The following is a 264,808-nucleotide window of genomic DNA, read 5'->3' on the forward strand; positions in this document are numbered from 1 at the left end:
GAACTGAACTTACAATATCTCCAAGGTAGGCCTGAACCCCTGGAAGCAGAGCCTGGCTGAGGACGTGAGGGTGGGTGGTTTATCGGTGATCCCAAGAAGCAAGAGTGAGAAGGCAGGGAGGCTGGAACAGGCAAGATGGAAAAGCCCACATAAGGTTGCTGCATGCGGTAGGTTTGTTTCTGCCAGGAAACTGTAAGAGGCTCTCGAAAGCCATCCAGAACTGTCCACCTGAAACAATGGGAGGCCTGAGCATTTGCCACCGGCTCCTGTCCCGCACCGGTTGAGGACTTCCCCTGAGGCTGTTAACTTCCAAGGATTTCTGGGCTGTATTTGTGTCCAGCAAATCGCTGCGATGCTGGAGATGGCCCTGGGCGGGCAGTCGAGCTTGAGTGTGAGATGCGGTGCAGGCAGCACAGGGAGTCTGAGCTTCTGTCCGCTGTGGCCCAGGCTGAAACTAACGGCGCGCTGAGAAGACAGGACGCAGGCACCACTGGGCTGCACAGTCGCGCCCACCGACCGTGGCAAAAGGACCCTGGTCCTCCAGACCCCTCACGTCAGGGCTGCGATGAAAGGGCGGGGGTTGGCCCGGGGCTGGGGACTGGGCCTTCCTCTGTCACCACATCCCCGTACAGAGAGCCAGAGAGTCTGAGAATCCTAAATTCGACCTTGACCTTGTGGGTTAGCATGGAGGTACATTTGTCAGAGTAGAACAAAACGTATTTTATCTAACCACTTGTTAGCTTGGTTTATAACTTATCATTACAGAGACATACTGCAAATGTGGGCTGGAAGAGAAATTCTATCATGTTCTGATTTTTGTGGCCTTGAACTAAGAAAGAGGGACCTTGGAAAATAGGTTTCATATGCTTGGATGGTTTCATAGAATTCCCAAGTTTAGCCTCTGTGATGACTCATGATCGTTATTGAAATGAAGTTCGTATTATCTTTAAAAATCTAGGGATATTATTTAGGTCAGCAATTAGAAGGCACTAGAATCAAAGTTGCTGTGAACCAGAGGGTATGAATGACTAAAAGCAGAAGAATTGTTCCCTGAGGGTGGAATCTCAGGGTGTTATCAATGAAATTCTCCCTGCTGATTCAGGGAGGCCGCGGGTGGGGCTTGCGAGCAGCATACCTGGGCAGCAAGGCAGGGGAGCATAGCGTAGAGACAGGCCCTTACTTTAATTGTTAAAATTCTTACACAACGATTGTACTTATTTCTGGAGTACATGATATTTTGATATGTGTATACAAGGTGTAGTGATCAAATCAGGGTAATCTGCCTATCCATCACCCCAAACACTTACGATTTCTTTGTGTTGGGAACATTCCAGATTTTTCTTCTAGCTATTTTGAAATACACAATAAATTATTGTTTACTATAGTCACCTTACTGTGCTATTGAACACCAGAACTTATTCCTTCTCTCTATTGTATTTTTGTACCCCTTAACCGACCTCTGAAAGGGGCCCCCTTTAAGGCAAAGATGAATCTTACCAGAGGAAAAGAAATTTTAGGAGAAAAAAAAAAGGTGGGCCATGGGCTCAGAATGGGGACTGCTGAGACTGAACAGCAAAGAGGACGAAGCAGTTTAGCCACGTGACACTCCGTCTCAGTGCCATTCCCTCTCAGCCACAGTGGCTGGTATTCTTTTGAGAAGCTTGATATGAAGTAGGAATCTTTCTTTGAGTCATATGTGATGTGACGGTTGTTCTTATTAAATAGTAGCTGATAATTGTTGAGTGCTCACTATAGGGCAAGCTTTCTTCAAAGGCCTTTATATATATATTTCTCCAACCCCAGCTGGTAGGTGTTCTTATTATCTCTACTTTGTAGCTGAGGGAGCCGAAGCATAGACAGAGAGGCTAAGTGCCTTGACTGCAGTCCGACAACAAATACGTGATGGGTCCCATGTGCAAATCCAGGCAGTATCCTTCTATTATATGAAATTCAGTGTTTTCCTGTTTTCATCTTGTTATGAATATACCTATTTTCAAAAGGGTTTTCCCTCCCAACTGTGCAATTAGTCCATTTTGAAATATGTTTACCTCTGACAGAAGCTTAGCACCTTAAAGGACCTTGTACAATGGTTCATATGAGGCATGAGACATGATATATTTAAAATTAAAAACTAGGCTGGGCGTGGTGGCTCACGCCTGTGATCCTAGCACTCTGGGAGGCCGAGGTGGGCGGATCGCTCAAGGTTAGGAGTTCGGAACCACCCTGAGCAAGAGTGAGACCCCCATCTCTACTATAAATAGAAAGAAATTAATTGGCCATCTGATACATATATATATATAAAAAATGAGCCGGGCATGGTGGCGCATGCCTGTAGTCCCAGCTACTGGGGAGGCTGAGGCAGGAGGATTGCTTGAGCCCAGGAGTTTGAGGTTGCTGTGAGCGAGGCTGACGCCAGGGCACTCACTCTAGCCTGGGCAATTAAGCGAGACTCTGTCTCAAAAAAAAAAAAAAAAAAGCAACTAAAAGCGTTCTGACACCCAAAGCATGGACAAGAAAAGAAAAAATAAGTAAATCGGGCATCATCTGAATTAACAACTTTTGTGCCTCACAGGGCACCATCAGCAGAGTGAAAAGGCCACCTGCAGAATGGGAGAAAATGTTTCAAAAAATATAATTGATAAGGCATGAATATCCAGAATATATAAAGAATTCCTACCATTCAACAACAAGAAGAAAAGCCCAATTTAAAAATGGACAAAGGATCTGAGTAGACATTTTCCCAAAGAAGATCCACAAATGGCCAAGAAGCACGTGAAAAGATACTCAACAGCCTGAAAAAAATACAAACCAAAACCACGAGGAGAAATCACTTCACACCCATTAGGATGGCTATTAAATGCCCAGAGGGTAATAGGGTCGGTGAGGACGTGGCCCGATTGGAACTCTGGTGCGTTTCTGGTCAGAGCATACAATGTGGTGGTTCCTCAAAAAATGGAACATAGGATGACCGCAGGAGCCAGCAATTCCGCTTCTGGGCATAAACCCACAAGAACTGAAAGCAGGGACTATTTCACAAATGAAGGAAATAAATGAAATTCTGACATATGCTATAGCGTGGATGAACCTTGATATTCTGCTAAGTGAAAGAAGCCAGACACAAAAACACAAATACCGCACAGTGCCACTTACATGAGGTCCCTGGAGTAGTCAAACTCATAGAGGCAGAAAGTGGAACGGTGGTAACCCGGGGCTGGGGGCAGAGAGGAATGAGGAATTATTGTTTAACGGGTTCAGAGCTTCAGTGTGGGAAGTTGAAAAGGTTCTGGAGACAGATCAGATGGTAAAGAGGTGCTCACTGCACTGGGATTTTCCTAAATGACACAGCTATAAACTTAAAGACGGTCACAATGATAAATTTTATGCTATGTATATTTTACCACAGTAAAAAGCTAAAAGCTTTTTAAGCAATTAATTAAAATAAAATAAAAATTAATTCAATCTATTTTAAAATTAAAGCTAAAATTAATTCTTCCTCAATCCCCATGTGTCTACGCCAACAGTGCTGTTTGTCCTCTGATCTTTCTACCTGCCGCCAGTGCCCATTTGTGGCCTTTTGGCTAGTTCATAAAAACAAACTTGGGTGAGCACATTTCTTCTAATTCTTTTTCTCTACCCCACCAGCCACAATCTACATCCTACAACCCACAGACCTCATTTGGCAGACTCCGTCTCCCAATTCCCTCTAGTACCTGGGTTTGTATACACTCCTTCCTGACGCTCTGGGGCCTGTCTGTGCTCGCCGACACCTTGGTGTAGGTCACTCTTTGCAGATGACCCTGGAAGAGGAGAATACTGGGCGGCCCACCCAGATCCATCCATTCCCATTAGTAACCAGTGTTTTGTGCCTTGGGACTTTAAAGGAGGAGAATTTTATTTAATTTATCAGCAGAACCAGCATCACAACAGCTTATGAAGAGTTTGCAATTGTTTGGGGTTAAAGTGGAGACAACATGAAGCACTTAATGGAAAATTTTCACAAAACCTGGCCTGTTTCCAACAGCTTGGCTATGTGAGAATAGCTTTTATACGATGACAACTCTAAAAATATAACTGTTTTTAAGTTAAAGCTGGTTTTCTAGTTGCTCTTTTCAAACCTTATCCCAAGAACTGAAATGCTATTCAGTAAAATGCAATTACAGGCTTTTCAACAAAAAGGTTAAATAATCATTGTATGTTTTCTGGTGATGAATTTATTTATCATTACAATGATAGCTGTAAAGTGATTGTCAATAGTATCACTGCAATTGAATTTCTCATAGAATGGAGTTTTATATGTATGTGTTAGTGCTATGATAGTCCTAATAATACCAGAATTTATTGTGTGCTCTATGATGACGATAGCAGTAAACTATATTCTAAGCAATGTTTCAGACTATTAATAGTTATCTATGTTTTCAAAATAGGGCATTATAATACACCCTCAATCATACCATTATATGTTGATGTTTTCGAAATTTATGTAAATAGCTATCATATAAACATCGTTCTTTAGAAAGGAGACTTCTTATTTCTATCAGAGCGGAGCCCAGTTTCTTCGATTAGAACTGTGATTCCCAAACCCTGTATCAAAGCACCTGGGGGGAGACAGCACACTTATGCAGGCACCGTGGGGTATTTTGCGTTTCTGAGGGAGACAGGCATCTGTTGGACACCAGGAAGCAGGAAAGTTAGGGAATCTCTGTACTAGAAAGATTAGTGGATAGGACATATAAACCAGTTGAGAATTCCTTATTTAGTGTAGCCCTTTTATTTTATAGATGAGAAAACTGAGGTCCAGCAAGGTCAAAATCTCAAAACCAGTGAGGCCTAAATACCCAGGCCTCCACTCCCCTGCCAGGGCTGCCAGTACAAAGAGCCTGTGAGCCTGGTAGTCTGTTGAGGCTCCTTCTTAGGCTGCCCCTCTCTGTCTCTCAGCTTCGTCATCAGTGGCTCCAAGCTTTGTGGCCTCGGCCCAACCAAACGCAAGCTGAGAGCTGCTCACGCCAAGTTGCCCTCCAAGAACCTGAGCTTCCTAATTGGGATGATGGTAATAGCCAATAATAGGTAAAAACTGAATTGTTTCAAGAATCAGTAGAAATATTATATTTGAAAAAGCCTCATAAACTACCAAGTGCATTATAAATCATCAGTTTTTTGTTAAATGGTGTAAAAATATCTACTATGGGCCAAGCACAGGGGAGGCAAGAAAAAAAATCACCCCTGCATTTGATAGTCTTACCACTTCCTGGAGCAGAGAAATGTCAACAATGAGAGGGAATGACCATGCATAACATAAGCGTGCAGGAAGGTCTGCTCAGGAGCTCGGGAAGTCCTTGCAGAAGGGGCAAGGCTCCAGGTCTGACTTGGAGGATGGGGAGGTGATGGGGAGGGGTGTGGGGAGGAGGGTGCAGGGAGGAACCTTCTAGGAAGTGGAGGCAGCCCGGGCCAAGGGAAGAGAGGTAAAAGGCAGATGCCTCCAAGAAATGGCATGTCATTCCATGTGGCTGGAGGGAGAAGGGGAAGGAACAGGAGTCGGAAGGTCACACGTGGGAGACTAAATGTATACGTTGGGTCCTGCTCATAAAGGGAGCACTGTTGCTTTCAAAGGAGTGGACGCTGCCCTGGGAGGCTGTAGGAGGGTTTCAGCAGAGAAGGGACACAGCTTGATGTGTCCATCTGAACAGCACTCTATCTTTTTAATCTTTTATAAATAAGGGAACTTTGGCACATTAAGAATCATGGAGCTATGTCTGTATGATTTCTCTTGCATGGCAATCAATCTAGGACAATAGGAAACACAGTGGTGGTGAGGGGGTTCATAAAAGAGAGAGGGGGAATATTCCTGGTTATTAGGTTTGTTAAAATTCTGTTTCTTTCTAAATTATTATTATTACTTTAGAAACAGGGGTCTTGCTGTGTTGCCCAGGCTGGCTTCCAACTCCTGGACTCAAGCAATCCTCCTACCTCAACCTCCCAGGTAGCTGGGACTAGAGGCTCGAGCCACTATACCTGGCTTGGATTTTGGTTTTTATTATGGATATTTTCAAGCATACATAAAATTTGATAGAACAATGATGTATGCTTATGTTCCCTTCTTCCACTCCCAACAGCAAGCATCATCTGATCTTTACATTTTATTTATTTATTTATTTCAGAGACAAAGTCTTTCTCTCTGTTACCCAGGCTCAAGTGCACTGGTACGACCATAGCTCACTGCAGCCTTGAACTCCTGGGTTCAAGTGATCCTCTTGCCTCAGCCTCTTGAGTAGCTGGAACTATAGGAGTGTACCACCATGCCTGGCTAATTTAAAAAAAAATTTGGTAGAGATGGGGTCTTGCTATGTTGCCCAGGCTGGTGTTGAACTCCTGGGCTCAAGGGATTCTCCTATCTCTGCCTCCTAAAATGTTGAGATTACAGGTGTGGGAGCCACCTTGCCTGGCCATGATCTTTACATTTTAAACTATAAGAATAAAGGTCTCCTCAATAATGTTCTAGGATTAGAAAAGATAAAGTCTCTTAGGCAGTTCCCTGGTAATCAGATAAAATAAACTCTGTACTTCTCGGGTAGTCACATGGCCACCAGCTGCTGCCAAGCAGCCCCGCCCGGGGCTCCGTCCTAAGTGCTGTACTTGCCCCTGGGCAAAGCCGGGCTTTCAGAGCCTATTGAAACAAAAGGCAGCACTGACTTCTTCAGAAACGCTCTCACGTTTTCCATCTTGATCTTTCACATTTTTTGCCTCCTCTCGACACTGCACATTTGCCTTGGATGGGGGTGAATAATGGCGGGTGAGTTCAGGCCTCAGATTCCTTGGGAGGAAGCAGGGTTCAAACCAGAGAGGAGGCAGCTGCTCTCCCAGTTCCAGGCCCCCGGATTCAAAACTCCACATCAGGGAGTTGCCACTACGGCCTGGTTACTACCGAGTGTTTATCATACGCCAGGTACCATGTTAAATACGTCAGTCTTCACGCTTACCCGGTGGGTGTTATCATCACCTTTACACAGACAGGGGACTGAGGCTTATCGAGGTTGAATAGCTTGTCCCAAGTTACACAGACTGTAAGTGGCAGAGCTGGAATTTGAACCCAGTCTGACAGAGTCCAAAGCCCAATCCCTCACTAAGAGGGTGGGAACAAGCGGAGAAAGTTCCGCAGAAAGACCCTGGTGCCCGGACGCTGCTATTTGTGTCCAAGGTCACTGAGTGTCTGTCACAGTGCTGAAGGGCTTTAACACTCCCAGCTGAAACAGTCTGCGTATACACAGCAATCAGTCTCAGCAGGGCAACCTGAACTGCATGTCCTCATGCCGTCATTGATATTTGAATAGCTATCAGGTACTGTCACATTTGTGGTCACGTTTGCTTCTGTAGAACTGAGTTAGGTCAAAGTACTCCTTGAACCCAGCGTGGAGATAGAACAGGTGAAGAGCATACACAGAATAAGACGCTGTCTATTGATAATTCTTCCTTGAGGGTTTTCAGTCAAACCTACCTCAAATTCTTCTCTGAACAAACTCAGAGCCCTCTATGCCTTGGATGAGCCCCCAGTCTTGTGCTCAGTGGGGTGCTGGCGCTGGCTGACCCTGGCTCATGAGAGCAGGTGCACACCCTTGCCCCCCTCTGCCTTCAGCGCAGTCTTGTCACCTGCCACGGGGGATGGGTTGAGTATCCCCTATCTGAAATGCTTGGGACCAGAAGGATTTGGGATTTTTTTTTTTTGGATTTTGGAATATTTGCATATACATAATGAAACATCTTGTAGATGAGACTCAAGTCTACACACAATATTCCTTTACGTTTCATATACATCTTATACACATAACCCGAGGGCAATTTTATACAATATTTTTAATAATTTTGTATGTGAAACAAAGTTTTGATTGTGTATTGACTATGGCCTGTCACATGAGGTCAGCTGTGGAACTTTCCACTTGTGGGGTTATGTCGGTGCTCAAAAAGTTTTGGATTCTGGAGCATTTTGGATTTTGCATTTTTGTATTAGGGATGCTCAACCTGTATTTATACCACATGTATTAGTTTCCTAGGGCTACCATTACAAGGTACCACAATGAAGATGGCTTAAAACAACAGAAATCTTTTTCTCTTATAGTTCTGGAGGCAGAAAGTCTGAAATCAAGGTGTCAGCAGGGCCATTTTCACTCTGAGACTCTGGGTAGAATTCCTCTCTGCCTCTTGCTAACTTCTGACACTGGCCACCAGTCCTTGGAATTCCTTGGCGTATAGATAGATGCATCACTCCAATCCTCTCTCTAGAGGCAGGCACTGTTGTTGGTTTCAGGTAGATCCTTCCAGACTCTTTTCAATGCGTTTTCATGCATTAAGATTCTTGTTCATACAAATGATAGTTTTTTTCCCCAGAAATATAAACCAAACCACGCTACATATTTTATCCCACAGCTCGCTCACTCCTCCCCCTGCTCACTAGATTGTATGTCCTTGAGAGCTTTTCTTGTTAGATTTAACTTGTTCTCTTTAATTGCGGCAACATATTCCATCCTGTAGATGTGTCATAGTTTATGGCATTGTTCTCCTGTTGCTGATTTTTTAGGTTGTTTTAGTCTTTTATGATTACAGCCATGAGGCAGTGAAAATCTTTGTACCTGCCTCTTTGTGCACATGGACAAATGTTTCTCTAGGATGAATAACAAGGAGAAGAATTTATGAGTTGAAGAGTATTTATTTATTTAATATCATGCCAAATTTCCTTGGAAACCCAGTAAACCCTCCCACCCACAGTGTAGAAGAGTATCCATTTCTCCACATTCTAACCAACATAGAATGTTACATTTTTTTTAAAAAGTTTCTTCATCTGATAGGTAAAACATGGTATTTTATTGTTGTTTTGGTTTGCATTTTTACTAGTGAGGCTGAGTTTATTGGCTATTTCCATCTCCCATTGCTAAATTTCAGTGGGTTTTCATGCATACAGAATCCATCAGCCTCTTTTAGCAGCCTAATCTTCAGTAGGTTTAAAGCTCAGGCTGTTGAAATAGGATTCCATAAGTTTAATAACTGGTGCATTATGGAGATAAAGCTAGTGTTTCATTTGAAATCAGATCGGTTCTCAGCTTATTAATGTATCCATTGCTATCCCTGATGCTCTTTTAGGAAGTCATATAGTATCTTGGGGTTTGAAAAAGTTGGATTGAGTTTTTAGAAGAAATTTGTTAACAAAATTTACCTCGCCCCCAAAGTTGCTGCAAAGTCAAGTATGGAAACAAAAATTAAGTACATCATTTAATATAGTAGTCAGCTTCACTCTCTAATCCAGGGGGACCTTCAATCCTGATTTCCCAGTTCCTAAAGATTATTTCCAATTATGTCAAAGAACACAGTAAAAGCACTCTTAACTGATATGATTGACATTGATAGTTGTCTAATCATAAAAGTTAGTAAAAATGGAGAGGTGAAAAATGGAAACATATATTAAACAATTTAACTGAAACATACATTAATGTACACTCATTTACCAATATTTTAAAGGTAGGTCTTTTCTCTTTGTATGTATCTGCTGACTGGATTTCTGTGGACTTGCTTTTGCATTAATTGCCCTCATATATATCATCTCCAATTTCCAGTGTCAGAAAGATTAAAATGTAACTAGGCACAGATAAAAGTATTGAGTAATTTGGTCAGAGTGCTTTGATTTCTTGTATAAAATAGATATCATGATCTCAAGACATGAATAGTTTAGTGGGAGAAAAGAAAAGTAGACTTAAGTTAGGAGAACTGAGTCTCAATATGTTATTCCAAGATACTTTATGTTATGCTGGAAATAATAAAGTTATTTAACTTCTCCGTGCCTCAGTTTCCCTTTCTGTTAAATTGGAATAATCATTTCCAATTTACTTACTAGCATCACTATGATAATCAGAATATATATTAGTAGATGATATACTCTCAAGGGCAGAGACCATGCCCTGTTCATTTTTGTGATCTACAGCAGTTTTGAGGAGACGACCCCTTTAAAATAAAAAGAGTCATGTGAACAGTATTATACTTGTCTTTTAAGGATTCACTGGCTGGGAAGGCCAATGCATGCACAACAAGGGCTCTCAGGCCCCTTGCAGTGGGCCCTCACCTACTGGGTCTGAGCTGCAGTGGTTAGGAGTTGCATTTCTTGGCATCCGCACACAATCCCTGCCCATAATACACACTCTGTAAATGCTTGCTAAACTTTTGAAAGCAAAAGGCACCATGGCCATAGTATTTATATTAGGCTCAAAGTTTGCTGCTGCTATAGTCAAAACATGATTTCTTTTCCATGTGAAATTTCTTTTGCATTAGATGATTTATTTGTGACAGAAACTACCCTCTGCAGTTCAGATGCCTGGCTGACAGCGGGGTCAGGGCGGTGGTGCCATTGCCACTGGAAGCATGGCCACGCTTCCATTCAGCTGGAGGAGAGTCACAGTTCTCAGTGTTTGTGCTCAGCCTTCCCCTGCCTTAGTACAGGTAATTGAGAGTTGACTGTTACTATTTTATGTATATATTAGTTATTTATTATGCAATATCGATTATCTTAATATAAGAATCCAATAAATCCAAATAAACCAATATGATAGTAGAAAGGTAGTATGGATGATATAAATACCACTGAGAGTCAAATCCTAAATAATTGAAGAAATAAAAATCACAAGCCGGATGCTCTATACTGGTGTGTTAGCTCATTTTGCGTTAAAGGAATACCTGAGGCCCAGCAATTTATAAAGAGAAGAGGCTTATTTGGCTCAGGGTTCGGCAGACTGTACAAGAAGCATGGTGCCAGCATCTGTTTCTGGTGAGGGTTTTAGGGAGCCTTTAATCCTGGCAGAGCCAAGACCCATCACATGGCAAGAGAAAGCGCAGGAGAGAGGGGGGAAAGGCACTAGGCTCTTTTAAACAATCAACTCTCCTGTGACCTAATACAGCGAGAACTCACCCATTATGTGGGGCGGGCACCCAGCCATTCAGGAGGGATCCACCCTCAGGACCCAAACACCTTCCACCGGGCCCCACCTCCAACACTGGGGATCAAATTTCAACAGGAGATTTGGAGATGCCAAACAAAACCTTATCAACTGGACTCCATGTTTGTTTGTACCTAAATTTTAGAAAATTCCAGCTTTATCTTCTCTGAATTTCCTAGGTTTTGTCCAAGTTCTCTAAGTAACAGCCTTATCCTTTGGCTCCAACTATATATTCCTTGATTGCAGATTTAGATTCCCAAGTGGTTGTCTTAGCAGAATCCACTCTTCCCCTCCCCTGACAGGAGCTAATTAATTAGGTTAAAGCACAGTTCCAAAAAGACTAATTTAACTATGTTCTATTTAAGTAGTAGGCTTTCTCTCTTGTGAGATCCTTCTATTTAATGTAAAGAAATAAAGGCCTTCTTGTCAAAATTTATTAAGACTTTATATATGCCACATCATCTTCTACCTCCAAACTTAGAATTGTTTAGCATCAATGAACATGTTTTTGTAAGAAATTAGCTTATGAAATGCGTGAGTAATATTTTTATCTTAAGGTATGAATGGTGACACCAGATATGTTTTCTTTTTTTCTCCTGTCTTTTTTTTTTTAAGTCTATTCAGATAATCTATATTTTGAATTGGGGGATTTGAGCCATGTAAATAAATGAAATTCAATCTGATAGTAGTATAGAATAGGAAACTCAAGTCCCTGGGAAGCCAGAAAGGAACATGAATTTATCTCCTGGTAATGGAATAGTTGAGTGGGAGGGAGGAGAATGGTGGGAGAGAGGCATTTATGGTAGAGTGGGAAGAATGTACAATGATATGGAATTACGGAGCAACATAATTTGTCCAAAGAACTGTTAGTAGTTTAGTGGACCTGGGACATAGGAAATGAGGTAGGGATGAGAGGAAGAGCTAGCTGGAAAGGCAGGTAGGTTAGAGACACACCTGGGCAAGGATGTTATTGAGGACTTGAGATAGTATAAAGCAGACAGTATAAATGGCCTAGTGCAATAGTGTAGGCAAGGTTCTGAACTAAGGCAATGGTAGTGGGAAATAAAAAGGGAGGGAGAGTATGAAGAACTATTTAAGACATGGAATTCATATAACTTAGTGGATGTGAATTATGAAGGAGAGAAAGTTGGAACATTTCCTAGATTAATGGATAGCTGGTTTTTATGAATAAAGTCAATCATAGCAAGAAACAAAGGAGTAAAGATAACATTGCTCTGATAAGTTGGACAAGTCAGGCAGGCCTGTAGAAATGTGGAGATAGCTGTTTTGAAGGCAAGTGGATTTACATGCAAGAATATCAGGGTTGGAGCTATTGAACATTTAGCAAAATATAAAAAAGTAGTTGAGATCATCCAGGGAAGAGTAAAGAGTAGCAAGAGAAGAAAGCCAAGGAGGAAATACTAGGAAGCATAAACATTTTTTCCACTGTAGGCAGGAAGACAAAAATATAACTTTTGGTTTAAAATGATTCAGTTAGCCATCTCCCACGGTGCTAGCACAATAATAATAAAAGTTCATAGAAAGATAAAAAGTTACTGTAACCTTAGAAGCAAAACATAACAAACCACTATTTGTTAGAATCTGTGAGGAATTTTCCATTTAATACAGAGCATATGGAAATAATTTGCACAAAATTTGGTCATCTACACACGTATTAATCTCTCAAACAAAACTGTGGATCTAGATAAGAACTGGCTGAAATTCAACGAGGATGTAAGTAAAATTGAGAACTAGAAAAACAACAATAGCAACTGAATTTAAAGTTGCATTAGTTGTACACTACAATCTAGTACTTTTATTATTGGATATTTACCCAGTAGGAATGAGTGTTTATATTTACTAAGAATAAGAAAATGTTCATAGTTTTATTCAATATAACAAAAAGTAGAAACAACCCAAATGTGTATCAAGAGTAGAATGGGTAATTGTATTGTGATATATTGCTACAACAGAATGCTAAAATGCAATGAAAACTAATGAATTATAGACACAAGTAACTACTTGGAAAATTAGACAAACATCATGTGTGAAGAAGTGACACTCAAGAATACATATGATTTGATTCTATGAAGTTCAAGGACAGACAAAATTAATCTAAGCTGATAGAGGGTAGGAGAGTGGTATCTTTGGGGATAAAAATTATAGACACAAGTAACTACTTGGAAAATTAGACAAACATCATGTGTGAAGAAGTGACACTCAAGAATACATATGATTTGATTCTATGAAGTTCAAGGACAGACAAAATTAATCTAAGCTGATAGAGGGTAGGAGAGTGGTATCTTTGGGGATAAAAATTAGAAAGGCTTGAAGAAGGCTTTGGGGTGCTAGAAATATTCATATCTTATTATGTGGGTCAGTTGCCTGTGGGTGTGTCCTTTACTTTGTATAAGTTACATCTCAATAAAAAAGGTGAAGAGGGGAAAAGTGAGTTATGTAAAGAGTGTTTATGAAAACTGTATCTACATTGAAGAAATTCACTTAATCTCAGAGTGTAAGTTTGAGAAACTCTCCAAGAATAAAAAAAAAAAACCATAGAGATTAAGTTGCAAAAACAAAAAAAACCATTCCTGAAGATCCCAAAATTAGGAAAAGGGAAGTAAAAATTAAGGCTCTTATAAACAGTCTGAAAAAAAACCCCAAATCCTGCAGATTAGAAGGCCAATTTTCCATAAAAAAAGTTAATGATAATAAACTCTACATTTATATATCCTTATAAAATGTTTGCATTTTAAGGATAAAGAAAAGTATCCTGAAAGTACTGACTCAGAAGTTAAAAAAAAGGTTTACCTCAAAAGAATAAAAGACAGGCCTATAGTAATGGAACAAAACTCAAAATGAAAAGGAAGGGGGAGTATGAAGAGTTATTTAAGGCAATATCAGATAAGATATTGTATGTGAAGAGTATACAAATATATTTCCTTAAATCTCAAATCTCAGAATATATAACACATAATCTTTTTAAGTACTTGAGGATTTAATCCAACAACCTAAGCAATAACTGGACAAAAAGGGACAGTGACTGTATTAGTTAGGATAAGTTAACCTTCTGTAATAATTACATTAAAAAATATATATTGGCTCACAGAAATATATTTATAAATTAAATAACATATTCCCAAGTAACCCATGGGTCAAAGAGGAAGTCACAAGAAATATTAGAAGACAATCGTAATTGAATGAAACTCAAAACACAGTATATCAAAATTAATGGAATGTCCCAGAACAGTGCTCAGAAGGAAATTTATAGCATTAAATGCTTATACTAGAAAATAAGAAAGGTTTTAAATCAATGATCCAAGCTTCCACTTAAAGAAATTAGAACAGATGAATAAATTAAAAGAAAACAAATAGGAAAAAAGAGAAATTGATAATAAAAACAGAAAAAAAAGAGAAAATCAATTAAACCAAAAGGTGGTTCTTTGAAAAAAATCAATAAATTTTACACACTTCCACCCTGACTGACCAAGGAAAAAAAGAAAAAACAGAAATTACCAAGATCAGGAATGAAATATGAATATTGCTACAGAAACTACAGACATTAACAAGATAACAAGGGACCACTACAAATACCTTTATGTCCACAAATTCCACAACATAGATGAAAGGACAAATTTCTTAAAGGGCAGAAACTATTAAAATTCACTCAAGAAGAAATAATCTAGTTCTATAAATAGCAAAGAAAATGATTTGTAGCTAAAAATCTTCCAACCAAAAAGTTCTAAGCTTAGATGGTAGATAAGTCAGGGTTTTCCAGAGAAACACAAGCAATAAGATGTGTGTGCGTGTGTGTGTATGTGTGTGTATGTGTGTGTATGTGTGTGTGTGTGTGTGTCTGTGTGTGTGGAGAGAGAAAGAGAAAGAAAGGAAGACAGGAGAGAGAGAGAGAGAGAGAGAGAGAGAGAATGAGAACGAAAAAAAAGTTATTTTAAGAAATTGGCTCACTTGATTTTGGAGAATGGCAAATTCAAAATCTGTACTGTAGGCCAGTAGGCTAGAGACCTAGGAAAGAATTATAGTTCAGTTTGAAGGCGATTTGCTGGCAGCATTCTCTCTTCTTCCAGAGAAGTTAGTTTTTTTCTTTTTTCTATTAATGTCTTCAACTTATTTGCTGAGGCCCACCTATTTTATGGAAGGAAATCTGCTTTTCTCAAAGTGTACTAATTTAAGCATTAATCTCATCTTAAGAAATACCTTCACAAAACCATACAGAATAACGTTTGGCCAAATATCTGGGTACCATGGTCTAGCCAAGTTTACACATAAAATTAATCATCACAGATGGCTTCACTGGTGGAAAATAATGCCAATTCTACAGAAACTCTCTGAGAAAACAGAAGAGGAAGGAACATGTCCTAACTTATTTTATGAGAATAACATTACCCTGATACCAAAACTAGAACAAAACTTTACAAAAAAGAAAACTACATACCTATATCCCTCATGAATATGGACATGATAGTCTACTGCAGAATATTTGCAAATAAAATCCTGCAAGGAATGAAAAGGACAATATATCATGACTAAATGGGATTTATCCTGGGAATGCAAGGAAAAATCAAGCAGTGTAATTTACCATATCAATCAACTAAAGAAAAAACATACATTCATTTCAATATATGCCAAAGAAGAATTTGACAAAATTTAATACTCATACATGACAAAAACTCCTGGAAACATAAGAATAGAATGGGCCATACTAAACCTGACAAAAGATCGCTATTAAAACAAAATCCTGCTTGGCGTCTTGGCTCATGCCTGTAATCCTAGCACTCTGGGAGGCCGAAGTGGGCGGATTGCTCGAGGTCAGGAGTTCGAAACCAGCCTGAGCGAGACCCCGTTTCTACTAAAACTAGAAATAAATTAATTGACCAACCAAAAATATATATAGAAAAAATTAGCCGGGCATGGTAGCGCATGCCTGTAGTCCCAGCTACTTGGAGGCTGAGGCAGGAGGATCGCTTGAGCCCAGGAGATTGAGGTTGCTGTGAGCTAGGCTGATGCCACAGCACTCACTCTAGCCTGGGTAACAAAGTGAGACATTGTCTCAAAAAAAAAAAACAAAGAAAATCTTATAGTTAGCTTCATATTTAATGGTGAAAACTGATTGCTTCCTCCTAATATCATAGGGAGAAGCCACGGATGTCCATTCATGACTTCAATTCAACAATATACTCATAGTCCTCACTGTTGCAATAAGGCAATAAAAAATATATAAAGCATATATATTGGAAAAGAAGAAATAAAACTGTCTCTATTTGCAGATGACATGGTTGTCTATATAAAAATATCCCAAAGAATCTATAGAGACTGTAAAAACTAGACACCATTATCTAAATGCAATTTAAATCTAAATAATTATAGTATACAAATAGCAAATTTATTGTACAAAAATTACCATATATAGTTGAACAAAAGGAGAAAATGAATAAAAGACACATTTTCAAAGTTAAAAAATTCTGACAAAATCAGGTACATGCAAATTAAAATAAGTAGATATTATTTTAAGTCTATCAAGGTAACAATAATGAAGAGATTACAACACTCCGTGATGGCAAGAATGTGGATCACAGAGAACTCACAAGCACTCTGGTAGCATGAAAATGAGCACAATGACTTTGTAGAGCAATTTGGCAGCATCTGGTGAAGCTGAAAATATGTATACTCCCAAGACCTGGCAGCTTCACTCGTAGGTAAATACCCTAGAGAGACTCTTGCACATGTATTTAAGAATGTGCATCACAACATTGCTTTCAACAACACTGCATCAATTGTGTCACTGATATACAATGCAATAGCATACAGAAGTTAAAATGAATGAATTAGAACTACATGCATTGTGTTTTTGGATGAATCTCAAAAATAGGATGCAGAGCAGAGAGAAAAGCAAATTACAGAACGATACATACATACAGTATGTATGACACCATTCCTGAAAAAACATGACATATATATTATAGATACTCATATATGATATATAGGTATGTATATGTGTATGTATACACACAGACATATACATACTCTGCAGAATCTATGTGTGTCTATTTCTTTGCAGATGAGAAAGGACTACATAAGGGGCTCTATTTGTAAAGGTTTTTTTTTCCTGTAATGTTTTCTTTTTTCTTCTTTTTTTTAGAAAGAAAGAGAGAAGATGGAGTGAAAGAAGGGAGGAAATGAGAAAGGACCTAAAATAAATATGACAAAACTTTGTGGTAGATACCAGGGTGTTAAGAAATGGCTCTATGTTTATCTTTATACTTGAAATATTTTATACCAAAAGAAATATTCCATCCTTGCAAACAATTAAGAAAATACACAAAAGAATAAAAAATATAATCCTTTTATCAAAAAAATTAATTTTAACATTTTGCTATATATGCTTCCATACTTTTCATTTGCCTGCATGTCTCATACATAATGTGGGTTGGTGGTCTTTATTTTTGTGGAGTTTTTTTTTTTTTTTTCTGGCATATTTTTTAAAGAGGCCAAAATTGTTCAGAAATGTTCTCCTATTCGTAAGGTGAATGATATGGAGGTTTGTTTTTTCTCTGAGTCTTCGGGACGGCTTGCCCTCTTCGGTTCTACAGTGTTTTGCCTCAGTTCCATCGTGCTGTTTGTAAACACTTTGTGGGGACTGGCCTTCGCCCCACTCTGTCCACTTGGGGGCTATCTCGGTCCGTTTCAGAGGCCGACACGCACCGTTCCCCAACCACGTCTCCCTGGGGCGCCAGCAACCGCGGCGACGACCCTCGCCCCGTGACACGCGACGTCTCCAGGCCGCGACGCCCGCCTCTGCGACACCTTCAGCACGGCGCGCCCCCATCCCCGGGTTCCGCCTGGGTGGATTCCACCAACCGTGCGTCGAAGATATATTAAAAAAAAGCCTCTTTACGGAACATGTACAGACTTTTTCTTATCATTATTCCCGAAACAATACGGTATAACAGCTATTTACATGGCATTTACGTTGTATTAGACATAGTAATCTAGAGAGATGATTTAAAGTACGGGAGGATGTGCGTAGGTTATATGCAAATATTACGCCATTTTAAATCAGGGGCTTGAGCGTCCGCGGATTTTGATGTCAGCGGAGGTCCTGGTACCAGTTCCCCGTGGATACGCAGGGACTACTGAGTAAGCAGTCCACGAAAAACTGCAATCTTCCCTCGGCTGGGCGCCGGAGTTCCCCTCCTTCCCCATTGCGCCTGCGCGCTCCGAGCGCGGACTACAACTCCCGGAATGCACCGCGCCGCCGCCGCCGCCAGCGCTGCCCTACTTCCTGCCGGGCGGCGTGCCCTGAGCATTAGTGGCTCGGCCCAGTCTGGGGAAAGTTCGAGGTGGAGAAGGTTTGTGGGCCGCTTGGGAAGGCACTGGGAATAGCTTTTGTTTTCCTTTCACAAAGGAAAGGTGCAGTTCTGCAAGAGAGAGCGGGCTGTCTAGTGTCCTTGTGCGCACACTCCTTGCTTTTCTGCACCGGGAGAGGGGTCTTTGCACCTGCCGTCTGCGGGCCCTGCACAGGTGGTCCGCTGCTTGCTCGGTTCTGCTGTTACACCCTTCGTGGAGTTGTCGGAAATCCCTCCTAGACCGAGAGAGAGGCTGAACATGCTAGTTGATTTTATTGGTGTGGCGACTTTTTTTCAGGGACTTTAGTGGGCAATTAGAAGATCATAGAGGAGGCAGTTAGATATTTCACCCTGGAAACTCATGCAGGCTTCCTTTCAGCACTGTTCCTAGGTAGCTCCAGACTTTGTTACGTTGGGTCGAGGACACCCATGATGTTCGTTTTGACTAATTTTTGTTAATGTGTTTGTTTTGAAGGCTATCCTGGGGAAGTACCTATACTTAAGGGGAAATGAGAAGTCTTGTTAACACACCGCTTATCTGACGCCCAAATGTATGTAATTCATGGGAATCTATGAAATTCACCTCACCCCCAAAAAGCAAAACGTTTGAGTACGGGAGAGGAATGTCAGATTGAAATGGGTTGAAGAGTGCACGGTGGTTGGAAGGTGAGCAATAGAGTTGATCACAGATTATTTTTTAAAAAATTTGTTGTTGAAAAGTATGGGATGGTGGCTTAAGACCCAGCTCTTCCATTTATTGACTCTCTAATCTCATACAGTTTACCTCTTTGAGTTTGTTTCCTCATCTTTAAAATAAGGATCATATTACCTGTCCTCCCCGCTTGAGTTTTTGTGAAGGAAATTCAAAATAAAGTATGTGAACACAGTTCCTAAAATCCACAGTCACCCCAAAGTGAGTTGGTAACAATAATGTGGCAAGTGTAATGAAAGGCCAACGCAACTAGAAATGCCAGTTAAAAGAAGAGTTGAAACAGTGACCATGGCTGGTGAGTGAAGCAGGTGAATCTGAGAAGGGCCCAAGAGTCTGGGAGTAGATAAATGTGTCAGTCCACAGTATCTCTCACTGGTCTCTAAGCTTGAGGATGGTGGGAGCTATGTCTGTCTTGTTCACAGTTGTTTGCCCATGTCTAGCAGTGTGCGTTGTGGTACATGGTATCTTTGCTTTCAAGTTCCCTGTGCCTAGAACTTTTTTACCCCATGTATCAAGGTTTTCCAAAGACACAGAACCAGTAGGAGATGTGTTTGTGTATATACAAATGTATATGTATACCTGAGTATATATACATGCATGTATATGTTCATAATATACATACACCATACATATGTTAAGTATATACGTATACTAGCTATGTATTGTCTTTATATACATGCACATGTATGTGTATATAGTATATACATTCATATAGATATATGAGAAGGATACGTACACACATATATATGACAGTAAAATATATTAAGAGATATACTAAGAGATTTATTTCAAGGAATTGGCTTATGCAAATGTGAGGGCTGGCAAATCCAACATCTGTAGGGCAGGAGATAGGCTGGAAACTTTTAGGTAGGAGCTGATGTTGCAGTCTTGAGGCAGAATTTCTTCTTTCTCAGGAACCTCAGTTTTGCTTTTAAGGCCTTTCAACCAATTGGATGAGGCCCACCTACATTTTTGAGAGCAGAGTCCTTTACTAGAAGTCAACTTATTATATATGTTAACCATTTTTATAAAACATATTCACAGTAACACCTAGATTAGTGTTTGAGTAAATAACTGGTTATTATAGCCTAGCCAAGTTGACACATAAAACTGTCACACCCCAGAAAGTCTTTGCTCAACTGTTCTTAGAACATTTCAAATTGCCATCTTACACTCACACACCCTTGCATTCCCTGTCCCCTTCCCCTAGCCTGGTTTCCCTTAGCACGTGTTATCTTTGAACGGTAACTTTATTTCTTATTTCTTACATTTACTGTCCTTCTGCCCCCTGCAGAATGTTAGCTCCTTGAGGGCAGGAATTTTTATGTTGCTCACTGCTGTACCCTTAGCACCTAGTACAGTGCCCAGAACACGTTTGCTCTCAATAAATCTTTGCACATAACTGCATGAAGTATTAAGATGAGCTCTCAGTAAATATTGTATGAATGAAGGGTTGGAGTTCATCATGTGGTATTGCTGAATGGTAGGAGAGAGATAAGAGAAGGGTGGAAGCATAGCAGATTGTTGGAAAAAAGTTTTGGAATTTGATATCTAAGAGGTAGAAGAATTAGTGAAGCAGCACCACAGATCAGACTTGGGTGTGAGTTCTCTTTTTCCTCCTTACTTAGCTGTGTGACTTTGGACAGGTTATCTAATCTCCTTGAGCCTCAGTTTCTTCATCTGTAAACTGGGAATAATATACTTAGCGCATAGGGTTGTTCCATTGGTGAAGAGTTGATGAGTATAATGGGTTTAGCACAGGGCCTGGCCCACAGTGAGCATATATTAAGAGATGGCTGTTGTTATTATCATTATCATTATCATTGTTATACAGTAACAAATTGGGAAAATTTGTAAGAATCACTGAAGTAGACTAAAAGTAAAATTATTGGATTTAAAAGTCTAGCCTGTGAGGTTGGAATGCTAAAGTCTGAAATGATGCTGATACATAAGTTTGGTCTGTACAGAGAGTTGGGTATACACACTTCAGTTAGGGCTCCTTTTATTTCAAAACAATGAAAATATTTCCATGTATACAGCCCAGATTGACGTCAAACCCTTTGTCTGCCCCAAGCTGCCATTTAAAGTACAGGGCTAGTTGGTTCCAGGTTAGAGGTTCCATTTATTTGCTTTCTACAGGTACATGAGAGAAAAAGTGTACTCTTTGCTGCTGAGGTTCTGTTCATCAGGATTATTTTGTCATTTCCCTAGGTGGTTGCTTTGCACAAGAGAGATGTTAGATTCCAACAAAGCTTCATAGATGTCCTGACCTAACTCCACCATAATTATTGCCACGTACCGCTGGATGATTTTTAAAAACGATCCAAAGGAGTATTCACTCTCATTGAACTCTGTATTTGTCTTGTTACTTGCATATCGATACAATTTCTGGTATTCCAAACAGAACGTGTAGTTTTGGTTCCTTCTGATAAATGGTAATTTTTCTGATATGTGGGTTGCGTGCTTATCAGAAAAATACTAATTCTGAAAAAGATGGTGTGAACCTGATTGTTCTGCAACATTATCCCTGATGTTAACTTCTTGTGAGGAGACATTTATAGTCACAAAGAAAAGTATATTTCATGTAGAAAAAAGATGAAGGCCGGATGTTTGAGGTTTTTCTTCTGGTCTTTCTGTTTCCTGTGGTGTCTGACTACAGCTAGTTAAACTGTTTTGTGTTTATTTAAGGTGTGGGCAGATTGTGAAAAAATAGACAGTTGGCTGCTGCATTTCGAGCTATGTTTTTGCTTCTTAATTTCTGCTTTGCACTGTTGTTATGAGAAATAAATAGGAGGGAGAGCCATAGTTCAAGAATGATGGATTCTTCCAGCAGTTCCTTTTTGATCCAAGGCCGTTTTTTTTCCCAAATAGAAGGGACTGTGGAATTTCTAGTAACATTCTTCTGAGTGTCATTCAATTCAGGATGGATGGACTTTGGTGGGAAACAGTGGTCCCCTTGACCTTCCTCCAAGATTATAAGATATTTTCTGCCTAAATGTTAACGGTGGGATTATGTTCTATGCTCTGTTTCCCAAATTGAAAAAAAATTGCTGATTTAAATTAAATTAGTCCTTGTTATTCTGTGTATATCATTTTAAGCATGTTTATAATAAAGAGTTAAAACAATACTTTTAAATTTATTATTTTCAAATTAAGGATGTACCTGACTGATGTCCTGTTGAAAGCATTAAAATAGCTTGATAAATGCTTTCCTGACAGGAACAGCCTAGGATAAAATTGAGTATGGTTCTACTTCTTTGTCTTAAAGGTGGGATGTATACAAATCTGTACTCTTTCTGGTAATTACCACATCTAGCAGAGATGGAAGCCTCCTCTGCTGTTATTAACATTGTTCTGGGCCTCAGAGCAGACACTGCATTGCCCTGGAGTGCCATTCACATCAAATTGCGATGTTTTCCAAGGAGGGGGCTGTGACTGTTTATTCTCATCAGTTTCTTAATAGTGGGGAAGGGAGATAATTCAATCTATTTAAATATTGCTCTTTATATTCCGGAGATATATCAGCTGAGGTTACTTTTTGAGTAAAATTGGGGTTGAGTTCCTGAGATTTCTGCCACTTCCCAGGGACACTGCAGCTCTGAGTTCTTGTTCTCACCTAACACTGTCTCAGCCTTTGCCTTATCCTGCCAGCATCTTACGACACCTTTTTCTCCAGCCCCAGCCTCCTCCCTCCTTGCGTGGCTTCCCTTCATCTTTCTAGCTTACATGGAGCCCTGATTTTCATGGAGTCCCCACTTTTTATTTCTTGGGCCTCTTTTATTCCATACTCTCTAAAGAAATTACATTTTTATTCTTCACCATACAGGGCAGCTTAGCCTCTCACACCCATCTCAGCTTTGGTCCTACTTTTGCATCTCCAAAATCTTAATGATATGTCCTGCCAAGCAAGGAATCTTGTTTGAGGTTGTTCACTTGTGTTGTAACAGTTTTGAAATTTTGAACTATTTTTCCCTTCTCTAGTGTCCATTTTAAGTGGATATGAACCTTATTTTTTAACTGACATGAATGATGCCATGCTTCTTTAAAAAGAGAAACCCTTAAAGGCATTTTGTATTTAGAATCTTTTTTTTTTTTTGAGACAGAGTCTCACTTTGTTGCCCAGGCTAGAGTGAGTGCCGTGGCGTCAGCCTGGCTCACAGCAACCTCAATCTCCGGGACTCAGCGATCCTACTGCCTCAGCCTCCCGAGTAGCTGGGACTACAGGCATGCGCCACCATGCCCGGCTAATTTTTTTTTTTTTTTGTATATATATTTTTAGTTGGTCAATTAATTTATTTCTATTTTTGGTAGAGACGGGGTCTCGCTCAGGCTGGTTTCGAACTCCTGACCTTGAGCAATCCACCCGCCTCGGCCTCCCAAAGTGCTAGGATTACAGGCGTGAGCCACCACGCCCGGCCTAGAATCTTTTTTGATCTCACTATGTGTATGCTCTCCTTCATTATTTAACTCAACAGATAGAAACTGCACATCGGTTTGGTGTCAGGCACAGAAAATAGGTGTGGACTATGATAGTGAACAAGACACAAGAAAAGTCCCTTCCTTCATAAAGTTTTTCAGATTGGATAAAATAGATTTGCTCTTGGGCATGCTGAGTTTTACCCAACTATATGCTGCCTACAAGAATCACACTTCAAATACAAAGATACAAATAGATTAACAACAAAATAATGACAAATATTTATGATGTTAATACCAAAGATAGAGTGGCTATCTTACTAAGAGAAAGTAGATTTTGGAGCAAAGAATGTTAGTTACCATGGATAAACAAAGTCATCCCATGATGATAAATCTACAATTAATCAAGAAGACATTCATTAAGAGAGAAAATCAGTAAGGATATATATGATTTGAACAACACTATCTAATTGACTTAATTAACAGTCATAGACTGTTTAACCTGACAATGGCAAAATACATATTATTCTCAAGTATACATGGACTATACCCACATAGACAATATCCTGACCCATAAAATAATTCCAAATAAATTTTAAAGGATTTAGCCTATACAAAGTATGTTTTCTGGCTGCAATGGAACTAAATTAGAAATCAATGACAGAAAGATCACTGGAAAATCCTCAAATATTTGTAATCTAACAAATGGGTCAAAGAAGAAATCAAAAGGGAAATGAAGTATTTTGAACTAACTGGAAATCAAAAAAGATCATATAAAACTCCTAGGTTGCCACTACAATAGTACTTAGGAGAAAATTTATATACCTATTAATAAATACCTCTAAGAGAATAGAGAAAGCTCTTAAGTAGCTTCCACCTTAAGAAACTAGAAAAAGAAGAGCAAATTAAACCCCAAATTTTTGAATAAAGAAAATAATGGAGATTAGAACATAAATCAATAAGATAGAAAACAAAAGCAATAGAGAAAATCAATGAAAGATTAATAAAATTGATGTATTTTTAGCTAAGGGATCAGAAAACAAAGAGAAGACACAAATTACCATAATCAGGAACAAGAATCATAGCATCACTACATTTTCTACTAATATTAAAAGGATGATAAGGGAACATAATGAACAATTTTATGTCACTGAATTCAACAAGTTGGATGAAATGGATAGTTGCTTGAAAGGCATAAACTACAAAAGCTCACTCAAGAAGAAATAAATACCCTAATTGCCTGATGTGTACCAAAAAATCAAATTTGTAATTTTAACACATTTCCACAAAAATACCTCTAGGACATTTAAGAAGGAAATTATATCAGTTCTACACAAATGGTTCCAGAACTGTGGAAAGATGGGATTACTTTTCAACTCCTTCTAGGAGGCTAGCATTATCCTGATATCAAGATATCAAGACCAAAGATATTACAAGGAAACTACAGACCTATGTCCCACATGAATATAAATGGAAAAATTCTAAATCAAATTTCAGAAAATTGTATCCAGCAATATATTAAAAAAGTAATATATCACGATCCAGTGGAGTTTATCAAGAATATAAGAATGCTTGAAATATAAGAATGCTTGAAATCCCTTGAAGTAAGTCATCATATTAACAAACTAAAAAAGAAAAAAAAACTATGATAATCTCATTAGAAATAGGAAAAGTATTTGACAAAAATCCCACATCCATTCCTGATTTAAAAAAAAACTGTTAGCAATCTAGTAATAGAGGAGCATTTACAAGAAATCTACACTAACATAGTTAATGGTGAAAGACCAATTGCTTTTCCTCTAAGAGCAGGAACAAGGCCAGGATGTTTGCTTTCTCCACTTCTATTTAGCATTGTACTGAATGAAGGTCATAGAAGCAAAACTGTCTTTATTTGCAGATAGCATGCTTATCTATATAGTTTCTGTTGCAACTAGTCAAGTGTGTCAATGTAGTACAAAAGCAGCAGTAGATATTATGCAACCAAATAGGCATGGCTGTATTTTAGTAAAACTTTAAAGACAAGCATCAGACCACATTTGGCCCATGAGCCATAGTTTGCTAACTGTTGGTCTATGTAGAAAACCCCTTGGAAATGACAAAGAAAGTTATTAGCACTAGTGAGTTTGGAAAAGTTGCAGGATACAATACCAATATACAAAGAACAATTTTGTTTGTATATAACAATGAACAATCAGAAATCAAAATTTAAAAATAACAATACCATTTACAGTAGCATAAAAAATATGAAATACTTTGAGATAAGTCTGACAAAGACATGAAATGACCTGTACACTGAAGACTATAAGACATTGTTGAGGAAAATGACAGACCTAAATGAATAGAGAAATATACTTTATTCATGGGCATATATATATATGATTCAATATTGTTGAGATGTCAATTAGATCTATCTATAGATTTAACAGAATCCCAATTACAATCTAACCAAGTTTTTAAAAAATATAAATTGAAAAGCTGATTCTAAAATTTATATAGAAATGAAAGGACCTGTAACAGTCAAAACAACATTTAAAATGACGAACAAAGTAGGAGAGCTAACACTACCTGATTTCAACGTTTACTATAAAGGTACAGTAAACAGGACAGTGTGATATTGGCATAGAGATAGACAAACAGATCAATGGAACAGAAAAGAGAACAGACGTATTTCCATGCACATATGGACACTTTAATTTTTACAAAGGTGGAGGAAATTCTGTGGAGAAAGAATAGTCTTTTCAGCCAAGGTTACTGGAACATTTGCCAAACAAAACAAAAAAAGAACATTATACCTCACAGAATATATAAAAATTAACTGAGATTATTGACTTAAATGTAAAACCTAAAACTATAAAACTTCTAAAAAAATAGAAAACATTTATGACATTGATTTTGGCAAAGATTTCTTAGCTATGACATCAGAAACACTACGCATTAAAAACTGATTAATTGAACATACCAAAATTAAAACCTCTGCTTTTTATTTTTTAAATTTAAAAAAAGTTCAGAAATTTATTGTTAATAATATTTTGATTGACAGATCATAATTGCATACATTTATGAGGTACAGTGTGGTTTTTGAAATATATACAATGTGGCATGATGAAATCATGCTAATTAACATATCTATCACCTTGCTTACCTTCTTTTTTATGGTGAGACATTTGAAATGTACTCTCTTAGTTATTTTGAAATAAATAATACATTGTTATTGACTATAGTTACCCTCCTGGGCAATAGATCTCAAAACCTATTCCTCCTATCTGAAGCTTATACCCTTTGATCAACAACTCCCCATTCCCTCCCTCCCCATCTGCCAGCCTTTAGTAACCACCTTCTACTCTCTACTTCTGAGTTCAACTTTATTCTATTTCACATGTAAGTGAGATTATTCAGGATTTGTCTTTCTGTGCTTGGTTTATTTCACTTAGCATGATGTCCTCCAGATTCATCCATGTTGCTGCAAATGACAGGATTTCCCCCCTTTTAGAGGCTGAGTAGTATTCCGTTGTGTATCTGTACCACTCGTTCTTTTAAAAGATACTGTTACGAGAATAAAAATACTAGGAGAAAATAGTGGAAAATCATATATCTGATAAAGTATTTGTATCTAAGATATAAAACCCCCAAATAAAAAACAACTCAGTAAAAAATGGGCAAAATATTTGATACTTTATCAAAGAAAGTTTGTGGATGGTGAATAAGCACAGGAAAAATGCTCAACTTCAGTAGGCAACAGGGAAATGAAAATCAAAACCATAATGAGAAACCACACCTATTGGAATGATAAAAGTAAAAAAAAAAATCTGACTATATGCCAACTGTTGATTAGAGTGTGGAGGATCTAGAACTCTCCTACATGGCTGGTGGGAAAATTGTACAAATACTGTGCCAAATAGTTTTTGCAGTTTCTTAAAAATTTAAATGTGTACCTGCTATATGACCCAACCATTCCATTCTAGGTATTTACCCAGGATAAGTGAAAGCATATGTCTATACAAAGACTTACACTTGAACGTTCATAGCAGCTTTATTTGTAATAGCCCCAAACTGGAAATAACCCAAGTGTCCATCAGCAGGTGAATGGATAAACAAACTGTGGTATAAATAGCATTCAGCAATAAAAAAGGAATGAACTATTCATGCATGCTGCAACATGGATGAATCTCAAAATACTTATACTGTGTCAAAGAAGCCAGACAAAGAAAAATGAGTACATATTGTATGATTTCATTTACAAAAATTCTAGGAAATACAAATGCATATATAGTAACAGAAAGGTTGCCTGGGGAGGAGGGGCAAGAGAGAGGGATTTCAAAGGGGCACTAGGCAACTTTCAAGGGTGATGGATATATTCATTATCTTGAATGTGGTGATGGTTTTACAGGCATATTCACATATTCAACCTTGTTGAATTGTACATGTGAAATACAGTTGTTCCTTGGTATCCATGGAAGATTGGTTCCAGGACCTCCTAAAGATACCAAAATCCACAGATGCTCAATTCCCTGATATAAAATGGTGTAGTATTTGTATATATCCTATACACATCCTCTTGCATATTTTAAATCATCTTGAGATTACTTATAATATGCAATACAATGTAAATACTACGTAAATACTTGTTATACTGCATTGCTTTGGAAATAATAGCAAGGAAAAAAGTCTGGACATGTTCAGTACACATGCATCCATCCATTTTGGAGGGGGAATATTTTTGATCAAGGTTGGTTGAATCCACAGATGCAGAACCCACTGATATGGAGGGCTGACTGTATATAAAGTTTAGTGTATGTCAATTATAGTTCAATAATCTTTTTAAATTAAAAATGTAGCAAGAATATAACATACATATTTCCATTACCCAGGTTCAATAATTTGCAGCATTGTGCTACTCTCTTTAAAGGAGTTTTGCTGTAACAGGGAGGAGAGAGATGGGTGGTGCCTAGAAAGAAATGTGGGATCCAGCAAGGACTTTTGCTTTTAGTTGAGGAGGGCTATGCTACATTGTGGTTACATCCTGATGAGGGAGAGGACAAACTGGCACAAGAGTGAGAGGAACTGATTGGAGTCCTTGAGTGGGCAGGACAGGCTGGGCTGGGGTGCTGTGCACAAGCGGGAGTGGTGGTGCTGGGAGAAGACAAAGACATGAGTAGGGTTTGCTTATTATGCCACACTGACTCTTGGTTAATGAGGTGATAATATCATGATTACAACAATGTGAATAGTCAATACACCTTTGTATTCATTAATGCAATGAGTCACAAAAATTCAGCAGTGCTTGAGTTTCTTGGATGAAGTTTTAAACAAGGAGTTATCTTGTAGGTACAGATTTCTCTGTATCTCTAGCAAAGAAAAAATAATGCCTCCAAATCCAACTTTCCTTTGAAGCAATACTCGGTCTGAATTGGAGTCATCAGTTGATAGAGATGATGGAAAGTGCTGTATGTATTCAGTGTAAAATTATATTGTCATTCATTTTTTCAGTGTTAGTGGTAATCTCATAAACAAACATTTCTGTGTCCATATGCTTTCTCCCTGTCAGTACCACCACCATCACTCCCATCACCACTGCCTACCCAACAAAATAACAGTGGCTACCATTTATTAAGTGGTACTGGGCACCACTGTCTCACTCCATCTTCGCAACAGATCTACAAGGCAGGGCACCACTGTTCATATATTAGCCCCTGTTAGCAGTTGAGGAAAATGAAGCTTGCAGAGTTAGGCTAATGTCAGAGAAGCATCAGAGCCAGAATGGAAATCCAAGTCTGTGTGACTTCCAAGTTCTTGCTCTTAACAAGGATTGTATGTTGTATCACCTCCCCTTATGAGTGGGAAGTTTTACCGACAAGAGTAGATATGTGCATATTGCCCTCCAATTCCAATTTATTGTAAAGACTACATTTGGGCAATAATACAGGAATGCAGAAGAAGGAAAACAATCGACAGTTCCAACATCCTATTGCAGCAACTGTTTTCATTTTTCTTTAATTCCTCTTGACCCTTATCCATATGTACATATTTTACATAGTTGTAGATGCAATTTTATATTCTGCTTTTATGCTTAATGTCATACCAGACATTGTTGCTATTTAGTCTTTAGTATTCCATTTTGTTAATGTGCCATGATTTAGTTAACCAATCACCCACAGTGGACAACTTTTGTTTCCAGTTTTTTAGTTTTGTAAACTAGGCTGCAGCACACAATTTGATTTTCCTCTCATCTTTTGTCATTTTTTTTCTTAGAATAAATTCCCAGGAATGAGATTTTATGGACTTGGTACTTTTTAAAAGGGTAAAATTAGGATAGTTTGTGATTTTGATCACAGTAGTTGAATTTCATAACTGACAAAAACAAAGTACATGAATTATTGTTTAGGAGGACCCAAACTGAAGACAAATGGGGAGTGACTGAGAATGGGTACAGGGTTTCTTTTTGAGGTGATGAAATGTTCTGGAATTAGATAGTGCTAATGGTAGCACAACTTTGTCTATGTGCTAAAAACTATGATTTGCATGCATACTTCAAAAAGGTGTATTTTATGCTATGTGAATTATATCTCAAAAAAGCTGTTATAAAAAATTGCAGACAAAATTCAGGTATTTCCAGTAATGGTTTTAACCATTGCAATGGGAGAGTTCTAGATTTGTCTTTATATTTGGAGGTAGCACATCGTAGAGATTAAGAGCATCAGACTGTCAGTTTGACCCCATGTTTGAATCATGCTGTGATTTACCTGCTGTGCCACCCTTGGTGAGTGCTGTAGGCTGGGTCCTCCAGAAGCCACTGCTGAGACAGAATTTGGGGTGCAGGATGTTTATTAAAGATCAGCACCTGGGCAGGCCAGGGCCGAAAGCAGGACTGGACAGAGGTGGGGTAGAAGTAAAGTGAGACCCAGCAAAGACTGGCCAGCCTGGCAGGGAGCTCCAGACCATCAGAGCTCCTGCATCGGGCTGAAAAGGCCAGGCCTTTGTACACCACCTGACCCAGAAACCTGCCGTGTGCTGGCCCCAGAAGGACGTGACCCTAAGTGAGGGGCTCTTGTGTCTGAGGCTGACCTCAACAGCTGACAGCAGGGGGCTCTCTGCACTCCCACAGCCGGGGACCAAGGCCAGTCTTGACCAGGGGTCTGGGTGACACATCTCTGTGTCTGCCACAAGTTGCTTTCACCTCTTTTGCCTCAATTTCCTTACCTGTGAAATTGAGATGATAATAATAATATCTATCACTTAGGAGTGTTGAGAATTCAATACAGTAGCACATTTGAAGTACTTAGAACAGTGCTTATCATATGATCAATGTTCAAAATATACTAGCTATTATTATTTGATTATTACTCCACTGAATGCTATAGTCAGCTTTGCCCACTCTATGCTAAAGAATTATGATGTAGCATCTATACTGAGAAGGCTCTGAAGACTTTAAAAAAAAATAGACTTTATTTTTTAGAGCAGTTTTAGGTTCACAGCAAAGCTGAGCAGAAAGTAGAGTTCCCCACCCCCTGCCCCGACATGTGCATAGCCTCCCCCGCCATGCTGAAGACTTTCTGGAAAAGGAATGACAGCTATCTGAGATGGCTTGTGAATATTTTGAGGCCGGAATGGGCAGAAACTTTAAGAAACGAGTTGAATGATGTTGTGAAAGCTTCTCTGCCCTCTATTTCTTTATTATCTGCCTCCTCCTGAATGATATTTTTACCCCATGAGATCGTTCTTGGCTATTAACACCTCCGCATGGTGAGCATGGGTTTATCGGATCCTTTCTACTATGACAGTTAACTGAGAGCACAACCTCATGTTGAGGAGATGAGTTCTGATAAACAGATTAGGGCCATAGTTCCAGAGTGGGGGGTGCTCTGCAGTGCAAGGATTCAGGGGCTGGATGTCGCAGATGGCAGGCTGTGCATTTGTAGCGAGGGCAGTATGTGCCCATGGGTGCCCTGCCTGTGGGGTCGTGTGGGAAGATCGAGAGAGAAAGGGAAGGGGAAGGTGACAAGGCGCCTTTACTTGGCCACAGCTTTGCCTAGGGATGACTCTGACTCTAATTCTAGAGAAGGAAAGACAGCCTAGGTTTTTAACTTTTTAATTTTGGGGTTCATTTCTATTTTATCCACATGGTATAGGACAAAATTTCTAAGTATTGAAACAGCTCTGCTTTTTTTTTTTTTAAGTTATACAGTGACATGGACTTTCGGGGAGTATGCATTTCATGAATCTTAACACCTATATAAGTTCACGTAACCACCACAGCAATCAGGACACAGAAGAGTTCTACCGCCACACAGAATTCCTTGTATTCATTCACACTAGCCTCTCGCAACCATCGATCTGTTCTCCATCACTACAGTTGGAGACACTCTGCTTTAAACGATCTTGTCTTTTATCTTCATGGAATTTGCAAAAATTGCGGGCTTTGGGGTCAGAAAGAGATATTCCCTCCTCTCCTACTGTGTATGTGATTTGGAGAGGTTAAGTTAATGCGACGTGGGAAGAAAAGGTAACATATCCACAGGGTCTCCAGTAAGTCTGTCCTCGCCATGTCGGCAGCTGGGCCGTATTCAACAGATCGAGGTAAAGTTGAGAGGGGGGTCTGGACCAGTGTGATTTGTAGTGGATAGGACAGAAAGTTACTTGGGAGAAGAAAATAATGGATTTGGCAGGTGAAGTAAGAGGGGCAAAGAGCAAAAGAACCATTCCAGGCTGAGTTACCTGCCCAAGGTGATCCAGATACTGAAGGGCAGAGCCAGGATCCTAAGACAAACAGGCATTTTCATTACAAAACGTCCTTTTGAAGATTTAGGGTTTATAGTCCATTCTGCTTTCTCTATATCCCAGACAAACACTAGTCTGCCAAGTCGGGCCATAAATATTTCTAAGAAAGTCCAAAGGAAGCATTTGTTTACTTTTACGAGCAAATATAAAGCATTGTGGAAAAACCATTTTACTAGTCTGTATGATTTTGTGATCATATTCTTTTTGATTTCTAGAATTTGCTTTTATTCCTGCTTACTTTTACTCAATTTTGTTTTATAATCTTGGTTCCAAAATAAAATTTACAAAACAAGGTGTATTGAGAGAAATCCAGTTTCTATTACTCACCCCTACTTGGTTCTTCAGTCCCTCCTACAGGTAATCATTTTGTTTGTTATTTTGTAGTTTATGTTTCCATTTAAAAGCCATATATAATATATATTTCCACTTTGCTTTATTCACACTATATTCTGGAGATCACTCCATAGAAATGTGTGAAGATAGTCTTCATTTAGAATATAGTTTTGAGAAGAAGAAGATGGAATGCATAAATTCATATTAAGTAAGTTTTCTGACCACATTGAATTAAACTAGAAATTAATAACATAAATATATCTGGAAATAACTCTAAATATTTGAATATTAATCAACACACTTCTAAATAACCCATGGGGAAGAATATTAGAAAACAGTATGAATTGAATGAAATGGACAACACAATATATCATATTTGTAGAACATGGCTAAAATAGGGTTTCCTATGCTGGGCCGGGCGCGGTGGCTCACGCCTGTAATCCTAGCACTCTGGGAGGCCGAGGCGGGCGGATTGCTCGAGGTTGGGAGTTGGAAACCATCCTGAGCGAGACCCCGTCTCTACTAAAAATAGAAAGAAATTAATTGACCAACTAAAAATATATATACAAAAAATTAGCCGGGCATGGTGGCACATGCCTGTAGTCCCAGCTACTTGGGAAGCTGAGGCAGGAGGATCGCTTGAGCCCAGGAGTTTGAGGTTGCTGTGAGCTAGGCTGACGCCACGGCACTCACTCTAGCCTGGGCAACAAAAGTGAGACTCTGTCTCAAAAAAAAAAAAAAAGTTATGCTGGAAAGAAAGTTCTCAAGTTATTAATATTAATAATTTCACCTTAAGAAAATTGGGAAACAAAGCAAGTTAAAACTAAAGCAAGCAGAAGGAAGGAGATACTGAAAGGAAGAGTAGAAATCAGTATACTAGAAAATAGGAAAAAATAGGGAAAATTTGTGAAGCAAAAATCTGAGTCTTTGAAAAGATCAATGCATTTGATAAACCTCTATCCAGATGGATGAAGAACAACAACAACAAAAAGATACAAATGACCAATATTAGGAATGAAGGAGGGATATCACTACAGATCTTATAGATAATAAAAGGATAATAGGGAGTATTGTGCTCAATTTTATGCTAATAAGTTTAATAATTTAGATAAAATGAACACACTTCTTGAAAGACACAAACTACTGAAGGTTACTCAAGAAGAAATAGCCTGAATAGCCTTCTATTAAAAAAATTGAATTAAAGAAATTGAATTTGTAGTTAAAAACTTTCCCACAAAGAAACTTCTGACCCAGATTACTTCAATGGTGAATTTTATCAAACATTTAAGGAAAAATAGCATCAATTCTTCACAAACTCTTCCAAAATATGGGCCAACATTACCCTGATACTAAAACAGGACAAAAACATTATAGGGAAAAAAAATAACTACAGATTAATATTCTTCATGAGCACAGATGCAAAGATCCTTAACGAAATATTAGAGAATATAATCTAGCAATATGTAAAAGGAATAATATATCATGACTAAGTGGGGTTTATCTGAGGAATGCAAAATGTTTGAAAACCAGTGTAAGTCATTATAGTAACAGATGGTAAAATATAAACTATATGATTATGTCAATAGATGCAGAAAAGGAATTTTACAAAATTTAACATCAATTCATGATAAAACAAAAATTTCTCAGGAAATGAGGAATAGACGGTAACCTCCTTATTCTGGTAAGGGATATCTATGAAAAACCTATAGGTAACTTCATACTTAATGGTGAAAGACTGAATGCTTTACTCCTAAGAATGAGCACAAGGGAAGGATGTCAGTTCTCACCCCTAATACTCTATATTATATTGGAGGTCCTGCCCAGTGCACTAACGCAAGAAAATTATACAAAATGCACATAGATTTGAAAGGAAGAAGTAACACTCTCTTTACTCATAAATTACAAGATCACTTGCACAGGAAATCCCAAATAATTTACAAATAACACTACTAGAATAAATGAGTTTATAAAGGTTCCAGGTTACAATTTCACTAAAAGCAATTGGTATTGAAATAAAAAATCATTTACCATATCATAAAAAATGAAATACTTAGGGATAAATTTAACAAAAAAAGTAAGATGTACGTAGAAAACTATAAAACATTGTTGAAATCAAAGATGACTTAAAACATGTTCAAGGATTAGAAAGCTCAATATTGTTAAGATATCAATTCTCTACAAATTGATTAATATATTAAATATAATCCCAATCAAAATCTCAGCAAGCTTTTTGTCAAAATCGACATGCTGATTTTACCACTTATGTGAAATGTAAGAAAACCTAAAATAGCTAAAATGTTTTTGTAATTATACTACCTGATTCAAGACTTATTATAAAGCTACAGTATTTAAGATAGTTAAGCTATATAGATCAATGGAACAGAACAAAGAGACCTGAAATAGACCCACACATATATGATCAATTGATTTTGGTTAACATACCAATGTAATTTCAGGGGGAAAGGACAATCTGTTCAATAAATGGTGTTCAAACAATTGGACAATCATAGATACAGGAATGAACCTTGGCCTTTACCTTGTACCATATGCAGGTTAACTCAAAATAGATCATGGATGTACATAAATGTAAGAGCCCATACTACAAAATATCCAGAAGAAAGTGTAGGAGAACATTTGTGTGACCTTGGCTTAGGCAAAGATTTCTTAGATAAGACAGAAAAAGCATGAACCATAAAAGAAAAAAAATCAATAAATTGCACTAATCAGAATTAAGAACTTCTACTCTTCAAAAGACACTATTAAGAAAATAAAAAGTCAAGCAATAGATTTGGAGAAAATATTTGCACAACACATCTGATAAAAGACTTGTATGTAGAATACAGAACTCGTAAAATTCAATAAAAATCAACTACCCAATTTAAAAATGAACTAAAGATTTGAATAGATAGTTTAACTAAAGAAGACAGCTAGCAAATAAGCACATGAGACAGATGCTGAACATCATGAGCCGGTAGGAGAATGCAAATGGAAATTATAAAGAGATGCTACTATATGCATATCAGCATGGCTACAATTAGGAAGACTGTCCATACTAAGTGTTGGTAAGGATGTAGAGCAACTGGGACTCTCTTTCATGGCTGGCTGGTATGCAAAATTATATAGCTACTTAGAAAACTGTGTGACAGATTTTTACAAAGTTAAGCATAGACATTTTCTGTACAACCTATATCCCACCCCTATGTATTTATTCACCCAAGAGAAAGTAAAATATGTTCACCTAAAGACCTGTACATGGATATTTCTAGTAGCTTTATTCATAGTAGCCCCCAAACTGGAAATAACTCAAATGTTCTTCATCTGATGAATGCATAAATGAACAGCGATACATCCATGCAAAAGAATACTACTCAGCCATCAAAGGGACTAAACTATTGGTATCCACAACAACATGGATGAAATCAAAAGCTTTATGCTAAATGATAGTAGCTGGACACCAAAGTTATATACTGTATGCCTCCATTTACACTGTATTCTCTAGAAGGAAAAACTTTGGAAAGAAAAATCAGATTAGTGATTGCCAAGGTCAGGAACCAGGGAAGGAGATTGACTGTAAAAGTCATAAAGAACTTTTGGGGATCATGATTATGGTGGTGTTTACACAACCACAGACATTTGTCAAAACTCATCATACCGTACTTAAAAGGGGTGAATTTTACTTTTGTATATTATACCTATATAAACTTGATTTTAGAAAACAATAAAGGTAGAAAAGGAACTAAAAAAGAAGAGTAGAGGCAGGAAGATCAGTAAGGAGACTGAAGATGGAATTAGGCTTACACCAGGGCGGTGATTGCTGAACTGGAGGCCCAGGGTGTAAGAATGCTCATCTTTAAAATCAGAGAGACTTGAGCTTGATTTTCGGCTTTGCCTTATACTTGTTGTGTGATTCAGGGGAGCTATTTAACCTTTGTAGCCGTGTTTATTTATCTGTAAGATGAGAGTGATAATAATAGTACCCATCGCTGATGTGCCTAGTGCAATATCTCCAGAAGAGACCATTATTATTTGGTTTGAGTTGTGTTTAAGAGGTAAAAGTGAAATGATGTGGTGATTGATTGGATCTTGGAAGTAAGGAAGTATTAATAGAAAGAGGCCAGGGTGACTCACAGGTCCTGATTTGGGTGATTGAGCACCACTAGCTGACATGAAGATTTTGTGGGGAGACAATGAGTTTAGGTGTAAACATACTGAGAGGAGGAGATGCTCTGAGAGACAGGTCAGTGAACCCTCCACTGAACGTTGCATACAGACATTGAGAGCTCAATTTAAAGTGAAAGGCTTTTGCTCATACTGATCTAACTTTTAAAGCAAAGAAATAAAAAAAAAAATTCACAACACCAAAAATAAGAGGTATTTCTAATTCAGGCTCATATTGACTTGGCGAACCCCACAGAAAACCCAATCTAAGCCAACTATTGTTGTCATAACACCTTGTGTCTTACTGCCTGGAACATGGAGGGCACTCGACAAATATCTATTGAATGAGTCTGTTGAATATTTCCCCTTTCCAAAGCATTGGAGGTTACTTGATTCCCTGGACCCTGGGCAGGTACAGGTAGGCTTAGGTCACAAACTCTGAGAAATGGCTGCGTGATTAGAAACCCCTTTAAACTCATGGTGTCTGCTGGAAGGATGGAAAGAGTTGGTGCTACTTGCTACTTGGTTCAGTGACTTTGCAGCAAACTGCTGGTTTCTTCTTGTCCTTTCTCTCAAAAAGTTCCTCTTAAATCCAGCTGCAATCCTCTCTTATGCAGTCATTCATTTTTATATCACACTGGCACTTGGGATCCTGCAGGAAAGACCTGAACCTTCTCTGAAAATTGTTTTGTGACTTTGCAACAGGGTCACAGGGAGAATGAGCTTGAGCTTGAGCATCCCTGCTTCATGGCAGGAAGCCATTTCGGCTCATTGTTACCAGCTCAATCCGGCCCGGGCACCGAAGTATTATGTTCCTAATCGTGCAGGAGCCTGTGCATTCAATTAAAATGTTGTGTGGCTTCCTGAAAATCACCAGTTAGGATGACTGCATTCCCTTAACTCAATTGGGCAGGATGGCACACGTCCTAGAACTCTCTTTGTCTCTTATTAGCAGTTATGTCTCACCACCCGGAGTCCAGGAAAACAATCCTCACTCTGTGGTCATGATTTCTTCCCCGGACCCTTGGTTCGCGCTGTGTGTTTTCTCAGCATCCTGTGCGTGGAGCAGGCTGGGTTTGACTGTCATGGTTATTGAGCAAATTTGAAAATAAGTGGGTTTGTAGGAGTCAGAACGAGAGGAGTAGCTGGTCTGGTGACAGGAGTGGGAAGGTAACGGACTGTAGGAGGGATGAGTCATAGCTGCTCTGTGCTTCAGAAACAGCTCAGCCCGGCCAGCTGCGGCCACTCGCTTTGCCATTTTAGCAAGTGACTCTGTCCGTACTCCTTTTGACGGGGTGGTTCAGGAATGACTTGGGAAGTCCTGAATAGGAGATCCCACATTTAGAAACTGTACCTTAGTAGCTCAGTTCCACTCAGGGCCAGGCTGTGCTCACAGGAGTGACCTGAAGGAGGAACTGCCAAGATGATAGGGGCTGGAATACACAGCACCTCACCCCCGTGGGGAATTAAATGGCAGGATCTGCTGATACGCACAGGCAAGACTAGGGCGTCCCTAATGCTTTGTCATTCTTCTTGATTCAGACAAACAAAAAGTGCACACATACACTCAGGCACCGCACCCTTAAAGGTGTTAGGGGGAAAGCGTTCATAATAAAACGCTAAAAAACGAGGCATAAGCAATGTGCCTGGATTTCAAGGGTACCACCCTAAGACTAGTGATCTCACTGGAAAGAATCTCAGAGATGTCAGAGATGTAGAGAGGAAAAAAGGTAAGTAGGTGCAGGTTGGATCAACCATTCAGTATAGCAAGGACGTGTTTCAGCAGGAGCTGTCCAGAGAAACTCCTGGATCTGTAGCCTCGGAAGGACTCTGTGGCCTGTGATCTTGGTGATGCTATCTAGTTAGGGTCAAAGGAGGGAAGCAGATGGACGAATGTTCCCTTTCCCCTCTTATCTCTCTCTTTCTTTTATCTTCCTAGTGTACCTTATAAGGATCCCAAAGGGTCACTCCCTTCATGGTTAAAGGGCTTTATTATAAAAGGCCCTAAAGGGGCCTTGCTCGTGGGCAAGCACAGTGAGATACGCACTCTCCACAAAGGCCTCCGAGTGACAGCTGAGTTAAGACATTTGCTCTTGGAGTCTTGGTGCTCAGCTCTGGGAAACTGCAGCCTTCAGTACTACCTTGTCTTTAAGGTGCTCAGCGCAAAAAACCTATAGGTACTACCTAGCACTTATATGACAGTTGGCTTTATCAGGCACACAACTTTTTACCTGTAGAAATTACAGTATGACAAATCCCAGGGGCTCTTCTTCTAAGGCCCTCAGGTTTGAGACAAGGAGAGGGAAGAGGGTCACCGGCTGCACCAAACCCTCTGGTGTGACCTAGTGTCCTGGGCCCCGTAGGTCACCTCGGTAAGGGACATCTGGGTTCTGTGGGAAGTTAAGTATTTCTCCAAAAATTGCCACCTTCCCACCCGAGTCACATTTGGAAAGAGAAAAAGTTAAACAGATATATATATATGTGACGACCAAATGGCATAAACAAAACCTTGATATTTTGTTTCTATTCCATTTCTGACAGAAACAAAACAAGACAGAAGGGTTTGAATATGTAATGGAAGACAATGAGGATCATGCCCATTCACTTCTTTTTCTATAGATCTCTACAGAATCTATAATCATTGCTCAAATATTCCTCCAGCATACAACTAAATGCTACGATTTGACACTTAGTGCTATGGATATTTGGTGCAAGTATGTGGAATGTGGCAAACTCTAGTGTGGTCAATTCTGAATCATTTAAAAAGAAGAAAAAGTGATAGATGGGCAGTAAACCAGGGTCTAGCTACTGGCTGTTCCTGAAATGCATGGATAGAAAAGGTCACAGGATCTCAGGGAAGCCTGCTGGGACCCCTCCCATGAAGTGCCAAGCCAGGCCTGGCGCAGGTGACCTGCATGCCAGGTGAGTCTATCCATCTGTGGGTGTGGGTTGAGCTACAACCTTACAGGCATGTATTTTTAGAATTTTAAAGAGCAGCTTGAACTCAGACTGGTGGAGTTTTATAAAGAAAATGCTCTTTAAAGCTAAAATGTTACGGATATTATGGTATTCATTAACTCATTCCTTCAACTAACGTTTATTGCCTACTGACTAGTTACACTCCTTGTGAGTACTAGGTATTTCCTTCTTCTAGATGTTGAATGTTAGATAACAACACCAAAAGATCCACAGAATTTTCTCTCTCTCTTTGCCTAGAGAGAAGGAGGTCTTTGCACTCGTGTTTCCTTATTCAGAAAGAGGGCTGAAGGCTGCCCTGAACAGAGAGCCTTGTCATGTCAAGAATAGCTTTTTTAAGAGCAACTCTGCTAACTCCCTGTCCCTTTCCTCTCACATTCAAAACTGACTCCGTAGGACCAGAGCTTAATTGGAGAAATATTTTAAATTCCACTGATGGGTGGCCCTTCGCTGATTCTTGGAAGTGAAAAATATTTTGCTTTTGGTCCAAAGCAGCTCTGGGGACAATGTATAATGTTCAACCACTTGCACAGACTGGTGAAAGAGCTGCAGGTTATTATAGAAGCTGGAGAACATTTTGTATTTGAAATGAAATCCCAACACCTTACAGTGGCTCCAGAGGCACCCGTGCAGTGGGGAACAACGGCTCTCATGGACCAGGGCCTTTGAAATGCTACACACTAGGACAAGGCCCTCCTGCTGTAAGGCAGGGGAAATTTGCCTGCATCCCACAATCATTCCATGCAAGCTCCCTAATTAAATTTACTTATTTGGAAATTTTGTTCTCTATGCAAGCACAAGGGTTGGCTTGCCATCTACCTCCTCTTGCTTTTGAAAAGGCCGGTCATATGATGAAACATAACTATTAATGAAGATGCTCATTAAATAATGTGATATATATTTAGAATATTCGTCTTTGCTGAACTTTGCTACATTAACATCAAAATGGCCAAAAGGCTAAAAAGCTGTAACAAATCCAGATAAGGCTTTAATCCTAGAGCACAGAAAAACCAAATTAACTATATCCCCAAGGTATTCACGGGCATATTTCTCTTGCCCAGCAAAAACAAAACAAACAAAAATCCTTAAGAATCCTACACCTGACATTTCTCTTGATTTAATTAAATGCAATAAAGGAACAAAAGCCACGTTTAACTGAATGAAAGTGAACGCCTAATTATTTTTGTTGCGAATTATCTGCATGTTTTCCTTACTTTCTTGTGGCTTGCCAAGCCTTTCTCAGTGTTCTTGCTCATGTTACCCTATTTGAGCCTCACAATAATCTTGTGAAGAAAACAGGTGACAAAGGTGGCTGTCACCATTTTGCAGATGAGGAAACTGAGCCTCCAAGAAGTCGCATGGCTAGGAATTGGCAGTGGAGCTCTGTGCCAAAAGTGAGGATTTAAACTTTGCTGCTTTCCGGAAAGAACCGAGGCCTTTGTCAGCGCGGCTAATACTGTGTGCGAGTGCCATGGCATACGCGTGAGGGGAAAAGGTAGCAGAAAGATTGAAAAAATAGAAAAAAAAGGGACCGAAAATGGATTAAAGGGGGATAAGAGTAACTAGAGTTATGCTAAAGTGTGGCTCCATGCAGCGAATCAGCCCCACGTGCCTCAGAATGAGAATATTCGATGAACAGCTACATGTGCTCAACTTCATGGTTTCTCAAGATTTGGTGTACGAGCGTCCTCTGGTTGGCGCCCAAATATGTCACCAGGCATCGCATTTGGCAGATACGTGGGACTGACCGCGTACGCCAGTACCCGGGCTGACCTGAGACACTCACCTCTCTGAGATAAAGTTGACCTCGCAGACTACAATGAGGAAGCATCAGAAGGTCATGGGCAAAGTCAGACTAAGAGTGATCAGTAAACCGTTACCTGAGGGGAGAGAGATGCGCCAACCTAATGGCCAGTGTGTGGCATCAGGGCATCCGGACCAAGCTCTCCGAGGCTGAGCGTGGGAAGTGCGTGAGCTGGAGGAACAGGAGCCATCCTGCTCCCCGTGTCAGGGGAAGGATGGCGGGCAGGAGGAGGGAGAAGGGCAGACGCTGACGCTCTCCGGCACGGAGTCAGGCAGCGGGCCCTGCGCGGTGGGGTAGGCGAGGGAGCAGCTGACAGTCCCTGAAGTGCACAGCCGTGGGCATAATGCTTCGTCTGGTGTCGCTGGGCCTGGAGGATCTCGGCGCTCTGTGTCTGCGTGCGTCTGGCAGCCCCTAGGGGACCTGGACACTCTGGAAAGGGCTGCCGAGGATGCGGTAAGCAGTCTTTGGAGAGACCTGCTCCCCCTTGTACAGTGACAAACTGGCTTTCTGCTTACGGTTCAGGTCTTTGGGGATAGCTGGTGAGAGTCTGCCCTCCACGAGGTTTCTGGATCAGCACAGCAGAGCCCTGCTGCTTGATGTGGTGGGCGAGCCGGCTGGTGGACAGCCGGTCTCCCTGGACCACGGCTCTACAGGTCTCCCTTAGCGACGGTGGGCTTGGGCTTTTTTCTCTGGTTTAAATGAATAACGAACTCGTGGCATGCAAGGGCAACGGGCTGGTTCAGTGCCGAGGCAGCCCATACTAGCACTGGAGAGAAGAGGGGTCCTTGTCTGGGTGCTGCCGCAGCCATGCCTTTGATATTTCAGCTGCTTAACCTCAATCCAGGTTCCCTTGTCTATATAGTGAAGGGATTTCATTAGGTATCTTTTGTTTTTTTTGAGACAGAGTCTCGCTTTGTTGCCCAGGCTAGAGTGAGTGCCGTGGCGTCAGCCTAGCTCACAGCAACCTCACACTCCTGGGCTCAAGTGATCCTTCTGTCTCAGCCTCCCGAGTAGCTGGGACTACAGGCATGCGCCACTATGCCCAGCTAATTTTTTCTACATATATTAGTTGGCCAATTAATTTCTTTCTATTTATAGTAGACACAGTGTCTCGCTCTTGCTCAGGCTGGTTTCAAACTCCTGAGCTCGAGCAATCTTCCCACCTCGCCCTCCCAGAGTGCTAGGATTACAGGCGTGAGCCACCTCGCCCGGCCTCATTAGGTGATCTTTACAATTTGCCCAAGGTCGCTTAGTTGGCCAATGACAAGCAGACCTTTACCTCATGATTTCCTTCCCCAACCCACCTGCTAATATTTCCCTCCAGGGTCCCGATTAGTTGCTTTATGTCTCCCCCAGGGTTTGTAGCTGTAACCATGGGGAGAGAGATCATGGCATCTGCCCACTCCATCTAGACCAGATCCAGAAGCTATTTCTTAATTTTAGCTTTGTTTGCCATCTGGAGAAACTGGGAATGAGAAACCATTTTATTTTCAAACTCCTGTCACCTTTATATTTAACCATTTGTTCTTTAGCTCATCTCTATTTTCTACTTATTATTTCATTCTGGGCAGCTAGAAGTCAGGTGGCATTTTCAACCCTGTGCCTGTAAATCCCCTTAAATAAACCACGCAGCGTATTGATAGATTTTCTGTTTTCCAGGTTACCCTGCATTTCAATGTTACTAAAATTCCCACCACTACATAAAAATGTCTCCTTTCTTCCAGGTTCCAATAATATTTTTTCTCATGTTTAGTTAAGCCCTCACTGGCGGACTTCTCAAGGCCCCTCTACCTTCTATCCACTACCAGGTCCCAAAGCCAGTGCCACGCGTGTTAGGTTTTTATTGCAGCATCGCCTACTTTGGTTCCAAAATCCATATCAGTTAAAGTTTGATCAGGGAAGAAAATCAACCTTGAGCAAAACTCAGAATTTATGGTAGGGATTAGAACTTGCATGATTATGAGAGCTGGTCAAGCAGTCTGTGCAACCAGTCGTCCCTGTGTCCAGCCTCGGGCCAGGGGTCAGCAGGGCTGGCGAGGGGGACTGTGGAGCGGGAGAGGACAAGCAGGCACTCCTCCTGCATGGGCGGGCGGAAGCCTGCATCTTCCGCACTGGTCTCTGATGCCTCCAGCCCTCCAACCTCGACAATGAGGGTGGCCTGCAGAGGAGCTGGTGCCCTTCACCGTGGAAGTGTCATAAACCCAGGATTCGGAGAAGCTAAAGAAGCAGTTCTGGTGGCAGCTGGCGCAACTGCAGGCCCAGCCGCTGCCCCGGCCAGCAGAAGGAGCCAGCAGATGTGTGGCACTGTGTGAGCTGCCACGGTGCCTGACCGGCACCGGCTTTCTGACTGCAAACACGGCTGCTGTTTCACTTCTGCCTTCCAGATTTTGCTCAGGCTGTCTGGGAAACATAGTTCTAGTTTAGCCACATTGACACAGCATAAAGTCACCACAGTCTCAAAGCCCTTGGCTAGGGATTAGGAGTGCAGCCTGATAATGCATAGGAAGTGTTTGTCGTCTGTAGTGGTAGAGACTGGCCGTTTGAGGATTTACAAGAATAGAGTGCAAAGAACTCACACAAAGGTGGGGAAAGTTAGTGCTTATAAATCAGGGATACTAGATAACTAATAAATAAAAATGAATAAATGTCCAGAATAAATGGTAATAAAATAGCATTGAAATTATTATTATTATTGTTATCATCATTTGAGACAGGGCCTTGCTCTGTTGCCCAGGCTAGAGTGCAGTGGTGTCAGCCTAGCTCACTGCAGCCTCAAACTCCTGGGCTCAAGCGATCCTCCTGCCTCAGCCTCCCGAGTAGCTGGGACTACAGGTGTGCACCACCACGTGTGACTAATTTTTCTATTTTTAGTAGAGACGGGGTCCTGCTTTTGATCAGGCTGGTCTTAAACTCCTGGCCTCAAGTGATCCTCATTCCTCGGCTTCCCAAAGTGCTAGGGTTACAGGTGTGAGCCACAGTGCCTGGCCCTGAAGTGATTATTATTAATACTATTCCAACATATTCCAAACTGGTCATTTGGATATTAATGGGTTTTCTGTGTTAGTGTGCCAGGGCTGCCATACAAAAGACCACAGACTGGGTGGTCTTGATTGTCTCACAGTTCTGGTGGCTGAGTGTTCAAGGTCAAGGTGTCGAAGGTTTGGTTTCTTCTGAAGCCTCTCTCCTTCGGCTTGCAGGTGGCTGCCTCCTCGCTGGGTATTCACATGTTCTTTCCTCTGTGCACATGTCTGGTGTCATTTGTGCCCTAATCTCCTCTTCTTATAAGGACACCAGTCATATCGGATTAGGGTCCATCCTGATGACCCCATTTTACCTTAATGACATTTTTAAAGGCCCTATCTCTAAATACAATCACACTCTGAGGTACTGGGGGTTAGGACTTTGACATACAAATTTGGGGGGGGGGACACACAATTCAGCCCATAACATTTTCCATAAGACCATCAATTTTGAGAGATGCCATATGCTATGTTTTCTTCTTGGAAATTCACAAAGTATGGTGGTTTTTTTTTGCATTATTTATTGATCATCTTCAACTACCTGCTCTTTTACACTGGCTGCTCGTACTGAGCTGTTGCGAGGAAATACTATCTGCTGGCCATTGCTGGCAGTCGAGAAGGGAAGGGGCATGAAGCCAGTTAGAGCAGGCCCGACTGGAATCGGAAATGGGTGTGCTGGAGCCTGGGCCATCCCCCATCAGAACGCATGAGGGTCTCACGTCACCTCCAAGCAGCACACTCAGCAGATGCTCAGTGACTTGCTGTAGAGATCTGTGCTGAGAGCATGGCATTGGTGTGTGGGCAGGAGGGCTGGCCTTTGCCGGATGGCAGTGCTTCTTCCATCTGTTCCAAGGGGAACTTCCAGATTGCTGGGAGCCTGGAGTGTCCTTGTCTACCTGTAGCTGCTGGCCAGGACGAGTGGCCTCTCACAGGGCCTAACCTCTGCTGCCCCCTCGGTTCTCTTGCTCTTTGCAGGTGAGGAAGAGAGCAGAGCTGTGGGTGCCGCTGGAATGTGGCATGGCCGACCCACCCAGGAGGCTGTGGGCAGGCGTGCGTGGCTGGGATGGAGCTGAGGGCCCGGGCCTTGCACAGTCAGCTGGTGCTGCAGGGGACCCCCCGCCACACCCTGGCTGCAGACATCCTTCAGTGGCCGTGCACACCCCCCCTCCTCGGGCCTCTCCTGGCTCCTGGCTTCCCTTCTGCTTCTACTCCTACCTTTCCAGCTCGGTTTAACCCCTCTAGCTCAGGGTTTGGCTTTCCTTCTGGACTGCAGTTAGGGTTCTCCTGGCGGCCCTGGACCCCCATTATAACAATTCCCATGCTCTGGGCTTGCACCAGTCCTCTGAATCAGACCCCAGACCCCCTCCCACTCTTCAGCCCTGTGAAGACTCTCTCTGCTACCGTGGCACCCGAGGAGGCAGCTGCTTCTCCCTATTCTTGCAGTGCTTTTTTCACGAATCATCTCCAGGGTACCCCTGAGAGGCTCGGTCAGCTTCTCATATCGGCTGTGCTTTGACATGGGTACCCCTGCAGCCTGGCAAAGAGGACACTATTCTAACGAAGTGCACATTGCCGCGGTGACCGACCCGGCATGCTGGAACAGCAACGACAGCTGCCTTCTGAGCAGCGCACAGAGCCCGCTGCTTTCCACGTGGTGTGGTATTTCTACCCCTTGCAGAACCCGGGAAAGGCAGTGCATATTGTCCTACTTTTGCAGAGGAGAGAGCTGGCTCCCAGAGAGCCACCTAGCATTGCCAGAAAGTGCCAGAGCATTGGCTGGGACCACGTCTCCGACTCCAGGGCCTGGGCACCGCAGGGTCCTCACGCGCCTTGACAAACAGACGTGTTGACATTAAAACCAGCCCTTAACCCAGCAGTGGCCTCGTTCTCTAAGGACTTGCTGCATTTTCTTCTAAATCCCGTTTCACAAGCTCCTTCTGCGGCCTCTGTGGGAAGCTCCCCTTGGTGTTTGCTGCACTCAGTCACACCAGAGCCGTTCCTACGGTGACCCCCGTCACCAAATTGCTTTGGGAAATACACTTTCTGAATTAAAGCTGGTACATTAATGTGAGTGTTACCCTTACCCCCGAGGTCCTGGCGTGGCCTGGGTCTGTCACCCCGGCAGGTTTGCTTTTCAGAACCTCCCTCTCTCATCTCTGCCTCGGACGCATGGTGCCTGCATCTCACAGAATGTATTTGCATCCCTTAAAATCCCATACATAGCTTTTTCTCTTATATTTTTTTAAAAACAAAACAATACATATAAGGACATACCAACTTAATTAAATACTCTTAATATGCTTACAAAATCATGGGGGTTGTCACTGGTATTTCTTAAGTAAAATTTTGTGTTTTTGTTTTATGGTGTTAGGAGAGGGCTAGTGAAATATTTTATGTTTCGTTAAGACTTGGTTTAAAAAGCAGTTTTACAAATATTTTCTCATTTCCTCCTCAAACAATCTGTAAGAGGATTGGGCCAGTTCGTATTTTACAGGTAAGAAAACAGGCTCAGAGAGGGCGAATGGCACGGTCCCGCAGCTGATATGCAGAGGGGTCTTTCGGTCTAAGGTCTGTGCACATTGACTGCACCACGCACTGAAAGATTCAGCTTTTATCCGGAGGGCCTACTGACGCCTTCTTTGGTGAACTGTAATAAAAAGAAAACCTCATCTTCTGTTGGAGGTCCCATGCCCACAACTGCATTAAGAATCCTGGGCTGTGCTTGCTGCCCTGCTGTCTTTAATGGGTGGAGAAGTGGCTGAAATGACGGCGAGGAGAGTGTCAGTGACATCTCTTTTGTTTCTCTGCGTCTAGGACATGGAACACAGTCTCTTCCTCTAGCTTCTTAGTCTCCTGGGTGCAACAGGTGGGGCACATCTGGTTGCAGGAGGAATCACCAGGTTGATGGAGTTCAGAGCCAGCCGTGGCCCCGAGAAAACATCTCTTTCCCTCCCGACTGCCAGACAGGAATGGAAGAATCTTAAACAAAAGCTCTCCATCCAGGGTTTGGAAGCTGGTCATTTTATGGTGAGAGACACAGTCTGACAATATTTGACCTTCTGCTGGTTTTGTCCCAGTCAAGTGAGATCTTATGAGGACAAAGCAGCCGTGCAGAAAGCTAGAGAAGAACGTACCAGGACGAGGGACCAGGAAATAGGGAGCCCAGGGGAGGGAAAGCACAGAGGGGGTTTTAGGAACAGAAAGGAGATCCATGTGGCTAAAGCAGGGGTTGGCAAAATCCTTTTGTAAAGAGTCAGCTAGTAAGTATTTTAAACTTTGTGGGTCATTTGGTCTTGGTTGCAACTGCTCGGCTCTGTTATTTCAGCACAAAAGCAACCCTGGACAATACATAAGTGAATGTGCATGGCTGTGGTGCAACGAAACTTATACGCACTGAAATTTGAATTGCATATAATTTTCATGTGTCACAGGATATTGTTTTCCTTTTGATTTTTCTCCAACCATTTAAAAAAAATGTGAAAACCACTCTTGGTTTAGGAGCTGTCCAAAAACAGGCAGGGGCTGAGTTTTGCCTGTGGACTGTAGTGTGTAGACTCCTGTGCTAAGCGTGGTAACAGGGAACAGGAGAGTCCCAGAGGAAACTAGAGAGGTCGGCATTAGACAGACGATATGCAGAGAGGGGTTTTGTAGGCCATTGAAGGGAGTGTGAATTTTATTCTAATTGCTATGGGAAATGTGTGAAGAGCTTTAGGCAGGGAAGTGACATGATATTTCAATAACACTCTGGTGCATCGGAGCAGAAGGAGCTACTGGGAAACAAAAGTAGAGAAGCAGAGATACCAGAAAGGAGCCTGCTGCAGCAGACCAGGCAAAGATGATAAAACACTAAGCTGGGAGTTGGCTCCCCAGCCTCAAAGAGAATGACCTCTCAGGGCAATGAGTGCTCGAGGATCCAACAGAGTGCCTGGCACATACTTTATGCTCGGTGAATGTTAGTGCCATGTGCTTTTTTTCTTTCTTTGGTGGTGAAAGCTGAGAATACTTGGCTTGGTCTGAATCTCTCACTACTCAGAAAAATAGGTCATTCTGTTTAAAATTGGTCAGACAATGTTATTAAAAGTAGACATACATTTCAGTTTTGTTAACGACTGTGTGACAGAATATATATATACACACACATACACATATATAATGGTTAATTTTATGTGTCAACTTGACTGGGCTAAGAGATGCCCAGATAGCTGGTGGAACATTACTTCTGGATGTGTTTGTAATAGTCTTTCAGGAAGAGATTAGCATTTGAGTTGGTAGGCTGAATAAAGAAGATCTGCCTTCACCAGTGTGGGTGAGCATCACTCGATCTGTTGAGTGAGTACGAGGATAGAATATATACAGGCAGAGAAAGGTGAATTCCCTTTCTCTGTTTGAACTAGAACATCCATTTTCTCTTGCCCTTGGACATCAGTGCTCCTGGTTCTTGGGCCATTCCTTCAGACTTGGACTAGGACTTAACTCATCAGCTCACCTGCTGCTCAGGCCTTCAGAATCAGACTCAGAAGGAATCATACCACCGGCTTTCCTGGTTCTCCAGCTTGCAGATGGCAGATAGTGGGACTTTTTGGCCACTATAATCACATGAGCCAATTCCTGTAATAAATTGCGCTCTCTCTCTCCTCTCTCTCTCTCTATTTATGCATAGTATTAGGGTTCTCCTATTAGAACCCTGTAGAAATAGAACCGATAGGATACACACACACACTTATACTCATACATACATAAACATACACACACAGAGGTATAGTCACACTTTGTTAAGCCATATGAAATAGCTAAAATTTTTCTACCGATTAAAGTTTATCAAGATATCAAGATCACTGGTCTTACTGTTGCTCTGAAAATACTCTTAGTTTTAATCTATTTAGTTGTTCTCATTTAGAGTATTAATATACCAAAAAGTTTTAAAATTATGCTAAGTATAGAGAGAAAAAACAAATGTACTTGATAATTTTTTCCATAATTTGTAACAAAGAAAAAACTAGTCTTTATATGCTATTCCATTTTCTTCCATTCTTCCGATCCCTCTCCTTGCATTGAGTAGGAATAAAAATGTAAGAAACATCAAAGCCAGGAATTTACCCGGTATTGGCAAATTATCAACTTGGGATTGAGGTGGGGCATATAAAAATCTAATGAACCCAGAATCTGGGAGTCAAATAAAATAATGTAGTTGTCGGTTAAAGATTTTATGCTTATTTGATTTTGTATACTCACGAAGTTAAAGGTGTTTAATCAATAGCTATTAATACTATATACATAGCAAAAGCCTAGAGGCTTGGAATGTTTTAAGATAAGTAGCTCCTAATCAGAGATAAGCCACCTGACATACATTTGTTGTGTAAATTGAAGACCTGCAGGTTTATCTTGAATACCCTTAGGCCCGTTAAAGGGTTACAAAGGATGTCCCCAAGGGAGGGCGGCATGATGAGACAAGTCAGGTGATGTAGTTTTAGGATATTCATTTGGCCATGATGGGGTCCATTCAGTCAGCCGGTGGGGGAGCCCTGAGCCTTAAAATTTTATTTTAGTTCACAGTTTGCTGTTAGTTTTATTTTGTTCTGTATACAATGTGTTCTTATCTGTTCTGGCTGCTGTTAAGGTTTTTCTCTTCAACATGGGTTTTCAGAAATTCGATTATGTTTGCCTTACTGTGGTTGTTTTTCTTGTTGTTTATTTAATTACCTTGCTTAGGGTTTGTTGAGCTTCTTGGATCTGTAGACTTATTACTTTCATCAAACTTGGAAAAATTGTGGTCATTATTTCCTCCAAGATGTTTTTCTGGCTTCTTTCTGTCTTTCTGGGACTTCAGTTATATACAGGTCAGATAGTTTTGCATTGTCCCAAGAATCACTCAATCTCTATTTGTTTTATCTTTAAGGCTTTTTTTTAAATCTCTATACTTGATTTTGGATAGAATTTGCTATTGTTATGAATATTCCTAAGTCTTTCTTTTTTGGCTGCTAATCCAGTGAAACTGTAAGAATAAACTTTCATTTTAGAAGAGTCTTAGATTTACAGAAAAATTGCAAAGATTTACAGAGAGTTCCTGTACACCCTGTAAGGCTGGTGGCGGGCCCCCTCCCTTCCCTAGATCAAAAAAGAAAAGGCTCGTGAGACCAGACCTGCCAAGGACAACTGCCCTGCTGAAAACTACCACACCCCGATAAGAGAGTTTTGGCTCCTGGATTCCCAAATACCTCCAGCCCCTCCTATTTCTCAATGACCACCAAAGGTCGCCCCAGCTCTTCCTGCCAAAAGTCCCTAGCCCACCCCAAATGGTATAAAAGGCCGCAACCCCTTCAAATGGAGGTGACTTCTGGGGTCCCAAGAGAGGGGGTGGGACCCCAGAAGTCATCTCCGTTTGGTCCCACCCCCTCTCTTGGGACCCCAGAACCTCATCCGGGAGCACTAAATAAAGCCATGTGGTTTGGCCCCCACTCTTCTCTCTGTCTGTCTTTTCCTTTTGCTGCCCCCGGAAAAACCTTACTTACACACCCCTCACCGGGTTTCCCTTATTGTCAACACTTTACATTCCTGCAGTACATTTGCTACAACTAATGAACAAATATTGATACATTACTATTCACATTAGCTAAAGTCCACACTTTACTCAAATTCCGTTAGTTTTTACCTAATGTCCGTTTTCAGTCCTAGGATCCCGTCTAGAATCCCACATTACAGGTAGTTGTGTCTCCTCGGGCTCCTCTAGCTTGTGACAGTTTCTCAGACTTTCTTTGTTTTATGTGACCTCGACAGTTTTGAGGAGTGGTGATCAGCTGTCTTGTGCAATGTCCCTGAATTCTGGTTTGTCTGATGTTTTCCTCATGGTTATAACAGATGTATTAGTTCTTTATTGATGTTGTAACAAATTATCACAACCTGAGTGGCTTAAACAACACATATTTATTACTTTACACTTGTGTAGGTCAAAGTCCCACGTGAGTCTCATTAGGCCAAAATCAAGGTATGGGGGGGGCTGCATTCTTTTCTGGAGGCTCCAGGGGCAATTCTGGCTTCCTTGCCTTTTCCAGATAGAGGACAGACCAATTCCTGCAATTCCTTGGCTGGTGGCCCCCTCCCTCCGTTTTCAAGCTCCCCTCCCTGACCCTTCTTCCATCATCACATCTGTCTCTTTCTGACCCCGTCTTGTAAAGATTCTCCATATTTAAGGACTCGTGTGATTAGTTAGACTGGGCTCACCCGGACAGTCCAGAATAATCTCCCCATCTCAAAGTCTGCACCCTTCATTGCATTTGCAAAGTCCCTTTATGTAGGTAATATATTCCCAGCTTCTGGGAATTAGAACGTGGACATCTTGGAGGCCATTTTCCTGCTTATCACACTGGGATTATGTGTTTAGGGGAGGAAGATCACAGAGGTTATTTGTGTCTTCTTATTTATTTATTATTTATCTAATCATTGCTTTATATCTGTGTGGGCTCATACATATTTATTTTATACCTTGGTTTATCATTCAGTATAGTCAGCCCTGCATATCCTCAGGTTCTGTATCCATGCATTCAGCCAAAAATATGTTTAAAAAGATAAAAACAAAAAATAATAATACAGATAAAAACAATATAGTTGTAACCACTATTTATATAGCATTTACATTGTATTAGATATTACAAGTAACATAGAGATGGTTGAAAGTATACAGGAGAATGTGCATAGGTTGTTTTATGCAGTCAAATGCACTACCCTTGAGCCACACACCCCCTACCTTCTTTTATGTAAGAAACTTGAGCATCTCCAGATTTCGGTATCCTCAAGGTCCTGGAGCCCATCACCCACAGATACCGAGGGACAACTATTTTTATTTTCATGCTCAGATTGTTCTAGCATTGACCTTTCAGTTTGTTACTGTTGTCCCTTTGACATTTTACTTTTTAGCACTTTATTACTTTCTATCATTCTGTTTTTTTAGCACTTCTTTACTTTCTGGCACTACAAGATGCTCCAGGCCCTTCTTGTACATTCCCAGTGTTAGAATCAGCCATTTCTCTAAGGACGCCTGGTTCCTGTTATTGCAGAATAGTTTTAGAAACCAAGATCTGGGTGCTGGCTTCATTCAGTCAGATTTTCATTTCAGGCGGTATGCTTTTATCTTAGAAATTTCACTTGGTTCTTTTTCATATCTTGCATTTCTTTCCTCCTTAGGTTCATATTTTTTTTTAAATATGTTCTCACAATTATAATAGCTTTTTAAAAAACATCCTTGTCTCCTAGTTTCATTAGCTCTGGCTTTTGTGCTTGTTCCTATTGATTGATTTTTTCCCCCTAGATTAAGGGTCATATTTTCTTACTTCCTGGCATATTTAGTAATTTTTTATTGGATTTTAGATATTTGAATTTTATGTTGTTGAGTGTCTGGATTTCGGTTTGCTTGGTTTTTTGTTCTTTGTTTTTTTGTCTTTGATACTTTTTTTGGCTTTGTTTAGGCAGGCAGTTATACTTGCCTGCCTAAACAGTTTGATCACTTTAAGACCTGTTTTTAAGATTTTGTAAGGCAAGGCTAAAATAGATTTCACTCCAAGGATTGCTCAGCCCTACCGACATAAATGCCTGGGATAATCTGTAAGGTTTCACCATTCTGGCTCTCGGGAGCCTGACCAATTGCAAGGCCCATGTGAGCTCCGGGAATATTGTTTACCATTCCTCAGTCATTCTTCGTCCAGCAGTTTGGGGTATTGATGTCCACATATATGGTCCAGTACTCAGCAAACACTCAAGTACACTTACTTTATATCAGTGGTCCCCAACCTTTTTGGCACCAGGGACCAGTTTCATGGAAGGGACAATTTTTCCACTGATGGGGGCCGAACAGGCCAGGAACCAGGTTGGGGACTGCAGAACTAGAGAAGACAAGGCAGAATAAACCTTTCATCTGGGCATTAGTGACGAGCAATATAAAACTGCAAACTTTAAACCACTGTGAATGATTGTCCCTTTAACACGAATCCAACTCAGTGGCCATCACTGTTAGATTCTTCCTAATTTCTGCTGCTTAATGACATGATTCAGTCTTTGATATTATCATGTAAGGAGGTTACAAAAATGGAAAAGCAAACAGGATTATGAAAATTTTTTTCCTCTATTCCAAGGGTAAAGATTAGCTATAAGTTACTATGGATTCTAAGAATATTTTAAGTTTTAAAACTAGGTAAAATGTTTCTAAAATTAAATATTAAACTATGATCTATTGATTCTAAAAGGCTAGTCTGAAAGGTAATTGCATCTGGACTATGCTATATAATTAAACCAAAGAAAATAATCTTAAGCCAGAAAGTTCAATGTAAATTTTTACATATCTGTGGCTGGTCATTTTTATTTCCTTGAAGTCTTTCTTGCTCTTCCTCTGATGTCTCTTCTGAGTCTTGTTCTGCTGACAAATCTGGTTGTTGAATTAAAATGAACTACTTAGAGCAGTTAGATAAAAGTTACAGTCTTTATAAAAATAGGAAATACTTCATTTTCATTTTATACATTGAGAGTTTAAATGAAGCTTAATATTATTACCTCTTTTCCAGAACTCTGCTTCAGGAACCTCAGCCTCTCTGGTCTCTGATCTTTGTTTCCTCAACTCCCTTTCCCAGCCCTGTGTGAGCGAGTGCCTGCACCATCGCAGCTGCCCTGTGGAAACTGCCTCCAGCAGAAAGCAAGCCCAGGTGATCACAGGCTTCTTGGTTTGTTTCCCTTTTCTGGAGGATCACAGTCCCGTGCTGGGATGGCTCAGTGCCTGAGGACCGTTGTTTTGTCTGCTCTGTCTGATTTTCTAGTTGTTTCCTCCAGGAGAACCAGTCCAGTGCTTTTACTCTTTCCTGGCCAAACTGTCCTTTTACTTCTTACTCATGATGATGATCTTAGTCTTCACATCTTATCTTCATTCAAATATTCCGCTATCTGTCGGGATGTCTTCTAAATTTGGAAGATCATGCTGTTGGAAATTTCCTAGGAAATATGCTTATGGTATGTCTTTACTAATTTCCCATCCACTGTTTTCATTCTCATGTTTTGGGATTGCTATTGAATATTGGATCCCTTGGAGTGCTCCTCCATTTTTCTTGTTTTTAGTTTATTTATTTTCCTATTGCCCATTTCTTTATGATTTCTTTCCAGTTACATGAGATTTACTTGGCCTTATCTCCTAATTATGCTATTGAATTTTAAAAATATTTTAATTTCTAAAAATTAATTCTTATTAATTTTTAATAAATAAATCATAAATAATTTATTTTTAATAAATAAATTCATTATGTAATTATATAATTTATTATATAAATTTATTATATATTTATATAATTTATTTATTTTTAAATAAATAAATTAATTCTTATTAATTTAAAAAATTAATTCTTATTCTCTAATTGTTCTTATTCTCTAATTGTCCTTATTCTCTAATTGTTCTTTTTATAATTTTGTATTTCATAGATACAGTATGTTCTTTCACATCTCTGATGATGTTGAAGTTTTCTGAAATTTTTTTTCCTATATCATCTTTGTTTCCTCTGAGTTCTTTTATTCTGTTTGTTTTCATCTTGGTCATGTTAAGAGTTTTTCCTTGTGTGTCTCTCAACCCCTGGGTGTTCTCTCTTTAAAAGTAAGGTACCAGAAAGGCTGACAAGAGAGCCCTATGTACATGTGTTGGGCTTGTAACAGCAGTGGTCTTCATTGAGGAAAGAACATTGAAGGTCTCCGAATATCACTGCTTGTAAGCATTCTCTCTGGGGGAGCACCTTCCAGTCCCCTCTGGGAATCTCACCCTGGAGGCTGGTGTTCTGAGTCTGAGGGGGGCGGGAATGGAGGCTGCCTCACTGCTCAGTGGGGGCTGGCTGTCCCTCAATTCTGGGCTTTGGAAGGAATTCCACTGCTACCCTCAGCATCTGCTGGGAGAGGGGGAATCAACCAGTTGCTTGGGAACTGGGTGCAGGTAGAGAATTAGAGAGATTTTACTGAGCCTTATTAGATTTTAATATGATCCTGTAGTCCCCTGCCTAGTTCCCCTATTCCTGTGCCTTTGGGGTTCTATATGGAAAATCAGCTCACTTCTCACTTCTCGTAGACAGCCCTCCAACTGGCCTTGTGGGTGCTACGGGCTGCCTTTCTTTCTGTCCACCAAGTCATTTGCTATTCCTCTTCCCAAATTCTTTTTTGTTCTTTCTCCGATACATAATAGATGTACGTATTTTTAGAGTACATGGGATAATTTGATACATTCATATACTGCATAAAGATCAAATCAGGGTAATTGGGATATCCATAACTTTAAATATTTATCCCTCTTCCAAATTCTGCCTTCATGTATTGTGTTTATAGACTTCTTTTAGTTTCCTAAAGACGAATGTGTATTTCTGTTACCTGTTGTCCTTGCTGTTTCTCAGTGACTGTCGAGAGAAGGCAATGGTGTGGGTATGTCTTTACTCTGCCATTCTGAAACCAGAGTCTCTTACATTTTTATAGCAGAAAATGTGGCTCAACCATATTACGGATTTTAACAGTTCCTTTGTTTTTGTTTAACTTAAAGCCCAGACTTAGAGATACACATTTTTAATCTACTTTGGGCTTTACGCTGGCTAACTGGAAGAGATAAACTGTATAGAAAAAGGGCCATCGGCACACACTCCCAGCCTCTGGCTAAGACACCGTTTCAGCGCACAGGTGCTCGCCTGCACGACCCTGGGCTAAACATCTGCATACTAGACATCTTCTTCAGTTTTTGCCAGATGTTTGGTGTTATAGAATAGACACAGCCATGTAATTAAAGTAACTTGCCAGTGAAATGCTGAGTTAACAAGTAACTTGAGGCTCCTCTTCTGTGCACCCTGAAATGTGGCCGTGAATAAGTCCACTGCCGTCAGCCCATCTACGGACGGGTGCCTTGAGAGACTCCAAGGAATACACGCCTGCAGGCACTGATCTGGTGTGACTGCCACGTTGCTCTTTAATTCCTGAGAAATCAGTCAAAATATCACAAGGAAATAGTTTTCAATCTACACTTTCAGAGGCTGAAGACCTGCCTTGGAGATGTGATTAAATGCACATATTTCCTCCACATGTTGGATCTAGGATTCCCCTTCCCATCCCCAGTGTTTAATTGAAAACAAAACAAAACAACAACAACAACAACTAGTTTCATAACCCTGCCAGTATGTTGACTATATAATTCAGCAAAATCCATCTGGTTTAAAGGCAGAGCTGGATCGGACTATAGGACCAGATGAGTTTGTCATGTTGGTGCTCTCTGTGGGGTTGAGAGGATGTTTAAAAGTCTGAAGCCTTCTCTCAAGGCTTTATAGGGCTGGATATTAATGATAGATACATATACACATATAAGTCTATTTTTAATTACTCTGCTGTTTGTTTCTAACCTGTTCTTTGAGGTAGAGTTCAAATTCCGCTACAGTGGGAAACCTTCTAGGCCTTTCCTTTGGTAGTGCTCCTTGTGCTTCATTGTTTACTACCTACAGTTGTTAGCTTTGTGCTTGACTGCTGAAAGTGTCATGTTGAAGAAAGGGACATCTGTCTCCTGGTAATGATTGTTCAAAGGAGGTACAGAGAAAACTAGACTAAGGTGGCCGCTCATTACGAGGCCTCTGAACTGGTGTTGCGGGCACACGAGTGGTGCTGAGCGGAAATGCACGTGGCACTTTGTTCTCCAGGTGTCCCCAGTGGACCGGACTCCGCCAGCTGCTTGCCTCTTCCCGTGGCTGCCTCCAGCCCGCCAGGAGGGAAGCCCTGTCGGTTCTCTAAGGCGATGCAGGAGAACTCGTTAGTGCAAGGCGGAGGACGGACCTCTAGAGCGGGCACAGGACCCAGGCTGGCGTGACAAGGACACCCCTCAACCCCTCCAGTTTTACACTTTAGAGGAAACCCTTATCCTTTAGGCTGCAGAGATTCGCAGAAAAGGCTACAGTGGGCCTTTCCCACAGGGAGAGAGGGCAGACCTCAGAGGGAACTGAAAGGACTGCCTATTCCAATGTCTTCCTGTGGGTCTCCTGGGTGGCTTTGGGGAAAAGGGCTCTTGCTAGAAAGCCCCTGGAGTGATCTAAACATAGTGGGCAGTCAAGAAATATCTATTAATTAATTAATTACTTAAGTAATTAGTTACCCAGGGTAGTTCAAACATACATACATACACACATACACACACACACAGACTACCTAATAAAACAGAGTTAAGAAACTAAAGTCATTTTATTTTCTCTTTAATTTCTGCATTTTCACAATTTCATTTTATTTAAAAAAATTTTGTTTTTGTCAATACAAAAATAATTAACAACCCACCCATCCTCAGGTGGCCAATGTTGATAGATTGGTATGTAGATCTTTACCTTTTTTTCTTTCAAACTTTTTTTTAGAGGGGGGTCACTGTTGTCTTTGCAAAAAGGAAATTATAATATGAACATTTCTTTGCATCTTGAGTTTCATTCTTTACCATACTTCCTGGTCCTTTCTCCAGAGCAACAGATATTCTTAATTTGTTCTTTTTTGTCCGTGTGCTTCCCACAGAATGGATTAACCACAGTGAAGTCAACCTTTCAGTTACTGACAGGCATTCAAGTTCTTTTGAGGGATTTTGTCACTATAAATAGATCTGTAGTGCTCTAACCTACTAGAATTGTTTTCTTTATCATCTTAGAAAAAATATGTAAAATATTAAAAAAGAGATGAAAAAGAGATAATGATGCCATAAAGTCAAGAAATACTATGCTACATAATAATATAAAGCCAAAGACACCGAATGAGCAGATGGATCAATGTATTAAAATGTCACATGGGAGTGTGACTCCATGCCATTTCTGTCTTGCAGTGATGATCTTTTCATTGCAGGCTCTGTGTCCCAATGCACCCTGCAGTCAGGAGCCAGGGCTTTCTTCCCTGGCTCCTCCTGTGCGCTGAGCACAGCCCTGCCAAGGGCAGGTGGCCCCAGACCCACACACTTCAGGGTGCTCTCACAGTTTCTTCTGCAAATAGTTGTTTGGACTACAAAATGAAATTTTTCTATGTATACAATGTTATAAAATGGCATGTTCTCGTGCCAGCCTGTGAACTCTTATTTTAACCGATAATGAAGGTGAACTGTATACTTATAATATTATAGATTCTTACTTCTGCGCAAAAAAATGCATGAAAGCATGCATGTGAGTCCGTGTAATCCATTTTCCTTCACTGCCCTCAAATGAGATGTTCTTGTCTTCCCCTTCTGCCGATCTGGTTGTACATGGAAATTAAGCAGGTGAAATAGGCCCTATGATGAGTAAATATGAAAGTGCCAGAAAGAAAAAAAGCAAAAATATTTACCAAATTTAACAAAGAAGTTTGGTATTTTTCTTAGAGCCCTCATTCATTTTTGAGATCTAAGAATTTGAGTTTGATTGCTAAGCATATAGTAACTGAAATTTAAGGTGAATGAAATGAAATTTACCATTAGAAAAGATTCTTTCCTTGTTATAGATTTCTTTGAATTCTTAATCTTTTTCAAATAGCATATTTAAAACATGCTGTTTGTCAAAGAAAAATATTATTTAAATATTAATTATGGTCATGGAATATATCATTTATTAATAGCTACTGAGGTAGACATAGGTTAGTTTGTAAGTTATTTTCATATTTTGGGAGCACTGACTACCAGAGTTTGTTCTTATATGTTATATATTACTTTGGAGAGTCAATAGAGTCAATATATGAACTGCTAAGAAAAAAACAAATGCTTTTTTTTTTTTTTTTTTTTTTTTTTTTGAGACAGGGTCTCACTTTGTTGCCCAGACTAGAGTGAGTGCCGTGACGTCAGCCTAGCTCACAGCAACCTCAAACTCCTGGGCTCAAGCGATCCTGCTGCCTCAGCCTCCCGAGTAGCTGGGACTACAGGCATGCGCCACCATGCCCGGCTAATATTTTCTATATATATTAGTTGGCCAATTAATTTGTTTCTATTTATAGTAGAGACAGGGTTTCGCTCTTGCTCAGGCTGGTCTCAAACTCCTGAGCTCAAGCAATCCGCCCGCCTCGGCCTCCCAGAGTGCTAGGATTACAGGCGTGAGCCACCGCGCCCGGCCAAAACAAATGCTTTTGAAAAGCATTTTGATAAAATTAAAGACTAGGAGAAACTATGTAGCATTTGTAGGAAAAATGATCTTCTGTGTAACTTGAAGATACATATATTTAAAAATTCTTAAAAGATACTAGTTTAAGATATCTCGAAAGCATCAATCAGTGCTTTCTTTTTTGAAGCACTATGAAAAGACCAGCTGAATGTCATTGGTGATTTGTTTAATATATAAAAATTCATATATCAGGAAATTCATTTCTGAAATCACCAATAAAATTATTTAAATTTTTACATTAAGAAAAATAAAACCTATTCTCAAAAATGTTATTTTCAATAGGAAACAAAATCTCCTGTAGTCCCATCACTTAAAGACAGCACTGTGAATGTTTTGATGTACTTCCCTTTAGCTTTGTGAATGACCATCTTTGTGGTGGTCATCCTATGCTTAGAAAACTTTATTTTCCTTTTACCCTCAAGATATAGCTAACTATTTCCCACCAACATAAAGTTCAAAATAAGCAAAAATGTCAACAAATAAAAAAGTGTATATGTGGCAAGACATTTAAAAGCATTGTGAGCCATGACAGAGTCAGAGATAATGTTTCTTCGATTTCTCAATCAGGGAAAAGCTTTTGTAAGAAAGTATCATAGAGGCATGACATCAACCACATACATTGTGAAACAAGTGGACATAATTCAGTTGGTTCTACATCATTGAAAAGACAAAAAGTCCTCATCAAGATAGGAAATAAAAGCAATGAAAAATGGGGACAATTTGAGCATGACTCAATTGCTGATGGACCTGTAATGTTGGTATCTCTAAAGTGGCTGGCTCTGCCTGGCTGGCCAACGTGCACTTCCTCCACCATGTTGACACCTGCCCAGCCTTAAGGTTCTTAGTGTACATATTTCTTTCTCTCCTTTAATCTTAGGGTATTTCAATCATAGTTGGTTGTATTTTCTTTCTTACCACCAATTATCAGTAAATGAAGTACAACTAACAGTTGTTATTAGTGGCTTTGATATTTTTTCTATTTTTTTTGAAGCAACAGAATCTTTTCCCCAAATGACATCCTACTTAGGATTTCAGTATGTAGAGCAGAAAAAAGTAGTCCTTCCTTGGTTGAAAAGGAGTAGTCCCTAAAAATCAGGATCTACGGTTCCAGGTTAAAAAGACAAGTCATGGGCTGTTTAACACATAGACTGCCATGTGAGTTGTATTTAACCCATGCCAATTTTGAGCCAGGGGCTTTCTCAAGCAAAACCCTGTAGTTGGTTTGTGAAAATCTTACGTGTTGACTTGTTCTTATTGTTACAATTAATTCTGACAATTTAATTCTAAAAATGTGGTTTGCGTTGCATATAACTCATGCACAGATAACAATAAAAAATAACAAATTAGAAAGGATTTTTTTGTTTTAATAAAACACTGTGGCCCTAGGGAAGAACTGTTTTTTTCTAGTGTGGCAGTCAATGTGTTAAACCAGTATTTACTTATAAATTACAAAACATTTCAGGCAAATCATTAAGTCTAACTTATGCTGATTGTTTTGCCAGCAAAAATTCAGTTTTGTGAAAAATATTTATCACACAAGTAGTTTCTAATGGAAAAAAATCTGAAAATTTTTGGAATAAAAAAAGTTAATTACATTTGAAACCATGACAATTTTGAAATGAATGTTGATTTTGTGGTGACCCAATCTTTGAAAATTATCACTGTTTACTCTAAATACAACAAGGAAAATAGTGTGTGCCTGAAATCCACAGTTGAATATATCTTCTCTTTCTTTCTTTTTTTTTTTTTTTTGGTAAAAGGTCATTAATTAACTTTATTTACTTGCAGAGATGAAAATCAGAGAGTTAAAGGGAATAAATATTTTGACTTAGGAATTCAAAAGTAGAATAAAAAAGACTGAATTATTTCAGCTCATAAATCTGTTTCTCAGCAAATTCATCACGCAATAGACTGAGAAGGCAATGAAAGAACTGTTGCAAATTCTTCTGAGAAATCAACAAATTAAGAAATCCTTGTGTTTCATTGATGTTAAAGAGACAACTGGGAAATGTATCATTTGATCTTTTAAAACCACAGGTCAATCTTGTTTAGAACCCTCTGATATCCCCCTTACTTAGAATAAAATGCAAACCCCTCTATCTGGCCTTTGCCACCTGCCCACCACAGCCGTGTCCTTCTTTCCTCACAACTGTCAGTCACCCTCACTTTCTGCCAGTTCCCAGAACACGCCAGACGCTTTTGCTTCTCAGGGCCTCTGTCCCCACTGTTCCCTCGGCTTGGTGCTTCTTCGCACAATTGGTGCCTGTCGTGGGTTCAACTGTCTACCTCCCCACAAACTCACATGTGGAAGTCCTGACCACTAGTAGCTCAGAAGTGACCTTATCTGGAAATAGGGTATTTGGAGACGTAATTAGTTAAGATGAGGTCATACTAGAGTACAGTGGACTCCTAATCCAATGTGACCAATGTAAGTGTCCTTATAAAAAGGGGACATTTGGACACAGACACTCATACAGGGAGAATGTCATGTGAGCATCGAGGCAGGGATCAGGGGAATGCTTTTCCAAGCCAAACAATGCTGCTCAAGATTGCTAGCAAACTACCAGAAGCCAGGAGGCATGAAGCAGTCTCCCCCACAGACTTAGAAAGAACCAACCCTGTGGTTACCATAATAATCTTAGACTTCCAGCCTCCATAACTGGGCAACAGTAGATTTCTGTCATTTAAGCCCTAGCAAACCACGCAGGATCTTCTCATGCTTCATGTCTTGGCTTAAATCTCATTTCCTCAGAGGATGCTTCCTTGACCACCGAGATGGGACAGTATTTCCTATGAAAGCTCGTGTTTATCTCCTTCAGAGCAGCGGACAGATCTGTAACTACCGCACTGGTTTGCTGGCTTATTTGTCTGGCGCCCTCCCCTTTCCCGGAGCAGGCGGGGCCAGGGGTCTTCTCTGGTGCCTGCTGCCTTCGCAGCAGCTGGCAGATCTGAAGCATCACACGCCCCATGCACATGGCGGGGAGATGTCGCTGGGCCGCTCAAAGGTGAAAGAGGCAGTGCCAAGAGCTATGTGTGTGAACTGCCATGTACAGTTTGGGTTTAGTGGAGATGAATTTTGTCGAGGAAGTGAGAGAATTAAAAAAAAATACTTTCAATCCCTTGTTTTATGACACTCTTCTTTCTGATTGGCAAATTTCCAGACATTTTCAAATAGAGTAAAGGTGTGTCATTCCAAATGCTACGAAGTTCGAGGAGGCAGAAAACACACAATGTCATCAAGCTTCACTGGCTGTGTGACTTTGGAGCTTACTGAGAAATAGTGAAAGCCGTAGCAAATGGGCAAAGGGCCTAAAAAGACATTTTTCCATGTAAGGTGTGCAAAGGACCCAACACATATACAAAACAAAAAATGCTCAATATCACTAATCATCAGAGAAATGCAAATCAAAAACACAATGAGATGTCACCTCACACCTGTTAGAAAGGCTATTATCAAAACAACAAGAGATAAGTGTTGGCGAGGGTGTGGGGGAAAAGGGAACCCTTGTCTATTGATACAGCCATTATGGAAAACAGTATGGAGTTTCCTAAAAAAGTTAAAAATGGAGCTACCATGTGATCCAGCGATCTCACTTCTGGGTATACATCTAAAAAAAAAAATGAAATCAGTATCTTGAGATATATATACTCCTATATTCACTGCAGCATTATTCACAATAGCCAAGATATGGAAACAATCTAAGTGTCCATAAATACATGAATGGATAAAGAAATTGTGGTACATGTATACAATGGGATATTATTCAGCCATAAAAAGAGAAGGAAATCCTGTCATTTGTAACAACATGGATGAACCCAGAGGACACTATGCTACGTAAAGTAAGCCAGATACAGAAAAACAAATATTATATGATCTCATTCATATGTGGAATCCCAAAATGTCAAACTCATAGAAGCAGAAAGTAGAACAGTGGCTGCCAGGGGTTGGGGGCAGGATGGGGAGATGTTGGTCAACAGGTACAAACTTTCAGTTATAAGATGAACAATTTCTGAGGATCGAATGTACAGAAGGGGTGGCGATGGATGTGTTAATTAATTTGATTGTGGTAATAATTACACAATGTAAGTGTATCAAATCATCATGTTGTTCACTTGGGATATATTTAGTTTTTATTAGACAATTAAATATTTTAAAATAAGAAAACAAATAGAAACACTATTAAAAAAATTCTTCAAATGTACAGATGGCCAGAGAAACAAGTAGTTTCCTGAATTTAGATTACAAATTTGAAATTTATCTCTTTAAAGTCTCTTCAATACCCAAAACTATCACAGTGATTCTTTCTAAGGAACTTCAAGACAAAACTATAAGCATTTTTTCCATCTGCCTTTAAAGGTAAAAGGACTACTTTGTAGTTTGTTACCATACAGAAATAATGAATATACCATAGCCATTTGGGAAATTATGTCAAAAAACAATTCATGAAGTTTTCAAAGTTGAAAACATAAGACAAGAGAAACTGACACACACACACAAGCACACACACAAAGTAATCTTGGAAATTTTAGAGAGTATGTTTTTCCTTTCTTCATCAGAACAGGACAAAATGAATATTTATTACTAAGGACTGGGCAATATAGTACTCAATTTAAATTCATGATTTTCAGAGAATAACTGCAACAAAAATGACCCGCATTTTGGAGTTCCTAGTAAAACGGACGGAACCATTACATGAAGTAATGGTCAAATATAGTCAAGGATTTCTCCAGCTTGATGCCAATGATGTTTGAACTTTGAAGACTTTTTCAACTTCATCACAGTTCTGTTGCCTCAACAAAAACTGAACTTGGCTCTATGTTTATTCAACTTAGACTCCACAGTAATGTTCTTTGCAATGCAAGACTATTATCTACGGCTTTGTACTGGCCAACGGCTCTGGCAAGTGTGGAACACTCATTTCTATGATTTTACAACCTCCTGAATTACAGCAACACAGAGAGGAGACTCAGAGGCCGGGACAGAAGTGATGCCAGTGACACCCTGGAGAAAACTGGAGCATCAGCTGGCAGACACGAGGGCCCCCTGATTTAATCGCAGCTATAAATACACTTTAGTTAGTACGCTATCATAGTGTACACTCCTAACTTTAATGTACAGTTCTAATATAGATGGAGATGTTGCTGGTGCCGTTACTAGGATGCCACGATGGAAATTAGCACATCTATTTACTAGACAGTAAGACGACTTCCTGCAATCCATTTGGTTCACTGCTGTCTCCCCAGTGCTGACAAACTTTCCTGAGCACTCCACACATGTTTGTTACTTGAATGATTATTTTATGAAACATCTCTCATTTATTAGAAAAATAAATTAAAAACTCATTTGAAAGGGATTAACTCTGAATGTATCTTTAAATTGTTTCCTTAGTTAAGACCCACTCATGGAGGGATATGGCACTACCACGTTCAAGTAATTGTCCTTACCTGACTCCCCTGAAAAGAAATTGGTCCTAATGCATCCAGGTAGACCTTTTAGGATGTCCCATTGCACAGGTGGCATATAAACATGCTTCACCCATGAGATCACTCTACTTGCACTTTACAAGACTGCTCAAACAACAGTTGTTCTGTTGGACTAAGGTATTTGGTCAGGTATTTTCTTGGTATGGCAAAGGTTACTTTTACAGACTTCCCAAAAGGTTGTATTTTGCTACACTGATCCATTTTCCACAGAGATCTATGACTATATGCATCTCATCAAAAGGCTAAGGAACACTTCTTGACTGTGTGTATCAGTACCGTGTGGATGTTTTGGGTCATATTTACATTTTTGGTTTGCAGTGACATGCAATCAAGGGCATAAGACCAGAGTGAAATTCATTCTATGTTTTATGAGTTTAGGGCCTGGAAAATTGGAAGCAATACTCATACTTCAGGAAGCTCCAGGGGCTCAGGAAAGGGGGCATTCTGTGATACCAGGGAGCAGTTTCCTGGCTAGTCAATGAAGTGACCAATACAGGGTTGTGGGAAAGATGTTATGAGTTCAGTTTTGGACACGTATAATTTGTTGCACCTGAGGAGTGTCTAGGAGTTAATGTGTCCGGGGCTACCAGGAGTTACAGATTTTGGAGTCATCACCAAATAGTGATATTTGACGCTTTGGGCGTGGACGAGAGAAAGCATCCAAAGAGAAAGCATGTTGAATGAGAAAATAAGAGGGTTGGGGATAGAATGCCTGGAAACACCATAATTTAGGGGGCTGGCAGCAGAAGAGAAGCCAGCCAAGAACGAGAATAGGACAGAAGGCTGTCACATGGGCATCGCCGAGAGCTGGCAGAACAGTCAGCATTCTTAAACGACACAGAGAGACGGAGTAGATGAGGACTGCAAACGACTCTTTAGAAAAATTACTAGAAGGAAATACATAAAATATCCACGGGTATATGCCTGACTGGTGAGATATGGGGGGGGGAGGCTTGTTTTCTTCTTTCAACTTTCCTGTATTTTCCAAATTCTGTACAATAAATATAGGTTGCATTTATATTAAAAAGCTATTAAGATCTAAAAAAAAGGCTCTGATCAAGTCTAAAATATGAGAACTTGAAGAAAAGAGCACATAATTAATTTCACAAATATTCAAGTGCTTTTGTGCCAGCACCTTGCTAAGTAAGGACAAAACAATGAACAAGTGGATGGCTCTGTTGCTTTACAAAAAGGAATGTGAAGCTGGTTTGGCAGAGGAGGGCTGCGGGCTTGTGGGGCAGAGATGAGGCTGGAAAAGTCATTTGCTGCCAGATTACAATGGACTTTATGTGTCTTGTCAAATAATATGGCCTTTATTCTGAAGGCTACAGAGAAGCTTTGGAGGGGCAGTTAGGATTGGAGTTGCGCTTTACCTGAAGTTAATTTTCTACTGAACTTGGGCAGTAGTGTGGCTGCCGGCCTGGGAGAATCCAAGGCCGGAGACAGGGGGCAGTTAGCAGGCAACTGGGGATGGGCCAGGTCCAGAGATAGATGGGAGTATGTAGCACCAGTAGGTCAACAGGATACAACTGACTGTATGTATGCTGCAGGGACGTATGGCCAATAAATAAATAAACAAGGCAACGACAAACTTCTTCCCCGCTCCAGGACCATAATTAGGGCAGTGCCCTTTCCTGAAACACTTTTCCTTGGGAAGTCAAGATCAGAATCACAACAGTCTGGAACTCTGCGAGTTTCCAGTGCTAGCCTCATGCATGGCAATAGGGGACGCAGGGGAGAGGTTTGTGGGTCGACCCTGTCTGGCTCCCTTGAAATCCCACCACTGAGGCAGCTCCCTTTCACAGACACAAGGAAGGTGGCATTAGCTGGTCTGACTAGACATCATTATTTCTTTCACTCCTGGGGCCTGTGAGCGGAGGCTACTGAAGTGAGTCCCTTGTGGGCAATGAGGGAGAAGTTCAAGGTAGTACCTTGCATTCATCCCTTCTCCATTCCTCTTTCCACTCCAGGGAAAATAAAGGAGGATAATTGTTTTGGTACAGGAAAAAAAGAAAAGAATGACTATTGAGTTTTTAACTTGGATCCTATAGTTTGCATCCAGTTACTCTAATTTCTTGCTATAGGACATAAGGAAGTGCCTGTGTCACATCACATAGTATTATAATAGAGGGGATACGGTGTGTATATGAGATCCGTTTCTGAGACTGCAGCCACAAAATAGAATACTAAACTCTTGGCTATTTCCTTACTATGCATGTATATTTCGATACTTTTCTTTTTCCAGTCCACAGAATTCAACACTTCTGTGACAAAGAGGGGTGTTGGAGCTATTTTTTTAGGCAAATGTTGATATATAAACAGTTACGGTCTCCCAGAAAGGGACTTTCTCTGTTGGATAGAGAAGTCTGGGAGAAGACTGATGAAACTGCATGTGGGGAAGAAACATTTAACTAAATGGGAATCTCTACTTTTAGGGCAAGGGAGCCAAAAGGTGTAGGTCCCAGGGAAGTTGTATGCCTTGCTGCACCTGTCACGGTGCTGTACCTCATGCATTCTCTCACTTATCCCCACTTTACTGCAATGTGGAAAACCAAGGCCTTCGGTTTCAGTGGCACACTGAGGGCAAGGATGCCCAGCTAGTAAGTTAAGGAGGCCAAATCTGACCTTGGCTGGAAGTGCTACAGTAGGAAGCCTCTCTCCAGGACCAGCCAGACCAAGCAGCTCACATCCTTGCCCACCTCACCCAGCAGTGAGGGAACTTGGGCTGCACAGGCGATAACTGCTCTTGCAGCGCTTGGCTGTGACTTACAAGGGGCAGGCCTTCCTTATCGCCCTCGCTCCTGAACCCAGCGCCAAGTGGTGTCAGGGAGGGCAGCAGCCCATCAAGCGGTTACACCCTCAACCACCGATAAGATTCCAAACAGCGCCGCCTTTTCGACTGGTTGCTCCTTTCACTCCTTCGAGGTGTGGGCAGTGTTGCAAGATGAATTTCCATTCACTCTGAAAACAGCCGTTCTCGACGCCGCTCACATCTGTCTGCCCTCCTCACTGGACGGGCCGCCCTCTCCCCGTCCCTCCGTCGCGGCCTTCAGGTAACCCTAAGGACGGAGCGCCTGGCCCCGCTCTCGCCGCCGCCGCCGCCGCGCGCGTCCGGCCGGAGCCGCGGCCTGCGCCCCGCCGCCCCCAGGCGCCGACCCGGGCGCGCGCCAGCACGGGGCAGCGCTCCCGCGCGCCGGCCGCGGACTCACGCGCTGCCGCTTGTTGCTCCGCCGCCGCGACGTGGGGAAGTGAAAATGAAATTGACTTTTCCGAGAAATGATGAAAGCGGCGCTGCCCGCCAATGAGCGGCGGCGGCGAACTTCCGCACCTCCCGGCCGGCCGCCCGCGCGCTCCCCCGCCTGCGCCTCCGCCTCCCGCTTGCACAGCCCGAGACAAACACTGGGGAGGAAGGGCGGAGGGAGGAGGGCGGGGAGGGCGGCGAGGGAGGGAGCGCGGCCCGGAGGAGGGCGGGGGGCGGGGGGATTTCCATCCTCGGCTCTTCGCAGTTTCCTCTCCTTGTTTTGCTTTCGATCTGGACTGTTCTCAGGCAAGCCGGGGAGTAACTTTTAGTTTTGCTCCTGCGATCATTCAACTGACGGGCTTTCATTTCCATTTCACACACCCTAGCAACACTTACACCTTGAGGAATTGTATTGGTAGCGTGAAAAAAAGCACACTGAGAGGTAACATTTTTCAAATAATAGTTGTGACTGTGCGTGTGTTTCTCTCGGGGGCATGCTTACGGGGGCCGGCGGGGGGGTGCTGCGTGTGTATGCGTGTCCTGATGCTTTGACACGGTGTTTTGCAGACGGAAAATGCCGGGGTTCGTAAATGTTAATGCCGGTGTTTGGAGGAACAGTCGGCGCGATTACGGATCGTCTGATTTTAGGGGAAGCAGGTTCTGCTGCTGTTGCTGCTGCTACAGGGGCTGCTGAGGCTGCGAGGAGGAGGAGGTGGAGGAGGAGGAGGAGGTAGAGAGGGAGGAGGAGGAGGAGGTTGGTGGAGGTTTAATTTCACTTTTGGATTCGCAGATGCGGAGAGGTGGCTCCATGGACACAGACCTGCTCAGTGTGGTTCTGCGCCCCAGGTGTTGTGTGTGGGGGCGCAGGTCCTCTGGAGTCGGGCCTCATTTAAAACAAAATTATCGTGTTGTGTGTGTGTACACGTGTGTGTGTGCAGCCACCGCCGCCAGCAGTGGAGGGGAGCGGGTCCTTCTCGGAGCCGGGCGGCGGCGCCTCTCCGCGGGCAGCCTCCAGCCACAGCGAGCAGGCACCGCCGTCCGCCTGGCTGCCCGCCGCGGCGGAGGAAACTTGATGGGGCGGCCCGCGGCTGTCCCGGGCCCGTCCGCCGCCGGGCTGGGGGTAGGGTCGCGGGCGTCGGGTGCCAGCGGCCCGGGCGGGAGGGCGGGCTGCGAGCGCGGCAGGGCGCCGGGCCTGGCGGACGCGCCCCGCTTCCTGGGGGCTGGGCCGCCGCCGCGGCTCGGAAGGGACGCAGCGTCCTACTTCCCGCCGGCCAGCGCCGGCCTGGCCCTGGGGCTTTGTCATTGCACTTGTCCCGGCGCGCGAGGGGCCCGGGCGGCGCTTCCCGGGAGGGCGCCGCGCCCAGGGGTCATCTGCCCAGGCCGCGGCCTAGCGCCGTGCGCCCCCGGGTCCCCGCGGGCGCCCCCGGGCCGGCCTCGCGCGCTGGGCCTGACCCGCCTCGGCTACGGAGCGGGCGAGGTGGGGGCGGGGAGCCTCCGGGGACGGAGCGCGCCCGGCGGGCAGGCGCGGGGGCCGGCGTCCCTTGGGGTCCAGGGGCGCGGGCCGCCGGGGGTGGGGACGTGAGTGCCCGCCCCGTGCCCTCCGACCCGGCTCTGGGCGCCGGGTGACATTCGCCGGCTGGCCGAACATGGTTGGTGCAAAGCCGCGGCCGCCACTTCCTTTCCGCCCCGCCGGCCGGGCTCGCCCACCGAGTGAAGCCGGCCGCGGCCAATCGCGGCGCCCGCCCGCTCCCAGTGGCTCGGCGGGGAGGCCGGCGCCCGGGAGGGCTCGGCGAGCCTGCCAAGTTGGAAGGGCTTCGGCCGAAACTCGGCCCCTTCCCCAGGACGCACCGGCGGCTCCCTCTGCCCCAGGTCCCTGGAAGGGGCACGGTGGGGCAGGGAACGAGGCTGCGGCCCGAGTAGGCAGGACCCCGGAGAACGGCTGCAAATGTGACCCCCGGGACTGGTAGGCCAGGTAGCCACATATTAGCGGGGTGGCTTTCACTCGTCTCTAACCCCTTAGTGTTTGAAACTTGGGGACATATTACCTGCCCCCTCCCTCTTCAGACTCCTCCCTCCAGCTGCTCCTTGTCCTTGGTTATGGAATAAGAAAACGCCGAGTCTTTCTAAATGAGGAAAAGTGGTGCTGGCATTTGTCTTCTGCCACTGGCCTTCCTGTGGCAGTGACTCGGTCTGCTTTTGATGAATGGCCAGGCAGGGGGGAGGATAGTTGGATTTCCTGTTGTGGATTTTCAGGAATCACCAAGGCTGCTGTCAAGCCTGCACTCATTTATTAGTTTTCAGATCGCCTGCAAGTAGCGTTGGAACTTAGCAGCCTGCACTTTCTGGCGCTTCAGGGCAGGTGCAGAGGGGCTGGGGTGAGGCTGGGGTGGTGCATGGTCTTGATGCTGGACGGATGCGGGCTCCCTTTCCAGGCCCCCCGGGGTGATCCTGTTGAACTGTCTCACGCACCCAGATTCAGGATTCACTGATTTTCTCAATCCTTTTTTCTTCTTTTGGGGGAAAATAGAAACCTGACAAATCCTGGACAAACTTGTCTTTTCTCAGGAAACTTTAGCACATGGAATATTTGGGACTTAAACTGGCATCTCCAGGGGCAGCCTTGGAGCATCTATTGATTGATGTGGCAAAGTCCAGAATTTCACTATAATTAGTGAATGATTAGAATTTATAAGTTAGCCTGTTGTGTAAGAAGTTGGCTTTTGGTCTCTTGATTTAGATCCAAGAGTTCTTGTCTGTTATGATTTGTAACTGCTTCTTAAAATTAAACATTCACATATTTCATTCTCAATGAGTTTTTTTTTCTCTTGACCTGTAAAAGTTAGAGATAATTTCACATATATCAGACTCACCTGTAAAAATGTCATCATAATCGGAAGTAAGGATTTGTAGTCAGATTGGAACCAAATTATGGCAAACAAATGGTTGCCATAAAGTAATGACAGGTCTGAGCCATGGTCCCACTTTTTTCTTATTCTGCTTTCTGAAATACTTTATCAGGCAAATATTCAATATACGAGAGCTAAAGATGTTTAAAGTTAATAGTGGTAAATTTGAAACTTTGGACATTCAACATTTGATATGCATTAGTTTTCGTATGTTATTAAGGACATTGTATTTTTATTCTTAACATCTAGTATAAATTCTGTTGTTTTTAGAGCATTTCAACATAATTTCCTTTTGATAGTGAGCAGAACACTGACCTGCAAATGGGTTATCTGGGTCATGGTTCCCTTATGTGCCTTATACCAAAGAAGGGCTTAAAGCAGACGAGGGAATTTATTTATGCATTTAATAAATATTTGTAGAACATTTATCATGTGCTAGACACAGTGCTAGGCTCTGAGTATTCAGCTGACGACAAGAAAGGCAACCTGTTTACACTCAGGGCTGCATTCTCTTTGGTTAACTGATTATAAACGACAAAGTAAATACAGTGGTTACCTTTTGGAGTTAGTTTTCTGGAAGGTAATAATACTTAACTGTATATCTCATAGGATTGCTTTTGTGAACAATTGAGATACTGTGTATGAAAGAACAGTTGCATAAGTTACAGCAATCTACAAATGTGTAAGGCATTAACTTCCGAAATTCTATCAGATTATTATTAACATAAAAAAGCTGGGGAAACACGTCTGGATTACACTCTATCTTTCTCTTATAGAATTTCCCACAAGAGGGGATTTTATTTTTGAGAGTATACAAATAATGGTAAGGAATTAAACCTTGAATAACTTTTATGTAAAGTATCAAGAAAATATTTAACAATGAAATCTAATGTAATGTTGTCAGTGAATTTTTCCCTGTCAGAAGGAAAGTTAGGTGGTATCCATGGAGACCAAATGATAATGGAAATAAAAGTGATTGGACCAATGTATTTTCCCTCTTTATATCAGATAAGAAAACCTTCCCAAGCCTCACTGTGCTTTAGTCTGAATTGTCTTCACTGTAGTATCAGACTCTTCAATTCGTAATTATCTCGTATTGCAGGTGTACCCTTGGCTGACTCAGTATTTTGCTCTACCATCTTTAAAGGGACTCAGTTCACATACATTTATTAAATGCTTACTGTGTGCCCAACACTATATATGTGAAAATAATATGTGAGAACATATGTGAAAGTAAATATAATTGATAGTATATATGTATATTATATAAAATACATAAAATAATATGTAAAAATAAAATAAATCGCTGTGAAATATCAGTTATTAATAAAATTCAGTTCTTCTCTCCATCCGTATGGGACACCATGTTCCTTCCTACATAGGGGTAGGAGGCCAGGATTTTCCACCTCTTTCTGCCCCATTGGTTGCCCCACTTTTGACCTGAGTGTGGTCAATATTTGGTGCATAATGCCAGCTTAGTGCACAGTGGGCTGAGTAGAAGGGTGGCTCAGGTGGTGGGGTTGGCTGATGGAAAAAGGGGTGAGGAGGTTTAATTAAACCTTTATTTATCAACAAAGAATGATTAGCAATGGGCAAGGTCCAGATTTAAACCTGAAGCCAATATTTTTTATAAAGTTCCAAGGGAAACACACAGCCAGGAGACCCAGCCCACAGGTGTGTGATGCTGAGTAGTAGCCCTGTCCCAGGGACTTGGCGTGGGCCCCTCTGGATTCGCAGCAAGCAGCAGGCCTGTGGTCGCTGGCATTTCCCCTTAAGGATCCTACAAAAATGATCTTCCCCCTCATAAGCTCCATCTTTTGACAGACTATCTCTGAAACAAATTGTGTTTATTTAGGAAGACTTCATGTGCCCATTTTTATTTCTCAGAAACACATAAGAGTTCCAGCCAGAACTCCTGATTGACTTGAGAAAACTAGTGTCATCAAATCTAGTGGGTCTTGTTCTAGCTGAAAAGAGACATACTTGGTGTGTTAGATAGCCCGGGCCGTGCTCTGTGAGATAAATGAAACTAGCCAAGGACCCTCCATCAGTAACTTTGAGTTCTCCTGGGGACCCAGGGGAGCCCATGCAATTATTTTAAATGGACAATTCTGTTAAATGTAGTAACACATGCAATTATAACATCGTGCCATGATTTTACTTACTTAGTAAGTATTTGTTGACACCCAGCTGTGTACAAGACTCTGTAGTGGAAGGTGCAGGAACTTGGATGCCTGGAGTCGACTTTTAGCTCAGCAGTCACTTCCCCCTTTGGGACCTTAGTTTTCACATCTTAAAATGTGGTTAGATAGTTCTGTCATCGTTAGGGGACAAGACCTAGGTGTGTTATCAAGATCACCTGGGAGCAGGGGCTTTTAGAAACCATGAAGGGCCCTAAGTTTAGAGACTGTCTGCAGCTTTTTCTTTTCTGGCCCGTCCTGCCCCATAGGAAGCCTCCTGGTCATACTGTGTGCTGGATGCCTGTCCCCAACTTTTGTCACGTGTGTGAGCAATGGCCTAGCCCCACTGGCTCAAGGATCTCCTCCCAAGCCCAAATCTTTGATGGTTCCCTGGGCTCAGTGGCCGTGCTGTGCAGGAAAGCAAAAGCTGGAGCCTGCTTCCACGTTATAAACAGTGCTTCGAACAGGGGGCCTGTGTCACCTCTGTTGGCTCTGCCCAAGCCGACCTTGCTTGTCATACAGAAATGGTATTTGTGTTATGGTTGTGTTGAATTTTCCACTTTGAAGAGGCAAGAAGGACTTCCTTTTATGAGTTTCTTTCTTTGTCCAGGAAAGCCATGGAGAGTTACAGGTTTTGTTTCATTTGTTTTGTTTTGTTTTACTTTGTTTTGTTTCTGTTGTGGCTCATTGTCCCTTTTATCAGTTCAGTATTCAGCTCTGATAAGCAGGAAAGAGCTAGAGTTGAGCGAAGAATGTTTCCCTCTGAGAAGCCAAAGGCTCGTGAGGCTTTTTTCTGATGATAGATTCTAAGTATTTTTATCTCAAGGGCAAGACCAATTTAGTTCAACAAAATATCTTAATTTAGGATTTTGTATGATTGTTTTTGTTAAATAAACATTTTTGAAAGTTAACTACTCACTATGTAATCTTTGCAAATCCTTTCTTTTTGGGTATACTTAATAAGCTGTTGCTGTTTAATAGCATTTGATACTTGCACACCTAATGTGATCACAGGAAAGATGAGTTTACATTTTAATTTGTTCTTACTGAGTTTATGAGTGTCAGGGTTTAGGAAGATCCAAAGAAGTACTTTATAGGTGGAGTATGCCATCCTGGCCCAACAAGCTTAGAATCCTACTGGTTTCCCCATTTCATGTGATTGACCTTCTTTAGAGAAACTACAAACCAATTGCTTTATTTCTAGTAATGTCTACCATGTTATTTTTGAAAGAGAGTTTTTTTTTGTTGTTGTTGTTGTTGTTCTTACCCTAGATTTATTGAAGAAGATGAGAAAAATTATGGTGGTGATAAGAGTGTCCTAATTGCTGGCTATGATGGGTGTGCGGGTGACGGGATAGGGACGGGAGGGTGTTGGAAACTGAGAGTTGGGGCGTGGGGTGATGGCAAAGGAAAACACAGGTGAGGAATAGAAGAGTGCCTCCTGAGCTTTTGCATGGGAGAGCGAAAAGAGGCAGGTAGATTTTCTGCCTTTGCACAGATGTCATTGAAAGAGATTTGGAGGTGTGGGGAGCAAGTTGGTGGTCAATTAATAGTGACTTAAGGACCCGTTGCAAGACAGGAGGACCCTCTGTTTCTGACTCTGGGGTTAGACCGCGATGGGAAACCTGCTAGGCATCAGCTGACTTTATACAAGGAGACAGGTATACAGGGAGACAGGAAACTGAGCGGTTGTCACTTGGGCGTGGCTAAAGACACCTCAGAGGTACAGTCAGTCATGTGCCGTGTAATGACGTTTTGGTCAATGATGGACTGCATATATGATGATGATCCCACAAGATTGTAATACTGCGTTTTTACCGTTCCTTTTCTGTATTTAGATACACAGATACACACTGTGTTACAGTTGTCCGCAGCCTACAGTGCTCAGTACAGTAACGTGCTGCACAGGTTTGTAGGAGCAGTAGATGGTAGTACCTAGTCTAGGTGTGTAGTAGGCTAGACCACCTAGGTTTGTATAAGTGCACGCCATGATGTTCCCAGAATGACAAGCTTGCCTAATGAGGCGTTTCTCAGAATTTATGGCTGCGCTGGTTTGAAGTGCTATTTGAGGATGGAGGAATTGGCACCCACTGTGTGAGGCCCCAAACTCAATCTAAAACTGGCTTTGGAGGCAGCCCTGGAATCCTAGAGGAAGATACATGTCGATAAAGTTTATCAGAAATACTGTAATAGCTTCCTTGGGCCTGCCTCCCTCCCACCATGTTGGTCTTCCTTGGTGAGGGCTTTTTAAAAAAATTTAAAAAATTTTTTGTTTGTTTGTTTTAACAAGGAAAATCCTTTGTAATATCTTCCAGGGCACTATAATTTTTGAACATTACATACAGGAAAATATTATATGGAGGAAAAGTCACTTTACAAGCCTTCTGATGAGGCCTTTTCTATTTTAATGAATGTCAAGTAGAAGGAAATATTTGATATAACAAAGTTTCAGTGAACTGTATTGTTAGAATAAACTGCAGTTACTTTGCACTTTTAGCTTTAATCTTCTGAGAAATATATTTCTAAATACCTTTGGCAGGGCCTTCAAGGTTTATTTGTTTTCCAATATGGATTTTAACTTGAAAGTCCTGGCCAAGCTCACATTTGTTGTATTCTTTGGGTTAATGAAAAGTATATAAATTGAATAAATATCAAATGAGGTGTACAGACATTTCCATTCAGTTACTTTTCGTTTTTCTTGCAGTTTGCAGCTTTTTAAAAAAATTTCAAAATATTAAGGGGGTACAAATGTTTTTGTACATGGATAGCTTTTATAATGCTTAAGTCAGGGCTATTAGTGTGCCGATCACCAGAATAGTGTTCATTGTACCTGTTAGGTGGGGATTTACCCCTTCCATCCTTCCCCCGCCCCATTCTTGATTTCTCATGACTTTCATTTCTCTCTGTGCCCACGTGTGCCCATCGATTAATTCCAAAACCAAACATGTGGTGTGTTTGTTTTTCCATTCCTGAGATACTTTACTTAGGACAATGGTCTCCACTTCCATCCAAATTGCTACAAAAGACATGAATTTATTCCTTTTTTTCCGCTGAGTAGTACTCCATGGTATACATATACCACATTTTGTTAATCCACTCATGAATTGATGGGCACTTAGGTTGATTCCACATCTTTTTGATTGTGAATTATGTTGCAATAAGCGTTCAAGTACAGGTATCCTTTTGATAAAATGACTTCTTTTCCTTTGGGTAGGTACCCAGTAGTGGGATTGCTGGATCCAGTGGTGGGTCTACTTTTAGTTCTTTGAGGAATCTCCATACTGTTTTCCATATAGGTTGTACTCATTTGTGGTCCCACCAACATAGACTAAGCATTACTTTCTCTCTGCATCCACACGGGCATCTATTGATTTTTGACTTTTTAATAATAGTCATTCTGACAGGGGTAAGGTGGTATCTCATTGTGGCTTTAATTTGCATTTCTTTGATGATTAGTGATATTGAGCATTTTTTTCATATGTTTCTTGGCCATTTGTCTATCTTCTTTAGAAAAACTTACGTTCCTGTCTTTTGCCCACTTTTTAATTTTTTTTTTCTTTTGCTGATTTGTTTGAGTTCTTTGTAGATTCTGGATATTAGCCCTTTAACGGATGTGTAATTTTAATTTTTAAAAATTGATACATAATTGATATACATATTTTTAGGGTACATGTGATAATTTAATACGTTCATATAATTTACAAAGATCAAATCAGTGTAATTGGGATATTCAGATTGTAGGGGGTAAATATAGAATCAGGAAAATAGAATGGGCCAACACTGTGTTTTCCTAAAGAAGGACACAGATGGCACAGGTTAAGGTTGACGTATGAATGCCATAACTGGGCACTGCCTGTCACGGGTTTGGACTTTCAGTACTCATCACTGACTGTAGCTGGGATTGCACAATTGAAATCAACTTTCTGGAATTTAACTTGGTGTTATATACTTAAAGTCTTAAAAATGTTAAACTCTCTGTTCCAGTAATTCTGCTTCTTGGAACCTACTTATGTAAAGTAACCAGAGATGGGAACAAAGATTTATGTACAAGGATGTTTATTGAATTAGCTTTTGTTATGTGAAAACTTGGAAACAACCTAAATATCCAACAATGGGACACACTTAAATGAATTATGACACATCCAGACAGAGTATAGGTAGCTTATAAAATTCACGCTTTGGAGTCCTGCTTAATGATGGGAAAATATTTATGATGTATGTTGGTTGGACGGGGGGAAAAAGGACATTAAATTGTGCTACTAATTTTATTTTAAAAACATATGTGTGTATCTGTGTCTACAACATTTTAAAAAATCCCAGAAGAAAACATATCATTTTGATGGTGGAATTGTGGGTGTTCGGCTTTTTTTTTTTATCCTTGAAACATTTTTGTATTTTCCAAATTTAAAATAACAAGCACAGTTAACTTTTGTAACCAGAAAAATAGTCTCAAGACAGTGCTACAGTGTTTCCTCTGACCTCACCTCTGGTAGAGGTAAGATTAGGAAAAGCAAATGGGGTGAGCTGAGGAGGATGTCGTGCTGGACTTAAGCCCCTCTTGGGTCTTTCTGCCTCCACATATGGAACCAGGTTCTAGAACCAAGGCTTTCCTAGCCAGTGCTAGAAGGTGCCAATTGTCCCATGACAGTTCCTGCCACTTGCAGACAGACTGGTGGCTCCTTGGCGAGGTTGAGACATGATGTTTTGTCAAGAACGTGAAGGGTCTGAGATGTTACCCACTTCGCAGTTAAATCCTTTATAAATAGGAAGACTGCAGAAGCACAGGACACCTGGGTAGGAGAGAAGAGTTTCTTATTGATGTTTACAACCAGGGCTATGGCCAGAGTGACATTGCAGGTTTGTCCCCTGCACCTAGACCTTCAGGCATTGCTAAAAATGAATGGAACAGGGCAGTGGGTTACGCTCTGTAGTCTCTACACTCCCACAGGGAGAGAATAAGAGAAAACACAAACAGAAACCTTTGCTCCTTTGAGATGGGATGGAAAGGATCCAGGGTTCTTATCTTAATCTTTTAGAACCTAAGACTTTTATAACCTAGGGATGTCCCCAAGGTCTGAACTTCATCCTTTTTGAAATAAATGAATAGGGAGATAGGTCTTCCTAGCACCTTGGGAACCTTAAACTAGGGACCTAGTCGAGGCTTTAACTGTTTGGCCATCTTGGGTAAGATCATTTAACTTAGACAGATGGCTATAGTCTAATTCTCATGGTATATGGAGAGTAAAATGTTTGTAGGGGAGGTGAAAGCAAACATTCCCTATCTTTATATCCTGTACATTCCCTGTCTTGCTATCATACCCGATCCTGCGTCTCAGGAGGCTAAGGCATGTTACAGGAGCTCTGATCAACCCTAGGAAGTTTTATTCCACCCCCAACACACCTTTACAGGTGCCCTGTTGAAAAATGACAGTGTGACTTAATCAGAGTGTGGCCTCTGACTTTTCATAACTGAAGAAGACTACTGATCCCCAATTCATAGCCAAAAAAATATTAGAAGAGTTTCGGTCCTTTTATGAATATGGAGACATTTTTGGATTGGTATGAAACTAGGGTTGAGGGTAACTGTTAGGAGTTCAGAGGCTGAATGCTGAAGCACAGCCAAAAAAAAAAAGTATTGATCAGGACAACATTGTCCAATACAAATATAGTGTGACCAACATGTGTATTTTTAATTTTCTAGTAGCCACTTAGAAAGGTAAAAAGAAGGTGGTACAATTAATTGTAATATATCTCAGTAACCTATTATATCCAAATATTATCACTTTGGTACATCCTGAATGTAAAAATATTAATGAGATAGTTTACATTCTTTTTTCATACTGAATCTTCAGTATCCAGTGTCTTTTACACCTACAGCATGTCTTGATCCAGCCTCTCCATGATTCAGGTGCTCAGTGGGCACACGTGGCTGGCGGTTGCCCCACAGGTTGATGCAGGATTAGGAAATGAAGCAAGGTGTGAAGAGAAATGCAGAGGACAGTTTTAATACAGATACGAAACCTAAAAGGACTGGAGGAACGCGGAGTTAGAGTGATGGTTTTGGTCGTAACTGCAGGAATCTCCTTGTGCCTTTGTCTAGAAACCATGTCTGATTTCTTTAGCCTAAAACAATAAAATGATCCAAATTGCCCCTAAAGCAACAAACTGTATTTGCCACTCCTATGGTGATGATTAGCTGTGTACATCTTGATGAATTTTTTCTAGACTCATGAACTGTTGTGAAACTCTTTGATTACTTGGATTTTCCCATTTATATCACTTACGCAGTAAGGTTATTTGAGACCTAGGATCGTGTCCTGTTTCTTTGCCTTCCCCACCAGTACTTGATACGCATTAAGAACTAGATAAATATTTGTTCGTTTGATTTTCACCTATAAAGCAAAGACTAGCTTGGAAGTCTGAATTCCAGCAAGAGAAGGATGGCACAGATCTAGTTTGTGTTAGAAACTCAGTGGTATATGAATCGAGCACATAAACATTGGGATTTGCCACTTTGTGTTAGGATTTGTCACTTTGTATTATGGGTCCAGCACCAAGAAGGTGAAAAATTGTTTGTTTTTTCTCCTTTGTATCCAGATCTTTAAACCTTAAAAAAAAATCTTATCAGTCCGTTCCTTTGACATCAAGTTCCAATGATGATACTTATGCCTTCTTATGCATATAAATAAGCTACATTTGGTGGTAAACTGGAGATAGATTTGTGAGCTGCTACTTTCTCCCCGGGTTCCTTATTAACGATAACTTTGTTATTAACAAACACAGTCCATCATGTCTGTGCAGTGAAGTTCTTTTGAAATCTAGTACAGTATTTTACCGTTGCCTTCATTTGTTCTCTTTGACTGTAATTGTTGGGCTGAAGCAACAGACTTATCCACAGAGCCAAGGCAATTTATTTTTACTGAAGCCTACCTAAGAACTGCTTAGGTAGCTTTTCTGTGCAAGATTAAACTCGACCTTCACGGAATCATGTTAGCAGGGCCAGCAGCTAGAAAAATAAAGACTAAACCAAACCTTCCAGCAACCAAATTCCCAGCTGCTCAGCGGGTCAGAACTTTCCTGATTGCTTTCTTCCAATGAAAACACTGTAGATTAGTTTTAAGTGAATTCTAGTAGGTTTGGGGATTTGCAACTGACAGAAGAACAGAAAAGTATAATCTCACTTTAAAATAATAATCCTGAAGGTAAATCTTTATTGACTCTCTCTTGGGATGTTGGGATTTTTGTTCATATGGGAAAACTTAACTCACGCGCTCTGTTTAGCTGACCTTTAACGTTAAGGTCTTTGAAGTAGGAAGGAAGACCCTGTCAGAGAAGTCAGACTGGAGGGTGTTGCCCCCCACAGGGATGCACCTGGGGTTGTCCAGTGCGCTTAAGGACCCACAGTGAGGCCACCATCCCCTTTCTTCTCTCCCTGCAGAGTGAATGAAGGGGAATCTATAGGGAAGGCCCTGGCCGGGAATGTCGGTGAACTGCTCTTTCCACTTTTGGGTGTGGTCATTACTGATGATTCATGAGGTCAGGGTGAATTTAAAATATTATCAGAGAGGATTTGCTTCTCTTACAGGTGCTTTTAATGCATTATGACTTTTTCAGGTTGCAGTTTGGGAGATGGGGTAGCGAAGGGTGCTTAACTGAAACAAATTGACTATTCCGATCATTCAGTCATTTATTGATTGGATGTTTATTCAGTGCTAACTGTATGTACAGGGAGGTCTAAGAAGGAAGAAAAGTAATCAGTCAACTTGGATTTGAGTTGGCTAGGTAGATAGATGATCTGCATTCCTTTATAGTCAGGAGCCTAATTTATCCAGATAGAGAAAACAGAATCAAGCAATTAGGTGATTTTTAGTTATCTGTGAATCCCTTTTAGAGTTTGTCCATGGGCCACATGGGGTGGTCCCAGATTGTAGGGGAAGCCACAGTGCTTATGTGACAGATATTTTGCCAAGTGTATAAATTTTATTTTTTGAAAAGCAGATTCTTAGTGGATCGTAAAATAGCCATAAAACAACATACTGTGTTTTTCCACAATTCTTCCACATTCAGTTTGGTATGTAGAGCTGTTTGGTGTCTTTCGTCATTCAGGAAGACTGATGTGGCTAAATCCACTGTCTGCTTCCCTTTCCCTCCGGGTAGACACTGTAACCGGCGTTGCTGCTGAATAAGTCCTCTTGCCCTCAGTCGCTCTGGAGGTTGTGTTGGGAAAACCCAGGTCTTTGCCCGACTAGAAAAGGCTTTATCCTTACAGGGCTTGAGGGCACATCGCCAGGAAGGGGAAATTGGCCCTATTTAATTTTGAAAATGCATAATTTTCTCTGCCTGTGTGTGTATGTGTTTGGCCATAGTGAATACTTTAAGTTGTCTGGAATTAAAGAATAATTATTGTGCATAAGAGGACTGAGGGAAACGATGGCAGCAAGTAGTGAATTCCTAAATGCATGTTAAGTTATTCTTGTTTTTTATTGTGGTAAAGTTTACATAACATCAAATTTACCATTGTAATCATCTTAAAGTATATAATTCAGTGGCATTAAATACATTCACTGTGTTGTGCTACCATTACCACTATCCATCTGCAGAACTTTTAAAGCACCTCAAACAGAAACCCTATACCCATTAACTAATAACTCCATTTCCTCCACAGAGCTTTGTATAATGTTTAGAACATTCTGCTTTTCATGTGCTTGGCTCCATTAAGGTTTTTTTTTTTTTGAATGAATGTAATTCTAAAGTTTGGTAACCCAGAAAATGTCATGCAAATAGTAAAATTATCCTTTTTTAGGTTGCATGCTTTTTGCAGTCATTTTGTCTCCCTTGCATTTCACTTGTTCATAAGAAGTTTATCCATCCCATGATATAGTTAATATCATCTGCCTTTTTCCTCCCTCTCCGTGCCCCCAGTGAGTTCTTCAGGAGGGATTCATCCACTTTCTTATCAATAAATAATCACTACGTATCATTATGTGCAAGATACTATGCCTGATATTTGGGGGGTTCAAAGATGAGTGGGCTGGGATGCCTGCTCACAGGGCTTTATACAGAGATAGGCCTGTTTTCAAGTACACAAAGGTATGAGCTTTGGTTATAACATAAGGTGGAAGGAATCGTGGGAGGAGAGGCTGGGGAGGTAGGGTGGGATGAATTAGGGTGGCCAGGAGTCCAGATTTTATTCAGTGGGTGTTGTGGAGCTGCTGAAGGATTTTCAGCAAGGCGATGAGAAGTTTGGCAAGATTAGTCCTGCAAGCACTGTGCAGGGTGGAGAATATGCTTATATCCCAGAGGTGGACCCTAGATACCCTCTGGCTCTCTGTGCAATGATCTGGTTTAGCTACCTGCAGTTAGGTGCAGCACTGGCTCTGCTATTTGAAATTTCTCTGGGAAATCTTAGGGGAGACCAATCCAATCTCATCTCATAATTTTCTTCCTAATGTAAACTATTCTTCATCTGTTTCCTCTCACACAGTAGCTCTGCCAAGTTGCTATTAAGATCTGTGTTTACAGATGAGGAAGCTATGGGCAGGAGCAGTTTCAAGCCTGGTGAGGTTTGAATCCAGGTGTTCTAGACACCAAACCTGACCTTTCTCTACCATGTTAGGCTTCAACGGGAGGGGGAGAGAAACCATTGTGGTCCTGGAGGGGTTGGCAGAGAGGGGCAAATGGTGACAATACAAGGGACACCAAATCCAACTTCTTCTGGCTGCCATTTCGAAATTGTTGAGAGGCAGTAAGTATCTCTCAAAAATATCTGAAGACAGTTCTGGATCTTGCAGGGGAGATACGTCTTCCTGCTTCGGGGGTATGCCTGTACTTAGAGTGGGTAGCGATTTTGGCTTTCTTTGCCAGTTGTAATTCATTGGTAATCAGGATGGTTTATTCCATGAATAGAATCAAACTAGTGAAAACTATAGTGCATAAGTTTATAGTCTGTGTGTTGGAGCTCAGCCTGAATTTGAATGTAGAGTTGAAATGAATGGTTCTGTAACAACAACAGGTGACTGTATTGACAGTCCTGGCAGCGGGGGACCATTCAAAGGAAATCCTCAAAGGGAAAGTGGCAGCAAGAAGGAGATGCCAGAGCCAGCCTGTGGCTGTGGAGGGAGGGGAGGAGCAGATCATGTATTCTCATCCAGGGTAAAAGAGAGTGCTCCTCAAAGTCAGCCTTTCTCAAAACAAATTACTTTCAGGAAACTGTCTTTTGGGAAGGCATTGGTTTTCAAGGTAGTTTCCAAGTCATCGATTTAAAATCAGATGTCAGCAAACAATTTTGTTGCTTTATGCAAATAGGTTTTCTTAGGTTCTAGTTCCAGTAAGCTGGCCTTTTATGAGTCCCTGTAATCTGACCTTTCAAACTTAAGTATTGAACACGTTGCCACATTATCTTTTTTTGTGTTGCTGTTGCGGCAAAACACACTTTTTGTGGGTCTGTGGAATGTAAAAAGGATGTGGAAGGTGACCAGGTGACATGAGCAGCTTAGGTCCCGCCCATTTCCTGCCAGGCCTCTCCTCCTCCAGCCAGCATGTGTCTTTGCAGATCCTCTTTGGGGTCTGCCCTTTCCCCACATGCCCCACCTTACTGAGCTTTTTCCATGTGCCAGTTCTTTCCTGGTGTAGTTGAGGACTCAGAGGTCTATTCCCGGCTTGCAGACCTGCTGGCTGACAGGGATGACCGGCGGGACACCAGCCTTCTCAGGGAAAGAGGGACAGTCTTAAATGAACTCTCTGCTGAACTCTGGGTAGGAGAAGCTGTACCTTTCAGAGGTGGCTTTACTTCTGTACTGCAGAGGCAGTGGCTCAGAGGACATGCTGATTAAGGGAAAAACAAGATCTCCTCTTTTCCCATTTTCCATATGGAAATACGGTTTGAAAATGCAGTATGAGCTGGAGTCCATATGCTTTGAAATCTGTCCCTGATTCTTGCTTTGCTGAATTGCAGAGGCTGATGCCATCCAGGCGCCGGAATCCGGGACCAAACACGGCCAAGCATCCCAGCGTGATTTTAAACTTACAAAATATTTTAAAAAGTCAGTCTACCCTTTTAGGTCCTAATTGTCTTACATGAATTTTTTTCTAGGGAAAAAAAAAAACCTCCTTTAAAAAGTGATGTGCAACTTCACACAGCTTTCTCATGTTTTTTACAAAAATGAATATTACATTTGGATCTGTGACATATTAATGATCATTGTATGTTGTCATTTTGTGTGTGTGTGTATGTGTGTGTGTGTGTGTGTGTGTATGTGTTCAGCATGCATGTTGGGGGGCCTGGCTTGGTTTTCTACATCACCTGAGGAAGGATATCAAATGCCAAATAGAAGTGTAGAAGTTTTACAGAGTTTGTTCAGGGATTTCAGGTTTTAAACCCACACTTATCTTTGCTGCTGGGTTTCGTGTGACGGATAGCAAAAAATGTGTTTGTTTTTATCAGTGCAGCCCTAGGCTTATATAGGGTCAAAAGGCTTCCTCTTTTAGGAAAAGTCCCAGACGGCTCACTTATCTTCGTGTTCCATCCTTGTTTGTGGGTGTTTGGTATTTTTGTCTCTGAACAAAGACCAAGCCAAGCAGAAAGTGCCGGGAAATGCCACAGTGACTGTTCTGGCTTTGTGTTTTCTTTCTCATCCGTGGGCTTGGCCATGCATGCTCCTGCAGGAGGAGACGGCCGTCGGAACTAGCGTGGTGTCCGAGTAAAGCTTGGGAAGCACATCAGCTTTCTCACATTTTTTTTTTTATGTTCAAGGTCCAAGGACAAATGCAGAAAAATACTATTCCCCAGGGGTTTTATATTACTAAGAACACCCTTAAAGGTTGAAGCCCATTTTTAGACTCTTGGTTCTCACAGTAATGGAGCTCAGTGACCAAGAACCAGCTTTGGCATGGGCTAAGGCATAGCTTCCTCTTATTAAACTTAGGCTAGCAATGGCACTCACCTCATAGGGTTACTGTGAAGGTTAAATGAGGTCATGCATAGAGTTCAATGCCAGGTGCCTCATAGGTACTCAATAAATGGGCATTGCTGTCATGTCCCCTCCCACCATTGTCTACTGAGAAATCAGGAGGACATCGTTTTTGATGCAAGTTTTGACTTTTGCATGTATATATAATTATATGTTTATACATAATTTGATTCAGTGCCTGTAAGTCTGAAAACTGGCTTAAGTACCTTAGGCCCTTATGGTATGAAGGTCTCTGGGGGCTCCTTCACCTTGACCCTCTTTTGCCTTAGTATTTTTTTCTTTTTTCACGTCTCCAGGAGTAAGTATGTGCCCATGAATCTCTGAATTGAATTTTAACCCAAGTTCCATAGAACCCATACGGCTCAGTGTATATTGTACTTCTCACATTGCAGTGGCATATTTACTCCTTATTAAAATTAAGTGATAAAAGAAATGGAGGGGTTAAACTTTCCAGACAATTTCTTGTGGAACTTTGCATTCGTGTCACTGTAGTATTTAGTCTGTTCCACACCGTGGCTCCTGTAGAGGAGTAGGGCTCATATTAAATGAAATGGTAGTTTATGTACCCATTTCGGTGGATGACATGGACCTCATTCATAGTAAAAATGCAATAATTAATAAACAAATACAAAATCCATTTAACTTGATACTCATAAAGGTATTCTTTAGAATAAATTTAGTTATTAAATCAAATATTTAAAATGTCAAAGGAGAAAGAACAATGACATTACAAATTCGTTACAAATGCCATTGTAAAGGAAACTTAGGGAGAATAATTTAAAGAAATTTTTGAATCTTAAAGCTTTTCTTCTTTTATAAATAAGAATTTTAGGTGTTAGATTGGTAAAGTAAAACAGTTCTACATATTTCTAGGTAAACCTGGCTTAAAGGAAATAATTTTAAATGGCTATTTAAGATTTTAAATTTTATAAAACTATTCAAGAGAAAGTATTTTCCTACTTTTTAATAGGCAGAAGCAGTTGCATGAAACTTTTCTGTTTTATAACTAAAAACTGTGGGCTGGGTGCAGTGGCTCATGCCTGTAATCCTAGCACTTTGGGAGGCGAGGCAGGAGGATCACTCAAGGTCACAAATTCGAGAACAGTCTGAACAAGAGCGAGACTCCATCTCTATAAAAATTAGAAAAATAGCTGGGCATGGTGGCATGTGCCTGTAGTCCCAGCTACTGGAGGCTGAGGCAGGAGAAGGCTAAGCACAGAAGTTTGAGGTTGCTATGAGCTATGATGACATCACTGCACTCTAGTCTGGTGACAAAGTGAGACCCTGTCTCAAAAAAAAAAGAGAGAGAGAACTAAAAGATGCTATTATTCACTAAATTAACATAGTGTATGCCAGATTAATTTCTAATGTAAATAAAATTTAAGGAAAATGATCCTTCTTTTCCTGTGTAGCATGATAACAATAATATATTCCAAGGATGAAAATAACTTGAAATCTACCTCAGGTCCAAAATCCCTTATTTGCAATCCAAAAAGCTCTGAAATTGAAAGTTATTATCATGACTCATTTGGCAGTGTAGTCTGCCCTGAATTGACATGAAGCTATTCATAGCCTTTATTTATCCAGTGTGAATGTTCATGTTTTGCTGCAGAAATATTAGTGTGTTGGATTAAGGGGCTCTGCCCTAGATATTGCTGGTAAATGCACCATGTTATCTGGCCACCTTTCTAAAATCCAAGCACTTCTGCACTATTAATGAGACCCCATTCACACTCAAAAGTGTTCCATATTGGCCAGTAAGTTATATGGTCACCATGCTGACCACCTGTTAGTTAGTTCTTGGTCACGGGCAATGTGGTACTGGTGAGTTTCTAGTGACTTCCCATATATAAAACTCTGAAATAAACATGATTCTAGATTATATCTTGAAAACCTAAAATAATTTAAAGCATAGTTTATAAGAAATAATTTAAAAGTATATACCCCACTGCCTTCCTGGACAGAATTCCTTGCATCATTCATACAAACTTCTTTCCACGGCCACCCATCCTTGTCCTCACTGTGCTGGCCTGTGTGCAGACCTTCTTTCACTGGGCTGCAAGCCCTCTTTCTGTTCCCTTTAGCTTCTCCTGATGCCCGGCATATAGAGTGAGTTCATTGTTTATTTATTCAACAGATGTTTATTGAGCAGCAGCGGGCTTGGCCGTGCTCTGGCCCTGGGAGTGGAGTGATGGACAAAGCAGAATGGGTTTGGTCTTCGTGCAGACTTGGGGGCCTGGACTGGCCCAGAAAGACAAAGAAGGCTTGCTGAGGAAGGGATTTCGAAGCAAAATCTAAAAACGAGGAAGAGTTAGCCCGTGTCAGGGGATACTCTTGAGGCTGAGGGACCACAGGTGCAGAGCCTTGGGACAGACCCACTGCTGGAGGCTCCGGGAATAAGTTCAGCAAAGGCACAGGGAGCTGGAGCCTGCACGTGCTACCTCAGTGGGTCCTGAAGCAGGGCGACGACAGGATCCTGTCTGTGCTATTCAGAGAGTGTTCTGGCCCTGGGGCAGATGCTGGGTTGGGGTTGGGCTGCCACTGGGCACGGTCTTTGTTGAAGGAAGGGATTGTTCTTCACCGCTGGTTTCACTTTCTGTTCTTACAGTGGAGTGGCTGTTCTCCCGGACAATGGTAAATGCGTGCTCTGCTGGGTGCTCTGAGGCCAAACTGGCGGCTGCAGTTTTCAGCCAAGTCAGAGCAAGTAGAACTGAAGGTTCTGCAGGCTTCTGTCTTCCGCAAGTCGAGGAACAGTTGTAAACAAGAAACCAAAAGCAAAACCCTTACTCATGGTGGGTCCTTTCTGAGCCAAGTGCTGGAAAATCTGTGGGAGTGGGAACTGTAGTCATGCTAGAAAACGAAACTGCGCCGGGAATGCCAGCTCTGGGGGCGCTGGGGAAAGCTGAGCTGTTCTGAAATGTCCTGCAGAGAACGGTGGCAGTGGTGGTGAGGGCCCCGTGGGGGGCAGATGTCTAACATGCACAGTCCCTGGTGCCACTTCTGGAGGTTTCCCGTGGCTGCCACCTTAACCTCCGAGGGGAGGCACTGTGACTTGGAAACCAGCTTTGTGCTTTAAAACTTAAATTCCTTCTATTAAATCAGTGTAGAAGTTTGACTGGAGGTAAATCTTTGGTGCCTAAATCTGAGAGCCTTCTCTAAAATACACGGTGAAGCTCTTTGGTCTTCTTGTTTTTCCTTTTCTGCACAACCTGATGGTTTCAGTTGAATTGTGGCCCGTCACTCTGCACCGTCCCCTGGAAATGAAGCTTAGAGGCTCCTCGTTCAGCTAATTATCGCTTGACTGAGCTGCCCCGTGGGTGATGGATAAAGTGATCGATACACGTGCTTATTAATACCATCCTGGTGCATGGACTAAGCATAAACTGCGAGCTGTTTAATTTAAGCACCACAAAGGAGATTTTCTAGAGTTTATTGTATTTGCAGAAATGATGCCGTCTTCCCTCTGTACTGAAAATCACGTTCTTGCTTTGGTATTGTCTTTCTCACCAAGTCTTTTCCGTTTGAACTAATTTCAGACTTACACCAAAGCTGTAAGAATAGTGTTAATACAAAGAATTTTTTTCCTGTACCTTTGGAGAGTAACATGCCAACACTGATGTCCAATTATTCTTGAATACCTGAGCGTGTCTGTCCTACATCATGGACACTCTCCAACACGGCCACAGGACGACCACCAGAATCAGGAAACTGACATCAGTGTGTTAGTCCCACCTAATCCATAGACCCCATTCAGTTTTGCCAGAAAAATGTCTCAATTTTGTCCTTGAAGCAGAACACTCTGATCCAGGGCCAGATGTTGCCTTTAGGTGTCCTGCCTCTTTAATCATTCCTCTACTTCCATGAATTTGACATTCTTGACAGTTATAGGTCATTTATCTTAGAGAATATCTATCAGTTTGGGTTTGTTGGATGTTTCCTCATGATTAGATCCAGGTTATGCATTTTTTACAAGAACATCACAGGTGCGAGGCTCTGCTCTTCTTGTATCTTCACAGGTGGTATATGACTTTGATTTATCCCTTTAATGATGATGTTCATTTCATCTTTTGATTAAGAAGGCGTCTGTCAGACTTCTCCATTGTAAAGTTACTCTTTTTCCCTTTGCAATAAAAAATATTTTGTGGAAGACACTTGGAGTCTATGTAAGTGTCCCCCTTCTCGTCCACGTTTCACACACAGGTGAACATCCATCGATGCTTCTGGACTGAATAATTACTACTCTGAATGTTGGTCTTCTGATTCCATCGTTCTTTCTACAGTTATTTGTTGGCAGTCTGCCTTGTGGGAAAGCTTTCTCGTCTTCCTGTTTACTTATTTGTGGACCCTTGTTTTGTTCAGTGACAGAAACTGTCATTTATTTGAATGCTCACCTTGTCTCAGGAGCGGCCAGTGGAAGCCCCTTCAGGATGGCTGCTGTCTCCTTTTAACATGTTCTTGTCATCTTTTGAGCACCTCCTTACTTTCTGGCCCAAAGTAAGTAAGTAAAGTTTCTGGTTTAGGCTTATCTTTTGCTTTCCCTGCCCCAGCTCTGGAATCAGCCATTTCTCCAAGAAGCTCTGATTCATTTCAGCAAAGAATGGAGAATGGTGTTTAGAAACTAAGACTTGGGCGCTGCATGTGCTCATGGCTGTTGGTGTATTACTGGACCCAGGCCCTCTTAGTTGTTAGGGTTAGAGAATATATATGTCAGTCATTTATGTATTTATGTACACACATACTTTTTGACATCTATATTTATTGGAATATATGAAAAACCGTGAATTCAAACCAATTCTAATCCAACACACTGGGTTATTCAAGCTTGCTCTCTTTCTGTATTTGTGACTTCCTTCTCCAGGAGTAAGGAGTGAGTAAATCGTTGATGTACTTTGTAATTGACTCGATTGCCTATATGTGTCTAATCTCATGCCCCCGTGTCACCTGCTGCAATGAAGGTGCCCTCCTCACTGCCCTGCTCTGTTCCTGCCCCCCCTCCCCCATGGGGCTGCCATCTCCCCCCCCCACATCTCTCCTCACTGCCCCACGCGGCTTCCTGCCCCCCAGGCCAGGATGCTGCCGCCCCTGCCGCCTGGATGGACGCCCCTTTGTGCCAGCGCCCACACTGGCCGCGGCTGCCCCTCCCTACAGTGTCTATTGTTTTAGTTTCCTCCGGCTGCCATAACAGATTACTACAAACTGGGCAGCTTAAGACAACAGAAATTTATCCTCTTGCCGTTCTGGAGGCCAGAAGTCTAAAATTAGGTGTCAGCAGGGTTGGCTCCTTCTGGAGGTTGCTGGCAGTCCCTGGGCTTGCAGACGAATCCCTCCCATCCTGTCTCCGTCTTCACGTGGCCTTCTCCCTTCTGTGTGTCTCTGTGTCCACGTTTCCCTCTTCTTATAAGGACGCTGCTCAGGTTGGATCGAGGGACTATCCTAATCCAGTATGACCCCATGTTAACGTGATCATATCTGCAGAGACCCTGTTTCCAAAGGTCACATTCACAGGTCCCAGGTGAACAGGAATGTTGTGGCACTGGTGGGGTACGGGGGTTGGGGGCAGGGGAGAGGAACACTCTTCAGCGCTGTACTTTGCTCAGTTCCACCTAATGGGCGTCTGGAATAAATCATTCACAAAGGAGGGATGGGAGAAAGGAAGGGTAGGAAGAAACTCTTTCAGTTGTTTTGAGAATGTTCTCTGTGGCCATATTGTTCTTATTTTCTGATCTAAAATTAGAGCACTGCTGACATCAGGACTGTCTTGGAAAACCGAGGACTTAGAGTGAGCACAGGATGGCACTTGTCGTGATGACATCGGGCTGTTCAGGAAACGTCTTCACCTCTGCACAGCCCTGCCTGGTGTCGGGGCATGCCCCCAGCCCCCAGAGCGCACCTCCCGGCCAGATAGCTGTATCTTGGCGCCTGTTGTGAGCCAGGGCTGTGCCCTGAGTTCCCTGGTGTGAGTTGGCTGGAGAGCCTGTGGCCAGGGGCGCGCTGTCTGTCATCAGGGCTGCGGGAGGAGAGAGCACCCTGTCGGCACCGGGCCTAGCAGCCGCGGGACACCACCGCGCAGCGCACACCCTGGCCGCCTGTGCACGGCCCTTTATGGCCCCGATGGTTAAGCAGCCTCCTCCTCCCCCACTTTTTTTTTTTCCACTTTCTGTTCTGAGCATTCCCAGACAAATTAAATATTCTCCTATGCAGTGGTACCCCCTTATGTGTGGTGTCAGTTGCAGCAGTTATAATTACTCTCAATCATGGTCCGAAAATATTAAATAGAAAATTCCAGAAATAAACAATTTATAAGCTTTAAATTGCACGCTCTCAATATCCCACCTCGTCCGTCCTGCCTGGGACACGAATCCTCCCTTTGTCTAGTTAAGGGGGCACTATTACAGTCCTAATATTCCATTATTTGCCTCTACCACATTTTCTTTAAGCATCTTCCTGTTGTCTGGTATTTGGGTCAATTTCGCTGGTATGAATAATGCTCCCTGAATATCCTCCACCACAAACTTGCGTCTGCAGAAACTATTAGTTATTAAATATCAACTGTTGGTCAGATACTAGGGTAGGCACCTCACACATCTTTTTTAGTCCTTACCACGAACCCTGAGGCAGTTGCTGCGTTTTACAGAGGAGAACACGGCGGCGTAAGGATCCTGGGTTCTGTTACCTTGTGTGTTTGGTGCCCTGGGAAGTGGTGACAGTTGCCCAGTGGAGATCCCCTCCCCACCGCAAAGACCTAAACAGCTTCTCCAGGTGGGGAGAAGGTGGGCAGACTGGGGGATTTCTGAGTTCTTAGGGGATGGCAGGCAGATCTCTCATTTCAGGTCACATGTCCCCTCTCCTTATTTCATATAAGGTACAGGGACAAAGAAGCTGCCCTTGCCACAGGCTCCCTCCCTGCCCGGTCGTGATGGACACAGGAGTCTTCGAGGTCTTCCCTGGTCTGCGCCCTGCCCCTGGGTGGCTGTGCTGCCCTAGAGTCACAGTGGCTGTCAGATCTCGAGTCCCATCCTGGGTCCCCCACTGCGGCCACCATCCTCCTCCGTGACAAATGAGGACAGGCCCTGTGGAGGTCGTAAGCACTCATCAGGAAGTCAGATTGATGAGCTAGGAGTCAGACAAGACTGATTAGCTGTCGGGCAGCAGGAGTTATGGTCGTGGTTGAATCCACACTGGCAGGGAAGGCTTCCTCACAAGGGCAGATTTAAACTGGCCCCTGAAGTCCAGGAGAGAGGTGACCTGGTGTTGACCGGTAAAGAGCAGACAGGGTGTGGAGAGGTCTGAGCAGGTTGGAGCAGAGCTTTTGGGCGTGGGAGTTGTGCGGTCCTTAGCGGCCCTGATACCAAAAATGAGATCAGTGTTAGAGTGGGGACCAAGAATGGCCTCACAGCCTAGTGTTTGCTCTTCATAGACGCTGGAATGGCAGGGGGTGGACATGGCAAACATTAAGAATGCTTAGTCCTTTAGTGGCTTTCAGTGCCTTAAGTAAATGTTAATGTGAAATTAACATTAAGCCTTCAAGGGGACCTATGTGTGCTCCTGAAATAGCTCTCCGGGTTAATCAGTAATGGGCTGGGCAGGGCACTCTTTCCTCCCCCTCTGCCGTCCAAAGACCCCTCAAGGACCCAGGTGACCCTGCCGAATGACAGAAGCAGAAACTAAAATGAAACATCTTGGAAAATACAACCAAGTAATGCCAAGGAAAAAAGCCCCTCTGCAGGCTGGGCGCGGTGGCTCACGCCTGTAATCCTAGCACTCTGGGAGGCCAAGGTGGGCAGATTGCTCGAGGCCAGGAGTTCAAAACCATCCTGAGCAAGAGCAAGACCCCGTCTCCACTATAAATAGAAAGAAATTAATTGGCCAACTAATATATGTAGAAAAAATTAGTCGGGCATGGTGGTGCATGCCTGTAGTCCCAGCTACTGGGGAGGCTGAGGCAGGAGGATTGCTTGAGCCCAGGAGTTTGAGGTTGCTGTGAGCTAGGCTGACGCCAGGGCACTCACTCTAGCCTGGGCAACAAAGTGAGACTCTGTCTCAAAAAAGAAAAAAAAAAAAAAAAGCCCCTCTGGTTCTCTTCTGTTGGCTTCTTAAACAGGATGTGGAGGTGAAGGGTTGGAGAGTGGGAAGTATTTTTCTTTTGGAGTATGGGAGCGGGGAAGTACAAACTGCAAAACTAAGCTCTGGTCGGCCAGGAGATACAGGGGTTAGGAGCGTGCCTAAAAGAGGGGCTGGGTGAAGGAGGTTGGCGAACTGCTTCCTGTTCTCCAGGCCTGGCCACCAGAGCTTGAAGGGCACTTGCCGGGCTGTAGGGCACTCAGTGCAGATGCGGGTTCAGAGGGAGGCGTGGGGCCCTCCACGCCTTGTTACGTGGACCCAGTGTGCCCTGCATGTGCGTGCCTCCTTTCCAGAGCCTAAGCAAGGGCCTGAGACTCCCGTTCAAACCCGAGCTCTACCACTCAGTAGCTCTGTGACCTTGGGCAAGTCACTTAACCTTATGTGCCTCAGTTTCTTTGCCTATAAAATGGGGATATAGTAGTATCTACCGTAGGGGGCTGTTGTGAATCAAGCGAGCTAATATTAATACTTCTAACGTGCTTGGAACTCGTCTAACGCTGTTAAGCACTTAATACTCATTCACTATTGTTACTATCCTCACAGTGGAGTGTGCGATACTCTGTACTTGCCAGCTGGGGGTGTTTTCAAGGGCGTGCAGGCCTAGCCAGTATCAGGTAGTTATTCACACAGAGGTAGCCCCCCTCCCCCAACAGGTGGTGTTCCGAAAGGTGATTAAGCTTGCAGGGTGCCTCAGGCCTTTTAAAACTAAGCTTTCCTCAAAACAGAACAGTTTCAATGTCAGGAACTCCACAGCAGTGTCTGAAGCAGGCATTTCCTTTCCACCAGACACCTGACCGCTCAGTGTGATTTGGAAAGATTAGAACCAGCCTTAGGCCAGGCACGGTGGCTCACACCTGTAATCCTAGCACTCTGGGAGGCTGAGGCAGGCAGATCGCTCAAGGTCAGAAGTTCAAAACCAGCCTGAGCAAGAACAAGACCCCGTCTCTACTAAAAATAGAAAGAAATTAATTGGCCAACTAAAAATATATATACAAAATTAGCCGGGCATGGTGGTGCATGCCTGTAGTCCCAGCTACTCAGGAGGCTGAGGCAGGAGGATCGCTCGAGCCCAGGAGTTTGAGGTTGCTGTGAGCTAGGCTGACGCCATGGCACTCTAGCCTGGGCAACAGAGTGAGACTCTGTCTAAAAAAAAAAAAAGAACCAGCCTTAGTACTGTGTGTCCATCACTGATGAAAAAGGTCTCCTCATTCGTGCTTGCCACATTCCAGGTGTTCAGTGGCCCACGTGGCTAGCGGCTACCTTGTTGGACTGTGCGGAGGGAGAACAAGTCGGCTGTTGCAAAGTGTCTCCAGGATGGTGCTGTCTGTACTCCCTGGGTGACCCCTGGGTGCAGAGAACAAGACCGTGGAGCCTAGGGCGAGACATACGAGGCCATGTTAACACGGGTTCCAGCACAAAGGGAGCCTTTTGCCTTAGTGGATTAAAGCACGCACAAATGGAAGGGAGACTGGAAGGCAGTGCAGACACATGTCACTTAACTGTTAGGGGCAGCGTGTTGTATGAATTCAAGGGAAGGGTGCGGGGCGGGTCTTGAGTTGGCCAGGCTAGGCGTGGTCGAAGAAGAGACGGCATTGGAACAGTCTTCACAGGCATGGTCGGACGTTTCCAGTCTGGGCCTCTCCCCTGAGCTCTAGCCTAGAGCTAATTGACCACCTGATTTCCTTTCTGGGTATCCCAAAGATACCTCAAACTCGGTAGGCCCCAGACCAATCTCAGTATCTCTCCTCCCACATGGCCCGGTTCCCTGTGGCAGGGAGTGGCATTCCCACCCACCTAGACTAAGAAAGGAGAGAAGGATGTCCCAGAAAACTGCTAAGAGGGCGAGGGGTTAGACATTCAGAAAGAAGAGCCTAGAGGCTTCCGTTTGCTCTGTGGCGTCAGGGGCAGGCTCGTGCGCTGGCATCCGTGAGGGTGGAAGTGAGCCGGGGAGTGCGAGGACCGAAAGACCTGAGATTGCCGCTGTGGGAAATGGAACCAGGAGCTGAGAAGGGAAAAGCAAAAAAAGATCTGCAGAGACTGAAATCTCAGAGGAGGCGATGAGCCACCAATCTGTCGCGAGACTGCTCAGCGTGCGGTGGGTTTTTGCAGCGTGGGCAAACGGGACAGGCGAGGAGACGTGTTTGCGGGGGCACATGGTGGGGCTGCTGCGTGGGGATGGGAATGGGCCGGGGCGTGGACGTCCCAGGGAGAGGGGGCAGGAGAGCTGAGTCAGGACACGGAGAGGCGGGCTGTGGAGTGGCGCACTGGGTGGGTGCAGGCCTCTGGGGTGCCCAGGAAAGCAAGCAGGACTGAAGAGCAATGGGAGCCCAGGAAGGGGTCGTGGAGGCCGTGGTAAGAAGTCTGGTCTTTTTCCTAAGGGCACGAGATGGGAAACCATGGAAAGGTTTTGAAGCATGTGAGTGACCAGCGCAGATCTGTCTCTGAGATTGCCAGGATTGAAGGCAGAGTGGCTGGGACGAGGACGCTGCGGTGGCATGGCGGGAGAGAGGAGAAGCCCCTGGGCCGGGCTGCAGCGGGAGGATGGAGAGAGGCTGCGGGTTTCAGGGACGGTACGGTGTAAGGAGACTGCACCCCTGGGTGCTGAAGTGGCAGTGGGTGGAGTGCCACTGGATGGGCACGGGTCAGGGGAAGGCAAGTACAGGTCGCAGGGAGGTCTAGCTGCTTTCCCACTGGAGTTCTTGCACTGTGCTTCTTACGTTTCCCGGGGAACTGCCCTTGGAGAGCTTTCGGGGGGTCTCCCGGCACAATTCTGTGTGAACACAACAAGCCACTTACATTTGGAAGGCTTACTCTCTGCATGAAGAACTCCGGTTCTTGTTAGTCTGTGTTAAGTATCGTTCTCTAGAATGACCACTGGTCACCTGCAGAACCAGGAACCAGTGACAGATCTTTTGCGCACACGGGGAGGCCCTAAGTCACTTTCTCTGTCCGCTTACGGTGGTGGTGATGCAGCACGTGTTATTATCAGAGGCTGAATCACACACTGTTTCAGGAACCAGAGCTGTTTGTGGTCAGAGACAGAGTAATTTTTTGCAAAGTAGCCATGGTAATATCTTCCCAAAAGATCTAGAAGACACACCTAATTAAAAAATTGTGGATAGAATGGCAAATACGCAAAACTATAATCTGAATGAATCTCAGCATGGGAAATTTGTTTTGTGGCAATTAAAGGCACTTTAGGGTTTTAATTTCATACGTGTTAATGATGAAATTATTCGCCATTGGCCTCCTGTTTTCCCAAGACTCAGTTGAAGATGTTTATTAAACATCTGGGATCTGGAAGTCCATGGGCTAATGGGTACTGAATGGCAGTGATTCCCACACCTAGCTGCGTATAAGAATTACTCCAGGATAATAATAATAAAAAGAAATTCCTGGTTCCTAAGCCTTAGAAATTCTCATCAGGGTGAGGCTAAGGGATTTTTTTAAGTTCCCCAGGTAATAATGTTGCATAGGCAGTTTGGAGATACTGATCTGAATAGAACTGAACAGTATAACTGTGGGTTATGGTGCATTTGGGGTAGCAGTCCTGCCACATCAGTCTTCCTGAAAAATCCACATAGTAGGAGATTTCATGGTTGAATTACTTAAAGCCTTATCAGGAAAACTGGGCTGGAGACTTTAGAGACAGGCTCTTGCTGTCATCCAGGCTGGAGGGCATGGTGCTATCATAGCTGACTGTAACCTCAAACTCCTGGGCTCAAGCGATCCTCTTGCCTCAGCCCCCTGAGGAGCTGGGACTACAGGCGTGCCCCACCATGCCTGGCTAATGTTTTTAATTGTTTTTAGAGATGGGGTCTCACTATGTTGCCCAGGCTGGTCTAGAACTTCTGGCCTCAAGTGATCCTCCCACTATGGCCTCCCAAAGTGCTGGGGATTACAGGCAAGAGCCACTGCACCTGGCTGATACATTTAAAAATGAATCTATAATATGACATGTATCTTTTTAAAGTTTAATACAATAAAACGATAAATGGGTTAAATATGAAATAAGGATTATATCAATTATAAAATGGATGTGATACAATTGATTTCCATTGCTTATAAACTTTCCTAAGTTTAACAAAACTTTTATTTATTTATTGGAGACAGAGTCTCGCTCTGTTGCTCGGGCTAGAGTGCTGGGTGTCGTCATAGCCCCCAGCAACCTCCAGCTCCTGGGCTCCAGTGATCCTCCTGCCTCAGCCTCCCAAATAGCTGGGACTATAGATGTGTACCAGTACGCCCGGCTAATTTTTTCTTTTTAGTGGAGGCAGGGTCTCACTCTCGCTCAGGCTGGTCTCAAACTCCTGACCTCAAGCGATCCTCCCGCCTTGGCCTCCCAGAGTGCTACGATTACAGGCGTGAGCCACTGTGCCTGGCCTAACAAAACTCTTAAGACTCAGTTTTGCATTGGTGCAGATGATATGTGCACTCAGAAGCAGGCTTCTTGCTGTGTCTGCACTCCATCCCCATGTTAAACGTCTTTCTGATTTCCTGGCTGGCGAGTGTTGACGTCTTCCTCCAGGGTCCCACCGAAGTACGTAGAGTGAGTCCAGCACTGCAGGCAGAGGAGGATTAAGCATGGCCACGTAGGAAGGTCTCAACCCCCCTCCCTAATGTACAGGGCCATATATTACCTTAGCTCTGAACATGGTATTTTCACACCAAACACAGGCCACGACGCTTCTTTTATACAGTTTATTTCTCCTTCCCAGCCGTCGTGCATTTCTTAGGGTTGTCTTCTTCTTGTTTTCCCACATCCTTCTCTCCTGCTTTCCGCTCCCATAGCACCTCCTCCCGCTGCCGGCCGCCCCGTGCTCACGCACATCCGCACACACACACTCTTGGGAGCCGGTGCAGCCTGGGTGATGCTTTTATCTCTTTTGACCACAGTACCTGTATGATACAGTGCGATATAAAATTGAAACGAAAATTTCATAAAACGATGCTCACTTTTTTTGGGGTACTCCCTCATATTTTCTAGTCTATATTGTAGTTCATTAAAATCGAATTAGAAGTGCTGCTCTTAATCCAGTAATGCTGATCTGAATCTAATAAGCCGATTCCATGCCCCTCTACTGGGTTGTTATCAAAGGTTTGAAAATCACCGCTCGAGAGGTTACTGGCATACTCTCTGCAGTCAGGCAGATCTGGATCTGAAGTTTAGTTTTACCACTTAATCGTTGCGGAGCTTGGTGAGCGGCTTCATGTCCTCATCTGTAAAATGGAGGTGAGACACTCGACCTATGTAGCTTTTTGGAAGATTAAATGAAGTAATGCATGAGAAGCACTTGCTTTGCGTTTGGCTCCTAGTAAGCCCTGGAATGAAGGGAGATGATGATGATGATGATGATAGTGGTGGCTTTCAATTTCCAACTGCAGCTTTCTGTCAACTTCTATAATTTTGTGTGGAAATTCTTATTTTTGCTGAAAAAGCACACAAAAGTTAGTGTGAGGAACTTGTGAGAGGAACTTGCGTTTGGGGAAGGACTCTTATGCACCCAGGAAAAATGACTACTAAAAATAGCTGTTGTGTTCCTGTAAGTGGCTTTGTCACTCGTGGTTTTTCCCTGCATCCCCACAGCCGCCATCCTGAACGAGAGTGCTTGCGTGGCTCGTGGTGCCGAAACACGGCTTTTCTCAGGGCCCGCGGGGCTCCAGAGTCTTCAGCAGCCTGCACAGTCAACAAGTCCACACGCCAGCTGGGCCTCTGAGACCCTCCAGGAAAACCCGGGTTCAAATCCTGGCTTCCCATCTAGAGGCTTGGGTGACCTGGACAGTTTCTTCTCTTTTCTTTCTTGTTTAGTGACGTTATTTTGGGGAGGGGGTTACCGTTTTGGCTGTGCGTTTCTTCGTCTCTCCAGGGGTTCGCTGGTTAGGCCGCTGTGAGGATTGGAGACGACTGTGAGCAGCACCCAGAGCTTGCCTGTCGCGTGCCGGCTGCCCACAGCGGCAGACACATCGTCCTCAGTCCTGCTTTGGCTGGTGGCACCAGCCTTTTAGCTCCTGGGGACTGCCGGCTTCCCTCCCCCTGCCTAGGCGACGCCTCCCATCCGTTAGGCTCTTCGTGTACCTTAAAGCTTTCCCTTACAGACCCATTTAACGATGATTTATATGCTCCGTATGAGCTAGTTAATTCAGTTGGCAGTTAATCATACACTGCCTTCTGATCTTTATTGCCTAGTCTTTCATTATTACAATTATAGTATCATTAGTTAGCTTTATATGATTTATGTCTCCTGTCCTTAGTTCACTTATTAATTCCTTGAGGGCAGTGATCATGTCTTACACATCTGTGAATCCTCCACAGCACTTAGCATGGTTCCCTCTAATAATATGTGTGTTTTTTAATTTTCATTTTGTAGAAACCGAGTCTCACTGTGTTGCCCAGGCTGGTCTCCAACTCTGGGCCTCAAGCAATCCTCCAGCCTTGGTCTCTCAAAGTGCTGGGATTATAGGTGTGAGCCCCGGAACCTGGCCAGTAATATGTGTTTAATAAATATTTGTTGATACACTGGGAGACTGGGTCCAGAGACAACACGTGCCGCAGGATGAGACAGACGGCTTGGTGGATGATAGCAGATTTGAGCCAGCTTCTGCTGGGAGGGTAGAATTTCTGTGGGTTGGTAAGAGGGAGGGACACATGGCTATGCAGGGAGTAGGTGACAAGAGTTGTCAGAGTCACTTTAAAGAAATGATGGAGTTGCAAAAGAAATGGGGCAGAGCACTGCTGGGGGCTGCTTCAGAGACACCCACACGCCAGCCCTACTCAGTGCCTGGTCCTTTGCCTTCTCTCTTGCCAAGCTGTGACCCATCATCTCCCGGGACTCTGCTGCTCTAAGCTGGTGGACTGTGGCTCTACAGGTGGAAAATTCTCCGAGATTTTCTCTGAGTGAAAAATGCCTTTATTTCATCTTTTTTCTTGAAGTCAGTATCCTCTGGATGTAAAATTTTAAAATGGCAAGTTATTTTCTTTCAACACGTTAGAGACATCTTTCCATTGTCTTCTGTCTTCCATCGTTTCTGTTGAGTAGTCACTGTAAGGCTTATGGGTTTTGTGGGTTTTTTTTTTTTTTAATAAAAGTGATGAGTCTGGTTTCTCTCCCTGCCCCTCGTCCCTACAGCTGTTTTATGATTTCTCTCCGTGTTTTTGGTTATCAGCAAGTGTACTACAGTGTGCCTAGGTGTGTTTTTATTTATATTTGTCCACTTGGGGGTTGTAGCAATTTTTCAATCTGTGGTTGGAAAATTATTGGTCGTTGTCTCTTCAAATACTACTTCTGCCTCATTCTTTCTCTTTGTGTAACTCTGAATTATCCATATTTAAGAACTTTGCAGGTCTTTTAGTTTTAGTCTTTTACATTTTTCCACCCTTTCGTCTCTTAATGCTTCATTCTGTGAATTTCTTTTGAGTTCACTTATTTTTTTTCAGTGGTGTCTAATTTATTGTTAAACCCATCCATTGAATTATTAATTTTAATGATTTATTATTTACTTCTAAAATTTGTTTTATAGAAAATTTGTTCTTCAGAAATTAAAGAGAGACACTTTCCTTTGGGCGAAAAAGTGCTAAGGGACTTTATTACCACTAGACCTGCCTTACAAGAAATACTAAAGGCAGTCCTTCAAGATGAAATGAAAAATTGTTAAATAACAACATAAAAACATATAAATCTAAGAAGGTTGTTGGTAAAGGTAATTATGTGAACACATAGAAAATATTGTAATACTGTAACAGTTGTGCATAAATCTCTTTTAATTCAGATATAGAAGTTAAAAGACAAAGGTACAAAAATAATTATAATAATAAAAATGCTAACATATATACAGTAAAAAATAAAATAAATTTGTTTTAGAATTTTTAGTTTTTCTTCCTAAGTTTAGTAGAGACAGATCTCACTATGCTCAGGCTGGTCTTGAACTCCTGACCTCAAGTGATCTTCCTACCTCGGGTTCCCAGAGTGCTAGGTTTACAGGCATGAGCCGCTGTGCCCAGCGTGATTTTCAGTTTTCTGACAACACTTTCCATATTATCTTTTATTTCCTTTAACATATTAGGTGTAGATGCTTTTAAGACTACATCTGCAAACATTTGGTATCTGCATATTCATTATATCTGTGAGAGACCTGTGTCTGTATCCCCATGGGTCTGTTTCTATGGCCCATTATTTCCCTTGATTTTCTATAATATTTTGTCACCTTTTATCCTCATATTCCTGGCTATTTGATTGAATGCTGGTGAATGTATATGAAAAGCTGCAGAGATAACATGAACTCTAGGATAATGTTATTTTCCTCAAGAAACTATTTATATTTATTTCCAGTAGTTCCAGGTCATTTTAATTTGGTCAGGGATTAAGAAGTTTCAAAACTGAGCTTCAGTTTTTCATATTAGTCTATTTTCATTTAGGTATATTACTTACAAAACTCAGGGAGGGGTGTGTCCTGGCCCCTGTTTTCCTAGCTGGGTCCTGATCTTTAATTTTGGTCCCTCTAGTCACCTGAATAGGTCAAAAACTCTGCTCAGCCTCTAAGTCCCACAGCCTCCTCTTTAGGGACCAGCAGATGCCCCTGAGTTAGGAGAAGAGCAGCCCCAAATGACAGGCTTCCCTCTCTGGGTTTCTTTTTCTCCCAGATCTTGCCTTCTTAAGTTTTTACTACCTTGTTAGCTCTCTGATGCTTTTAAATGGATTTGTAAAAATATATTTTGTCCATGTTTCTTAGTTACTCATCATGGGAGTTAGGTCTGAATTACCTATTGTGCCATTACTAGAAACACCATCTGCCTCTCAGACAAGGAGTTTATTATCTGAAATCCAGCAGGGACATTTAGAAGTCTCTAGAACAGAGAATTAACATGATTAGGGTGGTATTTTAGGAAGATGAATATGTCAGTGGTCTACAAGACAGAGGAATTGAGAAAGTCTCAGTATGTAGAAGAGTTAAGAGGTCGTCATAGCTGAATGCTTTTCTAAACCCTAAAGTAAGATGAAAGCAGAGGGTAGGGTTTATGAACTGGGTTTTTCATGTCAGACATGCCTGCATGAGAGTCTTGGCTCCCCACCTACTAGCACGTTGCCTTTCAGCAGTTCCCCAACCTGTCCCCTCATCTGCAATAAAGGATGATAAAGTCCCTACCTCCTGGGGTTGTGAGAGTTAAGTAACAAAAACTCATAGAAAATCTTGGGGGGGGTCTTTGTTGCCCAGGCTGGAGTGCAGTGGATTCACAGGCCTGATCATAGCACACCACACCCTTGAACTCCTGGCCTCAAGTGATCCTCCTCCTGAGTAGCTGGGACTACAGGTGCATGCCACTGCAAGTGGCAAGAAAATCCTAGTTTTAATTCCTGGCACATAGTAAGTGCTCAGGAAATAGTAGCCATTGCTAGTAGCTAGTACTATTCCAAGAACCAAACCTCAGTTATTTAGGTAAAAATTCAACCTCACTGTTAATGGTACTAATCAGGGCCATAGCATTCTCAACTTTATGGGGGATTATTCATGTCATATGACTCAGTGACTCACAATGAGTAGTTTGCATGCCTTCGTGCAACAGCCCTGGCGCCAGTGACATTCTAAATACCCACCATGTGCTGAACTGGTGTATAGCCAGCTGCCATGATGGTGAAGCTGGTCCCAACCCCACATCTCAAAGGTGTAATGAATGAAAGGCGACTTTACAGAGTGCCTTTTGCCAGGCTCCAGGTAGGTGCTTCAGCTCTTTTACTTCCGTTTAAATAGAGGTTGTTCATACTTTGTTTGTAGAACCACAAAATCTTACCGCTTTACTTATAAAAAACAACCCAGTGTACGAGAGTAGAAGCTTACAAAAAAATAAATCGAATTATGAGCCTTCATGTTACAAAAGGATTTGTATGATCCCAGATAACCTTAGAAATCATCGTTTTGAAATGTCTCATGTTTCTGGATGATCAAAGCAGTGGGCCAGAAAGAATGGCGTGACTAGCCCAAGGACACACACCAGCAACGGCAGAGGCAGGACTGGGACACAAATGTCCTGATTTCTGTGCATTTTGGTTCTCTCAGGCAAAAATAGCACCTGTGTGTCTCCTCCACTCAGTGACCTGCCTTCTCCAGTTCTGTTCGAGTTTCACGTGGCCTGGGTGTCAATGCCTGGGGGAGACTTGCCTTTCAGAAGGAAGACCAGTGTGTCACCTTGCATTTCAGCATCGGGAGCTAGACAGCACACACCAAGTAAGCATCTTTTCTTTTCAGTACTTAGTCATCTGACCCCTCTGCCTGCCATCCCAGTCTTTTAGTCCCTGAAAATATAATCTGCTTTTAGTGCCCAACTAAATGACCAGTTCCTGGTGCTGGGCTCGATGTAGAATTCCTCCTTTGCTGTTTTTCACAGCAGTCATGATGTATGCTCACCCTCTGATGGTCCTGAGAAACCTGTGTCAGACGGCAAACTTTCTGTTCTGTGTCATGTGGCAAGACCACTGGTAACTCATTAACCTGTTCAATGTGGGAGATGGGGCCAGGGTGTAAAGTCGAGTGAAACAGAGGGAAGGCCTTCACGCAAGTGGGTAGGCTTGTCGTCGTGTATCACGGGGGATGGCCTAGCTATGTACAAAAGCAAACAAACATAAGCCTGAAATAAGCAAAGCCCTTTGTAAGAGTTTTCCCTACTCTGATAAAATACGTGCTCTATTTGTGTTTCCTAAAAATCCACTTAAAATTAACAGCAGTCCCGGTGTAAGATTGTGAGAAGTTTTTTGTATGCTTGAGGTTTGCCTGAGCTGCAGCCTGGTTGGAGAGGCGTGGTCTGTAAACAGGGGACGGCCCAGCAGGTAGATGATGCCGTCAAACCTGACGCTTAGACGAAAGGCCAGAGTGACCAGGCAGTTCGTGACTGACAATTAAAGGGAGTCCAGAGTCTTACTTCTCAGAGTGTAGGCCGTCCGAGCTTGTTAGGAAGGTGGATTCCCAGGGGTCACCTAGCATCCTGCATTGAGATCCAGATGAGCGTTTAAGTCGGTGAATCACTGGTTCGGATTTCCTGACCAGCTCTGACCTTTACTATGGACAAATATCATTCATTGGCTTGACTTTTTCAGGTTTCTCTTCAGTCTTAGGCTGTTGACCAGAGTCCTGGCTGTGGTTCTCCATGTCTCTTGTGTCCTCCCTGTTGCTGATGCCTGCCCATGGCAGGTCATCCTGCCGCAGGGCCTTTGCAGTGGCTCCCTTCTCTGTTAGTTTCCCAGGGCTGCCCTAACAAGGAACCACAAACTGTGTGGATTCAAACAACAGAAATTTATTCTGTCTTCGTTCCGGAGGTCATACGTCTAAAATCAAGGTATCAGCAGGACCCTGCTCCCTCCGAAGGCTCCCGGGGAGGACCCTTCCTTGCCTCCTCCAGCTTCTGAAATTCTGGGCATTCATTCCTTGGCTGGTGGCAGCATCACTCCAGTCTCTGCCTCTGTCTCCACCTGGCCGTCTTCCCTCGGTGTGCGTCTGTGTCCACATTTCCCCCTTCTTGTGAGGACATCGAGCCTCTGGGCACAGCATTTTCACCAGCTGATCAATATATAACCTTGCTTTATGTGTTTTGCTTAAAGACACCTCAGTCCATATCTGGAATGACTGATTAGCATTGAACTCATAGCCAGCAGCCACTGTATAAGAACTCACGCCTGAGCGAAGCTTACCTGAGGCGTGTATTTTCTCCATATGCGTCCCTGCCCTGAGGGACGCTGACAGCACTTCAGCACAATGCTCGAGGGGCATTTCAAACAGCAAAATCACCAACAGAAAGCACAGAATCATGGGAAATGTCGCACTAAACAGACTGTGGACAGGACATATATGTGTACAGTAGCTGAGCTAAAACAAGAAGGTGGTGTTGCCTTGTTCCCCCTCGGCTGGGGGGCGGGTATGGCCGGTAAGTGGAATTCTGTGCATTCTGCCACTGACTGCGAAAGCATCGCCAGTACTGACTGGGGGGTACACACATGGCTTAGTGAGGAGGCAGGGTTACAAACACAGAAGCTGTCAACAATGCCGATGCGCTGCATCTCCCCGTGCGGGCTTTAGCTTTTGGAAGTGTTTCAGGTGACCGTTTTCTCCCCCAAATGAGTTACTTGTACAAAAGCATGGGAGGAAGTATTATGCTGTGATGCTCACGTACTGGAAGCAGGGCCACTTCCCAGGGCCTCTTGTGTCCCCTGTGGCTGGGCGGGGTCACCGCAGCGGCGCTGGGCGCCCGCGCACAGGGGTTCTGCACGCCGGGCTGTCAGAAGAACCGCGTCTGTTGCTCTCTACTCACGACCCCTGTAGCCACCCCTATTTCTGCTCTTCCCTCTATTTCATTTCCTGCTCTGGGCTGAGCTGTGCCCAGACACATTCTGTGTCTTGAGATCTTCAGAGGGAGGTGGTGACTGGGCTGGTGGTCACCACCCCGGTGGGCAGACCCTCGGAGGGTCACCACTGTGGTCTGTGTACAGCTTTCCCCAGGACTCCCCCAGAACTCCTCATTGTCTTGCATCCAGGGCTCTTCATGGGTCTTGGAACTCCCTTCTTTCCTGTGTCCTCCTCAATGGCTGGGAATGTCCTGTCTTTTCCAGTTCTGGAACACCATTCTCAATACGTGATCTTTGAGTGGGTGGACGAACAAATGAATGCATGGGACAGCTTGAGACCCGCTGAGGGCAACTGTATTTGAGGCTCCTCATGGCTATTCCATGTCCCTGTGGAAATCTCCAGGCTTTCTGTTTCTGTCTCAAAGAATGGTGGCCGGAGCCTCCAGACCAGTGGGTGTGGCGGACCTCCTGTGGTGGCACCACCCAGGTGATCTTCGGAGCTGGCCGGGGCCTTGTCTGGAACGTTTCCTGTGTGGGAGGCAGCATTTGGGCTTTGTAGGATTATGAAAACACCCATTAGAAGTTAGGTTCCTACTCTCAAAGAATTTAGGATTTGTTACATACCACTTGCTGCAAGAAATAAAAAAAAAAAAAAAAAAAGAATTTAGGATTTGGTTAGGAAGGGAGAGTGTACACAGCTGAAAAATGTGTAAGTAAGGCCAAGGATACAATTAAAGACTAAACAGCAGCCCTAAAGCAGTGTTGGCCATGTAAGATCAGTGGTATGGTAGGAGTTGGAGGATGAGGGGTTACTTCAGGCCGGAGTGATCTGGGAAGGTCTCAGGGGAGAAGGAAGGTGGAGGCTGGGTCTTGGAAGGAGGGTGAGGATTGGCAAGGTCAGGGAGTGAGGAGAGAGGGCAAGGTGTGAACGAGGGGCAGGAGGTGTCTGCAACACCAAGGGGGCCAGAACTGTGGGGGAAATGCAAGGGTTGGAGTAATGATGCTGAGCCTTCGCACCAGCTGGGGCAGGGCAGAGAGGAAGGGGGGGAGTAAGGGGAGGAGAGAGAGAGAGAGAGTACTTGGCAAGCTGGAAGAGAGAAGTATTCAGACAGTGATTATCTTAGCCCAAATTCCTCTGAATAGAATTTTCAGAGCCCTTTTTGAAGGAAATGAGTTAAGGAGAGACAGGTTAGGGTTGAAAGAAGATTATGTCACCCTGCCCATGAAGTCCTAGAGAATGGAGGCTGGAATCGGCATGGCCTTTGCTTTCAGATCCCAGATTAAGTGCACATTTTGGCCTCCACAGGGTGAGGATGGGTGGTAGACGGTGTGGAAGGTACTTTGTTAGTGATTCTGGGTTTGTGTTGGTGGGCAAAGGAAAGGCTGTCTGAGAAAGGAACCCGGAAGGAGGGAGGGAGGCATGGTATGGGTCGGTGGATGGTGGGTGGTCAGACCATGAAATGCTTTTCAAAGGGAAAATGAGTTAAAGGAAAAAGGGGTGATGCCAGGTCAGAGGGGAGAGTGGTGTTGAGGAAAGGTGCTTGAGGAAGGGCGTGACTGCATTGGGGCAAAGCAGAGGTGAAGCCCGAGCAAGATGCTGGCGTGCTCTGCACGTGGACAGACTATGTCAGGAGGAAAGGGCTCTTTGGCAAAAGACTTTGGGGGAGCAACACTGATTTCTTTAGAGCTTTCAGTGCCAGTGCTGGGGGTTCAAAGCATTTATATAACCCAGATCCCCAAAAGGAATGAATGGGTTAGCATAACTCTTTCCCACATAGCTGCTTTGCCTGCCCACCCTTGGCTCTTGGAAGAGTTGTACCCAAAGGTATTGGTACATGCTGGTCCTCTGAGGGCCTGACACCCTGGTGGTTCCTGTTGTAAACACAGCCAGGGTAGGAGTGGGGAAAGCCTAGCTTTAGGTAAAGTCACTGGGAGGTGTCCGGGCCCTCCAGCTACCTGGGTTTCTGCCAGGGGCCTCCTATGTCTGTAGGACTCTGCCAGTGGAGAGCCAGCTCGGAGAATGGGCCATCCTGTCCCCATTCCCCTGAGACGGCTCCTTGGATGAGAGGGAGGGGTGAGCAGGGGCAGGGGGCTCTAGGGCTCAACAAACCCCTGAGGACCCTCCCCTGGCCCCTGCCCAGAGGATGGGGAAAATAGGAAAGGGTCGGAAATCTGCAGTGCAGACGTGACAGTCAGTAGCACAAGTGCCTGACGTTGTGTTTCTCTTCTGCAGCAGGGCACCATGCCGGTGGAGAGGATGCGCATGCGCCCGTGGCTGGAGGAGCAGATCAACTCCAACACGATACCGGGGCTGAAGTGGCTGAACAAGGTGAGTGAGTCGGGGCCTGTGTGTGTGTGTGTGTGTGTGTATGTGTGGCTCGCCAATGTCAGCTCACCTTTGACATCTTGATGACTCTTTTTTTTTTTTTTGAGACAGAGTCTCACTTTCTTGCCCAGGCTAGAGTGAGTGCCATGGCGTCAGCCTGGCTCACAGCAACCTCAATCTCCGGGGCTCAGCAATCCTACTGCCTCAGCCTCCCGAGTAGCTGGGACTACAGGCATGTGCCACCATGCCCGGCTAATTTTTTTTTTTGTATATATATTTTTAGTTGGTCAATTAATTTATTTCTATTTTTGGTAGAGACGGGGTCTCGCTCAGGCTGGTTTCGAACTCCTGACCTTGAGCAATCTGCCCGCCTCGGCCTCCCAAAGTGCTAGGATTACAGGCGTGAGCCACCACGCCTGGCCTTGATGACTCTTCATGGGAAGCTTCTTCTGTGTTTTTCTTTAATGCTTCTGACCCTCTTCCTTCTCCAGTTCACTCCTTTTTTGCCTCCCAGGCTTTCTAGAATTAGAGGACATGGAAACTGCAGGGTTTTGTATTGGGCATGGAGGGTGGAGGAGCATGTTGCTTTTCTTTTCAATGTTTCTTATTTAAAGAAAACTTTTGTTTTTCTCTTTTTAAAAACAAAAGTCTTCTTTTTACCTTTGTACGCCCACCCGTCCTACAGATGAGTTTGTCATTGAACCCACCCCCACCACAGACATGGACATAAATACTCCTTACTTTGTTAAGCTCAAAACTCTCAATTTAATTGGTCCTAGATGTTAGGGGTGAATCAGAAAGATAGTATCTGTAAAATAAAATAAAATAAAGACTTGTAGAAATATGTAATCTAGGAACCCAACTCAATACAATGCATCATGCCTTCTTTGAGGAGGCCCAAGGGAGAAATCTCTTGCCTCCTACCAGGAACAATTGCATTTCTTCTGAGCAGATGTCTTTTTCCTCTTCTCCACCCCCCTCCCCTTCTCTTTTTTAATCTTAAGGACACAATGAATAATTTAGCTGGTCAGGCTTTATCTTTATGTCAGGTGCGAGAGCTGAGAGCCAGATTGCAGATCGAACCTGCTTCTAAGAAGTGAATAGGGGATTGCAGCAGACTGGTTTCTTTTTACTAGTTTCTCTCCTGGCTTTATTTTATCTTTTCAGACATCTCTCAAATCTTATTTCTTTTTGTTCTTTCCCCCTCATCCACTTATTTTTAATTGACTGTGACTGTTCTGAATGTATCTGTTTAAATAAGTCCTTTCTGAAACAAGGTGGGCCATGAAGTAAATAGAAATAATTTAAACTATAGGCCTACTTCATGTGACTTGTCACACATTTAGGGTTTTATAGCAAGCAGTGTATTTTAGATTTAGATATGTAATTAGCCTCTTTCAAAGAAACAAACAAGAAATTGGGTTATTCCTTTGCTTGTTCCATTAGCAGGGACACCTATGGGACTCTCAGGAAAATAGTGTTGAATAGACATAGGATAATAATAATAATGATAATAAGAAAGGCTAACGTTTATTAAGTACTTACTCCATGCCAGGTACCCTTCTGTGCAAGTTACATGCATTAACTCATGTCATTACCGCTATGGAGTAGGTACGGTTATTATTTTCCATTTCACAGGCAAAGAAACTGAGGCACAGAGAGGTTAAGTAGGATTCTGTTTTGAAGAACAAGATAACATTACCTGTTTTGATGTAGAGTGGGAGATTAAAGCAGATGCTTTAATTCTGAAGAGAAGTAAGTGTCTTGTGTTTGCTTTTTCTTTTTTTAAATGCATCCACTGATTTTGGTTGGCTTGAGTCAGAGAGGAACATACAGTGTACCGTGGAAATGCTGCAGTTAGCTGTCCTCTGTAATTGTTGGAACTGTGGCCCCTAAGAAGAGATGTCCTCATCTTAATCCCCTGGGGTTAGGGGATTAGGAACCTGGGGTGTGATTTGGAAAAAGGGCTTTTGCAGATGGAATTAAGGATGTCAAGATGAGATCATCTTGAGTTATCTGGCAGGGCCCTAAATTCAGTGAGAAGTGTCTTTATAAGAGACAGAAGAGAAGATGCACACACGGAAGAAAAGACAGAGGCAGAGACTAGAGTGACGCAGCCACAAGCCAAGGGACTCCAGGAGCCACTAGCAGCTAGGAGGGGCAAAGAAGGATCCTCCCCGAGAGCCTTTGGAAGGAATGCAGCTCTGCCAACACGTTGATTTTGGATTTCTGGCCTTCAGAACTGAAACAGAATAAATTTCTGTTGTTGTAAGCTGCCCAGTTTGTGTCATCTGTCACAACAGCCCTAGGAAACTAACGTACTCTCTTAAGTGTTGTGTCCTTACTGGGACTCTCCTTGGGATGCCTTGTCTTCCATCCGCATTGTCTGTATTTTTCTGATACAGGACCAGAAGGCAAACAGATTTCTCTTTGTGCAGCTGAACACTTGGCCCCATGCAGGTGGCCCTTACCTGCTTCACTCACCTGGCTCTTGGCTTGAGAGTTCTCTTCCTGAGGCAGAGAGAGGAAAAGGAGAGCCCTCTGCTGTCTCGCCGGGCTTCTCTGCTAGAGCTGGCACGAGCCAGGCTGATGAAGGAGAGTGTGCCCGTGGCTACTGGCCCACGCCGCCTCTCAGCACGCCACTGGCACGGAGGCCACGGGCTGCACGATGGCATGGAGGCCCTGTCAAGCCGCCGTCCCACCGGGGCCTCGCCAGAGTGGGCATATGGCCCTGCTTGTGCACGTGGGCAGAGCCATCACTGTCACTGCAGGCCTCGGCTGCGGTCAGGACCTTTTCTCTCCACACCTGCGCTCCCACAGGGCAGCTTTTTATAGGTTTCCGCTAACTTAGCCTCGTTGGCATTCATCTGTCCACAGAAATACTCGGCTGAGAGCCTGCTGTTGTTTCCTCCCCATTCACAAGCATTCTGCCTGGGAATCCCTGTCTGTATTTTCAGTGGTTTGAGGTCATTCCACAATCTCTTCTCCCCCTGAAGACTGTTGTAACCCTTAGGAAAGACACTGTCCATGGCTTTGTGGCTCACTTATGCCCCAGGTGTTTGTGGTTTTTCATGGTGAACTGTGCCAGTCCCCACACACAGGTGCCGTGGCTGTCTTGATTGTTGCTGGTGCTCAGTGCCAGGTTTAGTGCCTGGTGGTAGGAGGTAATCCTCCATAAGGATTGTTCTGGGAATAAAGGAACAAGCGTTGTGTACTTGAAGAGGAGCACAAGATTGGTGGCTATGTTTTGTTCTGTTAAAATAATCAGACCTGTGAATGCTGGATTGGCAATTGTCACGTGTGTCTCAAATGGAGAATCCATCTAACCCAGTGCATCTTAGAAGCAAAGAGGTGGTTAATCAGTGTCTTAAATTTGTTTCCATCTCCTATTATCTTAGTCTCTTTCCTGTTGCTTATAACAGAATACCTGAAACTGGGTAATTTATAAAGGAAATTAATTTATTTCTTACAGTTAGGGAGGCTAAGTAGAAGTTCAAGGTCAGGGCATCACATGGCAAGGGGGCTGAGTGTGCTAGTTCAGGTCTCTCCTTGTTTTTAGAAAGCCACCAGCTCTATTCCTGTGACAGCTCATTAATTCATTAACGTATTAATTCATTAATCCCTAGGAGAAACCTTATGAGCCAGTCACCTCTTAAAGACCACACCTCTCAAGACTGCCACATGGGTGATTACATTTCCACATGAGTTTTGGAGGGGGCGAATATTCAGACCACAGCACCTACTTTTCATCAGTTTGGTGCAGGTGGTGATGGAACGGGTCCTTTGATTCCTCTTAAGGAACAGTGAGGAAGTTTGACAAAGCAGTGTTGTGACTAGCTCATGAGTTTGGCCTTGGCTGGGGCCATTTGCTCTTTATTATGGGTATTTGCAAATGTGCATAGTGTGTTTATATAATCTGATGACTAGAAAAAAATAGGATAGCACATTCCCACAGGTCCACAACTAGATTTATTAACATTTTATTTTATCTTTGCATGTGTGTGGTATTTTAAAGCAACTCCCGAACAGTGTACATTTAGAAGACTTAAGGACATTTTCTTTCTTTCTTTTTTTTTTTTTTTTTTTGAGACAGAGTCTCACTTTGTTGCCCAGGCTAGAGTGAGTGCCCTGGTGTCAGCCTAGCTCACAGCAACCTCAAACTCCTGGGCTCAAGCAATCCTGCTGCCTCAGCCTCCTGAGTAGCTGGGACTACAGGCCTGCGCCACCATGCCTGGCTAATTTTTTCTACATATATTAGTTGGCCAATTAATTTCTTTCTATTTATAGCAGAGACGGGGTCTCACTCTTGCTCAGGCTGGTTTCAAACTCCTGATCTCCAGCAATCCGCCTGCTTCAGCCTCCCAGAGTGCTAGGATTACAGGCGTGAGCCACCACGCCCGGCCGACATTTTCTTACATGTCCACAACTGGACAAAATTAGTAATAACTTTTGGATATCATCACTGCCCGGATCATATTCACAACGCTTTGAGTATTCCCCAAATATCTTTTTACAGTTGATTCGTTAAAATCAGAATCCAGAGAAAGTCCACAGGTTGTGTTTGATGTTTATGACTCTAAGTCTCTCCTGACCGTGAACAGTAACTTCTCTGTTTTTCTTTTTGCCACTGACTTGTTGAGGAGAATAGGTTAGTTCTGGATTTGTGCAAGTGCTTGCTTGTGGTTCCCCAGGCCACTTCTAAGGAGGCAGCCACGTCCAGGTTCACGATTTCTCTTGTAGCTGGGTGGGATTCCCGCCCTGGTTGTTGATGTTCCTGTTTCCTGTTGGAGGTCCACCTGGACCCAGCCACCAAGGCTCAGATGGCATCAGGTGGTTCCAGACCTTTCCCATTTTTTCCCCTTTGAAGCAGACTTGCGTCTGTGTAAAGCATCAGACTATCACTGACCGGGGTAAGGGGTCTAAACAAATATAGCAAACTATTAATAATTGGAAAATCCTATAACTGCTGGGCGTGTGTGGTATTTTAAAGCAACTTCCTGCAGAGACAGAAGGAGATAACAGAACTAGTTTCCACGGAAGGCCAAGGCATGTTTGTTCTGCATTGCTCAAGATAATCTTAAGTGCTTTTCTGAACTCAAGCAGCGCTCCTTTCTTCTGCCGTCGGAAGGGTGGAATTCTATGCACGTGGACATGAGTGGATCCTGGTACATGGAGTCCTTCCATATGTAGCGTGTACGGCCACCGAGTGTGCAGGACTGGTCACTCAGGGATTCTGAACCACCTGGCACGTGCTGATGTCACGGGGCCCACGCAGACACGTGGCAACACTCTGTCCCATAGAACACAGGGATCTATGACCAAAATGATGTTCACTGGTCAGAATCTCTTTCAGTTTTAAAATGAATCTCACTTTCTTTTACCTTTCAGTATGTTCTTTTTTAAAAAAAGATATCTGTGGTACACTTATTAGTCATTTCTTTTTTCCCCTGCCATATGAAAAACTAGTTAATAGTTACATGTAGTTTTTAAAAAACTTACTATTTTAACCATTTGAAAATGCACAATTCAGTGATATGAAGTGCATCGCAATGTTGTGCAACCATCACCACTGTTCTAGTTCCAGAACTTTTCATGCCTCCCAGAGGAGACGCAGTACCCATTAAGCAGTCTCTGCCCATTCTCCCCTAGCTCGTGGCAGCCGGTAATCTTCTCTCTGTCTCTGTGGATTGCCTTTCCTCGATATTTCATGTAAATGGAATCACCTGATATTTGTCCTTTTGGGTCTGGCTTCTTTCCTGTAGCATACTGTTTTCAAAGTTCATCCGCATGGTAGCAAGTGTCAGTCTTCTGTTCCTTTTTGTGGCTGGGTAGTATTCCATGGTATTCATACACCACATTGTGTTCATCTGTCTGTTCATCAGTTATAGGACACTTGGGTTGTTTCTCTTTCTGGCTTTGGTGAGTAGTGCTGCTCTGAACATTTGCATATAAGTTTTTGTTTGAATATTTGTTTGCAATTCTTTGGGTGTACATCCAGGAGTGAAATGACTGGGTCATCGGATAGTTCTGCATTTAACTTTTTGAGGAACGGCCCAACTGTTTTCCACAGTACCTGCACTGTTTTCTGTTCCCACCAGCAATGGGTGAGAATTCCAGTTTCTCCACATCATCATCGCCATTTTTATTCGTGTATCTTTTTTTTTGGAGAAAGGTCCGTTCAGGTCCTTTGCTTATTTCAACAGGATGATAGTACGTATTGCTAAATTTGGCCATTGCTTTTGTGGTTTTGTGATTTTTGCATAGTTTCTGTGAGACTGGGTTTGTGTGCATGTACAAGTGCAAATGCTTAAAAAGATTGACTTTATCTGTATCAACTCTGTATCTTGTAAGAGAGATTTCAGATCGTGTCACCCCAGAGCTCCTCTGACCTAGAAAAAAGTGCAACAGCAAATTCTTAAGGGTCTGTATCTTTAAGCATAAAGCTTTAGATTCTGAGTGTGCACTTCAGGAAAAAAGTTCTTTTACTGAAATCAGTTTTTGTTTTTCTTTGTTTTCATGTGAACATCAAAAAAAATTACACGAAGTGATTTTGCTCTCTGATTTTCATCTACATTAAAAAATAAAATTTCACTCAGACCTTTTCTGATTACTGTCCTTTTGAAATTGCCCAAGCTGACACCTTCCATCTCTGCGGATGACACAGAACGAACAATGAGGAGTTTATGAAAAAGTTTCTTCACTTTCAGTTCTTTATTAACTGACTTTGAAATTTATGATATTAATAGAATTTCCCCTTTTATGGTTTTTGGGAAACTCTCTGATGTTCTGAAATGTTCTTAGTTCCGGCTTTGTAATTGGTTCTGTGGAGAGGTACTGAGTCACTTTTGGGGCAGCTGGGACCCTTTCTGTATTTTGTTATGTGAGGCCAAAGTGGCGGAAACTTGCTATTGACATTTTTCCTTTCCCAGCATATAGTGCAGGGGTCCCCAAACCTAGCAATTGTCAGAACTACCTTGAGAGATTTTTTAAAAATATAGTTTCCTGGGTTTTAATCTCCATAGAATCCAAATCAACAGGTCTGTCATAGGGCAGGGAATCTTCTAAAACTAAAATCTGAGAGACAGCATGTGGGGGTGATTATGGAATTGAATACAGGATCACATGGCCTCGGTTTTGAACTCACTTACTACCATACGTTCCTTGGCTCAATAGTTTAATTCTGTTCCTCAGTTTCCTCAACTGTAAAATGGAAATCATAGCTTATGTTTAGCTCACTAGGTTGTTGCAAGAAACAAAACCGAGCCCCAGGTGGACATGCACAGTCAAATAAATGTACAGTGCCACAGGGCCCTGAGTAAGCACTGGAACTGTCACAAGAGCTGGGTGAACCAGTTTCAAATAGTAGTTTTACTATGAGTGTGACTTTGTTTCTAAAGCGTTAGTTTCTAATCGTGTGTTTGCCAGGGTCCATTTAAGCAATTTTGAGTTAATTACCCTCTTGGCGTGCAAGAAAGAGAGAGTCTGATATAAGGATTATATTGAGGGCCTTTTCTCCGGAAGATGGGTGTCATCCCATATTCTACACATCTTTGTTTGCACTTCTTGCTATGTGTTGCAGGGCAGTAGAGCCGTAGGATTGGAACATTAGACAGCAACCTGCTGTTCCTATTGGATACCCAAGCAGATGGAGGTATTCGCTTCCTGTCACAGTGGCCTCTGATACACCTGACTTCCCTTTAGCACCATAAAGGGATATTATTTTGGAAAGTTGCTTAAGTTTTAGCCGGAGTTACTATTTACCAAATGATGGGATTAAATTATAAGAAAAAGCATTAGAATTTCAGTTATCTGTAGTCCTATAAAAGAGGCATGGATAATGGAACACACTGGCATATCCCAAGTCATCCCCATTGACCTTGGAATGCATCCCTGCTCTGCCAGACTTGGAGAGATTCTGAATCTCATTTGGGGTAGACTGTCAAGATTTGGGACCCAGTGAGGAAGTGGGTTTGACTTATAGTAGATTTTCCTGTAGACAGTCAACAAACTCAGTGATGCTTAGTGGGGAATCTTACTAGCTAGGCCTGAAGAACCCTCTGCAATGGTGGGCCAAAACCCAGGACTGCCGTTATGGTTTACTTGTCGTTTTCTTTTTTCAGGAAAAGAAGATTTTTCAGATCCCCTGGATGCATGCAGCTAGACATGGGTGGGATGTGGAAAAAGACGCACCACTCTTTAGAAACTGGGCAATTCATACAGGTATTAAAACTCCCCGCATCATTTATACAGGCAGGTGCTATCATTTGTTTATTTTTATTACACATAGAAAATATCCTGGCTCCTGGCCTCATGAAGGGAGCTCTGAAAAACCTGTGACCTAGACTAGGCACATCCAGGACATATGGAGTACAAATTATACCACTGAGAAGTGATGTTCCACCCATCCCATAGAATCTTAGTCCTTAAATTTCTCATAAATAATGGTATTCTGATAAGTTCCCCAGGGGAATATAAACTCATTTTCTTCTAGGGCTATAAACTCAGGTTGACCAAATCTCCCCAAAATACAGTCATCAGGAGTATATTTACTTATTACAAAATTTAAGTAGGGAACTATTTTCAGGACTGGACTTTTTACTTAATGTTTGAGAGTCAGGGGGAAAAGAGGCACTCGAGTTCCTTCTGTTTGTTGGCCTTCCAGTCTTCTGGGTTACTTACAGAATGCTCCGTTCTTCTACCATGAAATTTTTCTGTCAAGCTGTTTGGTGGAACCAGGGTGACTAGCTTGTCCCAGTTTGCCTTGAAATGTTCAGGTTTTAAAAATAAAATTCCTACATCCCAAAAATCTTCCCAGTTCCAGGCAAACCAGGACGGTTGGTTACTTTAGGTATAGCCTGGAATGAAAAGGTTTCTCTGTACTACCTGGCCGGCAATGCTGTGTTTCCAGGAATTTTTTTACTCTGTATCTATTTTTTTTCCCCTCTTTTTGTTAACCTTTGGCTATTTTGGTAGGAAAGCATCAACCAGGAGTAGATAAACCTGATCCAAAAACATGGAAGGCGAATTTTCGATGTGCCATGAACTCCTTGCCTGATATTGAAGAAGTTAAGGATAAAAGTATAAAGAAAGGAAACAATGCCTTCAGAGTGTACCGGATGTTGCCCTTATCTGAGCGACCTTCTAAAAAAGGTAAAAATGTTTAAAGGCTAAAAAATTGGTCACTTAATATATACATAGTGCTTTTGTGATTTCTTTATTTCTGTATCTGTAGTCACTTCAAGGGTAGAACACCCTGTTCATACTGTAGGTGATGATTTTGCCCTTAACATAGTTTGCACACGTGACTTTCAAGTCCCTAAAGGCAGTAAATGATCCGTTGGGAATTCTGGTCACATATAGATTAAAGCAACAGGTTCACTGAGAGTTTCGGAAAGAGTTTAATTTAGGGGAAATGTTTCTCTGTAGGTCCTTCATGAATTAATCCAAACTACATTTTTGTTGCCACAGGAAAGAAACCAAAGACAGAAAAAGAGGACAAAGTTAAGCACATCAAGGTAATCTTGGGTTGTTTGAAGAGAAAGCCGAAATTGTGACCATATTAATGATTCATATTCTGTCTTATAAAAAGTAATCTGACCTCTGCAGAGTGTTTAATATTTCTTCTTTGGCTGTCGTACCCTATCTACCTTACATGGCTCTTCTTCAGCATGTAGCTTCTTGCAGACACAGGTACACATACCCCCTGCTTACTCCAATTTCCCTGAGAAATTTATGAATGAAATCATAAACTCACGCTGAGCTTGGCCGTCTGAAGCCTCCATCTGGTCACCACGACTGTAGCCAGCCGGTCACTTAGTTCCAGCTAAGCTCCAAGCAACCAGCCTATGTCTGACACTATTAAGTATATTTGCAGGCTATTACATATATTTTAATATATCTTAGATATTATATACTTCCATTAAAATGTATTAACTATATTTTATATCTGTTCCATCACAGTCCATTATGTCGGGCATACAGTGGCCAGCCCAGGCACTCTGTTACTGCAGCTCTCAGTAGTTTTTTCTGGCTGCACTCTGGAACCATCTCTCACACCTCCCGAGGGTTTTCCATAGGGATGCGTGTGTGTGTGTGTGTGAGCTTCTCAGTGGGTTGTGCTGTCTGAACTTCCTGCAGTTTGATGATCTTTATGCATCGATTAGGCAGCCCTTGTTAGATGGTGAGAGGAGAGCCAGGTGTACCCCATGAAAAACTGGGAACCAGCTTCCGTTGCTAAGCAAAGAGCAGGCCCTGTAGTCACAGGCCCATGGTTACCACCAGAGAGGTTATCTGGCTCACCGGCCTCTGTGTGCAGATGAAGAAACTGAGACTCCAGAGAGCTGAGTGACACACGTCCAGGGTCACCAGGTTATTTAGGACTGAACTTGAAGATGCTGAACATGCTGATTTATGATTTAGAGGAACAATTACAGAAAAAAGAACCACGCTGTTGTTACAGCACAACATTTAAAAACAAGCCAGTAAGTTGAAATAGCCAGGGAAAGACACAAAATAACTTACTTCAGATGGAAAGTTAAGACTTGAGAAGGTCATTAGATTTTGAAGGAAAACTTAGATAAATTGTTAAAATTTCAGAGATATGTACCTCTACAATGGAAAATAAATATTTTAGGCAGAGTATTTTAGCAGCGATACTTCCAGTTTCATTTTCAATATTTTTGATTTCTGACTTATTTTAAATACTGCACAGTATTAAAGGTCTAATTTTGTTTTAACTTTTTGGTGGAAAAAATTGATACACATAGAAAGGAGACAAATAAGTGACATTTACCCCTTAGACCCATCACCCCAATTTCAATGCCTTCATCCACTTATCAACTTCTAATATGAAATTTCAGACATTCAACTATTTTTAGCTTAACAGAAACAATTTCTTGTGAGGCAAATTCCAAACATCAAATACTTTCTTCCATAATAGTTCATGTGTATGTTTAAAAGATAAGTGCTCTTTAAAAATACCACAGTATTATTATTGTACCTGAAAAAATTAACAGTAATTCCTTAGTATCATCAAATATCCAGGCAGTGTTCAGATTTCCAGTCATCTCATAAATGTTATAAATTTTGTGTAGTTTGTTAACTTGAATTAAAATCCTAATAAGATCCACATGTGATTTTTGGATATGTCTTTTAAGTATTTCTTTTTAATCTATAGGTTTCCCCTACATTACTTTAAAAAAATTTATTTTTTCTTAATCTATAGGTTTCCCCTACATTACTTTAAAAAAATTTATTTTTTCTTACAATAGAAAAAACCTACTTGTTAGCCATACCAAGTTGCTCACAGTTTGGATTTTTTAAGGCTTTTCTTTCTTTCTTTTTTTTTTTTTTTAAAGACATACAGGGTCTCGCTCTGTTGCCCAGGCCAGAGTGCAGAGACACAATTATAGCTCACTACAGCCTTGAACTCCTGGGCTCAAGTGATCCTCCTACCTCAGCCTCCCGAGTAGCTGACACTACGGATGCGCTACCATGCCAGCTAATTTTTTAATTGTTAGTAGAGACGCGGTCTTGCTATGTTGCCCAGGCTGGTTTCCAACTCCTAGCTTCAAGCTATCCTCCCAAAGTGCTGGGATTACAGGCATGACACCATGCCCGGCTAAGGCCTATGCTTTGATTAGTGTTGTTCAGAAAGAAAAGTATGGCTTCCCCACAAATACGTGATTTTGAAGAATTAGCTATGATCTGAAGTGTGACTGTATCATATTTACTGCTATTTTCACAGCATCTAGCTCAGTGCCTGGCACAGAACAGATAATGAACACATATTTGATAACTGGATAGATGTAAAAGCATTTTGTGGACTAAATAGATGCATAAGTAAATATCATACGAGGGGTGGGAGTGAGGGGTTTTACATTAGGATGAAGAGTTCATTTGATAATCGCAGTCAGTGGAGAAATAAGAATGGAGTAACAGATGTTCAGTTTTCAACACACATTGCTCAAATTTATCTCCTCTGTTCCACTGGCTATCAGATGCCAGTGATTATAAGATGCACCGTTATTATATGTGTCTCTAAGAAAGAAAACCTGCTTCCAAAGGAACCCTGGCACATTATTGATTATAGAGGCCCATGCTATTTCGGGGTTGTGGAAGTGTGAGGAAATGTGTGTCTTAGAATGGGTGACATGTGGTGTTCTCCTAAGTAAAGGGTGTCTGCAGTCACGTGAGCATTGGCAGTGTCTTCATGTGGCTGCCAACGCGAGCAAGTTGTGGAAAGCACAGCCCTGGTTGGATTTTGCCATATTTGCCCAGGGAAATAAGTGAGGGATTCCCCTTAGGGGAAACCACGTGGGTGAGGTTCTATGTTAGCAAAGTGTGTATAATCCTTCTGCAGTGAAGATAGGGTTAATACCTGAAACTCCCTTCAGTAGGGGCAGGTGAGATTCATCAGACAGGAGCACAGCCTAACTCTTGAATTGAAATCTTGCATCATGCCTGCAAGTAGAACATGGGGGAGCGAGACCCCCAAGTTCTGTGGCTCATGGCTGCTCAAGCCATCGTGTTGACTCAATGTATCTAGAAAGTGTTTCAAAAGTTAACTCCCTGGGGCATCTGGAATTGTACAGTTAAAGGACTTTATCCTTACCGAGCTGTTAATACATTACTTTTTATCGTATATCTAAACACCTAAACTCTGAGATAATATGTCCTATGCAAACATGTAACTGGATAGACTTGGTAGGTTTCTTCTGCTGACATTTGCCTTGTGTGCAGTAACTAGGCACGAAAACTTGCTGTTCAAGCAAGCTTTTCCCGATACTCAAGTTGAGGTGGAGTTTTAATTAGCCAACAATGTTTAGAACATGCTGGCCAAGTGTCTGAAGTTTTCTTGGGTCACTCAGATGATTTATATCCATGCTGTGTGATTCTCCCAGCAAATAGTTTCCCTGAGACTGGAAGACCCAAGGCCACTTGACCATGTAGTAGGTGCAGAAACTCTGCCTCTGCACCCTTTGATACTCTTTTTGTGAGTATATCCTTTGTACTCAGTGAGCCATGTTTTACATCAACTAAGCCCCTCCTGTGTGGGATAACTGGCTATCTAAGGAAATAAGAACAAGAAAACCAATACTGAGCAATACTAGATTGGACATCATCAGTGGATATATGTGTTTCAAAAGCTATCGTGGAGCAGGTTGCTCCCCGGGACTTGACAAGGCCAAGGACAATAAGGACGGAAGTATGTACACAGAGGGATGGTAGCTGACATTTCTGAGCCCATACCAAGTTCCAGTGGGATTTCCCTGCAGTGGGCAGGACATCTCCCTTTTACAGACTGAGAAAATGGAGGCACAGAGAGGTTGGTTTATTTCCCCAGGGCTGCACTGCTTTCCGGAGCTGGGATTTGAATCCAAGTCCATTCAACCCTGGAGCCAACGCTCTTTCACCTCACCTGGTGCCTCTCAGCGTATTGGAAGCTCTGGGGCCCGAGCCAGGCCTTGGGGTGGGCGTGGACAGCATAAAATGGTGGCCGTGCCCCACTGCAGGAGCATCGTAAATGGGAGGCTGGGGATTAGAGCTGTTGTTGGTATTTCCTGGGCAAATCAGGAAACTGGCTGATTTAGAGTTAGAGCAGGAGTTTGCGTGAGGAAACAATGGGACAGAAAGACATGTAGCTAGGGTGGATATAAATGATACTTCCTGCTTTAGGGGGTTGTTGCAGATGAAAGATACATGCTTTGAAACTGGAAACATGTTTCCAGATCAAAGTGTTAGTGTTGTGGTGGAAAATATAATCAAGAAGAGCCTCTAAAGTCACTCGGTAAAGAGCAGGCCTGGTCTGCATCAGTCTGAACACAGACCTATGGGTCGCAGTTACAGAAAAGCACAAGTTGGTTCTGCAGAGCTTTCTAACAGAGCTGTGGGCTCTAGCGGTGGCAGGAGCTGGTGCACTCCCTGGGGGACTGTTACTGGAGTGATCCCTTCATTGGTTGGAAGACGTCTTCAGTTTTTAAAGTTTAATGAGATGAACACACGTGCCGGCAGCCCACTTGGAAAGCGGATAGAACGAGAGCTGCCCTGGATGAAGCAGGCTGCCGGGCTCGCCCTGCCTGTGCTGGTTCCTGTGGTGGCTCATGCAGGAGCTCGGAGCACAGTTTGGAAACTGGTGGGCTACATGAGCTCTGTGGATGGTTTTATGAAATGAGGCCCCCTGGACCTCCTGGGAGCAGACGTGGAGCAGGGTGGAGAGGATACCTAAGGGAGGGCTGTCTCGCGGTGGTAGAAGGGATGGCGGGGAGGAGAGGCTGCCGTGGAACATGGTCAATGGTGGACGCCGGAGAGGAGAGAGGGGACCTTTCTCCAGAGAATGGAGGGAGAGACAGAGCGAGAAGGTAGTGGATTGAAGAGGAGGCCCCTTCAGAGAGGGCACGTTGGGATTGGGGCTCCTTTTGTGCAGGAGAGTGAGTTTCACTTTGAACCTGTTGAGTCTGATATGCCCGAGAGCAGAAGTTGGGTAGAAAGTTGGACCTGCCAGGCGTAGCGCTCGGGCAAGTGCTCCCAGGGCAAATGGGTGATCATTCACTCACAACTGTGTCAGAGCCTTCAAAGACGGGTGCCTTCTCCAAGAGAGAAGCTGTATGAGAGGAGACACAGACCCCAGGTGGAGACAGAGAGAAGAGGGAGCCAAGGAGACAAAGGGAAGTCGCAGCGAGAGAGGGAGGAGAAGAACGAGGATGGCCCAATCCCGGGAAGGGAGGGGGAGGACGGTGTTTCTAGCCCTGGGCAGGAGGCTGCTGCCTGTCTCACTGGAGCCTCTGTTCTCAGTGGCACTTTGGCCTTCGTGGTGAGGTGCATGTGTCCTCCCAGGTCGGATTCCCTGGTCTACTTTATGAAGCCCAGCCATCAGCCTGGAGGTTTTGTTAGCAGAAGTCCTAGAGATGCCCTTAAATTTGATGACCTTAGGTTTGGCTTCAAGGAGACTGGCTTCGCACTGATGCATGAGGGCATTTGGGGGGTTGGAGGTGATTTGGGGACCCACTATGTTGGGCCTCAGGGGTGAGAGTTCTAGACCAGGGTGTAGGGATGAGACAGCATGGGCTGGAGCAGAGGGATGAGGAGCACTGGTGGCAGAGTCCCTCTGCTGTCCCCTAACTCTGTCCACCCCAAGCCTACCCTGCGAACACAGATTTGAGACCAACCAAAGGTTTGCTATCTTGCAGGTCTAAAGGAAGCCACCCTTGCCCTTGTACTCACTCTTATGCCAGATTGCTTTTGCTTAAAATCCCCTAAACTGTGAACCAAATGTTGGGTTCTATAATTATAGAAAAGGTGCTTGAGTGTAAATATCTGGCAGAGTTCATTTACCGTGGAGGACTCTGGACCCAACACAGTCTTTTCTTGGGTTATCTTTGCAGTGAGGCAATGGGATTAGAGCCAAGAAAGCTCGGGGCTACTTGACTTACGGGAGAGTCGCTACCTGAACTGAGAAGGGAAAGAGAAAGAGGCTGGTTCAGGATTAACCAGGCCAGGTTATGATGCAGCCAAGTGGCAGGCGGTTGAGCCAGGCGGCAGCGGGGCAGAGGGGACCAGGAGAGGCCACAGGCAAAGGCCGTCCATGGCCTGCAGGATCTCTGTGCACATGTTACATAAAGAGCTGTGCACCCTTTTTCCTAATTTTGGGTCCTTGGGTTTTTAATATAGTTTAGGTTTAGATATCTCTACTTCTGATCGTTTCCAAAATTGCGGATGAGTTTAGTGAAGACCCTTCTCTCCGGGCCTACTGTTCTGCACCGTGGGTGGAGACGTTTCGGGGAGGCGCTGGCTACGGTTGTACCATTGGCAGCACTGTCCTTCCAGAGAGGTAGGGCCAGTGAGAGGGTTTCCACCAAAGACTCTGCAGTGACAGGTGTTTTTGAAGTGGGTGTGAGAGGAGTAACCAGTGTTCAGAACGGCCTGTCTCAGCCACCTGTAGTGCAGGGTACAGGGATTATTAAAACAGATAGCCCTTGGACTTGGACCACGTTGCATGACCATGGACTGAGTTCAGTTCCTGTGTCTCCTCGGGCTAAGAGCAGTGCAATCTTGCAAAATTAATTTCATCTCTGAGTCATAGTTTTCTCAAGTGTAAAGTGATAAAAGTATTACTTGCCACTAATTAAACTGTAAATCATGTGAAGCACATAGAGGGCTTCAACTGAGAAATCAAAATTCATTTCAGTTTTTAAGTATGTGCATGTCTGACTGCCTCGTTACTTTTATAAGAAACCTAGAAGCAGAATGGGTAAAAAAAAAAAAAAAATACCATATCACAGCAGAAGAAACCCTTACAGACGAGCAGATCTTTCCATAATTCTTCCAGATACCTGTGCTTCGCTCCTTTTGAGGGAGTGGAGGAGATGGCAGTACAATAATGAACTGTGGGGCGTCTCTGGGGAGGAGGAGGACCAAAAGGGGGACTGACGAAGCCATCGGGAAAGGGAGTTGCCATCGGACAGGTGGAGGATGAAACAGTATCCGACAATCCAGGCTGTCGAGACGGGAGGGTACGGCCCTCCCCGTCCATGTCAGAGCATGGTGTCGAGGAAGGGACTTGAGAATAGGTCGTTGGATTTGGGAGAGCAGAGTTTTATTCGTGACCTTTGACAACAGTGAGCACTTATTTAATAAGAAGTGCCGTGTACGTATTTATCTCATTTAATCTTCCCATTATCCCCATGATGTGGATCCTATTATTGTCCTCAGTTTATAACTGTACCCAGTGCCCTGAGAGAAGCGTAAAGAGGTTAAATAAGGTCCTGCAACTAGTGAGAAGTGGGGTCACCAGGTTTCGCCCCCAAGTGGGGTCTTGCTGCCCGCTGGTAACTGTCCCCGCGTGGAGGAAGGCAGGCCACGGTGCGGGCAGGGGACAGGGGAGCGAGCAGTTAGGAAGAGCAGACGCTGGTTCAGAAGTTTGGCTGTAAAGAGAGGGGAAAACTGGTGACTCAGGTCACAAGAAAGTGAGTTTTTTCCCAAAAAGGGCAGGCTTTTTTATTTGGAACTTGTAAAACAGAGAAAAATGCAAGATGTGGGGGCAGCAAGGAGTAAAAACTCCGCCCAGCGGGGCTGCTCTGGGCCCTTCCTTATGTTTGGCCTTTGATACGTCCGGTAAACCATGCAGTGTGTTGTTGCTTAGAAAACTGAACTGTCCAGTGACGTGATGCCTTCGAGGTTGTGGTTTTTATGGTGGGAGTTTGCCAAGTGGGATCAAAAAGGGAGAAGGTTATTTCCCTCCTACCGTATGTGACTTCTCCAGGATTTGGGGGGCTCATCATTGATTCCAGGTAGTACCTAAATGAATTGGTAAGAAACCCCACCATGCCTTAGAGCTGTCCCCCATCCGGACTCTGCAGAGCACCGTCACATCCCCCAACATGGTCCTCTGCTCCCAGTGCTGTGTTCCTCCCACCTCCCACCCTCCTTTCCCTCGTGGATTCCTTGGGAGCCGTCCTGTGTGGCTTTGGTCTGATGTGATCGCTGTCACAGGAGCAGGTGCAAGCTTACCTGGAGGGGAAGCTCCCTCGTCAAAATGCTGACAGTCACTGTGTCCCTCAGGACTGGCTTCCCCAGAGTTGGTGGGTCCTTTGGAGTGGAGGGCGCAGGTGCACTTGGGTAAAGCCAGAATTTAGAGCTTCAGTACGAAAAAGGGATTTGCCCTCATTATTTCATCGGTATGAACCTGCAGCGTCTCGGGCTGGGTGGGACATGCAGGCGCCGAAGGGCATCTGCGTGAAGCCGTGGGTGGGGGTGCCCGACTGGACTCAGGCAGCCACCCAGCGCAAGATGCTGGCAGGCCCGGAGCCCACGGCGAACAGTACCCGGGGGAGAATTCACCTACAGCCTCCTCTGGCCTCCTGTCTGGGGCCAGTCACTGAGGCAGAGCTTTTCCTAAGAGGCAGTTGTGAAGGAGGTGGCAGGAGCCCTCCCTCGGTGAGCCAGCCAGGTGTTCATTCTTCCCAGCACTCCCTTGGGGAAGGCGGCCTCGAACCCCTGCAGTGCGGTGCTGCACGCACACAGTCACGCAGCGGCCCCAGCTATTGTCTGCAGGTGGAGGCGTTTCCTGCAGGCGAGGCAGAGGCAGACCCACGGTGCCATTTCCTGGAAGGAAGCTGGAAGAAACCAAGTACCCCGCAGCAGAAACGTGCTGCTTTGACACCAGCCCCATGTAAAGAAGTGGGCGGCGCACTCGGCTAAGCTGAACATGAGTGACCCTGGCAGCAAAGAGAGTAGACAGAGGGTAGCGTTTCAGCTAAGTAAAGGGAGGGAAAAGGAAGTGTTCTCAATTCTTTTTTCTTTTCTTCTTCCTAGCAAGAACCAGTTGAGTCATCTCTGGGGCTTAGTAATGGAGTAAGTGATCTTTCTCCCGAGTATGCGGTCCTGACTTCAGCTATAAAAAATGAAGTGGACAGTACGGTGAACATCATAGGTAAACTTTTGACATCTCATTTTTCATACACACGAGCAGCCCTCTGGGGTCTAAACTTTGTAAAACAGGGATCTTCAAATGACTTAAGTCAGTGGGAGGAGGTCTTGGAGCCATCTCAATATGCGAGTCCCGGTCCCCAGATTTCAGGGCTGAAAAACAAAGGGATTAGCAGATCAGAAAAAGGAGCTTGAGGGGTCAGCAGGGGGCCTTGGGACCACATGTGGCCTTCTGGATCCTTGAGTGCGGCCTTTTGACTGAGTCCAAATTTTATCGAACGCATTATTTTAATAAAGGATGTTTGTTTCCCAGTGGCTCATGGTTAGCGTGTCCAGCCTTTCACTGTTTGGTCACATGGACAGAAATGCTCTTTATTAAACTCGGGAGCCAAGGAAACGGAAGATTGTCCTCTCACGTACTCTCAGCGGCTTCTCACTGGCAGACAGAGGGGGTGCTCGTTTTACAGACAGAGAAACTGAGGCACAGAGACATATTGCCCGAGGGCACACTCTGATTCAACAGATATTTTTGAGCGCCTTCCAAATCCTAGACTCAGTGCTGTGAGCAGGAAATAGATCAGGAGGCCCAATTCCTGTTTTCTTGGAAGGACACACAGCAAACAGAGAAGCCCCAGATAACTGAGGCATCACCATTTGTGGTCAGTGCTGCTAAGGAGAGGAGAGATGACAGAGAATAACAAAGCATCCAAATTCAGACTGGGGGGCTCTCGGAGGCACGACATTTCCCCAATGCTCTTCCAGACTGAGCTAGCCGCGCCCGCCCAAGACGAGTGCGGTGTCACCGTGCTGAAGACGTGTCTTCTAATGTCCCGTCTCTTCTGTGCGGTCAAGCACACAGGCTTAGTGCCCCAAAGCCCTATCCCTGCTTTCCCTTTAAGGGGGGGGGGAACTCCTTATTTTTGCTTTTGCTTTTCTTTAGCATCAAATTTTTGTTGTGTGCAGTGACTTCTGTTTTTAGGAAACGGAAGAAGCCAGCAACATGTTGAGCTGTCCCGACAGTACACTGCTGGCCGCTTGCCCAGGCTCGCAGTGGCTTTGCCGTTCTGCGCCAACCCCATCTCGGGGCTAGTGGCAGGCGCCTGCAGGTGCGGACGTTCTGTCCGCTCTGTACGTCGCGCCTCCGTGGCGGTACTTCAGAGCCATTGTGTTTCTCGATAAAAGGCAGCCCCACCCTTCCACGAAGCAAAGATCACTGTGAAACAAGGGAGACTATTCAGCGCTCTGCAGTAAATAAAGCCGCCCGTGGTGACGAGACATACTGCAGTTAGGGGTTCGTGTATCTGGGATTTTTGTCTTAATTTTGGCTGCCCCAAGTGCACACTCTCATCGGACATTCTTTTTTTTTTTGATCATTACATCCAAATTTGACTGACTTTACATCTAAAGTGAAGCTAAAGCAGCTTTTTTAAGCCAAGCCTAGAAACTCGAGTAGCAACAGGGGCTTCTGAAGGCTCAGGAGAGCAGATTCACGACAGAGACGGACTGCAGGTCCCCGTGCGGACCTGGTGGCTCTAACTCAGGGTTGGCACCAGAGTCCACAGTGGCTTCTGGATGGCAGAGGCGACGCAGGGCAGTGGGACTGCGTCTTCGCCGTTTCCCATCTCCTTTGTTCCCTGTTCTTGCTGCCATTTCTCCTAGTGATTAAGATATACACTGCTTGAGATTTGTGTAGAAAAGAAAAAGAAAAAATTAAAATATAAGATATGAGATTTCACCAGTAAGATAAGAAGTAGCTCCGGGGTGGGTCCTTAGCTGGGGGGAACCCTTCTTAAGAGGTCTTCCCTGCTCATCGCCGTGCCCTGTGCCTGCTCCCGGGAACACTGAGGCCTGAGTGGTTCACCCCTAGGAGCAGGGGCTGCAGACAGGGCACCTGGTTTTATCAGGACCCCTAGAAAACTCAGCAACATGGAGCTCCACGTGAGGTGGGAACACGGATGTCACAGTATGTACTCCCAGACACAGGACTCAGGACTTTATTTTTTTTTATGTATACTTTATTTTTTCTTTGTGCAGTCTGGACCTGGTCACCAAGGTGAGGCTGTGGGTCGGCTCCTCGGTCACAGGTGCCAGACCGGAGACCTGGGTAGTGGAGTTTGGTTGCTGGTTATTCAACACTAAGAAATGTTTAGTTACTCAAGAAAGCTGTCATCTGTTGTGGGGCTGTATATTTTTCTCCTCCCTCCTCCCTTGCCGCCCCCACCCCGCTGACAATGAACTCTCGGACCCTCCTGTCTCCTCACTGTCTTCCTGAAGTCCTCCGTCCCCTTCTGCTCCTGGCGCTGTGTCTAGTCCTCCCTCTGCTGTCACCTGGGCTTTGCTTCCATTCTGTCCTCCCCGTTCGCCCTTCACACAGAGAGATCTTTTTAAAATGCCAGTGTCACCGCTGCCCCCGAGACAAAGTCCCTCTTGTCTCCCGGGCCTGGCATGACCTGGGCCCTGCCCACCGCTTTTATATCTGCTTTGGAATTTGAGGGATTCTGAATCATGTCACCTCCCTGTGGCTGTCGGTAGAGAAAGTGAGGTTGGCGGTGGGTTTTGCTCATGTGGAGCAGCCGTTGAGGCTCTGTGCACATGGCGCGGGGCGGCATGGACGTGTGGCAGTCCCGGTGGCGAGTGTAAGCTGCCATGCCGAGGCTTTTGCTCAGATTCCTGCTCCCGGGTCGTTGGCCATTGAGATGTTGGTTGACTCTCTCCCGAGTTTTCTCTGGGACACATCCTTTGCTCGCCTTTGTGTAGTGCTTGTGGTGCTGTTTTCTCCTGGGGGGGGGAAGAGTTTCTACTGCCCAAGCCATGCTCGTGCTTCCTCCTGTCCCTCTGTTGCCCTGGCGAGCAGGGGACAGCCTGCGTTGGGGGCCGTCTGGCCCGTGCAGGGACAGAAATCCAGTCTCTGGAGGTGCCTGTCTCTTCATCCTTTGACCTTGAGCACCTGGGCCAAACCGTGGCTGTGTTTTACGAAGAAGGAACATAAGATTCAAAGTTTAAAGACTTGGGTTCTAGACCTAATTCTAAAGTTTGCTGTTTACCACGTGATTTGGGGCAAACTCCCTAATCCCTCCGAGATGCAATTTGCATAGAAATTGGAAAGAACATGTATTATTATAATTTATAAAATGGAAATGTATAAAATTATATATAAAATGGAAATGATCATACTGATCCTGCCCACCTTACAGATGTGAGAATCAAAGGAGATGTTCAGACAAATCCCTCTGTGGCTGGAAGGTGGTAAAATGATACTTTATGGCTGTGGTATTACCAACGTCCTATTAAAATGTATTTGAGTGAGAGACGTAGCCTCCAGCTGGGCTGTGTCATCAGGGCTGGTATTAACAGTTTTACTCAAACTTTCAGATAGAGTCAGGGAAAATTTCCTTTTATGACCCCATGCTGATGGTCTGATTTTACATGCCCTGCTAATACGTTTCATTCTGGACTCTGCAGCTTCCTGGGCGACCCTGGGCATTGGGTTTTAGCTTTTCTCAACTGTGAAATGGTGCAACCAAAGCCACCTCCCAGGACCTTTGCGTTTGCAGCAATCTCCGCTTTGCAGCTCTTTCCCCAGGCGTGGGAGCGAGCTGCTTCCTCAGGTGGGGCCCCACTAAGTCAACAATGGTTAATAAAGTAAGAATGACCTTTTAAGGAATCAAACTGGTTCATCAGTAACCGGCCATGAATAATATTGTTATAATTCTCAGCAGTGAGGTTCAGATAAAATTACATTCCTGTGGGTGACTCTTTTCAGATGTGCTGACTTTAATAAGCTGGAGGAGCTTAGTGGATTTCTCGTTCTTCTGACCATTTGAGAATTTCCTTGGCACCCAACAGAGAACTGTTGAAATGCCACTATTGGTTATGAGCCCAGAGACTCACTAAGGTGAGATTCAAAGGTTGTTCTCCTAAGAGGGGCTTAGAAAGCCAACGGGAGCTTGGTTTGGGCTTTGTTAACTCTTCTACTACTATTAGGGAGACCGTATTACAAAGAGTTGAAATTTGGGGCCAGGTAAGGCTGGTCTTGAATGCTGATTCTGCCACTTATTGGCTGTCTGACCTTGAGTTCGTTACTTAGTTCTCGCTGATGCTGTCGTTTCATCGTGTCTGAAACCGGCATCACGACTGTGCCTTCCCCACAGGGTTGCCGGGTCTGTCAAGGAGAGGGGGGAGGCACAGGTCTGTGCTCAGGAAGTTACGTTTGTCATTAGCGTTCAGCAGTCAGGACACCCTTCAGCACCCAGAGGAGTGTCTCTCCTGACCCTGTGTGCTGAGCGGGTAGGTGTGTTATGCGTGTGTCTTTGCATGTCAGGAGTCAGTGTCGCTGCTACTTGGTGGTTTGGGGAAAGCAGGTCATGGGGGGAGAGAGAGATTGATTGAGGCTGACCTGTGACAGTGTCTAAGCACACCCAGAGAGCCTCTCAGATGCTGGGATTTCCCTGCTTCCTTCATGGGCTTTGGCAGGTGAGTTGGAAAGTTATTAAAGTGCCCTGAACGATGTTTGGATGCAGAGAAGTGGCCGTCCCTCGCCGAGGCGTAACCAGCAGGCTCCTCTGCGGGAACTTTGACCTTAGAGGTAATGTAATTGTATTAACTGAGCATCCAGATTGTAGCCCAGAAAACAAAAACTGATTTTTTTTTCCTGTCCTGGTCACCAGCATTCAGGATACACTTAAAATTTGGGTAAAGGTGCTTATTTATTCTTTTTAAGACATGTATATTAAGTAAAATATGGCAAAACAAATCCCTTTTAGGTATACAGTTCTATAAATTTTGACGGATGCACTCAGTTGTATAACCACTACTGTATTCAAGAAAACATTTTCATCACCCCAAAGAGTTTCCTCTCCAGTCCCCAGCCCCCCGACCCCCACTACCTGCTGGATCTTTTTTTTTTTTTTTTTTTTTTTTTTTGAGACAGAGTCTCGCTTTGTTGTCCAGGCTAGAGTGAGTGCCGTGGCGTCAGCCTAGCTCACAGCAACCTCAAACTCCTGGGCTCGAGCGATCCTTCTGCCTCAGCCTCCCGAGTAGCTGGGACTACAGGCATGAGCCACCATGCCCGGCTAATTTTTTTATATATATATATCAGTTGGCCAATTAATTTCTTTCTATTTATAGTAGAGACGGGTCTCGCTCTTGCTCAGGCTGGTTTTGAACTCCTGACCTTGAGCAATCCGCCCGCCTCGGCCTCCCAAGAGCTAGGATTACAGGCGTGAGCCACCGCGCCCGGCCCCTGCTGGATCTTTAGCACATCACCTAGCTTTGAAAAAGTCCACTTGCCAGAGGCGTGACATTTTCTAGAACGCATTGATTGTCATGCTCTGTATTTGCAAGCTGTCACAAACTCCTGCAGGACTCTGGGTCCCGTCCGTGAGCCTGGGCCCCTTCCTGCATCCGTCCATTCAGGGGACGTGCGCTGAGCGCCTCTCCGGTGTGAGCCGTGAGCACGCGTGTCATGCCTGGACCCGGCGTGACAGTTCTCATGCAGGTCCTCAGCGCTCCGGAGCCGTGCTTTGGTTGAGGAGATAGGACATACACATAGAAAGTTCAGCAAGGATCTGTGGGGTTAACCAGCCACACTAGGCAGAAAGTCCAGAAGCGTCACGAGGTCGTGCTACGGTGTAGTTGTGGCAGCAGTGGGCACCGGTCGTGAGAGGGGCTCAGAGGAGAGCGGTCGGTCTGTGCTGGCGTGGTTGGGAGGGGGTCCCAGAAGACAGGGGCACCCTGAACACTGCTTGTCACCCACCTCCCCACCCCATGTCACTCCCTCATTGAAGCCCTCGCTTCCTCCAACTGGAAAAAATACTCCACTTCCTCGGCTTTCATCACCTGGCCCCCTTCATTTGTTGTTGTTTTTTTTTTTCCTTTTCACTTATTCCTGCCTCCAGCTGACTGTCTGGATTGCTGGGTGCTGGCGGCAGCCGTGTAGACTAACTTCTTACAGACCGGGCCCTTGGCCGCACTGGCCTTCCTCTGCCTCTACCATTGGTGACTCTGGCGCAAAGCGGGCGCTCTGTCCGTGTTTGTCAGCGCAGTAACTGAGTTGAGTGTCCCAGCAAAAGCAGGGAGGGAAGGAATTCCTGGTCAGAACAAAGGGATGTGAGGAGGAGGGTACTTGACCACTGTGTATGGTCCGAGCTTGCTGCCTCTTTGCTGGGAAGAACAGTGCAAGCAAGGTATGCGTTTTGAAGGATTGGAAGTGAATGAAAGTGGCTTTGATTGAAATCAAATTTATATAAGACGTTTACTGCCTTGGTATGCGAGGCACCGTGCGTGCCCCTCCCTCCTCAAACACACACACACCCATTTGGTTTCGATTTCCACCCACCAATTGCTCCTTAGGACTTGGGATAGGACATTATCTCGTTTACCTGCCGTTCTGTTTTACTTGGGGGCAGAGACAGGAGACACTTGAGAGAGGTTATTGTCGGTCAGTGTCAGTCTGTGTGTAGTGAACTGCATAATTGATGCCCTCACACTCAAATAGGATAGTCGAGAGGAGGAAATAAGGATTTGGGAGACTGCCTGCCATATATAGCCTGCCTGCCTCTTCTTTAATTTTATATTCCTGCCAGGAAAAAACCTAAACAGCATCCAATTTCCCTCCCATTCTCTGTGCTGTGGCTTTTGAATTCTCCACATCTCCTTCCTGGCCTCTTTTGTGCCCTTTGTTTCTTTATTAAATAACGCACGCATTCCCCCATCCTCTAAAACCTTCCCTGTGTAGAAATAGGATAATTTTCTTAGCACCCCACGAAAAGCGATTGAAACAGGAGATTATTTATAAACAAAGATACTTCAGCAAAGAAAAAACTTTTGAGTGATTAAAATGAGACAAGTGGGTCCATGAGGCTGACTCCTCAAGGCGACTGGAGAGGGGCCCCTTCCTGCCTCACCTGAGCATTTTGCAGCTGGGTGAGAAAATGACAGGGATGTGGAGCACATAATCCAAGGGGTGTGAGTTTGAGCAAGTCTCTCTCCCTCTCTGTGCCTGAGTTTCTTCATCTGTAACAGGATAATGATACTTTTCTGTCATTCTCATGGGTTGAAATGTTGAAATAACTTATGCAAGCGCAAGCAAAACATAGATTATGGTGCCAAAGCGCTTTGAGGACCTTGGGAAAACATTGTTATTGCCATGCTGTTTTCCTCCCCTCTACTTATTGGAGCCAATTTTCAGGGACATGTCATCCAATCAGCTGCCAACAGCTGTTTAAGGTCAGTTCTGTTTAAAATTAGGGCAGGGCATTATGGGCATTGAAATTAAAACCTCAGTGAAATATCATTACTTACCTATCAGAATGGCTAAAATAAAAAACAGTCACAACACCAAATGCTGGTGAAGATGTGGAGAAATTAGATCACTCAGACATTGGTGGTGAGAATGTAAAGTGGTACAGTGACTCTGAGAGACAGCCGGGCAGTTTCTTGTAAAACTAAACATGAAATTACCATACAACTCAGCAGTTGCTCCCTTGGGAATTTATTTCAGAGAAATATAAACTTAGGTTTATACAAACTCTGAATACAAACATTCATACCAGTCTTATATACTAATGTAACAGCCAAAGACTAGTATCAGCCCAGACCTCCTTCAATGGATGAATAGTTACACAGACCATGGTACATTTATACCATGGAAAACTACTCAGCAATTAAAAAAAGGAACCAATTATTGATACACACAACAACTTGGGTGACTCTCCAGAGAATAATGCTGAGCAAAAAAAGCCAATCCCCAAAGGTTACTGTATGAGTCGATTTATGTAACATCCTTGAAATGACAGAAATCATAGAAATGGGAACCAGATTAGTGGACGCCAGGGTTTAGGGACAAGGAAGTGGAGGGGAGGAATTGAAGGAAGGTTCAATTTGTGTTCATGGTTACAAAAGAATAGCATGAGGGAGATTTATGGTGATGGAACTGTTCAGTATTTTGACTGTGGTCGTAGTGACATGAAAGTACATACGTGATAAAATTGCATGGAACCGAGAGCAAGCACGCATACTTACACACTCACAGCAAGGAGTAGAAGTGAAACCGAGGAAGTCTGAACAAGATGGTGGATAGTTACTGATGTCAATGTCCGTGTTGTGATATTTATATTCTAGTTTTGCACCATGTTACCATTGGAAGAAAATGAGTAAAGGGCACACAGGATCTCTCCGTATTATTTCTTATAACTGTATGTGTATTTATAATTGTCTCAAAATGAAAAGTTTAATTTAAATAATTGGAGCAGTTTTCAGAGCTATAATGGTCAGAATTCATCTCATCAGTGTTCTGGGGAGCTGGTGCTACCAGTGTTTGCCAGAATTGGGGAGCTGATTCTATCCCATTGTTCTGCTACTGGGGCCAGTTGGTCGTGTGCTCACATAGCAGGAGGAGGGCTGGGAGTGTGCTCAGGGCACCCCATGGCTAGAAGGGACACAATAGGGAGATGTCCGTGGTCTTTCCTCCTTATTAATGTTTGACAGTGTCTCTTTGGACCATGGAACTCAGAAAACAAGCACAGTGCCTTCCTTCAGAGCAAGAGCAGAGAACAGACATTGGTCAGGTGCAAAGCACTGTCACGTCTGGCCCTGGGGCTGGGGCTGGGGCTGGGTGCGGCCTCTGGTCCTGCAGCCTTGGCTGTGGTTGAGTCTGCAACTCCGCTGAGCTGGACAGGACACGGCCACCTGTGCCTGCCGTTGGCAGGCATGCTGGAGACAGGCCTGAGGAGCCAGGTTGCTGCCAGGCTGCTTCTCTGGAGTCATTAGCCCAGAGCTAAGGCTTGTTCTTCAGCCCCATGGCAGGGGACGCATGGTGACCAGGAGTCTGACTCCTGGTGATCCTGCTGTGTTGGGGAACGCTTCCTTTAGAGTGTGTGCTAGAATTGTGAAGTCAGGCAACTTCGGTGCATGATACGTCTCTTTTCTTTGAAGTTGTAGGACCGTCATCCCATCTGGACAGCAACATTGAGGATCAAGAGATTGTCACTAATCCACCGGACATTTGCCAAGTTGTAGAGGTGACCACTGAGAGTGACGAGCAGCCGGTCAGCATGAGTGAGCTCTACCCTCTGCAGATTTCCCCCGTGTCTTCCTACGCAGGTACGTGGGGTGGAGGGAAGCTGGGGGACTGGGCAGGGAACAGGGGAGGGCCGTGCTTCTGTCCAGGGTCACCCCTTTAACCCCACAACAGATAACCTCTCCTCTGTCCTAGGGATTATTCCTGATGGAATCATTCTTGTTTTAATTTTCTTGACCAACATCTTCTTGGACAGTTTTGTTTCAGTTAGAAGATGTGGTCACAAGCTTCTCTTTACTCAGTCGCCCATAACATTTGCTTGCGTGGCTAAATAGCTGATAAGATTTCTTTTGGAAAGTGGTTCATCAGAATCTAGTTTATTTGCACAAGTCATCAGAAATTTGGCCGGGTGTTTCAATGGAATCTCAGTTTGACCAGGCTGGGTAGGACCTTAGCAATCATCTCTTCTAGGTCCTTCATTTTTGGAAGGGAAGAGACTTGCTCAAAGTCATACAGCCAGTAAGTATTTGGGCCAGAACTTAAATTCAGCCTTCAGACTCCAAGTTCATTGCTAGATTCATCCATCCCACTAAGTTTACTTGTCCCCTCTGTGTATTTCCTTCTTCTTTGACTATTTGGTACAGCATCTCTTTGGGCCCGGGGACTGGCCCATTTCTAATTCCCCAGGGAGCTGGCTACATAATCACAGGAATTGGCCCAGAGTCAAAGGTGGAGAAACAGATCTCGTCAGTTCTTCTGTCCTTACAGAGGAAAACGATGGCTCCTTTCTTCATTGACATTACATCATCTTACGCTCTCTTCCTGATCATCTGCATTTAATTTTTTTGGAACTCAGTCATAATTAGGAAGTATAAATTCTGAGTCAGTGTCATTGCTTGCAGATATTAAAAATAAGAAGCAGAGGCGCTATCTTAGGAAACTACAGTTAGCACAGGTGCTTCAGGACTTCTTCCCAGTGTTCTTTATGCGCTGCCAAGTGCGGTGTCCTCCAGCCAGGGTGCCACCCCGGTGACTGGCACAGAACCAGCATTAGAATGAGCGTTGACTCAAATGACTGGTTGTTTGTATCAGCCACCAAATGTAGCCTCATATTCCCCGAATGCCAACTTTCTTTTTTTTTTTTTTCAAATTTTTAAAAATTGTGGTAAAATGCATATAACATAAAATTTACCATTTGAGCCATTTTTAAGTGTACGGTTCAGTGGCATTAAGTGCATTCATGCTGTGCAGCCATCACCAGCATCGATCTCCAGAGCTTTTTTCATCTTGCAGAACTGAAACTCTATATCCATTTAATGCTAACTTTCCGTTTTTCTCCTCCACCCAATCCCTGGCAACCACCTATCTACTTTCTGCCTCTATGAATTTGGCTGTTCTAGGTACCTCATATGAGCAGAATCGTACGGTACTTGTGAGAACAAATCTCAGCTACAGGAAGCTTATAATCTATCAAATAGGATGAGCTTGCCTTCAGGTACTTAGTCATCAAACAGACTTTGAACTCATTAATAGGTACCAGTCACTTTTTGGTCTTTGCCAGTCCCCAATAACAGTAACCACTACTTGTTTGCATGTTTATTGTGCCCTGGGAACGGAGTTGAGTGGTTGCTACAGTTGACTTGTTTATCTGTTGTCCTGGGCACCGTCACTGTCCCCTCTTTGAAAATGAAGACTCTAAGGCAGATGTGGGTACAGCAGAGTGTCTAGGGACAGACCACTGGCAGCACAGCTGAAACCTACCTGTGGCTGATGCCGCCCCAGGCAGCTGCGCAAGACTCTGCCATTCAGAGCCATCCACATCCCTGATCTCATTTGATTTTCACAAGGACCCACCACGGGAGGCAGAGCACAATGTTCATGCCTTAATGTTACAGTAGAGATAACTGCAGTGTGAAACATTCAGCCACCAGCTTATATTTACATAGCTATGGCTAAAAATTCACGACTTGTATATCATGCTGCTGCAGGCAATTGTTACACTCCATGTGGTTTTCTTTTTCTTTTTTTAGGGGGTGGGAGCTTTAGAATAAACTGTTATGTTTATCTGTTGAGTAAGACTTTTCTGAAGGCTTCTTGGGCATTCTGGAAAGGCCTCTCCGTGCTGTTCTGCCAGCAGTGGCATTTGCTGTAGCAGAAGAATCTTGAGAACAGCTGATCCATGCAGAGAGAAATGAAAATTTCATTACCCTCTTCAGGACATGTGCATAGATTTGAAAAGAAGGATTTCAGTGCCAGGACACAGGCAGCAGGAGGTTTTGCGTCGGAGCCCTGGCTCTCCAGCCTGGCCCTTGGTTCTTTCCAGTGTTTCCATTGCCGAAATTCTGTAGAACCTTTTGGAGCCAGGCTCTTTGCATGGAGCCAAAATGCTCCATCACTGCTACTTTTCTAGACCTTACAGACACAGAAGGTATTTATCTATAACCAGCCGTGGCTAATTCCAGTCTTTTATTCAGGAATTTTATAACATTCTACTGGGAAAGGCAGCCTTTTGGCTGTATTCACCTTTCTAACTTTATATTCCCCAATCACTTAGGGTGTTTGCCTGTTTTCTACGGCAGAGTTCTTTTGCTTCAGCTATGCAACTGGATTTCAACCTCCTCTAACCACCTTCATTCACCTGCTTAGGAAACTGGTATTTGGAGGCTGCTGTTGGCTATTTTTCTCTCCTGCTAATCATTGAAATACAATCCCAGTAGTATTATAAAACCACATGCAGTTTTGCAAGTCTGTCTTCTCTCTGGCCTAAATATTATGGTGAGAAAAAGACGAGATAGTTTCTTTGCACGGAGGTACTTGCATTGGGCATTTTAAGACAACATAAAATTCTAATTTGATTTGTAAAACTTTCATCCTGGGGAGGGAGGGATGATCCCAAGCCCAAGCTTGGGAAGCTCTAGAGGATTTGAAAGGTCTACGCAGAGGTGGCCTCTTCACTGATGTGTGGCACTGGGATTTTATTAGGTGGTTGATGATTTAGTAAAAGAAAGCCACAGTAGTATTTTGGGGGAGGATGGCGGAGGAGGGTGGAGACAAGACTTGAGAAGAAAGCTCAGTGCAAAGGATTAAGTGGTTATCACCGAGCGAGTGGAGATCGCCTACTGACCAGCAGTCATCATCAGCTCATACTTTGGGTTTTTATGGAAACCACATCAGCCTTGTATTTTATTGGGTGGAGCAAAGATACAAGGGCTTTGAGATGAAGAGGACTCTAATACGAATGATTTAGCTGAGCCTTCTAGTGAAGGTCATCGAGGGTATGATCGATAGGAAGAAATCCTTGTCAATCATATTAATAAAACCTGTTGAACAAGAGCCTTCCAGAAAATGTACCAGGATGTCATAGTGCAAAAAAGCTTTCACATGAAATATGTCGTCTCCCTCCCCATAATGTTCTTGAGATGGTTCAGCAGGATGTGTTCTCAGGGAGGCATTAAAAACTGGCCTGAGGTGGAGTGTGAACCTGCGACTAAGCATCATCCCAGAACTGCAGCTCCGAAAGAACCTGTGAGGTCACCTGATCCCATTGGTCCCCTTCCCTATCACCCCAGATGCTTTCAGGAAAACTGAGGCCAGAAAGGCTAAATGAATGACTCACGTACCTGTTATTACTGTGCCAACACTTTCAGTTTATGTAGACCATGCTAGCGAAGCAACTCCAGACTTTTTTATTCCATTGTATTTGAAGTAAAAAAAAAAAAAATCTAAAGTAATTAAAAAGAAAAAGGTTGATAGCTTGGCAGTGACATTGATCTGGAAGCAGCAGTGGCAGTGAACTCATGTGTCATGTAGGAAGCCATTGGAAGTGGCAATGATGTAGTAAAACCAAGAGAACAGAGGAAATCGGGCAGAGTACGCTCCAGAGAGCGCCATGAACCACCTGTTCAGCAGTCGCCATGGGAACTGCTGTTATTCCACAGAGGAGGGTTTGGGTCTTCAGGTGGGAGGTGCAGGTGTCGCCTGCTCCTAGGCTGAAGGCACTCAAGGCCATTTTTTAAACAAAAAACTTAGAAACCTGGGTTTGCTGATATGGAGAGTCATCCTACCTACTTCAGAAGCTGTGGATCTTAATTTGGAAACAGGCTCTTCAACTGGCATTTGTGTTGGCTGAAAACATAAGCTCAGAACATGTGTCTCTTTTCTTATCTGCAGCTATTTCTCTGAAGTCAAAAACCAAGTACTTAAAGGAAATTAACATTCCGATCACGTCCCTGCACTCTGCAAGGTCTTAGCATAGAGTCTGAACCTGGGATCCGACTTCCACCCCCTGCAGGAACTCCAACTCGGGCTGGGGTGGGATCCCAGCTCCCGAGTCGTGGTTGGTGGCATGACCTTGTTTCTGTTTGGAGGGGAAAGGAACATAAGACGACAGCATTTATGGAGGATAATTAGGGGTGAAGGGAGCCCAAACATGTATGGAAGGAAGAGAAACCTTGGCTTCAAAGAAAGCTGAGCATAAAAACGGAAAGCGGATCTTGAGATTTCGTCAGAGTCCAGAACAGCAGGGAAGCCGAGTTGCTGCGTTCGGCGCACAAGCCCTGGAATCAGAAGTGCAGTTTTGTTTTCTCTCCTCTGTGCTGACTCAGTCGGCAACTTTGGCAGGTTTCTCAACATCTCTGTTCCTCATTTTTCTTCCTGGGAGTGGCAGTCCTGATTCCTGCCTCCTAGGGATACAGAGCTCTCGTGAGGGTTGTGTGAGCTGGGGAGTGTTTTCCTTTTCTGTTGCTTTTTGTTTGTTTCTGCATGGAAACGTTTCTTGTGCCTGGTGTGGCCAGTTTGTCTTCATAGCTCAGCTCGTCATCAGCTGAGGCGTCTGGTGCTCCCCACTGGGCCTGCTTTGGGGGAAACAGGCCAGGTCTGAGCCGTGGACAGGCCTGTCCTCTAGCTGCTCAGGGGCAGCCCTTGGCGATCACCCAGGCCTGTGTGAGGTCAGTGGAGAGCAGTGGCCGAGAACATGCCAGAAGGCTCCAGAGTGGGACAGTGCAGTGTACATCCTCGCTTTCTTTGTTAAGGAATGAAGCTGTGGCACACCTGCTCATTTGTTCTTTAGCCTTGAATTCATCAAGATCCTGGTCTGTGGCTGGTGCTTTGGGTGGTAGAAAGGGCCCTATCTGGGCTGGCTGGAACCGTCTTGTTCCAGCTCTGCTATCAGGGAGATGAGACTGGCGGCCGGTCCCCTAGCGGGGGCAGGGTGAGGAGGTAGAAGGCACCAGAGCATAATAGCTCTTCTGCATAATGGGGGATGATGGCAGCTCCTTCCTGGCTTAGGATCCCGTGTGAGGGTGAAACCAGACCTGCTTGCAGAGGCTCTGGCATTGCACTGCCTTAGCACTCTCGCGATGTTCCCTGATAGTTACAAAGAGAAGCCGTACATGTCTCTTTAGGCCTTGTTTGTAAACTGAATGATCCAGGCTAACTGATCTCTAAATGTCTGTGCATTTCAGAAGATCCCCCCTCTGTAATTCCATTTTTCAATGGCTGTGAACACTGAAAAACTGTACACCATTGAGGTTTTATTTTAAAAAATTATAATTTTTTTACAATAAAACATCTTTTTAAAATGTGTATAGGTAATGTACAATCACTAGCTATTGACTTCGACTCTCTTAATCCAGCCTGGCGTGCACATCGAGTGTTGAACGACGCTGATTTGCTGAGTGCGTGCTGTGTGCCGGCCCGCACGAGGCCTTTCCCACACGCCCTCTCACTTGCACGTCACACGATCATCCTGGGAAGGTGGTGATACTCTCATTTTACAGACGAGGAAACTGTATCTCAGTGAAGTTGAGAAACTTGCCCCGTGTCTCACAGCTGGCAGGCCAAATCAGGACGGGAACTGATTAGTTATCTATCTATTGCTGTGCAACAATGTAAGCACAAACTTAGTGGCTTGAAACAACACACATTTGTGACCTAACGGTTGCTGTGGGTCAGGAGTCCAGGCGTGGCTCAGCTGGGTCCTCTGCTGCAGCGTCTCACAGACCTGCAGGGAAGGTGTTGCCTAGGGCTGCTGTCTCATCCGAGCCCCAACTGGGGAAGGATCCGCTTCAAAGCTGACATGGTTTCCAGCAGAACTTGGTTCCCTACAGGCTGTCAAACCAAGGGCCTCGGTTTCTTGCTGGCTGTTGGCTGGAAGCAGCCCTTAGTTCCCTGCCATGGGAGCCTTCCCCACACGGCCGCTTCCTTCTGCAGGGCCAGCGAGGAGGGAGTGCGACTCCTCACAAGACAAGTGCCAGTGTCACGGCATGTGACTGGGAGCACGTGCCCGCAGACTCCCCATCACCTCGGCAGTATTCTGTGGGTTAGAAGCAGTCACCGATCCCACCCACACCCAAGAGAGGGACCCCCAGAGTGAACCCCAGGAGGGGAGGGCATGGGCAGCCCTGGATCTCGCACCCACGGCCACCCAGGGTGAAGCTGCAGCTCTGGGAAGCCGCGATGTCAGTGCTGGCGGTGTGAGGTAGAGGGGGGATCCGAGTAGAAAGAGGGTGATCTAGGGAAACCTGGAAAGTGTCCCCTCTGCACTGGGCCTCGGGTGAGACGATCTGCGTGGACCGGAAGTGAGGACCACTGAGGGCAATGCAGACAGAGCTGCAGTGGGGACGGGCCCCTCCTGGGAGGCAGTGCCCTGCCCGTGTAGACACAGCCTGGCCTTGCAGAGTGGGCCTCCCTCAACTCCCAAACCCGCTCTCTCTCCGCGATTAGAGAGGCAGAATCGCTCTCACTTCTCCCACCTGCACAGGAAGGGAGAGATGAGTCTAGTTTCCATTTCTCTTTCTGCAAACACTGCCCGAGCTTCGGGACAGCTGGCGTGGCAGGAATGACGGCCCCGTGTTTTTCTCTCTGTGAACAGAAAGCGAAACGACCGACAGCGTGCCCAGCGACGAAGAGAACGCCGAGGTAAGCCGGCCTCGCCCTCGCCTGCCACGCGCTGCGCACGGCCCGGGGCGTCCTCGCTGCTGCTTACGCGCCTTTGCTTTACGTCATGAGTTTCACTTTGGGATTTTTTTGTGTGTGTTGTCAAATATACGTGACCTAAAATTTACCATGCTTCTGGGTTTGGGGTTAGAAAATTCAGCCTTGGGAGCTGACTGGGAGGACAGAGAGTCAAACGTCAGCAGCAGGAAGAGAGGCCGTGAGGGCAGGAAGAGGGAATCCAAGTTGAGGCCAGGAAACGTCGATGTTCTTATCGCCATAAGCATCCTCGTTTACAAGCAGAGATAGCACGTCCTGTGTGGCCAAAAGCAGGGGCCAGAAGCACACGCCAGGCAGAGCTAAGCAAAAGTCTCTCCGCGTGCCCAGCAGCCCCTTCCCTCCGTGTGGGGGCCGGAGGCTGGGTGCGTGTCCAGCCTTGATCCCGGGGTGCCTGTTCCCGCTCCCTCCAGGGGCTGGGCTCTCTCTGTGGCAGGGGGTGGCTGTCACGCTGACGGAGAGTGTTCCTGCCGCCCCCTCTGGGTCTGTGCTTGAGTGAAGGAGAAGGAGAAGAAGAGAGACAGAGGGAGGGAGAGAGGCTCATAGTTGTTTGAAATAGTGATTCACTTCCGAGGAAAGTGCGGGAAAGGACAGTAGGTGTGCGTGCTCACGTGTACCCGACCCTGTTGCTTCAAGATCACAATTCTAGCTCCTCCTCTGAACGAAGCCAGGCCCGAGGCCAGCTGCTCCCTGGGCAGCATGGAGCCCTGAGCCGTCCCCATTTGAAAGCAGGCAAGGGGCACGCACTGCCCGTTACTAAGTTCCTCACTTCCCTTCCTCTGAAAGCGCAAGTTCCCGCAAAGATCCAACTGGGCCAGCAGTGAGGACCCAGCTCCGTGACAGACAGGCCACCAGGGCCTGGAACCTACCCAGTGATTGTGCTGGGGCAGCCGGAGCCCAGGGGACCAGAAACCAAGCAGCTGCCTTCATGGAGTAGTCTGGGCCGCGTTTCTGGGAAGTAGCAAATGGGAATTGATTTAAAAAGAATAAAAAAAAAAAGTGAAGGCAAACAGTTGCTTAGGGTGTGACTTGCTGGGTGTAGCTTTCAGCAGAGGGTTGCAGAGTTGCTAAGGTTTTGTTCATTCCCCCATTCTTCAAAAATTCAGTGAAAACACCAACACATGGGCAGTGTGGCACATTTTTAACCCTTTGCACTCGCTTGCTTTTTTCTCGATTTCTTTATTCTGCCCGAGATTTAATTTTTTAAATACCCCAGATTTTACAAAGCACGGCAGTAGAATAAAAAACTGGAGTTCCTTTTCATACAAACTTATTTTTTTGGATTTTTTTTAATATTTCAAATTATTGATACATTCAAAGAGTAATTTTTTTATTTATTTATTTATTTTTTTTTAACACTGACTTTTCTGAGAATCAAAGAGTAATTTTAATCTCTATAATTTTTGCTAGCCGTGTCGAGTCACGCTCGACATCCGAGAGTGCAAAGGGTCAAAAAGCCATTTCGTGGTAGGGAAAGGAAACGTACATGTTGCTTATTTTCTTTGAAAGGGGCGGCCGCACTGGTGGAAGAGGAACATCGAAGGCAAACAGTACCTCAGCAACACGGGCTCGCGGAGCACGTACCTGCTGCCCAGCATGGCGACCTTCGTCACCTCCAACAAGCCCGACCTCCAGGTCACCATCAAAGAGGAGAGCTGTCCGCTGCCTTACAACAGCTCCTGGCCCCCCTTCGCGGACCTCCCCCTGTCTCCGTCCGTGACCGCCGCCCCCAGCAGCAGTCGGCCGGACCGCGAGACCCGGGCCAGCGTCATCAAGAAGACGTCAGACATCACCCAGGCCCGCGTCAAGAGCTGCTAAGCCTTTGACTCTCCCTGGTGGTTGTTGGGATTTCTTGGCTCTGTTTTGTGATTTGTTTGTATTTTATTATTATTATTTTTTTTTTCTCTCTGACACCTATTTTAGACAAATCTAAGGGAAAAAGCCTTGATCATAGAACAGTGATTGCTGTGTCCAACTCCAGTACTGGAGCTTCTTCTTAACTCAGGACTCCAGCCCATTGGTAGACGCGTATTTCTAGAGCCTGCTGGATCTCCCAGGGCTACTCCCTCAAGTTCAAGGACCAACACCCACACGGGCAGTGGCGGTGCTGCATTGCCTACGGCCAGGGCCGCCAGCATGATGGAGTGGACGCCTCAGAACGGACGAGAAAATGTGAACTAGCTGGAATTTTTTATTCTTGTGAATATGTACATAGGGCAGTCCTAGCGACGCTGCAGTCTGCTTCTGCACCTTATCTTAAAGCACTTACAGATAGGCCTTCTCTCGACCTTGCTCTGTCCCTCGGCACGGCCCGCCTCCCCTGTGCTGTTCCCCGCCTCTCACCCCGTCCCGTCCACTTCCTCCCCTCCCCTCCTCTCCCTCCCCTCAGAGCCTCTGTTCTGCATCCGGAGGAGAAGAAGAAAATGAACTTCTCCGCAGATGTCCCATTTTAAGACTGCTTAAAAAAAAAAAAATATTTCTAATCTGCCATGCTTGAATGCCACGCGGTACAAAGGAAAACGATCATGGAAATATTATGCAAATTCCCAGATTGGAAGACAAAAATACTCTAATTCTAACCAGAGCAAGCTTTTTTATTTTTTATACAGGGGAATATTTTATTCAAGGTAAAATTCTAAATAAAATATAATTGTTTTTTATCTTTTCTACAGCAAATTTATAATTTTAAGATTCCTTTTCTTGTTTATCAGCAGTTGTTATTACATCCTTGTGGCACATTTTTTTTTTTTTTAATTTTGTAAAGGTGAAGAAAAGCTTTTATGAGCTCATGTAGCAATCAGATTATCCTGTGGATTGATAATAAATGAATATGATATATAGTTAAATTTTTAATGGGCATCACTCCTGGCTTTGTCTGTGTCTGCTTTGAGAGAGCTCGCTGGTGGGGTAGGACTGACAGAGCACCATCGCTTCTCAGGGCCCCAGACTCTCTTCCTCGCTGACCACGAGGAACCCTGGAGGTTCCTACCATGGGGCGGCGTGTGACATCCTCCAGCGAGCACTCACCCCGCTCCAGGCCCGGTGCAGGGGGTATTGCATGCCTTACCTTCTGCGCTCATCGCGGCTGTGCTACAGAATGGGGATTTGTCTCCATGTCGCCTGGAGGAAATGAAGACTTAGAATGAAGGTGCCTTCCCTCGGGTCACAGGGGTGATAAGAGTCCAGGAACAAGTGGAGCCCAAGTCCGGTGTGACTATGGTTTTTTTTGTTGTTGTTGTTGTTAGCACATCCGTCCTTTTAAACATTTATCATCTCTTTGTGTTGGCAACATTCATTAGGAAGAAGGGGGTCTTTTTAGGCACTCTACTGTTCGCCCTCTCTGCTGTGAGCAAATCCCACCCCCTCCGTGTTTGCCTGTTCTTGTCCACAGGCTTATGCATAGGACTAGGGTTTTGTGTTTGTGTCACTTACAGAGCACCATGTTAAATAGCAGGAGGTATTTATTTGGCTCTGACTCCATGTGAGTCACTTTTCTTCCTGGGACTCGGGGCCTTTGCTTAGGCACTTTCTGGAAAACTTACAGTATGTCTTAGAGTGAGAAATGTGACGTCAAGGGCACCAATCCTCATCACCTGTTTGGTGTTTCCAGGCCTGGCCTTGAGAAGGCCACTGCGCTAGCCTCTCCTGTGTCCGTGATGCCTGCACGCTCGGAACACCAAGCTGCCCGCCTGTCACCTCTGGGGGTTGTGGAGGAGACTGCCAGGTTAATATTTGAAAAGGTGCCTTCCGTGAAAGGACAAAGGGCTGTTTTTGTGCCTATCTCCACGTGAGGCTGCGGATATAATTAGCGGTCATAAACGTCTCCAGCCCTAAACGGAAATCGGCTGGACCATCTTCCTGGTGGACGTGTTGTAGCCACACGCCGACGGCAGACTGCTCCTGCGAGGGGCACTTTTGTTGGTCGTGTTTCTCTCGATCTCTTAGTAGTGTTAAGGAGGAAGAGATGCTCTGTGCTGCTCCGTTAAGACCTACTTTTCTCCCAGGTCCTAAATGGATGAGTCTAGTTCTTTGTGACTTATGTCTAAATCCTTTCACTTAGTCATCCTGTTTTAAATAAATTACCAAAGCAGTAAACCAAAGGTGGCGCTGAGTCACATGGCCTGGTTATGAGAGTGTTTAAAGTAGCTCGGGTCCCCTCTCTCTTCCTTCTCCCACACGCAGACGGGGCGTCCAGCTCAGATCCGGCCTCCTGCGGCAGCTTGTGGGTCCCAATGCCCTTCCCACCCTCTTCTGCTGCTCCTGTCGTGGTACCAGACTTAGGGAACCTCCCCGGGTGGAAGAAAATTCAGGATCTGGAAATGCACAATTTAAGTACCAAAGACAATACTCCAGTGCCAATAAGGCCATGAAAAAGAGAATGATGTTGAAAATATTTCTGGGAAAGGCCATATTGTTTCTCAGTGATGCTTGCCAGGAGCCTAGGAAAATAAGCTGGTTACACAACGCCTAGGGCTGAGACAAGATGGGGCATCTCTTGGACTCAAGCCTCAGACTTTGTTGTTGCTTAGAGGAAGTAACAGGGACACGTGCTTCCATTGGTTGGCACCTGTGTGAGCTGATATGCTTTTATGATGGGCTGGGTTGTGTGTGTGTGTGTGTGTTTGTGCATGCGTAAGTAGCAGGTTCAGTGTGATTGCCTTTGGAACAATAGCTCCATTCTCTGCAGCCAGTAACCTCGGTCACTCCCTTGATAACAAGCTCATTGCACAGCTGTGAACTATGAATCCAGTGACAGGTGCTTCCAGCCAGTGGTGAGGTTGCAAGAACCCAGCACATCCTACACACCTTGACACAAAGGGCTTCTAGAACACCATTTGCAAGTCTAAATAAATCCCTGCTCCACCGTAGCATTTTTCCCATGTTTTGAGGAAGTGACTGCCAAAGGCAGTGTTTAGTCTATTTAAATGTATTTGTAGAGAAGAAGAAATATACATGGATAAGAAACATAAATTCTTTGGACATCAAAACCTTAAAATAATACCCTTTTCTTTTTCTCTAATGCAAAGTGTACTCCACCAGTACACTGTGTGTGTAACTACTGCTGAGACAGACATTCTAGGAATGAGGAAGGTGAGTGATTTGGCTTAAGGAGTCTGAGTTTTCAAACTTGTGCTTTGGGAACTACTTTGCATGTGCATGAAAAAGGTGTTAAGCCCCTAATGGCCTCCTGCCCCTAATTGAGAGAGATGAAACATTAGATATTCCTTTTGCTGAGGCCATTCTTTGTATATTGAATTCCTTAGGCTTTTAAAGCTCTCTCTTATTGTAGCTTTGGACAAACAGGCCCAGATCAAAGGTGAAAATAAGAACCCTACTATTCTGCCACATTTCTACTGAAGAAAGACAAGAAGCTAGGGAAAGGTTTGCAAACAGGTAGCCAAGGTGGGTCTCTGGCATGCAGGAGTCAGAGATCCCATGTCTTGGAACCTGTTTTGGTTTGGAAAGAGAATGGAGGCAGAAGCTGGTTTTTGCCTGGTGGTGTTCAGCCACCTTCCTTAGCCTGAAACCCCATCCCATGCCCAGGGCCAGGGCCATGGGAGCCACGGGGACAAAAATCCGACTGACTATCCGGCTATCTCCTGCCTGCAGTGGATCCCTCCCAAGGGTACCAGAGTAGGAGTTTCTCTGTCTCCCATGGGACTGTAAGCTGCTTGAGGCTCTGTCTCGTTCTCTTTTGCATCCCGATGTGCAACAAGATCAGGTATGTATTGGGCAATCACCACCAGCATCTCCTCCTCCCCTGCCCCCACCACTCCCAGTGTCAAGGGAACAGGGCCATGGCCAGCTGCAGACCTGGAGAAGAGAGCCCGGGCTGTGTGAATCTCCAGGTTGGGAGATGCAGGAAGATGGTGGATTCTCAGATGTTCCCTCCTGAGGCTGCCTGGCCTCCGGGCCCCACCCCACCCCTAGACACCGGTATGATCCCCTGCCTGGACTTGGGCATTGCTGGCCCCGCTGTGAGGACAAATGAGGGTTTCGTAGCCGTTTTCTGTGGCCACACTAACAACAGGTGCAGAGGCGCTTTGTCTCTGCTTCTGAAAATAGTGCCTGGAAGGAAGGAAGTGGTCAGGCCTAATAAACAGTTTTAGCAAAAATGTTAAGTCTGTCCAAGAACCTGGGTCATGCTGTAGAAGGATCAAGACAGGACATTTCAGAGTTCACATAGTCTGAAAAGATTGTATTCTGGAGTCCTCTGACCAAGTTTCTGCCTAAGAAAAGCAGCGTGCATACTTCTGTTCCTCTGAGCAAGCTGCCCTTTGGAGGTTTGGTCAGTTTCTCCGTATCTGCTTTATAAACATGTTCAGACAGAGATTACTGGCTCTGTGGAATGCATTGTGCTGGGATTGTGCAACTGCCGCTCCGTTAACCCCTTACGTGCACGGCTGGAGAGACACCACTGTCACATACAATGGCCCGTGTGGCCAAACCAGTTGATTTTAGAGACACAACTGTTTTTGCAGGTGCAAAAAAAAAAAAATGTCCAGGGCAATAGCATCTCTTAAGTTTCAGTTTGGGTTGAGAAGAACGTTTTACAGTCTGAACACCCAGACATACATCCACATGAATCATCGAGGAAAGTGGGCACCCAGGATGTTCCATCTGCTGGAAACAATGGCCGTGTATCTGAGATGCTTTTATTCTCCAAACGCTCTCCAGTGGTCCGTTCGAAGGCATTGATGTTTCAGATCCACAAGTTATGCTGGAACACACTGCCTGAAGTTTCCGGATAATGTTAGCAGCTAGATGGGGGTGTGTTGCTTGTGGCTAATGCTGCCTAAGCCTTTATTCTTCCTTAGAATTAGCCACGCTGATGCACATCCTCTCCAGAGTTCACGCTTCTGTCTCCCAGTGTGTGATCCTCTAATGCTGTGGATCTGGAGCTCTTCTTCACTGCTGTGGCGTCTTTTCTCTGGGAAACTCCTGTATCATGTTTTTAATGTAACTTTGAAATACAGAAGAGATTTCACAGACTCAACTCCAAAATATCCAGGGGACATGCAAGTAGGAATTTTAGTTAAAAAAAAAAAAAAAAGCAAAATATAGCCCAAAGCCATTGATTGAATTTGACCTGGTGGTTTCAAGGCTCCCGTATAACATGGCTGTGATATGGGAAGGGAACCACAGGCTGATTCAACAGATTTGTGTTTTAAAACTTTGATTTCAAAGTTTTAAAGACTGATTTAAAATAATGCAATTCCAAGTGCCTTTTCTTAGCAGCTCATGAATTTAATTAGGGTAACCAGTTGTCTTGGCTCGCCCAAAACTGAGGGGGTTCCCAGGATGTGAGAGCTTCAGTGCTAAAACTGGGAAGGCCTCGGGCAAACAGGGAGGAGTTGGTTGCTCTAAATTTAATGTTGAGATACATAGGAGAAATGACATTTTGTGTTCTTTGAGGATTTTTTAAACCCTGGTGAAAGCTTCATGAGGAGACATTATTGAGGGTATATAGTTGATGAGTCTATTACTAATGCATTAATTTAATATAGTGTTTTGTTAAGAAAAGTAGATTTTCTTCATTCAACACTATTTACTGAATTCCTGCTATTTGCTGGTACTGTTCTAACTGTTAAAGAGCTGTTACAGAAGTGAATAAAACAAAGTCCTTGTTCTAATGGAGTTTAAATTCTGGTAGGGTGGACTCTCAGCCAACAAATAAAAATAATCTTTGGGTGATAATAAATGCTATGGAGAAAAAATAAAGCTGGATAAGGAAGCTAGAGAGTGATGGAGATATTCAAAGCTTTCATTTTAGAGCTTAAAGGATCAATTGCAGGGTTGGCAGTTGCAGAAACCAGCAGTTAGAAGGAAAGAAGGAAAATAGCCTATCAGCAGGGCTCAGTTGCAGGAAACAAAAACCACTCTAGCTATTTTAAGCTGAAAGGCATTGAATAGAGAGCAGCAGGTGTTTACAGCTTGGTGGGAAGGCCTGGAGGAGCCAGCTTTCCAGGTGGCTTCCACCTCTGCCACCATTGTCAAGGTAGGAACTCAGGACACTGGAAACCACTGGAAATACTGACTGTGAGGACATTTTTCTTTAGTTGAAATCTGCTCATCAGGAAGTTCCTGCCATCACTACCTCATCTGTCTCTCGACACCCATGAAATTAGTGGCTAACCATTGAGACACCACTTCAGAATGTCCCAGCGTCTCCATAATCGTGTTTGCTGATGATTACAGCCAGATCAGCAAGAAAGTGGCTCCTGCCTCCACTCTGACTTCCATGTCTCTTGCAAGTGCATATCGTTGGTTGAACCTAACTCACAATTGGTTGAACTAACTCCAGGCTGCAAGTAAGACTGGGAAATTTGGTTTTAGATTGCCAGCCTCTGCAGTAGAGGAAGGTGCACTAGATGGAGGTGAGAATGGTGCTGATTGCCTACCTTCACACCTCGAGAAACCGCTCTGCCGAGAATACCAAACGGAGTGAGAAACCCGGGTAAGAATGTACAGAGAACAGCATCTTCATCCCATATTCTCCAGTGTGTATGGGATGGCAGCATTATGTAATGAGAAGAGTATATATTTTTGAAATCAGATAAACCTTGGTTTGTCTCACTCACTTGCTGATGACTTTGGTCAAATTTCTTAATATCCAGGGGAAGCAATTTCTTCATACATAAAACCAGGGTATTAACACCTTACTTGCAAGGTTGTTGTAAGAAGTAAGATAATGGTATAAAAGTATAGGGCAGATTGTAGTCAATTATATTTCCTTTCTGGACCAGTTTGCATCATAATTCCCACCAGGCTCATGGGATGCATGACATTTTGACTCAGCCATTTTGAAAATGAAAATATTTCAACATATTTCTCAGAACATTGGGCCTTTGTGCTTTCCTGGTATCTTCCTACCCTATTCTAGAATCTTACCCTAGCTCATGGACAGAATGAGGAGCTTGTGTGACAGGTGCTTTTTCAGAGCATAACCTGTGCCAGGACTGAGGGCAGGGACACTCCTTCTGTGGCATCTGTTTGCACAAATAAACATAGCAGCTGAGGAGCCTCCTGAGAAAAGAGCTAGAAGATTGTGCAGAGACTGGATCCTGGGAAGAGAATCTAGCCTGAGGATGTGACCAGCTGGGGCCAATTAAACCTGAATAGGGGTAGGAGCTGTTCTTGGTACAGTGTCCTGACTGTTGCTTGAGCCCATAAAGACATCTGAACTCCCGAGGTTGCATAGGTTGGACTTTCAAGGTTAGCATAGCTAGTATAATATTAGTATGACATCGTGTGTACCTGTTGGTACCTTCCCAGGTTGGGAAGCCCTGGGACATTCAAATTACAACTGGACAATAAAAACAGTTTTTTTTCTCATTGTGAAGTTATCATGATGATCTAAAAATGTATCTCTTTCATTTCTTCAAGAAATTCTCAAAATTCCCTCTCTTGCTTCCATCCTTTTCATCACTGCCAACTCTGCAAAGAGTACCCCCCTTTTCTATGTAGCTGATTATCCTCCAAAAGTAATGCTTCTCTGAGGCTGCCACTTTTACTTCCACTGAAGCCCTCACAGAGAATAAATACCATACTTACATGCCCTTCCAGAGAGCCTCCTAAAGGGTGAACTTCATCTGGCAAAAGATAACTGGGGAAACTTCAGCAAATGAGCTGATAATGAAAATTTAATGTATTTAATTATATAGCTAAGACTAAAAGGACATGTATGGAATAATATTAATAGCATGTAAATGTTACATGTTCTGGCAAAGTGGAAAGAACACAACTAAATAATGTAGGAGAGGTGGCAAAACAGAATAAGATTATTGACAATTGTACAGGTATTAGGTGTGAGTCAAATTATACCACTTGGAAAGAACAGACAGTAAAGAGTTAAAAAGGGGAACAAAGGTATTATAAAAGTTGTAAATTCCGAGGTATCAAAATGTTTCTGCATCAAAACAACTATGGAAAAATATTCTGATCCAATATTATTACTCTAAAAAATGTCTCAAAGTTGCTCTTTCCAGGTCAGTTTTCCTAAATATACAGTGGGCCAATTCAGTGATTTGGAGGAGAAGGTAAGTAAATGTTCACACATCCCAATCTGTGGAGGGGATAATGTGTGTCTAAAAAGAAAATGGGTCTGTGTCTCATTGGTTTGATTTTGTTTGTAGTTATAACATTTCATCTATTTTGAGTTTTATAAAACCGACAATAGTGTATGTGATTTTTATAATGATGAAGACAGAAGGTGGGTTTTAAAAGGTTAAGAAACACTAATTTAAGGGAGTTTCCAGAATAATTGCAGTCATCTGAATTTGCACATCTTCATACAACACTTAAATGCAACAGAAGCACAAGAAAACCACACATGGCCCATGCCTTTAACATTAATAGAATATAGAGAATACCACACATTTTAAATCACCAATAAGTAGAGAAATAAACACCATATTCCAACAGAACTCCCATCACTTGCCACTATAAGCTGGGTATAGAGAGTGGAAGAGAGGAGACTTAAAACCTCCAGGATAAAAGAGTAAAGAGGCATGGAAGACTTAGATGTAGCATACACAAAGTCAACCCCAGAAAGAATAAGCTTCAATACTAAGTGACACATTCAAAGCACAGAGGGAAGGGGTTTGAAAGTGAGGAGGACCAGAAGTAGCAGCTTCAAGGAAGCATTGCTTCTTAAGGAGAATCAGATCAACCAAAAAGGGCTGGTGCCCCTTCTTGCAGTGAAAGAAGGACTTCAGAGAAAGAAGGACCTAAGAGGGAAACATTGAGGATGTTGCAGAAATGAGAAAGAAATAAGACATGATGGCTCCCTCCCATCAGTATCTGCTTTTGCACTGCACTGACAGGAGAGGGTATTTTTGAATTCGAAATTCTATCCAGAAAATTCCTAAGAAAAGAAAAAAACCTAACTCCATAAAGAGCTACTATTATTTGGAAGAAAAATGAGAAGCATAAGAGTTTAAGTGATAAAAATTCCTCACCCAGTATCAACCACGGAGCAGAAGAAAACAGTAACTCAGTATTCCAAACAGAAGTAATTATGTTAAAAAAAAAAAAACTAGTGATATTTAGAGAAAAACCCAACAGAATCAGAAATTTTAAAAACTAAAACCATAGATGGACAAAAATTAGGAAGAAATGTAACAAGAGTTAATTGACCTAGGCAATGAAATTGAAGAAAAATACACAACCATTTCAATAATGGAGAATAAATTACAAGGTGCTCAAACAAGAATGGATTTGAATGTTGAACAATTTTAATATTGAAGAGGAGCAATAAAATAACCAAGAGAATAAAGAAAGATGTAAACTGGGTTAAAGACAATGTGATTGAAATGGAACACAGGCATATAAGGTCCAACATACGTATAATAGGAGTTCCCGGAAGAAGAAAAACAAAGCAATGGAACAGAACTCTAATCCAAGAATACTTTCCATAAATAAGAGAAAATATAAATTCATGTATTGAAGAGACCCACTGTAGGAAAACTGACCTAGAAGGAGCAACTTTGAGACATTTTCTAATAAACTATGAGGCTTAAAAGATACACACACACACATCCTTGGGGACTATATTAGTTTTCTAGAGCTGCTATAACAAATTAGCACAAACTTCATGACTTAAAACAAGATAAATTTATCCTTTCACGGTTCTGGAGGCCAGAAGTCCAAAACCAATGTGTCAATGGGGCTCTCTGTCTACAGACTGTGGAGGGGGATCCTTCCTTGCCTTTTCTGGCTGCTGATGATGTCAGGTGTTCCTTGGCTGTGTATGCGTAACTCCAGATCCCTGTCTCTGTAGTCACATGGCCTTTTCCTCTTTACCACATATCTTTCCTCCACTCTCTCTCTCAATTCTACCTCCCTCTGCCTTTCTTTTGTAAGAATACTTGTCATTGAATCTAAGGCCTGCCTGGATAATCCTGGCCCATCTCAAGATCCTTAATGACATCTACAGAGACTGTTTTTCCAAATAAGTTAACATTCGCCTGTTCCAGGGATTTGGACATGGACACATCTTTTGGTGGTCATTATTTGATCCACTACAGGGCCACCAGGCAAAAAGATTACTTATAAGGGTAAGAATATTAAACTGGCACTGGACTTTTCATGAACAACATACAAAATAAGTAAATAATAGGGCAGATTTCTTAAAAGATATACAAGCAAGTGTATAAGCCAATGATTTTATATCCAGACAAGATGTCCTTCAAGTGTCAAGATTAGAATAAAACAGTTTTGACATGCAGTAACTCAAGGAATACACATTTTCAGTAGGACTCTCCTAGAGGATGAGCTTTATTCAAGAAAGAAATAATTGGAAAAATCACAGCAAAAGAACTAGTGGTGAAAATGTATTTTATGGTGTAATTATTTTATGGTGTAATTTTATTGGTGTAATTGTATTGCATAATGAAAATATATTTAATTATATGACTAAAACAAGGGTGAGGACATGGATTGAAGAGTAGTATTATATATTATGTTTTGAAAAATAGTAAAAATAAAACTATACAATCAAAAAATAAGAGAGGAGAATGGAGAAAAAGGAAAGTTGAAAAGTAGAATTGATAGTTAAATATTTAATGGGTGAGGGAAAAGAGTATAAATGGTCATACCAGAAAGAAAAATGTTCAGTAAGAAAAAAAAGGGATTAAAGTTACTATAAATGGAATAAATACAAAAGCAACCACTGGAACAAACATACAAAAATCTGAAATGACAAAAGAAATGAAAAAATAAACAGCAAATAAAATATCCCAATTCAAAATAGAAATATGGTAAATATGAGACATGCAATAATTTTAAAGTATCATGACACTTGAGATCAAATATATGAGTCATATCAATGAATGGAATGGGCTTTACTGATTTATCCTCTTTTCGTGTTACAGTAAAAAATAAGTCAATTCTCAAATTGGCCCACAAGGCAAAACCTGACCCAATGCAATATTTAATACACACACCTCAAACACAGTGATTCAAAAGGTCAAAAACATAAAAAACTGTCACAGATATACCAGAAAAATAAAAACAATAAGAAGGTGGGCCCATCTCTACTAAAAATAGAAAAATTAGCCAGGCATCATGGTGCACACCTGTAGTCCCAGCTACTCAGGAGGCTGAGGCAGGAGGATCACTTGAGCCCAGAAGTTTGAGGTTGCAGTGAGCTATGATGATGCCACTGCACTCTAGCCAGGGTGACTGAGTATGACTGGGAGGAGGAGGAGGAGGAGGAGGAGGAGGAGGATAGTTATTCTAATATCAGACAATTCATGCCACAAAGCTTTAAATGAGATAATGAAGTATAATACTGAAAACCAGCATTCACAGTGGATGATGCACAATTATGAATGTCTATGCACCAAATAACATAGCAACTACCAATATAAAGCAGAAATTACACAAGATTAGAATAGATATAGAAACACATTAGTAATAGGAAACATTAACACCCCACGCTCAGTACATAACAGGTCAAGAAGAAGGAAAACAAAGATATAATTGTTTAAATAATTTAATAAGAAGGTAGATCTTATGCATATTCAACACTATACCCTATTGATAAGAGGACGTATCTTTTCAAATGTATATGGATCATTTTGAAAAACTGATCATATATTCATGTTTATGGTTGCATTAAATTAGCCTGGATAGGTTTGGTAGACCTCTGCTTTTATCCGTGCTTCTGCCATGGCCTTACCTAGTAGTGTGAGATACATGAGCAGGGAAAGCCGTTCTCACTTAATGTATGATTACATCCCAAAGTTGACCAGTGATTATTCTCTTCCCTGACCTTTTCCAGACATAGCATAACTTATATCTCCCTTTTAAGCACAGCTTGTCAGATGATTGCAAATAAAATGTGCTTTCAGACACAAGCATTGAGGGATAGACAACTTCAAGTCTGCAGGGCTGGGTGGAGAGGTATTTGATGTTTCTCCTGCAGGCCACTTGGTGTGTCGGCCAGCTTGGGCTATGTGTTGTGCGCTATGGCCTGTGAGATACGCAATGTCATCACATGGCCAGTCAGCAGGATTGGTGGGAAATACAAGAAATGGTAGGTGCGTTTCATAGGAAATATGTGCAAAAAGTAAAAGCTGAGCAGTCGTGTCCGTAGAACATATACAAAGTACTATGTGCTCACGCTATAGTGGTTTTGTCATTTATTATAAGGTGCATATCCACAACTGTTTATTTCATTATTTAATAATTCCTTTTTTTCTGTTACAACAAGCAATTTTGGCAGTAACGAGGTTTTTTGTTTTTTTTTAAGTGCACGCTTAATGAAAAATTTATAACTGTCTTTTCAACTCTCAGGAAATGACAATCAATGTGTAATTTGCACAAATGTTTGAAGACATGACATTTGCCATCCAACAGGGGCTGTGGTGATATCACTGACCATAAGAAAACTGGTGGGCAAAATCTGCTAAAGAAATATCAGCGCCTATTTCAAAGAGTTAGTAATTATTTTAAGAAGGCTGTGCGGGAAGACAGCTACTCAACAGGAGCAATTGCAAAGGGTGTATTTACATGTCCCCGGGAAGCAGGGAAGACTTTTTATTTGGATCAGACATCTGCTCTTCCAAATGTGCCTTTTGTTGTTGTTAAATTTCAGCAGTGGCTCCCGGCAAAGGGCCACCAGTGCTAGTGGGACTGACAGTGGGTGGCAAAGCCCAGGCCTCCCGTGTGCCCTGCAGAGACATTCAGCAATGTGGAACAGGAGGCTTTTTCCTACAAAAGGACCCAACCTGGATAGGTAAGGTAGACCTGACAGCCCGTGCGCTGAGAGAAGGGTCCGTGTGGAGGATTTCATGATCAGAAACAGGAGGAAAGAGTTTCTGGCTGTCCCAATAGACATGTTGCTCTTTGCTGCAGGGAGGGTGAGGGCTGAGGAGCAGGAGCCTGAGGTCCTGTTTGCTTGGTCTTAGGGTTCCAGTGCGCGTGCAGGTCATCTGGCCGCAGGGGACATGCACATGGCATGCTCACTGTCACCCTGGAGCTGGCTGTGGGGGAGAGGGGGACTGTGCCCCTTAAGGTGACTCTTTTTTCCAGAGCTTCGTGTAAATTCCTTTTGGAGACATTTGCATCTTGGCCTGGTTTGGCTTTGCCCTCCTGAGTAGGTCCTCGTCACCTATTTCCAGATCAGGAGACTTACTGCTTCTTTTAAGGGACTAGCTGGGAATTGTTTCAGAAGCAGGAAGGCAACGCTCTTACTGGCAAAGCAGGAAGGGAGGGGCTTCTGTGTGAGGACTTTAAACCATGATGAAAAGGTTGTTTGCCTTGTAACTTTACAGAAAAGAAGGGGGGAAAACCCACCAGAAGCAAAACAACCACACACATGAACACACAAAACTGCAGAATACTTTGATAGGGTTAGTTCCTCATTCCTTTATTAGAGTCGAGTTGGTGTTTCACAATAGCCACGTGTCTTCACTATTAATAATTCAAATGACATTCGGGACCCTAGAAAAGAGATCCGCCGTCTCTCAGCACAGCCGTGAGCATAGGCATGTGCCTGTGAGCCTTCCGAACATGAAGTCTGAGCTAGAGGAAATCAGACTAGTGGCAGTTCAGGCAGGAAGCTTAAAATAAGCTTAACTACTGTCTTCTTCCTTTCTGGATTGCTTTTCCCTCCAAGCTGTGATTTGAACTCTGCTATCTCCACTGCTGGAGTTGGATGGGGAGCTGGGAGGGCAGAAGGGGAGGAGGGAGCTAGAACTTTCTGACCGATGGACACAGCTCCAGCCACGCAGGCTAACTGGAACACCCAGGGTCTTGTGATTTTTGAAAACTGCCACATTTCCTCCTGTTTAAGACTCATTGTATTTTCTCAGATGTTAACATTTATGACATTGGGTGTGTCATGTATGCCCTGTCAAAACACGTTGCCAGCGGCCGGGCAGAGGAGTGAGGCGCTGATGTGGTTGGCATTGCTGGTGGCCCCCGATCTCAGCCAGCTCCGCAGAAGTGTCTGTCCATCTGTATTGTCACTTCTGTTTTGTTCTCTGTGTTGGTGGCACCACACACTGTTCTGAGATTCATGTCCCTGATTGTCACTGAAAATGTCTTCACAAAGGTTACACTGCTTTACTGTATGGACACAAGTCACCATGTGTGTATGGTAAGATTGCCTGGCACATGCCTGGCATTACGCATTGCCCCACTGCAGAGTAAATTATACAGTTTTTAAAGCGAGGGGGAACTGGTGTGATTACTCCATGCATCATAAAAAAAAAAAAAAACCTAACAAAACACTGTTAATCAGGTTCCAAAACCTATCAGAAGTGTCTAGTGATTTTCAAAAGAAGCTGCTTAATATTTATCTTTAAAAAAGGAAAAACAAAATTATAAGTTTAATCAAAGAGGAAATGCCAACAAACCACTAGGATCCTCTATGATGCCCTCAAATTACACTGTCAGTCTTCAGTGTGCTGAAGAGCCAGTCTCATAAGCATGGCTGGAAAGCGGCATGTCTCCACAAGGCTGGGAATAGCTGTGGGTGTCCAAGATGATTGGGAAGAATATTTAGTGTCTGATTATGAAATAGGCTGGAGTTAAACTTTGGTTATGAAAGCAGCATATAATTGCATGCATAAATGAATGCTGAAGTCACTTAAGAATATGCACAGGAAGTTTAGCCACCACCACCCCACTCCCTCTCTCTGTTTCTCCATCTCTTCCTCTCTTTTTTTCCCTCCCTCCTTTCCTTCTCATCTCTCTTCCTTCTCTTCCCTTTCTTTCTTCCATAGAAAGGCTTCTATTAAATTGATAGAGCATCTTACAATCGATGGCATCTTAGAATTGTCGATGTAGAATGTTTGTCGGGCTGCTTGAGATAGCCACTGAGGGATGGAGGGATGGAGAGGATTTTAGGTAAGTGAGGTTGCAGATCTCTTTAGAGCAGGTGCTGCTGAGACAGAAACTTGCTACGGTGGTAGCAAGTCATAGAAACATCAGCAAAGGCCAAGCTCCTGCGACCTACGTGCAATGGATGGAGAAAGGGTGAATCTTGGGTTTGTGAGCACAGGTGGGTCCTATAGGCAGAAAAGCAAGGAGCAGTCTCAAAAGAACAGGAGGCAGTGAAGTTCGAGCATTTAGAATCCAAGGTTTGAGCAGGAAGAAATCTTGGTCACCTCCTTGCTGAATGCCTTCATTGAATAGGTGAGGAAAATGGGCTCCTGTGGAAGAAATGATCTGCAGAACAAGGACTAGATCCCAGGTGTCCAACTCCCTGTCCAGGAATTTTCATTTGGAGAAGTCAGGTGTGTACCTGCCTCAGGGCCTTTGCACCTGCTGTTCCCTTGGCCCAAATCCCCAGATAGCAACATGGCTTTTTTCCTTCAAGTTTTTGCTCAAATTTAAATTTCTCACTGAGGTCTTAAATTTCAATTTCTCAGTGAGGTCCCCCACTATAGGGGGCCAGAATATGCCACCCCAATTTATGCCTCTTTGGCATATGGATTATTTTGAACTGATTATTTTGGGAGACTGCAGACAGAAGAGTTCTGATCCGAAAACACATTAGAAGTTACCCTTTTGTAGGGGAAATTTACATCTATATAGGAAATCTGCATTTGTAAGAGTGTTTCCTTCTCAATATCTGGACAAGAAGGATGGCTCTAAATCACTAGAGACTCTTATCAATGGAGAAGGCACTGCCTTAAATATGTAGAACAAACCTTACTCTTTTTTACCATCATTTCCCTGGTGGCCTCCCCACAGCACTCCAACCAGCAATGCAAGAGAGGTCCGGTTGCTTGGCATTCTTGTTAACACCTGGTATTGCCAGGTTTACTTTTTTTAATAGGAGTGTTGTGTTTTTAATTCGCACTTCCTTAATTACTAATGATGTTCATCTTTCTATGTTTAATAGGGCTTTAAACCAAGTTAAACAGATTTCTTTACTGCAGGACTACAGCAGTTTTTACTGCGTTCGCGCACAGTGTGCATTACCTGATGGGGGTAGGTGGTAGCCTAGAACTCTTTTTTCCCCATGGGCAAGTAAAGATAACGAGGCTGGAATTCCATGAGGACATGTTGGCAAATACTACCCTACATGGTTGGAGGGGTCTAGAATATGCCACCCCAAAATATGCCACTTGGACATAAGGTTTATTTTGGGCTGAAAGGAATGGAAAATGAGCAAATGCAGTTAAGTTCTCTGTTCTGTCCTTTCCTGCCTAAAAGCAGAGCATAACATTCCCTTCGTGAAGCTGTAACCTCACTCCCATGCCAGGGAGAGGAGACAGAGAATCGTCACTGAGATGAGTCTGTACAAACAAGCTTTACTAAAAGAACCCTTATCTTCTTCTCCTTAATCCAGGAATCACAGATGAAGTTCTCCTGGTGGCTGGCTAAATGGAGAACTAACATTTAAATGAACTGACATAAATTCCTGTTGATTTATTTTATATGAATTCGACAAGTGCTTATAAGCAATAGCCATGCACATAGCTCAATGCATCAAGGGACTTTTTAAAAGTTCTAGGATTGCAGGGCCTTCCACTAACTATCTAGTTAGAAAAATGGAGCAGAGCCAATTTGGGAAAATACAGATTTATTTTCCCCCATATATTTCCTAGTCCCTCTCTCACAATGTATTGTCCCTCAAAGCCAAAACCCCTTTCCTTTGTGAAAATGATAAGTCCCTAAGTCTAACCACTTCTCTGAGTCTTACTTCTTCTCTGTGAACTCATGTGCATGTAAAAATCTAAATAAATTTATATTTTATTCCTGTATTTATATTTTATTCATTTTCTCTTATTAATGTCTTGTGTCAATTAAATTTATATTTTATTCCTTTTCTCCTTTTTTTTTTTTCAGTCACATGTTAGTAATTCTTGCAATAGCTGTTCTCCTGTCTTGTGTCAGTTACATTCGCAGGCCCCCAGCCACTGAAGATATAGGATAGAGGAAAAATTTTTCCTACTTGACATCATCAACTACACACTCTCTCGGAGAACATTTCACCTGTCTCCTACCAACTCATTCACTATTACTTCCTTTTGGTTCCTATTTATAACAGGAACTTTTGGGGGATTTCAACTGTGCTAGCTCCTGGCCTTTCCTTGTGCCATTCCTCCTGTTTGGAATGCCTTCCCTTCCCGCCCCTACCCTACATAGCACTTCCAGTCCGGCTCATTCCCCTCCGGCCCACAGCAATCTCCCTTCTCTCTTCCCCAGTGACTGGGCCCCTCGTGGAGATTTATGATCAGACCCTGTCTAATTTTTTTCTGTATTTTCCCAAATTGGCTCTGCTCTATTTTTCTAACTAGCTAGTGGAAGGCCCTACTATCTTAGACCTTTTAAAAAATCCCTTGATGCATTGAGCTGTGTGCATGCCTATTGCTTATAAACACATGTTGAATTCATATAAAATAAATCAACAGAAATTTGTATCAGTTCACTTAAATGTTAACTCTCCATTTAGCCAGCCACCACAAGAACTTCATTTGTGGTTCCTGCCTTAATGGGGAGAAGATACTGAATTGAAAATATGGGGCCAGGCACTGTAGCTCACACCTGTAATCCCAGAGCTTTGGGAGGCCAAGGCAGGTCACTTGAGCCCAACAATTTGAGACCATCCTGGGCAACATAGTGAGACTCTGTCACTACAAAAAATAAAAAAATTAGCCGGGTATGGTGGCATCCACTTGTAGTCCCAGGTACTGGGGAGGCTGAGGCAGGAGGATCTCCTGAACCCAGGAGTCTGAGATTGCTGTGAACTATGATGATGCCACTGCACTCCAGCCTGGGCAACAGAATGAGACCTTGTCTCTAAAAAGACAAAGAAGAAGGAGGAGGAGGGGAAGAAGAAAAAGAAGAAACAGAGCTCTTACAGCTGGGGCTCCTGAAACTTACATTAATAGATGAAACTGGAAGTATGTGGCCAAGCCTACCAACAAAACCCGAAACCATTTCTTCTCCTTTGACACATTGTTCATGAAATCCAAGAACTGGAGAGGAGATCGTGCAGTCCACCCTTATCTCTAAATTGGATTGCACTCACATCTAGAAGAAATACACAGAGCCTATGACATTTAGATTGCTGTGTCCTTGGTTCTCTCTTCTTCCCTCTTCTCCCTCTTCTCCTTGCTTCTCTCACCTGCTTCAGCAAACTTTCCATGCCAAGCTCCTTAACCAAAGAGACTGCCTAGGTCACCAGATGGTGAGTCCCAAGTGCTCAGGTGTTCCAGGTGACTGTTGGGGTGGTGGCAGCTGCTCTCCCAAGTGCCCGTGTGTCAGCCTTTGTGGAGCACCTCAGCCCTGCAGTAGCAGTAGACTGGGTGGCACGAACTAGTGCGTAGCCGGGAATCACTCTATGGGAGTATGATGTGCCTGGTTTTACAGTGACCATGTCCTGAAACTTCCGGCCTTTGTTCTTTTAGTAAATACAGATCGCGTATCCATTATATATATCAGGCATTAGAAGAGTTCCTGGGGGATATCGATACGAATGTAGCATGATCCTGACCCAAGGAACTTACAGTCCTGCTGGGAGACAGGTCTGTAAATAAGAACTTGCGACAGAGCCAGACAGGAGCGTGTTGCACCATTGCTGGGGGTGGCGGCGGTCACGGGGAGTTGGGTTGAAATAAGAGCCTACATGCTAGTAGTCACAGATGTGGACAGCTCTGACTCCCACACTTAGGAGTCTAGGAGTTTCTAGGGTCTTCTATCAGGATATGAAACTCTCTTGGTTGCCACACGCCTTCCTCTGTCTGGTCTTGGTCATGGGTCAGTTCTCCCGATCCTGTAGCGTGCAGATAGGAGGGCTCGCCCACGGCACCCTGCGCTGCTGGTCCTGGCTGAAGGCACTGATGTCTACTATATCTCCCACTCCTGTGCCGGGAGGCACATGACCGGGCCCAGCCCACCACCCGAGCCTCCATGACTGTTCTCCACTCAAGTCTGCTCCAACGATATCCTCAAGTGGGCCTGAGTCATCTTCATCCAGACTTGTACTCTATATGGTCCGCTATGCTTCAGTGTTGTAATGTGTAATGTGTGACAAGCTGCAGTGGCATTCAGGCTGCCCTAGTTCCTATCACGCCTGTGAGAACTGCAAACGAACACCCGCTTCTGCTCGGTGCAAGTATGCATGGCCTAGTCAGTAGAGAAAGTAAATTTTAGGATTCTTCCCCCTCCTCCTGAGGAATAACTCAGGCGGTATGCAAGTCCTGAAGTTCTTTGGCAGGGGTGGGGAGGGCTCGTTTAGTGCCTAGTGATGAAAAGAGGCATGTCACCTGTAGCTATTCTGTCCTTGAAATGTGACTTGTGCCCAGAAGGATTTATCATGAAGCTGTTGACCTTAAGCTACAGGGTCCCTGACTTGCCTGGGGCTCTTCTAAGGCTCTCTGAGAAGGTCCTTAGAATGTGTTCAAATGGTCATATGTTTATATTATAAAATCTGCAAAAGTAAGACACTTAAACAGCAAGTTAGGACGGCCAGTTCTTTCCACTCTAACTTCCTCTTTGTTTCTATTTTCCTTATGCTGGTGCTGGGAGTAGCGCTGGGTGTCTTTTGTACTTGCTTTAATGGAGTTTAAGTTGGAGAGATATTTAGTTTGGCTTAAATGGGAGATATTTATGTGGTTTCGAGACAATTTCACATAGAGCTGAGTTATGAATAGCCATGCTGATGCGGGGACTTCCAGGATACTCACTGAGCCCACAGGGCTGAGTTTCCCGGTGTCAAGACATAAATGTGCAGAGTCAGAGGACACAGGGAAGTTTGCACCAGCACTGGGAGCACATGGGGAGCAGAGGGGGAGCAACGTTTGAAAAGTGTGGGGCCAGAACCCAGTCTGTGGGCAGTCCTTCTAGTATCGCGGTACAAAGCTGTACGTGGAGGATTTGTTGCTCAACGGTGCCTATTCAGAGTGCAGTTCTCCCCGGTTAGGAATGACCTCAGTAATGCAGAACGCACAGTTATAAGGTCACCATGCTAATTTTTTAGTTTTTGATAGAAATTGCATGAAATGGAATTTGTAGGACTTTCTGTGTTTATTGACACAAACCTGTAACAATACTACAGATAATGAATATATCTGTCACAACTCCGATATGAAAGAAAGACCACAGAGATCTCCCCAAACTTGACAACAACCCAAATATTTATGTGACATTATCAAGAACAACTTGTGAAGCCAAAAGAAACTTTTCCAAACTTCTCAACAATAAAAAATAAATTTTAACCAAACATGCTAGAGGAAAGTCTCTATAAATAGAGTATTTATATTCTGTTTATTAAAAATGATACTATAAAATAGGTAGTTAATAAATGTATGGAAAAAGTATGATAGAGTTGTTTTAAGCAGCTAATTAATGGAAAATCTTAATTTTCTGGACTTCACGCGATGTGTGTGTTATTTGCCAGTTTTTAAAAATTTATTTATTGTCTTGTGTTCTTTTCTCATTCTAAATGTTAACATTCACACTTCATTTTACATTTGTAATCCTACATTCTTTTCCTTAAAGAGGACACCTCCAATTATACAAGCTTTGGGGTCCCACACATCCTGAATCCACTCCTGCTCTCTCTTCTTCAATCCACCCACATCTGCCCAGAATTTCTGTCAGTTTCTCTTCTACTTTTCCATGCCGAGGACCTGCCCTGAGACGAGAGCAGCCTGGCTTCTCACCTGTTCCCTTTTCAACCTATTGACCAGGGCAGATAGTTTACGCCAGGCCTCCTTTGGAGCTGCTCTCTGGAAGCTCGAAGGCTGACCGGACCGAGCTCTGACCGGGAGAGGCCACTGGACAGGAAGTCACTCCCCATTCGCTCTTTAACGGGGAGGGGACAGAGGGCAGGTGTGGCGATAAAGGGGAAGACGATGGCTGTGGGTTCTCGGACCATAAAGAAGCCTGTTACAGCAGCAGTTAGCCTGGGTTTGGAAACAAGGGCGATAACACTTCCTTCCTGCCTTTAAACCATTCCAGGCATTGATGACAAAGAAATATTGATGATTCAGTCTCTTGGCAACCGGGAATGCCAGCAGTTGGTTCCAAGTGACATTTTCAGAAATAACAGGGAAGAGAATTGCTCAGTGAGTTTTCCAAGTCTATGGTGTCATCAAAATCTTTCACGCACCAAAGGGTAATACTCAACTGTGGAAAGACCCTTCAAACCCTGAGAATCGGCAGAGCGGTGCCGGATGAACCTCCGCAGGCTGAGGTGAGGGGAAGGAGGAGAAGACACCAAGAAGCCCAGTCCCTGCATGTGACATAATTTCCCCTGCGATTCCTGCCACACTTCCGGATGCCCATTTGCAAGGAATCGAGGCCTGTGGGGACCATCAGGAAGGGAGAAGAAAACACAAAAAGGATACAGCCCTGCCTCACAAAAACTCAACAAGTCCCCACTCCCAAAATGCTGCTGGCTTGTCTATGAAGTTAGGGAAGCAGAGACAGAAACTAGTGTCACAAGTTGGACAGTGGAGGAGCTTCACATGCACAACAGGTGCTGCCCCATTTTTACTTTTTCCCAGTAGTATCTTTAAGTCTGGAAAACAGAAAGCTTCGAGGTCACGATGGATGTGAAGCGGCTCAGAAAGCTCAGAATCCTGTGACGTATGAGAAATTGTGGGCAAGTTGTGGACGCTCACAAGAGTGGCTTCAGGACCCATGGAATCATGTGCTCCGCCCCACAGTGGGTGGTAGGCTTTGCGGATTGGGGCATGTGAACAATGTGGGGTGAGAAAGGGCTATGTGTGTAAATAAACAAACGATGCTTATGTACATATAAAAATCTTTTTTTCCCTACTCCCAAGGATTCCTCAGATGCCTCAGAGGAAGAGGAACTTCAAGGAGATGCTAAAGCCCTGCAGTTTCTCACATGAGCAGTTGCACAGTTGTGCCAGAAAATGTCAAGGCTGCTATTCAGAGAAGTGATAAGGAGCCTATCTTTGGAAACAGAGCCCCGGGTATGGATCTGAGCTCAGTCACTCACCGCCTCTGTGGACTTTACCTCCTGAATTGCAATTTCCTCATCTGTAGAATGGACATGAGAATCCTTTTCTCCACAAACTCACAAGGTGTGAGGAGTAAGTAAGATTAGTACACGTAGGACTTGACGAATTGCAAACACTGCATAAGTAGCACATCTCATGCACTCATTTGTACCTATAAGTTCCTAAAGCCTTGGCAACAAATAAAGTATTACAAAATATATGTGTATTTTTATATATGAGCATTTTCACCGGTAGTACTTGGTTCATGACTTCGGTCTATTTATGTATTGTGTATGAGGGGACATGCTGGCAGGGGTCCTTCCTACAATCCCATCCCACTGCTGCCCCCATAAGTGGTTAAATGGCTGGCACCAGGAGCCACTGTGAAGGGCCAAGGCCATGCTGTCAAACCTTGAGAAATTACTTTTTCAACAAATGTCAGCTTTGGAATTCTCTTTGTAAAAGCTCATCCCAGGCTTCCTTGGAATTCTTAAATAGCTCAGCAAGCATTTGTGATCTCATATAAGCAAGGAAACCACTGGCATAGGAAGGGGTAAGCTACCTTTTATGCACACACACTCACGAAACAGTCATTGCTCTCACCACTTTAAGTATTTTGGGGGCCAAGCTACCTAGTCAAATGCTACAAAAAAGGCTTTTTCTGGAATCCACCTCCAGCGAGGGATTAGCACCAATTCTGAGAGATTCCATTTGTCTTGTTTGCAGTCCTTGTGAAATTTCAGAACACTGTGTTCCCTTTCCTGTAACTGCACAACAGCAGCACTGCCACGGAGTACTGGACAGGCTTCCTGCTCTCTGCTGGAGTTTCCTTCTGCCTGGCATTCCTTGCAAACAGCTCTGGAATCTCCAGGTGTCTGGTACAGAGAAAGGAGCCTGGGCTTTAGAGAAATCCAGACAAACCTGGGCTCATGTTCTTTTGCTGTCATTTGCTATGTGTTTACTTCATCTCTTGGTTTGGTTTTGCTTTTTTTCTGTAAAATGAAAATAATATTGTTATAGTCTTTGTAGAATCACTGTGAAGATTGTATAAGACAATGTGTATAAAGCATTCAGCACGGTACCTGGCAATAATAAGTACCCCAGTAAATGAAGTCATTACTTAATAATGGCAGTAAGGCAACATGCAATGTGCTTTCCTTTGTTGTGATCTCCAACACCAAAATGCTTTGCTTTAAGTTTTCAGAGACATACACAAAAACGTTTCACTGGAGAAGGTGCTGCTGTGTGATATAGATTCTTGGTTGTAGTAACTATATTTTAAAATGTTCTGTGGCTCAGCATAAAGGCTGTCTTAGTGACCAGTTGGCTACTCTCTGAATCAACGCTGCCTTTATACCATCTCTGGAGAAAGATGAGGGACACCCCACCGGATTACTGACTGTGAAGAAACAGATATGTGAGATAAAGGGGAAGTGGGCCTTGTGCTGATGATGACATGAACACTTACAAGAATCCAAAACACCTGCTGTGTTTCTGCATCTTACCCCGGCATGGCTGAAGAAGGGTGGGTGTGGCCACTGATTATATGTTGTTGATATGCACAGTTACATGCAATGAACACTTTTCAATGACTATATTTTCTTCAAAATTCTTACACATGAAGGTTCAAGGTGAATGTATTATGCTGGCCCTGAGCACTCTGAGAATCCTTACTTGGGTGAGTCTTGCCAAGGAAGGATGAATGGGTTGGTGTTTGCCTTGTGTGTGCTAAGCATATACTCCAGGGGGCTGGTGGTACTCATCATGGGGCATGGGGGAAGGAGAGCAGATTTTACAGTTACATTGGGCCTGGACTCGAGTCTCAGCTGGGCCACTCCTCATTTACCTTAATGAGCTACTTAACATTGCTAAGATACCACATTTTAAAATGAAAACAATAATGTCTACCTTGCAGAGCTATTGTTACTATTATAGATCTAAAAATTGTACTGTACTTTGCACAGCGCCTGGCATAATGGGATAACAATATATGGTAGTTTATATTGCCATTACTTAAAAATAATCTAGAGTCACATAGCAGAAGGGTGATGGGGCCGCAGAGCGGGACAATTCATTACATAAATGAACAGGTCTCTGAACAAACCTGCTTCCCCTCAGCACTGAATCCAGATGTTATGTCCCAGAAGAGAAAGGACAGCTAGAATTTATTACTAAGTGAAGTCCCGGCCAGGGCCTAGCCTCGGTGCACAGCAAATCTGGATACCTGGTGCTGGCTTCCCAAAGTTGCTCTGGGGCACTGTACATGCTAATGTGACCATTCAGGACCAGAGGAACACGCCTCTCTTTCATGAGGTCCTCCCTAATGTGTAGGCCCCCTTGGGTGAATGAGCAAGGGAAACAGGAAGGGTCATGACACTATTGTGCTGTGAGTGTGAGCTGGATCAGCATAGCCTCATCTGCCTTTGCCATGTCCCCACAGGAAGGACCATCTCCAAGCTCCGTGGCACTGCTGCAAACTAATGGAGTATTGACCAAGACTGCAAAGCATGAGCTCGTGGGTCTGCTGGGACTGGCTGGAGCGAGGATCCTCTGTGGGGTGATCCCACAGGCTTGGGGATGGGTAGAATCCACAGTGTAAACATGTGGGCAACGGGTTGGTTGTTCGCCAGAGAACTCTGTCCCCCTTCCGTGTTGCTGGGAAGTGGCTGTTCAGCCAGGGATCACATTTTCCAGAAACATTTGCCTCTACTTTGAGCCATGTGACCTGGTTCTGGCTATTGGAGGGAAGGCAGAAGTGGTGCATGACACTTCCGGGCCTGGCCCATAAACACATCCTGGTAACGCTCTGCTCTCACTGTCCTGTCTTTTGGCTAGGTGGCTGTGCTAAGGGATGGCATACTCTCTGTCAGCCGGGAGTGCCATAGGATTGCGTGGAGCTTCCCTTTTCTTCGCCTTGTGCCAGCGGGGCACTGCATGAGTGGGAAATGAAGTCCAGCTGTGCTTTGCCATTGCGGTATGGGGGTTTACCTGTGATTGCAGCTATATTACCTTAAGACAAGATGATTCGTGATGGACTTTTCCCAGGATATCAGCCCAGGTATGCTGGAGATTTGGCTATATAGTGACCAGATAATGAGGGTGTCTGGTAGGTGATCACACTAAGTAAGACCGAGGTGCCTTAAGGCCACATTCAGTACATGTTTACACCTTTCAGGGCCAGAAGAAGAAAGCCTGATATTTAACACTTAAGTCTGGAGCCTTGAAGGCCGAGTGGATTTATAATGCAAAATAAGCCCCAGCCAATATAGAAAGAAACATCCATATACTATAAAATTTTAAAGGTTCTTCCTTGGAATGTCTTTATCCAAATAAACATTTTGGGAGTTATCTGCTCAGTAATTATTAATATTTCTTGCTGAATTAATTTAATTGGGAAAGAATCATGAAGGACTTTTTATTCCCATCCTAGTTTGTGCAAAATAGCTTAGATGTCCCAAGCAAAGAAAAAAAATAATCCTACTATTAATCATTGGGATTCCGAAATGTCTTAAATAACATCTACAGACTGCCTCACTGGCCAGATAATATTACAAAATCGACTGTTCTGTTTTTCTGTTTCAACCCCTCCCCCATCAGGAGGGGCCCCTGGATAAGGACGGCCCTTTCCCTTCGGTAGCTTTGCTGTCGTTTCCTTTATCAGCCTGCCCCACAGACTTCTTGGGCTGGGATGTTTGCCAACTTCCTCACATTTTAGCCACATAAGGCAAAACTCGCCGGAAGCGTGCACTTCCCTTCTCTTCCCCGCTACAATGCCTTTACGCAGTCTCCAGGAAGTGCTGTCCGGGGTCCAAGGCGCAGTGTGCGCGCATGCGCATGTGCGTGTGTCACCTACAGTGTGGCGGGGAAAAGGCTTCTACTAGAAGCAAGGGAAAGACCTCTCTGCAGGACCGCCTGCAGACCCCTGCCTGCCGGATACGCCTCTTTGCTGCCTTCCTCCTGCAGAGGCCTCCCTGCCCTCCCCTGGGGCGGCTCCCCCTGAGGACACCCTGTGGGTTGAAGGCCTCGCCTGTGGTGTCCAGGCGCCCAAATGCTGCTACTCCTAGAAAAATTTTTTTTTTCTTGCTTCAGATAAAATAACATTCTTAGAATTGATCCTTGTCAGGTTCCTTCTCATTCATCACGTTGTCCGAGACTCTGGAGAAGCCACTGATTGTCCTCTAATGGCCTTGGGAGTTAGTTTCTCTGCTAACGTAGTGGCTATAACCACATCCTTGATTCAGGAGAACTTCCCACACAATAAATTCAGGGAAAGTATGTACACTGCTCATACCTGGTGCCCTAGTTACTTTTGCTGCATAAGAAGTTACCCCAAAATTTAGTGGCTCAAGACAATCATCTGATTTGTGCTCATGGAGCCTGTGTATTTGGACTTTAGATGGCAAGAGTGGCTGGTTGATTTAAAAAAATATTTTTGTAGAGACGGGGGTCTCATTATGTTTCTCAGGCTGGTCTCGAACTCCTGGGATAGAGGGATCCTCCTGCTTCAGCTTCCCAAAGTGCTAGGAGCCATCATACCCGGGCATTATTTGGGTCACTTTAAATAAGGTAAACACTCTTTTGCCCTTCTGGTATGTTTAGGCATAATTGCACTTTGCTCTTTTCTGGGTTTTCACTATCATACCATTCCATCCTTGCACACTGCATTGTGACCCCGCGCTATGACTCTGGTTTTCCCATGACTTTCTTCAAAATTGAGAGGGAAGGAGCCCACATTTACTCTCTTCCTCCCCAGTGCCTTCTCCATCCATTCCAGCTGTCTCTTTGCTCTGTAGATCACATTCGACCCAGTATCGCTTTATTTATGTATTTATTTTTTAATCAGAGAGGGAGGAAGAAAGAGGAAGAGAAGAGGGATGGAGGAGGAGGAAGAAGAGGAGGAGGAAGAGGAGGAGGAAGAAGAGGAGGAGGAGGAAGAGGAAGAAGAAGAGCTATTTTATCTTTAACTGTTTGGGTTATTCATGTGGGTAATTCAGAGCCTATGCCTTGGATGCTGACTAGTCATCTGGAACATTTTGCAAGGTGAATTTATCGAAAATTGGGGCAATACTGAATCATCTTTGTATCCCAGTGACTAGCACAAAGGTAAGATACCATGGTTGCCCCAACACAACCCATACCTGGAAACACACTTCTGTGTTATTCAGATCAAGAGTCAGGAAATAAAATCAATTAAAAAATACCTTCTGAATATCTGAAGTGGGCAACTGCTGTGGGAAACAGAAAAACAAAGAGGCAGTCCTCTCCCCTTCGCCGAGCCAGCATCCAATCTATTGGGGGTGCCATGGCATGAACACTTGGAAAGGTAAATGGCAACAGGATAGTAGGCAGAATGATGACTCCCCTGGAATGTCCATGTCCTAATGATGGAAACCTGTGAATGTTACTATATATGACAAAAGGGATTTTGAAGATGTGGTTAAGGTAAAGATCTGAGCTGGGGAGATGAGCCTAGATTATCCACGTGGGCTCAATGTAATCACAGGCGTCCTTACAGGTGAAAAAGGTAGGCAAGAGAGTCAGACTTGTGCAATGTGAAAAAAACTTGGCCGCCCATTGTTGTCTTTGGAAGAAGGATGGGGCCAAGGAGCCAAGGAATGGACGCAGTCTGGAAGCTGGGAAGGGCAGGAAGGAACACAGCCTTGCCTGAACCTTGATTTTGGTCCAGCATGACCTGCTGGGGCTTCCAATCTTCAGACTGACTGTAAGATGACATATCTGTGTTGCTTTAAGCCACGAAGCTCGTGGTAACTTGTGGTGGTTAGGAAATTAATACATTAGCATTAGGAAACTAATACAAACAGCAAAGTTAACACATTAACCGCCATGAGAGTTATATTTATTTAACTCACTCTAGTTTTGACCCCAGGACCACAAGAAGCATATGTAAAATCTTACTTGTTTATTTATTTATTTATTTATTTATTTTTTTGAGACAGAGTCTCACTTTGTTGCCCAGGCTAGAGTGAGTGCCATGGCGTCAGCCTAGCTCACAGCAACCTCAAATTCCTGGGCTCAAGTGATCCTCCTGCCTCAGCCTCCCGAGTAGCTGGGACTACAGGCATGCACCACCATGCCCGGCTAATTTTTGTATATATTTTTAGTTGGCCAATTAATTTCTTTCCATTTATAGTAGAGACGGGGTCTCGCTCTTGCTCAGGCTGGTTTCGAACTCCTTACATCGAGCAATCCGCCCGCCTCGGCCTCCCAGAGTGCTAGGATTACAGGCGTGAGCCACCGCGCCCGGCCAAAATCTTACTTGTTGATGTTCCTATTGTTACAATTAATATTGACAATTTAATTCTAAAAACATGTAGGTCTTCACTTACAACTTCCCAGGCATAGTACAAAATCCAACTTCTTAAAGTTATAAAACCAGCTCTTACTTGCACTAAAGGAAAATACACCTGTGGGCTATTCAGATTTTTTTTTCTAAAGGTTTTCATATAGGGCTAAAACTTACTATTTAATTCTGAAAACCTACTGCTCATTGCTTCAAAATATTAATCTGCTTGGAGAAGTTGATAAAGAGCAGGCTGTAATTGGCAGAAGTGGGGAGGGCTGTGAGTTCACTCAAGGGTGGGGGCAGGTAGGGAGGTCTCCTGCTGGTGGTGGCCTGAGCTGAGCCTGGAGAATGAGTCGGCTGGTGGAGCCTGCGGGAAGACAATACAGAAGCACTGTCTACTGTGGGGCGTCCCTGGTGCACACATTTGGCCCTGGCACATCTGTTGGTGCAGCATGCTGGCCATAGGTGGAGGTCCTCCCACGGTGCCACTGTGGGGTGGTGGCCATAGGCGGCAGTCCTCCCACAGTGCCACTGTGGGGTGGTGGCCATAGGCGGCAGTCCTCCCACGGTGCCACTGTGGGGTGGTGGCCATAGGCGGCAGTCCTCCCACGGTGCCACTGTGGGGTGGTGGCCATAGGCGGCAGTCCTCCCATGGTGCCGGTGCAAGGTGGTGGCCACAGGTGGCAGTCCTCCCACGGTGCTGGGCTGTGAGAAGCTCCTCTCCAGGAGGCAGTGGCACCCCTGGGCTCTCACCTATGTAGACCACAGCTTCTACAAGTGGCCTGCAAGCTGCCTTGCCCCTGTCATTTCCCCTTGAAAGCAGTGTCCTGGGCCTTTGCAGGGTTGGTGCTGTTGGAGGAAATAAAAATACAGAAGGACAGGTTCGAGAGAACATGTACTTTCTCCACTTTTTTAGCCAACGTCCTCCAAATGACTTTAAGGCTTCTGCCCATCACAGAGCTTTCGAGAGAAAAGGCTCAGCGACACAGTGACTGTAGGGCGGGCGGGCCTGCAGTGCACTCCTTGACGCTGGGCCCTCCCTACATGAATGCCTGAGATGGATTTCTACTGCTCTCAACCTTGGAGCCACTCCCAACCATCTCTTTTCCTTGCTCTCTTCCTCTCTCCTCCCCTCCTCTCCCTCTGTTTTCCTCCCCTGTTTCTCTCAGACCCTCCTGGCTGGAAGGAGGCGTGTGTGTGCGCGCTGCAGGGGCAGCTGCGAAGCCTGAGCGTGGCCCCCGAGCCCCTCCCCGCCCTGCACGTGGGAAGGCGCAGTGCGTGTGCCCCCGCCCTTGCCCTCAGCTGCACCTGTTCTGCTCACACTCTTCCTCCTGGACTCGGGCTGGCCTCAGGCCTTGTTCCAGAAGGCTGCACACGCATCACAGCATGCTCCACGGTCCCCTGCTGCCGGCTGCTCGCTCGGAGTGAGCCTTGCCCGCATGCAGGCCTAGAGCAGCAAGTCCTCAAGAGGGTTCAAAGGAGAGCGGCAAAGACAACCGGGGAAGCTAAAGCCACACAGCCTGGGATAAGAAGGTGGGTGCAAGGGGCCTTGTCCGCGGGGCTCTTCCTCAGTGCATGAAGCCCCTTTGCTTGTGCACAGCAAGGAAGATGTCATCAGCATTTACTGAGACCTCCCCGAAAGGGTCGAGCTGCAGGAAAGGGAGCTATAAAGGAAATAGAGGCTGCTGCTGGCTCTGTCACAACCACAGAAGGTTCAGAGAGAGATGTGGGAATGGGCTACGCACATGCAACTTTGTCACTCACTCATTCAAGCAGTAATAATGAAAAATGAGTCACGTGCCATGGGTTAGTAAATGCTGATCAGATTGAATATGCAAGCGAAGTGGATTGAAATTACACATGACCATGACGGAGCTCTATCAAGGACAACTGTGAGCCCTTTGGGAGGCTTTCAGACGAGGAGCCATTAAACGTGGTTGAAATGGGGGCTTGTTAAAGGCAAGCGCAGTAAAGAATGTGGAGGTGACTTTCTCTGGGCACCTGCTCAGCCCTGCTTGCAGGTGGGAGCATTTGCTTACACGGGGTTCACACCCGGCCTGTTTCCAAGGTGTCACTCTGTGAGCTGGGGTGGTGACAGCGATGCTGGCCTTTGTGTGCTGAAGGAGTGGCATGAAGCGCAGTGGACTTTGACCTTCAATTAACACCACAATCTCCCCAATCCACTGGACTCTGATCATCCTCCAGATCGGCAACCGTATCAGGCAGTGTTTTTCCATGTGCCATGTGCTCAAGGACAACGCTCCAGAAACAAGCTCGGAAGCTGACACAACACACGAGAGCGGCGGTGGGGGCAGTGGAGAGAAACGGAAAGGGCTTAGATGGTTTTTAGAAATCGCTGCCACGAGGCGAGGTTGTCTGTGCAACTATGCAACTCCTAACGCCGAGGGAGGGAGGACTCTGTGAAACCAGGAGAGGAAGAATTTCAGTCAGCAAATAAGGACACAATTCACTTCAGCCAGGGGGGTGGGTGGCGAGACGGCTGGGAAGTGACCGAGTCTACGAATAGGCGTAGAGTAATGATTTTTGACGCATTACTTATCTGGTGTCCAGTTTCGTTTTGTTTGTATGCAGTGATTACTGGCAGTCTATGTTCAGAAAAACAGTTTACAAAACACAGGACTACAAATAGAGGTTGCCCAGTAGACTCAAATGATCAGGGATTAGAGTGGACACTGCCCAGTCCTGGTGCCAGAAGATTCTGCCATTGGCCTCACCTGACCGCTAGGTCCCAGAGCCTGGTCACCAGGGGAAAGGCTTTGGGGAGGCATCGAGGCCAGTAGGAGAATTATAAAAGGAGTCTGTCATCAGTATGAGTCCTGGCTACTACCAGAAGGTGATCGAAAAAATGAAAGTAAATGTGCATAGCAGAAGTTGGAACAGATTTTTTAACTGAAGGGTAGTCTGAAGAAGTTCATCCATTTCAAGGTGTGAAAATGCACTTTCTCTCTGTGGAAGGACATTAAATCTTCCTCCTGGCTCCTCTGGGTTCTGAGTAGGACCGGACCACACCCTGGCACCTCATCAGCGGAGGCAGGCCCCAGAGTGGGAGGACTTTGCTTTGTTAATTTTGAAGAAGAGCTGAGACTTTGATGACATTTCTTTGACCCAATGGCAAGCTCTTTTGTCTACCATTAGTGCCCAGGAGGACAAGTGGAACTTGAGGCGATCCAAGGACACTGTCCTGAAGCTTGGGGAGTTTATCACTAGGCAAAGGGACCCAGCAGGAGCCTTTAGGAGTGTGGGTGTGGGACTCAAACCTGTCACAGGCAGGGTTTTTCTCAACAGAGGGTGGCCCTGCTTGCTTCGCTGGGGCATCCGTCCCAGGAAGATTCCAGCTCAAAGAAGTTGGTCTGAGGTGCCTGAATACCCCTGTGACTGTTAGCGACATTAGGCAAAGCTCAGTGTGGGACACTGTGGGACTTCAGATTATTAAGATTTAAATGCTGGCCAAAAGCTGATGTGTGAATTTTATTTTTAAGTTGTGGCTTCCTTCCTCTATGTTGTGGCCAATGCATAGGCTGCACAAGGTGGAGCTGGTATCACTGTGCGAGAGATGTTTCCCCAGGTTTCTGGGTGTGTTCTTGAGTTAACAGAAATCTGACCCCACTGAGAAGTAACACAGGCTCTTGGGCCCAGAGCCAGTGTGGCGGGCACTGGCCACCACCCGATCCCATTTGGAGCCAAAGACTTCAGAACATGGAAGAAGGTATTCTGCAGCAGCACTTGCTGTTTGAAAGCTGAAAGAGGAACTGAAGACAGGAAAGCAACATTTTGAAAATGGCTGTAGTGTTCACTGAGAGTTGCAAAGTAATCTGTCTTTAAGAATCTCCTAAGACATCACTAGGGGTATGTTTCAAACTCTTGCTGGATGATCTGTACAGACCTGCTGGAAAATGGAGCAATCCCACTAGCCCCATTGTTGCTTTGCTGATCACCAGCTGAAAATGTGGTGGACATCAAATACCAAAAACAGCACCAAATTCCTCTCTAAAAGGAAATGCCTTCATGTTAGCTGCTTCCCAGTAATGGTTTTTCACAAAATGAAATGAATATCTATAGATGATTTTCACCTAGCATGAAAAACTTGGCTAGAATAGCTTATTTTATGACCTTAGCTATTTTGACTCTCTCTCTTTCCTTCCCTCTCCTTGTCTCTTTTTCTCCTTCTCTCTCTTTCCTTCCCTCCCTCCCTCTCTCTTTCTCTGTCAATCTCTCCCCATCCCATTTCTGAGCTGTTTGGCTTACCTGTGTAATGCTCTGACCACTGCACTCTTCACAGAACTAGGTTAGGAGGACAAAGGGTTGAGATAGAAGGAATTTTTGTCCAGCAATTTCACAATAGTATGTGATATCCTTTCTTGTCTTCTTTTCTTCTTCGGAGGAGCAGGGTGTGTTGTGGGGTTAGGATATGACTACAAGCTGTAGGCAGGAAATTCTGTCTCGTGACACCAAATTTAAAAAAAAAAAGAGATGTTAGGAAACGGTAATATATTTCTAGTCTACTTCTTTTATTTTGTTTGATTCCATTGACTTAAAAATAATTTAATACATTTAGGGGATACAAGTGTTTTTTGTTACATGGATAAATTGTATAATGCTGAAACCAGGGCTTTTAGTGTATCCATCACCAGAACAGTGTACATTGTACCTGTAGATTTTCATCATACACCCCCTTTCTTAGTTTTCAATGTCCATTACACTGCTTTATGACCATATATATATCTCATTTAGCTCCCACTTACCAGTGAGAATATGTGGTATTTGTTTTTCCATTCCTGAAATACTTCATTTAGGATAATGATCTCCAGTTCCATCCAAGTTGCTGCAAAAGGCATTATGTCAATCCTTTTTATGGCTGTGTAGTACTCCATGGTGTATATATATCACATTTTCTTCATCCACTCATCAGTTGGTGGGTCCTTAGGTTGGTTCCATATCTTTGCATTTAAGACTTGTGCTGTAATAAACATTTGGGTGCAGGTGACGTTTTGATAAAATGACTTCTTTTCCTTTGGCTAGATACCTTGTAGTAGGATTGCTGGATCGAATGGTAGGTCTGCTTTTAGTTATTTGAGGAATCTCCATACTGTTTTCCATAGGTGTTGTTCTAATTTACATTCCCATCAACAGTATATAAGAATTCCCTTTTCACCATATCCATGCCAACACCTATTGTTGTCTAACTCTTTAATAATGGCAATTCTTTTTTTCTTCTGGCCATATAGTCTTTTATTAGCACAGCTTTGGGTCTGGCAATTTGGGGCCCCATTTTACATATAAAGAAAGTGAGATACAAGGAAGTGGATTGATTTAGCCAGGCCATAGACACCAATGAAGACCCATCAGAGCCATCTGGTCCCTATTCTAGGAATTGTTTCATCCTATTTGGGCAGAGATAGAATTGGTTGCAGTATGTAATTTGGAAATATTAGACTATAGAAAACATTGATGCTTTAAAAATATTTGATGGATCAATCAAGGTATACCTACTATTACATCAGGTGAGATAAAGGTAGGGTAAGATTTAATAGTGAAACTTCAGTCCTAACTCAGAGCCTTACAAAGTATATGGGGTTGTTGAAACTCATATGAGAATAAAAATTTCTACCAGAGCTGGAATGCAAAAGCACCATGTTCTTGGCAATTTCTGTGTTCTGTGTATGTGGAGTTGTGCTCTAGATGCACCGTGTATATAAAACACAATGTTAATGGTGCCCCTATCTATATAGAGTGGAGTTTTGCAATGGATGACACTGTCCTTGAATTTAGGGCAAGGTACATTTATTTGCTTATACCAAATCTCATAGGGTTTTATGATGACATCACATCAAAATGTTATTTAAGGAGGTACAAGTGTTTTGTTATATGATATCCTGTATAATGTTTAAGTAAGGGCTTATAGCGTGCCCATCAGCAATAGATAAGTTTTTATCCCATACTCATCTTCCCCCCTTCCCCACTTCTTGGTTTCTCATGAGAAATAATGGCCAGGGGTAAGGTGATATCTCATTGTGGTTTTAATTTGCATTTCCCTGATGATTAGTGATGTTGAACATATTTTCAGATGTTTCTTGGCCATTTATATATATTTTGAAAAAAAATGTGTTCAAATCTTTTGCCCACTTTTTGATGAGGTTATTTGTTTTTTTACTTGCTGATGTGTTTGCGTTCTTCATATATTCTGGATATCTGGATATATAGTTTGCAAATATTTTCTCCCATTCTGTAGGCTGTCTGTTTACTCTGTTGATTATTTCTTTGGCTATGCAGAAAATTTTTTGTTTGATTAAGTCCTATTTATTTATTTATTTATTTTTGTTGCTATATTTGCTTTTGGAGTCTTGTCCATAAATTCCTTGCCTAGGCTAATATCCAGAAGAGTTTTCCTATGTTTTCTTATAATATTTTTATGATTTAAGGTCTTACATTTCAATCTTTGATTCATCTTGATTTAATTTTTGTATATGGTGATAGACAGGAATCCAGTTTCACTCTTCTGTGTGTGGCTGTCTAATAGTCCCAGCACTATTTTTTCAATAGTGCATCCTTTCCTCAGTATATGTTTTTGTCTGCTTTGTCAAAAATCAGTTGGGTGTGGCTATATAGTTTTATTTCTGGGTTGTCTATTCTGTTCCGTTGGTCTATGTATCTACCTTTATACCAGTGCCATGCTGTTTTGGTTACTATAGACTCTTAGTATAATTTGAAGTCAGGTAATGTGATACCTCCAGATTTGTTCTTTTTACTTAGGATTGCTTTGGCTATTCAGGTTCTTTTTTGATTCCATATGAAGTTTAGGATTGTTTTACCTAGATCTTCAAAAATGATGTTGATATTTTGATGGGAATTGTGTTGAATCTATAAATCACTTTAAGCAGTGTGGACATTTTAACAATATTGATTCTTCTAATCCATAAGCATGGGATGTTTTCCCACTTGTTTGTGTCATCTATGATTTCTTTCATTGAGTGTTTTGTAGTTCTCCTTGAAAAGATGTTTTACCTTCTTGGGTAAATATATTCCTCGGTATTTTATTTTCTTTGCAGCTATCATAAGTAGTATTGAGTTCTTGATTTGACTCTCAGCTTAACTGTTATTAGTATATAGAAATACTACTGATTTGTGTACACTGATTTTATAACTTGAAACTTTACTGAATTTATTTATCAATTCTAGGTATCTTTGGTGGAGTCTTTAGGGTTTTCTAGATATAAGTCATAGCATCAATAAACAGGGGTAGTTTAACTTCCTCTTTCCTGATTTAGATGCCCTGTATTTCTTTTTCTTGCCTGATTTCTCTTGCTAGGACTTGCAGTGCTATGTTGAATAGAAGTGGTGACAGTGGGGCATCCTTATCTTGTTCCATTTCTTAAGGGGAATGCTTTGAACTTTTCCCCATTCTGTAGGATGTTGGCTAGTGTTTTGTCATATATAGCTTTTATTATTTTGAGGTTTGTTCCTTCTAAGCCTAATTTGTTGAGGGTTTTTATCATGAAGCAATGATGGATTTTATCAAATGTTTGTTCTGCATCTATTGAGATGACCATATGGATTTTGTTTTTAGTTTTGTTTATGTGGTGAATCACATTTATTGATTTGCATATGTTGAGCCATCCTTGCGTCTTTGGGATGAAACCCATTTGATCATGGTAAATTATTTTTTTGATGTACTTTGGATTTAGTTTGCCAGTATTTTATTGAGGATTTTTGCATCTATGTTCATGAGGGATATTGGTCTGTAGCTCTTTTCTTGTTGTGTCTTTCCAGGCTTTGATGTCAGGGCAATTCTGGCTTTGTAGAATGAGTTACGGAGGATTCCCTCCTTCCCAATGTTATGGAACACTGTCAGTAGAATAGGTGCCAGTTTTCCTTCATAGGTCTGGTAGAATTCAGCTATGAATCTGTATGGTTCTAGGCTTTTTTTTTTCAGGAGTTTTTTTTATTACTGTTTCAATCTCACTACTCTTCATTGATCTGTTCATGATTTCTATTTCATGATTTCTGTTCATGATTTCTATTTCTTCTTGATTCAAACTTGAAAGGTTGTGTGTTTCCAAAAATCTTCAATTTCCTCTAGATTTTCTAGTTTGTGCACATAGAGATTTTTGGAGTACTCTTGGATGATATTTTATATTTCTGTATCAGTTATAATGTCTACTTTTCATTTCTGAGTGAGCTTATTTGAATCTTTTCTCTTCTGTTTCTGGTTACTCTGGCTACTGTTCGGTCAATTTTGTTTATATTTTCAAAGAACCAACTTTTTGCTTCATTGATTCTTTGTATTGTTTCTTGGGCTTCCATTTTGTTTAGTTCTCTTCTAATCTTTGTTATTTCTTTTCTTTTGCTAGCTGTGTTTGGTTTGTTCTTCTTTTTCTAGTTCCTTGAGGTATGATATTGGATTTTTAATTTGTGATCTTTCTCTCATTTCATGTAGGCCTTTAGTGCTATGAACTTTCCTATTAGCACTGCTTTTACTGTATCCCAGAGATTTTGGAAGCTTTTGTCATCTTTGTAATTTAATTAACAAATTTTTTTATTTTATCTTGATTTCATCATTGGCCCAAGGATTGTTCAGCAACAGGTTGTTTAATTTCCATGTATTTTTGTAGTTTTGAGAGTTCCTCTTGGAATTGACTTCTAGTTTTATTCCACTGTGGTCTGAGAAGATACATGGTAAGATTTGAATTTTTCTGAATTTGCTGAGACTTTTTTTATGGCTTAACATATAATCTATCTTTGAAAATGTCCCATGTGCTGATGAGAAGAGTATATATTCTGTAATTTTTTAATAGAATGTTCTATAAATGCCTGGTAGGTCCATTTATTCTGGAGTCTTGTTTTAAGTCCAGTGTTTTTTGTTGATTTGTCTCATTGATCTGTCTAGTTTTCTCAGTGGAATGTTGATAGCCCTGACTATTATGATGTTGCTGTTTATTTCTTTCCTTAGATCTAGTAGAATTTATTTTATGAATCTAAAAATTCCTGTATTAGGTGCATATATATTTAGGATTGTTATATATTTTTGTTGAATTGATTCCTTTATCATTGCATAATGACTGTCTTTATCTTTTTTACCATGGTTGATTTAAAATCTATTTTATCAGATATAAGAATAGCTAGCTATTCCTGCTTGCTTTTGGTTTCCATTTATGTGGAATATTTTTCTACTCCTTTACCTTGAGTCTATGAGAATCTTTGTGAGTTAATGTGTTTCTTGGAGACAGTACATGATTGGGTATTGTTTTTATCCATTCTGCCAATCTATATCTTTTAAGTGAGGCATTTAGACCATTTACATTTAATGTTAGTATTGCTATGTGAGGTACTGTTCTGGTCATTATGTTGATTATTACTTAGCTTCTTTGTTTTCTCCCTTGTATTACTGTTTTATAAAAGCTGCAAGTTTTAACTTTTGGGTGTTTTCACACTGGTGGGTATTGATTGCTGTGTCTCATGTATAGAGCACTTTTAAGCATTTCCTGTAGTTCAGCTCAAGTGGTGACAAATTCCCCTAATGTTTGCTTGTCTGGGAAAGAATTTATTTCTCCTTTATTTATGAAACTTAGTTTTGCAGGATACTAAATTCTTGGCTAGCAGTTATTTTCTTTAAGAAGACTAAAAATGGGGCCCCAATCTCTTCTGGCTTGTAAGGTTTCTGCTGTTAGTCCGATTTTGTTTGTTTGTTTGTTTGTAGGTAACTCGTTCCCTTCATCTCAGATCTTGCAGGATTTTCTCCTTCATTTTGACTTTGGCCAGACTGATGACTATGTGCCTTGGTGATATACTGTTTGCCATGAATCCTCCAGGTGTTCAGTGACCTTCTTGTATATATATGGATATCTAAGTCTCTAGCAAGAACAGGGAAGTTTTCTTCCATTATTCCCTCAAATAGATTTTCTGTGCTTTTTGCTTTTTCATCTTCTCCCTCAGGATACTTATGATTCTCATATTTGTTTGCTTTATATAAACCCATATTCTTGGAGAGATTGCTCATTCTTCTTTTTTCTTCATTTTTGACTGGGTTAATTCAAAAGTCTTGTTTCAAGCTCTGAAATTCTTTCTTACACTTAGTCTAGTTTATTGTTAACACTTTCCACTGTATTTTGAAATTCCCTAAATGACCCTCTCTTTTCCAAAAATTTTGTTATATTTTTTCTTAGATTGTCTATCTAGTTAGCAAATTTTTCATTCATTTCCTGAATTTTTTTTTCTTGGTGTTGATTTTCAACTTTCTCGTCAATCCCATCGATCTTACTTGTGATCCATATTCTGAATTCCATATCTGACATTAACAATTTCCTTTGGCTGCAGTCCATTGCTGGAAAGCTAGCGTGATCCTATGAGGGTGTTAAAACAGCCTGGTTTTTTTTGTTGTTGTTGTTGCCAGAGTTCTTATGTTGGTTCCTTGTCATCTGGAACCTCTTCTATTAGCTCAAAACAGATAGCTTTGTGGTGTACCTATTCTCCTCTGCTGGGAACACTATTGCTCAGTGAAGAGAGGAAGAGGTCCCTGGATGATGCACTAGGGTCCTACTCCGGAAAACTGAGTAGGCAGGAGAAGTACAGACACACTATGAGCTTGTTACATTGCTGCTTCCCTGCATCTCCCTGCCCCCATGGTTGTCGCAGTCCAAAGATGTGCTCAGGGATATTCATGTAGAGGGGTGGGCTGGTCCCCAGACTGCTGTTGAAAGCTCAGGTGAGGGGCAGGGTGGATGATGTGCAGTGGGTAGACAGTGGGTGGTGGCATAGGCATTCATCCTATCCAGGTCTTTTTGGACCTGGGTGGCACTACCCAGGTGGTGGTGATGGCAGCAGTTGCAGTACCTAGATGGTGGTAGTGGGTGGTGGGCAGTGGGTGCCAGAGGCTGTGGGCACACACTCTGCCCACCATTGACTTCTTAATGTTTGGTAATTGCTCAAAATGTTGCTGACAAATCCTAACATGAGCCCAACAAAATTGACTTCAGTGGTCATGGTTTTCTAAAAATGCTGGGGACTTTTCTTTAAAAAGTTAATGTGTTTTTTTCTCTTGGTCAGCAGATATTTATAGACATACCCTGGGTGCACAGTGATGTAATGCAATTAAAGAGCAGGCTGGGGCCCTGCCCTCCTGTAATCACAACCTCTTGAGAAGGGAGGCCTTGTGTGCTGAAAGGAGCTTGCTTGGTGGAGTCCCACAGATTGGGATGCAGGCAAGAGGAGCTACAGCAAGAAGACTCACTGTGGGTTTAGAAAATTTTGGCTAGGACCCCAAATTCAAACATATACTGTGTTCTGAGAATAAAAAGGGAAGTATCTCAGGCCTCTCTGAACCCCTAAGAGATACTGGCAGGGAAAAGGCCACAAATAGTAAGACAACTGTGACGAGGTGCATAGTCATCCTAGCCCACAAGCCTCACCTCTGTTTCTACACGCTGGGTCCAAACCAATTGTCTGGCTTTTGTCCTATTCTGCCAGCCCTCTTCCTATCTTAGCTGCTTACATCTCAACTCCCAAAACAGACCAGGAGGCTGCTGATGCCACAGAGTTTGGCTTTGGAGTACGTCAGACCTGGGTTCAAATCCCCTACCTGTACATATTTATAACATTATATTTCATGTTTCTACCCTGTACCTATGATTCAGGGTGCATAAAAAGACTAAAGTAGATAATGCATGTCAATCACACAGCACAATTCCTGGCACATGACAGCTGATCAGTGAAGGTTCTGTGTCTCTATTGCTTGTCCTAGGAGGGGATTATCTTATTAACATGTGGGTATAGTACACAGGACACTGAATCTGGCTATGTTCTTTACTAGATGTGAGATCACTTGTTTCTTTGCTTCTAAAAAGGAGATAATGTCATAAGATTGTTGTCAGGATTAAAATGAGAAAGTAATAGAGCATGTCTGTCCCATAGTAGGAACTCAACAAATGTTGGCTTCCATCTTTAAACTTCTGTGAAATGTGCCATCCTCCTTACCCTGTGCCATCCCTGTACACAGCTGTATCTCTTTAACTCTCTTGTGGACCAACATACCCCTACTTCTGCTTTATGGGTGACTCAGCCAGGTGCAGAGGCAAATGTGAGGCTCCATGGAAAGTTTGTGTGTCTGTCACTTCCCAAACAAACCTGTCTTCACTTTCCATCTTATGACTCCTCTCACTGTTCAGTATAACATGATTTTACCTGTGGAACCAATTCTGGAATAGGATAACATTTCTTCCTGAGCTCTGGCCATACCCCATTTGTCAGAATGGCTCTGAGCTATCACATTTTCCCACTTTGCCCATCCCCAGGGCTTGCCTTGCAAATGGCAGCGTGATTTGAGCCCATGAAGGAAAAATCAGGCTTAATACACCTAATAGAAAATCTAAGAATAATCTAATGATCTCAGGGCTCAGGTCTGAAGAGGAAGTGACTTGTTTCATAAGGGACAGTCATTACTAGTTTAATAGAGTAACCTTTTGCATTATCACAGATCTAGCAGACTATATGTGTAATCATTGACAAATAATTATGGACAATTTTGAAGAAAAATCCAGGAGCATCTTTTGAGATCATTTAAGGGAAAACACTAAGTATCCCTTTGCATAAGATGCCCAATACAATATATATGACACATCCAGCATTTAATGAAGCCCTTTCAAGTGGATAAGAAAAAGGAGACTAGAAAGATTCCACTGGTATTTTGCAAAGTGGAGTGTAAAATGCAAGGTTTTGCCAGAATTTACACATCCCATGCCAAACCCAGGGAGGAAAGGAGTAAGTGGCCAGAAGGAAGAGAGGCTTGATTGTCAGATGGTTAAACATGGTGTGATAGTATTCTATTAGAAGTTTTGAAATATTTAACATATGTTCACTGTGTTTCAAACAGACCCAAATGGAAAACATCTGGAGATACACACACTCACACTCTGTGTGCTGTGAGACACATCTGTCACACACTGTGCTGGCTATTTGTGGGCTTTCAACTCCAAGACACTGTCCCCACCCTTCTCTGTAGGGGGCTGGAAGCCTGCAAACTACATTTCCCAGACTGCACAGCTGGCTGGTTTCCAATTAGGCTCTACTAGTAGGAGACACTGGTGGGAACCTGGAAGGAAGATGGAAGGGAACTCATTTTATTTCTACTTCTGTGGAATTTTTTGGCAGTGGCAGCAGTCACAGCAATAGTAGTAGCAGTGGCTGTGGCTCTCTGTGAGTTTCTGCTCAGGTTTCTGAATTTCAATAACAGCGGAGGCAGCCTCTGCAGCACAGCATTCCTGGGCTCTTGATTTGGGTCAGCATCAGCGACAGGCAGCTGCTGGTGGGAGTTTAGCTTACTGGCTTCCTGAAAGATTTCCAACAATAGCAGTGGAGTAGGGTCCCCCCAACAGCCCCAGTATAGAGCAATCATAGACTCTGGATAACACCACTTTTCCTTTTGTTCAGTCAGCCTTAGGATGGTAGTAGCTTCCTGTAGTTACTCATGTCTAAGTGATCACAGCTTCTTCCTTTTCTCTCTTCCAATCCTTCAACACATTTGTAGCCAATTTCCTATGTTAGTTTCCCTCTAATTGAAATTCCTAGAGTAGTTTCTGTTTTGCTGACTGGACACTGACCAGCACACACATACAGATAAGACACAGATTTAAGGCAAATCAGACAAGATGGACTGATTTGTAACTGATTCATGTAACCAGAAACATTTGTATCCCCATAATATTTTGAAATTAAAAAAAAATAAATTTAAAGCAAATCAAATTAGAATTCCAATTTGTTTAATCCCTTCTCCATTTGCTTTTGAGGATTTATAAAATAGAGAGAATAGCAAGTCTTTACCCCAAAAGCTTATCAACAAAACTCATTTCTTTGTCATATACCCTGCAGCCTCCAACAAGGAAAAGAGGGCAACACAGTATTCTAGAACAGAGACTTTCTTTTCAGAGATCTCTGTCTATTACCCGAGGCCATAATGACATTAGTAATGACCAGTAATTAGTAATTACTAATTAGTGATTAGTAATGACCAGCTGCCAAATAGTCTCAGAAGGAAGGAAAAGTTTTAGATGAAAAAGAAAAACCAAACAAATAAACAATGATAGATCAGGCATAATTCCGAGGGATAAGTGCCAGAACCTACCAGAGATTCCATGGGAAGAAATTGCAAGGCAGAACAAGAAGGAGCAAGATATCAGTAGAGATTAATGCCCAAGAGGCTTGAAGTACTGTGAAAAGGGTACGTCGTAGAGTGGCTTGTTTCTCCTTCCCTCACATCTCTGACAGTCGGCAGGCTCTTTAGTGGCTGGAGAGCCTTTCTACTCTCACAAGCCCAAAAACTGCTGCCGCCAGTGAACTGGGAGTTAAATGAAATGGAAAACAAAATACAAAGGATCAATGAAACCAAAAGTTGGATCTTTGAAAGCATAAAATCAATAGATATCTTGCTAGATTAACCAGGAATAATAGAAAGGACCCAAAGAAGCTCAATCAGAAATGAAAAAGGAAATATTACAACTGATACCATAGAAACACAAATTATCATCTGTGAAGACTATAAAAATCTCTATAGACATAAACTCAAAAATGTAGAAGAAATGGACAAATTCCTGGAAACACACAATATCCCAAGACTGAATTTCTCCCTAGAAATAGAACTCCCGAATAATGAACAAGATTGAAGCAGTAATAAAAAATCTTCCAATAACAGCAACAACAAAAAGCCCTGGACCAGATGGATTCACAGCTGAAAAAAGAAATGCTGGAACTGATACTACAGAAATTATTTCATAACATCGAGAAGGAGTGAATTCTCCCCAACTCATTTTGTGAAGCCAATATCACCTTTATACCAAAGCCAGAAAGGGATACAACAAAAAAAAAGAAAAACGCATCTAGATATTGGTCTAGGCAAAGAAATTATGAATAAGACCCCAAATGCAACCACAGCAATAACAAAAATAAATATTAATAAGCAGGGCTTGATTAAATTAAAACACTTTTGTTCAGCTAAGGAAAAAAATCAACAGAACAAATAGAAAACCTATAGAATGGGAGAAAATATTTGGAAGCTACACATCTGATAGAAGGCTAATAACCAGAATCTACAAAGAACTCAAGCAAATCAACAAGGAAAAAACAAACAACCTCATTAAAAAGTGGGCAAAAGAAATGAATAGAAGCTTTTCAAAAGAAGGTAGACAAATGGCCAATAAACATATGAAAAAATACTCAACATCTAATTATCAGGGAAATGCTAATTATAAAAAACCATAATGAGCTATTACCTTAACCCAGTTAGAATGATTTTTATTAAAATGTCCTAAAACAATATATGCTGGCATGGATGCAGAGAGAAAGGAGTGCTTATACACTGTTGGTGGGACTGCAAATTAGTACAACCTCTATGGAAAACAGTATGGAGATTCCTCAAAGAACTAAAAGTAGACCTATCATTGGAGCTAGCAATCCCACTCCTGGGCTCCTACCCAAAGGAAAAGAAGTTATTTTATCAGAAAGATACTTGCACTCAAATGTTTATTGCAGCACAATTCCCAATTGCAAAGATGTGGAATCAATCCAAGTGCCCATCAATTCATGAGTCGATTAACAAAATGTGGTATATGTATACTATGGAATACTATTCAGCCATGAATAAGGATGAATTAAGGCCTTTTGCAAAAATTTGGATGGAACTGGAGACCATTATCATAAGTGATGTATCTAAAGAATGGAAAACAAATACCACATGTACTTGCTATTAAATTGGAACCAACTGATGAGGACATGTGTGCACAGAGGGAAATAAAAGTCAGTGGAAATCAAGCAGAAGGGAGGAAGGAAGAGGGGATGGATGAAAACCTACCTAACATGTATAATTAACACTATCTAGGTGATGGGCATATCTATAACCCTGACTCAGGCATAACAAACTGATACATGTAACCAAAAACATTTGTATCCCCATAATATTTTGAAATTAAAAAAATAAATTTAAAGCAAATCAAATTAGAATTCCAATTTGTTTAATCCCTTCTCCATTTGCTTTTGAGGATTTATAAAATAGAAAGAATAGCAAGTCTTTACCCCAAAAGTTTGACAACAAAACTCATTTCTTTGTCATATACCCTGCACCCTCCAACAAGGAAAAGAGGTCAACACAGTATTCTAGAACAGAGACTTTCTTTTCAGAGATCTCTGTCTATTACCTTAGACCATAATGACATTAGTATTAGATACCCTTTCACCAAGTGCCTTTCATGTGTTAGGCATTTCAAATGTGTTATTTCGTTTAATTATCATAAGAACCCTAGAAATTAGGTATTGTCATTCCCATTTCATGTATGAGGAAAATAAACTACAGTCATGCATTACTTAATGACAGGGCTACATTCTGAGAGATGCATTATTAGGTGATTTTGTCATTGTATGACCATGATAGAGTGTACCCACATAAATCTAGGTGGTGTAGCCTACAACACACCTAGGCTATGTCAAGGATCAGATGGGGTGGGGGAGTTGGTGGGTGGGAAATAATTAAGAGACATAATTACCAAGCATATTATGCAGGGGAGGGGGAGTCTTGCTAAACTGACTGAACAGGATTCGTGCTGAGGGCAGACCAGAGTTATCAGATAGCAGGGATGGGGGATTCTCCCTAAATTGACTTAGCAGGATTCTTGCTGCGACCGGACTAGGCAGGCTGAAGGTTGGGTCCACGGATGAGGCCTGTTGAAAAGAGGGTTCAGAAGAGACTGTCTCAAGTTTGGGCGATGAGATGGTCTTCATCAAAGGCCCTCCATACGTGGTATTTATGATGGCATTTTGGCTGGCATGCATAGGGTTGATACTGTGTGCCTTTCACTGCAAATAGAAAAGCATCAGAGCATTTGAGAGTTAGGGGGAGAAAATGCTGTTGGAGTTGGAATTAATTGCTCAAGCCAAGAAAATACTTCCTCAGCTTCATTCCACTGATACGCCTTTGGAAGAACTGAACTCTACCCCTGGTTACCTTCACCTGGTTAACAGGGTTGATCCAAGGCACAAGCAAGAAAAGAAGGGCTTAACTTTGTGAGAGTGGGAAGATCCTGAGAAACACTCCAGACCAGGGGTCCTCAAACTTTTTAAACAGGGGGCCAGTTCACTGTCCCTCAGACCATTGGAGGGCCGTTGGAGAGCGTGGCGCACATTCCACACATGCGCACTGTGGGCCTGGGACGAGTCAGCTGCTAAGCAGGACTGGCAGTGGCAGCAAAAACACCCAGCGGGCCGGATAAATGTCCTCGGCAGGCCACAAGTGGCCCACGGGCCGTAGTTTGAGGATCCCTGCTCCAGACCATGGGGATAGGCAAGAATGAGGGCTTTCCTGACCTGCAGTCTGGGCTCTGGATGGAAACAATAAACAGTTATAACAAAAAGGTCATATTGTCTGCAATGAACGCTTGAGAACTTCAGCACGGGGAGTGTGATATTCATCTCTGGATTTTAATTGACACCCAGTGGCAGTTAGTTAATATTGAAGAACCCTGCTCAGGCATGAATACACACTCCAGGGGCGCTTTGCTGGGATTCGAAAGGCTATAAAGACGCACGCTTCTGCCCTGGAGATGGCTATGAGCACGTCCTATCTCTTTACCCTCAATCAATACCAACAGTTTTGTTATTTGCCATAATGGACTTTAGAGGTGATTTCTGTTGGTGAAGTAAGAGGTGTTCAAACCATGTGGGTTGATTGGAAGTGCTGCATCAGACACCCTTTGCATAAACAGGGTCTGATGATTTAGAAAACCTACTTGATAACGTAAGCCCTGCCAAATGTTGTCCCTGGTTTAGGATTTGAAGCAGGCCCTCTACCCACAGCCTATCGGGGGTTTCTTACACTTGACTCTGACTAGATGCTTCACTACATTGTGCTGTTAGAATAGTGTCACATCTGCTTTAAGTGAGTCTATTATGTAAGGCATTCGTGCGAGAGCCAGCGGAGCAGAGAACTGGTGCTTCATTGAATTTTCAGAACTGGTTGTACAACTTTTCTGTGCCTGCTGGCTTCTAAATGTTTATTTTATGGCTGAATTGAGTCTGAGACTTACTTTCATCACAACACACCACCTAGTAACGAAGTTGAGGAGAGGAGCCCTGTGGCCCCTGCCTAGTTCTATCATTGGCCCACGTGGGCCATGCACGAGTGTTTGTGTCTCTTACTTTAGGAAGGTTTTCAGAAGCCCTGAGGCTGGAATACAGCATGGATCTGTTGTTAAGGAGCCTTGTTACAGCAGAAGAAGTGTTCCTTACTACATTTCTGTGACCCCTTGTATTTCTGCAAATTGGTTTTTCAGCACTAATGACACGCTTCCTTGGTTTTCTTACCAGAAGGACTTATGGCATCGACTGTATGGCACTGAGCTAGGGATGACGTGAAAGGGAGCAGCCTGCCACCCAGGAGCCATTTTTAAAACGTGCCTGCTTGTGTTTGCATGTTAACATGAGTGGCTGAATCAGTTTCACCTCTTGAATGAAAATTAAGGCCAGGGCTGAAATGGCTGCAGCCAACAAAGTCCCTAAGGCTACAATTTCTATCCCCGGCCTGAGTGCAAAGTGTTCTTTTTCATTTTAAAAAGCATAGACAACCTCCTCGACTCCAACTTATGTTTGCATTGAGGCTGATATGTCATTTGCTTGTTCTTTCCATATCTTTAAGTGCCTGTGGCATGCCCGCTGCCTTCACCTGCTCCCCGTCCTGCATCTCCGAGCCACACAGGCGACAAGAAGCAACTCCACACTTGCTGTTGTGCCGGTCACCTTTTGTTTTGTGATTAAGAACATGCTCACTCCTTGCTGTTAACTGCACCGTGAGATTCCTTTCCAGAGCCCCACAAATAAAATATATGAGACCATTAGGAATCCTTAGACTCATTACAATTCCAGACTCTTAAAAAGCATTATTTCCTGTCGAATCGTAACATCAACAATATGATCCCACTGAGCGCCAAAGCCTCGTTGTGGGATGAGAGATTTTGGACGTTATCTGCACGACGCTTAGAGTACCCAAGCCACTCGTTAACCTGAACGTGCCAATGGGGAGCGTCTCCTTTCTCTTCTCCTAACTGCGGCACGAGCGTGTGCGTGTGTGTCGTGGGAACGTGCACCGCAGGACAGCGGACAGGGCTGACAGCGCCGCCCCACGGCGACAAAGAGTCATTTGGAAGAGATACCATCGATTTCACTTTTTTTTTTTTTTTACTTTTCGCCTTGAACTGAGCTTTGAAACCACTCTGTGAAAATAAAACCAGTGTAAACATCCTGTCACACAGAATTGTCGTGTGTGAAATGATTTCACGGAGGTGTTACTGGACAGCAAACAACATTTTCAGAAAGGACCTTTTGCTCTTTGCCAGTGGCAGAATAAATGTCTCCTTAGGAGGGCAGCTCCCTCTTCTTGAAGGGCCCGAGGACGGGAGCAGGGAGGGGGGATTGGCAGGGTGGGATTCATGCCAACGCACTGCAGACAAGTTGTACTTATAAGGCCATGGGCTTACCCCGCTCGACGCAGTGCTATTTAGGAGATCTTTCCGGATGCATCAAAAATTACAGCGATCATTCTTTCGTACAGACTTGTAGTATTTACCACTAGGTTTCATGTACTAGAAAGATTCCTGGATTTTGAATCAGAAACTCTGGGTGAGAAACTCCTTATTTAGTCACCGCAGGAAGGAAAAACATCTTCCTCGCCCATGCTGGGCTCATGGCTGTGGCCTTTTATAACAAAAGACAGAGTAATAAGAGAAAATCATACAAATTTATTTAATGCGATTTTTACGTGACATGGGAACCTTCATAAAGAAATGGAGACCCACAGAAACAGTCAAACCTGAGTTATTTTTTTACAATAGTTTTGATGAAGAGTGGGCAGCCATGGAGAAACACGATTAGAGGACAAAAGTGTGTGATCTAATAGTAATTCACTGGCGGGAACGGACAAGGCCTGTCCGCTCAGACTCATCTCTGCGATCCTTCATCTGTAGAGGTGAGGATGTCCCGTTTTCCTGGGTCTAGGGAGGGGACCACTCACATAGGGTCTTATGACCTGCTTGGGGGAAAGGTCAGAATCCTTCCTAGGTTTGATGACCTGTTCCACAGAGGCAAGGTGAGGGAAACAGAGACCTTCCTGCACACGCTGTGTCTCAGCTTAAAATATTCACTATGTCAAGGTCCCGTATTTGGGAGTAGTGTGCCCTGGACCCCGTCATTAACCTTTTGGAGCCCAGAGCTTTCTTTCGTAAGATGCAGAGAGCACCTCTCGCCTTACAGGACAGCTTTGTCAGAGGAGCAAATGGAAGTGCCTGTGCCAGTACCTGGCACATAGTATATGCACAATAAATGCGACTGCTCTCAACCTTATCTTAAAATTCATAATATAGGTGTACAACTTGTAGAGCTCTTATTTATGTTTGTTTGACTCCCCAAGCAGGTTGTAAAATCCTTGAGGGTAGGGATCTTATCTTTCTTGGAAAAATCAACAGCAGTAGGCATAAGGAATCAATGCATGTTGACTATTAGTCAAATAAATGCCACTACTTCTTAAAAGTACTTAAAAATGCTAATATTACATAACTTCCTCTTACCTCTGGAGACAGCCTGGGGGTTACCCTTGCGGCTCCTTTAAGAACGCCCCCTCAGGCCTGGGGATGGACACCTGGGCTGAAGGTGGGAATTTCGAAGCAATGGAGATATAGCCTCAGAAACCAGAGCACAGAGACTGCTTTGGTTCATCCTCTGGTCAGTCGTCAGGCTGTCTCTTTTCTTTCAATTTTAACACACTGTCACCTGTGCAGGGAGAGAGAAGAGAAGGAACTCACCTTCCTCAGGCTTCACGTTCCCTTCTGAGTTCATTAACCCACAAGACCGGCGTGTGGAAAATCCCCGCGGCTGTGCGTGCTGAGGCGTGCACATGGCGGCTCCTCCTCGGGTGCTGGCTGGAACAGCACACAGTAGATTCCACGTTCTCTGAGGTTCACACGCTTGAACCTGAGTCTAACGAAGCATCTTGTCCTATGGGTCACTCATAACCATCTTTAGGTCAGGACAGCAAGATCCTGACGTTGGAGGCATCCATCTGCTCTGCCCTGACCAACTGAATGTGGTGGAAACTACATTTACCCTGGTTCCCATTGAGGCATGGGTTTTCTCTCTCGCTCTGTTTGATAGAGGTTCCTTCCTTCACTAAAAATGAGGCTGAGCAAGTACATAGAGGCTTAGATACTTCTACAAGACCAAGCCCTTGAAGTGAGGAGGCTCCAATATTCTGCAGGTCTTTCCACTTTTCCAGAATTGACCTTCTTTCTCCATTTGCTATCATCCCATTAATGCATAGTTCTCTTTTTATTTATTTCAGCATATTACAGGGGTGCAAATGTTTAGGTTACATATCTTGCCTTTGCCCTGCCTGAGTCAGAGCTTCAAGTGTTTCTGTCCCCCAGATGGTGCACACCACACCTGTTACGTGTGAATATACCCATCCCCTCCTCTTCTCTTCCATCTGCCCCACACCTGATGAATGTTTCTACTATATGTGCACTTAGTGTTGATCAGTTAATACCAATATGATGGTGAGTACATGTGGTGCTTGTTTTTCCATTCTTGGGATACTTCACTTAGTAGAATGGGCTCCAGTTCTATCCAGGATAATACAAGAGGAGCTATGTCACCATTGTTTTTTGTAGCCATTAATGCATAGTTCTTGGTCAACTCCTCTGCTCTTCTCTTGGGTCTGCTAAGCCTGGGTTTGGCAAACCATTTCCAATTCAATGACTGTCAGCCATTCATTCATCCACACTCAAGGACGCCAGGTTTTGCTGCGTTCCTACTATGAGCTAGTACCTGACCTTTACAGATGAGCAAAATGAATAACTAACTCTTCCAATGTCAGCTGCTAAGAAGTAGAGCTGGGATTTGAAAGAAGCACCTTAGACTTTAAGTCCCGCACTTTTTATTCAATACATCTAATTTCAATGTCTGGCAAAATAGAAAACTGGGGTTAATCCACCTATAATTATGGATCATTTCATTCTTATATGGACTTTTCCAGCTATTCCACCCAACTGGCTGCCAATGTTACCTTCCTAAATATCTTTTTCTTTATTTTCTCAAGATTAATGTACCATTAATCTTGGTGCATTAATAAATAAAATAGACAATAAATATAGGTTAGAGATTGGGAATATTGGTTCAGAGTGGGCTAAATCTTAATTGTAAGATCTCATGTATTTTTACTGATACCTGTAGGATAGGAAAGACATTTTTCCTCTACCTTCCTTTGTTCAGTGGTTGGGGACCCTGAAAATCAAATTGACAAAAGGCAGACTAACAAGATGTGACTAAAATAAAATTCTAAGGCCCTCTGCCAACTGAACTGAACCACTTTTGGCCAAGGAGACCCCCCCTCCCCAAAAAAAGCCCTAAAACTGAGTTCCTAGCCATGAAGGGAAGGGAGGGAAGTTGACCTGCCCTGTCCCACCCCCTCCCTTTTGGAGGTCAGAAACAATAATTGACCAACATTAATGTTAACACAGAGATCATTAGACTGACAAAACAGACTCTTTGTGACAATAAGATAAGAAATTATTAAGGGGCCCTAAGGCCTTGCAGGGCAAAGTTTAAATCACCCGCAGGCCATCAATTTGCTTAACAGATCATTGAATTGATAATAATATAATGTGGCTTGTCTCTGATTATCAAACAGACCTCATTATCTTAAAATGTTCTGAGCCTTTAGACCAGTGGCCCCCAGCCTTTTTGGCACCATGAAAAATTTTTTCATGGAAGACAATTTTTCCACAGATGGGGTAGGGGTGGGGGTGGTTCGGGATGATTCAAGCACATCACATTTATTGTGCAGTCAAACCTCCCTGCTAATGATAAGCCATTTGGAGGTTTGGCTAAACCTCCCTGCCAATGATAAGCCGTATTTGCAGTCTCTCCCCAGCACTAGCATCACCGCCTCAGCTCCACCTTAGACCATCAGGCATTAGATTCTCACAAGGAGCCGCAACCTAGATCCCTCGCGTGCGCAGTTTACAGCAGTGTTCAGCTTCTGTGAAAATCTCATGCTGCCGCTGATCTGACAGGAGGCGGAGCTTAAGCGGTGATGCGAGTGATGGGGAGCGGCTGTACGTGCAGATGAAGCTTCGCTCTCTTGCCTGACGCTCACCTCCCGCTGTGCAGCCCGGTTTCTAACAGGCCATGGACTGGTACCAGGCCGTGGCCCAGGGGTTGGTGATTGCAGCTTCAGATAGCGGTTCATTTCCTTACCCAATTACAAACCAAAGAATCTTTAAACCCACCAATAACCTGTAAGCCTCAATTTCAAGATGTCCTGCCTTTTTGGTGTACTAATGTACAGCTTCCATGTATTGATTTACGATTTTATGTGCAATTCCTGTCTCCCTAAACTAAATTTTACAGAGTTTGCATTTCTTTTTTACCCATAAACAGAGAGAAAACCAGATGTAATTATGTATATAAGCACAGAAGTTCACAAAGAAATGTGACTAAAGAAGTGGTTAGAATTGGGGGCTTATATGCCATGTTAGGCTAGATGAAGGAAGAGGAGTTTGGGGCCTGTGGGGTAGAAGAGGTAAGTTGTGGGAAGGTGAGAGGTGGAAATAGCTAGAGCTCTAGCTTGAGTGGAGATGCCTTTATGATAGGATGACTTTTTTCCCTTTGGATAAATACCCAGTGATAGGATTGCTGGATCAAAAGAAGTTCTCCTTTTAGTTTTTTTGAGGTATCTCCATACTACTTTCCACAGAGGCTGTACTAGTTTGCAGTCCCACCAGCAGTGTAAGAGTGTTCTTACCTCTCTGCATCCACGCCAACATTTGTTGTTTGGGGACTTTTTGATAAAAGCCATTCTCAGTGGAGATAAGTGATATCTCATTGTGGTTTTGATTTGCATTTCCCTGATGATTAGAGATGTTGAGCATTTTTCATATGTTTCTTGGCTGTTATTCTATTTTCTTTTGAAAGAATGGAAAAATGAGCACCACATGCACTCACTATCAAATTGGTACTAATTGATCAATACTCATGTGCACATACGCAAATGACATTCATTGGGTGTGGGGCAGGAGGAAAGGGGAGGAGAGGGTGGGTAAATTCACACCTAATGGGTGCAGTGTGCACTGTGTGGGGATGGGCACCCTTGCATCTCTGACTTGGGCAGTGCAAAAGCAATATATGTAAACTCAATGTTTGTACCCCTGTAATATTTTAAAATAAAAAAATAAATAAATAAAAATAGCTAGAGCTCGACTCTCCCTCTCCCTTCCTTTTGAATCTCCTGGGGCTTAGCATACATGATTTGCTGAATTCCCACAAGTGTCCTAGTAGGTGGGCAGGGACGAGCCTTCACGGTTTCTGCAGCAGAGCAGACTGCTGGCCATGTGGGCTGCCTGGGTGTGTCCCAGCCTGAGCTCCCGAGCAGTGGCACGAACACCTCTTGCTGCCAACACATAGCCTCTACTGGAGTGAAACGGAGCGCTTGGTTTCTACCACTTCAGTAGTAACACTGCCCAAAGGTCTAAGAGAGGAAGTCAGAGAAAAGCCCATCAAAGCCCACCAGAACAGCAGGGAAATTCCATGTCATCAGTTTCTAGTTCTCCCAGCACAGATGGTGGCCCTGCTCGGTGGTGAGCCACCAGAGCTGTCCTGCTGTGCCTGCGAAGTGCCTGCCCACAGAAAGAGGACCCATCAAGGTATGCTCCAGGCTGCTGCAAATGTCAGCACCAGCTGCTGTCATCAGCTAAAGGTCAGCAAAGCAGTCCCCTGGCAGGTGGGGTCTGCAGGGGCAAACACATGGTGTAGACACCTGCAGTGCAAGCCCAGGACCATCTAATTGGCTTCTGCAGGGCCCAGTGCCAGGCTGGGCCTGGGTGCCAATTCAGGAGCAGGGTCTGCGGGTGCAGAAGCCCCTGTCGGGTGCAGAGGTGGTTGGGGCTTAGCTGGCTTTGCTAGTGCACTGTCCCCTCTGGCCTGCAGGCTGCATTGTGTGAGCTGCCTGTCCTTCCTGTCTTGAACGCTGTGTTGAGGGCAACCACATATCCTCTGAGAGGTGATAAAAACAATGAGACAAGGAAGACTGGACCACAATAGATGTTTTCACTTTGCACAGACCCCATCATGTGTCTCATGCCGTGGAGGGAACCGGCTGGGCTCTTGGAGCCCACCTCTGCCTCCTGTTTCCTCTCTGGTAGGGTCTGTCTGTCCATTGGGATCCTGTCCACCCTCCGATTCCCCCTGATGGTACTTATGTCCTTGAAGCACTCTGCTTTACTTTCAGAGATGAGGGAAATGGGAATGGGAACAGAAACACTTCACAGATGTCCTTGGCTTCTTCCCCGGCATCACAAACGACTGCTGCAGGCTGATGGTGTGGAGGAATGATGACAAACATGTGGTTTCCCCCAACTTTCAAGAATAAGAGGCAGATTTTGGGAGGGTGAAGATGGTCTGGGCTTAAAAATAGCAGTGCAGCACATCTGCTGAGGACTTAATGCTACCTCTTGAAGGGACAGAACAGGAGTTGGTCTGTGGGTCATTCCTATGTCACACATAAAGGTGTCGCCCAGCACAGCTCAGCCCTGGGCTGCCACCTGCCCTGGAGGTGAAGCTCATAAGGAAAAAAATTTCCCCAACTCATACTGTCCACAAAGGGCAGTGAGCATCCTGGTGGTGAGTCATACCCCTTGTAGTCTGTTCTCACTTCACCAGAGAGAATTTTCTAGAACCCAAGCCTGACCATGCACGTCACTCCCCTACAAGTCATTTGTTGGTTCCCAGACTCACCGGGTTCCATCTCATCTCTACATGAAATTACTTGCCCCTGTGCAAATAGTCTGCTGGGCTTTGCTTTCTCTGTTCCAATTCTCTTTTCTGCATCCAGCATGTATTCAAGACTTGGGCTTTGGGAGACTCCTGGGTCGGCTGCCTGGTGCTGCCTGTCCCCCTCTGAGTTAGGGCCGCACCCACAGTGGCCTCGATCTCCATGTCTGACCCCGCACTAAGCACGTACCTTAAATTACCTTGTTCCTGCTCTGCATTCTCATCGTATGATGAGATCTTCAGGTGTGGAAACCATGTCTTTTCTGTGTTCCTCAGAGTACAAATTCTTCTTTCAATAAACATGCATTGAGCTCCCACGATGTTCCAGTCGCTGTGCTAAGCTATGTAGATGCAGCGACAACAAATCTAGACATAAACACACTATTGCCGCCTGCATTTGTTTTTTGGGGTAACAAAACACCACGAACTGGGAGGCTTAAATAACAGAAATGTACATCTCACAGCTCTGGAGGCTGTGCCATGGCCCGTTTACAGGACGGGGCATGAACACAAAACATAAAAGAATGACACTGACACACAAAGACAGTACACGACTCGAGTGCCCAATGCACTGGTCAGTTTATTTTTATACTCTAAAAAATTAAAGTTAGTTCCCTGTACGTGACCACTCAGGCATTGTAGCAATGGTCATAAATTCTGGAACGCGTAGCCTTAAGGGCACAGATGTCCCCTGACTCAAGGTTTCTTGTTGGTTGCTCTAGGCACCAGGCACAGATTACAGATCGAGATTAGCAAGGTTAGGCAAGGCAGCCACGGGGGGCACTTTTGTCCCCAGTTCCTCTAGGCTGGCCCCGGCAGCTGTGTCTGTCTTAGGTCGTTCCTCCCTGAGGAATCTTACCTGTCACTGAGTAACCAGGCATCTTATGGGGCTAAGCAGCAATCCTAGGAACAACGTGTTTATCATGTGGCCTCCAGACCCCCACTGCCGTGGGGCTGGGCAGCTCTTGCTTACTCTCGCAGAAACTCAGGTCCTTTGTTATGCCTCTAGGCAGCAACCTTGTTTGTCACAAGGACCCTGTCCGGATCATATTACTCTCAAACGCTCTGGGCAGAACATGTACATGTACTAAATTTAATTCTTAAACCAGGAAAGTATAATGTCAGTCCCCAACAGGCTGGAAGTGTGAGATCAAGGTGTCAGCAGGGTTGGTTCCTTCTGAGGCTGTGGGGGAGAGTCTGTCCCAGGCCGCCTCCTGGCTTCTGGTGTCTGCTGGTGATCGTTTGAGTCCCTGGACCTCACCTTAACCCCTGTCCTCATCCTCACATGGCTCCCCCGTGTGGGTGTCAGTCTCCAAATTTCCCCTTTTTAGAAGGACACCAGTCATATTGGATTAGAGGCCCCCCATGAGGACCTGATTTTAACTTCATTAGCTCTATAAAGACCCTATGTCCAAATAAGGGTACATTCTGGGAGGAGGACTTCAACACACAGACATTTAGGGGACACATTTCAGCGCATAGGACCCCGGTCCCCAGGCCGGTGGTTCAGCTGGCGGAAGCGGCGGTGTAGGGGCCCCACCGCGCATGCGCACCTCAGCCGCATCCCGGACCTGGATGTGGTGACCCGGAAAGGTTTCCTGTGAAGGGTGACTGGCTTCTGACACCAGAGCGACAAGTCGGAATTATCCAAGTGACGGGGAAGAGAGGGTGGGGAAGGCTGTCTGGAGCCGAGGGGACAGCGTGGGGGAAGCCCTGAGGCAAGAAGGAACATGGCTCCTTTGAGAACCCTGGAGAACGTCCGTGTGGAGGCAGCAGAGAGCGATAGCGGAATTGGGAGGAATGAGGCTGCGGAAAGGGGCTCGTTTGGTGCCGTGAAGAGGAAGATCGGACTTCCTGGGGGCAGGAAGAGTCGTTGAAGGGTTTTAAGCAGTGGAATAACATTAATAGTGTCAGGCTTCGGGAAGACCCCAGGCTCCCAGGGAGAACAGGCCCGGGAATCGGTCACTAATACCAGGCATAACAGCCACACCCGAGAAGCGCTTAGGGCGCAGAGCAATCCCTGTTCTCCAGGACAGGCTGAGCAGAAATGGGTCAGGGAATGCTGCTGAGGGGTTTGGTCACAGCTCCCCTGCCTTGGGGAGCGGAGGGAGCTGCCCCCAAGGACCCTGCTCGGAGGAGCCAGGAGGCCGGGCCACACCTGGGCTGCAGGTTCTTTGGTTTTGAACGTAGAGTTTGTGGTTTTGTTTATTGCCGTAGCTGCTGCTGCTGCTGCTGTTATCCGTGAGGGGCGTGGAAGCGACTGAGCCTCACTGCACGTTGTCTGTATCGTGACAGCTGTCCTGTGGGATACCCCTGTGGTGGGGAACCGGGAAAGGGCGTTTGTTCCCGACAGCGTGTTATAAAGTTATCACGTACATAGAAATAGTGGCTGGGGCTTCCCGAGGCCGGGAGAGGACCAAGGCAAAGACCCAGAGGAAGCCAGTGGGAGTTTTCATGTCTGAGTGTGGGACACACCCCGTGCAGCCCCAGGAGGGCACAGCCCCTGGGGGCGGCAGTGGACAAGGAGAGGCAGGAGGCTGCCCACGGCCTAAAATTTAATTAATCGCATAACTTTGAGAGCGAGTTTCTCCTGGACAGAAACAGGCACGCTGCTTCTGCAGTCCCCACTGGGCCGGGGTACCAGCAATGACGGGAATGGCACAGGCTGCCTTGCCCACGTGCAGCGATGGGCACAATTCAAAGCCCTTTTTTTCACCTTTTGTTTCCCTTTAGCCGTGTGGGCCCTGTGGGGTAGGAGGGACAGAGATTATTGACTCTGCCACAGGTGAGGAAGCAGAGACAGGCTGAGCTGCTCATCCAAGGATACTAGCAGTGACAGAGCTGCCCCAACCCGGGCGGACGCCTCCTTGACCTAGTCACCTCTCTTCCTGGGGTCCCATGTCCCATCTTTGTCATGCTTAAGAAGATGTAGTACCACATCTTTCTCCAGATCCTGGAAACAAGACTGAACTGGCAGTTACTGGCAATTGTACATTCAAAATACAGACTGGGGAAAAAAAATAAAAAATAAAAATACGGATTGGGGAGAGTGGATAGGTAAAGTTTGTGGGTGCACCCACCCCACAGAGTACTTAGAAACGTGGGCCCGTGTGTGCAGAGCAACAAGGGTGATCTTAAAAGTGCAGTGCTGAGTCAAAGGGGGAAGAAACAAAAAGACAGATGTGACACCATATTCCTTAGGTAAATTAAAAACACATACATAAAACCACAGTATTTTTAAAGAACTGGCACAAATAAAAATACACATAAACACATTCCAATGGTTATCTATAGGGAGCTGAGGGGGGTCACAGCTAATAAAATAACCAAGGGAAAGGCCCTGCCCAGCCCAGTAATGACCGTGTGTTGTGAACAGAGGACTGCTATGTCCTCAGCCTCTGCAGCCAGAGGTGCAAACACCCCAGACAAATAAACAAAAGCCCCACAGCCCTGTCAAAAATACCACAGCTGCCATGAATTGTGAACCGTGTGCCTCAGGCTTTGCTGGCAATGAGTGGTAAGGCAAAGTAGGCAAACTACTGCTTTCCTTTGTTTATTCACTTCACAGAGTCATTGTTCCTTGTGTTTCCTTAATGAACATTTGTAACACCCATCCATCCATCCACCTGCAAAGGTATATCAAGTGTTCCTAGATGTTAGACTCTCTCCTTGGCCTTGGAGGGGGCAAAGAGATAAAGATGCCTTCTCCTTTCTAGAGTTTTTAATCTGGCTAAGGATGAAGCATTAGGGACTTTGTAACGTTGGATTTTAGAGCTAGACTATTCATACAGCTTCCAAACATGCCATTTTGATTTATGTCTTTTAGTCACAAAGGGGTAGGGGATAAGAGAAGTAATACAATTGACCCCTGAACAACATGGCTTTGAACTGCTCACGGCCACTCGTAGGCAGATTTTTTTCCGCCTCTGCCACCCTGTGAGAGCAAGACCAACCCCTCCTCTCCTTCCTTCTCCTCCACCTGCTCAATGTGAAGACAATGAGAATGAAGACCTTTATGACCATCCACTTCCGCTTAATGAATAGTAAATATATTTTTTTCTTCCTTATGATTTTTTAATAACATTTTCTTCTTTCTAGCTTACTTTATTGTAAGAATACAGTATATAATACAGTCATGCACCACATAACAATGTTGGGTCAGTCACGGACCACATATACAATGGTGTTCTCATGAGATTACAATGGAGCTTAAAAATCCCTGTCACCTAGAGATGTCATAGCCACAGTAATGTCTTAGTGCTATGCATGACTCGGGTGTTTGTGGTGATGCTGGTGTAGACAAACCTACTGTGCTGCCAGTTGTGTAAAAGTGTAGCACATACAGATATGTACGATAAATAATACTTGATGACGATGATGGACAATTATGTTACTGATTTACCTACATACTACTATGCTTTTTATTGTTATTTTAGAGTGTACTTCTTCAACTTATAAAGAAAAAGAAAGTTAATGGTAAAATAGCTTGAGGCAGGTCCTTCAGGAGGGATTCCAGAAGAAGGTACTGTTATCGCAGGACGTGACAGCTCCAAGTATGTTATTGCCCCTGAAGACCTCCCAGTGGGACAAGCTGTGGAGGTTGAAGGCAGTCATATTGATGATCCTGCCTGTGTAGACCTAGGCTAACGTGTGTGCTTTGTCTTAGCTGTCACAAAGAAGTTTGAAATGTTACAAAAATCTTTAAATAGAAAAAAGCTTGTAGAGTAAGGATATAAAGAAAATATTTTTGTGTAACAGTACAGCATGTTTGTGTTTTAAGTTGTTATTACAAAAGAATCAAAAAGTTTTTAAAAAAAATTAAAGGTTTACAAAGCGAAAAAGTTACAGTAGGCTAAAGTTAATTTATTATTGAAGAAAGAAAACTGTTTTTTATAGACTTGGTGCAGCCTAAATGTCCAGTGTTTATAAAGTCTACAGCAGTGAACAGCAGTGTCCTGGGCCTTCCCAGTCACTCACCACTCACTCACTGACTCACTCAGAGCAACTTCCAGTCCTGCAAGCTCCATTCATGGTAAATGCCATGCACTTACTGGGTAAGTAACATGTACCTTACCCAAGGTCACACACTAATGAAGACGGGATTTGAGCCAGATTTCAATTCAAAAAATCTAGGGGATTATTTTAATCCCCTAGATCAGGGGACAGTAAACTTCTTTTGTAAATAGCCAGGTAATAAGTAAATAAGTTAAGATTCATGGGCCATACTGTCTCTGTCTCGACTACTCAGCTTGGTTTTGTACTATGAAAGCAACCATAGACAGTAAGTAACCAAATGGGTGTGACTGTGTTCCAATAAAACTTTATTTATAAAAACAGATGAGAAGCCAGCTGGGAGCTGGAGGTCTGTGCCAACGCTTGCCCTAGACAATGAAAATAGCTTTATTTTTTCTCCTGCTTCTGTATTTTCTCCTTTAGAAGAAAAGTGGTCCGTCATGGCAGCTCACACCTGAGATCCTAACACTTGGGAGGTTGAGATAGGAGGATTGCTTGAGATCAGGAGTTAGAGACCAGCCTGAGCAAGAGCAAGACCCTGTCTCTACTAAAAATAGAAAAATTAGCTGGGCATTGTGGCCTATGCCTGTAGTCCCAGCTACTCAGGAGGCTGAGGCAGGAGGATCACTTGAGCCCAGGAGTTTTAGGTTGCTGTGAGCTACGATGATGTCACTGCACTGCACTATGGGGACTCCTGGCAGTCTCTGCCACTGTCTGCTTGGGTACGTGATTTTCTTTTCCTTCTTTATTACTCCATCCACCTTTAGATTAAGGGTCAAGATCAAGTAGTTGATGTGTTTGATGTGACACAAACCCCTGAGTGGTAGAAGTTTCAGCGGTCTACATCCCTATGGGGCAAGGACTATACTCACCTGTCCCTTAAGTCATGCTGTACATTTTCTTGGAAATGGTAAATGGAGTGGAATTATAGCTTTGCTATCCATGGATACAATAATAAAATATTGAAACACAAAGGTTTGATTTAAATGCAAGCAGAACAAAATAGCGACATTGAAGATAACCTTCAGATGGCACTTTAGATTTTCTACATTTTGAATATTATTGTGCTTCATGGTGAAAAAAAGACAGGATTTGTATAAAGTTGTATTAGTTTCCTATTGCTGCTGTAAGAAATTGCCACAAATCTAGTGGCTTAAAAACAACACAGTTTTATTATCTTATAGCTCTGGAGGTCACAGTGTCAGGAATGGGTCTCATTGTGGCAACATGAAGGCATTGGCAGGGCTGATTCTTTCTGAAGGCTCCAAGGGAGGATTCATTCCTTGCTTCTTCCAGCTTGTAGAAGCTGTCAGCATCCCTTGTCTCGTGGCTGCTTCACTTTAATTTCTGCTTATGTGAGCTCATCACCTCCTTCCACCATTCATGCTGGTCTCCCACCACCTCTTCAAAGGATCCTTGGATTGCACCAGGTCCACCTGGATAGCTCAGGATGGTCTCCCTATCTCAAGACTCATGACTTCTTCATATCTGTAGGGTCCTTTTGCCATACACGGTAACAATCAGGATGTATGTTTTACAATGTAGATGCTATGGACTGAATATTTGTGTCCACACCCTCTAGATTCACAGGTTGAAATCCTAACTCACAATGTGATGGTAGTATGAGGTGGTGCCTTTGGGAGGTGATTGGTTCATGGGGGTGGAGCCCCCATGAATGAGATTAGTGCCCTTATAAAAGAGATCACAGAGAGCTCTCTAGCTTCTTTCAGTCATGTGGGGACACAGTGAGAAGACAGCTGTCTATGAACCAGGAAGCAGGTGTCCCGCCAGACACTGCATCTGCCTGTGCCTTGACCTTGGACTTCCCATTCTCCAGAAGCAGGAGAAATAAATGCTGATTAAGCATGTTATTTTTGTCATAGCAGCCCAAATGGCCTAAGGCAGTAGGTTTTATGATTACTCAGCATGGTGAGGGCGACAGATCAGGAGAGGATTGCTGTTAAAATGCTAGCGTGTTACAATGCCCAAGAGGAGGGGCACACCCTGCTATGCAGGGCCACAGCAGTGTACCAGAATCAGGAGGCAGAGGGAGTGAGAAGAAAACATGGGCAAAAGCCTTTATTGTAGTTTCTATGAAGAAAGGTAAAAAGCAGGCTTAGTGTTGACTATTTTAAATAATTTCAGTGGGCTCTGGGGCAACACGGCTGTCTCTAGCTGGTTGTTTAGTATCTGGCCCCGGGGTGACTGGGGCAGGAGAATGATGGCTCTGTAGGTGAGAGCCAGATAAAGGAGGTGGCTGGGGACATGGGCTTTGGACGGGCTGGTTTGCACTGAAAGGCAGGTGAGCCCGTTACTGTCTCCAGGAACTGACCAGGCTTCGAGGGGAGTCTCTCCGGGACAAGCAAGGCCTCAGATGTTGAAAATAAAACGCATTATTAGAACAACATGGACAACTTTGGTCGGGCTGCGTTATTTAGGCTACGCAAAATCAACTATGTTCCACGTGCTGTGCTCACCATTTTCTTTGTGCTGTCCCTAATCCTCAGAACAATCCTGTAATATAAGCAGAGTATTGAAGATAAGTGTTATGCAGTTTACAGACAAGAAATTCTAGGCTTAGAGATATTAAATAACTAACAGGTGTCACCCAGTTTCTAAGGAGTAGAGACAGAATTCAAAGCCAAATCTCCCCAACTAAAACTCATTCCCCTTTAATAAATACTGGCATCTCCAATTTACAGATCATAACCATTTATCAATGAAAACAACCCTATACTGGCCAGTGATTTCATGAATTATTCTTCCCATTTCCACAATTTTGCAATTAATCTAGAAAGCTGGGCCAGTTTGAATCATCCATCTTCACTTCATGAGAAAACCTGCCTCTAAAATGCTGAAACTAAAGAATATAATGACACTTGTAACAGAAAACCACCTACAGTGTTGAAGGAGAGACCCTGGCCATATTCCACTGCAAGGGAATGCTGGTGGAGTCGTGGATGGCGTCTCTCAGTGTGCTGACGTTCGCGCTGTGATTTCCTGGGAAAGGGCATGGCTGTGTCTTCCTACATCTTTTGCAGTCATTCCTGTCTGCAAATACATAAAGCTGTCACCAGTTAAGTCTAGGAGCTATTGACTCCCCTTTCTTCAATGAACAGGGCTGGAAGGCTTGTTTTCTGCATCCTCGGTGCAGCCATAGTAACCGTGGTTGGGTAAGCAGTGTTTGCCAGCCTTCCCAGCCAGAGGGAGATTTTTTAGAAACCTGATGTCATATCCAGGGCAAACAAGGAAAGTCCTTTAACTGTACTGGACTCGTTTATAACTATAATGGTTTGCCAAAAGTTTATGTGACCTAGTGTGCCCCTCTCTGCTACTTTGGCAAGTGTCAGCCATGCACAGAGATCTGTCTCTATTCTGGGAATAGATGGAGAGAGACATTAGGTGTACGCTGTTCGTTGTGCCAGTGCCAGCACCCACAGGTGGACTAATTCAGTTAATCCCCACACCTGCCTTAAAAGTAGGTGCTAATCCGACTGCCATTTTACATATGGGAAAGCTGAAATTTAGGAAGTTGAGGCTGATGTAAAAGGCTGATGTGAAGCTGGGGTTTGGACCCGCCATGAGTGGTTCTAGGCTAGAGTCTGTGCCGCAAAGCACTCTCGCTAGTTCACCTGCCGTTCAGTGTACGAACCGTGTCCATTAGGTGTGCTTACTTAGTACTAACAAGCTTTCCAGTTCTAGAGGCAAAACCAAGAATAGGCTCTTTTCCTTCTCAACCAGTAGCCTTTTACCTAGAAAAACAGACTTTTAGGAAATTGGTAAAAGCAAGAGGAACTTTCTGTAGTGGGGAGGAATGAAGGATTCCTGGCCAAAAGAGAAAGTAAAGGGCTGCAGTGGCCCCTCCAGTGGGAGGCGGCAGCCTGGTTCTAGCTGGTGGCAGGGGCAGTCCTGGGTCCCGCCCTGGGTCTCCAAGCCCTGCTGTCGGCTGTGTGCTGGGTGCAGTGGAGGCTCCCCAGGGGAGGGCCGGGCATTGGGGGCTGGGCACGGTTCCCCTGCCCATGCTGTGACCGGGAACAGCCAGAGTCTGACCACACTCAAACATCCAAAATCTGTTGCTGTATCACATGCCATATCAGCCAGCTTCATAAATGGAGTTAATATGGAAACCTAAGGAGGATAATCGTTCTGTAAAGTTATATCTGTTTGAGGGGCTCTAGTTCTCAAAGAGAATTTTCCTGGGGCTCTTTCATGGCAGGGTGCCACTGTGCTGTGAGGAATGATCCAGTGAACCAGCTGGACCTTACCGAACCCTCAGACGTCGGTTAACATCCTCCATGTGTGTAAAAGTTCCTATAAGGCCACACAAAAAGATGAATGACCCCCCACAAAAATGGGAGAAATAAAGAAATAAGCCATTAATCAAAAAAGAAAAAAATGAACTACCAAAATAATAAGTAGCTATTCTTACTCATAATGACAGTAAATAAGATGCTATATTTATTTACAAACCAAATTGTCAAAAAAAAAAAAAAGGAAGCCATCAAAAACAAACGTAAAACTCACTGCTATAGAGAGTATAAGAAAATAGTTTATATACTGTATGGTAACAGTATAAATTGGTTCAATATACAGAAGGGCATTTTTGAAAACAACTACAACCTTTAAAGAGTTGTAGATACATACATAGATAGACACACACACACACACACACACACAGGCAAACATAGCGTGGTTCCCCCATATCTGCAGTTTCATTTTCATGGTTTCAGTTACCCACAGTCAACTGCAGTTCAAAAATATTGCATACAATATTTTGACAGAGAGAGAGAGACCACATTTATATAACTTTTATTTCAGCATATGTCATAACTGTTTTGTTTTATTATTAGTTACTGTTATTAATCTCTTACTGTGCCTAATTTATAAATTGAACTTTATCATAAGTACATATGTAATATAGGAAAAAATAGAGAGTTCTGTACTATATGTGATTTCAGGCATCCAACTGGGGGTCTTGGAACCCATATAGCATGGGTAAGGGGAAAATACTGTACGGGTATTGCACACCCTTTGACCCAGCAACTAAACTTTCACTAGATGATTAAGAACATATGACCAATAAACCTGAAAAGATGCTCAGCCTCACCAGAAATCAAGGAAATGCAAAATTTTAATCAAAGTGGCCAAAATCACAAGTTTGATCATACAGAGCATGGGTGAGGAGGTTATGGTAACACAGGCACCCTCATTTGCTCTCTGGTGGGAATGTTATTTTGCAGCCACTCTGGTGGGCAATTTGGCAGCACCTTTTAAAATAAAAAAATGTGCCTCCTTCACAACCCAACAATTTCACTTCCCCGAATCTCCCCAGAGAAACATTTGTGCATACGTACGAGGGGAAGACCTAATGCGGCACTGTCTGTCTTAGCAAAAAGCTAAAAGCAACCCAAGCACCCGGCGATAGGGAAGTAGCTGGATAAACAGCAGATTATCCTTATCACAGAATCCCACGAAGCACTTGTGGAGAAGGGTGCAGGTCTCATGTGCTGACATGGAAACATCTCCAAGATGCACTGCCAAGCCAACGCACAGCCCGTTAACATCTGTGCACCGCTCGAAGCCTCACAAATAAAAACTAGTCAGCACATATATATTATTTAGATACCTGAAGATATGTACATGCATTAAAAAAGGATACGTATTAACCAACAACAGCAATCATCTCTACGCCAGCAGCAGCAACTAGATGGAAGCTGATTATTGAGGACTTTAGTCTTATCTGTTAGGCTTTAAGTAAGTTTTTACCAAGAACATATGGATGTTTATAACATGTGTAATTTGAAAATGTTTAAAAGAATGATTGCAACGATTTTGATACTCCAATACTTAGCAAGGCATTATTTGGTGTAGTGAACATTTGGCAATAGCCTACTTGTCCAACTACAAGGAATTAATCAAATATATTATGGGAGATCTCATGATGGATTATGAGATACAACATAATCATCAAGATAATATTTAGAAGTCTACCGCACAACAGAAAGGGAGTGTTTGCAACAATTGTCAAGGGAAACAGGCAGATTACCAAAGTGTACATCATCAAATACTTGTCAACCCAAGGGTTCAATGCGGAGATGTCAAGATTCCAAAAATCCCAGCATGCTGGCCAAAAGGCTTTTTAAAGGTTCAGTAATACCAAAGGCAACAATACTGATGATTGACATAATGATCCCATGGAGGCCATGGAAAAGCCGAGGGCCAGAGAAACTGAGGAAGAGGACAGCCTGGCTGGGCAGTGGCTCAGGGATGGAGTGAAAGTGCTAACGATGCAACTGTCAATGAATCCCGTCTGCACCTCTCCTCGTTCTGGAGCCTTCTGGAGTCGGCCCAGCTGTGCCTACGGAGTCTGATCCTTTGCTGGTCGCAGCCAGTCTGGAGAAGGCCTGGTCCCGTCCCTCTCACTGCTTGAGCAGGGGCTTGGTCAAGCCCAGGACAATGGTGTCCTCAGGCAGGAAGATCTTTCCAACCACGCAGAGGCCCTCTGGTTTGCGGCCAGTGATGAGCACTCCAGGCCTGACTCTGTATCCCTCCTCGGGGCACAAAGCCCTGCAGCGCCTTCTGAGAGCAGGCTGGGCCGCTAATGCCCTTTCCTTTGACTTATGGAGGGATAGGTCCGTATTCATTAAATCAAGAGAATCGTTACACAAAATGGCAGGCGTCTCCCTGGAAAATCAAGAATGAACGTTAGAAAAATAAGTGGTAGATTTAGTCAAAGAGCAGCCCTTCAGTGGAATAGATTTCACCTTATGGAAAGGAACAGAGAGAAAGGAGAGAGAACAGAAAGGGGGGAGGGTGGGGATGGGAGGAGAGAGAGATTTCTTTTGCATTTACAAGCGACAGTGCTGTTACTTTCTGTGCAGCAACACTGGGATGTGAATGAATTTGTGCCACTTTCAGCAGGGTGGGGGTGGGGCAGAGTGCAATGTGTAAACCCAGGTGGAAAATAATCAGGCGCCCAAGCACTAGGCAGCTGTAGTTTAAAAAATTTAAAATAAGTAACTAAACCAACCAACCAACAAATCCAAATTCCCCCATGAGTTTGAGGATGAGAAGAGGAAGAATAAAAGGGGGGAAAAAACAAGGAAGAAATATTTCTGATGCAAAAGTCAAGTGTCAAGCATGATTCCAGAACCCATGAGCCTCTGAGTTCAACTCATTATTTTCATTTGTTTATTTTTTCCCTATTGTGTTTAAATACCTTTTCCCCCTTCTGCTTTTATACCTGCATGAAGGTCTTACTGGTTGTGAAAGGGAGGAACAAAGTAAAGTCCCTTGTTCATTTTACAAGCGGACCCTTCCCCGACAGGACGCTCAGAGCAGGGGCAGGTGGCAGGCAGGCCACAGCAGGTGCCAGTCTGGCCAGCCAGACCTGCAGACTTGCCAGGCCAGGCCCAAGAACTGGTGGAACCTGCACGCCAGCCTCAGAGATCCCTGGAACAATTGGCTTTGCTTCTGCGGTTAAGCCTGCAAACATATTAAGAGCTTTTCTGGGTGACTTGTCAACGGAGTTAGTAAACAGTTCACAGCCTGACCCCGAGAATGTGTCTGTGTCTCCGTCTCCGGAGCAATACTGACACCACATGCTTGAATCTTTAGGACTGAAAGGAAAGTAAGATCAGGAAGGGAGGAGCAAGGAGAGACCCTAAATGTTACAGCTGTCATTACTGAGGACCCACCAGTCCTCACTATTGAGGACACACTCATTTTACCGAGGGACTGAGGTTCCAGAAGGTTAAGCGATGGTGTCATGGACACTGCAAGGTTTCAACCGAGGTCCACTTGCTCCTCACCCAAAGGTCCAATTATTGAGACAAGGGTTGCCAAGGAAGAAAATAATTAAAAAAAATTTTTTTTTTTTTTAGTACTAAAGACATCTTCTCTGGAGAACAGGAGAAACTGTCTCAAATCTGTCCTACTGCTGAAGATTCTGAAGATTCTCTGCATTTTAAAGAGGGGAAATTAACAAGGGGCTAGGGAACATTTTGGCAATGGTGTGTTGAAATTAACAAGGAACTAAGTGCAAGGGGCAGGTTACTGAGGGATGGTGAGTCTTGGCCTCAGGAAGTCTGCTCAGGGGCTTTTTGGAATCCCTGCAGAAAATAGAAAATCTACCATTTCTGGGAAATAACTCAAAAAGTCCAGTAGTTAGTTAAGCAAGAGGACTATAAAAAAAGGACGTAGGGGTCATTGAAATTTGTTCATAGAGCCAGTTACAATGAGCTGGCCCAGCCTCTGCTTCCTCCACTGAAAAATGGAAGAAGTATCAGTGTGAATTTAGGAGGAAGGCATTTGTATAGAAAACATTATTCGAGGGCCATTTGGTTTTAAGAGTGAATATTCAACTTATTGCAGTTAACAAATAAAAAATATAAGCTAGTTCTTCCTTAAGATTTAAGTTTAACATCTAAACTTTATTATTTATTAATAAAGTACATTATCAACAATCATGTTTATGATAATCTGTCAATCAGAAATTAAAATACTTAAAAAAGAAACCTGAATATAAAAAAATGGGAAAATGCACTTAAAATATTAAAGGGGCTAATTAAGTTTGTTATAGAGTCCCTTCCAATATTGACTTTCATTTATAAATTTATTCTATTCTGATTTCATTTTAAGCATATCTGACTGAAAAGCCTTCCCAAATACTTAGATAATTTTTTAAATCATATAAAATAAACATGTAAATATGGCAATTTGTTAGGTTGTGGAAATGACTCAATATTGTTTTCAAACTTAAAAAATTATCTTATTCCTTTTAATTTAAATCATAAGTGTAATAACTAAAAAACATTTAAAATGGGAATCATAAGACTCATTGGTTAGATTCTGCAATAGGGCAAGTTATTGTTAACACTAAGTGTATTAAATGTCAAACAAACACAGACTGTTCTGAAATATAACAAGAATAGAAATACTGTGGCTTTGATTTATGTACTAATCCAAATCTTTCTGGTGTTAAAGGCACTTACCTTATATAGAAACTGTTCTGTCAGCCCAACTCAAGTCTGCGGTGCTGCCTACCTTGATGCTCGAAGGTTACTCATCCTGCCACTGGGACCACAGTATTGAGCCTAGCCTGTGACGCTGGTGGCACATGCGAGACTGATTTATAGCCACTATTCCAACAAGTCCATGCCCTCCAGATGCTCTGGTCTAGTAATCCACACCTCTGGGTCTGAGATATTTGATTACTCTCCCCCCCCCCCAACTGCCCCCAAGCCTCACTAAGATCATAGTTAACTTCTTTTTCTGTTGCAGCTGGATTCACATTTCCTTTGACTTGCTTGCGTACCAGTGCCAACTAAATGATAATGTAACCATTTCTTATTACTAGACTTCTAATTTTAAATTTGCTGGAAATTTTCTTTTGGACTTAACTATTTTTTCTTTTTTTTCAAATAAGCCAGTGAAGGGATCTCTATCTTTTAGACTTAATTATATTTTGATTATATGATCATCTTTTTGCAAACCTAAAAAGAATGTAAATGTAAAATAAATTGGCTAAAGCACTCCTAAAACTTCTTCACATTCAGAGTCTAACACTCTTTTAAATCAGTCTTCCACTTAGTCGTTGATATATATGCTTTTCAAAAAGTTGGAAAAAAATAAGAGCCTCATGCAAATCTAGAATAAACACATGTCAAAATATTAAAAAAATAAAAAATAAAAAACAACAACAAAAAGAAAATAAACCATAAACAGAGATAAATAAAATAAAACAAAAATATAAACAAAAAGTTAAAAGGGAAAAATAAAACACATGTCAAAGATGGGTAAGGAAACGAGCTGGATGGTAAAGGTGGCTCAGAGGAGAATCAGAGGAGCAAGGGTTATAAAAGCATTGAAAAAATATGTTGGACTAAGGTTACTAGGTTAGAAGCAAGCTGGTTAATGTCCTACAGGGCAAAAAAACATACCTTTGGGGTTATCTTTTCCATTAGACAAAAATCATTTGCATCTACCAGAAAGAAATCTTAAGTTAACTTGTAACTTCACAAAATGTGAACCTTTACCCAGTAGTAGATAGCAAATCAAGCACGAGCGCATTCCATTAGACCATTAAGTGATTTATATGACATTAAGAGGACGTGCCACCCTCCCTGCACCTTATCTCCAAGTTTTGGATAATTCTTCTTAACATTGCTATCAAAAACACTGGTGATGCGGCATTTTAAAAAATAATGCATTGAAGAAACAAAACATTTGGTTCTGGCTCTTAAGCTCGCTTTACAATTATGTAGAATCAGCCAACTGATTCTACAGCTTCTTTTGTCTCCTCCTTCAGCCATGTGCTAGACACATCTAGTTCTCCACTTCCCCATCCCTTCCTCATGACTGTTTGGTTCCTATGGTTTAAACATGTGATGTACGATTACTTCTAGGACTTTCCTTCTACTCACTGTAAATTATGCTGCTGGCACTTTTATGTTTTAGCATTTTGGGGCTATGACACCTGTGTCATGACTGCCATTTGGCAAATAATGATCGTAAGATGCTGCTGATTTTAAGGTGTCCTCAATTTCAGAGATGTCAAATCATGGGGTGAAAAATGTGTTTCAGGATCAATGAAATATGGGACATCAACACATGTAGCATCTATTTTCGGTTCTCCCTTCCTTCTCCCCATACTACAATTTAAGTGACTTGTCTCAGGTACACCTTCCTCCTGCAAAGAGGAATACAGAACAGTGGGGAGTGGTCGGCCATTATAAGGTTTCCCAGTGGCCAAATTCTGGACCCCGACTCTCCCCCTATTCTTTGTGAGCTGCTGTCTTCCAGGGTGGGAGGAAGGGTCCGAGGCCTAACTGTTGTCCGTGAAATCAAGAAAATGTGAGTCAGAATGCTCTTAGATTTGGGTGCAATAATGTTTCTTCTTGATAACATATTGTGCAGAGTAGGCCCTGACGCAGTCCCGTCTGCTGTGAAATGGTCTTTTTCATGTCATGGCACACTGGCAGATGACACGTCTCTCCAGCCCCAAGGGCCGGTGGAAAGGAGCCTTAGCTCTGGGAGGACACCCCTCAAGCCCGTGTTCCCGCACTCATGGCAGTTCTGGAGCCGCAGGGATCACGGGACCAGCAGAAGGCTGTGTGTGCAAAGGCGTGGGGAGCAGGCGTGGGGAGCAGGCGCGGTGCCACCCCTGGCGCCAGTGGCGGAAGAGGGAAAGCTGCGGGCCAATCTGGCCAAGTGCTAGGCTGTCCCTCCGTGGTCCACAGGGGCCTGGAGAGCACCAGGAACCTGGCAGAGGGGGCAGTGGCAGCTGGCCGCTTGGAGGGCAAAGGGAGGTGGGAAATATTCCTGGGACGGCTGTGCTCCCATGATCAGCGCCCATCGCCCTGCTATTTTGAGAAGCTCCTTTCCTACTTCCTGCCCAGAAATCCCCAGATGGAAAGAGCTACTCGCTGAGCTTGCCCATGGGTGACATTCCCGTGCCATATCTGGGTCCCCTGGCGTTCAGACTGCTGGAGATGTCAGAGGAGTCCGTCAGCCCAGGCGAGGGCTCGGGGCCTGTGGACACGCGATGGGAGAGCGTGCGCCCCGCTCTCCGGGCACACTGATGACCGCACGTCGTGCAGGTCCCGGCCCCACCCACAGCCCCGAGCTGACCCTCAACTCAACCCCAAGGCCAGGACACTGGACGAGTGGCTGGAGCAGCACAAAGGGGGCTTTGCCCAGCTGTGACCCTGCCCGCCTTGCACCCCTGAGGCTGGTAGGACAGGAGGCACAGCGTCACAATGATCCTTTCCTGTGTCACAACAATAATTTACCCAAAGGCCATAATTATTATTGTTATTTTAAAAGGACTGACTGCCCAGGGGGCTGCAGCCACCAGCACTGCCCGAGGCCCTGAGAGTGAAGGGGCAGAGTCCCCACCCTGTCGCCACCTGCAGCACGGCCCTGGGCTGCGGAGAGCTCTGGCACTGGGAGCAGGCCTGCGCGTGCACCAAGAGCAAGACCTTAAAAAGAGAAATAAAGCAGGTCATGCTCTGGCAAACAAATAATATAATTTCTGTCCATTAGAAGAAATGAGCAATCAGTCTTTCAAAATTAGTAGTCAGAATTCGACTGCAGAACGGCCACAGGCCTTCTCTCACCGTCCCCAGGTGGACACAGAAGAGGTTTCCTCTGCCCCTGTCTGGTTGTTCTGATTTTCCTCGCGAGCCTGCACCCGCTCCAGCGGGAAGATCAAACGAAACTGTGTTTGCTATGATCTGGCAAGCTCAGTGTCTGCAGTGATATGAGCTGCTCCGGTTTAAGACGAACGCTCGGTCCCTTTAGCAGAAATGCATGGGCGCTCGGATCGTCTCGCCCTCCCTGTCTCCTCTTGGAGGTGACGCCTGTGTTCTGGATAGAGTGACCATCGTGATTCATCCTCCAAAATGGGCACCTCTTTTTCATTTTAAAAAACGCATGCCTAGTACAACAAGTAATGCATATGAAAGTAATCCAAACTTTCCGTGTCCCCACCCCATCCCCAGGTCACCATGGCTAACAGTAACCTAACACGCTCCCTACAGACATTACTGACGTAAAGGAGCCCTGCACCCATAGGCGAGTTTTTCTTACTATTACGTGGAATCACAATATGCACCTTATTCTATAATATTTATTTTACAACCACTTGTGTCAGATCAATCCAGGACATGTTTGAGCGAGAAAGGGAGCACTGTTAATAATCATGCCAGGACAACAGGTGATGTGTGTTCACCCTAGTTAGGGAAGAGAGGTGTGGCCTCGGCAAACTCATAGCGGAGGGGACAATTCGGTCCGTTTTGTGTCCTGTATTTACACACCAATCTGTGCCGCAGAGTGGCCGGGCTGGGCTGCTCCCCGAGCTGCTGCCTGCAGAGGTGCTGCTGGCCCCATCTGCCCCGTCTGCCCCCGTCTGGCCCCGTCTGCCCCTGTCTGGCCCCGTCTGCACCGTCTGGCTTCTTGGGGGGGGATGAGCTGCATCAGTGGAGTCGGGGGTCGGGCAGTCCTCTGATCCTGACGTCTGAGTCACTAAAGCTTGTCTGAAGCGACACCGTCTCTGCTGGCGGATGGCGTTCTCCGTGTGGCTGTGTTCCCTTCGTGGGCACGTGGGGACGGCTGAGATCCACTGCACCGGGTGGCCTGGGCACCAGCAGTCCTGCCTGAGGCTTATCTGCCACCCGATGACACCGTCTTCCATGTGGTGCAGACTGGAGGCTGCAGTTCTGGGGACCTGACGCTTCCCCGTCCTCTGCCCAGAAACGTGGAGTGCCATGGGCCCCAGCCTCCCTTCTCGGGCCTGTCTCCAGAGCCCCTGTCTTCCTGCCAGCGAGGGCAAACCAAGCCCACAGTTTGTCCTCCTCCCTCCCCCTGCAGCTCCTCACCTGCAGAGGCGCAGGCTGCCGGAGCGCCACTTCCAAGTCACAGCACCCTCTGTCTCAGGATTACAACTGCTGGCCTGGCCGTCGTTGAAGGACTGGGTCTCTCTACCGGCATGGAGAAATGATCTGGGTCATCTAATTTGGTTTGTGACCTACTAATACATGCAGGAAACTGTCTCAATAGAAATCTGCTTCCCAGCTGGCTGGCTTGCTGCAGACACCAGTGGAGATGCAGCCTGGTGTCAGCGTTGGGCAGAGATGTCACGGTTGTGGTGGAGACCTGCCTTTCCCCTGAAGCTCCAACCCATTTTGTCAAAGGCAGGGAGCCTTCAGTGGTCACTACACAGAAATGGTGGCACAGCCCGGTGCTGCCCAGACCGGCCTCGCTCTTTAGCCGTCCCATGGGTGACTTATCGCCCCTGTGCTCACGACAATGAAAGAGAGAAAGAAAAGTGAGAAAAGGGGCTCCCGCCACCCATGTAACTGCTGCTGCTCCAGCTCTTCAAAACAAGAGTCTGAAACAGTTGCCGGAAAGTACCTTGAATGACCCCTTCGTAGAAACAGCAGCAGGGAGGAACCACTGCTCAGGGAACAGGGGCGCCAGGCAGACACGGCCCCAGGGCTTGGCCTCCCTTTGGCCTCTGCTTTCTTGCTTCTCCTGCCAGCCCGGAGTCAGGCCCCCAGAGCCCCCCAGTGCTTTAGAGAATGAAGTCGCGCCCCAGAGCCCCTGGTCAGCACTGCTCCAGGCGCAGGGAAGAGGAAGCAGCTGGGAGGGCGGCCGAGCAGAGGGTGGAGGATTTGGGAGCAGGTGCACCTGCCTCTGAATCCCAGCTCAGCAGATGTGTGTGACCTGCGGCAATTTTCTTACTCTGTGTCTCAGTTTCCTCATTTGTAAAATGGGAACGTTATCACCTACTTAATGGGCTGTGGTGGGCATTAAATGTGCTCACGGGTGTACAATCAATTCTCTGTTGCAGAGACCTGTCCTTGTGTGAACAATCCAGACATAACTGTGGCCACCCACAGGTGCCACTGGGGACACAGTGGTGGCCTTTCTTGCTGATTTTTTTCCAGGTCCCTGCCTGTATAGTTTCAGAAACAGAATTTCAATTACTTCCTGGGAACAATTTTTTTTTAATAACTAATTTCATGTGTTAGAGTTAATGAATGCGAGAAACAACCAATGTGTCCGACTGCAGGGAGCTCAGCACCATGAGTTCAGAAGCCAGCGAGAAGCCCCATCTAATACTGTGACCTTGAGCGAGCCACCGACTTCCCGGATGTCAGCGTCTTTGTCTGCAAACAGAAGGACAGGACCAGATGGCCTCTGAGATCATCGGCCACACATGCCTTGATTTCTAATAATGTCTAAGAATGCGACTGGCTGCTGTTTTTGCTTTGCTGAAGTTCTCTGCCAGCAGTATGAGCACTGACTTTCGAGTCCTTTTCTGAATGGAACATCAGCTCCTCGGTGTCGGGTCCCGCAGTCCCTCCCGCAGGCTGGACCCTCCAGCCTCCCCTTCCAGTTCGCGCCTACGGGGAGGGTGTGCTCAGGAGAGCCGGGCACCTTCAGCTGAAGGATTAGCCCGGTGGCTGCCCCTTGCCCTTTTTCTTCCACTGAAGAGAAACCATCCACACTGTTCCTGCATCGTGCTACAACGATGGCATTTGAGAGCCGTCCCAAACAGAGGCTCCTTGGCTCTTCTGACAAACCCATTCAAGACATTCTTTTAAACAGTAACCAGACCCTTGATTCATTAAAGATCCACACAGTTCCAACCAGTGTCTCCCTGTCCCGGGCCTCTGCCAGTCTCAATAGGGCCCACATGGCACCCGTCTGCAGCAGAACACGCACTGGCCGGGGAACGCCAACCCTGCCTTCGACGCTAAGAGGAGGTGAAATCATGGGCCAGACTAGGTTCCTTAAGGAGCCTGATTGTAAAGTGCAAATTGCAACAATGAAAATAATTTTTGTAACTCCACTGAAGCATTTCAGGCGCATTATAGAAAAAAATGAGATAATATAAACCTCACCACTCAAAGTAAGATCTAAGAACTAGTAGCATTGGCCATTGCTTGTGAGTCTTTAAGAAATAAAGAATCTTAGGCCCCACCCCAGAATTCCTGAGTCAGAATCTGCATTTAACGGGATCTGGAGGAGATTCCAATGTACATTAACATTTGAAGGACACTGATCTAAAATATCTTGAAAACCTACAGGAACTCTGTGTTGAAAGGTGAAGGATATATGTTGCCAGCTCTTATAAATAAAACAATATCTCCAGGGAAGGTATTGTTAAACATGAATTTAAATTTTTAATTTAATTTAATTTTGTTTTATTTTTCTAGAGACGGGGTCTTGCTACGTTGCCCAGGCTGAAGTGCAGTGGCTGTTCATAGGCACAGTCCCACTACTGATCAGCATGGGCCTTTTGACCTATTCTGCTTCTGACAGGGGCTGGTTCACTCCTTCTCAGGCAACCTGGTAGTCCCCCCTTCTGGCAAGTCACCATATTGATGCTGAACTTAGTTCCAACACCTGATCTGCATAGCACACTGAAACCCAGAACTCCTGGGCTCAAGCCATCTCCCACCTCGGCCCCCAGGTAGCTGCCACCACACCAGGCATAGACTGGCATCTGTACAACAGAGACACGCATAGAAAAACCTTCCCTCTTCTTGCCTTTCAGTGGTAATGCTCAGAACTGCTGGCATGACAAAACTTAGTGCAGTCAAAGAGGGGACAGGAGGTTTCCTTAGGTGGAAAAGAATAAATCATATCTTGGGAGGGGAGAAAGGAAAAGGATAAGAAATTTTGGCAGAGTAGCTTCTGAGATGAGTGGAAGTTAATGACATTTTGCTGAGTTGGGTTATGACTTTGCCCTCTGCTTTTGGAGTTGGTTTCATGTTTTTTTTGGATACAGCATCACACAGAGATGGGTCATAAAGTGGGGAGAAAAGTCCCAGAATTCCCAAAGACCCATATGCAATTTTTCTACAATTCACCACTCATGCTGCTACCGTTTGCCTGGCATAGGACAAATATAAAGCTGTGAAATTGTCAAATGTCATTTTAGAGTTTAAAGACACAGTAGATGTCGTAACTCCAATAATCTCACATTACAGATGAATGTCCTTTAGTCTAGAGACTCGAGGTACTTGCAGAAATACACACACACACACACACACACAAAAAAAAAAAAAAAAAAAAAAAAAAAAGAAAAAAGCCTGGCTCAGATACTGGGCTGTGCCCTCCACATACTAACCACAAACTAAAATAATGTCCTAACAAAACCTGCCACACCTGACTCTTGCTCTGAAAACTTTAAAGCTTTAGACATATCAGTTCTTGTGCACAGCTTGCAGGGAATTATCTGGAATTACCCCACTGCCGTGGAAACTCCCGGTTGACATCCCGGCGCGCATTGCAGATACACGAAATGGCTTTGAGAGTGGCGGCTAAGACTGCAGTGAAGCCGCCAGCTCTGGAAAATTCCTCCCCTGCCAGGAAGACCAAGGGCCCAGCGGCTCTGCCTCCCTCCCAACTGAGTCCTTTTCTCCAGCGGGGGACACTGACCCCTGCGGAGGCTGCCCCAAGCTTCTGTGACCTGGCAGCACCGTGACATGGTGGCCAGAGCTTCCAGTGGCATTTTTCTCTGTAGCACGCAGCTCTTAGACTCTGAAAAGTGTGTTGTTTTCCTCAATCCCTTTAATAAGCTCATCTGTAAGACTGGACAGAGCAGGGCTTGGACGGGCTGTCCCGGTGAGCTGGGGCACTGCTCCCGCCCAAACGCCTTTCTCTTCATGCCTCAGCCCAACTCGGGCACCTCCTGCTTTCCCTGCTGGAGACGAGGAGTGGAAATGAAGGAAGGGCTGTGGAAGGGACAGCAGCCGGAGGCTGGGGCATACGGGGCCGAGGTAGAGTGGTCACCAGGGCAGGTGTTGAGAGGCGGGCAGTGGTGACAGCAGCGAGGAGGGGAGGGCCGTAGCACATTGAGGGTGACGGTCACTGAGGGGCAGCTCTGCCTGCCCCTGCTGGTAGGTCTCAGAGGTAAACAAAGGCAGACGCTAGCTAACGTGGTAAAGGCAGACTTTAATCAGTCATAAATACACTGCGGCAATAGGGAAAGGTCCAGCGTGAACTGACGCCAACTCCGACTTGTGCAGAGGTGCCTGGGCATTGTAAAGGGACAGGGAGAGAATACAGAGGGGCGAGTGGGGCTCAGTGGGGTCTGGGAGGTGGACAGTCACAGAAAGCGGGAAGAGGGGCTTGGTCCACGGGAAACCCACCTGGGTGTGCTAAGTGGCTCCCCCTCCCACAGAGGCTGGGAGGCAGGGCCCTTCTGCAGCTCCTAGAACAGTCGATTCTTTCAGCAGCCTCAAGCTTTCTCACTGTCAGCGGGGCTGGGGCAGCCTGAGGATGGGGCCCTGAGCTGTTGGAGACTGTGTTAGCGTTTGCTCACGTCTGTGTAGGCCAAGGCTGGGGCATAGTCGAGAAGAGTGTGCAGAGGAGCTTGGCTAGACTTTAGTCCAGGAGAAGGTCTTTGTCAGCCGCCCGAGGCCACCTCCTTCACACCGAGTGTCTTCAAAAGTGGCCTCGCACGCGGGCCTGCCCTTGACTCCAGGACAGGCCCCACGCGGCTGGTATTCGGGGTTGACGAACCGTCCTGGAGAGGGAGGGCTGGGAGAGCGACAGGAGTTCAGCCCTGCCCCGTGGAAACGCCCCAGGCTCTCGGTCTGGGGAGGGCGGGCTAGTTTCTGCGAGCCCCGTCTCCTGGCCTGTGAGGTGAGGGAGGGGCCCTCTCACTGCGCGGGCGGGCGGCACGGGAGCACTCTGCGGGGCGAGGAGACTCCGTGGGCACCCCACAAGTGCTCGTTCCTGTCCCCTTCCTTTAGAGGGAGGTTCTGGAAGCGCCCAATGTAACAAACAGGTTAGAAACCAAGATTCCCCGTGTAGGTTGGTTGGCTGTGGTTTAGAAACATTATATTTAGACGCCCAAGACCACTCGCAAACACTCATTGATGCCAAATATAGACGGCTCACTACCTGTTTATAGCAAAACGCACAGAAAAAAAACCCCAACTTTTTTGCCAGCCTGTTTCAAGGTGCCAGATGTGTACAAGTGAGGGGTCGGTTCTGAGAAGGGCGCCGCGGCGATGGCTTCCTGAGAGCGTGAGCCCCCGGCCCCTGTGCCCAGCGCCTGCCGTCCTTGCCTGGAGTTTTCTGTGAATGGTAAGAGAACAAATTTCAGTGTTGGGTGAACTTGAGTTCACGTTCTGACTCCCCTGCTTAGTAATTCTGTGGTGTGGGGCACGTCATCTAACCCATCCAAGCCTCGGCTCCTTCATCTGTGAAATGGGCTGACAACGGCACATTCTTCAGAATGTTCTCGTGAGGATTAAATGAGAACACTCGGGAAACGTGCTTGGAGGAGCACCTGGCCAGGTTCTAGAGCAAGCGTCCCCTCAGGGTGACTGTTTTTCCAGGGCAGGAGACTGTACACAGTCGGTGCTCAGGGGATGTCTGGAGAACTGGTCTCCCGCACAGCCGCAGTGGTGGCCGGGCTGCCTCCGCCTGACTTGACCCCAGCCCTCCTCCAAGGCACCGAGCTCGGGAACAGAAGGTGGGAGAGGAGCGGGACTCCCTGGCCTTCGTGGCAGCCAGAGACACGGGTGGGGTGGTGGGTTCTTGCTGAGCACAGACCGAACAGGCGTGGAGCCAGGGGACGCAGAGCTCCAGGTGACCCGCGGCCCCCCAGCCGCACGTGCAGGTCCTCTCTGGAAACCCGCGCAGGGAGCCACGCAGGTGCCCAGGCCTCCTTCCAGCTCCGAAGGGTCCCCGAGTCAGAGCTCTGGTGCTGGCTCCCAGTCACTGGGAAGTGCAGGTAGCCGGAAATATAGATTCGAACAGGAAATTTTTATTTCATCTCAGTGCATGCTTCTGGGTGGAGAAGGGGTGAGATGCTAGAACACAAGCAGCCAGTGTTTATGCCCCTGCGAGGGGAAGAGAGCCAGTGGGTTTTGGCCTGGAATGCGGGTGGGCGTTAGAAGTGTTGTGATGGTGACCATGTGCCCAGGGCAGCCAGTCCCCTCCTTCACTCAGTCAGTGTCCCCGTGGAGTGCTCGGCCCTGCTCGAGGGACTGCAGGTGCAGCAAGGGACATAGCGGGAAAACCCTGCCTGCCCGACGGGGCGGACGTTCTAGCTGACACAGACATGCTCCTGTCTTTCAGAAATAATCCTAGAGTGCGCAGCGCAGGAAAGGATGACGAAGAAAGGGAAAAAAGGAAAATAAAATAAGGAGAGAAGCAAGAAAGGCAGGACAGGAGATGAAGCAGCCCACGTCACAGCCCGGACGGATCCACCACGTGTCTTGGGTGCTTCTGACGGTTACCATGGTTACTGGCCCCATGGCCATCCCTGACGTTGAAAGCCCATTCCTGTTATTTTTGTAACATCATACAACAGTTCCGGAGCCTCCGTGTGGGTTGGCTGACACCCTCGAGTGAACATCTAGTTCTAAGGAAATGACCCAGGAATTCTCAACATTTGATTTTTCTCTCGAACATTGGGCATATCTACAAAAAAATTCAAACCTCTTACACAAAGGGTGGTGGGGACCTCTTTTGGCCCTGTGGCGAGTCGATCAGGATATGGCCTCAAATAAGAAAGCGAGTCTTGTACGTGGGAAAATAGGGCAGCCGGAGAGCTGAGCGTCTAGGAAGGTGTGAAACGTGGGCATTGCTAGCGCAGGCTCAGGTGGGGGACACAACAAGATGCCCACATGGCATGAAGCCTTGAGTCTCTGGGTAATGGACACCCAAAGTTTCTGAGCAGAGCAGGACTGCATGTGACAAAGGTTAACTTGCCCCTGTGCTGTTTTCCCAGGGGGCAGTTCTACCTGACCTCTAGGAGGACACTCCGTGCCACGCACATGAGGTCGAGTGGATGCCCGTCTCACTTCTCCCAACGTGTACATCCATCCTGGGATTCTGGCAGCGGACGGAGAGGCCCTTCCCCTTCCAGCATGGGAAGCCCAGTTGGGCGGAAGGAGCTCAACCCAAGCTGCTGCCCTCTCAGGTGCCCCCTGCCCACCTCCTTGTCCTCACCTGGGTGGGCCCCAGGTTCTCCCAAATCCAGCAGCTTTCATGCCCAGCCTCACTGAGTGCTTGCATCATCTGGGCTATTTCAGCACAAGTGTCGAAAAAGAAAAGTATCCCTTTCCACTGATTTCAGCCAAGGCAATTGAGAATTTTTTATGAAGCTTGTTCACCAGAACGAGAAGGAAAAGGGAAACAAAATTCAAAAGCTGAGGTGTGTGTGAGCATACAAAGCATAGGTTTCTCTGACGGGCATCTCAATTCTTCTCATGGGCTGACTTGGGCGCGGGACACAGGCCCCAGGCTGCTGGAAACCACGCTAAACCCTTTGCCTTTTAAAGTAATTTTAGCTGGCACCGGCTGGACATCTTGTCCTCTTAGAACCTGCCTGGAAAGTTGGAGGAATGGGAGTGGGACCGTTTCCAGGCTGTCCCTGCTGCTTTGAGGCTTGGCTGTAGTTTGGTCTTCCTTTGCCCTGGCTCCCCGCCAGGATGAAGACAGTCCCCCCACACCTGAGCTGACCTGCCTTTCCTCCTCGGAGCAGCGCCCACGCCACACCCAACAGCACCCAGAGTGATTCGCCGATAGGTGGATGGATGGATAGACGGATGGAAGGGTAGATGGATGGACGAATGGAAGGATGGATGGATGGATGGCTAGATAGATAGCTGGGTGGACAGAGGGATAGATGGATAGATAGATGGATGGATAGATACACATGTAGGAGAAACAGTAGCTGTTTGGATCCTTATAATAGTAACCCAGTAGATTGTCTGGAGAGACGGTGAGGAACAGCCGCAGTGGTGGCCTTAGGTAGGTGAGGGGTCCCGGGATTGGGCACACAGTAATGCAGCAGCCTTAGGTGGGAGCGTGTCCGGGGAAGGAGGCGAGGTTAAGGCTGATCGGCGCGTGTCTGCAGGAGTTTTATTCTGATAGCCTCTAATTTCACAGTGAAATGACGAGCTGCATCAATGGGCTGGGGCACAGCAATGGAGGAGGTGCTGGCAGTTTGTGGAGACAGGAGGTGTGAAGTCAGCTCGAGATTGGCTGAGTTAAGGAAATGGCACAAAAAGTGCCGACTTGAAATTTATGTCATAAATTAATGCCAGGCCAGCCAGCATGCGGGGAGCTGATTTAGCCTGGGTCGTGGTTTCGCCTAGCGTGTGACAAGGCAGGGAAGGCAAGGAGGTTGGCGGTGTCCACAAGGGAGGGGTGGTGAGGAACTCCCGTGGGACCCAGGGCAGCAGGGAGGGCAGAGGACAGCGCAGAGACAGCAGGAGGAGCGGATTAAAGGACATGAGGGGTGAAAGGGGTCGGGGTTCTAGAGGGAGGACATGGGAAAGATAAAATGTGGTGTCCTCCAGTGGGCAGATAGCCTGGGGTGGTGGGGGCGGCAGGTATTGGTGATGGCGTGATCACAGCCCAGGGTGCGAGCACGAGAGTGGCCGAGGCAGGGAGAGAAGCATGATGGTTAGAGGACAGAATTCCACAAGCCGAGGGGACTGGTTTGGGAGAATCAGCAACATCAGTGGTTGGCAAACTATGGCGCACTGGCCAAACTGGCCTGCTACCTGTTTTTAAAATAAAGTTTTATGGGGACACAGACATGCCCATTCATTTATGTATTTTCTACCGGTGGTCCCCAACCTTTTTGGCACCAGGGACCGGTTTCATGGAAGACAAATTTTCCACGGACCAGGGGGCTGGGGGACAGGTGGAGCTCGGCCGGTCACTCGAGTGATGGGGGGGCGGCTGTAAACACACGTGAAGCTTCCTTCGCCCACTCTCCTGCCACTCACCTCCTGCTGTGCAGCCCGGTCCCTAACTGGCCACGGACCAGAACCGGTCCACGGCCCCAGGGTTGGGGACCACAGTTTTCTACAGTTGCTTTCTCGCTACAGTGGCAGCATTGAAAGCCAAAAATGTTTATTCTCTGGCTTTTTACAGAAGAATTTTGCCCACCTAAGTGGACATTGCACTTGCCATTGTTTATAGTTTTCATTGAACAACATTGTTCACTGAACATTGACTATGACAAAAGAAATTAAACTAATATAATTTCCTGTAATAAATACTCACGATGTAATGACTATAAGCCAGCTGCCCTTGAAACTATGGAAACAACTTTTCAATATTACAGAAAAGCTCTTTGCCCTGCTTTATAAACAGGTATTCTGTTCAGCTTTATGATGACAAGATAAAATGTAGACCAAATATCGGCTTAATTTGAATTATATACTAGCAGTGTTGTAAATATTCACTAAACGTTACCCTATATTTATTATAAAGAGCTCAGCTAAGGCTGAATGAAGGGACAAAGTGCTTTTAATCCCCATTTCTACATTGGTTATGAGTTCTAGTTATGTTCCACCTTCCAACTGGGTCAATTTTGGACCTAATTAAATATTTTAGAATCAATGTATAAATGTTCTATCCTTCTTTCAGAAAACCTCAGCTCCAGCCAAAACAGAGTCACAAAACTGTAGTTTTTTAGAGAGACCTTCCCCGGCTCTTTTATCTAAGTTGTTGGCTCTGCCATTCTCTAAACCATCACCCCACTCATTTTCTTCACAGCAATTATGTAATTATGCAAAGTAAGCAAAAAAGAGTATCTTCACTTACCATCAAAATTTTTACTCATATTTCCAAATTTTATAGATATTCAGGATTTTGATACACATTTTATTAGTAGTGTATTATATTCTTACACTGTATAACTTTCTTTTGAGTATCAGTTATGTGCATTTCACTTGTTTTGTATTTTGAAAGTCTGTTTAAAACTTTTTGACTTATGTCTATAATTAAATGAAAATTTTTCTCACTGACTCCTTTCATATCATAACTTATTCATTCTTGAGTCACCCTTTGTTAGCTAAGAGCTGAGTGATATTTTTGTGGGTGAGGACAAAGTGGATAGTATATTTTCTTAGCTCTTGCAGATGTGATAATATCTTTTTGTTGGTCTCTCTCATGAGTAACAATATTGACTCGATGTAGAATTCTTGAGTCATACTTGTTATGTTTCAAAATTCTAGGCATTGTTCCACTGCCTTCTGGTAATTACTGAATTATAGACAAGGAACAAAATTCTAGGGCCACTTTGCATTTTTTTTTCTCTACAAGTAACTTTTTTTATTATTTATTTTGGAAAGCACCCATTTCTGAAGGAAATAACCATATTTTAGAGTCTAACTTTCCTTGGTAAAGGGTGGGTATTTTAATTTTTAGACTTAGGTATTGTTCATTTCAGGACACTGTCTTTCTATTTCTGACTGTTTTTATTCAGTTGCTCTGGTTTCTTCTTCAGAAACACCCATCTTATCCACGGGATAATTCTTGGTTCTCTGTCATCTTCTTTCTCATCATTTTCATCTCTGTTCCCTTTCCTCTGCGTTCTGAGAGAATCCCTCATTTGCCCTCGGTCTTACACGTTCTGGTTTCCGTGGCTGCAGTTGTGTCCTCCCTCCAGTGCCCCCAGCAGCCTTTCGTTTTGCTATCCCAATTTTCGACTTTCTCGCTATCTTTTTATAGTCATCTGCCACGCCGCTCAAGCCAGGAGCCCAAATCCATCTTCATGCCTTGCTGCCGACAGTTACGGTTGCTTCGGCCTCCAGAATGTTTCTCTAAACTGTCACTTTGTCTCCAGCATTCCTGCCATCACTTCAATCTAAGATGCCACCCTTCATCCTTCCTTTGCTTCCTCCCTGCCTCTTCTAGCCTGTTCCCTATACAGTAGTTAGAGTAGTTAACATATGTATATATTTAAACATGTGTGAATGTGCCGTTGACCCTTGAACAATACAGGATTGACCTGCCCAGGTCCACTTACACATGGATTTTTTCTGCCTCTGCCACCCCTGAGACAGCAAGACCAATGCCTCTCCTCTTCCTCCTCCTCCTCCTCATGAGTTTCTCACTAACATTTCCTTTTCTCTAACTTACTGTTATTGTCAGAATACAGTCTACAATACACATAACATATACGAAATATGTGTTAATTGACTGTTATTGGTTAGGCTTTCAAAAGGCCAACAGTAGGCTATTAAGTAGTTAAGTTTTGGGGGAGTCAAAAGTTATACATGGACTTTCTATTTCAGGGCAGGGATTGTTGCACCTAACCCCCACAGTGCCCAAGGGTCCACTGTATATCTGTGCATGTGTGTATAAACATGTATTCATCTAGATACATACATACACACTTACATACACACATACACATATCTTGAATATGTATATACTCAGTGACTTCCTTTTGTACTTAAAATACAAACTACTTTTCTTGGCTGTAAGGGTTCTACATGAACTGACACTGCTTATATTTTCAAATTCAGCTGGTACCATTGATCAGGCATGCTGATCTTTCTCCAGTTCTTCTGACATGCAGAGCTCTTTCTCACCTGAGAGCAACCTGTTTCCTTTCCCGGGATTGCTTGTTACTTGCTCTCTCCCTAGCTGGCTCGGACTGAAGTCCACCCTTTGCAGAAGCCTTCCCCGACTACTCGTCGCAGTAGGTACCACCTGCCAGTCATGAAATCAGCCCCTTGTTTGCTTCCTTAATGGCAACTCTCATTTTGAATTATTTATTTATGTACTATTGCTTGGTCTGTGAACCCCGACAAAGTGTAAGCCTTTCTGAAAGTGGTATCGTGTCCATCTCACTTACCTGCACATCCTCCACTCCCAGCACAGTGCGTGGCTTGTGACGGGCTCTTAATAAATTTTTGTTGAAAGCATTAGTTCATCTCATATTACTCAATTTCCATCTCTGCCTATTCTTTCTTTTTCTTTTGTTTCTGTGTAATAGAGGCTGTATCCTTTTATATCCTACAGAGGATGCCAAATTTTTTTGAATCTGCTGGATTCTGCTGTAAATTATTTTTAGAGGTATGATTCTTCTAAATCACCGAGATGAAATCTCTTTCCCGTTTTCTGTAGCTCTTAAAAATGACCTCCCCTGTAGGGTCTCCTCCCCCTTGTTCATTCTTCCTTAATTGAAGTGACATCTGCAGCGAGCTAGTATGTGGTTGGAGCTGGGAAGAGCTGATAGTCATGGTCCTGTCCCCAGGTGTGGAATCCTGTCCTCAGTGCCATAGCTGAGGGTAGCTGAGCAAGGCGACTTCCAACACCTGGTCCCGAGTTCAGACAGACATTTGTCTATAGACGTTCTATTTCCCCAAACTTCTAACTTCTCCTCTCTCATCTACTTGGTTCTGTGATACTGCATTCTGAGTCCAAGGATGACATGACAAACTTGAGTTTCTAATATACTGCTGTGCAGGTTTCTTTCACACTCTTCTCTTACATACTCGTCTCTTATGGAGAACTTGACTTGTGGGTACTGTTGTCACCAAAATGTGATGAGGTACTTGCAGTTCCTTCTACTTTCTGCACAGGTGGTTTTTACTTGTTTTTTGTTCTGTAAGTTCCTGTCTCTGAAGGAATACAGATGAAAAGGGGAATGGGATGAGGGGTGGGCATCACAAAGAGTAACTACACAGCGCAGAGTAACTCCCGTGTGATTTTCTGGTTATTCCAGAGTTCAGGGTGGTGAGAAATGCCTTCCAGACTTTTCAAAGTGGCCTCAGTTTCCTAAGGTGAAACCTGGACGTGCCACAAGAACACGAGAGGCCTCATAGCAGGTTTTCCTTCCACCCAGCCCCACCTGCCCATGTAGTTCATGGAGCATCTTTCCATATTTCCTATGTGGTTACTCGTTCAGCCTAGTTTGGGTCATGATGTGAGTTTTTGGTTTTGTTGTCTTCTGGAAGATGAGAAAGGTTGCGTTTTAGGGTTGCTAATCAGATCTCTTAAAAACCAAACATTTATTATTTTTTATGTTAGACAGTAAGATCATTTTCCTCAAAGTAGCATAAATAGTGACTGTTAAATATAGATTTTCTTTCTTAATCAGCTGTGTGTTAGGAACTAGCACTAAAGGAAATGAGGAGAGGGGTTTTATATTTACATATATGGTTGAGACTATTTAAAGTATTTCGCCCTCTTAGCCACAGTAAACTCTCCTGTCTCACCCTGGCTTTCTGTCCTAATTAAGCTGGGAACAATGGCTAGTGCCCATTTCTCTTCAAATTCGATCCCCTCTTTCTTTTTATTTTCAGCTATACGTGGAACAGATATGGGTGAGGGAAACATAAAATTAAATAGGTGTAATAGGCCAATAAGAAAGTTATTCTGTGTTTTCCAGGGTTTTCAAGGATTATTATGAGTAAGCCAGAGCCAGAGGAGTTAGGCATGTACGTAACACTCACCAACAGAGAGAATTTTAACTCTATATTTTAAAATATAAATATATAAAATGTGTATTTAATATATTCCTGTACATACAAAGATAATGTAGAATATATTTAATAGGTATTTTATATATAATTGAAGTTATAAAGCATGTATTTATCACCCAACAGCAGAAAGAACTTTGTAAGTATATTATGTACAATTACATATGTATAATATGTACAATTACATATGTATGATAAATATATATTTTATACATTTAAAAATATTTAAATATGTATTAATACAATTATATTAATATACAAATATATATTTGTATGTATATATTTATATGTATATATTTTAATTACATATATGTATGTATATATTTGTATGTATATATTTTAATTACATTTAAAATACATTTAATATTAAATGTATTTTATATTTGTATAGTATGTATTAAATATACTTAAAAATGTCTCTGTTGCAGAGATAAATACATGCTTTGTAACTCGTGTGTGTGTACACATATGCACACATACATGTGTTTCTTCATCGTACTGTATTTACTTTTAAGTCAATAATCTAGGGACGGAAGCTTCGGTTCATGGTGGCAATACAAACTGCAGGCTGTGCGTCGGCACAAAACCTGGATGGGGGCCAGCGGCTCTGGTGAGCAAATCCTCGCAATAAATAAGCCGTGGCCGCGTGGCCACCGCGGCCGCGGGTGCAGAGAGCCGGCTCAGGCCCGGGCGTGGGGGCCGCATTTTGCAGGCAGCGCTCCCCCTGGCGGCCGACCCCCGCGCTGCCGTCTGCAACCGAGTCGCGAAGCCTCTTCCGGTTTCCTGAGCGCGTCTGCCTCCTTTCCGCTGGTGCTCTGCAGCCCTGTGCTAGCTTTCAAGGACCCCCCCTCTCGAGGTCGGCCACCCTCATCAAAGCCAGCGGCAAACCAGTTCTGAGATCCTGCAGTTCTGTGGAGTGTTTGGTGGGGCGCGGGACTTGAGACCCTGGCGTCGCCGTTTGTCCAGGGCCCATGCCGCGCGCCCGGCGTGCTGTGAGGTCGCGCTGCCGGCCTGGAGCCGCGGGAGGAGAAAAGGCGAGCGGAGCCGTGCACAGGGCCGGCCCCGCGTGGGTGCCGTGTCGTCTGCACAGGGGCTGAAGGGATGGCAGCTTTTCCTGGTGGAAGGGTTCTTGGAAGACGTCCCCAAGGAAAACATAATCCTTAACGTGTGACCAGCACAATGAGAAACTGCTTTCTAAATCTATCAAATTAACAAAGATTTTTTTTTTTTTAAATTATGCTCACTGCATGCAAGGGTTTGGTGAGATGGGCAAGCTGGTGGGTGGTAAACAAGTTGATTTTTGTGTGGGCAACTTGGAAATAGCAAGAGCTTTGAAAATGATTGCTACCCTTTTCTTGGAATTTTCAGTCGTAGATGCAGAAATGTGGGCCAAGATGACTGTGCACAGATTCACGCAAGCTTCTGTTCTGTTGGAGAAAAGCTGGAAGCAACCGACATGTTTACCTTTAGGGAAGAGGCTTAATGTGGTGGTGACCAAGTGTTATTTTGTTGTTTTGCCGTGGAGCCTTTCTTCAAGTGGAATATCATATGAAAGTCCAGTGTACAGTTGGAGTGATTGAAGCAGGGCGGGGCAGGGGGCTCTGTTGCATCTCATCTGGACTGCAGGACGCACTCAGTCCCTAGTGTCCCCTGTGACGGTCCTTGGGGCACTTCGATGGCAAACGTGCTCCATGGCATAGAAGGAAAGCCACCCATTCAGGCAACTATGAGATAGTATCCACCATCCTCTCTCACAGGTGGAATTATGGACAGTTCTCTCCCTAATTCTTTTTACTTTTCTGAACTTGCCAAATGTTTCGTTATGAATATTGCCACTAAAATATTTATCTTAAGATATTAAAGATAAGGTCACTTTATTATTTTAGAATTAGATGTGTAAGTGTCATGGGAACCACAACACAGTGTCAGCCTGGCCAACATATTCTTCCTTCTTGGCAGATCTTCAGGCTTATGTGGAAAACCTTATAAAACAGAAAAGCAAGATGAAGAACATCAAAACCACTGATAATCCAGCCACCTAGAGAAAACTACTATTAGTATTACTATTTTTTTTTTTAAACCTTTTTTTGGTCACAATTCATTTTATTAATAGAAAATAAACCCTTATTCCAGTTTCAAAGTTGTTGTACTTGAAGATGCTAATAAAAATGAATTTAAAGTAATCGCTTAATCCTGTTTTAACTAAGACAATGAAATATGGCTTTCATAAAAAATAGTATTCAGCACCATTACTCATAGGTCTTTCAGAATTTGCTTTTAAAGCTTCCAGAGCTTTCTTGTCTGTCAAGTACAGGAGTTGCTGAGCTACATGAAAAGGCCTCTCTGGGACAGCCAATGGGGAGTTAAGCAAACATCATGAACGGAGTTGAGGTGCATTCATCATGGTCACATAGACTACACAACCATCCCCTCGCCTCAGTGTAGCTCGGAAGAAACATGCTTCTCAGCACTGAGGTATGAGGAGTCAGACTGCTGTTTGCTGTTAGAATTGGTCATTCCAACTAACAGTCAATCCCTGGCACAGATACTGTTGGTCCTTAATGTCTTTTGATTTTAGGGACTTCTGTAACTAGTTTGAATTTAGTTCAATTCAAAAATTAAGCAGGTTTAATAAGTTTCACTCCTTTGGCAGAATAAAGGACTGCTGGTTTAGTATCCTTATAACATGCATATAATATGTGTAGGTAAATCATAATCTTAACGTATACTTAGAATACTGTGTTATAGAAACCAATATCTATTTTAACAAATGGCTATAATTAGAAGCAGCTGATGAAACTAACTCCAAAGTTATGACAAAAGGGGACTCGCTCTCATCTGAAGCTGTGTTGCTTAGATAACTTTTAAAGAGTCTGTGCCCTTAAAGCCATTCAATGAGAGGTAAGGAGGCCACCCCCTCCTCATTCTTTACTTGAGGATGCTAGTTGGGGCTGGGCCAGAAATTAGCACTTCTAAATATTTTAGAAACATCCAGAGAAGTGTTTAAAAGTCTTTTATGCAAAAGCATGCCTGTCTTTCTGCATCAGTGAGCAGTAGTGCGCACCAGAATTTCCTGAGAACACAAAGACAAAGTCAAGTCCATCCACTGTTGATGAGATGCCAGAGGAGTGGGAGGTGGACTTCGTGTCAGCCCTTAGTCGAAGCTCTTGCTGCCTTTTGTCTACATGCTGCCCACCAGTGTGAGTAAAGTGGACTTCTTTAGGAGAATCATGTTTGATGGTCAGGACCTCTGAGTCATTTCTTCCTAAGTGGAATACGCAACAGATAAAGGAGTAGTGGGGTAATACAGGTTAGCTACTCTTTCCAGCTCAGAAGGAGTTGATGAAGCCCATAGATGCATTCAAGAAGCCCACGGGATGCTCAAGCTGTGGACAGTGTCTAATGTGGTCATCCAGAGTGGACACTGTGGAGGCAGCGGCGTTTTCCTGCATAGCTCCGGAAACTCTGGACAGGGATTACAGGATCCGATGGCCCCTAGATAAAATGAATGGGACTAGTTGCAGAGGCAAGGGCTCCCACTCAGCTCTTCTAAACTTCTTCCTCTAGTTGATGCACTGTAAGAGACTGTCAGTGACTAAGTTCCCGTCATTGTTCGGCATCCCTGCCCGCATGTCCCACAGCTCACTCTGGGAGGGCTGAGTGTGCAGCCCAAAGACTGGGCAGGACCTCCAGAGAATACAAAGAAGTTCATCAGCTGTGAGGATGGGTGACAGCAGCCTCCACCTTGAATAGCTTTTGGAGCAGGAAAGGGAGGTGGGTCTCAGGAAAAATACCTCCATTTGACAGACAGAGACTTTATGCTAAGCCGACTGGATCCATTCTGCTTGTACCCACAGAGCAGCCCTGAGCAGCAGTCTCCGTAATCATGGGACAGAAGTTTGATCCTATGGTCCTGGAGCCCCACAGAGTGTCCACCACGCTGGCTTGCTCACATAGTGACCACGTCATAGTGATGTGATCTCGGTTTGTCACTGAAGCCAAAGCCTAAGAAATCAAGGGCAATCACTTGATGAAACCTCACGGTCAAACCTTCCCAAATCTTGCACCAATCATAGTTGGATGTTGGAAAGCCGTGTAAAAAAGCACAACCATCTCTGGGCTTCCAACCACGCCTTCAGAGTCTTGGTAGAGGATGCGCAGTCCCTTGTAAGTGAAACGTTTGCAGGAAGACTTCCATGGGTGAAGGGCAGGGGGAGCTGTGGGGGTGGGATGTGCAGGTAGCAGCCCCACCTGGACCCATCACTCCTGCACTCTGTCGAGGTGATCTCTGTGCACTGTGGCTGTGTCATCCCAATGCCACCCACGGCAGTGTCGCAGAGCATGGGGCGCCCACGCTACCCGCAGCAGTGCAGGCGGCCGGCAGCTGGGGCGCGGCCCGCAGCCGGCGCAGGGTGGCCACTCGGGCGTGCACTGCGCCACTGCTCGCTGGGTGTGGCTGCCGCGTCTGAGCAGGGATATGCTGGTGGCTGCTGCCCTGTTAGTATTTTTAGTATGTTTCCTTCCAGTTTTATTTTCTATATGATGTGTATATGTATGTATCATATATGTATTACTAAATATATGTAATAAGTATATCATATATCTTACATATAACACATTTTACTTGTTATAGCATAAAAACCAGGTTGTATCACATTTATTTTTGTAAATGTTATATTGTATGTTCCCTAGATAGTACGTTTTGAAAACATGATGTTTAATGGCTTCTCCACTATTCAATTCTATTGACAAACATAATTTTATAACCAATATTTTTGCTGCAATAGATAACACTGATGTGAGTATATCTGTACATAAATCTTTTCTATATACGTACTTTGTTTTGTTTAAAGTCGCAGTTTCCAAGACCCTATTGACGATGTTAAGTGAGGACTTACTATACTTAAGAAACGGCCTTCCCACAGTAAGTGACCCAGAGACATTTACTCTTGCAGTCACTTGATTGATTAGAGTGTATGTGAAGTGTGGCGTGTTCATTAGTGAATAAGTCTAATTATAAACAAACCGAATGAATTTACACTTAAATGTTTATCATTTGTTTCAAATTGACATAGAATCTCTTGAATGTTAAGTAGTCCTCTTGCTTTTATCAGCTTATTATAGTCCATTGATATTGTATTGTTAACTAAAGCAAGTTACTGGTTTTGTTTTCTGTTACTAGCTTCAGTCAAGCAAAGACGGAAAACACTCCATTTAGGAAAGAGGCAAAATTTAAGGCAAAAACAAACAAACAAACAACTCCCCACCAAACTCACTAATTGAAGTCTTTTGCTTCACAAAATTTTGCATAATCCGTTTTGTTTTCTGAACACGCCTCAGAATCTTGCCTCTCCTGTTACTTCATATTATTGAACACAGACTTGAGCAAACGGAAGCTCTGTGCTGATGTAGATTGCACTCTTTCCTTTCACGTGTTGGGATATTTCCTTCTTGCTAGAGCACCTCCCCTCACCAACCAGTTTTAGAACTTGCGTGAGAGTTACGTTTGAGCAATCAGAAATTAGACGCTGTTGACATAAAAATCTACATATTCATAGCTTTTATAAAGCTACCTACTTGGAACTTCTCCAAGACAGGCATCCTGCGTGGGCCTAGCACAGTGTCTGACAAAAAGGGACACACACAATAAAAAATTGTGGCATTAAAAACCATCTTGGAATGTAAAGGAGGCTAATACTATGGACATAGTTTATGCTGAATATTATTCATCTTCCCCAAAATAATTCTAAAATAATTGGAAAAAATAGCTTGCAGAAAATTCAGCTTTTTGTCTGGAATTTTGGAGAGTTTTTTTTTTTTTTTTGACCTGAAGTGTTTATATCTCTTCTTTGTCCCAATCATGAACAGAAAATTGCAAAGCAGAACAAAGACTCAATTCTTGCTGCTCCAGTGGGACTTCTGTGTGAATTTCAGCTGCAGTTCTGTTGGTTATCCTGACTGAGGCCACTACTTTTAAACACTAGTAAATTTAATTGATATAAAAGTAAATTGATTTGTTTGTTTGTTTACTTTTTTATCTTGAACTTTTCCTATTTCTTTTTTTTTATTATTTGTATAGATTTAGAAGGTACAAGTGCAGTTTTGATACATGAATATATTGCATTGTAAAGTCCGGGCTTTTAGTGTAACCATCACCCAAATAGTATACATTGTATCCATTAAGTAATTTGTCATCTCTCACCCCCTCCCACCCTCCTATCCTTCCGGGTCTCCAGTGTCTACTATTCTACTCTCCATTTCCATGTGTACTTATAAGTGAGAATATGAAGTATTTGGGTTTGTATGTCTGAGTTATTTCACTTAAGATAATGGCCTCCGGTTCTATGTATGTTGCTGCAAAAGACATGATTTCATTCTTTTTTATGGCTGTGTAGTACCCCGTGGTATCTATCACATTTCCTATATCCAGGCATCTGTTGATGGACATGTTGGTTGATTCCATATCCTTGCCATTATGAATAGTCTGCAGGTGCAGGTGTCTTTTGTTATGATCACTCTTTTCCTTTGGGTGGGTACCCAGTTGTGGTAGTCCTATGTTTAGTTCTTTGAGAAATCTCTATTCTATAACAGTAAATTTAAATAATACAAATTACATTCATAGCTTACAAGGATTCTGTCATGTATATTGCCTCATTTAATTCTCAGGTAATTAAACTTGACTAATACTTAACACATAGTCTTGTGCCTTAAGTGTTAGTGTCCTTGTTATTTCCATTTTATAGCCAAGATTTCGACATGCAGATTTAGAGAGATTGACTAGCTTACTCACTCGAATGTCCGAGCTAGAAGGCAAACTTGTCTTCTGATGGTTTCCCCTACACCATGAAGTCTCTAAAATTGTGAAATAAACTTGGTTTTATAAGAAGAATCAGATTCTTTCCAGCTACAGAGACGTTGAATCAACTTCTTCTCCTCCCTGGCTGTAAGAAGGAGAGAAGTTGCAGCACATAGAAAACTGCATGCGCCACATGGCTCCTGGAGGTGGCCTCTCCTAAGCTGTCCTTCTGTGTCCCTGTCTGCTCACAGCGCTTCAAAAGTGGAAGAGCACAGCTGCACAGATCCCAGGTCACAGACAGGGTGCCAGGCTCCCCGTCCCCCAGCCTTTTCCTCCCCACCTTCCCACTCGTCTGGTTCATTAGGAATATAATGTCACTGTCACCAACAGTGCAGTTGTGGACAGAGGATTAGAGATATTCTAAAAGGTGCCAGACTTAGGACACTAGCAGCAGTGTGGCTGGCCTGTCTCAATGGCAGCGAGCGACGAGTGCACTGTTACATTTTTTTGACTTTCACTGGAGTCAGTTATTAAATATAGCCATTATCAAATAATACAGACTGAAACAATGCTCTAATTCCAACAACCGTATGAAGAGAGTTAGCAGTAGTGCAGTGAGTAGCACTGAAAGAAGTTTCTGCTTAATCAATATAATTTTTACAAGGATGAGAAATAGTTTAATGGCAGATCACGTATCAGATTTAACAACGATAAGTTTTTTGGGAAAAGAGTTAGCAGATTGGAATGCATCACCATTTGACAAATCATGGTTGAATGACAACCACAGGTTGACTAAGAATACGTGATCTTAGCAAAAATCAACCAAAAATTCTCACAGAATTTGATTCTGTGAGAATCAATTGGCTTTATGAAATTTACATTAAAGAATAGCATACGTTTCATTATTTATTATAAATTGCACATTGCACATCCTTTATATTGAATATGTGTGTGTGCATTATCTAGTCCACTGAGGCTGCTATTACAAAGTGCCATAAACTGCGTGGCTTATACACGACAGAAACGTATTGCTCACAGTGTGGCGTCCGGGAAGCCCAGGATCAAGGCAGCAGCAGATTTTGTGTCTGGCGAGGGCCTGTTTCCTGGCTCACAGGCGGCACTTTCTCACTGTGTCCTCACGTGGCAGACGGGGCAAAGGAGTCTTGCGGAGATCGCTTATACAGCACTGATCCCATTCATGAGAGCTTTGCCCTCGTGACCTGACTCCTAAGACCTCAGATCCTAATACCACCACCTTGGAGGTTAGGATTTCAACATGTGAATTTTGGGGGCATAAACAAGATTCAGCCCACTGACTGAATGTTAATGTCAGAGAGAGAGAGAGAGAGAGAGAGAGAGCTTTGAGAATGAAAGGGGGTGTGATTAACACATTTGTTGGAACTCCAGGTAAAATCGGGACTCTCCTACTCAACACGAAAACCTATGGTCCCCACAAAAGTCCCCAAGGCTAGTCAAGCGCGGCCTCCCTCCGGGTTGGCTTGTTTCCTCAGCGTCTCCCTCCTCCACCGGAGGCGCTGCACAATCCCTCCTAACAGGCTCTCTCCTCTCGGAGTGCGTTTGCCACAGGCATCACAGGAGTGTTAAGTTACCCCCCAAGGGCGTGCTTAATCTTTTTCCCAAGCCCTGCACGTCAGATCCATTTCTGGCACCCATTAGCTCTGACGCTATAGAAGAGTCTCTTAAAGTCTGTGAATCCTAATTTTCTTACTGCAAAATGGGACTGACAGTACCCACCATGCAGGTTGTTTAAGGATTAGAAATAGTACATGTAAAGTGCTTCTCTATGCTTGGCACAAAACAGATGCTCAAGGGATGGTATTCTTTTGCTGTCATTGTTACTGCTACTACTACTTTACTTGGCGCTCCCTGCCTCAGACTCCGTGTTTTGGACACATCCCCGTTACTTGGGACCCAGGGCTATGATTGATGGGTCTGAGCCTTTAACCCACTCTCTAAACGGATGGTTGCTCCATCCCTTCCCTTCTCATGCCCAGTCCTGGCTCGTGGGGTGGTGGCCACAGTGAGGGATGACCAGTGGTCACTCTGCTCATTTTCCAAGAAGAACCTGATACTTAGGGATGGGCCTCCGGGAACAGCTCCAGACCCTCAGGCCTGTCCCTTGCCCTAGCTAAGTGACCCAGCAATGGGCATGACACCCAAGTCAGGCTGATCAGAACACTTCAGCGCTGGTCCAGTGGTCATGGGCACAGAGGACCTATGAGAATCCCGCCCTGGAAGGAAGCAAAGGAGTGGGTCCCTCTGATCGAGAGCTGGGGGCTCAGGAGGTGATGGAGACATGTTGGCCATCTAGAGGAGCCGGTGTGAGTCTGAAGTCAACGCCAGAAAGAATTAGACTCAAGAGATGGTGGGAGAGTTTTGCTAGGACAGTTGTCCCTGAGATCCAATTGCATTCTGACCCTCTCTGGAGGTACACTGAGCACTCCGCTCCACTCTTCTCAAAGAGCAACACTGCAACTCTGGTTCCTTTCCTTCCTTCCTTCCTTCCTTCCTTCCTTCCTTCCTTCCTTCCTTCCTTCCTTCCTTCCTTCCTTCCTTCCTTCCTTCCTTCCTTCCTTCCTTCCTTCCTTTCTTATCTCGCTATGTTGCCCAGGTTGGACTCTAACTCCTGGGCTCAACCGATTCCCTTGTCTCAGCCTCTGGAGTAGCTGGAACTACAGGCACGTGCCACCACATCCAGCTCTTTGGTTTTCTTCCCTGAGTCTCCAATAAATAGGAGCCTTTGGCCTTGCAAAATGCAATACTGTATTTCATTAAACCTCAAAGACCTCTAATTACTACCTGTCTGCTTATTAAGGATTTCTTAAGAGTTGTACGTTTCCAGAATAGTCACAATACCTTTTATTCCCCAAGAGGACTCTTTTGTGTAGATGCAGCATGGGGAGGACACGTGAGGCTATAGCTGGGGATCCAACACAGTGATTTTGTGGGACACTGCCATTTGCTCTCGACCTTTGCCTGAGTTAATTCAAGTCAGCTTTCGTTCACCTGCAGTGACAACTTAAAACATCCCTAATTGGCACTCCCAGACGCCCCAGTTCTAGCAAGGGGGAGTCTGACACTCTCTGCCCCCGCTCTAGGGAGAATAGGCTCCCATTTAGGGCAAGCTAACTCTTACTGGTTTATGTCAAATGCTTAAAAGAAGCACATGGCTTGACCCAAATAAAAGGCGTGAGATGCCAGTGCCCAAGCCCTAAGGAATCTGAGTCTAGAAGACTCTTGTGCTCCAGGTGGGTCAGAAGTGACTTCTGTGACCTTCCTGCCTGTCTGCTGGATCTCTGCTCCCAGGAGTCCACGTAAACCACAGACTGGATACACTGCTCTGCTCTGAGGGAGACACACGGTGTCCAATTCAGGGAACCGGCGCCTCTGCACACACCCCGCCAAGCCACTCCAGCTTCTGCAAGTCGAAGGTTAATGCCCAGGGAAGGTGAAAATCTACTTTAAAATTGCTAGTGAAAGGTGGGCCTCATAGTAGGAAAGATAGAACTGGGCTAATGTAGCAGCCTGGTTTCCATAGAAACGAGATGCAGTTGAATCAAATGCATGACTAAACTTTTCCACCCTGGTTTTCAGCCTGGAATGAGGCTGGAAGAGGGTGTGTACTGACCCTGCAGGCTCAGTGAGAATTTTGACAGCAAAGCCCTCCGTGAAAACCCACCCAAAGCAAATGGCAGTGATTCCCCCCCCCCCCACATCACCACCAAAATTGTGTAGGGCCCCAGCTACGGCTTCACGGGCCCTACCCACCCTGCACTTATGCAAAGGAGTCCTGCTTGGGGAATAAAAGATATTGTAACCCATTCTGGAAACATATTACCCTTAAGAAATCCTTCATAAGCACAGGGGTAGTAATTTGGATTCTGTGGGGTTTAATGAAACTCAGAACCCCAATCTGTGAGGATAAATTCCACGTGTGAGCGAAAACACGGCATACGGGTAGCCTGAGAGCCAAGGAACAACTTGGATTGGTGGCCAACTTTGTGAGTCCACCACTTGCCGAGCAAGCCCGTGCTGGTCCGCGAGCCTGTGTTTCTCTCTCCGTGTGGAAGATGTCACCTGTCTGGTGTCTGGGCTTACGCAGCTTCTTCTCGAAATAAGAGTCAGTGAGTCGTGTGGGGATCGTCACGCCAGTGATACCGACATTGGCAAGGGTGGCGATGACAAATGTCTGGTGTGTCCCATGCAGAGGAACTCGATGGAGGCCCAGAGACAGGCCAGTCACTGTTCAGCCGCCTCCTGGGAACCACCCTCTCGGCTCTGAGGGCCCCGAGAGGAAGCTCGGACGGTCTGGGAGCGACGCTGGCTCGTGGGGCCTGAAGGGTTTCTTGCCGGGGCCCGGCAGCTTTCCAGGCACATCTTCGGTAGGATCATACGTAGGCGCTTTGTGACGTTTAACCACCCAGGCACCGTCATCCTTGTCATCACCAGCTGGTTTGGTGACAGTAGCAAGAACCTTCTCTTTATTCTTTTCAATCCTGCATTTGGCGGCTGAGGCCTGGCTCAGGCCTGTCCACGGCCTTTCCAGACCGGGAATATCCACCGGTTCCTCTGACAAGGTGGGGTTCGGCTGCAGGGGGCTTCTTCGTTTTAGGCTTCTCAGCTTTGAAGTTACCCTTCTCGACCTTGCTGCTCCAGGTTTCCTTCCTTAGCCTCCAGCTTCTCGGCTGCTCCGCCTACCATCTGGCAGGACGGAAGAGGTGGGTTTGTTTCGATGCAACTAATGACGGAAGCAGAGGCGAAAGCATCCCTGTTGCTTCATCGACTGCGTGAAAGGCTCTGAACACAGGGGTTCCTAGACCGGCAGCACCGGGGGAGGCCAGCTGCCCGCAGAGGAGGAAGGGGTTTAGCAGCTGAAATGCTCCATGCCGGGCGGGTCGCAGGAGCACGGCAGGGCTCGCGACTGTCCACACAGGGAGGAGCCACTCAGCGGAGCTGCTCTGAGCGGGCCACCTCCGGCAGGCTTCCTGGCAGGTCCCTCCTGGTTAGTAAGAGTGGATTCAGGCCCGTCGGTGTTTCTCATTTCCTCCAGGACAGCAATTAGGGCACAGACCGTTTCCTCTTGCTGCTGTAACAAATTACTACAAACTGCAAACAACGCAAGTTTATTATCTTGCAGTTCTGGACGTCAGAAGTCTGAAAATGGGTCTCCCGGGGCTGAAGTCCAAGTGTCCGAGGGCCCGTGGCCTCCTCTGCATTAGGGACCCTTGTGATTTCACTGGGTGCCCCCCAACAGTCCAGGGTACTCTCCCTAGAGATGGTAGCTCCATCTGCTACCTTAACCCCCTTTGCCGTGGAACCCGCCTTAGGCACAGGCTCCAGGGACGGGACGGGGACATCTCTAATGGGCCACGCTTCTGCCTACCAGGGGGCATCTCCAGTTTGTCAGGAGCAGTCCCTACAGCACACCTTTGGTTTTACAGTCTTCACTGCTGGAGACTCAGAGATTCTCGGTTTCAACTATTTGGCGGTGAAGATGGGGGTCCATGGCTTATCATCTATTGTCATTTCACTTCTTCACTGCTGTGCCAAAGCCAGTAGCTTTACCTACCCGTGGTGTTATCTCAGTACCCCTTTGCTGATCTCATTTCATGACACCCAGATTAGTTCTCACAATAACTCTTTTAAATTGATACAATCATTCCTGGACTGATCGTGGGGAAAATTATAAAATTACATGCTACAATGACATTTCCAAATTCAAGGACTATGTCTATATTGCCCACAAAAATGCAAAGGATTTATGTCCTTAGTGATCCAGTCCCTTGCACGTTTGAGTCTTTTTAAAAGAAATCTTTGGCCACTAGAGGGAGACAACTCTTTGAAGAACTCAAGCCATTTTGCACATTTGTTTGTGGTATAGATAGACCGACACGCTGCTTATGTTTAAAAATGATATCAAGGGCTAACGTGACAGGTTGACAGGGAAGGGGACAATTCCTCCCCTCGTCCTTAATGTCCACCTCGGGGAACAAGGTTCTCCAGCATCTTCACGACTCACTCTTCTTCAGAGCAAGGTCTTACCCAGCCATTGGTGCTGTGACATTCAGAAAAATCTCTGTCTTTGAAGCATACTTTGGGGAAAGAAAGACCAATACCTTGTCAGAACTGATCCCATATAGAAACACAGAATCCCAAAGATTCTAAGTCCATAAGTGGTTTCTCGTAGGGTCTAAAACAGGGGCCATCGCTTACCCAGACAAGCCCTGCCCCAGCCACGTGCCGCCTGGCTAATAATTGTTCTGAAATGGGAACAAGGGTGCATTTTCTCTGTTAGAGAGTTCCGGGTTCCCTGACACGAGATTTGCTCCTGATATCTTACAGTTTAAGATAGGCAACTTCTGCAGCAAGGAGGTTGCTTCCCATGGGGTAAAATGTCTCATAAGGTAATCATGGGAGCCCAGTCGGGACTCTTCGGAGAAAAATCAGCCACAGATGCCAAGCAGACAGTTTAGAAATACAGAGACTACAGACAGGGTCCGCACGGATGAAGCTCAATGACTTTAGCTTAATGCTACGTATGATAGACCTTAAACAGGTGAGGGTTTTTCAGATAACAACACCTGCCCGCTTCCCCTCCCTCTCTTAACTTTTGCACAGAGATTCCAGTCTACCCTGGAATCATTGCCACAAAAACACAGATTCTATGGGGATGTGCCATTTTGCTGATGTGATTTGGAGAGGTAAAAGGGCCTCAAACTATGACTGTGAGTTAATAATACATCTTGGAGAAACCAGTGCTGTTCTTTTTTTTTTTTTTTCTTTTTCAGAATCACCTTAATAATAGAACACAGGATAGATAAATGTAAAAATAAGCAGGGATCAAAATTCTTTCTCAAATAACATGTATATTCTTTTAAAACGTAGATGGATGTGTGAAAATAGTGCCTGTGTGCTAGACACATCTCTTTGCCATGTCAAAGAGATTCCAATATAGACGGATTTAATCAAATAGTTCAGCTTTCTTTCTCTCCTCTTAACTTTCAAAGGTAAGGGAGTGATTTGGGAACGGCAGGACGGCCTTGCCCCACAAGAACATTCAGGAATCCAGGCTGGTGTATTTGGTTGTGTACTGTGTTCATATATTTATGTGTTGATATAGATTTGATGCTCTGGAAATTTAAATTTCAAGCAAAATAAGGTTTCAAACTTACCTGACATTAGAATCTTGTGGGGAGTGTCAACAATTGTACTTGTGTCCCACTCCGGGAGATCATGATGAATTGTTCCAAAATAACATTCATCAGAAATCAAGCAGGTGGGCGGGGAGAGGAGGGAGGAAGGGAAGGGTGAATTTATACCTAACAGGTACAATGCACACTACCTGGGATATGGGCGCACTTATAACTTTGACTCAAATGGTACAAAAGCAATTTATGTAACCAAAATATTTGTACTCTTGTAATATTCTGAAATTTAAAAAAGGATAATAAAGAAATGCTATGAAAAAAATCTATGCCTACAAATTTGATAACCTAGATGAAATGGACCAATTCTTTGAAAGACACTGGGTGCCTTACACAAGAAGAAACTTACACAAGAAGAAATAGACAATCTGAGTAAGCTTGTGTCTATTCAAGAAATTGAATAAATAATTAATAACCTTCTAAAACAGAGAGCACCAGGCCCAGATAAGTTCATTGGCGAATTTTACCTAATGTTTAGGAAATAAATTATAGCAATTCTCTGCAAGCTCTTTCCATAGGATAGAAGCAGAAGGACTACTTCCCAATTCATCCTATGAGGCTGAGGCGACTATAGTACCAAAACCAGACAAGGAATTATAAGGAAAGAAAACTGACAGACCAATATCACTCATAAACATAGATACAAAAATACTTAACAAAATATTAGCAGATCAAATCTAACAATGTGCATCATGATCAAGTGAGATTTACCCAAAGTATGCAAAACTTGTTCAACTTTTGAAAATCAATTAACGTAATTCATTACATCAACAAGCTAAAGAAGAAAAATTGCTTGGTCATATTAATAGATGCAGAAGCATTTGACAAAAATCCAACACCCATTCATGATAAAAAAAACTCTCAGTAAACAAGGAATAGAGTAGAATTTTCTCAAATGGATAAATAATATCTACATAAAATCTATAGCTTGGGTCATACTTAATGGTGAGAAACTTGAAGCTTTTCCACTAAGATCAGGAACAAGGCAAGCATGTCCCCTCTCAGCACTCCTTTTCAACATCATACTGGAAGTCCTAAGCTAATGCAATAAGATAAGAAAAGTAAATAAAAGGCATACAGATTGGAAAGAAGAATGAAACTGCCTTTGTTCAAAGATGACATGCTCACCTATGTAGAAAATCCAAAAAAAATCAACAACAACAAAAAAACTTCTGGAATTATTAAGCAATTACAGCAAGGCTGGGGGAGATACAAGGTTTACATGCAAAAGCCAATTTCTTTCCTATATACCAGCAATGGGCAATTGGAATTTGAAGTTAAAAACACAATACCATTTACATTAGCACCCCCCAAAATGAATTATTTAGGCTTAAATCTAACAAAATATGTACAAGATCTACACGAGGGAAACTATAAACCTCTAATGAATGAAATCAAAGAAGTACTAAATAAATCCTATAGGTGTTAATGTAATATACACTATGTGCACCCTGTTACCTTTCTCAGATCAGAGAAATACCTGGATCCCAAAACATAGCTAGTCCTAAGGGTTTCAAGTAAGGGATCATGGACCTGAACCATTAAAAGCAAATAATGAACATATTACAGGCAAATAAACAATGGTGAGTGGGAAGAGAGGCAGAATAAATAAAGTTGAAATCTGAAAAAGCATTAATATGGGAGACGTTATCTACTGTGGACTCTGCCACTGTTGACCTTCGTGTTCCTGCTAGCAAGTTCCTTCATTATTTGACCTCAGCTTTTTCTTCTCCAAAATGAAGAGATTATCTCTATAATTTCTTCCATGTTCACAATGACATAATTCTGTGCTCCAGGTTCCTTTTGTCGAAGCAGTTCTTCCCAACCAGCAGCAACCAACACGTGGCTACTCTCTGTCAAGGCCGTTTCCGCTAACATGCTTCTACATGTTCCCTTCCTACTTTACATTTCAGATGTAAACTCCAACATATTCCTCCAACTGACCATTTTTTCCAGTTTTCTGGAAAAAACTCTGAGGAGTTTCTGTTGGTTTCAAATGAGTTTTTACATTTCAACTCTTTTATAATTATTAAATAATCCATCTTACTTCCCTCTGCAAACATGATGATGTCTCTTTATCCAGCAAAGACATAAAGAAGGAACATTAGGTCATTTGTACAAGAGAATTTGAGCCAGAACTCAGGATTGCTCATTCTTGACGGCTGTGCTGAGATCACTTCCCTAGTTCTATTTTGAAGATAAAGTTCCTTTGTTACCTTGGATCATGGTTTGAATTAGGTTAACTTCCCTCCTTTTTCTGATTTATATGATGAGGTGATTGCTTAAAGATGGCAATTCTCCTCCAGTCCTGATCTTGACAAATAGTATCACTCCGTCACCCAAGGCAGAACCTTGGGAGTCATCCAAGACCCTTCCCTCTCCCATACCACCCACACGTTCAATTAATCACCAAGGCCTGCTGATTTTGAAAAAAGTTGTAATATATTTCTGGCTTACGGAATATCAGAGGACATAATATAAACAACATCCATGAACCAACCCTCAAGTTTGTGAAATTGTAACATTTTTCATGCACATATATTAATAAGTAGAACATTATAGACAAAGTTGAAGCCCCCAATCCTGATTTTGGTATTTATAATTTTCATGGTGTTTGTACTGTTATTACAGAGCGTACTGCACTGCATGTTTATATATGAATATTTTATAGTGTGTGTATCCATCTGCAACTTGTTTATCTCACTTAGTATCGTTCTTGAGATTATCCAAGAACTAGACACTTAATTCTAGTTTGTTCTTTTGAACAGATATATAGTGTTCCATTATAAAATATTTTTGTTTTATTTTGGCATATTATGGGGGAACAGATTTTAAGGTTTCAATAAATGCCCTCCCCCCCACAAGTCTGAGTTTCCAGCATGACCATCCCCTACATTATATAAATATTGATGTCATTTATTAATACTCTTCTTAACTGCCATTTAGATTGTTTTTAATTTTTTGCTATTACACACACTGCTGCAGCATATATCCACGTATCTGTCTCCTTGTTCAAGCAAATGTAGCAGAGCATCTCCAGGGCGCACTGGACTGTGGTACACTGAGTCCTGTAAACCGGTTCAGGTGAGCCAAGATTTTTATCTCCTCTACTGATGGGGCAGGTGGGTGGGACCCCAGAGGCCAGGAACATCAGGGCTCTGGGCTTGAGTGGCCTTCTCTACCTCGCCAGGGACAGTGTCTACTACTTACACAATGCCTACTGTGGTGCAGACACCATATGGAAAGGGGCTTGTTTTACATAAATTAACTCATTCAATAGTCATGATAACCCTATGGGAAAGGTGCTACTATCATCTCCGGTTTACAGACAGGGAAGCTGAAGCAGAGAAAGAAGGTGAGTATTTTGACCAGAGTAAACTAGTTAAGTGTCAGAGGCAGTGACTAATTTCTCTGTGAAGACTGAGTGAAAACTGTAGGGCTTCTCTAGGTAAGTGCCCCAGAGTGGAATTGCTAGATCCAGGGGTAAGTGTGCCTTCAACTCTGCTGAACAATGCCACAGTGCTCTTCAAAAGGGTGATACTAATTTACGTTCCCACCAGCCTCTTCTCTTGCCAATCTGATGGATGAGGAAATGGTATGTCTTTGTTGTTTGCATTTGATTTTCCTTGATTTACTGTGAGGTTGAATATATTTTCGTAAGTTTTTTTTGTCTCTTTGTGTTTTCTTATTCTGTTACTTGACCATTCATTTCTTTTACCCTTTCTCTTACTTTTTTCTTTACTGATTTCTGGGGGTTCATTATGCATTCTGGATACGAATTCTTTGTGAGATAATTACATATATCTGCATATATCTCCTTCCAATGGTCCAGAAAAGCTGATATACTGAACTATATAGTTCAACGAATATATGAGACACTATTTTAATTTTACATTTACTTTTTTTTAAGTAAGAAGGAATGCCTATAAGCCATGTTCTATTTTTTGAGAAAATTTGCAGTCTTTTTAAATGGGCTGAATAAATTAGAACAACCTCAGTGTCAGACATCAGACAGGTTGATGATTCATCTTCTCAAGGTGGGTGAACATGACCAACCACCTAGGAAAAGCATAGCTCGTATCTGCAAGTGAGCAACTTTCCACAGCACTCATGGTTTCCTTTAGCAGACTTTTGGGGGTCACAGCTTTATAGGCTATTATCATTGGAACAGCTAAAACAAATATTTTGATATTACAGAAAATCTTTTTGCCTATTTCAGAAAGGACACTTAGAAATTTTGCTGTGACAAGATGCAGAATAAGTGTTGATTGAATTCTTATGGTGGTAGGATGTATATATTTGAAACAACTTCTCTCCTAGCTTCTGAACAAAGAGCAATTGTTACTCCATTCCTTTATATTCTCAAAAGCACTTATATCTTCTCAAGGTTCCTGTTACTCATGACCAGGCTTCTGGTTTCAATTTATTTTTTTTTAACTTTTTATTTTGAAAAAATTTTAGACTTACTGAAAATTTGCAGAAGTAACACAGAGTGTTCCCATAAACCCTTCACCCCAATTCCCCTAATGTTAACATCATATGTAACCATAGCACAGCTATCAAAACTAAGAAATTAACATTGGTACAATACTATTAGCCAAACTACAGACTTTTCACTCGGATCTGCCAATTTTTCCATAATACCTCTTTCTGTTCCAGGGTCCTACATGGGATTTATTTGTCACGTGTCTGTAGTTGCCTCTGGCTTCTGGGTCTTTGCTTGTTTTTCATTACCTTGACAATCTTAAGGAGCACTTGCCACATATAGCCCCCAATCTAGGTGTATCTGATGTTGTCCCACGATTAGACAGGAGTTATGAATTTTTGAAAAGAACACCACAGAGTGAGATGTCCCTCTCATCTCACTCTATGAGGAGGAACGTGACATTCACATGACATCACAGGTGACACTAACCTTCATACCCGGGTAATGTCATGTTTGCCAGGTTTTTCCATGGCAAACCTGCTATTTTTTCCTTTCCCTATACCGTACTTTGGAAATGAATCTCTAGGACTAGCCCACCCCCGTGGAGAGAAGTCGGGGATGAAACATCTCTTCCTGGAGTGAGGAGTACCTACAGATATTGTTCAGAATTCTTCTGTGGAGTGAGGAGTACCTACAGATATTGTTCAGAATTCTTCTGTAAGGACAATTTGTCACTTCTCCCTTGTGGATGTATTTATTTATTCATTATTTACTTATACCAGTACAGACTTGTATATTTATTTTATACTTTGGCTTATATTCCAATACTATGTTATTTATATTGTGGTTCAAACTGTTTTGGCTTCGGTTATAGGGAGCTCTTTTAGGTTGGCTCCTGTGTCCCTTTGACAATGCTCCAACCCTTGGTTTTTTGAACACTTCCTTACTTTCTGGTTCTTCCAATAATTTTAGCATCTATAGTTAGATGCTGCCTGCAACAGTTATTTCTGTAGAGCTCTAATGGTGATTTTTCTACTTTTCCCTCTCAGTTTAATCAAGATAAGCTAAAAATCTATATTTTTTTTCTTTTACACAGGCTTTGATTTTTCTTTGTAATTTCAAACATTGAATGTATTCCCCCCAAATTTAGGACTATAAGTGAGACCTGGGTGTGAATTTCAGTCCTGGTGCTTCAGGCCGCTTGTTATCAGGGTTGACCTTGATTTCCTTTGGGACACAGGGGTGTGAACACCCACCTAAAAGTGCCAACTGTGAAACTGTTTCAATCCTCACAACACTTCGGACACCAAGTATTGGTGGTGGGGGGTGGTTTATTCCCCATCCTCCCAGCCCCAACAAGCAATTCTCCAGTTGTCTTTGGGTACACACTGTGTGTCCTACAATTTAATTCCGTCTGACACTAACTACCTGGAGGGAGTGCAGACCTCACAGGGAAAGGAATCAGTCCCACAGGACTGCCCCACACTGATCCAAAGCCTAGATACTCTTGTACTGATGACTTACTGGCTATAAATGAGGGGTTTTCATGACCCCCTCCTCAGGTTCAACAATTTGCTATAATGGCTCACAGAACTTAGGAAAACACTTCACTTACTATAAGTGGTTTGTTCTAGAGGATCCAGTTCAGGGACAGCCAAATGGAAGACATGTATAGGGCAAGGAATGGGGAAGGGTGCAGAGCCTCCATGCCCACTTTGTGGGCAACACCTCCCCACACCGCCAAGTGTTTACCAACCCCAAAGCTCTCTGAACTCCCTTGTTTAGGGTTTTTATGGAGTTTCCATTACATAGGCATGATTGATTAAATCATTGGCCATTGGCGATTAACTCAATCTCTAGCCCTTCTTCCCTGCCTGGAGGTCATGGGGTGGTGGTGGAAGTTCCAGCCCTCTCATCACTGGTTGGTTCCTCTGGCATCCAGCCCCCAACCTCCCAGAGTGACTCGTTAGTGTAAAGTCAGACGGGGGGCGGGGGGGGGGAGGGAAGGTGCTCGATAGAGCATCAAGAGAAGCTCCTCTCACCCCTATCACTCTGGAAACTCCAAGGGTTATAGGAGCTCTGTGCCAGGAACTGGGGCCAAAGTCTTGCACTGTCCCACTCTGTGCTGCTCAGGAAGCGAATCATGCCTTTGGCATATCCACGCCATGCATGCTACTGGCTTGTTAGTCACTTATAGTAGCCCTTTTGTTATCTCATTGAACAAACATGAAATGTATAGGATTTGATACTATTTGTGTTCTGGGAGTCTTGGAATGTAACCTCCAAGGATAATGAAAACAACTACAGTATTGTTATTCTTGCTTCACCAGCACTGTTATGCCTCCATACTCCAGAGCTTGCCTTCTCAAATGCAAATCTGATGATGACACGATCGTGTTCGGGATTACCCATTGAGTCAGCAGTGGCTCCTAAGCTTGGCTTTTGATCAAAATCAAACGGGAACCTTAAAAGACATATATACACATATGCATACACACACACACACACACACACACAAACCTAGTTTTACCCTGGACCTATTGACTTGAATTGATTTGAATTTTGGCGGGGTGGGTCCCAGCCTTTGTCGGTACTGGACAGAGGTGGGACTGGGGCCCCGCCACAGTTGTGTGAACCTGGAGCCCTCTCTAAAAGTTAACATTAATAGCTGGTCCTTACTCCACGGAGGATGGCTGGCAGCAGTAAAGAGAGAACCCCTGGTCCCTATCACGAAATAGCCGATATTGTGACTCCCAAACGTGAGATTAGGAGTCACATGAACTGTTTCTAGATACCCTACTTAGTATCCGTGTGGCCCTGCTTAGTCATTTACAAGGTAGCTGCTTTTTATATAGGAAATATGTTCTTGGAGACCTTGTTTAATTTAAAATGTGCTAATAGGAATAAACATAAACTGTGTATTCATAAACCTAGAATGGTTGTTGTGAACACTTGAATACTTCTTTTCACATTTAACCCTAATTCTTGGCAGATGTTTTTGTCTTTTTTTTTTAAATTTTATTTTAGCATATTATGGGGGTGCAAGTGTTAAGGTTACGTATATTGCCCATGCCCCCCTCCCCCTCGAGTAAGAGCTTCAAGCATGTCCATCACCCAAATGTTGCACCTCTTACTCGTGGTTGTATACACCCCTCCCCTCCGCCCCCCTCCCACCTTCCTGACACCCAATAAATGTTACTCCTATATGTCCACTTAGTTGTTGATCCGTTAATACCAATCTGCTGGTGAGTACATGTGGTGCTGGTTTTTCCATTCTTGAGATACTTCACTTAGTAGAATGGGTTCCAGCTCTATCCAGGAAAATACAAGAGGTGCTATATCACCGTTGTTTCTTAAAGCTGAGTAGTACTCCATGGTATACATATACCACATTTTATTAATCCACTCATGAATTGATGGGCACTTGGTTGTTTCCACAGCTTTGCAATTGTGAATTGTGCTGCTATAAACATTCAAGTGCAGGTGTCTTTTTTCTTAATTAACAACCTCGCCCACCATGCTGGTTGTATGTGACCATCTTCGTAGCACTTTAGCTCACAGAATTTCTCTTCCAAAGTTGTTGATTTTTGCACATCTTTTTTTCAGCAGAGTAATGCCCTCCTATAAACACATAGATAGCATTGCTATTATAAAAAGATTTTAAAATTATAATTCCACTGACTGTTAAGATATTTTAAGAGTACAAGAGCGTTATATTGTCTATGAGGTAAGGTACTTAGAATACTTCAGAATAAAAAGTGTAACTTAAATGTGTGCATGAATTAACAACTTTCATCCATACCCCAGGGCTAATTATTTGGCATTGGAACAGAAATTGACAATCAGAGGTGGCTAAAGAAAATGTTTTATATTTCGTTAAAATCTACACTAGAGTATTCATTAGTTAGCATAAGGTGCTTCAGAAATAATTTTCTATAGCTAAAATGGGTGGTGGTCAAGAACTGTGGTCACCTGCAAAGACCGGATGGGTTCCAGCAGCTCATGTGGTTGAAGTCTCAGAATTTTGCAAGCTCGGCAGCTAGATTCTGCAGGGCTGGTCCCCACGTCCAGAACTCATGCTCTCTGGGCACCCGATGTAACAAAGGACTCTGTCACGAGTTCTGACCTGAGGTTGGCTGGTCTCAGAGTTCACTCTTCAGAACTCGATTGCTGCCTAAGTATGGAAACAGGAGATCTCACCAAGGTTATGAGAACAGGTATGCAACTGGGTTATATAATAAAGAGTTTGATTGGTCTTTGTCCCTAGCTCCTGGGAGACAGACTCTGAGTCTTTGGAATTTCCCTGAGTAATAAGAGTATCTTTGTCATTCATGAGCTTTTTGGATAGCATCTCATTTATGCTAATGAGACTGATCACCAGAATGGGGACTGGTTGCCACAAAGACCACCCGTGTGACCAGGAGGTTGGGACTTTAAGCCAGTCTAGTCCAGGGAAGGAAGGAAGGCTGGAGAGTGAGTTTAGTCATGCAGTCAGTGACCTAAGCACTTGTGCTTATGTCATAAAACCCTAATAAAACTCTGGACAGTGAAGCTCAGAGGAGCTTTCTGGTTGGTAAACCCAGGGATGTGCATCAGCAGGGTGACACACCCTAATTCCATGGGAAGAGGGTATGGAATCTGCATGCAGGACCCTCTCATTGCTCATCCCATGTGCCTCTTCATTTGGCTCGTCCTGACTTTCAGCCTTTATAATAAAACTATAACCATAAGTTACAGCACTTTCCTGAGTTCTACGAATTGTTCTAGATAATGATCAGACCTGAGAGGGGTTTGGTCAGAATACCAACAGCCTGGAGACCCCTGAACTTGCAGGTGGTGTATGAAGTGGGACAGCATTGTCTTGTTGGAAACCTGATACTAGCTCCAGGTGGTTAGTGTCAGAATTACACTGCAGTACATCCAAACCATCTTTACCTGCTTGCTAACAAATATTTGTCCTCTTGGCAGAATGTAGCCAAAGACTACCTTCATTTTGGCATACCAGCTAGTAGCCTGAGGATGTGGCTGTATAGCCATAACCAACTCTAACCTGGGAGGCCACAGATGTTTACCAAAACAACCCGGCCATTGCTGAAGGGTCAAATTGGCTTAGATCAGCCTCACGGAAATCCCTTCTAGAAAGTTCCAACAACCGTAAACAGCAACATAGGTTAGAGGACACTAAGAGCAGAGGGCCAGTGTTTCTGCTTTCCTGTTAACACGGTGCTGGCTTGTGGCAATAGTGTAAAAACATTTAACAATTCACTGGCCTTCAGCTTTGGAATTATGTATCGTTTTATTTTTTTTCCTGGGGTATTTGAATTACATCAAAATTTGCTTCTAAAGTAAAACTTTATTAAAAGTCTTACTTTATTAAAAGTTTCATTGCACTATTTCAAGGAAACAACTCCATGGTGGATAAAATGCAGCTACACACAATTCTGGATTATCAATTTCCTCATCTCTAAACAGAGAGAAACGTGAGAATGGTCCTACCTATTTGTACTGAGGTTCAAGGTAAGTAATATAAGTGAAAGGACTTTGTAAACTATATACGTGATTTCTCTAACGGAAAGATTTTACTTTTGCACATTGGAAACAATGCACACAATAAAGAAGAGCTTTGTTTTTTTTTTTTTTTTTTTTTTTTGAGACAGAGTCTCACTTTGTTGCCCAGGCTAGAGTGAGTGCCGTGGTGTCAGCCTAGCTCACAGCAACCTCAAACTCCTGGCTCAAGCAATCCTCCTGCCTCACCTCCCAAGTAGCTGGGACTACAGGCATTCGCCACCATGCCCGGCTAATTTTTTGTATATATTAGTTGGCCAATTAATTTCTTTCTATTTATAGTAGAGACGGGGTCTCGCTCTTGCTCAGGCTGGTTTCGAACTCCTGACCTCGAGCAATCTGCCCGCCTCAGCCTCCCAGAGAGCTAGGATTACAGGCGTGAGCCACCGCGCCCGGCCAAGAGCTTTGTTTTTTAAAGGCAATTAATGCTCAGCGTTGGAATTATTTTATCTTGACGGATGTTCTAGCGGGAGGGAAGGAGGGCTGGGGTGGTCATTTGAGTATCTGGAAACCTCGCCTTCCCCTGGAGAGTCGGGGTGAAGGGCAGGGATTTGCTGGGGTGAACAACGCAGTCTGCCTCCCCATCCAGGAGCTACAGTGCGATGGCCCCACGGTGCCCTCTCCAAGAAGGACTTGGGGACATCCTGTGCCATGAGTGGCCCGGGTGATCTGCCCTCCGGCATCTGGGCTGGGAGAGCTCAGCGAGAAGTGGCAGCTGTCAGTGGCGCCACATCTCTCAGCTCCAGCGCCGCCTTCTGTGCTTTCCGGCTGGGCCGGGGCTGGCACAGACAAGGGCTCTGCTGCTGGACGCCTGGCCCCACCGCCCTCGGGGCCCCACCAGTGCCCACCCTGGACCATGCTCCAGGCCTCAGTTGTAGGAAGGTTACAGGAATCGCTCATCATCTAAGCCCTGAGCGTGGGTGGCAGTGATTAGGGAGGCGGGCTACCAGGTCTTGGCCCTATTCCCTCAGCCCCTGGTAAGCACCATTCTATAATACCTTCAGTTTCTGCACATTTTACTACTTTACATACCTCGTGTAAGTGGAATTATACAGTATTTGGGTTTTTATGACTGGCTCATTTTACTTAACTAATGTGCCCAAGGTTCATCCATGGTATGTAACATGTGACAGGAATTCCTGCCTTTATAAGGCTAAATAATATTCCATTTATGTGTGTGTATATATATACACATATATATGTGCATATATAATATTCTTTATCCATTCATTTGTCAATGGACATTTGTGTTGTTTCCATATCTTGGCACTGTGAATAATGCTGCAATGAACTGGGAGTACAGATACCTCTTTGAGATCCTGATTCAATTGTTTGGATATATACCCAGGAGTGGAATTGTTGTGTTATGTGATAGATCTATTTTTAATTTTCTGGAGAATCTCTACATTGTTTTTCATAGTGGTTACACCATTTTATGTTCCCATCAACAATATAATTTCAATGCTTCCAGTTTCTGCACACATTCAACACCACTTTTAATCTTTTGGGGGCTTTTCTGATAATAGCCTTTCTAACAGGCATGGGCTAATATTTCCTTATGGCTTTAATTTGCATTTCTCTGATGATTAATGTTGAATATCTTTTAATATACCTGTTGGCCATTTGCATGTCTTCTTTGGAAAAATGTCTATTCAAGATTGTCTTAGTCTGTTTTGTGTTGCTATAAAAAGAATACCTGAGACTGGGTAATTTGCAAAGAAAAGGGGTTTATAGGGCTCACAGTTTTGCAGGCTGGGAAGTCCATGGAGCATGATGCCAGCCTCTGCTTGGTTTCTGGTGGGGGGCACATGCTGGGTCAAAAGGGGAAGTAGACATGTGCAAAGAGGGAAAGGACTAAACAAGAAGGGGAAGCTTGCTTTTTAATAATCTGCTTTCATGGGAACTAAATCAATTCTCAAAAGAAACAATCCAAGCCATTCATGAGGGATCTGCCCCATGACCAAAACACCTCTCCCCAGGCCCCACTTCCCAACACTGCCACATTGGGAATCAAATTTCACCATGTTTTGGTGGGAATAAACTATATCCAAACCATAAAAAAGACCTTTGCCCATCTTTAAATATAGTTATTTGGGTTTTGCTATTAAATTGTAGGGGTTCCTTATGTACTTTTGAAATCAATCCCTTATCAGACACATGGTTTGCAAGTATTTTCTCCCATTGCATAGAGTATCTTTTCACTCTGTTGATTATTTCCTTTGTTGTGCAAAAGATTTTTACTTTGATATCCCACTTACAATTTTTTTCTTTTGTTACATGGGCAATGACCCATGAAATTATTGCTAAGATCCATGTCATGAAGCTTTTTCCTTATGGTCACTTTTAGGAGTTTAACTGATTCAGGTCTTATGTTTAAGTTTTTGATCATTTTGAGTTGATTTTTATGTATGGTAAGACAGAACTCCAATTTGATCCTTTTGAATGTAGATTTTCAGTTTTCCCAGCATCATTTATTGAAGAGATTATTATTTCTCCATTGTGTATTATTGGGGCACTTATTGAGAATCAACTGATTGTGTATGTGTTAGTTTATTTCTGGCCTCTCTATTCTGTTTTGTTGGTCTTTGTGTCTATCTTTATGTCAGTACTATACTTTTTAATTACTATAGCTTTGTAATATATTTTGAAAACAGAAAGTGTGATGCCTTCAGGTTTGTTCTTCTTTCTCAAAATTCTTTGATTATTTGGAGTCTTTTGTTATTCCATATGAATTTTGGAATTTTTTTCTTTCTTTAAGAAGTGCTATTGGGATTTCGATGGGAATACCATTGAATGTATAGATCACTTTGGGTGGTATGGGCATCTTAACAATATTAATTCTTCAAATCCATGAACATAGAGTATCTTTCCATTTATTTGTGTCTTCTTCAACTTCTTTCATCAGGGTATTGTAGTTTTCAGTGTATAGTCTTTCTCCTCCTTGATTAATTTTATTCCTAAGTAGTTTATTCTTTTTACTGCTATTATAAATGAGATTCTTTTCTTTATTTCTTTTTCAGATAGTTCATTGTTAGTATATAAAAATGTAATTTTTTTCTGTGTATTTTGTATCCTACAACTTTCCTAAACTAGTTTATTAGCTGTGTTGATTTTGTACCGTACAACTTTCCTAAACTAATTTATTAGCTGTAACAGTTTTTTTGGTGGAGTTTTGAGGGTTTTCTATGTATAAGACTATGTCATCTGTAGTTAGAAATGATTTTACTTCTTCCTTTCCCATTTGGATGCCTTTTGTTTGTTTTTCTTGCCTAGTTCTGGCTAGGAGTTTCAGTAATATCTTGAATAAAAGTGATGAGAGTGGGCATCCTTGCCTTATTCTTGATCTTTTCTTCTATACCTAACTTGTTTAGAGTTTATATCATGAAAAAGTGATAGATTTTGTTAAATGCTTTTTCTGCATTAATTGAGATGATCAGGTGATATTTATCCCTTATTCTGTTAATGTAATGTATCACATTTATTAATTTGTGTATGTTGAATCATCCTTGAATCCCTGGGATAATCCCACTTGATTATGAAAGGTGAATAACCCTTTTAATGTGCTGTAGAATTCTGCATGTTAGGATTTTGCTGATGATTTTTGCATCTATGCTCATTAGGGATATTGGCTCATAATTTTCTTTTCTTACAGTGTCCTTATGTGGCTTTGGTATTTGGCTAATATTGGCCTTCTAAAGTGTCTGAAGTGTCCCCTCCTTTTCAATTTTTAGAAAGAGTTTGAGAAAGATTGTTAGTTAATTCTTTAAATATTTGGTAGAATTCACCAATGAAGCCATCTATCCTGTGCTTTTCTTTTTTCAGAGATTTTTGATTACCGTTTTAATTTCCTTAGTTGTTATTGATCTCTTCAGATTTTCTATTTCTTCATAATTTAGGTTTGGTAGTTATATGTTTCTAGTAATTTTTCCATTTCTTCTAGGTTACCAAATTTGTTGGAATACAATTATTCATATCAGTTTCATTATTTTTTTTATTTCTGTAGTATCAGTTGTAATGTCTCCTTTTTCATCTCTGATTTTATTTATTTGGGTTTTCTCTCTCTCTCTTTCTCTATTAGAGTGGCTAAAGGTGTGTCTATTATCTTTTTAAAAAACCAACTTTTGTTTTGTTGATCTTTTGTATTTTTTGTTTAAATTTCATTTATTTCTGCTGTTATTTTTATTATTTCTTCCACTAGTTTTGGTTTTTGTTTGCTCTTATTTTTCTAGTTCTTTGAGATACATTGTTAAGTTGTTTATTTAAAGCTTTTCTACTTTTTTGATGTAGGCACTTATTGCTGTAAACTTTCCTCTTATTATTGCTTTTACTGTGTTCCACATGTTTTGATATGCTGTGCTTTCATTTTCATTTGTTTTGAGAAATTTTTAAATTTCCTTGTTAATCTTTTCATTGACACATTGGTCATTCAGGAAGATATTGTTCAATTTCCATGTATTTGTATATTTTCCAATGTTTTTCTTGTTAATGATTTCTAGCTTTATTCCACCGTGGTCAGAGAAATACTTGATATGATTTCAATTTTTCTGAATTTTTTGAGACTTGTTTTGTGGCCAAACATTTGGTCTATCCTTGAGAATAATCTATGAGCTGAGGAGAAGAATGTAAATTCTATAGCTGCTGGATGAAACATTCTGTAAATGTTTATAAGGTCCATTTGGTCTATAGTACAGATTAAGTCCAATGTGTCATTGTTGATTTTCTGTCTGGATGATATGTCAAATGCTGGAAGTGTAATGTGAGATCTCCAGTGATTATTGTATTGGGGTCTATCTCTCTCTTTAGCTCTTATAATATTTGCTTTAGATATCTGAATGCTCCAGTGTTGAATGCATATATATTTAGAATTGTTATATCCTCTTGCCGAATCAACCCCTTTATCATTATATAATCACCTTCTTTGTCTCTACAGTTTTTGTCTTGACATCTATTTTATCTGAGAGAAGTATAGCTACTCCTGCTATTTTTTGGTTTCCATTTGAATGGAATGTCTTTGTCTACCCCTTTATTTTAAGTCTATGTGTGTCTTTTTAGGAGAAGTGTGTTTCTTGCAGGCAACATATAGTTGGCTCTTGTTTTTTTCTATCCATTCAACCACTGTCTTTTGATCAGAGAGTTTATTCCATTCACATTCAATGTTATTATTGATAGGTAAGGACTTACTATTGCCATGTTGTTATTTGATTTCTGGTTGTTTTGTTGTCCTCTCTTTCTTTGTTTCTTCCTTCTTGTCTTCCTTTGTTAAAAAGTTATTTTCTCTGGTAGTGTGTTTTAATTTCTTGCTTATTTTTTGTGTATCTGTTGTAGGTTTTTTGATTTGAGGTTAATATGAGGCTTGCAAAAACCATTTTATAACCATTGACTTTAAACATATAACAACTCTGTTTACAAACAAACAAGAAAAGAGAAATCAAACAGAAATTCTACCATTCAACTCCATCCCTCCCCAACTTTTTAACTTTTTGTTGTTTCCATCCCTATCTTTTTATACTATCTTTCAAAAAGTTGTTGTTATTTTTGATAGATTTGTCTTTTAGTCTTCCGTCTCAAGATATAAGTGATTTATACACACAATTACAGCAATATTCTGTATTTGTGTCCTGACTGTTACCAGTGAGCTGTATACCTTTAGATGATTTCTCATTGTTCAGTAACGTTCTTTTCTTTCAGATTGAAGATCTCCACTTAGCATTTCTTATAGGACAGGTCTGATGTTGATGAAATCCCTCAGCTTTTGTTTGTCTGGGAAAATCTTTATTTCTCCTTCATGCTTGAATGATCTTTTTGCAAGATACAATATTCTAAGGTTAAGATTATTTTTTCCTCTAACACTTTGAATATGTCATTCTACTGTCTCCTGGCCTGTATGGTTTCCACTGAGAGGTCTGCTACCAGATGTATCAGGGATCCTTTATATGTTGTTTTTTTGCTTCCCTTAGGACCTTTTCTTTATCTGTGACCATTGGGAGCTTGATTATTATATGCCTTGAGAGAGCCTTGTTTGGGTTAAATCTGCTTGGTGTTCTATGACCTTCTTGTATCTGAATATTGATATCTTTTTCTAGGTTTAGAAAGTTCTCTGTTGCTATTTCTTAAACTTTCTACCCCAATCTCTGTCTCTACCTTCTCTTTAAGGCCAATATCTCTTAGATCTGTTCTTTTGAGGCTATTTTGTAGATCTCATAGGTATACTTTATTTTTATTTACTCTTTTTTTTTTCTTCTGTGTATTTTCAAATAACTTGTCTTCAAGTTTGCTAATTCTTCTGCTTGGTCAATTCTGCTGTTGAGAGACTCTGATAATTTCTCAGTTTGTCAATTGAATTCTTAAGCTCTACAGTTTCTGCTTTTTTAAATTAGTATTTCAATCTGTATGTTAGATTTGTCTGATGGGCTTCTGAATTCATTCTCTGTGCTGTCTTGAAACTTATTGAGCTTCTTCAGGACAGCTATTTTGAATTCTTTGTCTGAAAGGTCACCTATCTCTATCAATCCAGGATTCGTCACTGGCACCTTATTTAGTTTGGTGAGGTCATGTCTTTTTGGATGTTTCTGATGCTTCTGGATGTTTTTCAGTGTCTGGGCATTGAAGAGTTAGGTATTTATTTTAATTTTCATAGACTGGGCTTGTTTGAACCTGTCCTTCTTGAGAAGGCTTTCCAGATACTCAAAGGGAATTGATTTTTGTCATCTAAGTCATTGGTCACTGCAGCTGTATCAGCCCTGGGGGATCCCCAAGCCCGGTAATGTTCTCAATCTTGCAAATTCCTGACGGTACCACTTTGGTGAGCTTGATAAGATACAAGAGAATTCTCTGGATTTCCAGGCAAAGTTTCTCACTCTCTTCACTCACTCTGTGTGCTGTGCTGCTGGATTTGTGGAGGTGTGTCATGGATACTCTTTGTGGCCACCAGAGCTAGAACACACCTGAAGCCAGCCCAGTCTCACACAAAGCCTGTGGTGACTGTTTCCTAGCTACCTCTCATGTTTATTCAAAGCACAAGGGCTCTCTAGTGGGTAGGTGGTAAATGCTGCCAGGACTGGGTCCTTCCCTTCTAAGACAGCATATCTTCTTCTGACCAAAGATGGGCCCAGAAATGCCATCCAGGAACTAAGGTCTGGACTCATGGCCGTCAGGAGTCTGCTTGGTACTTTATTTTACTGTGGCAAAACAGGCCTCTGAGCTCTTCCCTTTCCTCAAGTGAAGAAGACTCTCCCTGAGCCACACTACCTGTAGTTGGGGGAGGAGTGGCCCTGGCACTGGCTTGACCACAGCTGCTGCTGTCTCACTGGGTCATGTGTATCCCAAGTCCACTGGCTCCGAGGCAGCACAGCCACAGGAATTGCCCAAGGACTGCGGCTCTTGTGGAATGACTCCCTTAATAATTTAGTCCTGACCCATGCTGCTCTTTATCTGCTGGTGGTGGGGCTAACTTGGACTTTGCGGTGGAGGATTTCCCTCTGGTCAGACTTGTCGAAATGCTCCTTCCATGGGACCTAGCAGAATTCTGCCCTGTGCTGTGTTCCTCTGTGCCAGGGCCACCCCGAGTTCCAATGCAAAGTGCCACAATCACTTCACTTTGCCTCCCCTGGGCACACAGATTCAACTCTTCACATGTTGGCGCAGTACTGCTATGGGATGAGGGAGGGGTGGTGTAGGCAATGTAGGATTGTTTTTCCTACCCTCTCCAGTGCCTCTTTCCTTGATTCAGCATTAAAACCAGATAGTGATTACTCACCTGATTTTTTGTTCTTCTGAAGGTGCTTGCTTGAGTGGATAGTTGTTGAATTAGGTGCTCGTGTGGTGGGACAATCACAGGAGATTTCTATTTGGCCATTTTGCTCTGCCCTCTTCCAGTACCATGCTGTTTTGATTGCTATAGCTTTGTAGTATGCTATGAAGTCAGATAGTGTGATGCCTCTAGCTTTGTTCTTTTTGTTCAAGATTGTTTTGGCTATTCATAATCCTTTGTGGTTCCATACAAATTTTAGGATTTTTTTTCTATTTATCTGAAAAATATCATTGGAATTTTGTTAGAGATTGCATTGAATCTGTAGATTGCTTTCTGTAGTATGGATATTTTAACCATAATAATTCTTCCAGTCCATGAACTCAGAATATCTTTCCATTTATTTGTGTCTTCTTCAGTTTCTTTCATTAGTATATTGTAGTTTCAGTGTACAAGACTTTCACTTCTTTGATTAGATTTGCTCCCAAGTATCTTATTCTTTTTGATGCTATTGTAAATGGGATTGTTTTCTTAATTTTCTTTTTTGGACTGTTCATTGTTAGTGTATCAAAGTGTATAGAGACAACTGATTTTTGTGAGTTGATGTTGTAATCTTGCAACTTTGCTGGGGTTTCTGTGTGTGTGTGCGTGCGCGTGTGTGTACGTATGTGTAATCTTTAGGATTTTCTACATATCAGATCATGTTATTGGCAAACAGATGATTCAACTTCTTCCTTTCTAATTTGGATACCTGTTTTTCCTTCTTTTGCCTAATTGTATGGCTAGGACTTCCAGTATTCCATTGAATAGAAGTGGTGAGATTGGGTATCCTTGTCTTATTCCTAATATTAGAGGAAAAGCTTTAAACTTTTCACCATGGGTATGATACTAGTTGTGAGTTTTTCATATATGGCCTTATTATGTTGGAGTAGCTTCCTCTGATGGCTTTTTAGCCAAACCTGTTTGTATTATTTTTAGTGATTGCTCTAAGGATTATAATATACATCCTTATTACCGTCTACTTGGAATTAATATTTGGTCACCTTACATTTTACTCTTTACACCTGACTCTTTTCATTTCTTAATAAAAAAAAAACTTCACAACAGTTTAATTTCATATAAACATTTTACCCCTGTTTTTTAAGCTATTGTTTTTATATATTTTAATTTTTCATGAGTTATAGATCTCATCATAGTGTTATTATTTTCACTTTAAGCAGTTATTTTTAAGGACATTAAAAAAAGAGGAACATATAGTCTTTTATATTTGCTCTCAGGTTTACCATTTATGATCTTCTTTTTTTCCCTTCCTGTGGATGTTAATTTTCATTTTGTGTTATTTCTGTTCAACCTGAAGGATATCCCTTAATATTTCTTATAATATAGTTCTGTTGGTCACTAATTCTCTCATCTTTTCTTTATCTCAAAATGTCCTTATTTCATCTGATATTTAAAGACTTTTTTGCTAGATATAAAACATATTCCATATAATTTTAATTCTTTAAAATTTATAAAGGTCCTACTTCTGGAGAGGACCTTTGGGAGCATAGGGAGGACAGATGGGATACTTGCTGTGGTCAGGGATGGGGACAAGAACTTTGAGCAGTGAACATTGCCAATGTTTCGGGGAGGTGAGTGTTGACATGGACCAACATGGTGTGACAAAACTGGGATGGATTAATAGGACCAACAAGTTTGATGTTGGCTGACATGGGCTGACTTGCAACATCGCTTTCAAATCTTATTGATTCTACAGCTGGAAAGGACCTTAAAGCTTTTGTCACTTTTCAGAGGTGAAAACTGAAGCATGGAAAGGCAATTTTCTCAGAATCACAGAATTGCATAAAAACAAAATCTTGACTCTTCTTTCCCCAAGACTCTTTCCTTCCATCACACCTGCCTGTCCATGAGGGTAAGGCTTCAGAGTGCTGACCCATCTGGGCGGCACATTCCTGAGAACTCATGCATGACCCTGGAAAGACCTGGAGCAGCCTTCAGGACAAAGATTGTTCCAACTTCTGGAGGGAAATTTTTATGTTTTGCATTATCTGAGTGAAACCCCTGTGGACAAGGACCTTATAGCATCGCTGACCCTTGAAAAGCAAGTAGCAATAAACACTCATAAATACTAGGTGTTGATAACCATCCCTAAGTGAGGACATCCAGATATGGACACACAGGTTTTGGGTCACAGCACTTTGGTCACTTAATATTAACCACCTGTCTGATCTATTGCTTTTTAGCTTTTAACTCCAACCTTTTCTAGGCCAGAAGGTACAAGACCAGGAGTATGACTAAGGAACCCAGGATTTACTCGGTTTGAATTTTATCCCATATGCATCTTTCTTCATATATTAGTATGTATATTAAACATGTATATTAGTAATAATTTATTGATCCTAAACTTTAAAGAAATTGTCGAAAACATGGTCAAAAAACAATACAATCATGAATATCATTATAAAACAATACGGGGCACATCAGCAATGCCCCCGCCCCAGGCACGTCACAGCAACATCCGTG

At 43.6% G+C, this 264,808-nt stretch overlaps 1 protein-coding gene, 1 long non-coding RNA gene and 1 pseudogene across 15 annotated transcripts; 2 read left to right on the forward strand and 1 right to left on the reverse strand.

The window, feature by feature from the left end:
- Positions 1-18,250: 18,250 nt before the first annotated feature.
- On the forward strand, positions 18,251-145,488 carry IRF2 (interferon regulatory factor 2). Of its 12 annotated transcripts, none has more exons than XM_012784973.3 (10): positions 18,251-18,334; positions 18,807-18,882; positions 108,111-108,203; positions 116,321-116,420; positions 117,174-117,350; positions 117,669-117,715; positions 126,513-126,630; positions 135,561-135,728; positions 142,517-142,563; positions 144,145-145,488. In XM_012784973.3, exons 3-10 carry the CDS (start codon positions 108,117-108,119, stop codon positions 144,451-144,453), a joined length of 1,053 nt encoding a protein of 350 aa, XP_012640427.2. In that variant the 5' UTR covers positions 18,251-18,334; positions 18,807-18,882; positions 108,111-108,116; the 3' UTR covers positions 144,454-145,488. The 12 variants fall into 12 exon arrangements, with proteins under 12 accessions (XP_012640427.2, XP_012640424.2, XP_012640423.2 ...); XM_076010689.1 differs by lacking the exons at positions 18,251-18,334; positions 18,807-18,882 and adding exons at positions 68,617-68,814; positions 68,940-69,126 and having other exon boundaries at positions 108,108-108,203; XM_076010688.1 differs by lacking the exons at positions 18,251-18,334; positions 18,807-18,882 and adding exons at positions 68,617-68,814; positions 68,940-69,102 and having other exon boundaries at positions 108,108-108,203.
- Positions 145,489-163,834: 18,346 nt separating this feature from the next.
- LOC142876373 (uncharacterized) lies at positions 163,835-171,783 on the forward strand. 3 transcript variants are annotated; one of them, XR_012923270.1, is made up of 4 exons: positions 163,835-166,084; positions 166,395-169,632; positions 171,040-171,140; positions 171,418-171,783. It is a non-coding gene; the product is annotated as an uncharacterized LOC142876373 (long non-coding RNA). The 3 variants fall into 3 exon arrangements; XR_012923269.1 differs by having other exon boundaries at positions 163,835-169,632; XR_012923271.1 differs by lacking the exon at positions 171,040-171,140 and having other exon boundaries at positions 163,835-169,632.
- Positions 171,784-233,854: 62,071 nt separating this feature from the next.
- Positions 233,855-242,043, reverse strand: LOC142876386 (mesoderm-specific transcript homolog protein-like; annotated as a pseudogene).
- Between the last annotated feature and the right edge of the window lie 22,765 nt (positions 242,044-264,808).

This window comes from Microcebus murinus, chromosome 15 (assembly GCF_040939455.1).
Source record: "Microcebus murinus isolate Inina chromosome 15, M.murinus_Inina_mat1.0, whole genome shotgun sequence".
NCBI classification, from domain to species: domain Eukaryota; kingdom Metazoa; phylum Chordata; class Mammalia; order Primates; family Cheirogaleidae; genus Microcebus; species Microcebus murinus.

What these genes read in the sequence shown, in the direction of transcription:
- IRF2 (XM_076010685.1), top strand. Translation starts at nt 69,445, where the DNA reads ATGGGGCGGCCCGCGGCTGTCCCGGGCCCGTCCGCCGCCGGGCTGGGG. An exon ending in GGCTGAAGTGGCTGAACAAG is followed by an intron (nt 108,204 to 116,320) that starts GTGAGTGAGTCG and finishes TTCTTTTTTCAG; the next exon opens with GAAAAGAAGATTTTTCAGAT. An exon ending in TGAGCGACCTTCTAAAAAAG is followed by an intron (nt 117,351 to 117,668) that starts GTAAAAATGTTT and finishes TTGTTGCCACAG; the next exon opens with GAAAGAAACCAAAGACAGAA.